Here is a 237,909-nt window from a genome sequence, read left to right on the forward strand (position 1 = left end):
GAAAATAGAGAAAATAACTGAAGAGCTCCCCTACACAAAAAGCACCAGGCCCAGAGGGTTTTATAGAAAGACTGTACCAAACCTTTAAAAATAAGATAACCTCAATATTATTTAAGAGCAAACAAAAAGAAGAAAAACTTCAGGTAATTTGAGCATTAATAAGAAAAATAATTTCAAGAACTGAAAGATATGTTTAGTTCCATGAGTTGATAATATAGATACCAATGGGTCATGATATTAAAACACAACAACAATAATAAAACTTGCTTGTCACACTTGGGCGATATTAGAGATCTTTATTTTGAAAGCTGGCCATAAAAGGGAAAGTTTTAAGCATTATTCTTTCTTTTTCTATCTGGACTGACAATCATGATGAAGGCAAGTTTCTTTTTATAGAGACAGTCCAGCTAAAAAATGCAATACACACTTTTAGTATATCACTATTTTGTACCTTGAACACAATTCATGAGTCTGGTCTATGATCATTAAAAACTACTCACTTCTCAAAAGGACAAATCAAGAGACATTATGTGTCTTCCAATGGAAGTCTTCTGCACTATCCTTAATGCATTTTTGGCACCAAATCAAACCCAAATCTGACCAAACCTCTAGAACTACTAATTTACAAAGAACACACGGTTCAGGGAACGTGCGAAGTAGTAATACCACAGAGATGCAATCAGCAAAACCCAAACTAGGGAGACTTTATAGAAGTAATTCAATTTCTTAAACAGATAAATTGGAAGGGGTGAGAAGGGATGGTGGGAGAATGTATAGATGAAAAGAAATTGAATAAACATTAATTAATTCAATACATGGATGTAATTTGGATCCTGATTCGAACAAATTATGGAAGATATATGTGACAATTTGGGGAAATTTGGACACTGACTGGTAATATGATATTAAGCATTGTTAGTTTTTTAAGGTGTGATATGGCTATTAGAACTCTAAAAAAGAAAGAGAAAGAATCCATATATTTCAGAGATATCTTCTGAAATATTTAAAGATGAAATGATATAACATCTGAAGTATTCTCCAAAAGATTGAAGGTGGGAGGGAAGAGAATTAGATGAAGCTCTTAATAAAATAAGGCTGGATAGGAGTTGGTATTTAAGGAAACTGGGTGATAGAACATGGGGGTTCACCATACTATCCTTTTTACATTTGTATATGTTTGAAATTTCACAAAGGAAAAAGTTTTTTGTTGTTCTTAATTCTGGGTGATGGTTCTTTTCTCTTTGCAGTTTCCAGTCTTTTCTAAATTTTTCACACTGATAATGGTTTACGTGAAATAATGGGAAACTGTCCATTTTTTGGAGGGTCTCTGCCCGGCTATGCACCTAGAAGAGGTAGAAATGAGAGGACCAATCAGAAACCTGCTTGACCCAGGGGGACTTTCGCAGGGGGATTGCTATGTCAGGCCCATGATGCTGGGAGATTTAGCCCATGGCCACGAGTCCCTGCGACCTAAAGCAGCACGGAGAATGGAACGAAACGGAGAGAGGGAATTTGGATTGGGGTAGGGGTTGAGGTGCGGACCAAAAACGGCGGTTATGCCCTAGAACAGTGAGCCGGCGTGCTGCACACTGGTGTGTTGGAAGAATTTTTATTTTTTTAAATCGCATTTATTTATTTTTAGAGAGAGAGGAAGACAGATAGGGAGAGAAACATTGAAGTGAGAGAGAAACATCTATTGGTTGTCTCTCGTACGCGCCCTGAGCAGGGGCCAAACCTGCATGCAAGCCAGGCGTGTGCCCTGACCGGGAATTGAACCTGCAATGTGTCACCTTTCAGGAAAACACCCAGCCAACTAAGCCACACCAATCAGGGCACTGATAGAATTTTTAAAACATGCAATACCTGACTATTTAGTCTGGGGCACTGACCTCTTTTCCTTTAGGTTGTCAAATAAAAAAAAAAAATGATATCAGCTAACATGACAATAGCTATCCAGTGTGAATTAATCTATATTATACCAATTTTTTGGGTCAGATCAGCAAAAAATATATTTTTGGGCATGCTGCAAAGTTTTAGTAATTAGTTCATGTGTGCCATGAGATGCAAAAGGTTGAAAATCGCTACCCTAGAACGATCTGCAATAGGAGCCCTGTGGGCTGGGGCAGACATTTTGGCAAACATACTGGCTAAACAGACTGGGGTTTCCCAAAGTGGATTCTGTGGAATATCAGTGTTTTGGGATATTAAATAGGCATTATGTGATGAACAGTTTCCATAGGAGAATAAGTTTGGGAAGCAATATTAAACTGGATTTTATTTTTGACAGCAAGAACCTTCAATATACTAATATGGACTGTGCATTTTCAAGAATAGTAAATAGTAATGAGTATTCATCAACTTGATTGGGCACACAAACATTTTTCTCAGGAGCATTTTGCGGGATGCGTTTTGAGAAATGTTGAACTAGGCAAAGGACCAGCCTATTGGGAAGGAAACCACAGAGTTGGCAGGTGCATTCCACAACAGTATTGGAAAGTTTCTTATTTACATTATTACTATCCTATATTCCTCCTTCCTAGATCTTTCCTCTGTTGCTAGTATTTTGGATTTCCTTGGTTTGTGGAACATATCTTGATGTTTATACCATTTCTTGGGAATGATTGGTAAAATCCTCAACATTGAATACATAGCTGTTAACAAAACTGTTTTACATGGTGCCACAGGCCTGGGACCATTTTTGGACACATATCCCACCCCTCTCAGCCCCAGCCTTCCCCTAACAGGGGCCCTTTTACAAAGCATTTGTGACAGAGGCGGAGACCGGAGTTGTGCTGCCCCAAACCGAGGAAGGTCAGGGGTTGCTGGCAGCTACCAGAAGCTGGAAGAGGAAGGAAGGATCCTCCCTAGAGCCTTCAGAGAAAGCATGGCCCTGCTGACACCTTGATTTTGGACTTCAGTGCCTCCAGAACTATGAGAGAAGAACTTTTTGTTGTTCTAAGCCACCCAGTTTGTGGTACTTCGTTAGGGCAGCCCCAGCAAACTAATATACCCCAGCAGTTGTGAAGCCCCCAAAGCTCCCCAGATGCTTGAGAAAGCTCCATGCAGAGAAGCAGGCGCAGGCCCTGGAGGTGGGGTGCTCTCAGTGGTCTGACACCGTCCCAGCTGTGACTGAGCTCAGGGGCGGGGCATGGGGCCGGACAGGAGTAGTACCTGCTGCCCCAAGTACTCTCATTTGGGGAAGAGGGGCATTATGTCACGGGTAAGTGCATGAGTTTAGAAGTCAGGTTCAAATCTCTGTTCTGCCGCAAGTTTCAAGACTTTGGGCAAGTCACACTGCCGCTGTGAGACTCAGTTTTCTCTATTTGTACAAATGGGCATGAGATCATATTTATTTCATAGACATGTTGTGAATATCAATGAGTTCACTTTCGTAAAGCATCGAGCATGGTGCCAGGAACATGTCACCCTTCAATAAACATCACCTATTATTATTAAGTAGAAAGCGTGCAAGGCTTTGGAGTCAAACAGACTCTAGTTTAAATTTCAGCTTTGTAGCTGCATGACCTTGAGCAATCACTTGAGTTTCATTTTTTCCATGAAGATAATAGTACTATGTGTGAAACTTCGGCTAGTTTTAACTTTTCTCCACCGCTCCAGGCAACATCAAAGGATCGTCCTGGAGGTGCCATTCAAAGCTCCCCCTCACTGAGGGCCATGACATTCCAGGTATTTCTGAAATCCAGAGACTCCCTGTCTCCACTGGGAGAGCGCAGGACCGACAGTGGAGGTATCCTCTTGACCTTGCGCTCTGAAGCTAACATTTATATGTCGCCTGCTGTCCCTGGTATTTTGTCCTTACCGCCTCCCCCACCCCCATCGCCCTGTGTCTGACTCGTGCTAATAAAGCCCACGTCCCCGACATGACACGTAGGGTCTGGGCCGCAGCCCAGGCTGGCTGCCTGGCGGGCATTCCTTTGAGGAAGGAAAGGAAGCTCAGACGCCTGCCCGTGCCTTTGTGTCTGAGCTGGAAATGTGGCCTCCGCCTGTGGAAACGTTGGCAGCCGCTCCGTGGAAAGGAGCTGGAGGCTTTCGGTGACAGAGGAGGGTCGGCTCCTTCTCTGGCTTCTTGGCGGGCAGACGGAGGGATGGTGGGGCAGGTGCTCATGGGGACGACATTGGCTGTGACACTTTTCCATTCCCCATCTCAGTCTAAGCTTGCAGTTTGTCCAGTGCCGTTGGGGGGGCGGCGAGCAGAGGGGAGGACACCCGGCAGCACCCTTCGCACCCTCGCATGCTGCAGTCCCTGCAGTCCAGCGCCCAACATGGCCGCCACCGGCTGCATGCTGCCGTGGGACCCCCCAACTGTGGCTGGTGCCACTGAAGACGGAAACCTTACATTTTATTTCATTTTAATTTAAAAACAGATGCTCGATTGAGTTATTGGAAAATTTTAAAAAATATGTTTGGAACAGCTTAGGTATGTGGATCTTACCTTTCACTTTTACAACTGTAAATTTTTATGAAATCTAAAAACAGATTAAATTTTCCAATGAAAATCTAGCATCTGAATGGAGATGTGGTATAAATGTAAAATACATACCAGATTTTGAAGACCTAGTATGAGAAAAGAATGTAAAATAAATCATTATAATTTTTTAAACATTGACTACTTCATGAAATGCTAATATTTTAGATATCTTGCGTTAAAGAAAATATATTATTAAAACTATTTCTCCCTACTGCTTTTGAATTTTTTCTCTCTTTTTTTAATATGGCGAGTAGGAGATTTAAAATTATGTGTGTAGATTGCACTAAATTTCTATTGGACAGTGCCTGCCTAGATGCAGAGAAGCATGAAACACGAGAGCCGGCAGGGACCGCAGGTGTCGTCTATCGTCTGGAGCATTCTCTCATTTTCGAGGTGAGAATTCAACACATGAGGAGTTTACATGGCCTTCCCACGGACTAGAACCCAGGCCTTTTTCCTCCTGGCCAAAGCTGCACAGAAACTGGGGCATCACAAAGCACCCCAGGTACATAAAATGAGACTGTGGATTGAAAGTACATGGTTAGAATAACATGATGAAAATATCATAGGTGTTCATATGTGAATTTCTGTTTGCTCTTATGTTGGCCCTTCCCTGAGGAGCATAATGGAGCCAGAAGGTAACCCCTGAGATTACTCAGAGGGGCAGATTTTTTTCCCCTTTGCTTGGAACCTGGATGCGTAGGCTCCTTCCTGGGGTGGGATGGCCACCCCTGGGAGGAGCGTTCTTCTCTCCCAGGGGGACATGGAGGAAGCAGGCTCAGGACAGAGAGGTTGTCCTGTTGCTTCGGGCTGGGTATCTCTCCTTGCCCCTCTTCCTTTTTTCCTTCGTATCCCCCACTTTTTGGGAGCAAGTACATTATTATTGGAAAGCAGAGACCCCCGTCTCAATGTGACACACTGATACACTGGAGCTGAAGACCAGCCAGTCAAGCCCCGGCCACAGCGATGGTGTAAGAATTTGACCAAAGCAAGGCTATCAGTGCGACTCCAGGTGGGAAGGCAGGTCACAGAGAGGGGTGGGGCGTTCGTTGTCTGGCCTGAGGGTCCTTGCACATTCGGCTTTGCTCGTACATGGGGCTGTGTGCATGGCTGTGAGTGTGTGGGTGCGGCTGCGCCTCTGCCAGTGTGAGCTGAGGGTGCCGTGGTTGCGGCAGGGGGCTGCGAAGATACAAGTGTCCCTCCCAGTGCCTGGGTGAGTGGGGAATGGACTGGAGTGCGGAGGTGATTTTGAAAGTTTCTGGAGACTTATGGGGGATTTTGGGGATTGAGCTCATAATGTGAGGCCCAATGTCTGCCCAGGTGGATGTGGTTATGGATGTTGTGCAGGTGGCTGTGTGGGCCTCTAGGGTACAATGTTCTGTCACCTTTTTATATCAGAACTCAGAGCATTTCCTGTTGGCACAAAAGCATTGCAAGAAATTGCAGTAAGATTATCTAGTATCTTTCTCCCTCCCCTACCCTGTACCCTTCCCTCTGCCTCTCTTCCCCTCCCCCTTCTGTCTTTCCCTTTTTTATTCTTTATATTTCATTGCAAACCTACAGAGCTCTTGCTTTGTGCCAAGCATACGATGACCTTATTTGTCACTTGTCTTTTCTTCCCATAAACTAACCCCTCAAAGCACCATGCCAACTGACCTCTTCTCCAATAACACCTTTATGAAAACTTCTTCACGGCAGGGATTGAGTCTTGCTCTGCTCTGTAACTCCCGGTGGCTGGCACTTGGTCCCTGTCTGTAAGTCCTCGTTCAGGATAATGTGCTGTGGTGCCTCCTCTCCAAGAAGCGGAATGTGTGAAAGGACCGGGGGAGCTGTGACTGAGGGACTTGTTTTGGCGGGGACAGGACAGCTGACCGGGCGGGGGATTTAAGCCTGACAGTCTACATCCCTGCTCTTTGTCCTCCTGCGGGCCCTGGAGATGCCAAGCCAGGCCTGCAGTGTCTCAGTCATGGTCAGAGCCACGTGTGACCTGAGCTGGCCCCAGAGCCTTGGGTACAACTTGGTTGTCTCTATCACCAGCCTTTCTGGCACTGGGCAGCCTGGCTCTCTGCAAGGCCCCTCACTGGTCTCAGCACCGACCTGGTACAGGCCCTGGTCCCAGAGGGGGTCACAGGACCTGGCAGAGGCCCCTCATCCTCCCAGCAGCCGTGGAGTATGTCCCTTTCCTCTGGCACTGGCTGTGGTTTAGCACATTGTCACCCTGGTAGTGACTTCCTGGAAAGGGCTTCCAGGTGCACATGGGACTCAGGACTTAGTGGTGACGGCCACCTGACACAATGAACCCTGGCTGTCTCCCTCCTCCCAGGCTGTGACCCCATTGTCTCAGCTGCTTTGGTCCTCACGAATGGGTTGGAGAAGCAAAAGGAATTGCTGTCTCCAGATTAAAACAAATCCTTTCACAAACCTGGAATCTGGCCCCATTTGCTTCACTTCTTCGCTCAACTCTATGTTTACACGGTAAACTGGAGAGAGTGGGGAATGCCATGGAATTAGAAATGTCAAGGGACACAGGGCACCATGGACAGACTTGAGAGGTCTGCAATGCCACGCGGACCCCCGCATGAACTCCTTTGTGAACTGTCTCTGAACCTCTTTGGGCCGCAGGCTTTTATATCTGCCAAAAGATAACATCTTCTCAATGACTGTAGAGGGTTGTCATTTAGGTGAAGTGAACTAGGCAATGTGAAAGGAGTTTGCAAAAGAACAAAAGGAAGGAAGGAGACAAAGGGCTCCTTGGCATTACTGTATACCAGGAAGTGTGTAGGTGGCATCCCAGTCTGGAGCTGGGCTCTGGAGACTGACAGCCTCCCTGACCCCCGCCGTCAACCTCCTCTGCCTAAACTGTGTGTCTTATCTTTCCTCTTGATGTCAGTGATCCCCAAGGGGGGTACCCTAACCATTCAGTGAACATTTGAGCTAAAATATCAATAGTGGGCAGACCACTCCTGGGAGTCAGGTGCCCTGGGCTCCATTTCTACTCCTGCTGCTCCCTGTGTGATTTGGGCAAGACACGCCAGTCCTCTGAGCTTGCTGGTCACAAGCATGTCTCTGACCCTGACCCTGAAAGGCCCTCCCTGCCAGGTACCTCCCAGGGTTCCCAGGGCCTCACTATGAAATCAGGTTCCTCACCTTGGTGTTCGTCACCTCCCTATTCTAGCCCCAACTTACCTTTCCCATTCTTAAGTTCCTCCTCGCCTTGGGCTCGCCCTGTGCTCCTTGAGCCTTGCGCTTCCCCCTCCACATTGTCACCACCCTCTGTGTAGCGCACCCACGGGGCCTGGAGCAGTGCCTGCTGCAGACTGCGTGCGCTGCAAAGTGCAGCCTTGGTGACTCCTGCCTGGAGCTCCACTGCTTGGTCTCAGTGCCTGCTGCGTCCACGTAGCGTCAGCCATGCAGCATTGCAGGCAGGGACATCAAACCAGACTCTAACGGCCAAACACACCTAGACGGGGGGCCACTGGACAAGATAATCGGCTTGGAGTCTTCCAAGATATCAGTGGCAGGACAGACAATAAAGAAAAAAATGGGGAAGACAGATCTAGTGAATGAATAAATTCTAGACTATTCTAAGCTAGATTGACAACCAAGTACAATGTGTCTTTGAGTGGTTCCTAAATTTTAAAAATAGGTATAAAGAATATTATTGGGACAATTACAAAAATTTGATTATGTCTGTGTCTTAGTCTGCTAGGGCTGCCACAATAAAATACCACAGACTGGTTGGCTTGAACAACAGAAACTTATTTTTCACAGTTATGGAGGCTACAAGTTCAGGATCAAAGTGTCTGCAGATTTGGTTTCTTCGGAGCCCTCTCTCCTTGGCTTTTAGGCGGCTGCCTTTCACTGTGTCCTCTTGTGGTCTTTCCTTTATGGGCACGCATTTGTATCTTAATCTCCAGTTGTTATAGGAATGGGGCCCACCCATATGACCTCGTTTTCCCTTAATTAACTCTTTTTAAATTTGGTTCTATCTCCACAGTCACATTCTGAGCTACTGAGGGTTAGGACTTCAACATGTGAATGTGGATAGAGATACAATTCCGCCCATAACATTCTGACTATTGATATTATTGATCTTTAACTTACAGGTGTGGCAAGACATTGTGGTTGAATGGAATGTTCTTGTTTTTAGGATACCAATGCTGGAATATTTAGGGGTGAAGAGCTATATATCTGCAACCTTCAAAGGGTTGAGCAAAAAGAAAAGTGTACATAGAGGGAGCAAATAAAATATTAACAATTGATGAATGTAGACAAAAGGTATAAGGTATTCCTTGTAATATGTTTGTAACTTTTCTATAGGTTTGAAATTTTCAAAACAAAAACTTAGGAAGAAAGAACTCTATCTTATCCCTTTGGCCTCAGACCCCTAAAATATGATGCCAATTTCCCCTATTATATGCAGAGAGAGTGGCGCTTCTTTTCGATGTTAGCACTTATCTTCATTTTTTATTTTGTATTTGTGTTTTGTTTATTTGGTCTCCATTTGTCTGAGCTCCACAAGGGCAGGCATTGGCCTGCTTGGCTCATGTCTGCAACCCAGCACCATGCACAGGCCTGGCACTCAACAATATTTATGAGATGAATGAATGAATGAATGATCATAGATGAGGCTCGATCAGAGACAGACCAGAAGTATGGAGGGGGAGGACGAGAGGAGTCTAGATCCCAGAAAGTGTCTCACAAGTTAATGAATGTGAGCCCATCTTTGCTCTCCAGTCTTCTCTCCCTCTTTTCCCACTTTCTTTTCCTTCTGTCTGTTGCTATTGATTCCTGGGTTTCCCTCTCTTCCTCCCAGGCCTGTCTAGGCTGTCAACTTGGTTCTGAGGCTCCCTGGCCATTCCAGATGCTTGGCAGGGAGCAGGAGGCGAGGGGGCAGCAGGAGTGAAGCAGGCAGCGGATGCAGGCGCAGCTACAGCAGGCACAGGGCCTGGGTGGCTGGGGTAGCACCACCAAGGGACATCTCAGAGTGTGTCCTAAGTCTTGATTTTCTAGGGAGGAATTCTCTTTCTCAAAGTACTCATGATTCCTCCCCCACAAAAGACATTTCCTTCCCAAGGCATTTGAGCATTCCCTCCAAGCGCAGACTGAATTTCTCTCTCCAGGTAATGCTTCTGAGCAGATGGAGGCTCAAAGGCACCCCGCCGGGTGGCTGCTTGTCCCCTGGAAGCCCAGGATCCCATGACTCGGGTCCACCTGGTGCACTTGAAGCTGCCAACTGTGCCCCTGGTGCCAAGGGAGGCAGGATAACATGGGTCTCAACGTTGCCTCACCACTCCACAGCCTTAAATGGCAGCCCCTCTCTCAGGCCTCAGTTTCCCCATTCCCCCATTCCTGAGATGACACAACTGGATTTAACTGGAGACCCAAGCTGGGAGAGGTCGTGATGGAGGGGCTGTCATCATCTGAGAGTATGTTTTTGCGTGTGTGCGTGTGCGTGTGCGTGTTTGTGTGTGTGTGTGTGTGTGTGTGTGTGTGTGTGTGTGTGTAAGGGTAACTTTCAGGTCAGAGAGCATCCGTAGCTCCCACAGGATTTTCAAGGAGGTCTCGCCACTGTCACCATGCCTCCCCCCTTTTCTTAGCCCTGTCATTCTCTGAGTGTGGGAAGTCTCTGTTCCAGCTTGGAAGGTAGGCCCTTTCTGACCTAGAGGACACAGTTGCCACATACTGTCTGGCAGGTTGCGCACTGCACTAAGGCACCTGGCTCAGGGCTAGATGGGGCTCAAATTTAGATCATCCTCTCTGGCCAAAACCACTAGCCCTGGTGTAGATCTGCATTTGCCTGGGGAAAGGGGACCATTTAAAAAAGTGAACAAAGGCTTCGTTTGGGCCAGCAGTGTCCTTAAGAGCCACCTTACGTCACTGCTTGTGGCTTGATGGCCCTGATCCTTCCAAGATTGTGCCCTTTCCCTGCCCCCTCAGGCTCAGAGCTGAACGAACTGAAGGCCTGGGTGAAAGGTGGGGTGTGTGGAATGGACCATCCGCGCTCACCCCACACTGCCAGCCTGCTGGTGGCAGAGACAGGGCTGGAGCCCCGCCTACAGCTCTTCAGCCTGTGGCTGTCCTGCCAGGGAAACTTGAGGCTCACAAGGATCCCTGATGCTCTCAGGTGTTCTGAGTTGTGTGTGACCGTTGGATGTTCCCATCATCCCAAGGAGACGTGATCTGATGTCACATTCCAAATCCCTGACTGCCCTCTGAACTGGAACCTTTCAGGGAAATGAATAGGAGAACAAAACCACCGGACATCAGCATCTACCTTCTTGCCAAATGCCACACCAAAGTCAGTTCTGATCTCCTTGCCCTAACGGACTTAAGAAAATCCTAAAGTTACTAAAATCTTTTCAAATTAATGTTTTATCAAAATAATAATTGAACACAGTTTTAAAAGTCAAGTAATACTAACAAGCTTATAACTTTTAAAAAACCAAACACAGTCCATCTTGTTTAATGTTGAGCCAAGGGGTGTACTATTAGGGCATTTTTTTTCTTGTATAACTTTTTCAGTTTCCTGGGACTAATTATTGCCCACTTTTTTCTTTGTTTAGCTTTCTTTGAACCTTTGGCTAAGTCTTCCCACATCCTCTAATGCAGCAAAAGTGTCTCTCAGTACAATTTTTTCCCATTAGGAAAGCTGTCAGCTAGTCTCTCAGTTTCCTATTTTCCCAGGGGTGGTGCTGCTGGAGCCTTCCCTTCTCTCGCCCTTCTCGAGGACTGGTAGTTCTCTGGGCCTCCTGGCCATGATTAAGGAAACCAGGGAGCTTGGAAGATAGTGCCAGCCCCATCTCCATTCTGCCCTGGGTCTTTGGCTTCACACCGTGTTCAGACAGCTTGCCTTACCTGTCTCCTTAAAAAAAGAAAATAATAATAATAAGGACAGTATTTCACTGTCTGTCAAAAAGCAAGTGTGGGGTGGAGGGAAGAAGCAGAATATTATACTTTGCTTGGGCCCTACAAATGCTTTGATCCTGTGATTAGAAGAAGTATCTTAGATACAATTGTGTGACATTTTGATCTGATAGTTGCTGAAGTCAATTTCATGGTATTCCCTGAATTTACTCAGGCCACAAATTTTATGGTAACTCAAAAGAGTAAATTAATTAGGAAGGAACAGAATCTTCCACGCACCCTCCAAATCCTGTTATTCCATTCAGAGCCAGACTTGTAAGTGGTCAGTGTCATGATCTGAAGGAAGTCCTGAGTCTGCCGCCCCTGAGTAGCCACTCTTCTTGGAAAGGCTGCCTGGATTTCCATGATTGCTCTGACCTCTGCCTCCTAAGGTCTGTTGTGGAAACAAATGCTTCTCTTGGAGATATCACACTGTAAGTTACATCCGGGTCTTTAGAGGGAATGTGTTTGTGTATTAACTGTTTTCCAGAGAGCAAGTAGGTGGAGGGGAGTGAAGAGAACTCTTCAGCCCACCAGATCCTGAAAGCTGATGAATGGCCCTCCCTCAGTGGGCTTGTCAGTGGAGAGCAGGACAGCGGACGGTGGGGGAAGGGCATCTGCAGACCGGCGGAGCCTCAGCTGCTCTTGCTACTTATCCCTTACCCAGATTTCTCACTTGAGTCTCAAGCCAGAGGTGGAATGTTGTGGCTTTCTTTCGGCCATGACAGCATAGAGTAGACATGGGAAGGATGGACTCAGCTCTTTTCCTTGTTCCCTGCGTGTGGCATGACCCAAGTAATTGAAGAGCCCTAGTCTGAGCTGACTCACAGACAGAAAACTAGGGAGGAAGTCTTACAGGGACGCCAGCACCACCCTGTGGCACCCTGACAACATGGGCATCGGCCTGACGCCCGCAGCTGCTGCTGCTCAGGTTTGTCCTGCCGCGGCTGGACCACAGGCTTAGCCGATGTCTGCAACTGTGGAGCACCAGAGCTTGCTGCTCTTTTCTCAGCTGTCGAATTAGCCCAGACAGAGGGGCCAATCCTCCAATTCAAACTCCCCACCTCTCTAAAGAGGAGGATTCAGGGAAGGTTCATCCAAGACTAATGCAGGTTGGGTTTTCAAGACCCTACACAGCCCTCATGCTATACCGTTGTCTCCATCTCTGTTTTCTCTCTTTCTCTCCTCTTGCTTTTTCAACCTCTCTCTCTTTAAGTTGCTTTCTTATCTCTACTTCTCTGTCCCTTATATTTTCCATACACAGCTTTCCTTTCCCAAATCAAAGAAGCATTAAAACAATGAGACGAACCTCAGTGCTGAAAGGACTTGGCATTAGCTCTGCAGATGTGTGTATGTTTGTCTTCTGATAGTTTTTTCTTTTTACTAAAAATTTTTTTAAAAGATTTTATTTATTTTTAGAGAGCATGGGAGGGAGATAGAAAGAGAGAGAAACTTCAATGCGAGAGAAAAACACCGATTGGTTACCTCTTGTATGCACCCTGCACCTGCAACCCAGGCATGTGCCTTGACTGGGAATTGAACCCGGTGACATTTCACTTTGTGGGACAATGCCCAAACAATTAAGCCACACTAATCAGGGCTGTCTTCTGATAGTTTTGTGTCACGTGGAGGAGAAAGATTCTTGGCTCATTTTCTTAGCAGGATGTGGCCCACACTGCCCCCTTAGCAACGGAAAGCTTTTATGAATTAGCCCTGAATTAGCAACATGGGTTTTTGCCTTCTAAGTTCTATAACCTTGAACTTGTTATCAATATTTATTAAGAGCTTAGTTGAGTCTATCTGTAGATCAACCTGATAATATAACCATGCAGAGGAAAACAAAGAACTCATCCAAGGAACTTGTGAACACAGTTCTTTTGCTGCACACACTTGGTGGGATGTAGGCCAAAGACTGATGCACTGCATAAATCTCCTTTGTCTGTGGTTTGTGGTCAGTAGTGATTGTGGGGACGTAATTCCTAAACTATTCTGAGTATATTGTGGCAAATGAGTAAATACATTGGTATTTGGGGGAACTAGGATTTTACTGCGGAAGAAGGGAGTTATGGATATGGAATGGGGGAAAGAGAGGAAGAGCTCTTGGTGCTGGATTAGAATTAGAAATATCAGTATAAATGTACACTTTAAAAATAGATATGTATTCTTAGTTCTGTTCACTCCAAAGGCCTAGACGCACTGGCACATCTGTCACAATGAGCTGTGGACAGTACCAGAGCTCCTTGGAGAGATGGCTAATTCTCGGGCTAAACGAGAGAAGTACAGGCTGGGTCTGGATGGCTTGTTATTCCAAAAAGTACTCAAATTAAGGAAGTGTGGAAAACTAGAGGAAATATCCAAAAAAACCATAGGAGCCATACTGGCGGAGCTTACATTGGTTAAATTGGGTGACTTGGAGCATCAAAAGGAACAGTGAAAGTTGTAAATAAATAAAACCAAATAAAAAAGATCAACTAATCTATTGAAATACTAAAATAATAATAATAACAATAAAATGTGGACAGATATAGGAAAGTTCCTTTTAATAAAATAATGCCACCTAATCAATGTCAAAGGAATGATGATATTAAGGAACATTTTCCAACCATCATTTAATAACTGAGACAAGTAAAAGTTTACTGGATGCCCAAACCCTGGATAAAACCATTAGGGCATAGGATAGTCACAGTCTCAAAATATCATCTTATAGATGTCCATTCATTAGAAGAATGTTCACCTAAGCTTAACATCACCTAAGAAGAGACAAACTGAACATATTGCCTTCTGATTTGAGGGGAAGACACAAGGCTACCTCTGAAGTATTCCTGCCAAAATGTTTAACTTGAACCTAATCAGAAAGAAACCACCAGACAAACCTAAACTGAAGGACTGTTCTACAAAATAACTTGCCTGTATGATTAAAATACGTCACTATTATGAAAGACAGAAAAATATGGGGGATACTATATTAGATGATAATACTGTATTGATATTAAATTTCCTGAGTCTGATGGTTCTATCATGATCATGTGACTCAGTGGCCCTGTTCTTTGGAAATAAATGCAGGCATACTTAGCTATGAAGTGTTACGAAACCTGCAACTTTCTCCCAAATGAGAGCGGAAAGGTATATTTATACATAGAGAATGGAGGATGAAAAGAAACAACCCAGCATGAATGTGATAAAAAGTTCAGTGAATTTTCTAGACAAAGAATGTATTGATGTGCATTGTACTATTGCATTCAACTTTTCTGTATGTTTGAGAATTTACAAAATAAAAGGTTTTGGGGGAAAGCAAGCTTATAGCTAGGAAAAAAATGCATGGAGCCTGGTTCAACACAATCCAGCTGAACCACGTTTGAGTCTTGGGCCGTGTCAAGAGTCTCTGACTGCCAGCCACACTTTCTGGGAACGGAAAAAGGAAAAGGCTCCAGCCTTCCCGAAGACCTGGGCCTGGCCGCCAGTGGCTCCGGGTGAGCTCTCCCATCACACCGGGACCCTGAGTGACAGCTGCAGCCCTGCCCTGCGGGGGGTACTTCTGTCTCCTCTAAATGAGCGCTTATAGATCGGATCTCCATGACACAGAGCGCTGCATTCCTACAGGAATATTCCAGAGTTCAAAGGTTTATGGAAGTGTCTTGTAAACCTAGCTCATCAGAATCATGCAGTCTGTAGCTTGCTAAACCACAGGTTGCTGGGCCCTGCCCCCCAAGTTTCAGTCAATCTGAAGTGTGACCCAGAATTCAAATTTTTAGAGAAATACCCAGGGATATCTCATTTGGAAGTGGAGATTGAAACCCTAGGACAGGTGATCTTTTAGGAACTTTTCTGCTCTAGCTGTGTCTTGACTTAAAAATAGACAATAAAAGGAAAGGCACCCTTAAGGCACTTTTCCTTGGTCAGCCTCATCATACGATGGTAAATCTCTTCTGTCTGGTTGAAAATCTGCAATGTAAGTAATACTTACTGCATTGGAGTGGATTAAATAATCTAGCCACAGCTTGGGTCTTAAAGTTGGGAAGGCGCTTTCAAATGTCGCAGACGCCAGTGTTTGGATCAGGACTGTGGTCTGGGTGCCTTCCAGGCAGGCCTGTCTGCGCCAGGCTGCAGGCTCTCGGCAGGGCCCTGGCCCTGCCTCCCCTGCTTCTGGGAGCTTTGTCTCTGCCATGTCGGAAGGAAACTGTCTAGGTCTAGAAATACTGCAAAGTACTGAATAGACTGGAGAAAGCTGCAAGTCTCAAGTCGGGGATGGTTAGCTCTCAAAAGGAACTGGAGATTGTCCTGCCCCCTCTCTGACCATTTTAGAAGTGGAGCTGTGATCAAAGCTTATTCCCATGACTGGGAAGTGTCAGAGATGGGTCTCTCTACCAATGACTCGGAGTCCAGGGCTGCTACACTGTACCCCACAGTCTCTTCAGAGTATCCCTGTTTGGTCCAGATGCCCCCCCATTTTTAGGCATATGTGTAAATAATAAAAGTCAAACATTGGGCAAAGTGAAAACAGCTGAGGAAGCTAACTCAGAAAATTTAGAACAAGTTTTCAATGGCAAAAATATACATAATAAATCTTGGAATTTTTCCCTCTTTTATGTCTTACTTTGATCTTTCTCCCCAAATTAATTCTCTCAGTGTCTGATTGTCCTTAAAAGATGATGATGTTTAGGACTCCATGATAATCAAACGATTTCTTTTGCTACCAGGTTTGGACCGATTTGAGTAAATTAAATACTAAAAAACAAAACAAAAACCAAACGTCTCATATGGAAAATCCTTTAAAATTGTTAGCTTGTAACTCCATCTAAATATGGATATTTTAAATGTATGAATGAAATATTTATGTGCTGTTACTGGGGATACAGCAGTGAACAAAAGTACTAAAAATCTAAAAGCACTTTCCTCTTGGAGATTATCATTCAGTAGATAAAATATTAGAGGTGAATCCAATTAGCAATTTGTAGTGATTGCCTAAATAAATATAACTTTAATGTTAATTGTCAAACACAGTAATGTTATGTGAAAACAGGGCTACATATATTTTTCATTCTTAAACAAGACTGTATAATTATTATACATTATATAAATTATTGTATGTATTTGCATGTCTGTTTTGCTTTTTAAAAACTAAAAACAGCCCTGGCGGGTGTGGCTCAGTGGCCTGAGCGCCAGCCTGTGAACCAAAATGTCACCGGTTTGATTCCAGTCAGGGCACAGGCCTGGGTTGCGGGCCAGGTCCCCCATTGGGATGTGAGAGAAGCAACCAATTGATATTTCTCTCACATTGATGTTTTTCTCCCTCTCTCTCTCTCTCCTTCCCTGCCCTGAAAACAATGAAGTCTTTTTAAAAATTAAAAACTAAAACAAAACTGAGACTGTTCAAATCTCAGTTTTCTAGAAATTTTACTACTCTAAATAGGGCTTCCAGGATTAAAAAAAAAAAGATAGTGGTGTTTTTGGGGATTGCCAAACTCTGATGAGGAGTAGAGACTTGACTTCAGGGTTTGGGGGATTCTGCTCACAATCTTTTGGTGTCAAAGAACAAAGGCCAACTTGAGTGTGTGTGCTCAAGAAGAGGGGCCTCACTTAAAACCCCAAAAGAAAATATAACAAAGTCTGTGAACCAAACCCCAACACAGCCAGATCTCCCTGGGATGAGAACGGGAAACCCCAGGGCCAACAGGAACAGGGCCTTGTCTCCAGGAAGCATGTTTTCTCCATCTCCCTCTCCTCTGTCTCCCTCTTCTCTCTCTCCGCTTCCTCTTTAATGGCTTCTCAGCTTTTCTCAGGGCACCTCCTCTTCCTCCTTCTGCTCCTTGGCTTTCTCTGTGTTGTTTCAACATCTCCCCTTCCTCAAGTCTCACCTTGCACACGGGCTACCATGGCCACCCCCGTCTCAGTTCTGCTTGGCTTTCCAATGGGTGTTCCGCCACCGCCGTCCCCTGAAAACCTCCCTCGGAGGCTCTCAGTTTAAATTCTCCAGGGCAGAAAATGGTCTGACTCATTTTCTAGAGCCGTGCTGTAGAAAGTGTAGGTTGCTGGCTGGTTTATGAATGGTCTCCTCATTGGGTCAGGTGTCACTCCAGGTTCATTTGGTGGTGGCCAGAGTCAGATGGTCTAGAAATGACCACTGAGGACAGCAGCACTTGCAAATGAGGCAGATTCCTCCAGAAGGCAGAATCTGGGGACAAGCCTGCTGAAACTGTTTTACTATCATGGTGATACTTCTTCTCAGATCACAATCTTTGGGGACACCTGTGGTTGCTCCTAAACCCCATGGTTGTTGTGTCCTGGGCAAAATGAGGAGGTGGGGGTAACCCTCAAGAAGCCAAAACCAGATCCAGGAACTCAGCCTTATTATTATTATTATTATTATTATTTTTAAAACCCCTAGGTGTCTGTGAACACAAATACAAGCAAAATGGGGAGGGGAGAACTACCTGATTTGCATCCCCTGGCATCGCCGACTGCTGAGTCCATATCTAAACCCAAATATCTGGGTTCCCGGTAAGGTTGGGCCGGGGTGGCGCCTTGGTAGGTGGGTGATTTTCAGGCTGAGCTCAAGTGGAACATAAATCTGGTCAGCAGACTCAGAGATTTCTGCTTAGGATGGACTCAAGGGAGTGAGCAAAGTACAGATAGTAAAATTTGGTTTAATTGCTATGGAGAGGACAGCTGGGACCATAGAAAAGTATAAGAGGCCAAAAAATTAAACCCAGCGTGTTCTTCTTGTCAGAGAGATGTTAGCTGAAAATTACGTCCTGAAAGCCCAAGTGGGTGCAAAAGAAGATGGAATACTTAGTATTCCAGGAAAAATAGGAGGGCCAGTTAGAAGGCTGCTGTGCTTTTGATCGAGGCGGGGGTGAGGAAGGGGGGTGCTTTACATTCAGCAGGTTTCTAAAGCCATAACTGACAAGGCCTGAGCTTGACTGTGAAGGTGGGTGAGCAAGGAGCTGAGTATACAGATTTTGGGGTCAGACAGAAACTCCCAGAGCTGCATGATTTGGATAAGCCTCAGTTTCCCCATCAGTAACATACAGATAATTGCTATTTTTCAAGGTTGTCAGGAGGTTAAATATCATGTTATCTGTAAAGTGGAAATGTTAGCTATTATTAAACGACCTACAATCCTTGTCATCAGATGATTTGTCTATGACCACTGACAAAACACATCATTATGCAATATTTCATTATGCAATTGGACCTGCATTTCCTGACCACAGCGATGAGCGGAAATTAGGAGAGAAGGAAAATGCTTTCAGTACTTTTGTTGAAGTTACTTTTTCTTTCTTGAAGTCTTTTTAATCTAGGCTCAAAGCTTCTGTTCTGGGGCTGAAAGCTAAAACCCCTAGGAAAGACAAGACTTAAATAAAAATCCACACAAGTTTAAATGACTGATATAACATTTTTTTCTGTGGGAAATGTTTCTGGTGGTAAAGGCAGCGATGGGGAGGAGGAAGACACAAAAATGTTGGCTGCTTAAAGGAAATAAGTCAATGAAAATAGGTCAAGGAAACCGAAGACCAAGTCACCACTTTCTCTTAAGACCAGTTTGACCTGAGTGTTTCTCAAAAGGTGCTTTGTGAAATTCTATGACCTTGCTCAGAAATTCATAATGGGAACTAGTTCTAAGAAACGCTGCAGCCAAGAAAATGTCCTCACTTCAGTTAGCCCAGCATTCCCAGACTTACTGCCCACAGAAGAGCTTTCAGAATAGATCCCATCAAGCCTTCTGAAAAACCAGGAAATTCTGCTCCACGTCCAACCCTAACTTCTCAGTCTTCTCACCTTGACTCATCCAGGTACCTTAGTGACTCAGGATTAAGTCACTAAGGTGATTGTCTTCAAACGTGTGGAGGGTTGGCACCTCAGACCATCGGATTTAGGTTTGCTCTGTTAGCTCCAATGAATAAAGTGAGAGTCAGTGGCTGGGTTCCAGAAAGGCAGACTTGACTTCAGAATGAGAGAGAAATTTTAAAAAATTGCCTAATTTTTTAAAGAGGTATTATAAGTACATGGTACAAAACACAAAAGGTGTTAGGATGTGGGTCGGTAGAAATCCTTACACCGTGCTGGTGACATAACCATTTGGAAAAAGTGATCATTTACATACTCCATGACCTAGCTATTCACCTTGTAGGATGTACCCAGGGAAATTCTTACACACAGACACTAGGAGATGCATACAAGAATGTTCTAGGAAAGACTATAAGAGCCTCAAACTGCAAATGACCAAATGTCTACCAACCAGAGAATGGATAAATAAATTATCGTAGTTTCATACAATGAAATAGTATATACTGATGGAAGTGAAAAACTGCAGATACATGCAGCAACATGGAAACATCTTAGAAACTGAATGTTGATATGAAAAAAGTAAGTTGTAGAAGACTACACATAACACATTACAGTTTTACAAATTCAAAATCAAGCCAGATGAAACAACGTATTGCTTAAAGACATAACAATATAATAAAATTATTTTTAAAAGATAGTAAAAGACAGCATTATTCATAATAGGCAAAAATTGGACACCATCTAACTCTCTTTCAATGGATGAATGTGGTATATCCATACAACAAAATATTATTTGGTAATAAAAAGAAACAAAGCTCTGATACATGCAGCAATAAGGATGAATTTTAAATACATTATGCTAAGTGAAAGATGCTAGTTATAGTAATTGCATTTCTAGGAAATTCTAGAATAAATAAATCCATAGAGACGGCAAGTAGATTTCTGGTTGCCTAGGACTGGGGTGGGAGACACTTGAAGGGAATGGAGAGTGATGACTAATGGGTATAGAGCCTCTTTGGAGGTAATATAAATGTTCAAAAATTGATTGTGGTGATAGCTGCACACTTCTAGGAATATAGCAAAAAGCATTAACCATACATGTTATGTGGGTGAATTGTATGGTGTATGAATTATATCTCAATAGAGTTGTTATAAAAAGAGAATAAAGGTGTTAGAGCAAGAGAATAATAGACACGAAATTCAGAAAAGTGATACTTGGAGGTGGGGAGACACGCGAGAACAGGGTAGAAGAATTTCCCACAGGGCCTCTCTGGAGCTGAGGATGCTCGAGTGGTGAGGTACACGCTCTGACGGGGTTGGCTGGTACTTTTGATTTCTAAAAATAATACTACATAACTTTCATGTATGTTGCACATGTCCTTTTGTAGAAACAATCCATAATAAAATTTTAATACAAAATGTACAAAAAGGCATATCATAAAAGGAGGTCTCACTCCCTTTGCCCTGGTTTGAAGGTGGCCCCTGTTCTGTTTCCTCCGTGTCTGTCCAGAGAGTCTGTGTGTTTGCAATTATGACATGTGTGTACATATCTAGAAGTGACTGTGTGCTGTCCACACCATCTCACTCAAACCTAATATGTTTTGGAGAACTTTCCGCCCCTGTGCACAGAGTGGCCTGGGCTGTGTTCATGGCTGAGAGGCTTTCAGTCCTATTTGGGAAGAATGCATGTTTTGGATGCAAACTGCCCTTGGTTAGCTTGCGGCTTGTTCCTTTGCTGCCCCCAGATCTGTGAAACATAAAGTTCACCTTATACCTAAAATGTCACCCCTCCATCATCCTCTGTCTCCCACCCTGCATTATTTCTCTCCCTAGCATAACCCAGCACTTGTTGTCTGTTGCTTCTAATGCTCATCTCCCTCAGTTGAGAACAAACTTTACGACAACAAAAACTTTGTTTTAGTGCCACGTGGGGTGTATTGCAGTAGGCACACAATAAATATTTGTTAAATGGTGGAATGAATGAATGAATGAATGCTCGGTTTGAGATGCCACCTCTGTCATGTACTAGCTGTGAAGTCTTGGGCAAGTTACTAAATTTCTCTTTGCCTCAGCTTTCTCATCTACACAAGAGTATAATAGATGTAAGGATTAAATAAATTTATACATTCAAAAGATTGAGAACTGTGCCTGGCTCATTGTTATATTTGTTATATGTTGGCTCTTATTGTTAGAGTATCCCAGTGCAGGATGTACCATGATTTATTTAACTGGTCTTCTATTGAGGTTGCTTCCAAATAAAGCTGCAATGTAGAACTTTGTACCTAATGTCATTTTGCACACAGACAAGTCTATCTGTTGGATGAATATCTAGAAGTGGTATTTCTGGGTCCACGGGTACATGTATTTTCTTCATTTTGAGAGATAATGTCAATTTGAAGAGACAAATAATGATGAGCAGAACCAGACCCACTGGGAGGGCTGTCCCTGATACTGGACGTGCTTATTTAGTCACTAGGCTGTGTTGCTGGCGTTCAGGGAAGTGGGGACAGCAATTTCTTCTGTAGGTAGGAAGCTGGGCCAAGTGACCCACACGGTCCCTGGAGATCTGGAACATAGTGGCACATGCCATGCCATTATTGGCTGAGTGCCAGACATATTTACAGCATAAATACACCAGCCTAACACCTTCCATTTTATGTCCAATTGGTGGTAAAGAGGAGATATACTCTTGTAATTTATTTTTAAACTAGGCAAATTTTTAGATTGCATTGTAGTGGGATTTTTTTTGGTTTGTTTTTTGGGAGTGGAGTTTATTTTATTTTTGGACTTTTTTTTTAAGGTATTTGGTGTAAAAAATTTTAAACATCTAATGTACCATTTTTAAAAAATGTGTGGTCAATTACTTGAACTCTCCCTATACAAATTAAATTTTTATATAATGATTAGGGTAGGGGTGGGTCAAGAAATATTATATTTCTTTTTTTAACTTTATTGGCTTTTTTTCCCCTGTTGAGTCTAGTCAATAATCCACATTCTACAGCCACTCAAATGTCAAAATGTTTCAAAAACATAAAAAAATAAAGAAATGAATAGAAGCGTCCTTGTTCTTTAAATTATTTCTGTGTTACCCTGAACTGTAAGTGAACCCTCCTTGCTTATAAAAGAAGCAGCTGTTCATGCAATTGAAACCATGGTTCATTACAAGCTGACCTCAGATTCAGGAGTAAAACTTCCTCTATTTTACTACGACTATTCAGACAGGGACTGGAGATAAACAATAATCAAAATCAGGATGGAACTTGACTGGGAAACCCTCTATGTTCTTTGGCAGAATTATAGCGGCTCTCCAATTGCCAGGAGTGAGGCAATGTGAAATGACCCTCAAACATTCCCCTCTGAAGTGCAGTGGGTCCAGGCTGCCAACTCCGAGCAGACAAAGGCTGATTGTAACGACTTCTTAAGCATATACTTATAGAAACATTAATTATCACCAACCCTATTTTAAACATTTATAGAAAGTCGAGATGAAAGGGCCCTTTCATATCCATTTTTATATTCCCCCATGCAAGAAACTATGATTACAGAGTATTTTATTTTTGTATTTTTTTTTCTCTTTGGAATTCTTATTTCTGGGTCTTATTCTTAAAATACTAAGTTCGGTTGGAGGCTTGCGTGCTCATCAAGTTAGATATGAGACAATAACAGGGAAATGAAATGGGTAAGAGGGTGTGATGTTGGAGGTGCGGGAAGCACAGGCACCTGAAGCATGGAAATGCCCCGTTTTGGGAAAGTGGACATTTAGTTTGATGAGGTGCCAATGGAAACCAATTCTAAATTGAATTGGCTCAACAGTAGAGTTCATCAGAACTTTGGGGTAGGGCTGTTTTAACAATGAACATTACGGGGTCCCACCCCCAGAGAATTTAATTCAGTGTGTCTGAGTAGCGTGGTAACCAACACTACTGGAGATTCGAATGCAGGTGGCTTGAAGCCACACTTTGAGAGGAAAGTGGCTTGCAGGTTAATTATTCCCAGCAGGAACCTTCCACTGTGGGTCTACTCAACCTGCATTTATAGTCTCCCTTTCTGGAACCCAACCCTACTGTCTCTCCCCTAGGTCTCCTCCATGGCACACTGGACCATGGCTCAACTTGGCTCCAAAACAGTGTGTGGCGGGCCATGGGTAAGGCTGTTCTTGGCTGAAGCCACCCGTGAAGAATGCTTTTGACCTCTTGAAGTGGATCATAATTCTTTACAAAGTCATGAAAAAGAAAAAAAAGAAGGGAGAAAAAGAGTGATCACAGGTCAACTATCTACGACAGGGAGTACCTGTCGTTGGCATTCGGAGGCTGAACGGAGCATAGTCAGGTAATGGAGAGAGGCCTGGACCGGCCCGATGGGGCTGGTAGTTCAGTGGGCATAGTGCAGATGTGGGAACCGATATAAAGAGCCAGGCTGTTTGTTTGAAGGATTCATGAGGCTGCATCAATTCCACTGAGCCTACAGAATAGGACTTGGCTCTGCTCCGGTTTCCCAGTGCCCGCTGCCTCCCCTCCACCCTCTGCCTCCTGTACTCCCCTCACCAGGCCAAGAGAACATGTCTGCTGGCTCTTCACCTTCTCGCCTTCTGTTCCTTATCTGTGAATGCAAATAATTGCAAATCCCAAATAGGGTGTCTAGAGTCTAGAATTTTCTTTCCATCCGGTTCAATCTCTCTTCCATCCAATTCCGTAGTGTCTGAGAAGAGTCACTAGACCAAGGCCAGCATAGGCTGTTGCTCCCCTGCCCCCCTACACATACCCACCCTTCTGCCTCCAGCTTTCTGCTGATAAAGCAGGTGTTCCATTCAGAGCGGTGTTCACTCTGAAACCAAATTCCTTCCCAAGATTGCCAAAGCCAGAGAGTCCCAGTTCAGAGTTGAGAGCAGAGACTGTTATTTATTAAGTACTTACTACGTACCCAGTGTTTTACATTTTTATCGCACTTACTCCTAACAGTAACCCTAAAGGGTAGGCAACATTATCTCGGTTAAAGTGGGAAAAAATGAGACAGAGAATTTGGTGCCTTGTTCCAGATTGTACATGTAGGGCTAGAATGTATGAGGTAGAAAGAGGGATTTGTGTTTTCTATCCCTTGTTGCTTTAATGACTTGTCTAACTCTGGACTCTTTACTGTAGCTGCATTTTATGCCCAGTTAGGAGGCAGTGTAGTGGGGATGTTAGGAACTGGGCTGTGAAAACAAACTGTCTAAGATTCTGTCATCATTAGCTGTGTTCTATCCCTTATTTCTCTTGCGATAACAAGAATAGTGTTAATATAATACCCCTTAGAGTTTTGAAGATAAATATCAAGAAGCAATAAGAGGCTTAGCCCAGGGTCTGACATAGCGTAAGTGCCTCAACTAATATTAGCTAATTACAATCATCACCACCATCACCACCACCACTACCACCATCATCGCTATCTTTGCAAACTGCCTTAAAATGGGGTATGCTGAAAAAAGTGGACAAGTGCGGCAGAGTGAATGCATGAAGAATGAACCAGAGAAAATACCGATTGGATGATGCAAGAAAGGGGTAGGTCACAGAATTACTAAGGTACTGCCTCGACCCACTGACTTGATGACCTATTTGGTGGCTGGCCCCCTGAGGACCTCCCCCTCCCCGAGTGGCCCTTGCAAACAGATCCAGGTTAGCCCAATTATGGTGGCCTCTAATTACCTCCCAGCTGTGCTGCGAGCCGCTGAGTGGGTGACAGTGGGGTGTGACTAAAGAGCAGATACTTCTGACCCTGCGCAGCCTGTCAGGTCCTTGATTGGCTTTGGGTGTCCCAGCCCTGGCCCCGGCCAGAGGAGAGTGCACCCGCGCCTGGATACCCTGGGGAGGGAACCCAGGAGGGGATGGAAGAGAGAGATCCCGAGTGTGTGTGATTAGAGATCAGAGCAGATCAGGAAGAAGGTTCTGCCTGAGAGAGGAGTAGGGCCGGGGAGCAGCGGAAGACATTCATGTTTGTCCTCATTTTCCAGCTGGCAAGTCAAGGATTAGGAAATTAAGTCATTTACCCAAGTGTGAACTCAGAGAGTTGAGTCTGGAACAGGACATTTAGAAGCCAGGCTCTGCCTCCAGGACAGGGGAGTCCTGATACCTGCTTAGCTCAGCTTGCATAGGGGTATGAGGCCCATGATTGATCATCTTGGACAAATAACTTGTAAACTCTATCTCTCGGTCCTCATCCATGTATCCAACATTTATTATGAGCCTGTGAGCCTGGTAAATTATTATAATGTCCAAGATTCTGTGGGGGATACACATTTTCCATCCATGTCCAAGAGTAATAACTATAATAAGAATAAAAGTATTATTGCTTATTTAGTATCTACTATGTATCAGGCACTTTATCTCACTGAGTTGTAACAATTGTAGTGAAGTGGCTATTGTCAGCTTCTACAGATAAAGAAACTGAGGCTCAGGGAGGCTAAGCGGCTTTCTCTCCACACTGGACTTACAGCAGTGGGCCAGTGCCAAAGCTGAGGCTCCTGCCCAGTCTCTGACTCCAAAGCCCTTGCTCTTAATTGCTGGTCAGAGGGGGAAGGGAGAGGAGACAATTTTTTTCCTGTGAAAAACCGATGGATTTGGGGCCATCGCTTTCAGCCAGGACAGCCGAAGAAGTCTTGTCAAGGGCGGGATGCGGGGGGGCTCCACCGGCTGAGGGCAGGCGGCAGCATTTCAAGCAGGGGAGAGAGGTCAGGAGGGAACCTGGACAAGGTGGCAGCGAGGATAGGCACCAATGCCAGCGCCTCCTTTGCTCCTCCGCACAGCCCCATGAGAGAGGAGGGGCTGGGTGACACTTCTATTTTGAAATGATGGATGCTCAAAGAGGTTATGTGACTTGCCCAAAGTCACCTTGCTACTAAGTGGTAGAAATAGGCCCTCAGGCCCCCAGACTCCTTTCATGTTACAAGGAGCAGGGAACCATGGAACTTTGTGGGTAGCGAATGGGAGATGGGGCACAGGCCTCTTGTATCCCTAAATGCGTAATTTTCATGGTTTCATAAAGGGCAGCTTTCTTAACTTTTCTTGTGCCGCCAACTCCTTTGGCAGTCTGGTGACTTCTGTGGATTCCTTTGCCAAATAATCTCTTTTTAAATTTTGATTATGGTAAATACACATAACAAAATTTACCATCTTAACCATTTTTATAGTGGCATCAGATACACTCACATTGTTGTGCTACCATCCTCAAAACTCTTTGTATTACAAAGCTGAAACTCTGTACCCATTAAACACTAATTCCTCGTTCCCCCTCAGCCACCATTCGGGCAACCACCTGGGAACCGCCGTTCTGCTTTCTGTCTCCATGAGTTTGACTACTTCATGGTACTTCAGGTAAGAGAATCATACGGTACCTGTCCTTTTGTGCTTGGTTTATTTCACTTGGTATAATGTCCTTAAGGTTCATCCATATTGTAGCATCTGTCAGAATTGCCTTCCTTTTTAAATCTAAATAATATTCTGTAATACGTTTATACCACATTTTGCTTATCCATTCATCTGTCAATGGACACTGGGTTGCTTCTACCTTTTAGCTATTGCAAATAATGTGCCAAATAATGTTTTTGAATGCATAAAATTATATATAGATGTATATATGTGTGTATGATGTATATAAGTGCACATACATAGGTTAGATATAATGTGACTACAAAGGAAACAACTCTGATACACAGTTATTAATACATATTTTAAAAACAAATTATGACATAAAAATATATCAGCTCTTTCACTAACACAGTTAATAAGATCGAGGAGCAGGACTAATAACTGCCTTAGGTCTGAAACAGTGAAAGGTATAATGATATTTGAGTCATGTGCAGCACCTAAAATATTATATAGAAATTATTTGCAATCTCAGTAACAACACCCCAGGTTCTGCCAGCATTCCTGTAGTTTGTTGCCTGCATTGATAATTGAAAGAAACGATCAACTTTAGTTAGAGAGTCATGAAAAGAGAGCTGTGATTATTTCCCATACACATCCGGAGGGCGGCATTCTCTCGGCGGGCGCTGGGGTATCACGGCGGCCACGACGCGGGCACCGCTTTGGGGCTTGAGGAAGGTTCTTCAGCTGCCTGCCCTGAAGTGAGGGCTTCAACTTTTAACTTTTGGGTTTGGAGCGATCTTTCCCTGGTGTGGTCCAGCTGTGTGGAGTTGGGCCTGGTGGGTAGCCTCTCTGAGCCTCGGTTTCCCCGCCTGGGCTTAGATACCAATATGCGCCGCTCAGAGGTCGTGGCTTCTTCTGGCTCCTGAGGTTCCTTTAAAAAGGTGGGTAAAATCAGGCGAGCATTCTGGCCCGGGTTTATCTAAATCTCCAAATCCCCCATCCATCCAGGGCAGGATGACAGGCTTTTTTACGCCCATATTTTCCAGAACCTCATTTTTCTTCCTGCCGTCCAGGGTAAACAACACAGCTACGCCAGACCCTGCCTTCCCCAACCATCCTAGCCTTTTGGGAGCCAAGATTGGCTTCTGTTTTCACAGACCCTAAGTTGTCTAAAACTTTTACATACCAGGGGGTGGTCTGGGATCCTATCAGGGGCCATAAAAGACCATAGCCAGCAAAGATAGGGGATCAGCAGGGATATACTTGAACAATTAGCTAGAGAAAAAGAGCCACAAAGGGAGGTTGACATGCAGGTGTCCAGGCATCCCAGCAATGCGCCTTACGATAACCAAGTCCCTGGCCAGGGATGATGGATGGGGATTCACTAATTCGGCTGCTTGCTGGACCGGCTTGGTTTTTCTGTTTCAGTAGTGACCGTTTCTTCATATCATACTTTTTAACTGTCTGTGACATGGGATGATGCTGGCTAGTTCACAGGATTGCACCTCGATTGTGATGATGTTTGTGAGCGCTACTGCCCAGGCTGAGCAGGAGCTGAGCCACAGCGGGGGCTGGGAGGACGTGGGTGGCCCCCTCACTCCAGGCCCGTTGGCATGAGTTGATATGCACAGTGGTTTGGTTCTTAGTTGAGGGAGGAGGGTGAAGGGTTTGGGGTTTTTTTTGCTTTGTTTTGTTTTTTCCCTCCTCAGGAGTGCCTGAGAAGGGAAAAAGAATGGAGGAAGTAACCATAATTTTTGTCTCCATGTTTCAAATAATGGCCTTCTGCAGGGGGAAGTAGCTGTGCTTATAAGAGACTTTTTGAGCCTGTGCCCAAGTACTGCTGGTTCAGACCCAAGGGACACAATGTTACACCAAGTGTGGAGAGGGCTGGTCTCCCCCGAGCTCTACCCCATTCTGCCCAGACTGCAGGCTCAAGGGAGCCACAGGCAGAGCCCCTGTGGAGGGCAGTGGCACGGTGGGGACAGGGTGGAGGGCCAGGCAGAGCCAGCAGGCCAGGGGCAGACTCCTTGTTGTGACATGAGACCAGACAGCCCTGGGAATTTCGGAAAATAAGAGTTGGGGCCCCAGAGAGATGTGAAACAAGGTTGTTCCTAATTTGATGAGCAGGTGGAGCTAGGAGCTAACAAGAGTCAACTATTAACTCAACATTACCTTGTTTGCACCACTTTTATTCTGAGTCTGGGACATACAAGTAAAGCCTCAGCCTCATTTTAAAAAACTGAGAAATTCCTCTTATCTTTCTCACTCTGGGACCTGGTAGAGCACCACACACACAATTGCTTACTAGTATTGCTGGCACAGCCAAAGTACTGCTCTCCATGAGCTGGGCAGGAGAAAGGTCAACAGGGTCAACCAGCTGCTTGTCAAAGAGCTGAGATTCAGTCAGGTTTCTTTGGTCCCAAAGCTCATACTCTTTATTCCAAGATAACTTTTTGCTGAGATTTATCTTTGATAAAAATAAAACATCTTCAATAAATTCAACAGAACTACCATATGCCCCAATAATTCTACTCCTAGTTATATACTCCCAAGAGTTGAAAGTGGTTGATCAAATAAATGCTTGCCCATGAAGTTCATAGCAGCACCGTTCATAGTAGCCAAAATGTGTAAGCCACCCAAATATCCACAAACTGATATATCGATTGTGGTATATCCCTACAATGGAATATTATTTAGTCATGAAAAGTAATGAAGTATTGATCCATGCTACAGCATAGATGAGCCTTGAAAACATCATACTATATTAGTCAGTCACAAAAAACCACACATTATAGGATTCTAAATATAGATTATGCCAAAATAGGCAAATCCATAGAGACAGAAACCAGATGGGTGATTGCCAGTGGCTGGCAGGTGAGAGGTAAATACTAATCGGTACAGGGTTTCTTTGGGGGGTAATAAAAAAGTCCTAGAATTCCACAGCAGTGATGATTACTCAACATCATGAATGTACTAAATGTCATGGAATTGCATACTTTAAAATAGTTAAAGTGGTGAATTTTGTTATATTTGTTTTACCACAATTTTTAAAAAAGCAAACAGCAAAGAGAAAAAATTTTAAATAAAAAACAATAAACATACCTATTTTCTCGATCTTTAATACAGTATCCCCCCCATCTTGGAACTTCATAGGCAACCTCACCTCCACAGAACACAGGTTAGAATCAGGAAGAAAACATGGTTCCAAGGACCTCCTTCAGTGCCTGTGAGAAGAAGACCGGGAGGGGGAGCCCGTGAGCTGAGTCCATCCGTGAACCATGACCCCGTGTGTGCTGGATCATGGACGTTCCCTGAGATCAAGACCAGGGTATTTACACTCTGGGTCTCTGGAACTCAGTATTAGGCCTCTTGATTTGCTTTCCACCTTGTTACATAGCAAAGCATATGTGCCTCGACCCATTTCTGAGAACTCTGAAGATTTTAAAGGAGTTTCAGCAACAGTTTTTATTACTTTTGTGATAATAAATACATATTTTTTTAATTGCCTGATTAGGACTTAAGTCTGAACCTAGGACCAAGTGTTGAAAGACCAGGGTTCCACCTACAAGCCACAACATCTTCAACAGGATGCTAGCCCTCAGGTTTTTCAACTGTGGGGCAGGGTGGCCTCAACACAGAGTCATTTATGAAAGCCAAATGTAATAATGTGTGAAAAAGCATATTATGAATGACGAGATGTTTTACAAAGGAAAGCTGCTAATTATTGTGTTGGCAGCCAGAATTCCCAGTCTACCTCAATGCTAACAATCAGTACTAACATGTACTGCGCACTGTGCAGAGCACTTCGGTTGTTCCCAATCTGGCTCTTCCAAGTGCTGCAGAACCTATGGCTATATGCTCCCGCCCAAGTGCATTCCTAGAGGAGAATTGCTGGGTCAAAAACATTCTCATAAAGGCTGTATTTTAAAAACTCAAATATTAGAAAGTGCTCATGTGAAACCTTGGCTGATGACAGTTACCTCAGAGGCAAATACCTCAAGTACCTTTTCCATGGACGTGTTATTTACCTGTTCTGACTCAATATAAGCGTTCACAATTCTTGTAACCCAGTTTTCTCTGAGATTGACATTGCAGTAAGCCCCAGGAATGTGGGGAAGGGGAAGACAAAGTCAAGGGCAGCCAGAAAAACAACATTGAAGAACCTGAAATAGAACAGATGGCTTGGGGCTGAAAGGAAGGTATGATGAAGTCAAAGAAAGAGCAAAAATACAACTAGTTTCTACCTGAAAAAAAGGATTTTATAACAGTTTTTCTTTGCAAAACCTATAATGCTAGTAAATGACAAGATTCTAGTAGGAAAAGCAAAGCTTTGGATTAGGAAGAGATTCTCAGGATTTGTCCCCTTATTTTTGTAGATAGAGAAACAAGGGCAGAGGCTCTGGGACATGTAGCTCGTTAGTGGCACTTCGAGGACCAGCTCTCTTGCTTCTCAGTTATGCTGCATCATGGCATTTATTTTTCCTTCCATTTTTCTCCACTTATCCCTTTACAATTACTCTACTTAAGCAATATGGATTATTCATTCAGAGTTGGAACATTGTTTTCTCATTTCACTGAGTTTAAATAGAGATGACAGGGCCTATTTTCAATGTTTAACAATCAAAACCAATTATGACTCTTTCCTTCATGCAGAAAACACACTGTCCTTTTCAGAATGTATTGTTTTTATTCTGTGGCATAAATAGACCAATGAGAACAATACTATGGCAATAAAACCTCCAGAGAAGACATATACTAAGTATAATTAAGTAAGCCCAGTTATTTAGGGTTGGAGAAATAATGCTATGGATACAAAATAAAGAATAAAAATAGCTCAAAGGACACAGTTCATGGGTATGAGTCAGGGCACACTCATATGTGTTCAGCCCAGTAGTATGATCAGTTCCAACAAGCTCAATTTCCTTCTGTCTTTGAAGGGGACTAGTAAGCCCCTATACCTCCTGGGTATTGAACCCAAATTCCCCAAACTGCCCAAGCTCTGCTTGACGACACCAGAAAGTTCTCCCCCTTTGTCCCTGCAGCACAGGAAAACTGAGTCAAGAGCTTCCCTAAGCATTAGTACAATTAATTATCCATCCATCTATTCATCCATCCTTTCATTCATCTTTCACACGTTTGTTGAGCTCCCACCATGTTAAAGTTTAATTAGGAATTTGGAAAAAGCTTACTGATTGGAAATAACAATCTCAACTTCTGGCTTTACAATATCCCCGGGTATTTGTTTCTCATTTATCGAGAGGGACAGCCAATCCTCCAAAGCTTTTGTACCTCTGTGGGATTTCTTTCCATGTGGTTGTTCTTTCCTTTGCCATCCTGAGTAACTCGATATAGAAGGGAATCCTATTTTCTTGAACTGCATCTTTAGAAAGCCATTCTTTTGGAAGACCAAGGAGGAGTGGTCCAATGAGCCCTTCAGTGAGGCAGAAAGAATTCCCGTCGTGTGGGTGGCCTCAGGAAGGCAGTTCTTCTTTAAGGGAGAAATACTCTTGGAAGCCCCTTCCTCACATATTACTGATCCTGGCCTCATTCAGCACTAGAGGCATTTGACACCAGTGTCCTTGGAAAATTGCATCCTCAGGGGTCCAGGGAACTCTGGCCACGGCCCTGCCCTTGCTCTTCCTTGACAAACGGCCTGTGCTTCAGGGACTAAGGAACCCAAACCAAGTACTTGCCTAAGATCCTGGGATGTGTTCATAAAATGTGACCATCTGAAACTGAATGAAAGAGAAGGGACACAAGATGGATAAGATAAGCTATCCCCTTGCCTGTAAGCTCTGTGAGGACAGGGCCTCTTTTGATTATATTCATTGTTTTTTCTCCAGTGTCTAGCTATGTGATGTTCAGACTCAATAAATATGTGTTTAATTAATAAATATCACTGGTGCAATCTTCCCAGGAAATACTGTAGCACTGGAACTGCTATGCAATAGAAAGTACATCAGACATGGAGTAAGGAAGCCCGCTGGGTTCTCATGTCTTTACAGTGGGGTCAGTAGCATCTAGCTCACAGAGCTGTTGGGAGGATTAAATGGAACAGCATATTAAAAAACCCCGTGCACCATGGCTGGTATAGCAATATGTGCTTAACAAATGAGGAGTGTGCTGAATAAAGTTGAATGACTGCATAAATCTTAGCAAGAGGGCTACAGTGACTAAAAGGGATGCACCAATTTAAAAAGTAACCAATGGCTCTGGCTAGTGTGGCCCAGTTGTTTGGAGCATCATCCTGTAGACTGAAAGGCTGCAAATTCAATTCCCAGGCAGTGCATATACCTAGGTTGCAGGTTCAACCCCCTCAGTCGGGGCGCATACGAGAAGACAACCAATTGCTGTTTCTTGCTCATTTTCTCTCTTCCTCCTTCTCTAAAAGCAGTGAAAAAAAAAAGTCCTTGGTTGAGGATAAAAAAATGTAATTAATGAAAGAAAAGCTAAAATCATGAAAATCCCAGCCTGTGTTAAAGAAGTGTTACAACAGCAGAAATGCTTGGTGACAGATACAGAGACTATTTTAGAAGGGGAATCAATGGAAAAATTTTTGCTAATGTTTCTTTGGCAATTTTCACTGCTAACTTTATTTTCATGTGAACAAAGCAGTTTTCCTGAGTTAGCAAGTGATATTTATTAAAATTTGCTTTCAAAGTTTTTGTTAAGAAAGATTATCCAAAATTTGGAAACAAAACAAAGAAATTATTGTATGCTCTTGTTTTAATATCATACTAGACAATTGTCTAACACACTCAAAGGTCATCTGTTGCTCTGAGGAATGAATGATCATTTTGTTTGACTTGCTATGTAGTACCTGTTACAGATTAAATGTTTGTGTCCCCCCCCAAAATGTGTATGTTTAAGCCCCAATCCCCACTGTAGCTGTCTTTCAAGATGTGGTCTCTAAGGAAGTGATTAAAATTAAGTGAGAGTGGAACTCTGATCTGGTAAGATTAGTGTACTTATAAGAAAAGCACCAAAAATAAATAAATAGATAATAAAGGAAGGAATTTTTAAAAAGAGAGACATCAGATAACTCTCTCTTCCCACCGCTCACATCCTAGGGGTGCGCCCCAAGAAAAGGGTATATGAGGACGTAGCATGAAGGGGACCATCTGCAAGCCAGGAAGAGAGCCCTCCCTAGAAACTGAATTGGCCAGAACCTTCGTCTTGGACTTCTGGGCTTCAGACTGTGAAAAAATGTTCTTTAAGCCTCCCAGTTTATGGTATTTTTTCGTGGCAGCCCAAATTGACGAAGGCAACTATTGCTTAAGGTCCAGACTCTGTAACTTTGGATATTAACTTGTAGAAGGTTGACAAGTGGTTTTTCCAGAAGGATATAAATGATTTCTGTGTGTAGAAGCGCCCCAAAGGTTATAGTTTTATTGACTTGTTGAACATTAACTGTTTTTATCAAATGTTGTTGTCTGAGGCTCAATTCTCCTGCTCTGTAAGGTGTCACTTATTGTAGTTTTTCCTTTATAAGGTGGCTGTAGGATTAAATATAAGGCATATAGTACTTGGGCACTGTCTCATGCATAGTAAGCTCTCGATTAAATGTATTCATTATAATTATTTAGATCAGAGGTCCACAATTGTATTTTGTTGGGCTTTGTACAACGTTAAAATATTAGTGGCCAAAAGTAAAAGTAAGGACATTTCACATATTTTACATTTTGATTTCTCTTGAAAAATCAGAAGGTCAGGCAGCACAAGGCTTAATTCCCCACATGGCAACCAACGGCTCTAAGTGGGTGGCATCTTCCCTTTGGGTTGGGCAGGTACCGTCCCAATTTCCATAGGCACACCCAGGCCCCTTTGTTCCTTTCCATTACCTGCCTGGCCCTTAAGGCTTCAATCTCTAGTTTAGATAATAATTCCCTTGTCCCCCAATTAAAATAACCTTCAGCATTATTTCCAGAGGCCCCAGAATCCAGGTTTCCACTCAGTGGAACCCCAGTGGTGCTTTAGGGGAGACCAGACAGGGCTTATGGTTCAACCTGATGGTGTGGGAGGTTTTCCTAGAGCATTGCCCCCTTCTCTTCTCTTCCTCGACCCTGCAGAAGGGGCACGATATTCTCAGGCTGTGTGCTAGGGGAGGACCTCTTCCTGAAGGTCTCTGAGATTGTCACATCCTGCCCAGATATTCTCCATGACTTAACAGCTTGTAGCACTGTGGCTGAGCCCTGGAGTAGGTGATAACAATAATTAACTGTAGTATAGAGTTCCTACAAGTGCCAGTCACTCAATGTGGGTCATCTTGTAGAGTCTTCCAAACACTTTCAAATAGGTATCACTGGTTCATAATCTGAAATTTCAAAGCTCTAAAAACCAGAAGTCTTAGCAAAATCTAAGGTTAGCCGTTTAGCAAAGTCTATCCTACACCAACATAAAGCTATATACAGTCTTATTTCCCTTGCTTAGTGTAAATACCCTCAGGCCTTGCTGCACAAATACTAAAGTATCGGATTACTGAGTTCTGCCCCAGATTCCACAGCAGACTGCTATTCACTCTAAACTGTCTAAAGTATGAACAAATGGCTCCAAGGGTTTTAGATAAGGTATTGAAACATGTATTATTCCCATTTTATGGATGAGAACATTGAGTCCTCCAGAATTTTTTTTAAACACAAATAAGTGCTTAACCGTCATACCACTTGTCAGACAGTCCTCCCTGGATGATCTTGAGCAATTATTTCCTTGGACCTCAGTGACTCCATTTATAAAACACAGGGTACTGTTACCAGCTAAGGGCCATGAACTTAATAGGCTTTAAGTCATTTCTTTCTCTCTAAACCATCCTCTAACATGGCTGTTTTCATTGTTATTATCCCTATTTTGCTGATGAAGACACTGAAGGTCAAAGAACTTAAATAACTTACCCAAGGTCACCCAGCTAGTCACTGGCAAGTGAACCAGGTCTGTCTGGCTTTAATAGTCACACACCCTTTCAGGGGATCCAAGGGTCCTTGCAGCTCTAAAAGGAATCCCTCTCCCTTATATGCCTATCAGATTTCCTCACTGAAAAAATTCCTGGTGCATTTTATCTCTCAGTCTTCACATTCCAGCAGTCAGCAGCTTGATAGACAGCCCAGGGAAGCTTTGAAATGGTGTTTACGGTCCCCTACCCCTCACACCCCAGGGGAGAGTTCCAGCCACTTAAAAATGGCCACTTGCAGACTATTACAGGCGTTTTCTAGGACTCAGCGGTCTGTCTCTCCCTCTTCCTGCCGTAAAGATTTCTGCAAGTAGGTGCAACATTTCTCTAGGGGCTTTCAGCCCCAGGAGGTCTGAGCCCACAAGGCCCAGTTCCTCGGGTCTTGTTAAGGAGGGCTGTCCCCCCTCCTTCCCTCCATCTCTCCTGGGTGGATGCTCCTCCTCTTACTCAGAGGACACAAGAGAAGTCATAGGAGCTGCTGGGTTGCCTGGGCATGGGAACCCTGGCCTTGGTGAAAAAGAGTTGGGGACCCTGCTGGAGGGCTGTCATCTTTCCACTGGTTCAGGTGGCTGGGGAAGGTATGGTTCATTTCCATAATGCCTTGTTTTAAACCCAGTTGCTGGAAGGGAGTGTCTTTTGGCAAATTATACAGTGGTTTGGGAAGTCAGCTGCCTGTGACAGTGGGGACGGGCGGATTCGCTGTTCACCAATACGGAGACGCTGCATGGGGGCAGAGGGCAACAGAGTCTGTTGTCTCCTGCCCATTCTTTGCCCTTCTGACTTTGAGCGAGACATTTAACCTCACCAAAACTACTTCCCTATCTGGAAAAGGCTATGAGAATATCCAGTGCTGCCTATCTCCAAAGACTAAAGAGAGAACCATTGTAGTAATGGATGTGACAACATTTGCAAACATCACATACAATTATCATGTATGCCTGGGGGCAGCGGATGACTTATAGTTAAGGATGAGGAAGAAAGGTCACAAGAAGTCAACTCTACAAAGAGATGAGATCAAAAGTTCAGAAGCTGGAACCCTTAAGAGATGACCTGGGCTTACACATATAATTCTATCACAATATCTCTGTTTCCCACATCCAGATGATTAGGAATTACTTGGTTTAAGAATGGGGAATTTTGTTTCTGTGTGTGATTTAAAGCATTTTTATCCCTTATGATTGTGGCTAGGAGAAGGAATGCAAGAGGAGTACAAATCATGGGACACAACAGATAGCAGAAACAAACCCACACCTGCTTTCGGTAGTAAAAGTATCAGAGACAGATAATACAACAAGTTTGTTTTTTCTGTAAATTATAAACTTGAACATATTTTCAGGGAATGCCTCTAAAAATGTAGAAGATATGAGAAAGAACAAAACAGAACTTCCAGAAATAGAATATATAGGATCTTAAATTAAAAACACACCACTGTTTCATAGACAAGTCTGAGGACTACTCTAGCAGGCAGGAGGTGTGAGGAAAGGACTTCCATGGAAAAGAGCACTAAGCTAGGTGTAATCAGAGCTGTGGGTGGTATGAAAGGGAAATATAAAAGAGCTCTGGCAATTGGACTTCTCAGAGCTTCAGGAATCTCCAAAGTGTTGACTTCCTTGACAGCAATAGTAGCATCGGCATCAGGGCCAGGCAACCAGGCTATAGAAGCCAGCAATTCTTTGGGAAAAATAGAAAAGGATGGGAGAGGGAGGTATCCCCAGCTCTTTCCAAGTCCTTCAGAAGGAGGTGCTGTCAGTGCCTCATACATTCCAACTATGATGTAGAGCAAGAAAGAATAATTAGCAAACTCAAACATTATTTTTGAAAACCAACTCTGATTTAATGAACGCCATTTGTATTTTTCAGTTGTATAGTCTTAAAATTGGAGCCAGGAATCCAATTTTAAGGAATCCAGGTTCATGAAAGTTTTATTTCTTTCTTTTTTATTTGATTTTAGAGAGAAGGGGAGGGAGAGAAACATCGATCAGTTGCCTCTTGTACACGCTCCAACAAAGGATTGAACCTGCAACCTAGCCATGTGCCCTAACCAGGATGAAACCAGTGACCTTTGGCTTTGCAGGATGATGCCCAACCAACCTGAGCCACACTGGTAAGGACCAGGTTCATGAAATCTTTTCAGGAGTTGAGACTTATCAAAATGGAAGGTCATGTGAAACGAATGGAAATATACATCAAAGCCCAGAACCATAAAACTTGGCAGTCAGAAGAAACCACACTGTAGGGCAATCCCTTCACTTACAGAAAAGGGAACTAAGCCTTAGAAAGAGCAGATCTTAGAAAGAGTGGCAGACACAGATCCTAACCTCCACTTTGAGACTAAAGCAATAAACTAACCAAAGCAGCCTCCCTTGGCTCAGCATTCCAAAAGGAAAAAAAAAATAGTGTGGTTCATCTGGTGAATGATTGGCAAAAATCAAAATAGAAGGAGGTGAGGGCTGGTTTGGGTAGAGGGAAGGAGCCTTCCAGGACAGGCTTGGAGGAGGTAAGCTTTGAAGCACTGTGCAAGGAAGGAAAAGGTGCTTCAGGCAGGGGAATTGGTAAGCAAAGACCAGGCGGTGGGGTGGGGGTGGAGTGTGTGTGCAGATTGGCCTAGTTGATTCATTTATCCAGCAGACATCTACTGAGAGTGAGTCATGTGCTGGGTGCATGTGCCCAGGCGAACTGAACATGGTCTCTACTCTCCTGGAGCTTATAGTCCAGTGGGGTGGGGAGGGGATGGAGGGAGATGGACAGGTAAAAGGACTCAACTGTTAAAGAAATTCTGATAGATTCCTGCAGAAAGAAGAGAAATTAGCAAAAGAATTGGCGGAGTAGTAACAGCTGCAACTTCTCCGGCAGGATGTGAACATCCGCTCTGTAGTGCCAGGGACAGACAACCCCCCCCCACCCAGGCCCTGCCCCTCTATTCCACCCCTGGCCTGATTGCACAGTTGCTGCAGATGGAAGATAACGTTTGCAGCACCACCAAGCTCCTGCTGAGCACTCACTTCCTAGCTGCCATCATCACCGTTACTGCTATGGCAGGAACCCCCTGCTTCCCAGGGCTCCGGCTGAACCGAGCTATTCCTTTAGGAAGGAGACCGAATTGGGAACGTGGTATTTGTGGGTGCTAGGATTGTGGGTGCCTCTGTTTTCTTCTTTATATTTTTGTATGCCTTCCAACTTTTCTACCTTAAATATGCATTGCTTTTAGGATGAGAAAAAATAATTAAAGCAACTTTTTATGGAGCACTTGTTTAAGCTACCGATATTATCCCTAGGTATCAAAGGCACAGGTAGAGAAAGGTATCTACAATATATTACTGAGTGGAGAAAAACAGCAAGCAAACGTTGTATAGGACAAAACATATAACGTGACCTCATCATTGTAAAAGCTTTATGTATGTATTTGATTATGTATATGCCTGTAATACACATATATACTTACAAAGGTTTGGAAAAAGCTCCACTAAACTCTGATGGAGGAGGGGGAGCTTTACTTTTATAAGTTCTATGATTGAATGTTTACAATAAGTAGGTGTTACTCTTGCCATTGTTAAGCCAAAACGACATAGATACTGGGCATCACGGATTGGATTTATTAGCTCTGGGTCCCGTGCTGGGTCTCTGGCTTCCACTCAGTTGTCCTCACTTCGGGGCAACAGGGAACAAGACCTTTTCCCTCGCTCTGTCTGTGCCCATCCCACCCAGGTAGATGGCTCTCAGAGGGAACCTACTCTTCAGATTGGGCTCCTCGGATCTCCCCTTCAGAGATGAGGGTGCGCGCTCCCTCCAGGTGCGGCCAGGTTTTGTGAAGCAGGAGACCTGAGTGTGGTTATTTTCCTGGCTCCTCTGTGGCTCTCGGCCCACGTTTCTTTGCCTGGAGAAGTGCTTGTGCTGGAGATGGTGACACGGTGACAGGAGAGTGGGCTACAGAGATCCCGCCCGCCCCCCGCACCCCCACCCCCCCGCCCCCGCCCGACCCGCTCAGAATGGAAGTCGAGGGCTCCTCTGGCTTGTCCGTCTTTCCCCTTGCGAGGCGGGGCGGGGCGGGGTGGGGGGGTGGTTAGGGAGACGGGTGTGGGAGATGTCCCCTTGGTCCCCACCTGTGGCCCACAGCCCCACCCAGGCTTTCTTCCTCTCGCCCTGCCCGGCCCAGGAAGGAGGTGGAAATAATTAACACCTAAGTGGAAACTCTTTCACCAAAGATTGTGAACTCCTCTGTGAATTTGCATTTGCAACCTTCTGGCGCTAATTGTGGAATGCAAGCCTTTATCTCCTCTGAAAGGAAGGGCAGGCGGTGGAAATTAGGCGAAGCGAGGAGGGGGTCCTCTTTGTCAGGGCCTCCCGAACGTTCTGCCTCCAAGCCCGGGGCACAGGAAAACCCTGCCTCGGGGGAGTGTCACCAGAACAGTCGGTTTCCTCCCGCTCTCCACAAGGTTTCTGGAAGCGAGCGAGCTCCGCAGCCCCGTCCAGGTCTGCAGCCCGCCGGGGACCTGGAGCCCTGCTGTCTCCTCTCTGAAGTAGGCGAGGCCCAGCCTGGCACCCCACCCTCAGGACAACTGGCCTGTGTGCCCTGGGGTTTGAGGACCCGGAAATAGGTCTGAACCTGCTAAAAGGGGCAGGGCACTCCAGAGAGGAGTGACCAGCATGAGATGGGAGAACTTTTCAATTATTAATTTTTTGAATAGATAGGACATTCACAAAAAAATTTCAAAGGCTCAGAAGTGAAAAGCAAGAGTCCTTTTGCCACTAGCTTCCAAGTCCCTCTCTCTCTGTGTCCGTCTGTCTGTGTGTGTGTGTGTGTTTACATTTAATGGCAGCCTACAGAACATGTTCATCTTGCTTCCCCCCACTCCCACCACAAAGCACTATTTTTCAGGCCCACTACTTGCTGTTGAGGCTGGTTCATGTAATTCATTTTCTTGTGCTCAATCTTATCTGTAATGTGGGGGACAATAAAATATTTAACTCATGGGGCTGTTGTGAGGATTAAATGAATTCATGCAAAGTCATTATACCAGTGCCCATAGAAAACATTATATTAGTATTAGCTATTACTATTATTATAGGCATTGAAAATTAATGGAGAATTTTATGGTGTGTAAGGGGGCCATATGTGTGTGTTGAGAGGAGAGAAAGAGAGAGTGATGATTTAATATTATAAGTAAAAAGTGATTGATTCTGAGATTCTGACTTTGGAAACTGGGAAATTAACAAGATAAAAATACAACAATAACAAAACAGCTTCTATTTATTTTATGTCAACCATGTGTCAGGTGTTACTCCAGCCCTTGACCTGCTTTATTTAAGGTCTGCAACAAAGGCTTGTGGACAGGTATCTTATTTTTAATGCATAGAATAAGGAAACTAAGATCTTGATTAGTTTGTTTCAGGAAAGCAGACCAAGCAATATAAACCCAGGCCTCTGAGCGTCCCGTTTGGCCGGCCATGTAGGCAACAGCCATCATGTTTCCATGCAGATTAGTGCCGCAGGTTTCGTTTGATTCCACGCTGTCCTCTGAGGGTGGCTCCTCAGTTCTCATATTGCTCCAGCAGCATGGGCTATGCTTAAAACAAAAATCAATTAATTGGGGGATTGCTGACTGAGCCTCATGTATTAAAATTCCACAGTGTGTGATTTTAAGGCATTCATTGAAGCCAATTCTCCCTAGGGTAAAACATCATTTTATTTCTCAATGGTGACACAGTGTCTTCCCTCCTTAAACAGCCTGGATGACCTCATTTGGCTTTTCCCTCTGTCTCTGAGTCATCACCTCAGTGATGACTTGGCTTTTTGTGCTTTTGATGGCCCTTCTGCCATCAGTAGGTTTACTATGACATACCCCCTCATCTGCAGCGTTTACTACGCTGCACTCGGAGAAAGCAGCGGATGAGGAGTCTTGATGGGATGGGGCGTAAAGCCAGGAGTGACAAGGACCTAGGGAGAGTGGATCCTATGGGGTAGAGAGTGACAACCCTTGAAGAGACGTCTTTTGCTTATGCTCCGGGTTCTCTGCTTTCTAGGTGGTTGGAGTTGCAGGAAACCTAAACCACGATGAGTGCTCCCAGTCGATTCCACGTTTCTGGCTATTGTGGAGAACAAGAGAAGGTGAAGGAGGCACCATGAATGAATGTTTGGTGACTTTAAAATGTTGTGGATGCTGTCCCTTTCCTCAAGCGCAGGAGGCCAGCGAGGCACTTGCCCAGTGGTCCCTGCCTTCCCCGCCCCAGCATAGAAGCTTGGCCACCTGCAGGAGGGTTGGCACTGGTTGTGGGGACTGGCAGGCAGGGTCCGTGGCCCTTCATGTTGTCCTAACTCCCAGGGCTGTGCCGGGGATGCCTCCCATTGAAGAGCTGGTTCAGGGAGCAGTAACAATCTTAAGCAAATACACAACTAAGGATTCCACTGATGGGTTTTCTGATGAAGGTAAGTCATAGGGAAGACTGTTCAATGAGCTGGAGTGGCGCCATTGTAAATTCTGCCGAGGTCCGCTGCACCTTCTGTTCTGGGAACTCCCTGTTCATCCCCTTTACCTATTCTTCTACTGAGTTATATTTGCCAATCTTGCCGACTGGGCTGTGCTCCTTGTAAAACAGGAAGCTAACCTTTTACTAGTCATCAACTGCAAACAATTTCTCCTGCAAAGCAATTATTTTTTTTTGAAGGCATTTATTTTTGCCATGCAGAAGTTGCACATTTTTATGTAGTCAAATGAACCAATGGTTAGGCTGCAGGGTCTCGTGGTCTGCTTAGAAAGATCCCCTCCACCGAGACTATACATTTTATGGGTTTCCCTTGAGACAGGTTTGAACTGTGTGGGTTCACTTACGTGTGGATTTTTTCCCAATAGACACCTGCACTGCTGTCTAGCGGCAGCCGGGATCTGTAAATGCAGGAGGATGGCTGCACGCACTGACCTACGGCGTTTCATACAGAGAACTTGTTTCCTTTTAAGACTTTAAATCTTTGACCTGACTCCAATTTATTTTGGAGTAAGGACTGAGGGAGGGCTCCAACTTCACAATTTCCCCCGCAACTGATTAGCAATAGTCCCCAAATCATTTACTGAATCATCTGTTTCCTCACTAAATTGAAATGCCACTTTTATCATACACTAAATTTCCATGTTATTTCACTTTATTCATTGTCCCTCCCTATGCTGTTACACCATGTTTTTCTCCACTCTAAACTGTCTTAATTATTGGTGTTTTGTAATGTATTTTAATAACAAGTGGGGGCAGTGCCACCTCATTATTCTTCTTTGGACCTTTTCTAGCTGTTTCATATGTTTATTTTTTCAGATAAATTTTAATATTTTATCAACCCTCCTAAGCCCCTTGGTATTTTAATTGATATTGAGCATATATGTTAATTTAGGGAGAATAACATCCAAAAGGGGCGGGCGGGGGGGGGGGGGGCCCGGGGCACGTCTTCCTGTTTACTCTGGTTTTCTCATTTGAGCTCATTAAATCTCATTTGAGCTTTAAAGTTTTCTTCTTCTAGATCCTATAGATTCTTCATTAAATTTATCCCTATGAATTTTATCTTTTCAGCTGCTGGAGCAAATGAAATATGTGCTTCTTATATTTTCAATGGGCTGTGTGACTTTAGGCAAATCACGCCCCCTCCCTCGGCCTCAGTTTCCTTCTCTGTGGAGAAGGGAGTGAGCCCCTAACATCATGTCACGTAAAGCTAGCTGAGCAGTTTATGAAGCAGTCCTTGACTATATGCAAGATACTGGTATTTTCAAGGGCAGCATTGTCCTCGTTGCATTTTCATGAGAAGGACGCAGGGTCAGCTCAGCTTCTCTGGTCCCAGCTGTGCAAACATACCTGGGTCAAGCCTAATTAATGCCTCTGTGCGTCCTCTGCCCCATCCAGTGATCCACCAACAGTCAGCTGCACCCCGACTCCTCTCTCCCTGCAGGCTGGATCCCCAGTAGGATGGGTGGTACCTTTGTCCTCCCAGCCACCCTTTACTGGGCATCTACCATGTGCCAGGAACCCCGCTAGCCTCTGGATGGGGTCCTCGGCTGCTTACCTGACCAGGGTGGACAACCGGCTTTGGATTTCATGGCCCCCAAGAGCAATGGGAATTTCGGGGTTGATTCTGAGTTTGTTTTGGCCTCCATGGATGCTCAGCACATGAACTAGTCGAGGGCCTGTTCTCCAAGGTGTGATGGAGTCACAGCCAGGTCGTGTTGGTAGCACTGGAGGGAGAGTGTGCTCAGAGAGAGAACATTTCTTAGAAAAAGACTGTGATTCTAACACTAGTCAGGCCTGGCCAGCCTGGGAAAGCCCATTCAACCTCCCTCCCCCACAGGTTCCTGCTCCCCGGGCACCCCACTGTGTTGATCAAGGGTGACAGACTCATATTCCCTGCTAATTCCAGCAGGACACAGGGAGGCATTTCTCGGTTAGCCTAATTGTTTCTTTAATTGAAAGTCAGCAGATAAGCCCAGGTTTCTTTCCCATGCAAAAGAGGCTTGGGATAGAAGAAATAAGCCACTGGCATAATAAAACAAATGCTAGCTTTAGCCTGGCTTTGGAGAGGGAGGGCTTAGGGCCTGTGTTCTTGCATCATAATGTATTTGAGTTAATTTGACTGGTGGGGGTGCCAAATTAGCCAAACACTTTAATAGGATTGAAGCAGGCTACGTTCAGTCCTTGTAAGGATGCGAATGGACTAGCTAAGCTCTCTTTTCTTTAAGGAAACAGCCCCCACTCCTGTGCAGGCCAAAATAATTAAGTAATTAGCAAAGGCATTTGTCAAAATGCCCAGTGGGGCTGACGAAAATGACAGCTTTGAGAAGGATGAAGAGTTTGCAAATAGCATTTTCTCCAAGCTCCAGGCTGAGGTCAGGCCTGGAGCCTGCGAGGAAAAGGCCTGCTCAGGACTCTGGGGTCTCAGCTCAACCTTTGGGGTTCAAGTTCACTTCCCTGTGGCAAAAGCCAAGCTCCTATTTCTAAGGAGGCTTTCTTGAAAGGCCTTTGGAACATCAAAGGGATCTTAACACACAGCAAGTAAGTGAAAAATAAGGGAATCATTTTCCTTTTCAAAGGACTGAAACCGTTCAACAGCCAAGTCTGTGGTGGAAAAAGCATTTGAGGTTTATTGAAATTAAAAGACTGGGGAAGTAGCTGGAAGTTATAAGGCAGTCCTCACAGCCGACAGTGAACTACTTCTGTACCTACTGTGCACAATGCCAAATCCAGGGTTTTCCTGGGGTCATTAGGATCTCTACCCTTAAGGAGCTTACAGTGTTTGCTGTTTAGGGTGCATTAAGGATTGATAGCTCAAGCTTTTCTCATCTAAGAGAAAAGCTACACCAACAGTAACAGCCACTGAGGTGTCCCTTCAATATGTCAGGCACATGGTATTTCATTCAATGCCCACAACCCTATGATGTTGGCATTCCCCTTTAATGGATGGGGAAACTGGGGCACAGGGAAGCCTGGAAACTTAGAGCTGGAAGGCAATGCAAAGGAGAGGTTAAGAACAATGGAGTCAATAACCTGATTTGATAGCAAATTCTATTTGTTTAGGTCAAAAGCAAAAAGAACTAAGGGAAGATATAAGTCTAGAAACTAGCAGTTGTTGGTGGCTGGGGAGTGGCCTCTCAGTGAGGTGAAGTGGAAGGTCAGACATCAGGAGAACAGGGCTTGAAGAGTCAGTCTTCCAAAATCAGTGAAGGGGAGAAGCGGCACTATTAGTCCAGTTGGGGAAGTTTCCCTTGCCAGGGGGAGAAGCTCAAAGAGAGGGAAATTTTGAAGATGCCAGAAGGGGAGGAAACATTTGGGAAGTTCTCTCTAGCTGGGGTGTCTCAGAGGATGACATGTGAAAAGGTGGGGGTTGGTGACCGGAGAGTCAGCGACCTCTCCATTTTATCCCGAGAAGGGGGAGAAATGAAGGAGAGATTGCATAAACTCCCTGCGGCATTTGAAGTTAGAAAGGAAGGAGTTGATTCAGAGGTGCTCCTGGGAGCAGGGGAGGAGAGCTGAGAGGACTTAGGTGGAGGGGAAGTGGCTGGCATGGGTGCTATCTAGGGAGGAAGTCAAGTTAGGCCAAGGACCCGTGGGGCGCGGGTGAAGGTTGTTGGCTGAGATGGGGCCTCAGAGCTCACGATCTTGGGATCGGAGAATTTCCGCATGTGTTAGTGGTGTCTGGGCTGGGTGTGAGGGCGAGGGGTGGCTGAGAGTCGGGACTGAAAGTTACAGGATCTTAGAAGACCAAAGGTCAGAGGGTCGGGCAAGGGCATGTCAGTTACCAAAGTCAGCCAGGAGCAATGCCAAGGAGGGCAGATGAAGTAAGAAATGTGTAAGTGGCCGTGAGGGCTTCCAGTGGGAAGCGTTGGGGCCGTGGCGGTGGCCCAACGACCTAGAGGACAAAGAGTAAACCCTCGCCTCTTCTTGAGGAAGTGGTGACGGACACCAGGGCTTCGGGATCAAGACCGATCTGGCTTCTAATCCTGGCTCTCAGCTGGCTAGTTGTGTGACCTTGGAGAGGTCCCCTGCAATATCTCTGAGTTCTAAAACTCATACAAAATGGGGGCACACACCCACTCATGGGATGTGTGTGAGGATGAAACAAGGCAAGGATTCTAGAACAGCATCTGGCACACAGCTGGGGCTCAGTAAATGGCAGCTGTCAGAAAACTCTGAACCGGAAGAGACCTCAGGTCATCTGGCCCAACAGGAGAGGAAAAGGGGGCCCAGCAAGGCCACAGGTTAGGGAAGATGATGGAGTGCCGAGCTCTGGTGGGAGCCACGCGAGGGTGTCGGTGTGGGATGGGGGAGATTCCGGAATCTCCAAGATCCCCAGTCAGTTTTGTATGTGTCGGGGGAGCAGTGGTGTTGCAAGTCCTAACTCTTCCCAGGGAGACAGTGCGCCCGGGGACAGAAAGATTCCCTTCTAATCAGCAATCGGGCATGTTGTCTGCATGTGAAGGTGCCTTGTCTGTTTGCTCTTGATCTAAACCCCAGGCACTGGCCTCCTGCTTTGGTGAGAGGAACATGCCAGGTTTGTTTATACCTCTTGTCTCTCAGCTTGGACTCGTCATGGCGGCAAGTCCTCTGCCTGGAGATTAATTTGCCGCTGACAGCACTCGCCTTTGTCTGCCCAGTGTCTGACACAGAGTGGGTGCTCTACAAATACTTACTGAATCAATGGACGAACAGCTCTTCTTTGTTTTTGGTGGTAACTCGTTTTTCTATCCACCTCCACCGCTGGTTGGCTGTGTAGGGGTGAAGGATCCAGGTTCAGGAGTTTGACACGTGAGGGTTCAAAGCCCCCTTGTATCACCTAATAATACTGGCGACGCTCTCCAAACTGCTTTATTTCAGACAGCCTCATTCCTCTTCTATAAAGTGAGGACAACAATACTTCTTTTGCCTTATTTGACGATTTGGTGATCTGGGGCTCGGATGTCTTAGCATCCTGTCCGCTTGGTACTCTCCATCTTAGTGGCTATTTTTTATTGTCATCATAGCATGGGGTACGGTGGCGCATACACATTGACCTTCTCTTCATTTATTTAAAGCAGAGGGCCTCTTGTGTCTCACATTCTAGAAGGTGGTACAAGGCACTAAAAACAGAGCCCTGTTTCCCACCTCCAAGCCCGACTCAATGTCCACTTGGTTCCATGCTTAGGTGAAAGGAGAGCCAAGCAAACTGTCTCCTAATCATGACCCTGAGGCAGCTTCATCCTCAGGTGTGTCTGCCCTAGTGGGCTGCCAGGTAAAGCCTTACAGCAAAGAGCCCTGGCTTTTTGGGGTACTCACCGCCAGCAGGAGAAACCCTCTGCATGGAAATTACTTTAATTTGCAGTTGACAAAAGGCAAATTGCTGGCATTTTTTGCTTGGAGCCTGGAATGTAACCTTGCACAACTGCCCCAGACATTCCAGGTGGCAGCTTCCATCAGCCCGGCCCAGATTTCTAGCTTAAAGGAGTGGGGCAAAGAACTTAAGTAATTTTACAGGGAGCAAACCCCGCATTGCAATTCATTTCTACCAACTTCTGTCACTTCCGATTTGCTCCCGTTCATGTCAGCGCACAAAGCAGAGACACTGTGGATTTCTTATCACGTAGGTTTTTCTTTGCTTAGCTTTGAATCGTGTGTCACCACAGTCCACGGGCTTGTGACTTTTACTTGGATGGAAGACTCCTTCCCGGGATCTACCAGTGTTTGATTTGTGTGTGACTCGCCATGAAGTCATGAGGGCAGGGCCTCCTTTGCTTTATTCCTTTGCAGGATGCCTGGGATGCAGTAGGATCTCAGCACATATTTGTCGAAGGAATGAACGAGTGAATGAATGAATGAATGGGTGGTTTCCAGTGTTTCCCAAGGCCAGCTCATCTTTGTCTGTCCAGGCATAGACTTCTCTAGCATTCCGCAAGAAAGGGCATCCTTTAGACGCGGTGCTGGTCACCTTCCATTTAAAATACGTCTCTGAGATGCCTGTCTGGGGCGGGTTCCGTGGAATGCAGGCTGAATGGAATGTCTTTTAGGCTCTGTGAGAACCTGAGGCCGCTGCTGCCATCTTGTGGACAGTATTTGAAACACAGGAGAAGTGACGACAGCGGCTTTTACATCCTTTCACTACTCAAAGAAACCTTAGCTGATTCTATGATGGAATAGTCGCCTTTGCAATGTGTTTGGCCATATTTACAAATCAGTGCTTAAGCTGTTCGTATTTCTCTGTTAAAATCATAATAATAACTCGCATTTATTGAATTCCAGGCACTTGGCTTTATATTGACAAACCGCCTAATGTCTGTGCTATTATTACCATCTCTGCAGTGGAGAAAGGAACCTGAGGCTCAGAACGGCTGAACGACTTGTACCTGGCTAGTGAAATGGAACAGAGAGCCAGGATTTGGCTCTAGCCAGACTCAGGGCCAACTCTTAGGGATTATGCATTATGCTGCACTCTTTTCTACTGTTTTTATTTTTTAAGTTCTTATTCTTCCCTTTCCAACCCCCTGTTGCGACAGTGCATCCATTCCTGTGGTCACACAAGGTCCCAGTGACCTGTTTACGTCTTTGTTTCCCCAAGAAGACACTGAGCACTGTGTGAGTTGGTCAGAGTTGTTGAGTACGAAGATTTATGTATCTCGGTGCACCCACTATTCACCAGGACTGCGCTAGACTAGGACAATATAAAGACCCGTTAAACAGGGGGTTAGGCATTCCTTATGTATGTGTGCCAAGGGGTTGAAAAGCCACAGGAAAGTCATGGAGTGGGGAAAATAAGTTCTCGGAATATAATTTGCAATCATGATTGACAAAAGCGAGGAGCAGAGGGATTAGGAATTTAGTTATTTACAAACTTATTTTTATATAAACTGGTCTCCCCAACAATGCTCAGGTGAACCTTAACCATTACTAAATCCACTCATACATGGTTTTCTTTTCTCCTTATTCTGGAGCACTTGACATAGAGATGCCCATGTGAGAAGCAGTTTGCTGGCAGCTGGGGAGGAGAAAGGGAGGGAGAGTGACAGCCTCTCCTTTTGAGGGTCTTGGAATGGAAGGGGGTCCACAGTGACTATCATGCACCCCACTTTTGAGTTGGACTACCTCAAATATATCCTCTGTGTCTGATGAGGATTTATAAGCAGTTTTCATCTGATGCAGTACCAGATGAAGAGTACAAATGTTAAAGAAAAGATTGTGAAATGGAATGCAAAAATTAGAATAAATTTATAAATTAAAACGAGACCTGCCCTGGCTAATGTGACTCAGAGAATTGAGTACTGGCCTGTGAACCGGAAGGTTAGCCAGTTCAATTCCCAGTCAGGGCATATGCCTGGTTGGGGGCCAGGTCCCCAGTTGGAGGCGTGCAAGAGGCAACCAATCGATGTATCTCTTGCACATTGATGTTTCTTTCCCTCTCTTTTTCCTTCCCTTCCTCTCTCTCTAAAAATAAATAAATTAATTTTTAAAGATTATCTTTTAAAAAAAGATACACATACTTTGTTACCTAATAATAAAAACAAACAAACAAACAAACAAAAAAAACTAGATCTAACCCCACAAGCTTTAAAGTCCATTGCCCTGTGTGTTATGGTACTTTGGAGTGAAAATTCACAAAGCAGTACCATGTGTCATCCCTTTATATAGATGCAGCGTCATATGGAGTGACCGAACTCAAGACAGCTGTCCTTTTCACTTTATTCACAGAGTAAGGATCACTCATGTTGGCCAGGCACAAGGCCAGGTGCTTCAGGGACGTGGAGATAGTAAGACAGGGTCTTTGCTGCTGTTGAGGCTAACAGATTTCTTGGCTCTCTGTACCAGCGTCCTGTGTAACAACACCTTCAGGGGCTGAAGACATACACAGAGGCAGGAGGTAGAGAGGAAAGCAAAGCCTAAGAGAGAACTAGAAAGGGGAGACGGGAGGAGGAGGAAAGAAGAGAGAGACTCTAGGTGGTGCAGTTGGCTCCCGGAGGCCTTGGAATCCCTCCTGAAATGTCTACCTTTGGGCCTAGAACTCAGCTCCAACCCGCAAGTGCTCTCCCAGGGCCCTTCTAAATGCCTGGCAGCAACCGCTGTCCACGGTTAGTGAAAAGGCATCTTACCAGCTTCCCGTGTCCCCAGCACTGGCATCTTTGTTCGGAGGTCAAGTGTTGCAAAGGAAGTATGATCACTATTATTAGTATTTTTAGACCATGATGAATGTGCCAGCCTTCAGGTCTGGAGTGAGAAGACAGATGTTCATGTGGCAACCTCGAGTAAGAGGAAACCACTGAAATGGGTGAGAGACTGATGGAGCGCGGGGCCGGGGCGCCGGCTCGGACCTGCTGCTGTGCAGAGATGGCGTGGCTTCCGTCCAGGCGTGGCTCCTGCCTGCCATTTAATCTACCTGCAGGGCTCGAAAAGACACCACAGACCCCTCAGCAGGGGGCCCAGACGCCAGGCCTCCCCAGACAACATGGCTTTGATCTTTTCCTCATCTAGTTTGTTACCAAAAGTCTGGGGGCAAAGAAAAATACTTGGGAAAGAGTTTAAAAGCTATACTCTCCATAATAGTTATGTATGTCAGCCATAGCAACAACATAGTCCTTCAAAGGACTGTGCGTTCATATTGTCGACCTAAAAAAAGGGGTTTTTTTTGGGTTTTGTTTTTTTACCAACAAAATGGTTTTATTCTGGAACAGCAAAGGAATGCATTTCAGGACACATAAGCTATGGCAAAACCATAGGCAAGTAGGAGAGCAAGGAAGAGGAGCGTTCTTTTATAGAGGAAAGGGAGGAGGTGGGAGGGGCTGTGACAAACAGAGTCCATTGGAGGAAACTGGGAGGTCAAGTGTAGTAGCTTTTCATTGCCCACAACCCCCTCCCCCCAGATGGGACAGTATCTCATTGGCTGAGCTGTTGCCCGTTAAGGAGAAAAATCTTCCTTCCTTCTGCTGGGGTAGTAAAATGGAAAACATCTTCTTGTTGGAGATAAACGGTATGTCTCCTCCCACTTACCGTAATTAAGGATGTGTGGTAGGGAGTGAGGGCGCCCCCTTCTGGCCTCCTGACTCCTTTTCAGTGAGGTTTCCCTTTATCAGTTTTCATAGTACCACGCTCTTTTATTAAAAGTTGTTACAAGAGGTATTTCTGCACTTTACAAACAATACCACCAGCTAACGTTTTCTGTGGACTTAGCAAATGTTAGGAACTGTATTCAGATCCTGCTGAGACCTTCCTATCACCTTTTGGTGTAAGAATGAACTTCACTTTTCCTGAGAACCTGGTATGTTTTTAACCAACCAGGTAAAAACAACAATATGATATTTTTCTCCTCACCTTAGCTTCCTGGATGTCCCAGGTCACTGTTGAAACCTAAATAAGAGCAACTAGATTGACTCTTACATTTGAAATATTTGCCTCTGTTCTCTTACCCTTGTTTTAACCTTGTGAAAAGTCTATGTGATTGCTTGATTCTGCTTTTCTTTTTTTTGGTGAGCTAACACAAAGCCCCTTCTTTTAAAAGAACATAGAGAAGTTTCATTTACAAGTTGGTGAGGTTTAAAGATGGATTTAGATCTTAGTTTACTGGTTGGGGACTCTTGCTTAGGTTATTTAAAGCATGTTGAGAGTTCTTTAGCAGAGTTCACATTTTCTAAGTGAAAAAAGTCCAAGTCGATGCTCTTTCTGAAGGGTGTTGGAGGGTTTCTCTGCCTCTCCAGTCACAGAGGGGAGACGGCTGTGCCTGTAGGGGGTCCTTAAGGCAGATGTATGGCAGCCTTATTATTAAGACCTGGCAGCCCCCGCTTCTCCCTGCACTGCTCTTGGGGGGCCCAGCAATCAGTGCTCCGGAAAGGCACCCCATAGGGCTGGAGAGTGGCTAAGGCCTGGCCATCAGTTCTGGCTCGAACCCTCTCAGACTCTGTTGGGGGGTGGGTGTAAATTAGTACTGCATTTCAGGAAAGCAGTTGGCAATTTTTCTCAAGGGCCTTAAATACACTTCTGCCCTTTTACTCAGACATTTTTCTTCTAGAGATTTAACTTAAAGAACTAATGGGAAATTCACTTATGCATTCAATGCTGGCTGTTCTGTATCATATACCAGGTTGGGAGAACAACACTGTCCAGCCTTTATAGCAGTTCACTAGATCTTGAGGCCCCCAAGGGCGGGCCGGGATCTTTGCCCATAAATATGTAAATAAAGCACAATTATTTAAAATAGCAAAGAATTGGAGACAACATATGTCCAATGACAGGGGGTTCGTTCAATTATAGTAGATACATATGATGGAATTTTAAATGACTACTATATGTTGGGGGTTCTTCATAGTGCAGAAAAAATATTTATGAAATATAATTTTAAGAAGGGGAAGAAAAGCAAACTACAAAACTGGAGCATAGTGAATGCAAGGTCAGGGGAGTTCTGAGGATGGGATCCCGATTTTATGTCTTAAAAAAAAAGACTAGAAGGAAGTATTGCAAAATAGTAACAGTAGTTAGTTCATGATAGTGAGGTTATGAATTTTTAAATTTTATTATTTATGCTTTTTTTTGCATTGTCCAAAGTTTCTCTAATGAAGATAAATTAATTTTAAAATCTTTAAAGCAATAATGAGAAAAAAGGAAAAGTTAATGAGAGGTATGTTCTGGCATTCTATGCTGTATTTATGTATAAGTGGGGACTTACCCCTCTCCCATCTGCAACATTCCTTCTAGGATCCCCCTCCAGGGCTGACAGGACCCCGTATGCAGGGTCTGCACTACACTCAGTGCATCAGCCAGGGGGAGCCAGGAGTGGAAACTCATCAAGGACCCAGCTGACTTGGGGCAGCTAGGAGAGTGCGCAGGGTCCAGTTGGGAGAGAGGAGCTGCCCTAAGTCCAGAGGGGAGCAGGGCAGGGCTGTGGCTGCCAGGTGGAGACAGGCTGGGACGGCTACTCAGCCAGGGGCTTCCAGTTGGTTCTATGCCTCAGGTAGAGACTTTCCTCTTGTTACTTGGACAATAAAATGTACCTGAGTCCCACACTCAGCATCTTGAGGAGTCGGGCACGAAATGTCTGAGAAGTGGGGGCAGGCAGGTGCCGGGTCTGTGGTGAACTGGCTGGCACGTGGCTCCAGCTAGTCTTTGTTCTGTGAAGTATTGACAGATCCTGCGATTTATCAAGGAAAGCTCAAAATATGGCTCCCCTCCCCCAATTTCTAAACATTGACAGTTAATTATAAAAAGGAAACCTGGGCCATACAAACCGTGTCTGCAGGTGTTGGATTTAGCCCTCAGGATGCCCCTTTTGTGACCTGTGTTTTGGTCATGAGACAGGACTCACCCCTCAGCCAGTCAGCAAAGATTACCCGCCTCCCAGGGCCTGGGCTGGGCCCCGCAGGGAACAGGAGAGAAGCGGGTCCCTGGCTTTGCGGAGGGGTCTGTCTGAGGGGACCTTCCATTCTCTGAGCATTTTTATTTTTGTGGTAAAATATACGTGGCATAAAACTGACCGTTTCTAGATGTCCTGTGCCGCGGCATTAAGTGCGTTCACGCTGTTGTGCTCCCGTTACCTCCATCCATCCACAGGACTCTTTTCATCTTCCAAAATGGAGACTCTGCATCCATGAAACCCTAACTCCTTGTCCCTCCCAGTAAGCCCTGGCAACCACCACTCTACTTTCTGTCTCCATGAGTTTGACAACTCTAGGTACCTCTTTTAAGTGGAATTGTATAGTATTTGTTCTTCTGAGTTGGGCTTATTTTACTTGGTATAATGTCTTAAGGCTTGTCCATGTTCTAGCATGTGTCAGAATTTGTTTCCTTTTTAAGGCTGAATCATATTTCATTGTATCTACATATCACATTTTTTAAATTTGGTAAGTGAATTTTGGGGGGCTTTCAAATAAATTACATGCAGGAAATTGTTCATGTGAAGGAGAATTACATTCATGTTATAAAAAGTTTTTAAAAACCAGTTGTGCTCTTAAACCTGAATAAAGGTAGTTGTCCATGATCATAGTAATCAGTGATGATGATTGATAATGATAAAAATATTAGCTAATACTATGTCTTTGGCACAGCAATAGGCTTTTTATATGTATTAGCATAATTAATTTAAAAATCTCATAAATATCCCACTCTCCTTGATGAGGAAACTTGAAGAAATGGACACATAAAATATTGGGTCAGCCAAAAGTCTGTTTAGTTTTTTCCATAAAATAAAAGACACAATTTTAATTTTCACCAATAACTTTATTGATTTGGATATTCTGAGTATGTTGGCTGTCTCCCTCTATTGGCTTCCAGTGGACGGAGGCCAGGGGTGCGGCTAAACATCTTCCAGTGCCTAAGACAGCCCCACAGCAAAGACTTATTATTTTCTAATTTAATCTTTATTGTATTTTTTCCATTACCATTTAATCCCCTTATACCCCTCTTCCCCTGGCAATCACCACACTGTTGTCCATGTCCATGAGTCCTTCCTCCTTTTTGCTCCATCCCTCCTCCCCCTCCCCTCTCCCCCCGCTGTCACCCTGCTCTCCACCTATGAACCCGTCCCCCCTACACACTTTATTTATCCCTTCATCTGTTGATGGATACTGGAGTTCCTTTAGCCTTCTGGCTATTGTGAATAATACTGCCATGAGCCTGGATGAGTCTCTGCGTTCAGTTCTTCAGGATATGTATCCAGAAGTAAAATTGCTGGATCACATGGTAATTCTATGTGTAATATTTTTGTGGAACTGCCTTAGCACTTGTATCTGCTTTCTCTAATTGGGGATGAACAGGGATGTACAGTTAGGATTTGTTTGGGGGGGGAGAGGAGGCAGCATCATTTTGGATAACAGTGATTCCCATACTTTCAAAACCTATGTTTCAAAACGTGTCTGTCCCATTCTGACTTGCATCTGTTTGGCTGTTCTTGTCTTATAATGATGATGATGATGATTAGGGTGGTAAATAAAATACGTTGAGTGCTTACTTTGTCCCAAGCACTGTTGTAAACACTTTTGCATCTTTTAAATCATTTTATCTTCACAATCATTCTGTGAAGATTATTGTCCCAATTTTATAGATGAGGAAACTGAGCCACAGACAAGCAGAACCACAAATCAAAACAGAGAAGATAATTCAATTCAGCACTGACTTCCACGAGGGAGAGACAGGAAGCCAGAGGGGAGATGCCCGAAGTCACAGTGTTACATTGTGCCGGGGCTGGGGTAAGCTCACGGGCTTCCAGACGTCTGGAATCCCTGGCCCCGTGCTCCTGCCGCCTCTAAGACAGGATTCCATTCATTCATTTTGTTTATCCTGTTGACCCAGGTGAAACCTCATCTGAGAGGCTGCCGTGCCGCATCGGAATCCAGCTGGATATTCCTGGTCCTCCTCCTGATAATTGCTGGGGCAGGACTGGGCTGAAATATGACGGGGAGAGGATTACGGGTTTGGCTCTAGGATTTTGTGAAAACACATGGAAGGAGCACATTAATATTAGTCAAGGACTGAATGGGCCTTTTTAAGGAGCTGAGATAAATTTTGGCAAAATCGGGTTGCCTTGAGACACATTCAGTTTACTCTGTGGGAGTCACAAAATTATGATTTTTCTTTCTCATTACGTTTATTTAAATAGTAAAAATCTAGGGTGTGCATGTCCTACAAAGCTGTACTCCTGAAGTTACGAGTTTGGCCATACAGGTGGTGGGCCTGTGTTTTTCATTATGTTCCCTTACCCGTTAAGTTTCGCCTTTAGTCTGCGCTACACGTTTCTCTTGTGTTTTTCTTGAACTTCATGAACTCTGGCATTTCATTTTGGGCATGTATATCCAAAGGGAAAGCAGCCTTCCTTTGATCTTCCTTAGGACCCCATTATGTTTAACCTAAGAAAGATTAGGGAGTTGCCATTCAACGCTGAACAAACACAAAACTCAGCTGCAAAGATGGCGGGTGCTTAATCTATTTACAATATCGACTCCATTATGAACTAATTCCACATCAAGCCAACTTTGAAAAGCATTCTTTGGAATGGAATTCCCATCTGCCTTGGGAGGCTGCATGCATATGGTCCAGAGTACTGAATGTATTGGCCTCACAAAGAAACCTATTTAGCATGAAATATTTAAACTGTAGAGGGTTTTTAAACTTTGAAATCATTGTCAATGTTGGTTCCCCATATGGTAGTCAAGTTGTACTTTCTCTGAACTGCACAGACGTTTCTGGAAAGCCCCCTTGCCTTCTAGTTGTGTTTGTAATAACATCTGCTCAACAGTGTGAAACAGTCAGCTCCAGGATTTGGACAAACAATCCCCGAGCCGGGGTGAACCTGGAGGGGCAGAGAGACCGCCACTGGGCCGGCACCTGGAAAACCAGACTGTGCAGCGCCCCTCTGCGCCCTTTTCAAAATGAGTTGCAGGAAGCCCACCTTTTAAATAGCTCTTGAAAGCAACATGCAGGTCTAATTGTGACTCCCCGCCCCCCGCCCCGACCTTAAAAGGAGAAAGGAAGAACAAAACAAAATCAAGTGTTAGGCTGTCAGGATTTTCAGTTTCCTGTCACCCTCAAGACACTGATGGAGATTTATTTTCCTAATGAAGGCTCCAGCGTTAATGGTGGCACTTGCTAGAATCAGTTAGGACTAAGTGTCATTTAATTTGCAGTGAAGCGACAATCTGACTGGACTGTGATTAGTTCCAGCTTTTAGCTATCATTTATAGGTCACCAGGCGGCTAACAATCTCAAATGAGGGACCATTATCTTTTGACAAGATGGAGCTTTTTCTGGGGGGGGATGGGAGGCATCTTACCCAGAAAGCCCAGCTCAATACTCTCTCTGGGAATTAGTTCATTCCTAATAGAGCTTTGCTGCCATTTACTCAAAGGAACTGCACTGGCGGATTCCAGTTAGGAATGCTGAAGAAAAAGGAGGAAAAGGCTTTGCTTATAGCCATTCATTTATCCGCTCAGCCACCGGAAGTTGAATGAGGAGCTATGGGAGAGTGTATCGCTGGGGTTCCTGAAAGGCTAACACTCAAACTGCACCTACTGGTACGGCTATTTTAATGTGAAAAAAAAAATTTTTTTTTAATCCTCACTTGAAAACACACTGAGCTTATTGATTTTAGAGAAGCAAAGGGATGGAGAAAGAGGGAGAGAAATATCTATGCAAGAGAGAAAAAACATTGATTGCTTGCCTTTCCCATGCACACTGACCAGGACCGAACCTGCAACCCAGGCATGTGCCCTGACCAGGAAACAAACCCTCAACCTTCTGCTTGTGGGATGATGGCCAACCAACTGAGCCACACCGGCCAGGGCTGTTGGATTTTTTTTATAGCTTTTATCCATTGTGATGGGGTGATGCATCTGCTCTGATGGGTGGCCTCAACGTCATACTGATTGTTAAATAGTCCAAATAACAGCTTTGCCTTTTTGTGGAGCCTATTTTTTTCCTCCAAGAAAATATCACTTTAAATAAAACTGTCTCCCTTTCATCATGTGGAATCCCCTAAATTAGATAAAAACTGTAGACATTTTGTTAATTATAAGCAAGATGACGTGGTGTTGGTAGAAAGTAGTAGCTTGGTGTAGGTACAATGTGACTTGGAAGGCTTGGAAGGTTATGTGGGACATGAAATGTGCAGACCTAGGGAGGAGGCTGCAAGGTGCCTGGGGGAGCGGTAAGTGTTCCAGTTTAGCGAGTGCTGTGTCTCACCCTTTTTACGTATGGAGCACACTTTGAATGCTAAGATTTTGGGCAGAAATTTGAAAAGAATGAAAATGTTCCAAATAGGAAGCCACTCGGCACTAATGCCAAGACAGTCACCGCTGTGGTATAACATTGTCTAAATGTTCAAAAGCATCACCATTTCACACCATTTCCTGCTCCCCTCAGTTCTGAGTTGCTCTTTGAATAGAATCCATGGATGGGCTGATGTGGTAACAGGACAATGGTCTCACTTGTTTTAGAAGACATGCTGACTGCCTCTGGCGTTGCATGGAGCCCCGCTGGGTGCTGCTGTCGCCCGTTACGTGACCATCTCAGCACCGTGCTCCTCTTGATAGCCCCCCACAGGTGGTATTGTATTGTGGTTAAAAGAAATTAAAAAGGAAAGAGCCCAGACCGCCTGGGTTCAAATTCCAGCTCTACCATGCACTGGTTGTGTGTGTGGCTTTGGGCAAGTTACTGTTCCTCTTTCTGCCTTAATTTCTTCAACTATAAAACGGGGTTAATAATGTTACCTACCCTTATAGGTTACCTTGAGGGTGAAATGAGTTACGCGTGCAGCGTTTCAAACAATGTTGTGCATGGAATCAGTATTTCTAATAAGCGTTACCTTTTATTACTTATCGTACTAGCCTCAGTGTGACCCTCTGGCCAAGATTTGGCAGCACACGTGTGAAGGGTTTACGGGCATGTGGTATGCTGTGGTGCTTCATCCACGGAGACCCAGAGCACTAGAAACTGTCTCCTTCCCCGCGCGGCCCACAGCTACAACAAACAGCTATGTGTTAAAAGTGAAATGTTTTTATTTGGGTTTATCACAGAGCTTGAATAGATTCTCATGACACTTATCCATATAAAATACCATAATAATGGTGGTTGCAGGCATAAATAAGAATGGCTCTAACTATTCTGTTTTTATAATGCACAGTCCTTTTTGTTGAATACAAGTGAGAAGGCTATGAGGTCAAGATGCAGGAATCTTCAAATTCGATTTCAGCAATTTCCAAAAATTGAATTATAGAACTAAGGACACATATAAAAAAGACAATTTTTAAATGGAACCAGCCACCTTGAAAAATATGCTGAAAAACATGGTAAAAATTATAATACTTCAAAAGATAACAAGATAAAAATGTTGCCGGTTGGCCTGACTTTCCAGGGCCCGGACCCTCTGGGAACTGCGGGGCTTTGGTGAAGCAGTATGACCTGCCCCTGGAATGTGGTCTCAGACACAGACAAAATCACTCTTGATTTTGGTCCATAAACACAGACAGGAGCCTCTCCTTGCTGATGACTCTTGAAAAGAAGACTCTGCTTTCATTATACATTTGGCTTCACAATCTTCATTGACAAATAGTTCTGAAAGGAAAAAAAAAAAAAAACAACAGTGTAAAACATACACATATATATTTGAGTTAGGGTTTCTCAGCCTTGACACTATTGACACTTGAGACGATTGCTTCTCGTTGGGGGCTGTCTTGGCCATTGTGGATGTCCAGCAGCATCCCTGGCCTCACCCCTACCCACTACTGCCTGCAGCACACCCTTGTTGTGACCACTGAAATGTCTCCAGACATTGCCAAATGTCCTCTGTGGGGCAAAATCTCCCCCAGTTGAGAACCACTTATTTAAATCAATAGAATCTAAATCGAGAAAAAAGAACTAACTATGGAGAATTTTTTAAATGGTCAAGACAGGTTGGACTACCTATGATTAGAAAATGGCGTACACGTACTTACAGTTAACAAACTGAAAGTATTACACTGGGGAGAACAAAGACAGGAAATCTCTGCTCTTCTGATTGTATGACTATGCCACTCAACACAAACTAATCTCTGTTATTATTAATATGAATTGAAATGGCCTTCAAATGCCTGGATTATCCCTTCCCCACTTGGCAAACTGGTCCGAAATGCCCCCTCTTTATTGAAACCATCCTCAGCAATAGGCTCTTATGATCATTTGTTCATATCTCTGTAATACCTTGCCTCTCATAGTAGTTTACTTGTTCATATATCTGCTTGTCCCTGGGCTATAAATTGCTTATGGGCAGAAATCATGCCTTGGACATATGTGCACCCCAGTTCCTAGCCTATAGTAGATGCTCAATAAATTCCTTGAATGAAGGAATGAAAAAGCACTACTTCTAAGCATACTGGCAAAATCCCTAATTGGACTTTCATTTGGACTGGGATGATTAAGGGAAATTTAAGGGGGAGGTTAGGTGATATGGGTCTTAACTAATGAATATGTTGATAGACAAAACACGGGCGAAGGAGCAGCATTGGCAAAGGCATCTTGGCAGGCAAGGGCATGCTTGTGTGTGGGTGGGGGCAACTCTCTAGACTGGGTGGAGCTCATGGTTGTGTAGATCTGTAAGAATACCAGATTTGGGGATCTGTGAATACTAGGACAAAAAGTCTGAAGGCAACAAGATCACTTAGAAAGGCTGGCTATAGTCCATTGATAAAGACCTAGATATTTCCCCTAAATTCCTGACACCAAAGTGTTTTTCAGACCGTAAAGTTTTGCCTGACATTTGTGAAACCCTAAGAATGCAATTCTAACCACAGAACACATTACTATAAATTTGCCAAAGGCTGAAGTGTTGTGAGGCCACAGCTCCCTAAGTCAGTCATTCTTCTGAAGAGCAAAAAAGGCAAGTACCAAGTTAGATGACCAAGCACAGTTCACACACACACACACACACACAAAACCATGACAAGAAGCCCAGGACTCGCACCGGTAAGGAGTACAGGAGCACAGCCACGAAGAGCAGCAGGATCAGCAGGATCAGCAGGCCGATGATGACCCACTTAAATCGGCGCCACACGATGAACTTCATTGTCTTACATGGGTTGGTGAACCAGAGGAAGGAGGTTTCCGGCCGGCTGCGTTGCAAAGAAATGGTTTTACCCACCCAACTCAGGAGGGATAGATATTTTATCTCAGGGCATAACACCATCTAAAGGGTAATTAGTAACATTTATAATGTCAAGAAAAGATATTATTCCCCTTAGTTGGCCAAGAAAGACTCTTGAACCTTCTATAGCTTCCTAAGATGTTGAGGGCACAATGGACTTTGGTTTCTTGGGAACAGAGAGTGGTTAAAATAAAGCCAGATCACCAACCTCTCCACCCCCCACTATTAAGTACAAAATTAGAAGGACAAGAGCTAATCCAGTCTATTAAGCCAATTGGAAGGGGGGCTTTCAGACTGCAGGTGTCTGGGGATGAGACAACGCTGAGAACAAAGAGGGCTCTCACTTTGGTAGGTCCAGCTTGGGGTTCATGTTGGGTTCATCCCGTCCCTTCCCGGCTGGCCTCTCGTCGGCCTCCTTCTCATTAAGGATTTCCAACGTCATCTCCACTTTCCCCTTCAGTAAAGCAGAACAGGTTAAACACATGACATCATGTTTCACAAATATTTTCACTTCAGCCCAAGGAGTATTCCCTGAGCAATGATTTTTATTCTTGTAAAACAATCCCGAGATTACTTTAAATTTTCCTCCAGAGATTTCATCACATTTCCTCTTCCATGTGTTTCTGAACTGGCTCCTTGTGGGAACTCAGGAGGACAAATTGCTTCCCCTCCTCCCTGCTCCCTGCTTGTCAGTCTCTGTACCCCTGTCATTCTAACCTTCTCACATCCATCTTCTTGCCTTCTCACACACCTCCCTTTGTAATTTTGCTTGGACCCAGACTAACCTGAGTACGGCTCATAACAATAGCTAATACTGAAGGAGCATTAACGGTAGGCTCCCGGAGAGCCCCCAGTGCAGCACAAAGCAGTGCTGATACTTAGTGGGCCCTCGATGTACACTAGCTGCATGCATGAATGAGCGAATGAATGAATGAATCCGTGCATGAATGAATGGATGAATGCTGCTTCTCTCTTCACAGGTTTCTGAGTGACGAGCTGGGCCCTGCTCATCCCTGCCTTATGGGTAATCAGTCTTGCGCCATGCTCACGGCAACCCTATACAGCACAGGTACTGATATTACCCTCATGGGCACATGAGGAAAACCGAGGCTGAAGGAGGTCTAGCGACTCGCGTACCTGTGTAGCCAGGCTTAACTAAGGTTGTAACATTCTTTCTAGAACCCCCAAAAGCCAGACTAAGCGCCAATGATTTGAGAGCCGCGACCCTGGCATGCATGCAGGTGGCGGGGCACTGACGACTCCCATGCTAAGGGGTCAGGCAAAGCTGGGTGTCTGACTGTGGCAAGATGCCCGTCTCTCCAGGCCTGGTTTTTCAATCTATAAAAATGGGGTAATGTCTACTTGATGGGATTGTCAGCAGAACTAAATGACATTATGTGTGGACTCGTCTATATTGGCAGAAAACAGGTCAGTGATTTCCTGGGCCAGCTTGGGAGGAGTGGTGGACTGCAAAGGGCACAAGGAAACCTTTGGGGTAATGGAGAATGCTCTGGGTCTTGATTATAGTAGTTTCACAAGTGCATACATCTGTCAAAACTCATCAAATGGTGCATTCTGACTGGGTGCAGTTTATTTATATAGATTATACCCCAAAGTTTTTTTTAAAAACTAGGTTATGAATGTAAGGGATTTAGCATGTTGTCTGGTTTATAATCAATGACATAAAATGTTAACTAAAATTAATGCTACATAATGAATTAGGTAGTCTTTTGTGACATGGTTGTATATCAGAATATATCTTGAGTTCTCCAGACTTGCTTATAAGTTAGTCTTCTTGCTCAGTGAACATCTGCATTCCCACTTCCTCCACCTTTCTTTCTTTCTCTTTCTTTCTTTTCTCTCTCTCTTTCTTTCTTTCTTTCTTTCTTTCTTTCTTTCTTTCTTTCTTTCTTTCTTTCTTTCTTTCTTTCTTTCTTCTTTCTCTCTCTCTCTCTCTCTCTCTCTCTTTCTTCAAATGAGAACAGCTCAAATTTGAAGACTCCTTTTCTGTACTGAACTGTACTAGTAGTTCAGCATAAATTAGCTTTCCTGGTGGAGGAGAGTCTTAAAGAAATACTGCTCAACCTCTCTGGCTTCCAGTTTTTTGACAATTTCAGTGCCTCCCCCTTCCACCCAACCCTAAACATATGCTCATGGACGCCTTCTCTTGTGCTCCCAGGAACAAGCCGTTCCCACAACCTAAAGTCCCACCAGTTTAACACTTCCGTGTCTTATCTGGACTAACTCTATTGATAAAGAGAAAACCTAATGAGGCAAGACCCGAATGACCCCCAGCCAGGAAATGCTCATACAGCCATCACCCGGGAGCCGTCTTTGTCTGCATAGCACGGCCACCATCCTTTCATGGACTTCTGTTCAAAGAGGGAGGCGGTTTTCACTTTAAGGGGGTCCATGGCTTTGAGGTCCGGAATCATGTCCAAGCTGCATTTCTCTGGTGATTTTGCTGGAATGATGGTGCGATGCAAATCAAGTTCCAGGAAACCTGTCCAGGGAAACATTAAATTCCAATAAGCTGCGAGTGGATCAGCTGTTGTTTACAAGGGAACAGAATGTTCCTGTCAAAAGGGAGGCAGACAGTGATTCTGACCAGGTTATGAGTGTGTTAGAGAAAGGGACCCTGGGAGGCATTTGAAATTCTTTCCAGATAGGATGAAAAGTGGCCGAAGAAATACCTGTCCACCGCTTTGCATCTCACAGAGGACTACATGTTTCATTGCTCAAAGACGGGAGCATAAACAGAGCTCCTCTACAAGCTTAGAAATCACTAAACATCTATAGACATAATTTGCACTGACCCTGGGTCTGAAATTTGTTCATATTAGTTCTGAATTTTCCTGAACACAGTCATGTGGCTTCAGGCAAAGACACCTGGTACTTGGAACATGAGATGCTCCACAGAACAGTCACGTTCAAGCCTCTCGTAGTGCAACCTCAGAAACAGGAGTTCAAGAAGGAACATTATGGCTCAACAGAAAACTCTCACCAGGAAGTAGGAAGCCCACCTCAGGATGCCAGGAGAAGCACATTTTCTCTTCCTCATAGTACTGGGGGGTGGCGTGAAGCACTAATGCTCTCATGGCATTTTCACTGACTATCTCCTGGGTTTAGGACCGCCCGCAAGCCCTTTCCTTAAGGAAATAGTATGTGTGTTATAGGGTCATCTATGGATACCTGGGACAAGAGTTGGTCTTCAACAGTGATCGCGAAGAGCCAGAGGGAGACTGGCCGACTCTCTCTAAGCTGTCAGGCACGGAAACAGCCATTCATCGTATATGGACCCGTAGCCTGCAATTTACTCAGCCTTTCTTGAGCTTGTTCCTGCTTTTTTTCTCATCTCTCCTTTGGGTGATAACTACAGTCATTTGCCCACTAGCCATTTTAAAATATACTCATTCTCTTGATTTGCTGTCAAGTCTCTTTTGTTTAAATTCCAAGGAAAAACCCTCCACTATCCTGTAATTTATTGCCCATGTGTTTTATACGTTAGCATCCTTGCAGTCATTTGTTTGTTCCTCTCTTATTTGGCACTAAGTGAAAGCCACTGCTCGCTGTGCTGTGACAGGTAAGGGGACGAACAGGTCACAGCCATTGGCTGCCATGGGCTTCTCCTCTGCCAGGGACATGAGTCAGGGGCTGTTGTAACAGTTGGTTAAGAGAACATGAGGTTTGAACTGGCAAGTGGCAGAGATCATAGAAATGAGAAAACAAAAGTGCATGATAAAGCAGATTACTCTGTGAGCACCGAGCGGGGAAAGGGCGGAGGACCCACAGAGGACCCCCGGTGCTTTCGCTTGTGTGGCTGGGACAGTGGAGGGCCCCATGAGGGGAGCAGGTGTGGGGTCTGGGACGAAAAGCCGAGTTTGCCTTTAGTCATGAGACATTTAGTCACAAGCCAACCAAACATAAAGGTGAAAGTTTCTGGTGGGGAATTGGGAATAATCACCATAATGGGTGTTTTAGAAATATAATTGACATATAACATCCTGTAAGGTTAAGGAGTAGGGTGTGTTGATTTGATACATTTATATAGTGTAATGATTCATCATAACAGTTTCTTATTACTCTATGTCAGGTACTGCAGGCAGTCAGGCTACACGTCCTGGTTTAGAAGTTGTACCTTGCTAAAAGGTGACTGTGGGGAAGTCACTGAGGGGCCCTGGGGAGAGCCGAAGACCCCAGGGAAGGCAAAGGCGTGGAGCCAATGAGACAGACCCAAGGCTCGGGCAAGAGAAGATCTGAAGAGCACTGTGCTGCTGGGGTTGGGTGGGGCGGCGGGGCGGGGGGGGGGGGTGCGCCAAAAACTGAAAAGCCCAGGGCGTGTGTGGGGCGGGGAGGGGTACTTAACAGGGGCCTTTAGCCACAGAGGAGGATGAACCTGGGGGAAGAACAACGGGCAGGGGCTTCAGCGACGTTTGAGAGTAGCCTGGAGGAGGAGGGAGCCATTACGAAGTGCTGAGGAGAGAGAGAGAACAGCCGGTTTGGGGGTAAAGGCCGGGGTGTGGCATTCTTCTGTGGAAACAGGATTTGAGTATTAACAGCAAGGCAGAGGATGGTTCAAGAGCCTCCACGGGGACTCTCGAGCCCCCAGAAAGGGGTGACATTCACTGTGCCACACTCTCCAGAGGACGTCCGGGCCGTGGCTGTGCCTCATCCCCAATTACCCACAGTACTGGAGATGTAAATAACGGACTCCAGGTTTTAACTGATTTCACAAATTCCAAGTACAATTTCTTAGAGAAGAGTATCCAAAGGTAAGCCCTACCCAAGTAGTCATCCAGAGAAAACTTGTCATTATCCCATATCTGAATGATCAGTCTGGGTGGCACCCGAAATTCAGTTTGGTCAATACTCCAGAAATGCTCCTAAAATGACAAGAGAAACAGACAAACCAAATTACACTGATTACTGTAATTTATTGTATTTTGTTAATTTATTATAAATTGTTAATTTATTACTGTAATTTATTCTGAAATCCACCCCTTGGAAATTCCAGTATCGGGTCATGGGGCCTTTTCTCCGCTTTGCACCCCTCACCGAAAACCCTCTCCCTTCAGCCCTACCCCTCCATCCACGTGTGCCAAGGACGGTTGGGCTCCCCAGGGCATCTCAAGGCCACCAGCTGGGCAACAAAATGGATGTCCCAGGCAGTTCCCAAACAGAAGGTTTCCTGCCACATTCCTATCAGTGTGACTTCCTGCGGCCGCTCCCGGGCGCAGGGAGCGATTCTGTCTCCGCACTGGAAGACCACCGTGGCTTGCTTGGAGGGCCCTCCCAGAGCCGGGGTGTTCTGGGCCAGCCTACAATATCACCGGCTGGGGTGTCACCTCTGCTCAGCCACCTTCCGCCCGCCCCACAGGGATGTCTGAGCACACTCATTTCACTGGGGCACAGATTATACTTTTTTTTTTTTTTAAATCACTGCAGATTTAAAATGTCCTGGCATTTTGACTTTTAAGAAATATTGCTGGGTTTTCCATGCTGTGGTCAACAAACACCTCCCAGGTCCCTCACGCCACTTAGGTGGAGGGAGGACTGGTCCCTGCCTCTGCCTAGGCAACATCAGCCTAAAATCATCTCACCTCCACAGCCTAATTACACCTACGTTCCTCCGGCCCCAGAAGGAAGGGCAGTTCCCCAACACTTCGTGCATTTGAAGGATGACTGCTGGGTGGCTCCTTGTTTTGCAGGTGACATTGCAGGAATGCTCCCCTTGCCAGGGCCCCAGGCGCCCGTGTTTGAAGGGCTTGGGAGCCCCCTCTGCTGTTGTCTGGCCCCACCTGACGGTCCCGTGTGGGCTCAGGCTCCAAGTACCACGCTGGGCCCGGGGAGGCCCAGCCCCAGGTGTGGGCAAACAGGAAAGGAGACTTCACTAAAGGCCGGCCTGACCCCGGCTCCCTCACCTCCCCCAGCCCAGCCAGCCTCACCGTCTGAAAGTGTGCATGATTCGACATCAGGTTGAGCTCTGTGTCGCCAGAAAGTGCTCTTTGAAAATATTCATCTCACCTGGCACAGAAAAGTGCTCATTACACATCAGCACTGAGTGGGCCGGCAGGGGCTACGGCCCGGCAGGATGGGACAGAGGCAGGCATGATTGAATCAGGTGTTTGAGGACAGGCCGTGACCAGGAAGAGCTAGGGAAAGTTTATAGGCTGCGGGGGTAGAAATGGGATGGAAGACCTATGAAAGGCACCTGTTATTGCCTGCCCAGGTTTCAGGCCCCCACTTTGGGAGGAAAGCACCCAGACTTTTCTTGGAGAGTGCCTTTCTCTCTCATGCAGTTTGGGAAGAACTGCCTCCATCCTTTACTCCAGAGCCAATCAGAGCACTGCATCCCCAGGAAGTGCTGGTTGGTTCAGGAACAGGCACGTGACCCCAGGGCAAACGCAGGGAGGGCCCATTCCAGACGTCTGGTTAGCACCACAGGGCATTTGTTCTCCTTCTGCTGAGGTTGCCAAGAGGGCAGGATATGAGCGGGGACTTCCACCAGGGAAGGAGCCCACAGAAGGCAGAGCAGAGGGGCGGAGAAGGGAGAGCCATTTCTCAAGACATCAGTCCAACCTGGGACCCAGGCATTCCTTAAAGCCAGCCAACCCCAGACTTTTTAGTAATGTGAACCAACAAATCACTTTTTCGGTACAAGCCAGTTTGATTTGAGTCCTGTAACGGAGAGTCTTAAAAATTAAGACCACCAGCCCTGAGCCCTCATAAAAATGCTTCTGAAGGAGGGAAATTTTACCTATTTGAATATTTTGCCTCTGTTTGGTTAATTAGTCAAACTGTTTTGCTAATCATGGGGAGACATTGGTTTCCCTGTGACATACACATGCCCTTGGGTTGTTATGTTTATCTATATAAGACTCCCACGTCTACCTTTTACCAGATCCTTCCCCCTGCCTCCAACATGTTTAGGAAAGGAAAGTTGTATTCCACGTGCTTCTAACTCCACTAACAGCTCTCGTAGCTGTGTGACCCTGGGCAAGTATTTACACCTCTGTGAGCCTCAGTCCCCTTCTGTACCAAGACGGAGCTGAACTCATGACCGCTGAGGTGCTGAGTGGCTCCAACATTCTCTGAGTCTGCGCTAAGGGAGACCCAGGACATCCACTTCCCATTGGCATATTTCAGAGCTTACTTTTTTAGCAACAATACAGAGTTGTTCAGCTGGGAGGTAGTCAAATGGGAAAACAAATCTCCAGTTAAAATTCCCTTCACCATCCAAGGACCTGTAATGGACATCTGTTTTCTGTTTGTTTTCTTCATTGCCAGGAATCCAGCTGAAAAGCAGAGGCAAACAGACTTAGCTTCCTGTGATTGACAGGTAATCTAGCCGCAAAATTGTGCAGTGATTAGGGGAGTGAAGGGCAGGAGAATTAATGCACTTTTCTTGGGCAGCTTCCAGTTATCTACGGAGCTGGGGGCTGATTTATGAAAGGGAGGTGCTCTGTTGCATCCAACACAGGTTGTAGCCAAATAAAATATAATTCCTCTAAAACCAAAGCAGGAAACCCTTTAGACTTCACTTAACAGGGATAAGGTGAAATTTTCTGGAAAATATCAACAACTTAGCTTCTATTTTGGGAACGTTGGAACTGGCTATGATTTTAGTCTTCAAAACTATAACTCATCATTATCTGTCATCACTGCTGATAGGCTCGGTGAATGTGAGTTAATTCTAAACTTTAGCATTTCCTTTTCCATATTTTACATAAGCAAACAAAACAGGCATGACTCCAGTAATCTCACAGCTTCCTTTTTTTAACTATTCTTAGATTCACTCTGATCATATTAATGAGACCAGCAAGGGAGATTTGAGTGGTTATTTCTCAACTTTTGACATTTGTGAAGTTTTCTTGACTTGTGCCTGGCACAGAGCAGTCACTAATTAAATACCTGTTGAAGGAATGAATGAATCTACTTGCCTGGGAAGAAGTTGTCACATCTGCCTGCTACTGGGAAAACTCCTGGTTTGGAAGCAGGGGGAACACTGAATGTTAGGCTGGTAAAGTGGTTGAATGCATGGTTCTCAACACTGACTGCATATTAGAACTGCATGGGAATTAACTGGGGAGATTTGAAAGATATTGATGCCTGGATCCCGTAGACAGAGATTCTTGGTGGGAGGCAGGCCTGGCTGTGAACTTGCTCTGCCACTGGCTCTCTAAGCTTTATCTGTCATTGGTAGAATGAGGTTAACGATGTGCTCCCTTCACATGGTCAACGTGGGGACAGATCATGACTTGCAAGGATCAACATGGGGAAGGGGAAATCATTAACTCATGTTTACAATCATCTGCTATCAACCAGATACTTATCAGGCCTTATTTTATTCTTCTCAACTCTCTACCTATTTCCATTTCTCAGATGAAGATATTGAGGTTCAGGGAGGCTATCTAACTTCCATAAGCTCACGCAACCAGTACTGTAGAGAATTAAGTATAACTCCCAGTCTCTCTGCCTCAAAGGACCACGGAGACTGGAAAGCCAATATTAGGTCCCATCATTAGTAGAGGTATTAACAACAATCAACTACATGACTTTTACTTTTGGCTGGTCAATTCACTGACCAGAGAAGTTAGTTGAAAAATTCCTTTAGACAATTAACTTTTAAGCTTCTAAACTAATTCCCCGAAGGCAGTCCATACCCTCTGGCGAGGACCCGTCGCCTCACACCTTGCCCCCCAGCCCCCCCGAGTGTCACGGTCATCCAGCCCCAGACTGCTCGGCCACTGCAGCCCTGCCCTCTCTTCTCTTAGTGAATCTTCTCACATTTACTTTTATATTGGATTTTTCCCCCTGTTTCAATTTTAAAACAACTACCCTACGTTTATGTATTTGTGTATACATTTCTATAACTTTGTATGTAATACTGATATGTAGGTAGTTGTTTATATATTGTTTATCATATATATAAATATATATATAAATATATTTTATATATATATTTATATATATAATCAATATATATATGTTATTTATATATTGTTTATCATTTCGCATATAGTATTTAGATTTTAATTCCAAATATGACATGGTACTTTAGGTTGAGCTTTATTCTTTGATTAGAGGAGTTTTCTTTCAGTTCAGTATTACTTGAGTTTGCTTCCCTGATTTGAAAAAAAATGCTTATGATAATCAAATAAATTTGCATATATGCAATTAGCTGGGATTAGTTTTCCTTGGGGAATGATAATAAGATTCTGAAGTGAGAAAGAATAACATATCTGATGGAACACTCCCAGTTTACAGCGAACCTAAATGACAGTAATTGTGTTTTTAACAAAGTTTTGATTGAGGACCACTTGGGGTCATAAGTGAAACTTTGGTCTCACTTTATGAATACATTTACTTCAACAAGTCTTACCTTTTTACATACCAAAGAACCTAACTTAGTCTATGTGGAATACCAATAATACTAGCTAACACGCGGTGTAATAGTTCATTTTATGTGTCATTGTGACTTGCCATGGGGTGCCCAGATTAAACATTCTTTGGGGGTGTTTTTTGGATGAGACTAGAATTTGAATCAGTGGACTTGCTGAAGTAGGCTGCCTTTCCCAAAGTGGGTGGGCCTTGTGAGGCAGACGAAGGAGGAATTCACCCCTTTTTCTGCCTCATTGATTAAGCTGCGATATCTCATTTTATCTTCTCCTGACCTGTGGATGGCAGATTGTGAGACTTCTCAGCCTCTATCCTCCTGTGAGCTAATTCCTCATAGTCTCTCTTTACACACACACACACACACACACACACGCATGCGCACACCCCCCCCCCCACTTGTTATGTTTTTTCTGGAGAACTCTAATACACATAGTGCTTACTATCTGCCAGGCACTATCCTAAATGCTCTGAGTAACTCAGTCTTGTGAATATTCCTGAGCAGTGGGTACTCTCGTTATCTCCGTATCAGGAACAGCAAACTTACTAACTTGTCCCTAACGGGGAGAGTACCAGGGTTTCAACCAAGTTAGTTTGACTCTGGAGTCTGGCTTCTTAATCACTATGCCATTCTGTACTCAACATCTATGATCAAGGCACAACACAGAACTGACACCCACATGAATTATTTGGAGTTCAATTATGCAAGTGACAGAATAATGAACAACTCAGCCTCTTTACAGGCTGGATGCAGGCACACAGTAAAGGTTGAAGGAATCAATGATTTTTAAAAATTCTGCTAATGCTTCCTCTTTCCTATGGACATTAGCTGCTGGTAGCAAAATGTATAGCAAATGAAATCTTGGAAGATTTCCTTGTTTCTAAAGCCTGTTATTCAAGGTATAAAGAAGAAATAAAAGTGAACTGCATAACTAAGAAGTCTCAGAAATAACATATGTTTAATGAACTCTGGCTGCATGTGCCTACATATGTCACTTTTAACGGACAGAAATAAAGATACATGTTTCAGCCCTGGCTGGTGTGGCTCCGTAGGTTGGAGCATTGTCCCATAACCAAAAGGTTGCAGGTTTGATTCCCAGTCAGGGCACATACCTAGGTTGCAGATTCATTCCTCAATCTGGGTACATACCATCCCTGATACGGGCATGTACAGGAGAAACAACCAATCAATGTTTCTCTCTCACATCAATGTTTCTCTCTCTCCCTTCCTCTCTTTCTAAAAGTAATGAAAAAATGTCCTCGGTTGAGGATAAAAATTAATCCATCATTCAATAAAAAGTGTGTATCAGTTCTTATAGTCCTTGGACGCCTCTGCTCACAAACATACAGGTTTTCTTTTCCTTGTGTTCTCTCTGGCTTTGTCTCCCCGGGGGCTTCCTAAGCAAATTGCATTAATGCGATGAAATACCCTCTAGCAACCAAGAATCCTATAGTGCACACCTTCAACAATGAAAACTAATGGAGAGAGATGTTTCATTTCCTGGGTCTGTCATGGGTGCTGCAGGCTAGCCTTACCCTTTGACATAGATGTCACTCATTTCCTCTCCTGTGATGCTTTTCTCATCCAAGATAACATCCTTGGTGTTCCAGATGATCACACGGAGGTAGAATCTAAAAATGAACACATGATGAAGGGGCTTTTTGCTCTTGTCCTGCACCGAGACCCCAGGCCAAGATAGCAGGGTCTCAAGATTACTTACTTCTTAGCTTTCCGGGGTTTGATGTTGAAAGGAGGGCCTGGTGGCCCCAAATTCTTGGGGAAAACATCCACCCACATCTGCAGTTTTCCCTAAGCCATTTAAAAATGAAAAGAGAAATAAAATTATATTAGAGGTGGTGCAGACTATAGCTTTCATTCACATTTCCTAGGTGAAACTATTTCTTTGGGCCAGCTAACTTATTAGTCCATATAGAAGGAAAATAAAAAAGTAGAAGAGGAAATCAAGATGAACCTTATACATTTGATGTCATATTAGTCCATGTAGAAGGGAAAAAAAAAGTAGAAGAGGAAATCAAGATGAACCTTATACATTTGACGTCATTTAGACTCCCCACTCTCTCCCAGGAGTCTCTGCTGGCTGCATGTGCCCACGTGTATCACAGTCTGAGCCTTCCCTGGTTAATTAAGATAAGGGACTTGCCAATATTAACACAACCCCCAAGGCACACACATGCACACACTTGCACACAACATAATCACAGTCACATACACAACATACACATCCCCACTTGCAACGGCTTCAAGCTGGGCCCTTTGTTCTCAGAATAGTTCTCAAGCTGTCACTATATTCATCATCACATTGTCTACTTGATATCAGTTCCAGCTTTGTGGCACCCAAGGATTTCTCCACTTACCTCAAGATAGAAAATCAAAATAATGTAAAATGGTATTTAATTGTGTAAGAGACAGACTTACAACATGGCACATCCAATGCAGAGGCTCAAACAGTGACAAGAACAGTACTGTTCCCCAAAGTTGAGGACTCCCTGACGTTGGCTCACTAGTGCCACAGCCTGGGAGGAGGATGCAGGAGGGGGAGGGAGAAAGCTTCACTGGCACCGTGGCGCCATCTTGGTGAGGCCCTGCTCAGGTCTTTGACAGCCACAGACGAGGCCCATCCATCTGGCTGGAATGTTCTTCCAGACAGACGAGGAAGGCCATTAACAAACTATATCAACCATACGAACCAATTTAAATTCCCCAAACTGCTTTTGGAGGTTCTGTAGACTCTGCCTTCATGCCAAAAACAGACTGGTCTTTAAGAAGGTTGCCAAGGAAACCACTAGATTGGCTTCCTAATGCATTGTAGCAAAATGAATTAACTGGAGCTCTTGAAATAGGATATATTTTACTGTGATCCTGTCTCTCTTCCAACTAATCTCTAGGGCTCAAGGTTTTACAATACACCAAGCACACTGCAGGTCATTAGGCATCCAGGTTTCTCCTAAGACTCAGCCACAGTCTGTCCAATGCGGTAGGTAGAGGTGATGGGGCAGGGAGCGAGAGGGATGGGGCCAGTGGATTCCCAGGGAGAAATCTTCTTTGCTTTGTAATTTCTTGAGGCTTTATTTAATTGAGGGGTGGGAGGGAAGAGAGGAGAAGGAATGGGCTTTTTGTCGGGGGTGGTGGGAGGAAGAAGAATACTAAGAGAAGAAATGAAATGTGGAACAGAATAAAAGCAAGGAGCAAGTGACAAAATAACCTAGTAAACCCAGGCCACTTGTGGCTGCTTTTTAGAGATACACTTGTCCACAATTCTGCTGTGTCAATAATATTAGCATCTATTTGATTAATATTTCTGCAAGTGGGGTTTCCTAGCCCTTGCATCAGGACCCGTCCAGGTACTTGTTACAATTCAGATTCCCGGCCCCACCTCAGGCCTATTGAATCTGAGTCTCTGCGGGCACAGCTGGGGAGTCTCCATTACAGCAAGCTTCCTCTTGGATTATTTTGTCATTTGCACATGTCTCTCCTTGTTTCTCTGGAAACTGCTCCCCAGCTTCTGAAAACTGACCACCCCCATCCCTCTCCCCATGGTCCTTATGGCAAGCCGTTTTGGGCCCCACGGCCCTGCTTTTTTCCTGTCTTCCCCGGCTCCTCGGTCAGAGGGCACTGCCTCATCCACACCAGGCCAAGCACCACTGCTTTCCCAGGCCCTGCCCTCCTGGCCACAGCTGAGTGGTCCAGCAGCGGACAACCGGGCCAAGGTGGGGCAACCTCTCCTTTGCGCATTTGCAAGTCGATGGGACTACATGACAACCCGGAACACTCAGAGACTGTCCGCATTATTGGTAGACATGGGAAGGTACCACGGGAGGAGTGCTGACCAAAGAAGACTCAGAGAGAGAAAGGCAAGGGACAGGGAGAAGTCCTGGTCCGAGTTTGTTCTGAGTCATAGTCACTCTACTGGCTGGACTTAGTGAGTTACCTGAAAATTCTTACAAGAAATTCTTCTTTGGGAATGAAGCTAATCTGAGTTGCATTTCTATTTCTTAGGTATCTTAAAGTGTCAAAAAGAGAAAAATCTGTGTCCACACTTCCACTGCATTTGGTGTTTGGATGATGGGTCTTCAGAGATAGGGAGCCCCTTTACCTGAGAGATATTGGGCTGGAAGGTGCTGTGCAAAGTCCTTGTTTCCACATGTTCAGGGACCAGCCCCTGAGTCCTGAGGATGTGAAGGGCAAGACGCTCTTCTGGGGCCCCGAGGTGCTGGTGCAGGATCTTGTTGGCTTCTGGAATGGAAAGCAGCATTGAAAAAGGGATGGGCCTCGGGGAACAATTCGGCCGGATTGCCTGAGGGGCTTTCAGCGCTTCCTCCCAGATTCTGCAAAATGGTCAGGCAGTGCCAGTGTGCGAACTTCAACTTGAGAAGGAGTCATTGATAGAAATAGCTCCTGACCGGCGGCCCTGCCCCAACCAGGTTCACACCTGACTTGTAGGCTACCAAGAGCAAAGGGACCAGAACACATCGGAATGGGTAAGAACAGCCCATGAATTGTAACGCAGGTGGAAGTGACATACGTGTCACTTCTAGAACCAGCACATAAACCCTCTCATGCAGAATCATATATGTGACTTATTGCCCTGGATACAGAAAAAATCAACAATCTAGAGACCTGAGCTGAAGAATGGCTGGGTTGTAAGGTGGGAGGGACTAAGTGCATGAAGCGCTGCTCAGAAGAGGGCCACCGATCTGCAGGAATGCCTGTTTTGAACTTACGGGGAATAAACTTTTATTGTGTTAAGCCGCTAAAATTCATAAGTTCAATTGTCTCAGCAACTAGTGTCACTGTGGCATTTAAAATGCATAGCCCTCAAATTTTCAGACATTCCTCCCATTGAGGAGAGGGCGTCTATATCCTCTCTTTGAATCTGGAGAAGTATTTGACCACCAGAGGATACTGAATGACTCTCGAGGCTAAGCATGAAAGGCCACATGGCTTCTGCCTGGTCCTCCCAGGGTGCTTGCTCTGGGGGATGCCACCCACCATGAAAGGAGCTTGGGGACCCAGGGATTGTCCTGCAGAAAAAGCCTGAGTAGGTGCTGTGATCATCAGCCCCAGCTGAGCTCCTGGCCAAGAACCAGCATCAACTGCCAGGCACGTGAGTGAGCCATCCTGGACATCCAGCTCAGTCGAGCCTTGGGATGACTGGCCCGCTGACACCTGACAGCAACCAACTGCATGAGCAAATCAAGTGAGAACTGCATGGTTGAGGCCTTCCTGAATTCCTAACCCACAAAACAATACAGTTGTTTGCAGCCGCTAAGTTTTGGAGTAATTTGTTATGTAACAATAATAACTGGAACAGTCCTTGTGACCGGTCCAGCTTTGTAACCCTTGGGGGGATACGTTTTGATTGTTTGGGGCGACTCTTATCCACGAGGCCATGTTATTTGCCAGTTTATTTCCAATTCCTTTTGTAAGTTCTCATGTTAACAGCAGCATCAATATTTCTTTAACATCTAATTATCCCTGATATTGACTAAGTCTTCTTCAAAAGGAAAGACAAAATATAGTTTCTTCAATGTCAAGAACAAGCAGTTGTAGAACTGGAAGCACTTTCGTTCCCATGTGTCTTTGCTCAGCTTTTTTTTTTTTAAAGATTTTATTTATTTATTTTTAGAGAGAGGGAAAGGGAAGGGAAGAGAGAGGGAGAGAAACTTCAATCAGTTGTCTCTCACATGCCCCCAACTGGGGATGACCTGGCCCACAACCCAGCCCTGACTGGGAATCGAACTGGTGACCTTTCAGTTTGCAGGCTGGCGCTCAACCCACTGAACCAAATCAGCCAGGGAATGCTTAGCTTTCTTTGGATATCCCATGAATCTTCTGGGCCAGTCCCACTGCCACCCGCTCTGGGAAACCCTTCTTCCCTACACAACACTGAATTATACTATAGCTCTTATGCTCAATTAAATTAAGCTTACTTCAGTCTTTGTCAGAGTGCAGCTAGCTTTTTATGTGTCAGGACAGACTGTATTATAAATTGCTGCTTGGGAAAGAACAAGACCCAAAGGTTGGATGTGAGCCAGATGTGAACTTAGCGGATTCTTCAAACCAAACTCATGCATCCCTGAGCCTTCTCACAGAAGGGCTGGAGGAATGATGGAATAAACTCGGTAAAGAAATTCTTGAATTACCACCTGAGCACTTTACATTACATGAAAATTAGTTAATTACTATAACTCTGTGTTCAAATGGCTATGACCTAAAAAGGTCAAGTGAAACATAAGACAGACAAGAAAATGTGTCCACTTTGACACTTGACATGACAGCAAAACCCTAGTATAATGGGGCTTTTGTCAGACAGTTGTGTGTGGAGTCCCCTGTGGTGTAATTAGGGTACTGCTCTGCCGGAAACCCTCCCCAGAACAAACCCAGCAATAGAAATGGGTTGTCATCACTTTGCAACCAGTTTGCAATCTATGGCAACGTGCTTACCAAATTCAGCCAGACTGTAGTCTTTTCCTCCATATCTGATTCTACTTCCATCTTCGGAAAGGATGGGTGTTGAGAAGCCTTTGAATCTGGCTACGTTTTCAAGCAACTGTGTTGGTCTCAATTGATCTCGCCAGGTATTTACTCCAGAACTGTGGATAACATCCCACACCCGAGTTACTTCAGGCCATACAGGTTCTTCCTGGATTCATCCACACACTTACACATTTACACACTATGGGCACCCCGTGGATTGAGGGGGCCTGGAAGGCGCTCTACACTTTGGCTTTGCCTAGATGTCTCTTTGAAAGACCTAAAATCCACAATTACTTTGGGCTCAGCCAATGGATCCTCTTTCCCCTCTCAATTTCCTATTCTGTAAAAATGAGTTTGACTGAGATTGCCATCATTGTAATAGGCAAACTCATAAACTAGGAATTGTGAGCTCTATCCCACTGTAGAAAAGCACTCAGGTAAGGAGGAACATCACAAAATTGATAATTTGGGGAGGGGTGTGTGAGGGCATCCTTGTTTCCAAAGGGCAGGGAATTCCTGCCATCGAACATTGCTTGCTCTCAGTCCCTGGCATCAAGGAGGGAAGCTCAAAGAACGGGACCCAGGGGACCAGTTCTCCAAGCACTGCTCCTTATGCCATCGCCGCAGAGCAAGGCTCTGCTCCAAAGGCCAGCGTTTTACTCAGACGCCAACGTGAATGGCACCCCCTGGAGGTGGTTAATGCTGGGGCCCTGATTCTCCCTAAAATAACCCTATCATGAAAATCAGTACCTGTCTGGCTCAAAGGAGCAGGGGCTCCGTGGAGCCAAGCACTGAGGTAGACAGACGGAGCTTCCCGGGTGCTAATGTCAGATGGAGCAAACCATCTACATCTATGGCCGGCGCAACTGTGGCACTGAACTCATACTTTTATCTATTCAACGTGAACCTGACTCAGTTATTAGAAAACTTTTATGTATGTGAGGAACTTAGGTATGTGAATCTATTTTTTGAACTGTTAATTTTATGAAACCTAAATACAGATCAGGTCTTTATCGTGAAAATTGCTGTCCAAATGAGATGTCTCCAAGTTGAGAATAAAACCCTGGGCTTTGAAGACAATACCAAAAATTTAAAAAGTAAACTATCTCGCTGTTAAAAAGTTACATGTTGAAACAATAATATTTTGGATACAATGGATTAAATATTAAAGTTTGTAAAAAAAAGAAACAACCCCCCCCAAAGAGCAAAACAGCTTACACACAGTACTGCTCAGGTATGCCACAGTGGGAGCCAAACCGGGAAAGGAATCGGTTTTCCAGATCGATTATCGTTTCTCCCACTTTTTCATCACGGGTAAAGGTGTCGTAATCATAGACAGAAATTTTCAGGTCTTTTTCTTGCGGTAAGTAGCAGCTCAGTTCATACATTCTAAATAAACAAATGCAAAGTTAGACTCTCTGTGATCCCACCCAGGCATCTCACAAAGGCCCGGGCTCGGTCTGGAGAAGCCCCAGGCGGGGCTGTGCCTGCTGGGGAGAAACATCCTGATTGGATAACCAGATGGGGGTGGTGGGGTGAGGGGGGAAACTTCATAAGCAGTACATCTTCCTAACAAGAACAAGAGATTATACACCTGCTCAGGAGAAAACAGTGGACTTTAAATACTTAAATTCCAATCCTAGTTCTGCTGCTTACCAGCTGTGGGACCGTAGGTCAATTAACCTCTTTGTGCTTGTTTTCTCATCTGTAAAATGGTGATAATAATACCTATCACGCGAGTCAAGTGAAGCCATATTTGGAAAGCATTTGGCATGCGTGCATTGCTCAAAATGCAAGGGTTATAATAATTACTAATATTAATTATAATATTAACATTACTAACACATGCCCATAAACCGGGGCACCCAGGCACCTCTGCCCAGCTGGCACAGGCACCCTGATTTGCAGCCCTTGACCTGTGACCCTGCTCTACTCCCTCTTCTGCCTGAGCAGAAACCACTGCCCCACGGAACCTCCTGACTCGCCCCACAGGAGCATGGGGTTGGGGGAGTGAGAGTGGAATTCACCAACACAATGCCATGTGCATGGTGCTGGGAAGGCTCCCACTCTCCTCCCCGGCCCTCTGACCCAGCGCTGGTTCTTAAAGGCCTTTCCATAGCCCCCACATTAAAATGCAAACACGTCTGAGATGAAGATAAATAACCAAATAGTACTTTCTGCAATAGATGAGCAGTGTGGTGCAGGCTCTGAGAGGGAGAGAAACCCAGTGGCATGAGCTCCAGCAGGGCGCGTTTGGTTCTGGATTTGCACTATGCACAGACGTACGGGTCCCGTAGTAGGTGCCCAATAAATTTTGTTGGCAGAAAATTGAGAGGCCTCTCCTACCCCTCCTCTCTCCCTGTGCCTCCTCCCCTTCTCCGTGCACTCCGGTGTGTAGACAGGCTCCTGCCCCAAGAGCCAGGAATGTTAATTAATCCACATGAGCAGAAGGGTGTGTGTTGACAGGGCTCTGGAGGAAAGCTCGCAGGATGTCTCCTAGATAAACCTCGGCGACTTCCCTGGACTGCTGCAGCCACGCAGGCGCAGGGGGCACATGAGGAAAGGTGCCCGAGTCCTGACCACACATGAAGCACTGAATCCACATGTGCCCCGTAACACCACAATTCCAATACCGGATTCCAAGGGACAGGTCATATGTGTCCCTTGAGTAAAAGAAGTCTTTGATCAAATAAGATTGAGAACCACTGCGTTTGGCGTTTCTCTGGGCAAACTAAAGGCCCTGAGAACTCCTGCAGTTATCTTTTTCAACCCAGGCTTCTTGGTTTGATGAAGAAATAACTTTTTTCCTTGGAACACACCAATTAACATTTTTATGGAAGACATCGACCTTCCGTTGAATGTGAGCTGGTCATGGTGTGGTAGGACACACTGAACAATGGCTGAGGACACAGGAATTTTGTCTCTTCCTGAATTCCTGTCCCCGAGTCCCTGAGAGTCTCGCTGAGGAGACTCTCACCCCATAAGACTGAGGCCAGGGACCACAGCCGTCTGCCGGTTTGCAGAGCTGGCGTCTCTTGGGCCTCACCTGGCTAGATGCGGAGAAGTCTGCACGCCCGCCAGGCAAGGATTGGCTGAGCAGAGCCCGACAGCATCACTTCCTCCCTGGGTGGCTCAGAGCAAGACTTTTCCTGCCACTTAATTAAGCTTGTGCTTGGCTCCTTCGAGACAAGTGATTCAGACAGGGCCGCCTTTCTCCCTCTAAAGCTGGCTTTCTCTGCTCCCCTGTCTCCCTCACACGGGGCCCTCCTTCCTGCCCTGCGTGCCTTTTCCTGTCTAGACCTCAGGGCTGGATCAGCGGGAGAAAAGGGAAACCATCGTATTGCCGTGCCAGAGGATTACTTCCACTCCCTGGCCCCGGCACGTGGCCTTGGGGTGTGCAGCACAGAGGGTGAGCGCGAGCGTGCGCCCGGGAGCTGAGCGAGGGTGAGGCCGCCCGCGCATGTGGGTTACAGGGTGTGAGCGAGGGGACTGTGGTGTGTGTGAACCGGAGAGACTTTGAACGACACAGACTTCCTTGTGTGTGTGTGCATGTGCTCATACACGGCACACGGGGAAGAAGAAAGAGTGTAAAAAAGCGCAAACCAAAAAACGTAAGTAGGAAAGAAGGGACTGGGCAAGATAATAAAGTCAGAAATTAGCAGATAGGCCACACGTCAGACAGCGAAGTAATCTTCCGCTTGGCAAGGTGCTTGGAAAATAGCACTATTTTCATAAATGTTTTGTACAAGGAACATTTTTCTGTAAGTGGTGGCTTTGCCATGGATATGAAGCATTACCAAGGGTGTTGGGGAAATCTGGGGCTTGGAGTCAGGAATTTGTACGTAACTCGGCCCCATGATGTACTCGGTCTGTTGACAGCTCTGGGGGTCGATTTCCCTCAGCTTTAAAGTGGGGCAACTGTAGGGACGCTGCAGTCAAATGGTCTGGGTTTGAATCCCGACTCTGCCTCTCACCAGCTGAGCGCTTTAGACCCTGATTTTCTCTGTGCCTTAGTTTCCCCTGCTGCAAAATGGGGGTCAATAGCAACTCAGAGTTGTGAGATTTTTGAGATGGTTAATGTAAATGGCTCACCATGGTGCCTGCACACAGTAGAAGCTTAGCTCACAATAGCTATTGTTAAATATGAACACAATTTATAACTGAAAAATGCCAGTCCTGTTTAGAGGTCACTTGGATTTGCCTTACCCTTGAGTCAGTTCTGATGAGATCAGTGGGACAGCCCAGAAACAAGTCTAAAGTGGCAATGATGAAGAAAATAATGCTATTTCAAGAATCTTCAGGAATAGAAGACAGAGGGGGCAGAACATTTTGACCTCATCACTTTCTGCCCCCTCCTTAGTCTTGAGATGGGTCAATAATACAGGAGTGGGCAAAAGTAGGTTTACAGTTGTAATACAAATAAATAATACAATAATGAATAAATAATAATGCAAAAATAAACTCTGTGTAAGCCTCCTTTTGCCCATCCCTGTATACTCACTGGATCAAAATGGTGGAATTTATACATCCCGGAAAAGAGCCCAGACTGGATTCCGGGAGTGAGAACCACATTGTCACTACAGGTAAGTCACCTGTTACCCGACCTTCTCTTCTCGTCTGGAACCCAGATGTATTGGGCTTCTGAGCCTTGCGCCTCCCCGGCTCCCTCTGCCCCTGACCCCAGGTCTTAGAGCAAATCTCTCTCAGAGGAGCCCCTCTTGTGAATTGGTTTATTTTCTTCTTGGCACTTTTCACTCCTGTGAAAATCATTTATTTTTGCATTTTCACATTTATTACCCGCCTTAATGACTAGAATGTTTGTCTAGTTCATGGTCACGGTTTCAGAGCCTAGACCAGAGCTTGGCACATAGCACATTCTTCATATGAAATGACGTGTCTGCCGAAAATGGTTTAGTAAAGTGGACCTTACCTGCCGAACACCGGGTTGAGAGTGTTGGGTATGTAGTGGTCTCGATCTTCAATTACTTTTTTGCCCAGTGTTATTTTTATGTAAGCGTCACACTGTGAGGACAAAACAGATGGCATGCTATGTCACTGTGAGGTGCAAGTTTAAGTCACTCTCTGGGACAGGCTCAGGTGTGCCTCTGCAGCCACTCCCACACGGATGAAAAGGCGGCGGCCGTGGCACCGTGTGCATCAGACAAGGTCTGAGCAATGTCCCTGCTTTGGTGGCACACGGCCAGCACGCCTTTGAGAAGCGGTGTGGTGGAAGGGCTGTGGCAGGGAGGAGCGACGCAGCAAATCTCCTCCAAGGTCACATCTGTAAAGTGAGAAGGATGACCCAGAGGATCCAGCCCCTGCAAGCTCTTAGATAAATGCCCCTTGGGACAATCTCCTGAACACATTGTTTTGATAGAGCATCTTTCCCCCAATACGATAACACACACCCCAAAAGAAAGAACGTGACAATTACCGCGGTTGATGACTGTAATTATCTGGCTACCGGAGAAGGCCCCACACCCAAACTCTTACCAGGCCATTGTTGTCCTGGGGCTGGAGATCTAAGCCTCGAACAATGTAAATCCTAACCGTGCATTCCTGTGGGACGCTGTCAGGTAATTCCCGAAACTGCCTGGGAGGGGCTGGCACGCTGGGGTCATCAGGCAGCGGGTAGATTCTAAAGGAGCCCTAGGAGAGAGACACACACGGGTGTACCCACGGAGCCCTGGGTGACCTGGGCAGAGGGCTCCTGGACAGTGCCCTCCTCCCCCAGGACACCCCCGGACAGCCACGGGGGTTGTGCAATTGGGTGGGGATGGGCTGCCTTTTGTGAAAAAGACAACAAGTATTTGTACTTTGCATACTTCCAGCAGGGGAAGTGAAATAATGATAATGTAATTATTTAATAGATTACAGGGGAGAAGAAGGGGCAGGGAAGAAGCAGGGAGACCAGGCAAAAGGCAGAGGCGGCTTGGACCAGCGTGACCGCAAAGGAGGTGGTGAAGAGTAAAATTCTGCACATTATTTGGAAGGTGGGAATGAAGAGATTATTTTAACAACCAAATAAACTACTAGGGTGATTGTCCTTTTCTTGTGTCACCCCATTAACTGCCTCTCACTCCAAGGCAAACTCCTGTTCATCCCTCAGGCCCCAGCTGAAAGGTGCCCCCTCTTCCTGGAAAGCTCCCCGAGCGCCCTGGGTTGGGTTTGTCCCCTGCACGCTCTCATCTGACCCTGCACTCACCCCTGTCTCAGCACCAACATCTGTGCTGTAATTGTCTATTTATTGTCTATATTCTTCACTAGACGGTGAGCTTCCTGAAGGTGGCGATTATGTCTTGTTCACCCCTCGATCTCCAGGACCTAACACAGGGCCAGGTGTGTGGTGGGACACAAGAATGTTTTTGGGATGAGTGAGCCATCAGACCCACTCGAAAGGCCACATATTTTATCCTGAAACCAGCTTAAGCACCAGAGAAAACACTCAAGTTGGATTCAGAGCATTGGGTGTTAGTTTCAGCTCCATTCACTGAGTACAGCAGCATGAAGTAAGCACCTCACATGGACCACATACTAGGGACCCAAAAATAAACTCAAGGAACCCAGTCTGGCACAGAGGTATTTTACAGGTTTGACTCTCAGGCCATCTTTGATGGCTTGGCGGGAAGTTGTAAGGAGGACTTTGAGACCACCCGTAGGGTTTAACGCTCTGATCAATTAGCAATGTCTGCTATTGGAAAGGATTGGGAAGCAACGGCACAGCTGCCATGGATTTGCTAACAGTGGTTGGAGGGAGGAACTGTCGTGAAAGCAGAAACTTACAGAGTGAAAGATGCTTTAATAGGGGCGGGCACCCAGACCTGTGGGAGCCTGGGGCAGGAGCGAGTCACTGCGCTGGAAGCAGTCAAGGAACACTTCACAGAGACCCTGACATCTGAGCTGGCTTAAAAGAATGAATAGGAGTTTGTCAGACCACAAAGAGAGAAGGAAGGGCATCCAGGGAAGGAAGAAGAGCCTGTCCTAAGGCTCAATTGTGAGGAGCAAGGTGTGTCTGGGGCTTGGGGGAGGTCCTCCTGGGCTGGAGGGTGTGGGGGCAGGGGACACGGGCAGCTAAGCAGCTTGTGAAACACTGGCTCTGCCTTAGGAGTGAGTTGATCTGGTAGAAAACCAAAAGATGTCTTTAAAGCAGTCAAGAAACATGGTCAGATTTGGTCGCATGAGGAAATGGACTAGAGCGGGACGAGAAAGATGGCAAGGACAGTCAGCTGGGAAGCTGGTTGCCACATCAGTCCTGTGGAAAGCTTGGGAGGGGCAGCGGGCCTGGAGAGGGGGCACCAGAGAGGCTGAATCCACAGGATTCAAGGCTGCTTGGCATGAGCAGGGGGAGGAACGGTGCTGAGGATGGTTTTGAGTTCTTCCCCCGCCCCCACTGCCCTTTCCTAGTTGGCACCTTCTAGCATCTTTCAGATGTCAGAGGACGTGACCCTACCCTGGAGGTTGGTTGTCCTTTATCCTAGGCCCATAGAGGAAATAAAGGTGGATTTTAAGTCGGACAAACAAACACATTTTACTCACCTTAAACTCTCCTACCACAGAAGGGTCTTCATTCTCCTCTGATTTGCCTCGATACAGCTTGAAAGTATCGGAGAAGTCTGTCAGGCCCTCAAATTCTGCTACATTCTCTAGTTCACAGTTGTATACCTGAAGACCATCAAGAGATTCTTAATTTCTCATTAAAAGACAGGTGGAGTCTAAAAATCAAAAAAGACTGATAATGCCAAAGGGGCATGAGGTTGTGGAGGAAGCAATTGGGACTCTCATTCCTAGCAGGAGAGTGGAAAGATACCGCCACTTAGGGAAAACGTCTGCTGGGTTCTTACGGAGTTAATTAGCCACCTTCTCTATGGTGCAGAAATTGCAATCCTAGGTAATTGTCCAAGAGAAATGAAAACAAGTCCATGTGGGACAGGAAAGTCCATAGCAGCTTCAGCAGCAGCAGAAGGGACAAACTGGCATATCCATGCAAGGATAAAAAGGGACAAACTACTGTACACACGACAATATCATGGATCCCAAAGCTATTATGTTGGGCTAAAGAAGCCAGACACACATCAAATACATGCTGTATGAGTCCATTTATATGCAGTATAAAAACAGGCAAAACTAATCTACGGTGATGCATTCAGATCTGTTGTCACTGGGAGGGACAAAATCTTGTGGGGAATTGACAGGAAAGGGGTACAAAAGAGTTTTCCATGGTGACTGAAGTGTTCTTTGACTTGTTTTGGTGATGAAGGGTATACAATGACCAAAACTCATTGAATGGATTGCTTTATGTATGGAAATTATATCTCAGGAAAAAGCTGGAAGAGGAGGGTGAGGAGAAAGTATGAGAAGGAGGGAAGAAAAGAGGGAAGGAGGGAGACTGGACTGTGGGGCAGATCTACTAGACCAGTGTGATTGTTTTTCTAAACTAGTGGTTCTTTACACACTGGCGTTTCTTTTTTTCTTTTCTTTTCAAACTGTTGTTCGATTTCAGTTGTCCCCATTCCCCCCCCATTACTCTCCCCTGCCGTATCCCCACCCCCCCTTACATGCTGGTGTTTCTTAAGCTGCATAGAGATGTTATGACAATAACATGAAAGGATGTGGGTTTTTCCACGTTGATAGGGAAATACATTTCAATGGCTAGATAGTTCTTATTTTAAAGAACTTGTTTTCTTCTCCTATGCTTTGTTCTGAAAACTTTAGCATTTGCTTCTACTTCAGTGTATTACAGTCTGAAAAGCTGAATGTATAATTGGAAAACCCAAAACATTAACAGAAGTATCATAGATAGTCAGACCTGTCTAGCTTAAGAACTTGTCTTGCTCCTGGACACAGGTGCCCATCCATGGCTGTGATTGCATGCTGGATACATGTAACTGAATCAGCTTATTCAGCTAGTGTAACAGATGACTTTTCGGAGGACTGAATGAAGCATGTTGACATTTCATGCTGTTCTGCAAGAGCACTATGACTTTTAGGTCTCCCTAGGTCAAAATGGACAATTTTTGGCCTAATTAGTGTAGTGCCAAGCCATTCCCAACCCCCTGCCTGATGCCCCAAAGTGGCAGTCATGTAAACATACATTGACAGCTGTCTTCAAGCCCCTGGAATCCTGGAAAAGCCAGAAACCATTGCAAGAGGGCTCAACAATAAGCCAGATCCCCTGGCCCCTCCCCATCAGCATCTGCCACCAAACCTTTCAGTCCCCTGCTCAGCTCTGTCTATGGTCAGTTTTAGTGAATGTTGTTCCCCACCCACAGCAGCATTGGCCCAGGTACCTTGAGCTTGGAATAGCCTTTCTGAATATATTGTCCACATTTTTCATATTCCCCTGTGGAAGCATAAAATTTACTCCACCAGTCAACAACTTCTTCTTCCTACAAAAGACATGACAAGATAGAAAAATCTTCAGTGATGACCTAGATTTCCAAGCAATGCAGGAAAACCCATATACAATAGGTAAGATAAACAGGTATTTCTGAACCCAAAACAGGGATGATTATATGAATTTTGTTTACATGAACAATGGATAAAGCATTCACGATTCTACCCAGAAGCTGGGAATGAAATGATACTTGGCCAATAAAATGTGTTTGGTTTTAATACCCACAGCTATACTAGATAATTTTCTTATATCCTATAGATACAATCAATTCATCTGTTTTTACTTTTTTATCCTATTAACTTAATAGGTATATATACAGATAATAGATTAAAGTAAAACCTCCAATATACGTTTTCTGCTATTTTGTTTCCTTAGCCCTTTTAGCTGGCAATGCCATGTAAAACAAAGCTCACTAAGCTAAAAGTTGGAAAAACTGGTCCTAATTCCTTATAGTTCCATCCTTTACACTATAAGCCATATGCTTATGTTATACGCCATACCAGCTTGAGCAAATCATTTATTGTCTCTAAGCATCACTTTCTTCATCCACTCAGTGGGGTAATAACACTACCCCTCTCCATGTACCTCAGAGGCTATTTTGGAAATCAAATAAGGTCACTAGGAGAAAGAGCTTTGCAAGTGATAAAATGTGAAACAAAAGTTGGAAGGTGTTATGGTTCATTTACACCAATGGCTCCCAGCTTATCCTTGGAGATTCTGACTCAATCAGCCTGCAGTGAGACCTGGGCGCACAATATGCTTTCCCAAGTCCCCAGGCAATTGCAATGTGCAGCCAGTGTTGAGAGCCTCCGATTTAGCCGGGTGGTTCTTAATTGGGCAGAAGAGACAGCACCTCAGAGTCACTTGTGGTACATTTTCCAGCGGCCAAAGGCTATAGTTTATAGAAGGCTGCTATAATTTCCACTCAGATTTATAACAAGAACAGATCCTCATCAGGCCCACCAACTGCTTATTTTAATCTACCTGGGAAAGAGCGATGATGCCAAAAATTCAGTGTCACCACAACATAGTTTCCTATTCAGTTTGGGGGCGGGGGTGGGGGGACAGGAGAGAAGGGACACTCAAGAAGCTATTTCTTATCTGTGTACAGCAGTATATGTATGCACACACACACACACACACACACACACAATTATTTCCTCTTTATGGGTCAGTAACCTGACCCTGGATTCTTAAAAATTTTCTTTATATATCAGCTACAGGCAGAAAACATATGAATCTTAAATCTAGTAAAATGTGGACAACAGTTACCTTTTCTGTCAGCTGCTCATCGCAGGGCGGGCAGGAAGAGGGCGCACCACGTGGCAGGTCACACAGTGTGGAGACCCCGTGAGCGTTAGGGTTAAAGAGAAAGGGAGAAGGAGAAATCATTTTTCATGAATGCCTCTATTATCAACATTTTGGTGGATCATTTAAATTATTCAATTCAAAATTATCTCATAATTAAACAGACTTTAATGGTTTCTTCTCTGACAATGTGCAGAAGGGTTACAGTGTTAAAACAAAAGGCGCGGAGGGAGCCGCCCACACCCCACGGTTTCCGGGGAGTCAGGGGATCTCACTGTTGCCGGCAGCCGCCACACAGGAGGGGCCCCGCAGCTGCTCAGCTCCCTGTCCCGAACCTCTCATTCCATTCAGCCCCTGAAGTATATTCCCAACGTGGCCTAAGTCTTATCCCTTCAAAAACTCCTGTCACCAAGTGTGCGTGTCTAGCAGCACCGCAATTTTATCCTCTAGGTAGCTTTTCTTGGTTTCTTCCCATGCCTGTGTTACAGGACCAAATATATATATACATCCTTCAATACTGCTCTAAGAGGTCAAGTTTCTCATCGGCCAAACCCTTCCATGTGAGTTTCTGCACGGAGAATCCAACCCTGGTCTCGGAGCGCACTCACGAGGTGACAGAATGGGGAGCTAGGGTGCTGGGGTTTGGGGGTCCACCTGGCGCCTGCTGGAACATTAGCTAAGCTTGCCTGTGGGGGCAGTTGGAGGGTTTGCTGTCCAGACCCGCTCTGAAATCCTCGCTTCAAGTTCATTTCTAATATGAGGAAAGAACAACCCCTTACAGCAGGCGCTCCCTGCAGCTGTTGCATGGGACAGCGGTGAAGCTCCTTCTTCTAAGGGCTCCTTAGCGTTTTCCAGACTGACTTGTATTCAGCACACAGAATTGCCAAGAGAAGCAGAGAGGCAGACAGATAGCGGTAACAACTCTTTCTATTAGATTCATACCAAAGCGGGATTAATGGTTGAATTGTCACAGCTGAATTGAGATTTTGGAGAGAGGGATTTTGTGCCAACAGAGCTTTCCCTTTCTGAGCAGTCCTGGCATTCAGATTTTTAGAGTCTCTTTATTCCCCTCTATGTTCAGCTATTCAAAACCATTTCAAAGAAGAGGACAGTTCATAATTGAAAAAGCATGCTTCAAAACAAACTGCTGATTTTAAAATTTAGGATTAATATGGGGGAATTCATTCATGCCGCTTGCTCATCAGTTCATATGGAAAAGTAATGGAAGCAAATAACTTGCTTTATTGTATCTGAATGGCACAGAAGATTCTCCCCTTTGGCTTAAAACAATCACATTTGTTTAAAGATCACCTTTCACTCCAAAATCTACTAATAGAAAGAATCCAAAAGGAGAATTCAAGTCTTTAGACCGAGGTCCCCGCGGCCCCAGGCAGCCTCATGCATTTTCTTATCATACATACATGCACTGTCGTTGGAGAAACCATTTTGCTGAGTGCTGTTGACATACTGCTTAAGCACTGGAATTGGAAGGCAGTTGTTGAGATGGCCATGTAGAAATGTCCACGTTATCTGGCTAGCACTTACCACTTGGCCCCACATACCTACTTTTCACTTTCCTCGTGACAGTGCTGAGCCCATTCAGTAAGTGCCCCCCACAGTCATCACAGGGTGTGGGTTTCTGTGAGGGTGAGACGGTCACCCAAAGCCACAGCCTCCAGCTCCCATCAACAGCAGTTACTTTTGATCCACCCCCTCAATTTACCCCTATAAAAAGCTTGCATTGAGTTAGTGGTAGTAGAGGTACATTACACACACATCGCATGTACATGTAACTCATGCATACCATACATACATGCATATGACATGTATGCATGTATAAGGCTACATGTATATGTCATGTAGGACACCGGCAAGCTTGTTATTGGCTCTTCCGAAGCTCAACTTGACTCATTTGACTTTGCATAGATATGCACTCTCTTGCTTCCCTTATGAATTGGCAGAGAGGATATTTTAGAGGAGATTCCAACCAGTCTTTATTTTATAAACACTGCGCACCTCAACTAGGTGTTAGGAAAGCAAGCTGATCAAAATCATTTATAATACAGCAGGATACCACCCACCAATGACTGATACTATCATCCCAAAGCCTGCTAGGTTGCCACTTAAAATGCAACTTTCATAATGTGTTGCTAAAATAACCTAGTTATCTGTTAAGTATTTTAAAGAAATGAATGCGAATATGGGCACAGATTGGCTTTCTTCTTCCTGACTGCTCCCCGACCCCTCCGCCCCAGACCTAGAACTACTGAGCACACAGCAGGCACGATTAAGGACTGATTGACAATGGGAGGTAAAAAAAGTTGCAGGTAGATTATAGAACAGGATCTTCAATTGCCTTCTTCCAGAGTGTTGTAAAAATGTACATAAAGGATCTTAAGTGTATTGCATTTAACTTCTCCTTAGGCTAGGACTGTTTTATTGGGAATGTTTGGGGTAGTTTACACAGTGAACACAATAGTTTTGCAAATTTGATATTGTCATTTGTGACCATGGAGGAGTCTCAGGGAACAGAATCGAGCACACTGCCGCACAGCGCTGGCTGTGGAGACCACGTCTGACACGGCCCAATTGTTGGGGAGTTTAATGCAGAGGGAAGGAAGTGGACCTTTTTTTTTAAGGCACTGTTTATGGACATAACACATTAAAATGCAATCATGCACATTTTTTGGCCAGTTTGCACATTAAAACATGCTGTGAAAGGCCATCATAAATGCCAACAGAAACAGGGAGATATTTGATGTTTTCTTTTTTCTGGGCTGAGATCCCCTCCCCTTTCCTTCTTGTACAATTGGCTGGAATGGTTTTAAAACAGGGTCGGGAGTGAGCATTTCCACCAATTTCTTGACTTCAAAACCACAGCGAATATAAAAATCAGGACTATCCCATATACTGATAAATAGGGTCATTAAAAATCCATGACCCATCTACTCCATGTAGGGAAAAAGCTGCGGTGCTACATGCATCTGTCTTCTGAATGCTGTCATGCTGTTAATTTCCTCTTGAAATGTCTTTTTCTAGCAACTGATATCACTCAGACGACCCACACCAATACCAATGGTTCTCAGACCTCACTGCAAATTAGAATCACTTGGGGAGATTTTAAACATAGACCGATGTCTAAGTCCTTCTTGGAAGGTAGTGGCTGGACTTAGGGATTATTTTAAGTATTGCAAGTGACTAAGGGTTGGGAATATTAGTCTACACAGCATCATCAAAAATTTTTATGAGTGCAAGATTCAGATTCTTAACCTTGAGACGTTGGTTTGATTATTACTTTAATTGCATCGAACGCTTGTTTGACTAAATTCACCCAAATGCTTAGGTATCTGGAAAATAAAACTGAAAGTATGCAATGATCAGTTCTGAAGCCTACCTTCGAAGCCAGTAATGGTTTAGTGTCTTCTATTTCGATAATGACATCGCGGCAGGGTGGGGTAGACATAAAGGAGGCTGCAAGACAATTTCATAATCAAAGATGTTTTCAAAAATACAGTGGTGAACATTTACACCAAGTTCAAGTTTAACAGCCACAGAGTGAATGGTAGAGTTCACTCCTGGATGAGACTACTGAATGGAAAGGACCACACTCGAATGTAAAAAATAACCCAACAATTCATCACTTTTCCCAAAATATAATAAAATTTTAGAGATTTTCAGGGGACAATATGGCCCATTTTTCTCTTGCCCTGGAGACTTAGCCCAGTGCTTATACATAGGAAATGCTCCAAAAAATTTGTGTCAATACATGTCTTTAGAGGATGCAGAGTCGGGGGCAGTGGTCAGGGGAAATCTACATCTAAAGGGGCCTCCGTTTCGTGGAATCTGTCCTAAGCCACAGAAAAGCAAATCAGGGTGAACAGCTGCACATTTTAGTGGCTCATTCAGCTCTGGTTGTGGCAGTGTATGCAGAGGGAAAAGGTGCATGCCCTGACTTTCATAATTTCCAGAATATTTGGGGGATAGAGCAAGGGCTCAGGAGCAGCCCCCTGGCTCACTCAGTTTGGTTCAGGTAAAGGGGTGCCGAAGCCTCAGCCTAGAGCAAGGGTGAGGGTAAGAGGTATGTTTACCCTTTATGGAAGAAGCATTAAGCAGTCAGACATTCAACAGGAGGCCAGAGCTCAGACAGAACAAACTCTGCCAAGCCAAAAGAACTTTCTGTATAACCCACCCAGCCACTGACATAGAGAACATAAAGACGTGTAGGGAAGACACATTTTCTAGGTAACTATCATACACCAGGCAGTGGGCTAAACCCTTTCCAAACATGATTTCATTTAATCCCTCAATAATACTATAAAATATGTACCATTATCCCCATTATAAAGATTAAAACACAACTGAGGCTAAGAGAAAGCAAGTCACTTGCTTCAGGTTAAACAATTAGTGGTAAGTAGAAATAAGTAATCTAGGTCTGTCTGAACCATTAGCTTGTGTTTTAACCATCATACCACGGCCCAGAGCAGAGTAAACACTCAATAAATGTCAGAGGAAAGATCAAGGCAACTTTGGGGTGGCAGGGCAGACTGACATTTATTGAGCATCTGTGATACACCAATTGCTACGCTAGGTCATTGTGTGTCCATGGGGCACCCCAGATCTACCAGCAGTCTCTGCACTTCCAAGGCAGCTCCCCGCAATCCTGGACAACTGCAAGAACACAGGACACATGAGCCAGGTGGGCAGGCATGTGGGAACGCAACTGTGGGCAAGTTCCTTCTTAAACTACCAGTTCTCCCCTTTATCCTCCTCGAGCACACAAAGCCTCAGGGGCAGGAGAAAAAGTTATCCCATGTGCTTCCAACCGGAGGCCAACCATGTACTGCCTCAACTCTTACCCTGGCATTATTGGTTTTAAGAAAGTATCAGACTGATGTAAAATAATAGATTCCAATCTTGGGAACATTATGTTCCCCATACTCCTTATCTCTTTGGGGGCCTCTCTGAAGCCCTGACCACACTTCATATTAATAACATAGAGTCACTAACTGGGAGACCTCTGCCTCGAGCCCAGACTATCCCTGAAAAATGGACACAAACAGGTCCACACAGGTGACCCTGAGGCCAGAGCAAGTGTGTGGCATTTGCACCTTCCTAACAATTCCACATATTTCTATTGAAGAACTTTCTCTCATGAAAACAGTCAGAAAAATGCTAGGAAAATGGGTTTTCTCCATTTAGTAACCTCAGATAAAACAATGCCTGTAGTTACATTAATCCGTGCTGTTATAAAAACGTTGCTATTTTAGGCGCCGTCAATTCAGCTCAAGAAATTTATGGATAAACATATGTAGGGTTTTTGCTGAAGTGTGACTGCGGATTTTATTTTTTCCTCCTCTCTGAATCAGGGATACAGGATGCTCAGGCCCACATAGCAGATGAGTTTCAGAGGCTCTGTAATATCTACACCAAAAGATTAAATAGAACTGGTTAGCAGCACAGCTGCTTAGACAGAAGACATCTGCTTCAGTCTTGAGGTTACCAATCATCAGCTAAGTGAGTGCCAATTCTCTGTGGGGCCTGATCACATGGGGTTACGAGCCCTGGGATCTTGTTCCCTGATACAACCCAGTCCCAGGCCCATCACAGTTCCTGGCACATGGTTAAGGTAAAAACAAGTCAAAACGCTATTCATTCACTATTTATCATGGGACTCTAAGGTAAGTACCACGCACGCTCTATCATTTCCTTACTAATTATGTGACGTAAAGTAAGTCACATAAACTCAGCAGGTGTTATTTTTTTCTTGATGGATAACAATGAAATATTATCTTTCAAATTATATCTCAACAATGTTGTGATGCATTAATGAGGTGGGACAACAGATCAAAAGCAATTTAAAATAAAGATCCCCGCTCAGTGCTCACATGGCGGGGGTGGGGGGTAGCGGGAGGGCCCTGCACTTTCTCATCAAAATACTAATCACATTAGACTGCAACCACCCATTTCCTTGTCTGTCTTCCCTGCTGGACTATATAAAAAATTGATGAAGCACTTCCATTTCCAAAAAAGAAGCTTTCTGTTCCTTCCGAAGCAGGATGTCTCAGCAGATAATAGCTCAAGGATTGGGTCCTCCCAAGACAAGGCCAAGATTCAAGTCTAGCTCTGCCACTTAATAACTATCTTACTTTGGGAAAGTTACGTAGCTCACTCTAACTCAGACAATGAATACTTACGTGAGAAGGTTGGTAAAGATTAAGTCAGATCATGTATGAAAAGTGCCCAACTGTTATTTATAGACTTCATTTACCTTTGAGCTGTGGCACAATATCCTCTTTTCCTGCATACGGGTCACAGCGAAAGCGGTCCAGGCGGTCAATGGTGCACTGGCCGACGACGGGCTTCCGCCCGAACTGCCTGTGGTCGATGACCTTGACCACCAGCGGAGGCATGTACAATTCCTCTTTGGGCAAGAACTGGGGGTCACAGAGGTAAATGTCACTTTTATGTACAAGACCTGACAAGAAACAGCTCTGCCAGTAAACACCTCCCAAAGGACCAAGCCAGGATCTTTTTGCCCATTTGGCATAGCCAAGGGGGACTCACAGTTAAGTAGCACAGTAACATACCTGCTATGCAAGCAGCAAATGCTGAAAGGCAGGAGCTCTGAGCCAGACCACCTGGGATGGAGTCCTGGCTCTGCCACTAAGGAGCTGCATGACCTCAGGGAACTTTCTATGCCCCAATTACCTCCTCAGTAACAGTAGGGTTGTTGAATTAATACACGTGAAGTGCTTAAAATAGTACCTTAGTGCCTGGCTCTGCTGTGTGACAGGATGCAGAGTTAGCATTTAACTGGAGTTTAGAAACGATCACACTAAAACTGAACCTTCAAGGGAAATAACTGTGGCTTGGGAATCTTCTGGCCCTGGAAGTTCAGGGTCAAAATGGGATGCTCATTTGTCCTCAGCTCCTCTTTGTTCATCCACGTGGAATTTGGTGGACTTGATGACTGTCTAATGGGAAATTGTGGGCATTCTCAGGTGAATTTCCACCTTTGGCCTCTCACAGGAATAGAAGCTGGGGTCAACTGTGTGACTTCCCTTACCTTCGCCAGAAGGCTAGATTCCAGGCTAGAACGTGGGGGTGGGGGACGGGCTGAGGAGGAGACAGAGATGGGTGGAAAGGCCAGGCAGAGGCCACTCTGGGATTCTGGCTTGGAGAATCCAGGTGGTTCTCCATCTACACCGTTGTAGGGAAGAGCATGGGCTTTGGAGTTGGAAGGACCTAAGTCCAAACTCTGGCCACTCACTTGCCAGCTGTGTAAATCTCCTAACCTCTCAGTTTCCCCCAAAGTGGGTAAAAGGAGTGAAAATGCCTGCTCTGCGGGGTTAGAGCGAAGACTGAATGCGGAGAGCATGACTGCAGCCAGCTCGGAGCTGTAGCTGCTGTCGTCGCAGTCTGCACACTCGCTATGGGGCCTGGGTAAGGCATTTCCCCTCTCTCAGCCTCAGTCTCCTTGTCTGTAAAAGGAGAGGTTAATCCACAGGACCCTAGAGTTCAAGAGCAGGTATGTGGGAGGCAACAAATGACTGGGCTGAGAAAAGAAACGAGAAGGTTTTAGACTTTGTCCCCCTTCAAACTGAAGAAGTGCCTTTATTTTTAATCTCTTTTTAATAGTAGAGTAAAACAGATTCTTTTTAAAAAATTAAGGATTACAGAAAGAACGGGTAACCTCTTCTTCCAAAGTATTCTGGGGTCTACAGTGGAGGGCTGTGAATGGGGGCAGGCGCCATCACATTTCTAATAACAGGAGGATAACTTTGAAGCCACCAAGTAGATGTCATTGCAGAGGCCTCTGGGGGTGGGGTCCAGGCACAGGCTGCTAGGGCAGGGCCCCATCAGCCCACATGGGTTCCTCTGTGACCACCCCTCCCCCAATCAGCCAGCCCCTTTATGGAGGTTTCTGGTCCCTGCAGGCCTGCAGAGCCACAAGAGGGGGTTAATGCTCTGCCCTCAGGGCACTGACCAAGAGCCTGCAGTAGACAGCTCAACAGCTGCAAAGTGTACTGGAGAAAGATATCAGTATTGCTCAGAGATTATTTCTGCATCAGTGGGGTTGCTTGAAGCTTTAGGAAACCATCACAACAGTGTAAGAATCTAAAAGGGAAATGTCACTAACAAGCTGAATCCAAGGCTGTTTGTCTACGTGTTGTCAGACTTTGGAAATATATAAACCATGTGTAGGTATGTGAGGTGAAGATATTTTGTAGTTCCAATAAAGTTCAGCTATTTAACACACATGAACTATTACAGAATCTTGATACTGTACCACTTTCATGAAGAGAACAGAACCTGGGAAGTTGGGGGTCTTCTTAAGGTTTTTGATGACCACTGACTCGACCCTCTCCCCGCCACACTCCACAATGAGACTGGGGGACGTGACAGAAGCCATCTGGTAGTTCTTCATGTTTCTTAAGCCCCAAGCTAGAATCTAAAAAAGCAATGTGATAAGATGGGAGAGAAACCCAGCATATTAAAAACAATATTTAAAAGGAAAAATTTTCTCTTAATAGCCAGTAAATTCTTTAAGTGTGACTTGTGCAGATTTGCTTAGAATCTCTGACAATATTATCCTAGAAAGCCTGTAGGTCATGCAAAGAAAGGCAACTTGCCTCTTTCCTCCCCTGCCTGAGCTGCTAAAATAGCAGAGCAGTTAAGGGGGTAGGAATCAAATCCTGTTGTTCCATATGATAGCATGTGAACTCTGGCAAGCTAGTTAACCACTCCATGTCTCATCCATAAACAGGACAGATAGTATTCTCTCTCATAGGGTTATTTTGAGGATCAAGTGTAAACTTCTTAACAGCATCTGACATGCAAGCAGTGATAGCTGTTGCTTAAAGCCATCTGCTCAGTCTTTGAGAACTCTTAGCGAGACAGCCTGAGAACAGAAATCCCGAGGGAACAGCTGTTTGACTAAGCAAGGGAGAGCAGGCCAGACACTGTCCATCGAGCTACCTGGTTAGCTCCACCGGCCTGTGCCTGCACCATGGTGTGGCACGTCTCTGTTTCCCATGACTCCCTTCTTATGCCCCACCTCTGCCTCCCTCCTGGGCCCCTTCCTCTCTCTCCACACACACAGGTATGCTCTTCTGAGTCTGTTTTCCCCTTCCCAGTTCTCCAGTTGACACAGGATACTCAGAAATCCACGGGCTCCCATTGAATGAGAAAGGACCTGTTCCTGTTGCTTGACAAGCCTTCTATTTCCCTATTTCAAAATTTGGGGCAAATCCTAGAATAAATTGGATCCCATTATTCTATATGCAAGATCCCATTTCCTACATGAAAGATTCCAGTTCTATAGCCACATCCATTTGATTTGATCACAAAACCAAGAGAGCAGCATACCTCAATAGCCGTGAGTTGAACCACGGGCCTGATCCCCTGGGGGACCATGTACAGATTGGGTGCCCTTTGTGAGGGAAGAATGGGAAGGTTGGAGCCGTCCTGTGAAATACACATGCAACTGTCAGTGCTCGGAGTTATTAACAGGTTTTAAGCGGCTGCTCTGAAAGCATAGAGGCGTGAGGATTCAGCAGGTACCTTGTGTCTCAGAATCAGCTCTGCAGTTACGAGGACGTCCCCACAGGCCTTGTCTCCATTCATCACTGGGTACCAGAGGAGTTTGGGCGTGATGTCCATTTCTGAGTTTAGTTTCACCAGAGGAGAGCACATGCTTCGTCCTAAAAATTCATCTTTGCCCTAGAGAAACAAACACTCCTTCAATTCCCCAAACTATATCTCTATAAATCTCCATCTGTCCCCAAGCCATCTTAGAAATTCTAAATTACCTACCACTTGGTCATTGTCAAAAAGTTCGATGATAACTTTGGGTGGGTTCTGTAGGACTGTTTGGGGTTCCCCATAGATCTCAATTTCATCAAATATAATTGTTTGGTCCCAAGTGGGATTCAGAGTGGAGTGGATGATCTCAGTGGTTTTACTTCGATGGAGGAAGGAGACATGAGCATATGGGTCTAAAACCAAAAAAGAAAATAACAGTGGGGACATAGCCGAAATCTGACCATAAAACTCCTAGAAGAAAACATAGCTCCTTGACATTGACTTGGCAATGATTTTTTTTTTTTTTTTGTAATTTGACACCAAAGTAAAGGCAACAAAAGCAAAAATAAACAACTGGGGCTACCTCAAACTAAAAAGCTTCCATACAACAAGGGAAACTATCAACAAAATGAAAAGGCAACCTGTGGATGAAGGAATAAAGAAAATGTGGGAGATTTACAGATATTAATGTGCACACACAATGGAATATAATTCAGCCTTTAATAAACAGTGAATCCTGCCCTCCATAAGTGACAGCACGGATGGACATTGAGGGCATTATGCTCTGTGAAATAAGCCAGACAGAGAAAAAGGAATATTACATGTAGCACTTATATGTGGAATCCCTTCCCCCCAAAAGTCAAGCTCATGGGAAAAGAGGGAAGAATGGTTGTTACCAGGGGCTGAATGGAAGGGGAGATGGGAGAGGTTAGGAGAGGTTAATAAAGAGATGCAAATGTCAGTTATGAGATGAATAAGGTCTGAGGGTCTCACACATAACATGGTGACTATAGTTGATAAATAGCTATATTGTATAATTGAAATTTGCTACAAGAGTAGAACTTAAATTTTCTCACACACACAAGGTAAACATGTGAGGTGGTGGATGTGTTAACTCAATTTGACACAATGCATATGTTCCAATGATATATCTTATATCTCCAACTGCAAAAAATGTACTTTGAGTTTTATACAACTTTAGTTGAGAATGTCGATAGGATTCTAACTTTGACTTTCAATGATTGAGTGCCCCCTGGTGGTGAATATTTGAAAATGTCTTCAAAAACCATTTTGGAGATGTGTATTACGGGGATAACTTTGAATATGCTCTAATTTGCAAGAAAAGGAAATAACTTATATATGCTTGGAAGGCACCTCACAATTGATGTGAGCATGCCAGGGTGTCAGGCAACTGCTTTAAAAGCTGTTTCCACAGGAGGCCCTGGGAGGCTCTGGGGGCCTTCAGGCCCTGGAGTGGAATTCAACAGCACAAATCCCCAGAGCAGAGGTCCCCTGGCCTTTCCCCTTCCCCACCCACGGCCTTCCTAGAGCCGGCCCAAAGGTGACAAAACTAACTGAGCTGTCAGTGTGAGGGGTGAGGAAACCTCATGGTTTTAGGGTTCTGGAAATTTGGGGAGCAGGCAGCAAAGGAGGTCAAGATGGACTCCAAACTCCTTCACGCCTGTCCTGTAGGTAACTAGGTGAATTTGTGATCTTTTTGCCAACTTGAGAGAACTACAAATACACATATATAATCTTAAATGCATATATATAATCTTAACTTCCAACCAACATAAGAGCCCAGGGTATATGTATACAGCTATGTATATAGACAGAGAGCAGAAACTGCTTTTCTCCTTGGTGCCTTACATTACTTAATCAATTAGCAATTATTAGTATCAAAAAGCCACATACATTCTACATATCTCTAGCACCCAGCAGCAGTGCTTGGCATTATACTCAGTGTTTATTAATCTAGTAACTGAATAATTTATGTCATATATGTCAAACCAGTCTCAATATGCAAATGCTTTTTGTTGTTGGTAGGAAAACCTCAAACTGTTTACTTGATGAAAAGTAGAATCATGCTAGCCTGCTACGTAATAAGGTGTGAGAGGGAGGGTTTTTTTTCTTTACCTGAAAAGCTATCCTTGTCTAAAGCCATGAGGTTTCTTGCTTGGTAGATATAGCAGCGCAGATGGTACATGTAGGCTCCTAAAAAGAACAGGATGGAGGTTACTTACAAGAAACATAATATTGCCAACTACTGTTTTCCTGGAATATTTGGAGATAATACATGTTTCAGATAAAATAGGTCACTCAAATCTACTTCTCCACAGTAAAGAACACATATAATGGTGATAGCATGTCCTCCCAAAGTAATTCTGTTTCCTGTAAAATAAAATGTATTTGAAAAATACTATAGTAAGCCCTGGCCAGGTGTCTCAGTTGGTTGGAGGACTGGGCAGGCCATACATCTAGGTTGTGGGTTCAATCCCTGGTTGGGGCATGTAAGGGAAGGAGCCAACTAATGTTTCTCTCTCACATAGATGATGATTCTCTCTCTCTCTCCCTCTCTCTTTCTAAAGAGAATAAACACATCCTCAGGTGAGACTTTAAAAAACAGCATGACAGTAAGCTCAATGCAGGTGTGTCAGTCAGGAGATCCTTGCTCCCGGTGTCACCTACCTGGATCTGGGGCACCGCTTGTCCTCAATGACCTTTACAAGGAGACTGGGTGTCCAGGAGTTACAGAAATAGGGCTTTCTATATTACTTTAGCACCATATCTAAGAAACAGTTATTTTCTAAAAGTTTCTTTGGTATTTCAAAATCTTTATACCCCATATCCTAATTATAATAATGCATATACAGCCCCACCCCACTCAACATGCCCCCTACCCGCCCCGACTCCACCCATAATTTCAGAAATAGTAGAGCACTGTGATTCACTGCAGATTCTAGGAGCTGGACTACATGGGTTCAAATCTTGTCTCTACAAGCTGTAAGTGCCATAAGCTATAAGACATTAAGTCAAGTTATGTGATATTTTTGCACCTCAGCTTCCTCACCTGTAAGATAGGGCCAATAATAGCACCTCCTTTCTAAAGAGTTATGTAACGGTTTGCTATTATTATTACAGCCTCATCCCTACATGCCTGAATGTCATTATGGAAACCAACATTTCCTCAAATTTTTAAATATTTTTTCATCATTAAAATAATCTATTGGGGGGCTGGATAGAGCAAGCACATATTGAACAGATTATGTTAAAATTAACAATTTGGCCCTAGCTGGTGTGGCTCAGTGGATTGAGTGCTGGCCTGCGAGCCAAAGGGTTGCTGGTTCAATTCCCAGTGTAAGGCACATGGCTGGGTTGCAGGCCAGGTTTCCAGCAGGGGGCGTACGAGATGCAACCACACATAAGGTGTTTCTCTCCCTCCCTTTCTCCCTCCCTTCCCCTCTCTAAAAATAAATAAATAAAATCTTTAAAAAAATACACTTAAATTAACAATTTGACCACCTTCTACCCCAAATACAATTTTTAAAGCTGTATTTAAAAAAATCGTCTTCTATAAGTGATAAAAATGAAAGTACGTTTTTATAATATTTGGTGATTTGAAGTGTTTTCTTGAGATAAAAATCACAATGTGAGGACACAGGAACCCATGTTTAAGACTTACTGTCAAAATTACAGGAAACAATGGGAGTGTTCGCTCCGAACACGGTGGTGGCGCTGTGTGCCTGCTTTTCCATGCTTTTTTCTTCTCCGTCATCAGTGGTGTCTGCACCCTAAGGAGGCAGAAAATCAATTAACAGTGCTGAAAAATGAAGAGGCAAGAATGGCAAGCTACTTGGAATAGTGGCTGTTAAAACAGATTTTCTTCATCCAGTCACTTCATTTTTAGAGATGAATGCAGCCCTGGGCAGTAAGTGGCTGTCACTTAGCCAGAACGCGATAGAGCAGGGAGTTGAAGCCAGACCTCCTACCCTCAAGTTCAGGCTTACCAAACTCTGACACTAAAAGAAGAAAAGAAAAGGAAGGGTGTAAAGGATAAGTACGGGGATTAAAAGGATGGGAGGAGGAAGAGAGAGCAGCGGAGTAAGAACACAGTTGGGTCAGCATGCAAAAACAGAAGAATAGGCTGTTCCTAATCACCACATAGTTTTTTTAGATCAGCCACCATCATTTTATTATTCATTCCTTCTTTCTGCTTTTTTTCTCACTGCCTTCTTATTGTGCTTCCATATAAATTGCTCTCTATTCTGTGAGCCATCCTTCTATCTCTCCCCTCCCCCCACCACATCTGTATATTTAACTTTTTTAGTGTATTGAACAGCTGTAGTTTACAAACTATAATCCAAGACCCTGTACCTTGGATATTAATAGATGTCACCTGCAGCAAGGGTTCGGAAACAAATATAGTTGGATAATGCCTGGTGAAACAACATGAAACAGCTATGTCTGCAACAGGACTTCTTAGCACTTTCATATGTTAATGGTGTATTCATTCTACAAAAATGACTGAGCATGTACCACGTGGATCATTCTCGCAAATTATATGCAGTCTTGCAGCACCAGAGGAACTTCCATGAAATCATCAGTGTTGTATCCAACATGTACATATTCTCCCTAGACAAATGTTTTTTAAGGTTGGGCTACTTACAAGGGCACCTTCAAGTTTAAAGATGGCAGCTGCACCATGTGTTTCTGAAGGAGCCATTTTTCTCCTCCAGCGCCTGCGGCGAAAGGTATCTGAACTCCGCTGTTTCCAGTGAAATTTCCAGCCAATTAAGGAAGCATATTCCCAGCCCTCCTGGTCTTTAAATTCTTCCATGGCCTAAAACAGGAGTAAAAGTTTTAATGATGATCATCATGATCATGATCCTTATGTTGATAAAGCAAATTATTTGGTCAATCGACAAATAAGTATTGAAAATCATCTCTGTGCCAAGCACTGTGCTAGGAGCCCCAGACACAACAAACAGCAAAACAGGCAGGCTGCCTGCCCTTGGGAGCTGAGAGACTGTGTGACACAGATAGCCAGACAATGAAGGTGGAGGGAGATGTTGCCAAGGTGGTGGCTGTACTACCAGGGCCTGCACATCATTCAGATGTTCAGGGCAGGGTCAGGTAGGTAGAGCAAATTGCTTCTTTCTCAAGTTGCTTTCTATATTCTTGCTTTATTAGCTCATAAGAAAACATTACTATTGTCATATAGTTTGGAAACTATTATTATCCTCATTTTATATGTGGAGAAAAAAATTTGATAACACCTTCTCCAGAGTTCAAATGTCTTGTCTAAGCTAATAGCTGCCATAACTAATAATTACATGATAGATTAGGGTATACTACTTCTGTAATAATTAATAATGCAGTATAGCACTTTTTATCTTAAAACTATATATAAATGATCTCCATTTTCAAAGTTCTATTCAGTTCCCTCACCAGCTATGAGGCCTGCTATGTACCAGCGGTTGTGCTAAGGGCTGAGGGAGCAAGGAGGAGAAAGGCAGACAGGGTCTTTGTCTTCATGTAGCTGACATTTTAGTGGTGGAAATTTTATGTAAATATTTGAAAGGTATGACTAGATTTAATAAATATAGAATAACACTAAATAATATTTATGATTATAGAAACAAAAGCTCCGTGTAGGTTCTCATCATTGTAGGTGTTATTTTTTCGACTTTGAATAAACAGGAAATCCAGGTCAAGCACAATCTTACTATTGACCCTCCAGTGGTGGTAACTGTGGCATTGAAATAGTTCATGTAGCCAGGAGTGAGGCAGGTTGGGAATATGCTCCAAGTCTCAACAATACCCTTTGGCCAATACACTTGACTGGGTCAAGTGTCCACTCTTCTGACTTCAAGTGCCTCAGTATTCTGTCCACGTCACCTTGGTGGTCTCCTATGGAAGGAGAGAATCAAGTGCCTCTAGAAACTTCTCACCCTATCAGGACAGGGATAATTAAATAACAAATATTCATTGATCAGCTCTTTCAATCTACTCCATTATTTATTAGGAACAAGTTCCTGAGCTGACAAGAAGGGTACAAAAGATGACTATGGACACATCTTTGTGTCTAAGAAGCTCGCCATCTAATGAAAAGTAACTCCATTCACTGTACCTACTGTATGTAAGGAACTTTGTGGGATAGAAAGAGGTCTTGTTAGGATTAGGCTAGCTTGGGTTCAAACACTGGCTCTATCAGTTACTAGACGTATGGCCCAGAGCAAGTCTATTTAATTTCTGTGAAATGGGGATAAAATGTTAACATTGCAGGCTGTAGATAATGCATATTCAGTGTCTAGCATTATAAAAGACACACAAAACATGCCACTTATTACTGAGATTGGTGTTATTGTTCCACTTAATTTATTATTAGTCCATTGAAGCCCTAACATTCCCTAATTAGAAACAGGATATTATACCCATTTTGCTGATGAGAAACAAAATGAAACCAGGATTTGAATGCTTATACATCTCATTCCAAGTCCTGAGCTATTGCCACTATTCCATTATGCTACCAAACAATTTCTGTGTCTGCAACTACTTCTTGAACGGTTCTCAATATTTAGTCTGCCTCAGAATCACCTGGGGGGCTTGGTGTTGGGCCCCACCCCCAGAGTTTCTAAATCAGCAGGGCATTTCTAACAAATTCCTGTTGTTGCCCCTCCGGGTGAGGGGCAAGCTTTGAGAACCCTGGAGCAAGGCATTAGGTCCCTGATTGGCAAGTGGCTTTGGGAGAAATGGTTAAGAGGAATTCTATGTGGTCTGGAAGGCAGAGCCCCAGCCCAGCTCCCTCCCACCGCCCCTCCTACCTTGGCAGTACTTGAAGTGGTTTGTGTTGAATCCTTCTTGCGTTTTCGGATCAGCCTTCGTCGTCTGTGAGTATGGTACATTTTCTCTGCCGCCACCCAGGATTTCGGCTTATTATCGGGAGGAATGGTAATTCCATACTCCCAGCCTGGAACAGAGTTTGTGAATGGTTATCCAAAGGAGATACACTTGTGCCGGACTGCCAAATACACTTTCCAGAAACATTCAGTCACTCTCTCTATCCCCAAATATTCCCTATGATCACAACTGAATGCTACTGCTCCGTTCACTTTGCTGCAATTCAGTCAAACTGAACCCAGCAGTATTCCCCTGGCTCCCTGTTCTAAAAGCTTCCTCAGTGGCCATGGGGATCTCCCCACTTTTATACCTCTAGTCATTCATGGTAGGAAAATGCACCTAAGAACAAAGCACAGCGTAAGAGGCAGAAGACGGTGGTTGTTAAAAGTGAGTGGCCTGCGTAGTTACACAGCTTGAGTTCAAATCGCAGCATCCCCACATACTGGCTGTGTACTAAAAAAGTTTCTTGCAGGTTAGTAAACCTGCCTATGGCCCAGTTTCTCTAGCACAATGGTAAAATACACCTTTTAAAAAAGGAATTAATCAAAATAATGCATGCAAAGCACTAGGGCAGTGCTCAGCACATAGTCTATGCTCAATGTTAACTATTATGACAAGGCCCGGTGTGTGCATCTGGATCAGTGAGGGAACTTGATATCTATTTGAAATCTACCGAGGGGGAGGGGAGTAGGGGGCGTAAGGGGGTCAAAAGGTAATGGAAGAAATACAATAAAAAATATTTTTTAAAAAAAGAAATCTTCATCAATGCTAGGTCTTTCTTTGTACTACTCCCTCTTAGAAGAAAAGAGACAGATTTCCTATTGTGCTAATTCCAAATATTATAGTTCATTTAAACTTTAGATTACTGTTCATAAAAAGGGATAAACACCATCAGCAGGGGCTTCGTCAATAATCTGCATTATTTCAGAATAGGACTTTGAAGGTCTTTTATAGTCTCCATGGAGGATACGGGGTGCAGTTAGAGGAGAAAATTTACACTCCGGTTCCCTTCCAAATTCTCGTCACAGATCCTCGGCATCTCAAAGTCCAGCCACCCAGCCCCCTTGCCTTATATTTTTATCTTGACAGAGCCCGAACCCCGCACCTGTCCAGGTACTGGCTTGTCCTTTTGATCTCGCGCCTGAATCATCACAAGGAAAAACCACATGACCTGGTCGTCATAGACCCACCAACAGGAGTAAGATGCCTCCTTCCCCAGGAAACTTCACTCTGACTAACCAGCGCCCCTGGTCAGGTAATAGATCTAAAATGTTCCCTTTCTCTACAAGGCCTACTGGGGTGATCGTTTTATAAGGTATATAAATGTCTAATCATTATCTTGTACACCTGAAACTACTGTCAACTGTAACCAAAAAATAAAAAATATTAAAAATTTTACCTTTCTCGTCCACTGCACGGTTTATGTCATATTCCCATGCATCGTCTTCCCATTTCCAGCCCGGAGGGCACGTGAGCTCACTGGGTGATGCCGCTTTATCACCATTCTTTAAAAAAACAAAAAATGAAGAGTTACAACTAAGCCATAATGTCAACTAAAATGCAAAGATGAGACACGATTCCTCACACTGAGCTATGGTATTCACATGGTAACTGAGATTCCATCTTAGACATTAGTCTGCCTCAGAAAAATCTCTGTAATCTTTATTTAGACATAATTGCTATACAAAAATTAGGTTGTTTTGTTTTGTTTTTTTTTAGAATACCTCGGTTTACACCTTTAGAGAATATATCAGGTTGAACCATGGGAAACTGTTTTTATAGGTCAAAAATGGTGAACTATCAGCAGGTTCATATGGTTCAATTTAATATTATGAAATGGTGTGACTCTATTTACGAGGAGTTATATTGGGAAAAACTCATCAGAAATGGATAAAGTATGAAAAACACATGTTTTCAAGCATGGAATAATGGTGCTAGAGGTTGTAGATACTGATCGTGTAAGACTGAAGGAAGTTTATGTTAAATATTGACTTCACTTCTGCAAAAAAACTGATGGAGTGTTATTTAGAAAAAGTTCATAGTAAAGGAAATGAAGGTGGTCCATAAACGTACAGAAAAAGACTCAGCTTCACTTTAAATTAAGAGTGTGAAAATTAAAATAGCAACAGGATACCATTTTTTAAGTGTTGATGAAGATGCGAAAGTGGGATGATGAATGTTTAGAAAACAGCCCTGCACTATGCTGCTGACGGGACTGTGAATTCACGCAACCTCTTTGAAAGCAGTTAGGCAATGCCTATCAAAACTTTATGTGCATTGAAACAAGCCAATCTGGGGACCTCTCCTACAGATGAACTTTCAAAAAATGTATGTCTAAAGATGTTCATTGTTACGTCATTTATAAAAACGAAGACTGGGGAAAAAACACTAAAAGAGGATCAGTTCAATTACAGTGGGTGCATATAATAAAACACCACAGACATTTTTTTTAAGCAAGGTGATTCTGATAAGATTGCACAGATTGAATACAGCTCCTTTTTTAAACTGGTAGTAAGATACTTATTAAAGATTCCAAAATTAAGACTCTAAAATCTGATAAAAGCAAACTTAGATTTTAAAGAAAAAATGTCTTTCTTTCTTGGAGTTCATAAGTATTTCAGAGCTACTTTTACAACAATCTGTCCTCTAATAAAGGCTAATATATATCAATAGTAACAGAAGAAAAAGCTTCATAAAAACAGCATTGGGCCTGGCAAAGGAAAATGTATGAAAGAGCTATATATACATAAAAGATGTCCAAGATATATTATGTGAAAATTACAAGTTGTAGAACTGTGCATACAATTTTATTTATGGGGGGGTGTTGTAATTTATATACTTGTATATGAACATAAAACTTGATCAATGGGGATAATTATCTCTGGGGGACAGAATATGGATTATGGAGAAGAATTACTTTTTACTTCTTTTTTGCTGTTTGAATATTCTAAAGACATGAATCTTCAATTGGTAATGACTTTTAAAATTAACTAAATAATAAATAAACATTTATGCTTAAAAAAATTGCACAACCGTCACCATGTATCAACATCTAGTTAAAAAGGCTCAATGTCTTTTCTGCAGAAACTAATTATAGGTGCACGTGTGTGGCTTGTTATGAGTACGAGGCTGTTCTGCACATGAGACGGAGCAGAAGACAAGGGGAAGCCAGGCCTGAGGTTAGCAGATTCACAGATCATGGATCCGAAGAGCTAATGTGCAAGGTTCTGTCTCAGGAGCGAGCGACTCACCGCATCAGTGTAGGTGTCTTCGGCCGGCTTCCATTCGCCCCCAGGGTAGCGACTCTCGTTCTGGTATACTTCATCTGTGAACTCTGTGTGACCCGCATCTGCCTCTGTCAGCAAGCTGCAGGCAAAGCTCGTGTTACCAAAAGAGAAATGGTAGCCAACAACCCCAGCTCTTTCCAATGGTCCGGAACCATCTACAGCCTGGGTGGCACCAGTTCCCTCCTCACTCTAGCCCTGTAGGTTCTCTCCTCCAAACTCCTCTCTGTACTAACAGCTTTTGACATTCCTTTGAAGAGGCCTGCTGGAACAATGAGACCTAAATTATCGAGAACTCCTCGGACTGGCAGGCTTGCTACTTCCCAGCCATGAGGGTGGGGACTGGGAAAAAGGATTGTGGGCAGCTCCTTATAGGGAACTCATATTCCGTATGTCTGTTTCAGCTGAGGGACATTCAGCTTTTTCTCAGCAAAACTCTTGGCTAGCAGTTCAAAAAGATAGACAGTCATCCTTCTTCATTCACCCTATTTTTAAAAATGGAGTGGAGACAGTCTCAAGAGGCCATGTGGAAATTTTTACTCATGGCTTGCTCAGTCTATAGATCACACACTGAAGGGAGGAGTTTAAATTTTCTGGATAGTTCCTAGGTAGGCAGCCAAACCAGGTCATTTAAGACTCCAGAGTCCGTTTGGGTACTTGAGAAATCTATACTGACTCTCTGTCATGCCAATTTTTCTCTTGGATATGGAACTATTTTGACAACGCATAAAGGAAAGTACAGAGGTTCCAACATTGACTTAAATCTTCTGCCAGGTATCCACTCAAGTGAGATTTCTTTTTTCCTTTACTGTCTCTCCATCTTTTCCCTGCCACATTCTCCCCTAGAATCAAGCACTGGAAAGAAATCAGAAAACAAAAAGTCCAAACCATGTGTATAAATTGGGCTCATCCATCACTTCCCTGGCCCCCAGAGAAGGGGCACAGAACACCTGGCTGCTGCCTGTGAGGTCCCATCCAGGCCTGACATGCTTTGGCCTCTCTGCTTTTCCAATCACAATGCCCCCTGCCTTTCCCTGTCCTCGCTAACCTTCCTCCCTTTGGTCCATTTCAAATCTCATTTCCCTTCTCCCTACTAGTGACCCTAAGCTCCATCCAAAGTAAGCTGCCCTGGGTTAAAAGCACTCATGTGCAAACACTGGGTCTTAACCGACCAGACACAGCACACTCATGTCCCTCCTTCCCTAATGCCTGTGTGATCACAGAAAACAAATGTGGACAGAGATCACAAACTAGTTTGAGGTCTTAAAGCCCAAGTCCACAAACTTGTTTCCTCTGAACTCAAGTACGCTGTCGCGAAGTGAAGAGACGAGGGACCTCTGGTCCTGATACTGTTGGCCACACTCAGAAACCAGGCTCCAGTTTCCCCCACACTCCAGGGGGAACCAATGCATGCCAGTCTTGACTGTTTCTTCTTTTTTTCCTTTTTAATAACAGCTTCTGAGGTATAATTTACATACCATAAATTCACCCATTTTAAAGGGTTCCCTCTATTGTTTCTTACAGATGTTCCAGCATAATAGTTGAATGCTGGTTCTAATGTCCAGGCTAGACTTGTAACCCTTACAAGCTGAGTGTCTCTGGATAACTTAATTAACCTTTTTAGGTTTCAGTAAAGTGGAGATAATACTATTATTTGTTGGGAGATAAATCTCTCTGTGTGTCCTGAATTTCTGCACACAGGCCCATAACTTTTGTTACAGACTATCCTTTCAAGGACATTTACATGGGAAACTTTGGAAGACGGAGATGGTGTTTCTTTCTGGAGCAAGGAGCCAGCATGCTTACTACCCGTTATAAAATATTTGGGCTCCCTAACCTCAGGGTTCCTCTCCTGTTACATAATCCATTGCATGTGTAAGTGTCCTGTGATTGTCTTCTTGCCTCCTTGTGGGAATTGGGGCTCCAAGAAGTAGAGTACATGTTAATACTCTGGTGTTGCTATTGCTGTGGGCAATAAAGTCCTTATTCTCTGAACCAGGAATCTTGTGTCTCCTACCAATATCTAGTAGGTGATGTTGCTAAGCTTACAAGAAGGCAAAAAACTCAGATCCTTGATGATTTTTGAAACTACCTATCTTGTAGGGCTGTAGTCTATATTCAATAAGAGGTCAGTGCTTAGCACACAGCTTGACACATTCACACATAATAAGTTCTTCCTAAATGTTAATACCAGGGTCTTTTTATATTTGTTTGTCATATAATGGAACAACGATGACATCTTTCATGTTTCTGTGAATTTCTATAGATTTACTCCTGCTTATTGGGTGTTACATAAATATTATCAAAAATGATGATGGAGAAGATTCATTTACCAATTTCTAGGGAAAAGCTTCATTGCTATCATTTTTCTCCGAAAATGGAAAACTTACCTTCTTTCAGGATCAACTGTCCAGTTTCCTTCCCATTCCCAGCCTTTTGGAGGCAGAAAGAATTCCCTCTTGAGTTTAATTTTTCCTGTGACATCAGAAAATTTATGGCGACTCACTAATCCAGAAGTGCCCCACTTTCCAAACATAAGAGCTTGATTTTCATACTATTAAATAAAATAAACATAGAGAAACATCATTAGAGAGCAAGAAATAGAACCAGCCCATAAATTTTCTAGTCTATCTAGGACTTAGGCTAAACAGCAATAGAAAGTGAAAAAGCTTTATACTCAAAAGATATGGACCAAACTTGAGCTGTTACTGATTATGCAACTTAGGGTAAATTTTTAATCTTTCTAAGACTCTGTTTCCATCTGTACACTAGAGATAATATAATACTATCTTCCTTATAAAGTTGTTCTGGAGTTCAAATGTGCAAATGATTGTGAAAGTGCTTGGTAAACAGTGGTATATCAAGCTGGTTGTTTCCATTATTATTTTGGATGGTTTCCCATTGTTCTGTGAACATACTCTTTTAGATACCTATAAAAAGTCCTCATTTTATGAATATGCAGGCTTCTAAATTTATTTGCAAGCCTACTGCCTAGAAGTTGGGGCACATTTCACCATAGAAACGATATTATAACTGATAAGACATTTCCCAGGCAGTCTACAAAGAACTCATCTGAAACATGAAGGTTGTTTAGCACCTAAAAGTTCTGAGCCTTCATCCCCAGCAGTGTGTAGACCAAGACCTTTTTGGAAGCAGGTTTAATAGCAATGGCAGATTCTGGTTTACAGGGCACCTCTTCCTAAGTTAGAATTTCTAAATCTACAATGATTTGCCCTTTACTATGTTAACGATCAAAAGGGTTGAGGTTTGCCAGGGTGAGTGTCCTTGTTTGGGTCCAAGCTAACGTTCCCATTTGTCTGCTGCTGAGCTCATTGAGAAGATGATTTGCATAAGTGATAGGGGAGTTTTGGCTGAAGGAGGAGGGAAGAAGTTTGAGTAGGGGCCTGATGGGGACATTGGGTTCAAGGACACATTAGTACCTGTCTTAGATATTGACTCTGAGCCCCTAGAGGAGATGAGTTTGAGGGAGCAGCTAAAGGAGCTGTTGTCACAGGGGCTGTCGGACTTGAGAGCATGTGCACAGCTCCTCTGGTTTCCAAGTGACAAAGACAGAGTGTAGGAATTGGGCATTCCTACCACTTCTGCTTAGAAGCCAGCATGGCTCTAGTAAAATCCCGGTAAGGAGCTTGGCAAGGATTGGGGGGCGTGTGTAGCCGCAGCGATGGGGGCCTCGCACGGCTTTGACGCTGTGGCCTTTAACCAGCAGTTTGGGAAAGGACTGTTAGCACACGTGAGGATCCTCAGAAACTTCCAGAAATCTGGAAAGGAGATCTTAGCACAGGAAGAAAAGAGCCAGTGCCGCTCCATTTACTCACAGGCTGTTAGAATCTGGAGAAACTATAGAGTCACACAAAACAACTGAAATGGGTGGATCATCTCTTTACGTGAATTAAAACTCCAGTTCTCTCTTTGTGGGGAAGGATCTGGGGATGGGAAAGGGTAAAAGGGAGCCCTGGGCTGGTGGATCCTTGCGCAGTGCTGGCTTCTCCAGGCTTAGCTCCAGCCACAGAATGGGAAGGTAGGCGGATGCCAAGAAAAGCTACAGGAATGCAGGAGCAAGCCTCCTCTGTGTGCCCTGATGCCCCCTGCTTCACGCTGCCCATGTGACTGGACATCAACCTCCGCCACTCAGGGCCTCCTCAGTGACTTCCAGCGCACCCTCTATTAATATCCCATTGCATTTCTAGGTCTGTACTGTAAGGATTTTTGTGTATCTCATGTGTTTTATTGTTTTTCAAAGTGGTCTGCGGATGCCCCACAAACACGCACTCTGGAATCACCTCTGGTGCTAATCTCTAACTCAGCTACAGAATGAGAGTCCCCGGAGCAGCTCTGGCAGTCAGCACGCTTAACAAGGCACCCAGTCTTACAATCATTGCACTAGATGGTGTGATCCCTGAGGACACCAGCAGCCCCTACCTCTGCGCCTGGTATAAAGTCACCCACCATCATTCCCTAAAATCTTGGATGGATAGATGGATGGATTAATGGATTGATGATGGATGGATGGATGGGTGGACTGACGTGGGCGGATGGATGAATTCTGTTATCAAGTATTTATTTATTCATTCAATACATGTTTATGTGCCAGGTACTGTTAAATGAATAAAAAGTAAAAACAGAAGATGGCCACGGGTTTCTTGCTTGCCCAGCAAACAGATCAGAACCAAAGTCCTGAAGCAGTGTCAGTATAATGTCAGGCAGCAGGAACACAAGCATAAGTTAGCAAGAAAGAAAATAATCTCTAATGGAAAAAAATAGAATAAAGATTAACTTTTAAAAAAAAGAAAGAAAAGAATCTCAAAATTTATTTGAACACGAAGACCCATCTGTAGAAGAAATGGAGTTCATCTGAAAATTATCATAAGAGACCCAGTGAATACATCTAATAAATTTACAGCAATAAGCACTTTGAGTTAAAAATAGTATGTAAAAAACAAATCAAAATTACTCTGCTTTTAGCTGTAAAGTTTGTAAAAATTATTTTCATTGGTATAATTGTAATGGGACTTGTAATACCAAGTGTATTTTTAACACAGCAAAGGTTTCACAAATTATCTCTATTGTCTTTGAAGTATTCAGGCAGCATTTTCCTTGCCTGCAGGCAAACCCACCTGAGGCTTCCTCTCAGTGAGAAAGGAGTCTCCTGTGGCTTAAAGACTCCGCACCCCCAGGCTCTCAAGGTCTGTGCCTCTCTATTACCCTTATTCCTGGGTTGTCTGAGTGTGAATTACTCTGTTGTGTCCCATTGTTGACAATAAAAACCCCAAGTTGATCTCTGCCTATCTCCTCAGGTTCAGGGCTAGGGTTTTAGGCAGTAGCAATGAGGCTGGTGGTGTTAGATATGTGAATGTTTTCCCTAAGGATAAAAAGTAAACATGTCTCCCCTCTCCCCCGCCCCCGCACACACACAACGAGGAAAAGAGAATGACATTAAATGTACCATTTCAGCAAAGACAGTGAATGTCCCTTCTGCGAAGCTATTGAACTTCTTCTCAACAGCACTTAAGCCCAGCCAGATGTTCACTCGCAACTGTGCAGGCACCTTTGGTCCATTGTTTTTGTCCTGTGGATACTGTGAGATGCACAAAAACATGATACATTACGGTGGGCACAGCACGGGCTGGGACATTAAGTTCAAGCCAAAAGTAGACCAGACGTCTAATCATTGCTCTCACTGGACTAATTGTATGTTTGCGCAGTTAAAATATTTCCAAATGACCTTACAGCAGAGATTAAAATAACAGCTAAAGCAGTGAACGGTCCTCTGACTGTGATCCATAGATCCCTGCGTGTCCCTGAGACCTTTTCATGCGGGCCATGGGGCAAAACTCTTCTCTTGATAATGCTGTCACGTGTCTTTTTCACTGCATTGGCATTAATACTGCTGGGGCAAAAGCCACGTGGATGAAATGCCAGCCACTGTGGCAGGAATCGAGGCAGTGATGCCCAACTGTACTGGCAGCAATTGTTTTCTTCATCTTCCCTATGAAGAAAAGAGAATACCAGTGCTCCTTAAGAAGTTCCTTGATAAAGCAGTAAAAATACTAATCTTATTAAATCATATCCGTGAGTACATCTTTTTAAGTTTTTGTGTGATGAAATGGGAAGTACTCACAAAGTGTGCATATTAATAAATATATGTCTTGGAAAAGAGCTTGTGCAATTGCTGAACTGAATTAGCCTTTTAAAAAAAAATGAAATAACTTTTTTCCTTGACACAGTGATTGAAAAACAAGTGTGGGTTTGGGGCAGATGTTTTCTCAAACATAAACAAAGTGAGCCTTGTTATTTCAAGGACAACTACTGACTGAATTTTATTGCCAATGATAAAATTCAGAGTTTCAAATAAAAATAAGAATTTTGGAAAACTTGTATCTGTCACAGTGAGCTTGATAGCTTTCCAATACATAAAGACTTTTCTTATAAGTGATATTGATGGATGTGCCTTTTTTTGATACTATATGATGAAATGTGTCAACATTAGGAAGATCTGCATAACTCAGTAAACCAGTATTTTCCAAATGGTCAGTGTCTAATGTCACAAAAATCATGCATGGATAAAAGAGTCATTCAAAGTACAAGATAGACCATGGATCTTAATGTAGCAGACAATATGAAGTTCAGTGATATGTTTTCAGATTCCACATTGCAATTAACCTTTCTAAAGCTACCACTTGAGTTTGGTGTTTGTATCAGAGATGAGCATCACAATTACCCAGAAAGGTTTCCTCCCTTTTAAAACTACATTCTTATGTGAGGTCATATTCTCATTATATAATTCGTCCACACTCATTCCACCGGAATAAATGTAGAAGCAGTTACGAGAATTCAGTTATATTTCTGTGAAGGCAGACATTAAAGAGGTCTGCAAAAGTGTAAAACAGTATCACTTTGCTCTCTGATTTTTAAAGAAAGTACAGTTATAAAAAAATGCAACTAACATTAACATGCAATGGGTTCATTATTGTTATTTTAAAATAAAGTCATAAGTATTTTTCAATGTCTCAGTTTTAATTTTTATTAGAGTAAATATTAATAGATAGAACCCACATAAACAAAAGCTCTCTGGGGTCTTCAACAATATTTGTAAAATTATTATTGTGTGTGTATGTGTGGAAAGGGGTCCCAAGGCCAAAAAGAACCCCACTGAATTAAATAATTCTCTAAACTAGATAATGAGTATTAACAAAATCAATAAATATATAAAACAGTCTCTTAAAAGCACTTTGCTGTTTATCCACTGAGTTCTAAAATCTAACACAGAGAAAACCACTCTGCCTCCTCCCCCACCTGCTGTGAAATTTTATTTATTAATCAGTTTGCTTCCACCCACTGCTGAGGTCAATTATAATTGTGGTTCTAACTTAAGAAAAATTTATCCCACCAAGAGGCACTTGAAGGAAGATAATCACTCTGTTCTATTTTCACCTTCCTGATTAAAGAGCAATGAGTACATTTGTTAAAAGTTCGCAGACACCTCCTTGTTTTAAGAGAACACTCTCCCCTTACCGTATTTGTTCTCTTCTTGCTCTGTGCTCCTCTCCCCCAAATTCAAAGCATTTGGCTGGGGTCGTTGGGGGAGAGGGATGCTAAACATGCAAGGGGGACTATTCTGATCTCTGTTTCCAGCCCCGGGGCCTCCTTTGGTTTTGCACACGCACACACAGTGCAGTTCTTATTCCAGGGTCCTGGGATGGACTTGCAGGTTCTGTGAAGCTTCTGAATCACAGGCAAAACACTGGATGCATGTGAGATGTGCACCCCTCCGCAGGAGCGTGCCAGTAGGTTTTATCAGGTACTTAAAGGAGCCCATGACTCCACAAATGTCCCAAACTCTTGACCTAAAGTACTAATAATTCTCAAAAATTTTCAAGTGAAGGACCCATTTGGTTAGAGAATAGATTTCATGGACTATTTATATGATCTTTCCCCTCCTTCCCCTTAGTTCCAATCCCTCCCTAGAAGGGAAGGGAAGAAAAGCATGGCTTTGCATGAGACTGTAGACATTAGGGGAAAATTCATGCCAGAATGCAAAGCATTCACAATGCCATGTTAATATCAGTGCCATGAAGACCTCTCTCTCCAAGAGTCCTTGATTGAATGTCAGCCAACCTCCGACCACTCTCTGGGGATTACTGCCCCAGAGGAATGGCCAGGGTGGCCTGGAATTGATCACAGAAGCGCTCGCCATTCAATGATTGGCATATTATAAAGCAGCCCCTTCTCAGGGGTATGGGTTTTGCACTGAAGTAGTTCACATTATACAGGGATGAAGCCATACCTTCAGAAAGATGGTCTGGATTTTCCCACAGTATTTCCCACATGCATTCTCCCCACTGGTGGAGTATAAAACCTGATGTGCAGGGATGCGTGCATAGGCCAGTCTTTTCTCTCCCCGGATCATCCAGATAATAATGTCAGGCATACTGTTCTGTGGCTGGGCACGGGAGTGGGTGGAGAAGGAAACAAAGCTGGAGTTAGTCTAAACGCAAAAGGACTTGCAGGCTGAGCCCTCAGAGCTCCACTGGGCAAAGAAACACTGTGGTTAGAGCTGTCTGTCCCATATTCCTGAGCTCACATAGTCTAGAACACACTGCGAGCCCACAGGGCTGTCGGCAGACTGCGGCTGGCCAGAGGGCATGGAGGGAATCAGAGGAGCGGGCTTCACGTGCCAGAAGTGCCGCCTACTCAGTGGGTTCTGACAGGTATTTCAGAAAATACTCCCTCTTACCTTGCCATCATTTGAAGAAAGCCATCAACATCAGTCAAAGGGTTACGGGTTTCATACGTTTTCCAATGTTTGCCAAATTTGACATACTCATTTAGTTTTTAAAAACCACTTTTTTAAGAATATAAAGGTGATACAAGTTCACTACAGAAAATTCAAAAGCACCAAAACACAGAAAGTACAAAATAAAAATGATCTGTAATCCCATGTGTTTTTTCAAATGTATTTTTATTCACTAATATATTAGTTCCCACCCAACCTCTGAAGATCAGTAGGAGGGGTCTTCTGCTCCCTGGTTCTTCCCGCCTGCAAAGGTTTATGGCAGTCAAAATTCCCCCAGCACTCACTGTATGTCCTGCACTGTGCTAAGTCCTTTACACTCATCATCCTCTTTAATCTTTACAAAACAATTCTGGGAAGCGAGTACTACATTTATGTCCATTTTTCATATGGGGAAACTGTGGCTGAGGGAGTTTGAATACTTTGTCCCGGGTTACACATGGTAGATCCAAATTCAAAGCCAAGTCTTCCCATCTAACCAGAAGTGGCATTTAACCCGTATCTGCTACTTTATCACTCTATTTGAAATACTCTTCTGACTGTACTGTGATTATGATCATAATTTGTCCACTCTGAAGACCTTTCCAGGATGACCAACTAACTCAAAATTTCTTCTTCTTCCCTGACTTCAATGAAGTTCACCCCATTACCTATGGGCACCCCAGCCCAGTAACTCCTTCATTTCATCATCCATCAGATCTGGTCAATATCCAAGGTAATGGACAAAATTTTCCAACTACCATCTCTATCCTTGCGCCATTCCACAGAATTCTACTTTCATATTAAGTGACATTCATATAGTTTAAAAGTCCTACCTCTTCAGTCAGTTGCATTAATTTATCAAGCCAGTCCTCAATTTCCCCCAGCATGGACTTGACCTCTGTGGCCTCAGACTTCATCCTCACAGCTGCCTCATGAATCTGGGAAAGAGATCTGGACCGCAGCTTTCGGATCTGAGTATCTAGAATTGTGACATTAGCTTTTCCTTCTGTGAGAGGCAACGTGTATCTAAAACAAAACAAAACAAAAATGCAGAGTTTGAAGAACAGCTTTTTGGGCTTCAGAGCTGTCGAAGTCATTTATATTTGGTTGCCATCGGTCAAACCACTCTGATTTCCTGACTCCACAGCACGAGCAGGTTTAAACTGAAGTAGATTTGTAACTGGCATTGGTCGATCAGATGTGCCACTTAAGATGCTCCTCACTCTCAGGAAGAATGCAGAGCAATTAAAATTTCAAAGCAATTCCCTGAGTTTGAGCCGAGGCCCATGGAATTGCTGGAAAGAAGATGGAAACAGCAGCAGCAGCTGGGAGCAATGGCCTTCCCTTCCGTTGCTTCCTACAGTCACTGTATGGACCCACAAAAGGAAGGAGTGAGACTAGAGACCATTTAGTCCAAGGGTTCTTAACTTAGGGACCATCCACCCCTACGTTATCTGTGAGTGGGCCTCCAGAGGTCCGTGAATCCCTGGAACTTTTAAAGAAAAGTGTACGCTTGTGTTGACACGTAGTGTGGCGTGATGATGGAGAATATAGGCCTTGGAGCCAGCTGTCTGGGTACAAATCCTGGCACCACCACCTACTAGTTCTGTGATCTCAATAAAGTCTAAATAATGTTGCCGTCATCATCTCATTGTCTTCTTCCTTGTCATTATCTCATCTGCTATTCACAGGGGCCTGTGAGCTCCCAAGGGGTTACGACCCACTGTGTAGGCCAAGTTCCCGTTCAGAACGAGAAGCCCAGACCAGCTGAGCTGCAGCCATGGTCTCCTCCTGCCAGGGCTTCCCTCTTACTGTGGCAGCTGGCGGCAACACCAGGTGTGGTTCCAGGAAGTTCTCACATTCTCTCTACCTGGAATTTCCACTGGTTTGAATTTCACCCAGCTTCTCAAATGAGGAAAATTCTAGCATGACCTCTCTTAAACACAAATTTCCTGTTACATGAAGTTTAAGAGATTCCAATTTAATTCTTCAAGAAATAGTTCACATGAATTTGATTCTTCAAGAGGAGTGAAAATAGGTATTTCTGTATTTTGCTCAGCAAACCTTAAAATTCATTTTCTACACAAAAGGTATTACCAAATGTTTCTGTTTGCTTGCATTAGTAATTATGACAGTGGATTGGAAGGGTTAAGTCCCAGGAATGATTCGTTGAGGCATAATATACATAGAAACCACTAGCTCAAAAGTCACACGTGACACCTTCAACAGATAGATGTTGATGGTGTGAAAGAAGCAGAGGGTAGAGGAGTTGCACTCTGGGCATCAGATGCATCATTTCACTTCCGTGCACCTCTGTTTTCTCATCTATAAAATAAGGAGACTGGAAGACGTCATCTCTTCCAGTCTTTGAATACAGTATAAACAAGTACCCAGCAGTACTTTCATCTCGACTGCATGTCAATTACCTGGTTACACCACTAGAAGGCACAAGAAGACAGAGAGACTTAGGGCGTTAGCCCAGGGTGGGGGTAGGGGGAGAGTCTCTGGTCCTTGCTGCTTGTGAGAAGTATTCAATAATCTTTTCTTTTGGAACTTCCTTGTCCTCTGCTTTATTAGCCAATATGTAAAACAAGTTTGGAATGAATCACTTCCCCCTTTGATTTCCAAATACCCAGAGATCTGAGCTGCTTCCCCAAGTCACAGTTATGAAAGGTTCTCGGGCACAAATCTACTGGTTTTATGTCAAGGAGGCTTGGCCGGGGTGTTCGTTGGGCATTCAGTAAGAGAGCAAGTAAAAAGGCTGTTTCTGAAATGTGTTGGAATTACAAACAATGGACTAAATGGTAAAACTGATGCTCTACCACCAGATCCCATTCTCTGTGGGATCTGGGACTCACCTTTCTTGCAGATGGATGCGAGGCAGAGGCACAGCCTGGCGCCCTCCTCCCCTCCTCCACCCCTGCCGAGGCTGTGCCGAGACTGCTTTCCGGAGTTGGGCCTCAGCCTCTCCAGGCTGCTTTAGAATTGGCTCCAGATTTGAAAGTGGAGCTTTTCCCAATGGTGATTCAGAGACTCCTCCCAATGGGCCTTTTAAGAAGCTTGACTAATTCAAATTTATTTTTCAGGCAAACACTAGAGACAATTCTAGAGGCTCCTCTAGTCTTATAGTTTAAGGGAGGGAAGCATGGCTGGGAATTCTGAGATACACAAAATCAGCATACCTTGTGTCTTCTATAACTTCATCGATCAGCTTCAACCATAGTTCAGTCAACTGATTTGCAGGAATTTTACCTTGTATCCCTGATTTTAGAGCTTCTATGTTTGATTGCTAAAGAAGTTGGAGAAAGAGGAAAGAGTTGATAAGTGTGCATTATGCCATTATACCCAGTAAATGTTTAATTTTAATTGTCAAGGGGAAAAAAACAGAAAAATTATTATTTTTTTTACTTTTGATAATGCTCACCATAGCTTATCACTATTTATTTTTCTTCAAAATACAACCAACGCTGATATGCTTAGGTAATAGGATGACCTTTCCATGTAGCTTTGATCTTTGAAACTGCGGACAGAAAAAGGGGCCATATACTAAACCTGACAAGCTTAGGGGAGGCCTGCATGGTGGGTCTTACAAACTCTGAGACCCTAAGGATCCACCTGGGATGGTCTGAAATTAACACTTCCTAACTGAAAGTGAGTCACGGTGGGTAGGACGTCCTGGACTGGTGTCTTCCTTGACAAAGGTCGACCTTTACCTTAACTGAGCCTGTCTAATGTTAAAGTAATCCCGTTTTCCAGACCCCTGAGGGCACTATCCCCCAGAACCCAAGAACACAGAACCCCTCATTATTATCTTCTTCTCCCCCATACCATCTATATGCTATGAATGTTAATTGTTAATGATCCTGTACCCACCAATGTACAAGAAATATTTGTCTCCTCATTTTACTCTTTGCCCAATTTCAGAGATTCACCCCCTCCCCTTTGCTTTCTCCTGCGTCTCTAATCTACCACCAATGAATTTCAAGTAACCCTCCTTATACTTCCTCCTTTGACTCTAATGCATAAAGTAAGGTGCAAAACTGCCATTCTTTGGAGCATTTTCTCAATCCGTTTAGATTTTGCTTCCTGGCAATTGTATCAGTTTGGTTCAAATAAACTCAAAAAAAATTATTACAGGTTTGGATGTTTCTTATATCAACAAAAATAATGTAAATATTTTATGCATTCAAAAGGTAATAAAATAAAACCAATGAAAATGGGGGAAGTAACCCTAAAAGAGAATATAAAATAGAAACAAATGCACTTAACTGTATTTCATATGACTACCATAACCAAACTGAACTGACCAAAGTAACTTGTCAACGCACTATTTTGACTCAGTTTAAAGGAAAGAAAAATCATAAACATATCAAACTCTAGGCTTTTTTTTTAAAAAACAGTGGTTTATCTTTGGATTTTAGGATTAACAAAATGACTACCATATTTTGCAGAGTATAATGCACACATTTTTGCTCAAATGTTTGAGGGAAAAATAAGGATGAACATTATACATGGGTAGTACTGATTCTATATCTATGTAGGTAAGTGTTCTAAATTTTTTTATTTATGTTTATGTATTAAATGTGGGTGCACATTATACACTGCAAAAATATAGTAAACATGTTGGGAATAATGAAAGCCAGGTTTCTCACTGTTGAAGAGGGCAGTTGTAGATATAGAAATAGGGAAGACGGGTAAAATCTGGCTTTGGCAATGGAATTGGAGTTATCCTTATAAACTCATTGGTTTTAGTTTATTGATAGATACAGAAGTAAATATACATGTGCGTGTGTGTGAGTTTGTCCACTTAGAAGGCCTAGACATAATGATATCTAGGTGCGTAGAGAGCACTCTTGTTTTTCACATGCCATTCCCACTAACAGGAGCCAGGGCTCCTTGGAGAAATGGTGATTCCAGGGCTGGGGCAGGGACAGCACCAGACCAGCCCGGAACATATTATGTCACCTTGAGTATCTGCCAACAGGTTGAGGGAACACACACCATGATTGTCAAGAGTCCTAATCATGGAAAGCCACCGCCATCCTGTCCTGATTAGCATGGAATTAGAACACTCTGGTCAATGGAGAAAGCTGATGAGAAGAAATAGGATGAAGAAAGCTGAACACCAGTTGGGGGGCGGGGGGAAATCTCCCTCTACCTTTCAAGGTTCTTCTGGCAGGACTAATTATCAGATTAACACGAGACAGGTTAGCAGGAGACAAACACATTAAACTTTCATATCATGTGTACCTCCTGTATACATGGGAGAGACCAGGAACACTGAGTAACTCTCCAAAATGATAGAAAACTTCACCTTGAATACCTCCTTCAGCTAAAGAAGAAAGGAGATGCTGGGGGTGGAAAGTCAATTACAGCAGGCCACCAGAAAGGGCACAGAAAACAAGGGTAAGATTGTTATGCAGAGTGAAGCCCAGGTCTTCTCCACTGGCAGTGAAGGCAGTCTGGACAGGGAGGGAAGCACCCTCACCGAGGGAGGCTTCCTTACAAATGTTAAGTGTTCTCTGGCAAAGGGCAACTTGTGCTTGGTTTTCAGAGCTTCTCCCAAGTCTACTGCTTCTTAAAATTAACCAGCCCAAAACAATCAATATCCCAAAGAGGCATGTTTTTTGGGGTAGCAAACTCTGCTCCCCTTCATACTTAAAACATAATTAGAATAGAGGTATGATCAATTCTCCACCAATCCCCTTGAGATGAGGGACTGGGAATTGGTACCACAACTATCAATTGTGTATCAATTGCAGCTTTATTATGTGAACAATTTACTTAAGTTAACCTAAATCTAAAATTCTCCTTTCAGATTGTCTTTATACCATGAAACAATCTTTTCAGATTTCCCCACAGAGTTTTAGATCAGGTCTATTTCAGGACCCCCACATGTCTTGTTCCAGCCCTCACAGGAATCTTAGAAAAAAAATAATACTAATGTAATTTGAAAATCAAAACACTACTACCAGATGGATTTTATACTGATACTTGAGAGAAATAACTTAGTATCTTTATCTCAACCATGTTCCCTTTCTCCTCCTCAATGTCAGCTGGATGGATAATTACAGATATGACAGCTAGGCAGCTTTTATTACAGTGAACCCCCACCCTCCAAACAAGGGGAGTTCCTCTCATCTTCAGCAACAGACTCTGGGTCTTCTGAGCCCACCTCTTTCCACAGTAGAGATTTTTACTACTTTAACAGCAAAGCTCTAAAGGTTGCATATTTCTATTGGAATGACCCATGATCCACATATATTCACATACAAATTGTGGCAGACACTGTGAGTTGGCCCCCTCCCCCCTTCAATATCCATCCTCCCTATCCTATAACTAGGATAAAGTTTTATCCTTTATCCTAGTTTTTCCTATAACTAGGAAAAACTAAGTATCCTAGTTTTTCCTATAACGAGGAAAAACTAAGTATCCTAGTTTTCCTATAACGAGGAAAAACTAAGAGAAGTTTTATCTGGCCATATGCTGGCCCGGACATAGACTGCATTTCCCAAGTTCCTTGCGGTGAGATGTGGTTATATGGCTGAATTCTGGCCAATGGAAAGTGAATATAAATCAAGTGTATGGCTTCCGGGTCTTTCCCTTCAAAGGAAAGACCTGTGTGATCTTCTCCCACTCTTCTCCCCTTCCTCAGACAATGACAACTCTTCAGTGATGGCAGAGCAACAAGAGGGAAAGAGCCTGGGTCCCTAACACCACTGAACCTCCATGCCAGCCTTGGATCGCCTACCTCTGCTGTAACTAAAGAAACTGCTTTTATCTTGCTTACCACTATATTCTGAGGTCTTGTGTTATGGTGGCCTAGGCTGCATCTTAACCAATATATAATTAATCAGTCTGGTGAAGAGAAAATGTAGAAAAGATAAACTTACCAGCCGTTCTGCCATGACTAAGAGGGTGTTTACTGCATCCAGGCGATGACTAATATCCTCCCAATATGAAGTCAGGGTAACAACTGGCTTTGTGTGGGACCAAGGCAGGTAATAATAGTAGTTCCCTGGTGTGGAACATTGAGGGTCAGTGAACACTAGACATTTAAAATAAACATGTCTATTAAAGAGATGTGCAAACTGGGCTACTGTTTAATTGTAGTCTTGGGAAGTGGCCTCCGGTGGTTGGGTTCTTTAATTTTATTCAGTGAAGCAACTGAGAGATAGAGAGTTCTTGTTCATTCAGCCTGTTTTGAAAAACTCTCTAAAATACCCAAGTAAACCAAACAAAATAATCCTCAGTTCATCATTGAGGAACATCACAGTGGCAGAAAATGCAGAGAGCACTGGAGATTAGATTGCATGTGTTTGTCCCTGAAAACTGCTTTTCTAAATGAATATTTTGTTGTAAAGTTGGGCAAGTAAAAAGAATTTTCTGTTTTTTAAAAGCTTTAGCTGGATATATGGTATTTGGTATTACTTAGAGCCTTCGAGTGATTAAGAATTATTAACCAACATTTTCTAGCACAATTTATATTTAATGCTGCTTTATAAAAATTAGGTAAAAACTCTACGAAACTGTTAGGACATTTTATCAGAATTTCTCCCTCCCTTTTCTGTACTCTTAAATCATTTGTCACTATTTTTATCAAAGCATTCTTATACTCTGCCCTCTATTATAACTTATTTTATACACCAGAATGTAAGCTCCTTAAAAGCAGGGACTGTTTCTCATCCATCGTTGCTCAAATACAGCTACTTAATCCTCACAGCAACTCTGAAGAAGGTGAAGAAACTGAGGGCTAGAGTTCAGGGCTGCGGCTAAGGTCGCAGATGTGGGCAGCAACAGAGCAAAGGCCAGAGCTGCCCTTTCCAGGCCTGAGCCAGCATCCCATGCACTTCAACTACTCAATCTAAGGGTGACCTGGGGCCTGGGGGCGCAGAGGTGGGAACAGGTAGGAGATGCTTTCAGGCAGCTCAGTGTTCAGCAAACTGCCATCTCATCACTTTACAAAACAGACCCAGTGTTAAATCTGGGCATGGGATGGCGCATGTGGTCAGCCCCTGGCAGAGGACACCTGGCTTCTTTGGTTTGGTGAGTCTTAAAGGTGCCTGAGCTCTGGCCACCTCTCTTCCCCATTCAACCTTCCCCCCGCCCCCCAGCAGGTATGTATTGTAGATAATGGCTTCCAGCGAGAGAACACCCTGCATGTTTCTTGTCCTGTGGTGGACCCACTCTGTGTACAGGAGAGAGTCTCAGTCTTACCATCAAATATGGCACGGCTGTATTGAGTGGTTGATGCCAAAGGTTTACAGGTCGAGTCAAACTTGTTGCCATAGTTCCCGATGCTGACTTCAAACTGAATGGCCTCGCCAACATCTTGCAACATGGTGGCCGAGTGGAACACAGCAGACAGGCTGTACTTCCGCCTTCGCTGATATTTCTGTAAAGTATGAGCAGACAAAAGGCTCGGTGAAACTCCTTTTGCTCTAATTTACATGTAGATTTCTAGCAAATATAATTCTATCCGTAATAATTAGTGTTGAATTAAATCCAGTGAAGAATGTTCTTGAATCCAGCAGTTGAACCTTGTACTCATACAAGGGGGCAAGATAGAAAGTTCGCTGCAGCACTGGTTGAAATAGAGGAAAAACATGAAAACACAAATATCTATTGACAGGCCCCTGGTTAAACACATTATGTTACAACCATACAAAGGAATGAAAGTTTATAAAATGTTTAGGAAGATCTATATGTACAAATAGGGAAAAAAAGGTATTTAAAAGTGAACCCATTCAATAAATATTTTAAAGATTTTATTTATTTATTTTTAGAGAGAGGGGACAGGAGGGAGAAAGAGAGGGAGAGACGTCAATTGGTTGGTTGCCTCCTGCATGCCCCTGACTCAGGACCTGGCCTGCAACTCAGGCTCGTGCCCTGCCTGGGACTCAGCCAGCGACCTTTCAGTTCGCAGGCCAGAGCTCAGTCCAGTGAGCCACAGCAGGCAGGGCCAATATATATTTTAATATCGGCATATGCATGAAGAAAGTCTGAATTAATATAAATCAAATTGTTAACAGTAATGGTGGGGCATGTAAAGAGATTATGGTTAACTTTACTCTCAAATAATTAACATTTTTAATTGTTGGAATTGTTTAATTATTAGTTTTCTAATCAAAAACAATAAGAACTTTTAATGTCAAATTTAAAAATAAATGAAATTAGGTGACTTTATTTTTCTGAAATAAAAATCTTCTTCCCTCCCTCCCTCCCTCCTTCCCTCCCTCCCTCCCTCCCTCCCTCCCTCCCTCCCTCCCTCCCTCCCTCCCTTCCTCCCTTCCTTCCTTCCTTCCTTCCTTCCTTCCTTCCTTCCTTCCTTCCTTTCATTACTGCTGCACTGAGTACCTGTATGTATGAGGGAGTTGAACACATGGCTAACAATGACCACACTGAGTTTCTATCAGACTAGGAAAAATGACCGGGAGTCCTTGAAATTTTTCTCACTTGGGCACATAAAATTTCTTCAATCCAAATCCTATCCCAAATCCTTCCTTACTTCTTTCCTTCTTTGTGGATCACACCCTTACTTTGCATCCTTTAGTCAAACAGAGTTATGCAATGGTTTAAATTGCTGTACTTGATTATGTCCTAGGCATTCTGCCATTTAATACTGTCCATCTAGAGTTTGTTCTGGATCCCTGTTGGTGCCCAGTCTCTGTACACATGGCCCAGCTTGGGAGTGAGAACATCAGTGGATATTATAGTGTAGACATATTGGCTATGTGCTCCATTGGTGAACTCGTGAGACCTATGAGTGACAATATTCAAACTGCATGACAAATTTCTCACTGTAGCAAGATTAGTTCTAAACCCTCTAGAGACAGAACTCCCAGCTATGTACTTCTTCAATTTGAGATTTGCAGGACATATGGCTGTCAAACTTTGGCATATGATGACTTTCTTTGGTATTGTATTTGTTTTGTTTTTTTTTCCATTGCTGCCTTGCTGCTAATTTGTGTACCGTTATCCAAACAGTAAAGTGAAAGTAATAACTTTCACTTCCAGGAAACTAATAAAAATAACTCGATCCCTACAGGATATTTATTAACTGATTTTTCTTTCCTTCCTTATTCATCTACACCGCAGCCTTTATTCTGTAAAATGAACCACAAGCATGGCTGGGTCTTCTGACTTGTATGATGCCAGAATGTGGTCATCCATTTACACAAGTACTCAGGCAATTGTTTTTACATTTATTTTATGTGGTAAAACACACGTAACGTAAAATTCATTCATCTTAACTATTTTTAAGTGTACACACTCAGTGGCATTAAGTACATTCACATTTTGTGCTACCATTACCACCATCTATCCACAGACTCCTTTCTGACTTATAACACTGAAACTCTGTTGCCATCGTACACTAACTCCACATTTCCACCTACTTCCTGTGTCTGTGAGTTTGACTACTCTGGGTACCTCATATAAGTGAAATCAAACAAGATTTGCCCTTTTGTGACTTAGCATAATGACCTCAAGGCTTAGCCGTATTGTAGCATATGTCAGAATTTCCTTCCTTTTTAGGGCTAGATACTGCATTGTATTGTTAAAAGATAAACTGACACATAGTTCATTTTTTAAGTTAATTTGATCAAGCATCTATCCGAATCAGACAGCGACAAGCCAGAAGTGGTTAGTTCTCCACTGACAACAGAAAGGGGAAAGGCTTTGACAGAGCAGATGCAGAAGGCAGGCGAGGAAATCATTTGATTGGCTACAGCTTAAGTGATTGCATTATTTGGAAAAGCCTCACTGGCTATTTGTGATTTGCTGTTTTTCGGTGTCTATGACTTAACTTGAGGCATTTATAGGCTTAGGTTCTGGCTTGCCAATATAGGCTGCCAAGGCATTATGGCCACCTCAGTCTAATGGCCTCCTTGGTTACTTAAGTTAACAGTATGCAAATACCACATTTTGTTTATCCAGTCATCTGTCAATGGATTTGTGGGTTGCTTCCACTTTTTGCCTATTGTGAATAATGCTAATATGAACATGGGTGTGCAAATATCTGAGTCCTTGCTTTTAATTCTTCTCGGTATCTGCACAGCAGTGGATTGCTGGATCATATGGTAATTCTATTTTTAACTTCTTCAAGACCATTTTAAGGATGTCTGACAGCAACTGCAGCTTATTGTTTTGAAGAACTGTAGGACGTCCCATGGTTACAAAATCTCAATTTTGGTTAAAAGAATTTTCCACATGGTGTAATTGAAACCTCCAGCAGGATTTCATCAGAAACCCTTTTGAGTCACAATATTTTTCTGGAAGCCTTTCTGAAACATTGGTTAGTAAACTTAGCTGCATTTTGGATCACCTCAGGAGCTTTAAAATATACTTTTATCTGGGCCCCACTTCCCAAAATTCTGCCGATATTATGAATTTAAAAGTGTCTCTACCTTAATCCACTGTTGCTTGGTAGAGAGGGACTTGGTGGACTTTTTGTCACTTGTTAGGAGTCCCCTTAACAACCCACAACTAAGCCCCTTAAACTATCCATGGTTCAGGAATGTTGTGGAAATTCTGGATTTGGTTTGAATTGTATGAAAAAAACAAAGAAATGATTTGTCAGCACTTATACATACAGCATAGCTTCTTTCTTTGTAAATCATTTGGATGGCATCGGAGAAGGGAAGGAGCAAAAGTATAAAACACAATTTGGGGCTGAGTCAGGGCCAAGAAAAAAAGTGATCAGTAAATAGAACCTCTCGTTAACACAGCGGCTGCAGGGCACAGAGATGGAGCGCGAGGGCAGGGGCGCTGCCTCTGGCTGGGCTGGCCCTGCCCGCCCAGCTCCACGGGGCCATGACTCCATTAGAAATCCCTGGATTTCGCCATGAATAACTTGCAGCCACCTGCAGAAGCCCAGATAGGAGGACCCTCACCCAAGAGGTTCTGCCTTTGAGACAATAATTCAGGCTTCTGGCCATCACTACAACCCTCAAAACAGTGGGTACACACTGCGAGCAAGTTGCTCAAGATGGAGCTGATCCTTGGACCATTTTGCAGGTCCAGGCTCCAAGGGGGGGTGCCCCTACCATCTGCTTACCTGCCCCAGAGCAAGCCGTCCTGGAGTAGTGCACCTGGGACTGAGCCCTTCCCCCAGCTCTTTCCCACTTCCCCTGCCTTCAGGACACCAGGGGTGGAGAGAAGAAGGAACAATCAAGACCATTTAGGGAAGTCCGGAGCCTTAGCTTTTGTTAGGGCCCTCCCTTAGCAGCCCTGGTGCACAACTGCCTACAACAAAGTTAAAGCATGTAAATTATGGTCTATTGGACACAGATGGGTGTTCTTTCTTTTTTGGGCCTTGGGGCTCACTGGATGATCAATGACCAGCACATAGCACTTTGTAGATGGAGCTGGCACAGGGTCAAATTTCAGTTTCAAAAGTGAATTGGGGGAAGAGTTCTTTGTTTTGTTTTGTTGTTTTGTCAAGCAGGATAAAGGGTAGCAGGTAACACTGTAGCTCTTGAAGGCAGCTGCCAGCCAATAAGACATAGAACATTAAGGGTCAAGGAGACATATGTCAAAGAAAACTGCCCAACGTGCCATCTTTGCTGTTTACTAAATATGGTTAACACCTGGTGATGAAACAAGTCTTAACCCACCACCCGCCACCACCCTCCAGCCTCCAGCAGGCTGCTATAGAAAGGTCAGAGGGCACTCAAGGGCACTTGCTATAACCCAGGCCTCTCTCCAACTCTGCCACAGTGCACGTTTCAGTCCCTGGGTGTCCCCATGGGCCCATTGGCTCAGGCAGGCCAGGTCTAGACAGCCCACCACCAACCCTTGAAAACACCCTTTCCTGCACTAAGCGTTATCCACGCTCCAACATTTACCTCAACAACCAGCAGGTCATCATTTGAAATGGGCTGAAGTTTTTTATCTGGTGGTGTCTTTTCAAGGAAAGTGCTCAGTTCAACCAAGATTCTGCCTCTGTAAGCAACTCCTTCTCCCTGAAAGGCAACAACACATGTTTATTCCTCTAGGCATGAACAGCAGCAAAAAAAAAAAAAAAAAAAAAAAAAAAAAAAGGTCTTTCCACTCCAGCTACGAAAAGTTTCTCCTTCCACAGCCTGAATCTCCAAAATGAATCAGTCAGTAACTCTCAGCTAGATTTAGGTCTTGGTATCCGAAAAAAGAGCCAATAATTTCAGAGCATCCCAAAGAGAGCCAGGGGAGCCAGGACTGAGAGAGATCTTAGCCACACCTGAGGTCAGAGGCTTTTAAAGATCCAGAAGGGTTCCTAGAGTCTGGGGGGTGGCAGTGGAAGGGACTAAAGTCCCCTTTACCCCCCATATCAGCAGAGCAGCTCAGTGTTTATCTACAGTAACTTGGATCCTTTTCTTCTCTCCACAGAATAGAAAAGCTGCTGTGTTGGCAACTGAGGCAAGTCTCACAGTAGCCAGGAAGTAACAGAGGAAGATGATCTGGGTGCAGCTGAGTGTGAGGATGAATATCAGATACTTCTCCCCTTGTCCCTCCCTCCCCTCCGCCGCCAATGCCTCACCATACCCAGCAGCATTGGCAACTTGCCCCTTCTTGGGCTGTTTCTTTCTACTTTCAGTCCCTTTCTGGGTTTGGGGAGCTAACTAAAAAATACGACTTTGGCTTCTAATGTACTAGAAAGATCACTTCCCATCTCTGGTCCTCCATGTCCTCACCTAGAGAATACAGAGGCTGGGTCAGATCAGAGGGAGCAACGGGCTTCATCAGGCACGTCACCTGGAATAATTTGGTAAATTCCTAGAGCATGCCACTGCACAGAATTCTGAGGCAGCGCTTTTGCTTATTAGCAAAGAAAGCCAGCCTTGGTTATTGACATCTGTTCTAAGTGTAGGAGTAGGGAAATGGCCATGCTGTGCATGCTCCAAATCAGATGACCTCCAGGATCCTTTCGTATTTTTTTTTAAGATTTTATTTATTTACTTTTAGAGTGAGGAGAAGCGAGGGAGAAAGAGAGGGAGACAAAGAAGATGGCTCTTAAATGCCCCAATTTGGGGTGACCAGGTGCCTGGCCGGAAATTGAACCAGCAACATTTCAGTCTGCAGGGCAAGGCTCAACCCACTGAGCCACACCAGTCAGGGCCTTATTCCTGTATTCTAAGACCTGAGGGGTGTGAGACTTCTGTCCTTCAGCACTTGATGAGTTATGTGGAAGGTATACATGTGTGCCTGTATGGAGGAAGGCCTCCTAAACATGAGACTTAATTACAACACTTATAAGAAGGAATCTCATTACCAGTGCTCACTAATAACAAACTTGAATTGAGAAACTAACCTTTCCAGTGTTCAGCTCATCATAGGGGTCAGGGAATCCCGTGTACTCTCTGGGGCTTCCGTAAAGGTTCAGATAACAAGGTCCAAATGTTGGAATAAAGCCCACCTCTGTTTCTCCTGTATTCACTGAGAGATAACAGCATCATTAGATTTTAGGTTTTTTAACACCTAATCTGTTGAAATAAATATTAGTTATTAGTTATTAGCTGGGTGAGACTATTTTCTTCCATTTGGTGAGTTAGTTGTATTAGTGGAAATTATAAGCACTTGTGAGATGAACTATGTCTCCCTTGTCTTATTGCTATAAAAGATTAAACTAAAAATATTTTGGGATAGTTTAAGTAAACATGTTATTCTTAAAAAAAGATAATGTTATTCAAATGAAAGGATAAAAAGACTTTCAAGATGATCTTCACATTTTTTGCAAGTTTATAATTGGCATCAAATTAAACATGTCATTGGCAATTGGGGTAAAAATTATATTATTATGGAAAGTCATTTAAATGGTATATATCAGATTAACTTTGTTGCTCAAAAAATGCCATTTAGTCTCAAGTTAAAATATGTAAGAGAGTTAAAATTTGTTGGTATAACAATGAATTGCCTATAGTTATAAGACAATATGATATTCAGAAGCAACATGAAGTCCCCATTCACAGCATTCTACATGCATGGAACAACCAGTATGCTCCTCATTTCCACTTCCTGGTCTCAGCAAGAGTGCTCACCAGTGAAGGGCACTTAAGCAATGTTAGAAAATAGCAGGGGTTGAAGGAGGTTGTGGATAAATACGGGGAAATGTAAGAGCTGCATGGGTTTGATAGAAGGCAAACCTCTCGAAACCTCAGCAGCCTCATCTGTAGGGGAGCAACATCTGCCCTGCGAGAGCTGTCATGGTCAAGTGGGAAAGTATTGCGCAAACTTGCAAAGAATGGCGAGAGCTGTGAAAACCAAAGGACAGGTTACGACCCCTCATATTCGGAATAGGAAGACCTTCAAGGTACAAAGTGGAAAACAGTATCTTTCAACCTAGAGAGTTGAAAGTGGGGGGAAGTTATTTCATACATTTCAAACAATTGATTTAGTGCCCTCTATCTCTATGTATTGAACATAAACAACAATAACAGAAAAAGTTATGTCTCACAAACAGTTATTAACAATGGAGCCAAACAGGATGGTTTGCATGTAGGTGAGAACACGAGACGTAGCAATGCCTGGTTAGCGTATTGTTTTAAGCTTAGTCATGCAGGACAACTACATAGCACTAATACAGAAATTATTTTTAACACAGCACAATGTCAAAAAAAGATGGTGGGGGGTGCTCTAAAGACAACCAACAGATAAAGTCTTAATAAGATAACAGTAAATAGGAAGGTTTAGAAGACAACAAAATTACAAAGCATAAACCTGTGTATGGTGCAGCCCCAGATCCCGAAGATGACAAATCTACATAGTAAAAATACAACTGGTTAAACAACAAAAGAAACACAGCATTATAAAAGAGACATTGAAAACTTTAACCAAATCCAGTGGTAGGTAAGTGGTTTAGCAACACCAGAAAAATCCCAAATTCAGACTCAAGCCACAAGACCCTTCTGTAATTTACACAAACGTCACTGGTTAAATGAAAACTGGCTCAATACTTTCTGACAACATGAAATAACCCAGTCTCTCCAGTCCCAGGGCCACCAGGTATCTGAGAAGAGTCAGCTGCTCGCCACCAGAGAAGGCCTGATGATGGTGCCATTTCATGTTTTTAATAAAACATTTACTTGTCTTCTGTCTGGCTTAGTTGGGACCAAGGCCAGAAAATACAAGTTAATGAATTCCGAGGCTGTGTAAGCAAAGGCCTGTGTTTTATGGTTCATTATTTGTTTCTTTTGGGGAGATGCCTGCAGCTCATTGTTCTTTTGAGACCTCATAACAAACAGACTGTCCCCAGGGCTTGCAATCAGAGAAGACCTGGGGGCTGAAACTGAAAGTTTCTGTTTTTGATAGGTGAATGGCTGTGACCACCATATCACTAAGAAAAATGCTTGTTTCAATATTTCTTGAATAATTATTTTTAGGTAATTATTATAACTTCTTGCAAATGATAAATGAATTTAATAATTAATAGATTTAATCTAGTCTTTAACCAACCTTTATCTAACCAATGATTTCATCCAGTCTTTATATTTGAATTCCTTCCTTGATAAAGAGAGGCTATTAGCCCATCTACATTTTTTCATCTCTAGTCTCCACCTTCAGTACTTTTACTTGTACATTGTAATGGACAATGATGAAAGTTACACCCTGTTTAGAGCTTTGAGTATAGGCTTAATAAAAAATTTTGAAAAAGTTCATAGTGCTTACATTATAACAACTGTATAAAGATTGTTCTCTGCAGAGAAAAGGAGAGCTGTAATTACATTTCTTTTGTTACTCGCTGTTCCAGCACCATGGTCCCCTATGCCACTCAGCAAAGAATGTTCAGGTGAAATCTCTTTCTTTGCTTCTGCCATTTGCTTAAAATAATGCCACATATGACTTTATAATTGGACTACATCTTCTTTGCTTAGCCCTTTCTTTTTCTTGTAATTTCTAATTGCCTTTTTTTTTCTTCTTGAGAGAGGAATTCTACAGCTTCTTCACCATATCTCTGTTATCTTCCAGATTCTTGTTCACATTATCTATTGCTTGGTTTAACAATATTTAAAAAAAAAACACAAACGTGTAATGTCCTCCCTTGAACAAAATGAGGATTAGAAACATCTTAGGTTTCCCAAGACAAAATCATGTCTCAAATTCTCTCACTTTACTCAATATGTTTGATCTATTAGCAATTATAAGAATTTTTATAATTTTTATTTAGGCAACAAAAAAAATAAGCTGCTGATATTATTAATGCATTTATTTTTTTCTCTTACAATCTCAATTTTTCTCCTTCATTCCCTGTTACAATTTCTGACATATGCACAGAACCATGATGCAGATACAGGCACTTAGTTCTCAGTATGGAAAACAACAAAAAGTGTATTGGTTATCTATGACTGTTAGCATGAAAACAAAACACACATTATCTTAGGGAGCAGAAATTACATGGTTCATTGTCATTTGACCTCCTTGTTCCTGCCAAGGGAGTCAATTAAGAAAGGAAATATGGTGGAACTGTTTCTATGCTGCTCTAAAAAAATGAGGTGTTAAGCACTTTGTTGTGACATTGAAAAATTTATAAAACAGCTACTGGGAAAGAATTTTTGGATGGAATCAAGAAAGCTAAAATCTTCAAACTGTTAGTCGCCTTAATCACTAATTACTAATTAGTTGTTTTGCTGGTCATCACCAAAACACCCCTGAAATGGTTCACTAGGCTGGCTCTTCACATTTGGCTTTTAAGAAACCAAGTCCATTGCTAGGCGGCTATCCCAGTTCATTTCTTTTCCAGAAGTTCTGCACCTGTCTTGTTCCAGCTCTGCTGTGGGACTTACCTTCCACTTCCCCACCAGAGGCAGCAATTTTAGAAAGGTGAAGATATGTTGTTCCAACTACGTCATTTTTGGTAAGACGGTCCCTGTGTAAAAAAACAGGTTATAGCCACAACCTATGAGGATGTATCTTCAGTTCAACAACAGTAAGTTAGAGTTGGAAAAGACCCTGGACCTTGGAAATTTTCCTGTCCAGTGGGCACAAGCTTTATGGCACTTAAAAAAAATCACTTGGAAACCCCCACTCTCATCTCTTATTTAAGCTTTTGATTCACTAAAAGCAGGCGGAAGAACAAATCTACATTTATAACAAGTATTGGGTTGGCCAAAAAGTCCGTTCAGTTTTTTGCATAAAAGACACATTTTTCACCCTGGCTGGTGTGGCTTAGTGGAGTGAGCACCAGACTGTGAAGCAAAGGGTTGCCTGTTCAATTCCCAGTCAGGACACAAGCCTGGGTTGTGGGCCAAGTCCCCGGTGAGGGGCGTGCGAGAGGCAACCACACATTGATGTTTCTCTCCTTCTCTTTCTGTCTCCCTTTCTCTCTCTCTAAAAATAATAAATCATAAAATCTTTTTTAAAAAGACACATTTTTCATTTTCACCAATAACTTCATCGATTTGGATATTTTGAGTATGTTGGTTATCTCCTGCTATTGGCTCTAGTGGGTAGAGGCCAGGGGTGCTGCAAAACATCTTCCAATGCACAAGACAGCCCCACAGCAAAGAATTATTTGGCCAGAATGTCAATAGTACCAAGAAACTTTGCAAACCACTTTTGGCGTGTTTGATCAATCACAGCACTTTCTCTATACTTTGCACAAATCTTTTTTTGCATTTCAGTTGCATTTTTACCTTTGAAATAATAAAACATAATACACCAAAAATGTGGCATATTTTCTTCCATCTTCAATATTAAAATGGCTACACAAAATTTCACCAATTTTGATGTTTTTTTAAATGCACATTTATATGACAGCTGTCACAATACAATCTAAAAAAGCTGTTTCTTTTCTTTTTTTTTTATATTTTATTTTAAATACATTTGTCTCCATTTTCTTGCTACCACTTTCCCCTGCGCCACCCACTCCTACCTCCCACCCTCAATCCTTCCCCACTTTGGCTTTGTCCATGGGTCCTTTATACATGTTCTTTGATTTGACCCTTCCCCTTCTTTTCCCCATTACCCTGCTCACTCTTCCCCTCTTGTTACTGTTGGGTTTTTTTTTTCTTTCAATGTTGCTGGTTATATTTTTCTTGCTTATTTTGTTGATTAGGTTCCACTTATAGGTGAGATCATCTGGTATTTGCCTTTTACCCACTGGCTTATTTCGCTTAGGATAATGCTCTCCAGTTCCATCCATGCTGTCGTGAAGGGTAGTAGCTCTTTCTTTCTTTCTGCTGTGTAGTATTTCACTGTGTAAATGTACCATGGTTTTTTGATCCACTCACTTACTGATGGGCATTTAGGTTGCTTCTAGCACTTGGCTATTGTAAATTGTGCTGCTATGAACATTGGGGTGCATAGGCTCTTTGAATTGGTGTTTTGGGATTCTTAGGGTATAACCTCAGAAGTGGAATTGCTGGAACAATAGGCAGTTCCATTTTTAGTTTTTTGAGAAAATTCTAAACTGTTTTCCATAGTGGCTGCACCAGTCTGCATTCCCACCAACAGTGTACTAGGGTTCCTTTTTCTCCACAATCTTGCCAGCACTTGTTTGTTTATGATGGCCAGTTGACCGGTGTGAAGTGGTATCTCATTGTGGTTTTAATTTGCATTTCTCTGTTGGCTAGTGATGCTGAGCATTCTTTCATATGTCTCTGGGCCCTGTGTATGTCTTCCTTAGAGAAGTGTCTGTTCAGGTCCTTTGCCCATTTTTTAATTGGATTGTTTGTCTTCCTGGAGTGGAGCTGTGTGAGTTCTTTACTCACAGGGGTGAGTAAACCCTTGTTCTAGGTATCATTGGCAAATATATTTTCCTATACGGTTGGTTCCCTTTTCATTTCACTGAAGTTTTCTTTAGCCATGCAGAAGCTTCTTATTTCGATGAAGTCCCATTTGGTTATCCTTTCCTTTATATCCTTTGTTCTAGGGGACCTATCAGTGAAAATATTGCTGTGTGGAATATTTGAGAGTTTCCTGCCTATGTTCTCCTCTAGGACTTTTATGGTGTCGTGACTTATATTTACATCTTTTATCCATCTTGAGTTTATTTTTGTGTATGGTGTAAGTAATCTAACAAAGTTGTTTCAAATAAAGTAAAAGACAACTTATCACTACTGAAGCCATCATACAGAAAAAGCTGAGCAAACTTTTTGGGCAAGCCAATGTATTTCCTAATTGATTCTAATCCAGGTAGTTTTCTAAACACCCTTTAAGAAATGCTGATCTAGTCAGACAACTCATTTCAGTTATGGAAACTGAGATTTTTACAGAAGTCATGAGATTTGCCTACACACTCAATACTGTTGTCATAAAATGAATGAATCAATTATAGGCACATTACATAATGAGTATAATATAATCATATTACATAGAATAAGTGCATATCTTATTTTATCATGTTCATACTAATTATTCAATACTATGATAGTTTAATAATGAAAATGGGCTACATCTAAATGTCCTTCACAGGAAGAAAAATTCCCTTCAATTCAATTCAAACATTTATTGAGCACTACTGTGTGATGGATGCTATTTTTTTGACTACAGTTGTTTGACTGGAAACTAAATCTTATTATCTGTACAGGAGGAACAAATTTGCCCACTCTGAGTATATATAACTTTGTGTATAATTCATGGGTATCTTAGTCTGTGAGCCTAACTCATGAAACAATCTCTGACTGGATACATAATAGGTATAAGAAATAAGGATCAGACAAAAGTAGGTTAACAGTTATTCATATAAATAAATACAATGATTAATAAATAATAGTACAAGAATAAACTCTGTGTTTCACAAACCTACTTGTGTCTCATTCTGTATATTGTGTATAATATGATACATAGTATATAATAACATAAGGTTATAGAAAGTGACTGATTAAATACAGTTGGCATGAGAACTTGCACTTTTTTTGTCCGCATAGAAGGGTTAAATTTGAAGAATTCTTAGCTTTTGCTCAAGGCAAATATTCTGCAGGGTATGGAGCCTAAGATCTGGATCCAAGAGTCCCCCAGTTAAACAGGATCTCTCTGGGCGTCCTAACCTGCACTGTCCCCTTGGAGAGGGCAGACTAGGTCAGGAAAAGCCCTACATTCTCAGTGATCGCAGGCAACCCTGAGATGGCTCCATCAGCAATAAGCACACAGCAGAGCCTGTAGGCCAGAAGGTCACCTGAGCTATTCAGGGTTCAAACCCACACTCCCGAGGGTTCCTGAGGTCTCTGAAGCATCTTCAGAATGTCACCTGAGGGCTCTAAATGCCTTAAAACTAGCTCACACTCACCGGAAATGACATTTTGTCCTCAGGCCCTTTCATGGCTCTTCATTAACTGAATAAATTAATTAACTGAGCAAAACAAAGCCTACTTTCCTCCTCCCAAAGTGCCTTGTTGCCATAGAACCAAGAGGGTATTAACATGAAAGTCAAACACATTTGACTAATGGAAAAACTAAGGCCAGAGAAAAGGAGGCCCAACTGAGTAACTGTCTAAGTGACTGTGGGCAAGTTACATGACCTCTCTGAGCTTCAGTGTCTCCATCTGTAAAATCAACTAATAATACAGTCTCTATTCAACAGAGTTACTCTAAAGACTAAAGAGAATGAGGTAGGCAAGGCATGAGGCCCAGCACCTGGCAGTAGTGCTCATAAAACAGCAGCTAACATAATAAACACTGATGATGATGATGACGACGACAACAATGACGATGACAACGACGACGACGGTATTTGCCATTTCCAGTCTCAGGGGGCTAAAGGCTGCAGTGGAATGCCCCATTGAACGAGAACATACTCAAGGATGGAGGCTGGTCTAGTAAAAATTCCATCAGAAACTTTGAAAGAATTTCCTGCACTCAGGTAGGTAGCTCTGTCTATTTTTTCTTTCTAACAATACTAATAACAAAATGTTTTAGTGATTCTTCTCAAGAAATGCTTTATTCCATTTCTGAGGTCTATTTTGGACAGCCTAATGGTATTTAATTCCTTATCTTGGGGCATTTTCAGATAATTTTTTCTTCTTTATGAGCAGTTGAACTAAGCTATTCAAAACTTTTCTGCAACAACACTATTACTATTTTTAAAAGAAAACACCCAATTCCAAGAACAGTTTATTCCTTCCTGCACACAGAAAAGAAAAAATACTAAAATTGTAAGAGTTAGGTAATCTAGAGTAATGTTCCTTAATATCCAAATGTTTAATTCTTTAATTTTGAATTAGACACAAGTCCATTTTATAACTCACCAGTCATATACTGTTAGTTTTATTTTTTCACACACTGAAGGAAACTGTTAAAATAAAATAGAAAAAAAGTAGTTATTTTTCAATTTATTCAGCTAACTATTAAAGTAAATATTCTTACTTATTCTGAAAGAAAAGAAAGTCAAACCTTGATCTGAAGATTAACAACTTGATTCCACTCAGGGTTTGCATTTTTCTCAATTATATTTGTGCAAACCTGTAAAATCAACAAGGGAAAACAGTAGGTATTCAAGTTTCTAATTTCTAAAAGTTTATGATATATGCCTACTAGATTATGACTGTAGCAGTTTACTTATGTACTTAGTAACCTGGTTAAAGTTTACTTTTCTTGATAATGATTTGACAAAATATGACATGGATTTAATAATGATCTTTCTTCTTCTATGCACTAAAAGTTTATTTTTGATAGCCATATTTCTAACATTGTGCTAATGTAATGAAGCAAGATAAATGTTCATAGAGCATTTATTACATATTGCGTATTACAAGCATCTCTTCATTAACATGTCCAAACAGGTCTTTTGATCCTGTCCAGTAACCCCTCTGCCAGTCTTCCCATCATCATTCACCAGGTGGCTCAGGCTTACAACAAAGTCAGCCGCCCCTCTCCCCTACGCATCACATGCCTCATCCAATCCGTGAGTCAATCCTGACACCCTTATCTGCCTGTGGATCCTGATCTCCCCCAGGCGCCAGCAGTTTGCTTCTATCTGGATCTTCACTTCCTCTCCTGCCTCCACACATTCAGGTCACTCCCTTGTGTAGCATCCACCCTTATCTCCCCAGTTAAACTTAGAACAAAGTCCAGATCCCTCCTCTGGCCGAAAACGCCCTACTGCCCCACTCCCCACATCTCTCTGGCCTTTCCTCCTTTCTTCCCCCTTGCTCACTCCACTCCAGCACCTGGATGTTCTTTGGTTGCAAACGTGTCTCCTCCTTGAGGCCTTTACATCTGCTATTCCTCCGTCTGGCAGCTCCCCCACCCCAGCACCGTACTCCCACCCCAGATGTCTGCATCATCCAGGTCTCTGCTCAAATGTCACTTCCGCAAAGGTGATACCCTAGCAAAACACCCCTTCAAGTCCCTGCGCCAGTCACTTCCTGTTCCCTGCTTTGGTTTCTGCGTCGTATTTAGCACTACCTAAAATCATTCAATTACTTGTTAGCTTGTTCATTGTTGTCCTTTCTATTACAAAGCAAGCTCCACAAGAACAATGGCTGACTGTTTTGCTCAATTCTCTATCCCAGCACACGGGAGAGTAATCTGTTATTAAATAGGCTCCCAATAATTACTTCTCAAATTATTGAACTCTTTCGCCACTCCTATGAGGTTATTATTGCCCTCATTTATATTTCATAAAACTGAGACTCAGAGGTTAAGGTATTTGCCTTAACTGCCGATGGGGCGGGGTGAAATCTGAATTTAGATCAGGCCTCATCTCACTCCCGAACTCAGGGCTCTCCTGCCGCTCACCATGGGCTCCCCTAGGAAATAACACTCAGTCCACATGTGTTTCATTCGCCAAATCTCCCTGTCATAAATAAGTGGTTCAACTATATCAAAGATACTAGTTTTTCATGCCTGCAGTTGGCCATGGTGGGGTGTTATGCTTCTGTGGAATCCCACTCTCAAATCTTTGACCACCTCTAGGCAAAAGTGCTGTTTATAGGTGTTCCTACACCAGGGGTTCCCCAGCTTTTCCCAGAGAACCAAGATGGGGCTCCCCTGCCTGACTCTCCAGTTCCAGCAGCTCAGGGGGGTACGGGAGGGGAGACCCATGACAAGGGTGGGCCGCTGGGCACTGAGGGCCAGACTCCAGGACATTTTCCAGGGATTTATTATGCCGGCGAGGGAGCTTGCCTCAGATTAAGGTAATCTTGGACCGGGGAAATAATCCAAACAATTCAGTGGTAGCTTTCACTATTTTAATTTTTCAAAAAGATTGAATATTCCAATTTGAGTCCTGCATACTTTCCACTCCAGAATGAACCTGGGGAGAAGCCTGGCATGTTCAGACTCAGATAATCTGTGTTCCTGCAGAGCGCCCGGCTCCTCAGGGGGCCACTTTCACAAAGAATTAGCAGGAATTCACTCCAAGGAAAGCACAGCAGCTTATGTATTTATTTCTAGAGGCATCCGCATTTAGATCACGTACAAACCTTTTTTCCAGCAAAGGAAACTTCTACAAAGGGATCAACTAGGTTCTTCTTATCTGCGTTGCCTCCAAATATTTCCTTTATCGTCTGAGAGAAGGCATCGTCCACTGGAAAGTAACATGTCACATGGCAGAAATTAAATCTAATTCTCTTATAAAAGAATAGAAATCACTCAACAATATTAAAAATGTTCTCCTGTGCATGAACACAGTTGTCACCAAAATTATTCTCAAAAGTAGCACTGTATTGCAGAAATCCTTTGAGTCTCAGCTGAGAGAGAAAATGTTTTCTCCCCACAGAGTTTTAAAAAGGAGCACTTTGAAAATTAAACTGAGAAATTATTATGTTGATAATTAACCATTTATTGAGGAAAAAGTAGAAATAAAAAGTTCATTCAGAGACTAAGAGACAATTGCTAAATTCAGGTTTGGTTTCAAGTTGGAAAAGGTAATTTAGGTCAAAATGATAGAGGCCCAGGCTGAGTTTTTCGGAGAAACTCAAGAAAATTTGACATATTATAACATAGTTAATCAATTATGAACAGCAGATTGCTGTTTTGTTTTAAGATTCTACTTGTTTACTTTTAGACAGAGGGGAAAGGAGGGAGAAAGAGAGGTAAAGAAACATCAGTGTGTGGTTGCCTCTCAGGCACTCCCAACTGGGGACCTGGCCTGCAACCCAGGCATGAACCCTGATTGGGAATCAAACTGGTGACCCTTTGGTTCTCAAGCCAGCACTCAATCCACTGAGCCACACTAGCCAGGGCAGATCACTATTTTGACAAACTCAAAAGTGACTAGAAATCAATTAAACAGGTAGGAACTTTAATGTGAGCTTTAATTTATTTAGTTCATTGAAAATATTTCTGAGGAAAAGATGGTATAGGGAGGCATTTTAGGGTCTTTAAAAAGGGAGGGGGGTTCCCCAGGAAAAGCAGCCAATCCTGAAGAGATCCATGGCCTGACCAGCAGGTGCTGCCCCCTGGGGACTTGGTGAGGAGACCTTTGTCCCAGGGTCCAGCAGGAGGCACACAGGTGGGCCAGGCAGATAGGATGCTGGGTCCTGGACATTAACAGAGGACTAACTGGACTAGTCTCTATGAATCTGAAATGCATCCAGTCTCTTGGTGCACATCTCTCATAATACAATAGTGACAGACTTTTAGTTATTGGCACTTAACCACCCTGTGCTCAGCCATTTTTACTAATCTGACAGCAAACCCATTTATTTGTTTATAAAATTTCACATTTTCATTTTGGGATGAAAGAAATTGGAAGTGCTGACTGCCGACCTCTCTTTAGTAATGCTCTAGAACAAAGAGAAGATACGGAACATTGAAGAAAGAAGGGATAGAGCAGACTGGGCCAAAAGGCTCAACAAAATCCATGTGTCAGTGGCCAACTAGCTACCTCATGAACCAGCTCAGATAGCTTGCAGTGGGGCCAGAGGGAATGAAAATAAGTTCATGAAGGCCTTTAAGAAAGAAAATAACATACAATAGGGAGCACCAATCCCTATTCAGAGTACGATTTTTAACAACACATCTAACCATGCAAATAACTGATAATCCTGGGGCAGGATGAAATCAATACGTACTCTGGGGGATATCCTCTGCTCGGTAGATTTTCAGCATGAAGGTCACCCACCGGAGGGCGATGCCAGCAGGGAGTAACAAATTACTCTCCACATCCTCAGTGTCATTATCATAGTCTTGTTTCTCAGGCTGTTGGGGATACACAATAGCAAATGATACACACAGAAGAGGAGTGCTTGTAAGAACCCAGACTGATGCTTCTAAAACCACACTGATCAGAGCTAGTTCCATTAGGATTTCCTGCTTCAGGCTTAAGAGTCCAGCCATCAATTCAAGAAAACTGCTCTACAAAATCAATGTGCATATTTCTTTAATCAGTACACCATGAGAAAATAATGCATTCTGTAATTTTATGAGAACTAAATAGTAAAGAGAGAGAAAAAAAGATCCTGAAATTCTTCCAATTTCTCTCTGGCCTTTCACTATTCCATTATTCCTGGTTTTGCTACCCAGTTTCTTAGGACAATTGTCCTTTTAAAAAGCAATGTCTCATTCTGCAAGTGGGCCATGCTCTGTAGATAAAATCATGCAAAAAAGTCTTAAAAACAGAGATATCTATACTGATGGAAAACCCCACTCATAGACACCAGGAAGGTGCCTCAGTGAGCTAGAAAATAATTCTGCCATGAAGACAAAAAAAGAGCTTTTGAAAAAATAGAAGAGACAGGAGCTTTGGGATTATTAATTAGAAGCTGTGCTTTGTTTCTCAAGTCCTGGTGCCCATTTGCTTAACCCTTGGTCTCACTTTTCTGTGAAAAAATGTAAACGGTAGGAAATGGAGGGGCTCACAGGAGGCTCATCTCCGGTTCCCAGGACAAACATGCTGACTTTCATGTAACCTTTAGCACCCGAGCTGGTATCTTCAGGGTCATTGAGAAGCAGCCATTTTCTCATGACAGCATGACCTAAAATAAAAAAAGGAGTAAAAGGACAAGGCCACTTTGAAGAGAAGATGACGGGTCTGCGATTTCATCCGCAGTTACGATAAACAACCATTTCCTCTACAGCGCCATCACCACGCACACTCCCCAGAAGAGTGTCTATACTAATGCCCTCCCCTTCGCACGGCCTCCACCCACATCCTCCCCTCGTGGGACCCAGACAAGGCTCTCTGAGCTCTGTGAACGGGTTGTATCATTTGATCCTGATAGGATCAAAATATCTGCACAAAAAGAGAAATTACCCATTTGCGAATGTTAAGATAGTTACCGTTAGAGTTTTAAAAATGAAATCTATATTAAGCTACTATTATTCATTCTGGCTAAGTATCCTTCCCCCTTCTCAATCAAGAAAAAAAAAATAGTTTTGATTCCTCAATTCTCCAAATTTTCTTGATTCCCAGAATCTTCCAGTTCATGGAGAGACCATCACTTACCAGGTTCATCATAAACGAACCCAACATCGATCTGGGGGAAAAAGTAATTAAAGGAGTATAAGTAGATTTTAAAATCAGTATAGTCACTTCAAAGAAACCATCATTATTAAATTTAAATACAATACTCCTGACCAAACTAAAATTTCCTTGGGACTCAACATTTCTACTCTACCCTCTCTGCATCCCCAATGCTTTGCCTGACATGCAGCATGTACAGTAGAAGAACTTCATTATTTTGAATGAATGAGCTAGTCTTAGAGCTGGAAGGGACCAAGTAGGGTAACCAGTGGGTCCTGTTTGCTTGGGACCTCTCTGGTAGCACAGAAAGTTTCATTGTGTGAAACTCCTCAGTCCCAGGCAAGCCTGGACTGGCAGTTACCCTACAGGAGGTCACCTGGCCCAACTGCCTATCAAATACTCTTCTCCAACTAATATTAATATAATCATTGATTGGATACTTTAATGTACCAGGTGCTATGCTAAATACTTTATATATTCCATCCCAGTTATTGTAGTCTTCACACTGACCCCATTTTACAGATGAAGAAACTAAAGATCAGAGAAATTGGCATGTGGCTAGTTAGTGGCAGAAAGGGTATGAACTAGGTCTACCTGACCCAGATCATCCTCTAGGACTTCTCATGACTGCAGGCTCCCTCCTTCGAGATGTGGCCCATTCCATGTAGAATAGCTGGGAAGGTACCAAGTATGTGTCCTTAATTCCAGTGTTTGGCTTGCCTTTCATACTTCAGCTTTAAAATAAATGGCTTTGTAGATGGTGTTCTGGGGTCACTGGCGAGCGGAACTGTGTGAGGGGCTTCTTGCCATAAAGCACCCCTTCCATTTGTAGCAGCGGGTGGGCCTCCACCCACAGCCAGTGCACTGGGACGGGCCCTGAGGTGTCAGATTCAAGTCATCTTGCTTTAGGGTGCTGCTAAGTGTGGGACTTTGGAAGTGGGCCAGGCTCGGACGGTACTCAGCCGGTTTCCAGCCCCAGGGCCATCCATGTCCTGCTGGCACTCCAGCTGCCGGCGAGGAGTGTGGCATCAATCCCTTACCTATGATATTAAGATGTCACCAAGACAGGCTTCCTGAGACCTGGCCAAGAACCTGATTCCTCATGATGAAAGCGCCCATCTGAGATATAAACTGAATGAAACTGACAGTTGACACCCACCTTAAATTCCCCCATCAGACAATCTGCCCGCAAAGAGTGGGAATTATAAACCTGGAAGAAAGAAGAGCGGTGAAAAGATCATTGGCTTTATTTGGCAGACAGTGGGCATGACATCTGTCCTCTGTGGTCCCCTTACCCGAATGCTGATGATCTCATCCATCAATTCAGAAGGGGTCATGTGGACGTTGTAGAAAAACAACTGTCAAAACAAAGAGAAAAGTGCTTGAATATTAGTAGGAGTGGACTCAGCTTTGGTGCCTAGGGTACTAGAATTTTGAGGACCCTCCCCAAACATACAACACACAAACCCCAAATTAGATTTAATCATGTGAGCACATTGCAGGACCTTAGAAAAGTCCTCAAATCTTAAGCTTCATGAGCTTCATGGGAAACTCACTTCTGCATGTTGGAAAAAGAAAAAAAAGTAACAATTCTAGTGTTTAAGTAAATGAAATTGTTCTTTTGGGACCAGATACCTACTAGCTTAATTAAATAAAGCTTTAAGGTTACATCGTAGGTTTAGGGCTTGCATGACCTGCAAAACTGAATTTAATTCTACAGTTTTTAGCTCTATCTAGCCTAATTTTGTTCTTTCTAACAAAACATCTTCAAAGTCAACTTTGCTTATTAGATGATGTTAGTCCCTCAGTAGAGTCAATATTGACCACATTTTAACCCATTGTAACAGCTAAATTTAAGAAGGTTGATTCTTGGGAGATAAATATTGGATACATCGAGGTTGTACCCAAAACCAGTTCTATGTACCACTAAACCTTACTCCTAAGAAAGAAAGATTGAACATTTATTTAAACTGAGACTTTTTCTCCTACTTTTTATTTACTTAAAAATATTTCAAATCTACAAAGAAATTTTTAAAAACAGTAAAATAAACACCCTCTTTCATTTATGTTCATCAACTGTTACCACTTTGGGACATTTCAGGTTTAGTGAAATGTCCCCCCCCCCCTTCTTTTTAACTGAATTATTTGAAAGTTCTAGATACAATAATGCTTTACTCATTCAAATAGATTCTCACGCATCTCCTGAGAGCGAGGACACCTTTGTATACAATCGCAATACTATTATCATACCCAAGAAACACAACATTTAACATACAGCCAATTTTCAAATTGCTACAATTGTCCTGAAAAAGTTTTTTTAAATTAATTTTTCAGAGCAAGAAACATCACTTTGTTTTTTCCACTTATTTATGCATTCATTCATTGAGTCTTGTATGTGCCCTCACCGGGCATAGGACACGGAACCTTGGTGTATCGGACAATACCCTAACCAACTGAACTACCCTGCCAGGGCTAGAAAAATATTTTTAACATCTAGCAACCGCTCAAGGATCACACATTGCATTTGGCTGTTGTGTCTATTTAGTCTCCTTTTATCTACACCAGCACTCCTGCCTATTTTTAATGTTTGTTTTTTTCTATCACAACTGGTTATTTTGGAGAATATCCCACAATCTGGATTTGTGTGGATTTTCCTCACTGTTAGATTCACGTTGTCCATTGATAAGAAAAGACACAGGTGATGTTGATTTCTTCCATTACATCACACCAGGACACAGGTTAAATCTGTTCCATTATTGGTGATACCATGTTTAATCATTTGGTTAGGAAGACATATGTAAACCAGGGATGTTTTAGTAAAATTCTTTTCTTGATTTCTAAATTGACTCAGTTATTTGGCTCTTCCCTTTTGTCTAGAGGTCTAATCTCAAAAAGAAAAAAAAATTAAAATGGGAAAATTCTGAGGTGGTGATTCTTACTGCGTTCCTGAGAATATAGTTGAATAAATATTTATCCTGCATCAGAAATGCATTGATAGGTCTTATGCCTTCCGCATCCAGTATCTTGCTGTCCCTGTAATCCAGTCTTGTCCTCCAGCATAAATCTCCCAGCCTTTCTCCAAATCCATTTGAAGTGCCCCATCTTAGTGTCCGCCCTCCACCCTCACCTCTTAAATCAACTCCCACACTCCTTATCTGCATGCTCTTGTCTGTGACTCCTCTAAGGGGAAGGTAGAGGTGAGAAGGAAACAAGGCCTTCTGGGAAGCTGGGGGCCAGCTTGAACAAAGGGTCAGAAACAGGAACCCCAAACAGAAGAAATTGGTTCTTTTGTGAATAGAGGTAGGAAAAAGAACAAAAGTCAGAGCTGGGGTGGGTTTAGAAGCCATAGGGAACTAAGAGGAACTGTGGTAAGAAACAGTGGTAGGAAAGGCCTGGGCTCAGAGAACAAAGCATGAGATGCAGGCTGGAGGAATCTCAGAAAGGCATCTCCTAAGCAGAACAAGTCTGGACTCCAAAAATTCCCCCGACTTATGATTTCTCTTCACGGTCCTAATTGTGGAGTTTGTGGCCTTTGACGGGACTGTCAAGATATTCGGTACTTTTGAGAAATGTATTCAGTAGTTTGTGAGGAGTGTGAAGAGGCCAACGGAGCCAGGTTACATATTGTCAGTATAGGGAAGGGGAAAAAACCATTTTTATTCATAATTGTTTTCCTTTAACAAGTATTCTTTTTGCAGCAAAGTAAGTTTTTGACACCATTAAAAAGTCAGATTACTTAGTCACACAGAGTCATTCCTCAGAGCATCTTGCTAATTAGAAAGACCAAACAAAGGCAGAAGTAGGTGACATCATGGACTCTCTGGTAGGGGTACAAGGACCCATTAGGAAGGGTTCTGTCAGGGAGTTGTTACGAAAATACCAGAAGGGCCCTGGCAGCCCTGAGAAGCAGTGAGGAAGCAGGCTGTGTGATTTCAAGACCCAGTCGCTCTTACATTTAACATTGGAACTTCGTATTGTCTTTACGAGTTGAGTTCGTACCTATGCTCCCCTCCCACATGGTTCACTGGAAAGGTGGCTGAAAGGCAGGAAAGTGCATATAAATAGAACAGACTTGCTGAGCTCATTTACCTCATCAAAAAAAGGATTGTTCCCTCGCTTGATTCTCGTTCGGTGTGTCTGGCCACAGATGTGGACTTTGACTACAGGTTTTATGTTGTTGCCACTTAACTGCCGACCCTCAATCACTCGGACCCGGATCTGCAAGCACAGAAGGGGTGTTGTTACAGACCCTTTCCCAGCACACGCTGTAAGAGAATCCTCAGGTGTTTCCTCAGCTCGTTCACCGGCGAGGATGGTGGAAACCTGGCCAGAGTCGCTCTGCAACGTACTGGTCCTAACGGATTGGTGCCGCCACCTGTGCTCATTCCCAGGGTGGGGACTGGAGTTGGGTTGTGGAAACCAAGAGCAGGAGTGGGGTTGAATTAGTTGAGAGCTGGCCCGGGAAAGGACAGGCCACCCCAGCCTCTTTCCTGGCCTTCCTGAGCCCTGGGATGTACTAACGCCTCCATAGCCGTCTCCAAGACTAAGGCAGTGCCCAGAGCTATGAAAACCCAATGCCTATGCTTCTGTTATGTAATTAGCTCTGTCCTGCCGCCAAAAGGAAGGGGATTTCTTTTTCTCTGAAGAGCCAAATCTAGCTTGACATCTATTTCTCCATGCAGAAGAAAGATGGAAAGCTCTTCTTATTGGGCTTATGACTTGATGTCTTATTTTTACTAGTTGAGCTACTGCCAATAGGAATAGGTCCTTCCAGACATCACTGTAACCTGCCAGAAGCTGAACAATGTGGTAGTGAGACAAGGGTATGGGGCACTTGGGCTCTTCCTACTTGGAAGTCCTGGGGCTTGTTGGACAGCATCCTCCGGGCGTTCTTCCCTTTCGTGAGCCTCCGGGCAAGCTGAGCTTCTGACGCTGTCCCACCTGGCGCCTTGGGGCCAGGGCTCCTGATTATTATGTCCAAGCCGTCTTCCTCACCTCCACCTTCCTCCTCTTCTCCTAAAACACCAAAAAAGGAACCCAGTCAAAGATGGCCCTCCTGCTGTGAATGTCTGAATACTGTGGTTTCCTGACACAAAGTTTTTAGTGTTCCTGAGGCATCAGGTGAAGAAGATGGTTCTTGGTGACACTGACTTGGGCTTGTTTTGACTCAGATAATGATTCTTTAGGAAGATGTGTTTGTGGTGCATCAGGGCGCTCATTTAGGCTGTCCTCAAAGTGACAAGGGGACCGCCAGAGCCCACGGGGGCGGGCAAGATGGCTCAGTCAGACCCAGCCAGACCTCACCCAGTTCTGATCGCGGAGCCCATCCTGGCATTAAGGGGCCTTTCTGTGGTGAGGACAGAGGGGTGAGGACATGTTGTGGGAAACCAGAGCCTTGCAGAGGAGGCTTCAATTGCACCCTTCCCACTGCAGGTCTCTTCTCTCAAGATGTGCTCTTGAGGTTTGCACTGTCTCCCGCCGTGTGAGGCTCCTGATTCACGAATGCCCTGTCCACCCTCATTGCAGATGAGAAGCTCATCTCCAGTTTGCTTGCCAAACAGACCATGGAGGTCATCGCTCTCCCTTCATCCTGGTTTGTCATTTCCACACATCTCTGTCCCCTCACCTACCTCCCTAGCTTCCCTTCACATTTCGGGGAAAACAGCTCTTCCTGCTTGCTAAAGTCACCCATCCAAGTATATATCCCTCTCTCCCTCACCTCCTGTGGCTCCTTCTCCATGGCGGCCTGGCCTCTGCATTCAATATGCACAAATCTTTCACATCTTAAAAAAACAAAAATCAACTCCATTTCTCTGTCTCCCCTTTCTTACATCTAATGACAAATAGGCAAAAAGTTGTAACTCCCAGTAACCTGTGCAATATAATTTAAGAGAGACTAGAGAAATACTTGCATTCCTACGCCCTATCTTTGGATTCTGAAACCCCTCCTTTACAAAATCATGTAAGAGATATAATTTCCACATGGAGTCATCTGTCAGTCTCTCACATTATAGTACGAATTAGCTTAGGGAGCTTGCCGTGTAGCACAGCTGTTAAAGCGTGGGCTCTGGAGTTATACTGCCTGGGTTCAAATCCTAGCGTTGAACCATGTGAGTCTGAGTAAGTTTTTTACTTTCTGTTTGTTTCCTCATTTGCAAAAAGGGAAAATTACTGTACTTTCCAGAGAGTATTGTAAGGATAAATTTAATCTATATGCAACCTTCAGCGCAGCGCCTGGCACAGAGCAGCACCCAATACATTAGTTTTATGTATGTGTGCATGCATGTAAGTTTTGTTGAGACATCAGCTTTGGTTGGAGCAGAGAATGCTAGAACACTCTGGGAGAGCAGCAATGGGTGGGGGTGGCGTGTGAGCAGTCAGCGGGAGCCTGGGAGCTTGGGGTACAGAGTGAGGAAGGAGCGACCATGAGGAAGTAAAAGGCCTCCCTGATGTCCTGCTTTGGCGTCTGGCCCAGCGGGACCCCTCCCCCTCAGCGCCCTTCCATTCGTGCTCAGCCCATGCAGCCTGGCTTTTGTTCTGCAAAGGTCAACCATGACCTCTTCTTGCTAATTCAGGAACCTTTTCTGAACTCCCATGCTTGACCTCCCATGGCACTGGACACGAGGGCTCACCCATGCTTCTCTGAATCACGCCGCTCTCCTCCTGGGGCTCTGACTAAACCTTTCCAGGCACTTTATGGGCCCCCCATTTTGTCTCCTACTCACCAAGTGTGACCGCCCCCTCTGTTCCTCAGCCCTCTGCTCCTTTGACTTGACACTCTGGAGTCATACTTCATTGTCCTTCAAGGAGTCCCAGGCCCACGGAATGGTAGACTTGAGGGGACCTTAGAGATCTTTGGTCTGGCCTACATTTCACCCCATTTTACAGGTAGAAAAACTGAGGTCCAGAGAGCTGAAGCAAACTGTTGGGTTACTAGGAGCTGAGCTGAACCCAGGGCCATTTCTCTGCCCTACCTCACTGGTACAAGAATGGATCTAAAACCAGGCTGCCCGTGAAGGAGATGCTGTCCTCCTGACCCTGGGCAACCCCGTAAAAGCCAAAAGTAGAGGAATAGCTACCTTTGCCCTTTGTGAGATAACCTGCAATCTCTTCTTCCCTATTCTTGAGGGAACTTCAAAGGAAGGGCTTTCCTGCTACCCATAATGGGGCAGCCAGTCTTAGAATGTCCTTCCTCCTATCCTCCACCAGATGAGCTCCTCCTCCACTGCCCCAAGTTCCAGATGAAACGTACAGTCTTGGGACAGGCCGTCCCCGCTTCTCCCGGAGGGAATGAGTCACCCTCCTTGTGTCTTCCACACATTGTTCCACCCGGTTCTCACCACAGAGACTCACATCTGTTGTTAACTCGTGGGCCTCCCCACTGTCATCCCCTCTCAGAGGCAGAAGGCTTATCCTTTCCTTCGCTGTATCTGCCCCTGTGCCTGACACAAATCCTAGTGCACAGCAGGGGCTGGGTGGGTGTGGAATGAGTAATAAACGAGGGCTTGCTGCCCCTGCTCCTGCCTTCTCAGGGCTCCAGCCATTTGGCAAAGCTCCTGCCCAGGTCTCAGGAAAGAGCACCCAGACACCAGGGGGGCGGCTCCTCCCAACCTTGGCATCAGCCTCAGGGGAGCACAGAGGGCCAGGCCTGCCTTCTGCCCACCTGCCCCAGTCTGGCCAATGCATAGCTTTAAGTTCCCTCAACAATTAAGACTAACTTCCTGGGTTGCTGTGGATTGTTCCACTTGGAGTTAGCGGTTGTTTAGGGCAGCAAGCAGAAGGAAGAGGGTAAAATGCACCCCTTGGTGGCACTGGACTCTGAACAAGCCTACATTGAACTCTTGATGGATGCTCCAGAAACAGACGGCAGGTCATGAGAAGCCAGTTTCTTCTGGAAACACCTTCTGTTATTCAGACTTTAGGCTGAAGGGATGGAGCAGAGGAAACCAGCCTAAGTCCTGGCGACCGTCAGCGTCTCTGCCTAACAGTGGAAGGGTGTTTGAGCAGGAAATTGCCCCTTTATGTAGCAGGAAGCGGTGCAGGGTTAAACAATGCTACCCTAAGTGTCCCACACAGAATGAGGAGGGCCCTTGCATTGCCAAACATGCCCATCTGCACAAGCTGTTTTGTTACTTGGATGCTGGTGGTTGTACTTGCATGCCCTGTTAATGAGACCCAGGCATGGAGCTGATCCACAGCCACACGGATCCACAAACAATGACTCTTTCATGACCACACAGGGCAACTAAGTCTGGAGCCCCTGACTGAACAGGAAGCAGCTAGTTATACGAGTGTATTTGCTTTGTAAGGCTACAGTAACGAAGTACCACAAACTGAGTGGCTGAAACAATAGAAATCAATTCTCTGACGGTCCCAAACCCTAGAAGTCCAAAGTCAAGGTGTTGGCTGGGCCATGCTCTCTTGGAAGCCTTGAGGGAAAGTTTTGTTCTGACTCTTATGAGCTGGGGGCTCCTGGGAGTCCTTGGAGTTCCCTTGGTTTGGGGCTGCTTCGCTCTGGTCTCTGTCTCTCTGGTCACACGGCCTTCTCCTCTCTGTGTCCTCACCTCTTCTTATAAGGGTAACAGCCACTGGATTTAGGGCCTTCCCTTACCCAGTATAACCTCATCTTAACTAATTACATCTATAAAGACCCTATTTGCAAACAAGGCCACCTTCTAAGGTTCCACGTAGAGAGGAATTTGGCAGGGGCGGGGCGGGGGACACTATTCAACCCACTACAGAGAACATCTTTTGTGTCTTTCTAGTTTGTCGCATGTATTACTCCGTTCCACAAGTCTGCAGCCACACAGGCATCCCCAGTCTATTGGCCACTTCACCTCTGTGCCCTCCACTTCCTTCACGTCCCTGCTTTTCTCCTAACCTGTGTCCGAGTCTGCGATCTAACTGTACATGCTCCTCTGTGTGCCCTGCAATCCCTCCCTCCTCGCACTTCTTCGCACCCGCCTGCTTCACTCACCCCCTCCTCTCACTCCACCCCTTCATCCAGGCAGCTGAACTTGCCTGAGAAGAACACACACCTTACCGACTAGTCTCACTTTAATTTCATGATCACAAACCTTAAGCGAAGCCGCAGGGCTGCCCAGCCATCCTACCACATTTGTAGGGCACCTGTTTCAAAGTTTTCCTGGAGCCTGGCCTAAGCTGGCCACTGGTTAGCCAACAAAGTCAAATCACTTTCCCTTTCTCAACTCCCACGTACTCTGCACCTTCAAAGCTTCCCATGCCCTCTCGGTCCTTCTCACTGCCAATGAATGACTGTACTTCTTATTTCACTGAGAAGACAAGCAATCACAAGAGAATGTCCACATCCTTGCAACTCCAAATCTACCATCCTACCTGCATCTGTTGTCTGCCCTCCCTCCTGCTACAACCCCTGGACTGCCTATGCTCCCCAACCTGAGGCCACCCCTTCCACATAGGCATGAATCTCATCTGCTCTTGTTACGCAAGGGTTCTATTTCTGCAAGTTCTGCCTCTGTCTCTGCTCATTAGGGGCTCCCTCTCTACTGGAGTATTCCCATCAGATATAAACATGCTGTACAGTAAAGGAAACCAGCAACAAAGTGAAAAGACAACCTACTGAATTGGAAAAGATATTTGCCAGTGAAATGTCCAATAAGGGGTTTCTATCCAAAATACATAAATAACTCATACAACTTAACACCAAAAAACCAAACATATTAAATAATGGGCAGAGGACCAGAATAGACATTTCTCTAAAGAGGACATACTAAATGGTCAATAGACATATGAAAAGATGCTCAACATCACTTATCACTAGGGAAATGCAAATTAAAACTATAATGAGGTATCACCTCACACTTCTCAGAATGGCTACTATTAATAAATCAAACAACAAGTGTCAGCGAGTATGTGGAAAAAAGGGAACCCTCATGTATTGTTGATGGAAAGGTATATTTGTGCAGCTACTATGGAATACAGTATGGAGATTCCTCAAAAAGTTCAAAGTAGAACTATAATATGAACCAACAAGTCCACTTCTGAGTATTTACCTGAAGAAACACAAAACACTAATTCAAAAAGACATATGCACCCCTAAGTTTATTGCAGCATTATTTACAATAGGGAAGTTATGGAAGCAACCTAAGTGTCCACCAACAGATGAATGGATAAAGAAGTTGTGGTACATATATACAATGGAATATTATTACTTTGCCATAAAATAGAATGAAATCTTGCCATTTGCAACAACATGGATGGGCCTTGATTGTATTTTGTTAAGTGAAATAAGTCAGACAGAAAAAGACAAATATCATATGATTTCACTTATATTGAGTATGTAGAATCTTAAAAGCAAAATAAATGAACACACAAAACAGAAAGAAACTCACAGATACAGAGAACAGTTGATGGTTACCAGCTGGGAGGTGGGTTGGGGAGACAGGTGAAAAAAGTGAAGGGATTAAGATGTACAAATGGCCAGTTATAAAAAGAGTCATAAGGATGTAAAGAACAGCACAGGGAATATTACAATAATATTACAATAACTATGTTTGGTGCCAGATGGGTGCTAGGCTTATTGGGGTGATCATTTTTAAAGTTATATAAATCCCTAGTCACTATGTTGTATGCCTGAAACTAATATAATATTGTAAGTAAAGTGCAAATGAAAAAAATTGTTTTAAAGGTATAAACATGTTGAAATATGGCTCACAATTTTTAAAAAAACTTTCCTGGACTCCACAGTGCCCCCTATGGTTACCGTTCCGGTTTTCTGCTCCTCTTTACTGTCCCTCTCCAGCCACAAGTCCTTCACGTCCCTTTGGATGAATGCCATCCTGCCTTCCTGACAAGTACCATGTAACACAGCCAAATCCTACCACACTTTTGACTGCATTCAACACTGACCTGCCTTCCTTCTGAATGTCAGGAACTCCCTACGTGACACACACTTGCTCCTCGTGATGTTTTAATTCACACCTAGGAACGGTTCTCCATCGCAACTCCTGCAACTTAACATAACAAGTCTTCATAATTCCTAAGATGTACTGTTGGCCTCTTTCCAGAAGCTCAATGGTGATATTCCTGCAAAAGGCCCCTGTGTGCAGGCACTTGTGTCAATGACACTTCCCTACATGGCTGCTGTTTGCCCACCCAGTGCTAAAGAGTTGGTGGTCTACCCTGGCCAGTGCGTCTCAATGGGTTGGAGGATCGTTCCAAAAAATGGAAGGCCACAAGCTCAATTCTCAGTCAGGGCACATGCCTAGGTTAAGAGTTCTAGTAGGGGGCACGTACAGAAAGCAACTGATGGATGTTTCTCTCTCTCCCTCCCTTCCCCTCTCTCTAAATTCAATTAAGAATGTCCTTGGGTGAGGATAAAAAATAAAAATGAAAATAAAAAGAGTCAGTGGCCTTATCATACAATCAATTCGCCTTTGGCATGTTCAACAGTGCCTTTCCCCAGTGCCGGCCTCTCTCTTTCCTCCAGTCTCCCACACTCTCCTCATCTAGCATTGCTTCCCCCTATCAAGCAGATGTCACCAGATCTGCAAGCCATTCCTTCCCCGATCTCCCTTATCCGCCCCCCCCCCCACCAGAGAAATGTCCTGTTAGAACTTCCCAATGACGGACCCTCCTAGGAATGCGCGAGGACGAGGGACACTTGTCCAGTCACCACGGGCCTGGAATACGGACACTCCCCTCCCAGCCCCACCCCACCGTGGCCAGCAGCCACTTTTATCCAAACACTCTTCCCACTCATTTTTTAGAGGCCTAGAATGCCAAGCTCTGCCTGTAATATTCAGTTTGCTTCTCATGATGAAGTCTTGCTAAGAGGTGGTACTGGTTAAGGCAGGATTTAATTACCTTGGGCCAAAGATCATGGGAAAGTCAGGACAAAGGGCTAGGATAATATAATCAGTGTAAGTTAACAATTACAAAGCAGAATTGGTAAGTTTCTAAGCATGAAAATATTTTGGAGATAGCTGATTTAGCTGGAATGTTGAATGATAACTTTCCTGGGTTTCTAACATGCTAGAAGTATATAGACAAATGTCTGTGTTCAACCCTAAGCTGTATGGTTGATGTATGAGGGAGAAACAACAACAACAAAATAAGCAATTCACTAACCTTAATCCAGATTCTTGGGTAAATGGTACTGGTATGTGCCCTAAGAATCTTCTGAAATGGTTCCAAATCATAGACCAGAACAAAAATAACATTAAGAGCCTCTAACCAAAGAGCAATGCAAACACATGCTATAAGCCAGTCTGGGAAATACTGCCCAAAGAGCTCAGTCTGAGTCTGGGCAAGATAATGTTCACCAGGTAAAACACTCAACTCCATTGCTTTTCAAACTGAGCTCCAAAATCTACCTACATCAGGATCTCCTGGGAGTTCCTTTTAACCATACAGACTGGAAGGGGTAGGAGGGTCCCTTCAGATCAGCTAAATTAAACTTTCTGGAGGTAGGTGCCTGAAATCTGCACATTTAAAGATCTCCCTTGATGATTTTACTGTATCTAACACTTAAGAACCACTTGTCTATTATGATCACTTGGATTTTCTTAAATATCCTGGGGAAAAAATCAGCCTAGTACAATCAGTTCGCTGGACATAGTCATTTAGAGGTTCGGCCCCGGCAACTGTGGTTGTGACTGTCGTGTAGCACACTGATTGTTCTACAGCTCAGCTCTGCCCAAGTCAGTTTCTGTTCAGAAAATGAACAAGGGTGTCATTCAAGGACAAATGTCTCAGCCTAGCCCTCCCAGCCCTCAGGAACATGCTTCCCTTTTATTATACCTATGAATGAATCAGTCACTTCTGTCTATTCATTAGTGTTCCCCAAAATCACTTTCTTGAAAAAAAAAAATTAAACCATATCCATTGCATTCCCAGCATTCACTCATTCCTGCACTCACTCAACCAACCAGGCATTTATTGAACACGTAGGACTCGCCAAATCCTGCTCTAGGCATTAAGAATCCACAATTGAGCCCTGGCTGGTATGCTCAGTGGACTGAACATCAGTCTGTGAACAGAAAGGTTACCAGTTCAATTCCTGGTCAGGGCACATACTTAGGTTACAGGCCAGTACCCAGATGGGGGCATGTGAGAGGCAGCCAATCGAGATGTTTCTCTCCCTCTCTTTCTCCTTCCCTCTCCCTCTCTCGAAAAATAAATAGAATCATTAAAAAATAAAAAGAATCCACAGTTGAAAAAGATAGCTGAAAAAGTACTTTCTCTAAGAAATTATTTCCCATGTAAAAATTTGCTTAGTCTTCTCTTGAGGAATTTATTATATTCAGCTCTGACCTATAGTTATTCATTTTGATATCTTCCTTTCCTTGTGAAATGCAAGCTCCTTGGTGGCAAACAATGCCTCTCTCATCTCTGTATGCCCCCAAACTAGTGTCAGTAGATGCTTTCTGAACTGGATCAAATTTAATTTCAATCAAAGTGATTTTTGTGTTTGTGAAACGAAATCAATTTGAAGCACCAAGTCTGGCTATGCATGAATTTTTGCAATTCTATCATTGGACAAAGCACAGTTTTAACAGATGGTTCTTTAAAAATAGATATGAGATTTTAAAAATAGTTTAAGCCGAGCATGAGAATGTGGGCTCCAGTCAAGCTAACTGACATCTGGAGAATCAAGTTGACAAAGTAACAGGTTTTCAGGAGGTCAAGCATGTAGTCTGAGCCAGCCCACCCTTCTGTCAGGGGAACAGTCTCAAACGTAGGACAAAGAAAGGGGTGCCTTTAACACCACACACTTTTAGTCAATCCACCAATGCCTTAGCCATTTGTCACCTTTGTTATCTCAATATAAGAGCCTCAGGAAACCATTCTTTAAAAATGAACCCCTTAAATAGGACACCAGAGACACATCCATGAAAAAATCATTGGCCCTGGCTGGTGTGGCTCAGTGGATTGAGTGCTGGCCTGAGGACTGAAGGGTGACCAGTTCAGTTCCCAGTCAGGGCACATGCCTGGGTTGTTGGCCAGGTCCCCAGTTGGGGGTGTGTGAGAGGCAACCAATCAATGTATTTCTCACACACTGATGTTTCTCTCCCTCTCTTTATCCCTCCCTTCCTGTTTCTCTAAAATAAATAAATAAAATCTTTAAAAAAAAAATAAGCTGGACTTCATCAAAATTAAAAATTCCTGCTCTGCAGAAGACAAGTCAAAAAGATTCAAAAACAAGTGTAGACTGAGAGAAAATATTTGCAAATAGACACATTTTATAAAGGACTGCTATTTAAACTATACCAAAAACTCAACAATAAGAAAACAAACAACCTGATTAAAATGGATCAGAGACCTTAACAGACAAATGGCAAGTAAGTATATGAAAAGATGCTCCACACCATGTGTCATCAGGGAAATGCAAATTAAAATGAATTACCACTATATTCTTATTGGAATGGCTCAAATCTGCATCACTGACAAAACCATATGCTGGTGAGGAAGTCATTCATTGTTGGTGGCAATGTAAATGGTACAGACACTTTTGAAGATAGTTCGGAAGTTTCTTACAAAACTAAACATATATTCATACCATACAATCCAGCAATCAAACTCTTTGGTATTTTACCCAAAGGAATTGAAAATGTATGTCCACAAAACAAACAAACAAAACAAAACAAAAATGCACATGAATGTTTATACCAGCTTTATTCATAATTGCCAAATTTGGAAACAATCAAGATGTCTCTCAGTAGGGGAATGGATAAATAAAATGTGGTACATCCAAACAATGGAATATTATTCAGCACTGAAAAAAAATGCTATCAAGCCATGAAAAGACATGGTGGAATCTTAAATGTATATTACTAAGTGAAAGAAACCAATCTTAAAAGGCTCTATACTGCATGATTCCAACTCTCAGATATCCTGGTAAAAGGAAAACTTCAGAGACAATAAAACAATCAGCGGTTACCGAAGGTTGTGGGTGGAAAAGAATGAACATGCAAAGGACAGAGGATCTTCAGGGCACTGAAAATACTCTATATTATATTATAATGATGAATACATGTCATTATATGTTATATATTTGTCCAAACCCAAAGAACTATGGAGATTATGGTGTGTCAAAGTAGGTTCATTCTTCATAAAAAATGTACCATTCCGGTGAGCGATATTGATAACCGGGGCGGGGCGGGGGCGCTATCTATCTGTGAGGGCAAAGGTGTATGGGAAATCTCTGTACCTTCCTCTCAATTTTGTGGTAAACCTAAAACTGCTCTAAAATAAAGTCTTAAAAAACACACACACATGAACCCCTCAGGTATTCAATAGCTGTGACCCATGGTCATAATTAGTTTCTTCAGCTTGCAGGGGTGAATTTTCCTGAAAACCTTCACTTCTACAATATGTTCTATCATTAATATTTCAAATTTCTCCTTTACAGGACCAACTATGTAGATGATAACCTATAAAATCAATGCAGGTAGTTGTGAATAGTCATTACCTGAGAAATATAGGGGACTGTGAGTGATTTGAACTTCCTGTGTCTTTCATGTCTGTGATATTTACATTTTTATAAGCCAGTATTGCTTTTGTACTCAAGATTAACAAGCTCAAATTTTTTAAATTCAAAAATATCTGTATAAATTAGAGGAAGCATACTCTTTATCTTTGTATTGAATGGTAAAGGTTATTTTGTTTATTTTTAAGAGTTGACTGACAGGAGGGGAACAATATTCTGGGCCAGGTGCCCCATTTAGTCATCAAGGTCTGCGGTAGCAGGAGGTGTGGCTGTCTTGCTATTATTTCTCTGTCCAGCTTGTTGGTCTCACCTTCTCCTAAGACTGTAAATTGTGTTGGGGTGTTTGCGTGTGTGTCTTCCCCAGCATGGAGCTGTAGTAAGTATTCAAAGATATCTTTGATTAGTTTAATTGAATTGTCACATTAAGACAAAAAGTGTTTTCCCCTGAAACACTCAGATAATCTAGGATATTGAAAGATGTATATTTTTTAATGCTAAAGAAATGTTTCTTTTAGTTGGATTATGAAGCCAACCTTCAGAATGCTAACCTTGACCCAGCCTTGGTGAATATTCATCTTACAGAACAAAGACACTTTCAGATCAAAGAACCCCGTTCATTTTTTAAATAAAGAAATTTCACTTTGTTGTCTCACACAACTCATTTGGAGGCCAATACTTGGTAAAATTCTTTGTTTGAAATAAAAAAAAAAAAAAAAAAAAAAAAGGAACCGAAGTTCTGGTTCACTTCCTATCTCCATGCAGCAGTATCAGGGACTCTGAAGAGCTGAGGAAGACCTTGGCCAACTGCCATTGCAGGGCCAATGGGAGTCTGCTTCCTGAGAGGGTGGGTGACTCTCAGTCCCCATACACTTCTGGGAAATTCGTGACAATCTGGGAAGCGAGAAGGGGCCTCAGGCAAAGAAAGCCTAGAGAGTAAGGATTTTCTTCCTTGGTTTAGAAGTTCAAGAGTTGGTGCTTTTCTCATTTCTAAGGAGGCGGCCTTTGCTCCAGGGAAATCGTGTGCTCTCTGAGTTTGGGCTTGCACGGGCTCTTCTCAGGAGAAGGAAGCTCCTCTACACTCCCAGTAACATAATAAACTTGTTACTCTCAAAGTCTTTTGGGTCCATTAGGGAATAACCTTGTTTTTTAAAGATAATTTTAAAAGAAAGCATTTAGTTGTTTCAACATCACACTGAGCCAAACCAGACCATCCTTTTCTAATAGTTCTGCTGTTTAGAGGAAGCAATTTGAATGTTCGTACAGAGCATGCAGGCCAACTGACCTCATGACTGCAAGCCACCTAGACTTCTTTTTGTAATAATAGTAGTAATAATAATAATAATAGTCACCCTTAAGGTAGTACTTACTGTATGCCAGACAGTGGGCTAAGTACTTTCTATTCATTATCTCATTTAATCCTTGCAACAACTTTACAATGGTAAATGCTGCTGCTATATACCCACATTGCAGGAAAGGAAGCTGAGATTCAGAGAGGTTACACAAAGTCACATGGCTAATTAACCATAGGTACAGAATCCAAGCTGGGCCAGTCCGAACCCCAAGCTCCTGGTCTTATCCCTAATGGTACACCTTCAGGATAAAAATGTCTTGTATCGAAACCTGTGCAGCATTTACCATTCCTAGCACTGCAGCATCTAGCGATGGGTTAAGAAACATAACAACTGTACTCCATAGATACTAAGAAATGACATAGCACCAATTTACTATAAAGTACACGTTTACTCCTTTCATTTGAATGAACTAGAGTATTATTTGTTCCCTAAAGGCCTGGCTGAACAGGTGACACAAAAAGGCCCATTTAGCATTTTGGCTTTTGAAATGGAATACACATAGTGAAACTCCCTCTTATCTACCAGTGTGCTGGGTTCAACAGTGTCCTCCCAAAAGTCATGCCCATCTGTAACCTCAGAGGGTGACCTTATCTGGAAATAAGGTCTTTGTAGATGTCATCAAGATGAGGTCATACTGGCTTAGGATGGGCCTATTCCAATGACTAGTGTCCTTGTAAGAGGTGAGAAATGTGGACACAGACACCCAGAGAGGGGAACACCGCGGGAAGGCAGACACACACAGGAGAACACACTATGTGACGACAGAGGCAGGGACTGCAGGGACGGCTCTGTAGCCGCGGGACACCATGGACGGCCAGCCCCCACAGAAGCTAGGAGAGAGGCATGGAAAAGATTCTCCCTCAAAGTTCCCAGCAGGACCCAACCCTGCCGACACCTTGATTTCAGGCTCATAGTCTAAAGAAATGTGAGAGAATAAATTTCTCTTAAGTCATTCCATGTGTGGTGCTTTATCACAGCTGCCTTAGGGAACTAAGACACAGGGTCCAGCTTCGGAAAAACATCTTTGTGAAGAAAGGTACCCTGATCCTCCCAATTCAGAGGTGACTCCAGATACCCCACCAGCTGGGGCTGCTTTTTGTGGGCCAGAAAGTACCTACAACCCTTCCAGGCCGATGCAACAATCAGTGAAGGTGGTGAGAGGGACACGGGCAGGACTGCTCAGCTCGGCCGCTGACGGTGTGCTGTTCAAGACCAGCAGGTTTCCTCAGCGTTTCATTTGTCATCACTGTTGTGGCAGCAAGAGGGAGCCACTGCAGAGTTCCTGTGGGACTGAGAGTGTCTGGGGACCCAGCGATATAGCCCATGGTGCTCCTGGGCACAGGGTGTCTGCAAAATGTGTCGCTGATGTGCTGGGGCTATGCCAACGCCAACTGTCCCCGAGGAAGAAGGAGCCCCTGACCTATGCCAGACACTCGCAACTACTTGGTCAATAAATGGATTAAAAGCTGAATCCTGGGCCATCTGTGGGGTGTGAGGGAGTGGGGCAGTGGCTGGGGGCAGGCTGGGGTGAGAAGAGAAGTCAGGCAGGAGTGGAGCAGGGACGCCACAGGGCAGGCAGGGAGGCGCTGCCGCGGACACCGAGCAGACCGCTCAGGGCGTTCAGAGCCAACAGAAATGAAGAGAAAATAAAACCCGAGAAGCCAAACCGGGCAAGGAGAAGTGCCAGGGAGAAGGAAATTCTCCAGGAAGGAGAATTTCAAGGCAGCAAGTGAGTGTGCGGGACAAAGCGCCCCTTCCTTGTTGGGGCACATGCCAAGGCTGGGGAAATGGGGAGGTGCTTGGTGACTCAGCTCAGGACAGAGGAAGGGACACAGGCACTTTAGCATCACATCCCCGTGGAAAGACTAAGAGGAGTTCAATCTCAGCTGTGTGGAAGGCCTGACTGTCTGGCAGACTTCCTTCCACCTGTGACCCACAGCCCTTCTTCGGGCCGCCAGCCCCGACCCCATCCTGAGCAGCACCTCATGGCCCCAAATGACTGAGAAGTCACGTCAGAGAACAAGGAGAGGAAGGTGGGTTATGCAAAATTTCAGTTGTTTAAAGGACTGAAGAGCTGCATGGGGGGCCGGGAGGAGTCAAGGCCAAGGGCACTGACCAGGAGACTCGAGGCTTAGAGCACAGCCTGGTGACCGCACACTTGGAGGTGAAGAGACACACAAAGAGAGTAGAGGCCAATATTGGAACCTGATCCAGGGGACGCTGCATGGGGAGGAAGCTACAAACCCTTGTAGCAAAGACTTGCTTAGAACCTTCTGCTGGCATCTGTGAGTACTGGATTGGCCCCCTCTGAGGCTGGTCAGTAAGGAGCTGTCTCGCCCTTCTCTTCGCCCTTGAAGCACATTTGGCAAACAGCTATAATGTCCCTATTCAGGGCAGCTCCACCTGCCTCACAGGGCCCTGTCTAGGTGGGCAGAGAGCTACAGACAGTGTGAGGATATGGAAGGCTTTCTCGGAGACTCCTTATGTGTCTTTAGTAGAATTCCCCTGGGGTAGGCTGGGCCTTCAGCAGGGTCAGCTTACCTCCTGTGCCTGGCACACCTGTCCCATTGGCGTCATTTGGATGTGGAGTTGAAGGTGGATCATAGCCAATCACCAAGTCAATGGTGGCCTGGGTAGAAACAATGCATTACAGACAGGATCAGTGCAGGGCATTGGAATGCTACGGACCCAGGGCAAACCAGTTCAGCAGGAGTAAAAGTTCTAGGAGGGTTAAGCAAGGAGATAGGAAACTGAGAAGAAGAAGAAGGATGACACACTCCACTGTTCCTGTCTTCCCACGTGTGAGCCAGGTGGAGTGGGAAAGCCTGGGAAAGGAGTTACCTGTTACAGGTTGCCAAGTATCTCACTGCTAAAGGGCAACCTCATAAACTGGAAGTTGGGACAGGTAAGCATGAACTTGTAATTAGCCTCCAATCACGGAATCACAGCCACAGAGGCTACTTTTAAATAATTATGTTATTTGTTTGCTCATTGACTCCTTTATTAGTTGCTGAAATTTATTTTCATACCTCTCTAGAAAAGAATTTTGAGTGACTAATTAAAGATTATATAACAATGCGATTCATAAAATAAAATAAAAAGGGAATCAAGTTTGATTAAAGATGAAAAAATATGCAAATCATTAAGTTCAGGATAACTGACTCTTGCAATAAAATATGACCCCAAGATGGCCAGGAGCCAAGGCAAGATTTGAGAACTGAAAATGCTTTGTAACCTTCATTATGAGAAAAAAGGAAACATGCTAATTCCTTACAGGAGATAAAGGTATTCTTACTTTTAAAATCTGAAATAAATTTCTCACATGGAGCTTTGTTTTATGGAAAAGTTTCCTATACTTTTATATTTCATTGACCTGCAAAAGTTCAAAAGAGTTTGCTGGGGGATGTGAACACATGCCCACAGTTGTTATCAACCAAAAAGAAATAAATTTTAACAGCAAAAATGGAAAAGTACAAACCTCAGAATAAAGAAATTCCTTTGCAAATAAAAATTGTGTGCATGCACACATACACATCCCACACCGAGGTTACCAATTAAAATACAGACAAAATATTTAGGACATACTTATACTAAAAAATCATTTATTGCTTATCTGAAATTCAAATGTAAAAGGTCATCCTATACTTTCATTTGTTACTTTGCTACATCTGACTCCTCCTCTCTCCTCTCCTTCACCTCCCTCCCTGCCTCTTTTTTTTTTTATCTGTCTAGCCTCCAGTGAATATTCCCTCATTGATGAGCACATTCTGTGGCCAGCCAGGAACTATGATCTGGGAGACACTGAACAGGATAATAAATGGTGTCCCCAACAACTGTTCAATGGCAAATAAAGACTCGTAGGAGGAGCATGTTATGCTAAAGACCCAAGCCACAACAGGAAGACCAAACGCAGGGAGCACTGAGGGGGTCAGCTGCTAAGCTTAATCAAATAATCAAACTTTCAAAACCTAGAAGAGTGTGAAAAGCTCAACCCTGGGATCAGCAGTTTCCCAATAACCTCAGTAATCCCAAAGGTAGTCTAGGGACCACTAACAGGGACAAGAGGATACCAAGGACGCCAGGCTTGAGACCTCTGATCTTCCCTACTCTATTCAATCACCATAGTTATGCCATTGTACAGAAGTTATGCTTTTTTCTGTGCTTAAAAAAAAAAAAAGAAAGAAAAGAAAAGGTAGCCAGAAAAAAATCATTGACTTGTACCATGTTTCCTAAGTATCATTTTGTTCAGTGAGGTTTTGGGTAGAGAGATTATAGCTGACATTCTGAATTTATATTTTATGGTTGCAATGCTGATTCTCACAGGAAACCTAGTTTTGGTGACTAGATCAGCAAAATCAACATTCCCAATGGATGCTGAGAAGCCCAACCTATGTTATTTCCCACAGGGATGCCCTCGTTTAGTATAAAATTTCCTTCCTTTGCCCAGACTCCCAAGCAAGATGAATTGATTAGAAAAAAGGAAGGTGTCAGAGGTTAATGACATAGAATGGCAGCTTCATGAAAGCTCATTAGCAATCATATGAAATCTGAGAGCTGTGATGTTTGCGTCCATTTTTTTTAAGCGCACTCAAGGAAAAGAATTCTGGTTTCATGTCAGACAATATCAACATGGACTTATTTAGAAAGGTGTGATCAGAAAACATACAGCTGCTAATGCAATAATAATAAAGACTGTGTTATTAACATCTTGATATTCCAAAAATTAGTAAGTTGCCTTTCATAGACTGTTTCAAAGAGTGTCTAATACACAGAGCTATACTCACCACACAAATGTCAACACCCAAGTGAACATGCACAGAGCTGTCCCAAGAGAGGGTCCCACTTGCTCTTGAGCATTCTGTTGTAAGAAATCAAATTTACCTAATTTGCTGGTTCTGTGGTTGAGAGTATAGGGTAAAGCCATATTATTTACAAAGGGACTAGTCTATCTCAAAGTCAGTAAGTTTGTGTAAGTGTGTGTATGTAGTGAGCTAATTATAATCTCACACTCTTTTTAAAATAAACTTCTGCTTAATCATCTCACTATAAAGCCATTCAACAAGAGAGAATGCTTACCCCAGTGTCCTGCCCCCTTTCATTTAGCAGGGGGATCAGTTTGTAGGGCAGTGATCTGCTCTGGTCGCCAATCAGGTCCTTCAGGGATACAGAGGCTGTGCCAATTAATCTGCAGAGGAAAGGAGAGACAGTAACCTAAGGGGCATGCTTCCGTTTGTTCATCAGACCTCCCAATTCCCTTCCTATTCACCTGTTATCAATGAAATCACTCATAATGGGCCATTTTGTTCTCATTCTAGAGTGTTTTGATAGTCAACATTGCCTATCAGCCATCATTTCTCCATAGCAAGTAGTCACTTCAAGAGTCTTAATATTTCATGGTGCCCATGAAATATTAAGTCATGAATGAGATGGGTGGGTGAGAGGCAAAGACTGAATTCAGCCCTCTCTCCCCCAGAATCCAGAAAGAAAGAAAAGCAAGACAAAATTCAAGTATTCTTCTCTAATAAAAATTTAAAAGGACCCATAAAACACTGCCCACTGTAAAAGCATCCACTGAAGTAGACACTGAAGTGTAAAGAGGTTGCTAGTTCACTGATGGGGCCACCTTGCTACCCTGTGTACTCTGGAGCAGCATTCAAAAGTTGGATGCGTGCACTTCTCTGTCTTTCTGGACTAAGGGACTGCACTTAGCCTCCAGCACCCATCTACCTCTGAGTGCACTCAACACTGGTACACAGGTGTCCCAGCTCACTGAGTAAAGCTCCCTAATGGCAGGAATTGTTGCCTGATCTGTTTGCTACTCTAACCCCAGTGCCTAGAACATGTATATTTCTTAATAAATATTAATTGAATGAAGGAAAGAATTAATTAAGACTACATGTATTGAGAATAAGACCCAAAACATTTTTTGTAGTCAGGTCACATGATCAAAAAAATTTATAGAATACACATCCTCAGGAAGTTAGTCAATATAAAAAAGTAACCCATGGAATACAATCTGTAAATTGGGGGTTATGACACACAGCATGACTGAGCCTGGGTGAATTGAAAAAGCTTCCTTTGTGAAAGCGAAGACAGCCTGGGGCTGTGCTGTCAGCATGGATACCGGAAGTGAAAAGAAAATAGTGAGAATTTTTAAATGTTAATTACTTATGCCTTACCTACATGTGCAGTGACTTATACTAAACTAATAACTAGCAGATACGATAGCATAGAATATCACTAGCAAAAAAATAGAACACTAAGCACCAAGTCCTCAAAGTGATAGAAGAGATCCCTTATATTAAAAAACTCAAGGTGAAGAAAGTTTAGTTGAGTAGAACACATACCTCTGGGCTTTCCAGCACAGATAATAATCAGAAACATTCATCTTATGGAGAAATATTCATTTTATTTTTAGATGTGGTACAGTTTCTTTAAAAGTCAGGAAGTGAAAGTTTATGTCAACCCAGGCACCTCATTTTGAAAGAGACATATATTCATATCCCCTCCCCACCTCAGATCTCAGAAATAGGACTAGATCGTAGTCTGGGGTCTGTCACCCAACCACACACGTCCAGTTGACTCAGCAATATTAATACTACTAATTAATATTTTATCGCACGAGACCAGAATGTTGCTATGGCATTCGGTTTCACCAAATTACCCAATGATATGAACTATTTGCATATGGTTTCTTGAAAGAGTACACTTTCTTGGACAGAACCCAAGACCAGACACTCAACAACCATAGCATATTCTAATCTCTTCTAATAACACATGTAGAGTCAGTTATCGTCAATGGAAAAGGAAAAGTCTGCCTCCAAAGGGGTAGGAGTGAGCTTTTCAGTTCTTGTAAGTCAATACAAGAGAAATTAGGTCTCTTGGTCAATGCTGAGAATAGATAGGACCTTTACAGAATAATTTTTCAGATGAGTACGTTCACTCAGTATGATTGCTAGATTTTACATGAGTATGGTTTCTCCTCACTTGGATTTTTATTCCCCTGACATATTGAGTACAAAGGTCTACACACGACTCCATCTCCACCAGATGAGACAGGTAAAACACAAGGGGAGAGCCCCTGGTAAAATCTCGTCCATGTCTCCCTCAACCCCACACAGTGTGAGCCTGCGGAAAATTTCTTTCCATGTTTTAAAAACAGGACAGTATTCCAAGGGGTTGTCTGGTTTTTAAGAAGAACAAAATGTGAAAACTACAGCTTTAAAAGTCATCTGAGTAGTATTGAATGTCTAAATCAGGTACTCTTTCTAAAAGATATAGAAACACACTAGATTCTATTCCCGACAGTTCCATGATTCATAACCTAACTTTGATTTAAGTAACGACACCACACCCTTAAATATTCACTGGTCTGCTTTTGCTAACATCAAGATGACCTGAATCTCTACCAGCAATAAATAATCCTTACAACAGAACAGAAAGTACAGCATGCTGGGACAAGGCTGCCGTGAAAGAAGACTGGCCTGGGGGTGGACCAGCAGTTACCAACCTCAGCCCTCCTAACATTTTGAATTGGACAGTTCTTTGTTTTGGAGGCTGTCCTAGGCTTTGTCAGATGTTCAGCAGCATCCTGGGCCTCCACCCACTGACCTCTCAACCTGTTGCCTGGTGAGCATCTCAATTGTCCCCTGGTGAGCAAAACCGCCCCAGGTTGAGAACCATCGGTTAGACGATTCCTGTTCTAGCCTTAACACTGTGTCCCAACTTCCCTCAAGTCCTTGGCTAAGTCACCTAACCCTCTGAGCCCACTTTATTATCTAAAAATAAGTAGATTGAAATAAATAATTCCTCAGACCCTTTTCAACTCTAAAAATCTACCGCTAGACTTATATAGGTAATGTCTTCTACATATACCTATTTAGAAAACCATCTTACGTTAAATATTTCTTTTCTCTCCTCTTGAAGTCTTTGTTTATTGATTTAGGGGAAAAAATATCCTAGATGTTTTCCATAATGGACAATCCAGAACGCTAGGCAAAGTTTCTACCTTCAAAGGTAGTTTGAAATCAAACTTCAATTCATACAAGGTGTCAGGAGGAAAGGTTAGGCCAAGAACAAAAATGTGACACACAGTGAGCAAGAGGTAACACCATAGGGAGTGGTAGGACCTGTGGAGACAACGGGCTTGCCTACAACACAAAGCCCATCTATCTGCTGGCCTTTTATGGCCCTGAATGGTTTTACAACTTTATTCTGACTCAACCCCTGTCTGCTGCTTTCCTTTCCCCAGAAAAGGGTGTGAGAGGGTGGTACCAGACAACTGGCCAAGAATGGAATAAAATAAATGAAGCCAATTAAAAAGTCTCACCTCAATCTTTCCTTTCAGAAATCTTTAGTCCCATTTCTTAAGATTCACTTTTTGGTCATAAAACCCTGATGCTTTTGGGGGGATGGGGAGGTGGGGGGAGGGGGGTGTTATAGGGGCTGTAAAAGAAACTTGAATTTCTTTTTTTCTGAAATAAAGATAAGTGTGTTTAGATAAAAGCCCCCAAATTCTTTTAACTGCTAGGTTGAGCTGAAGAAAAATGCAAACAGTTACAACTTCTACAAGCTTTCACTGGAAGTTGAAGAAAACCTCCCCGATGGGGCCTGGCAGGACTCCAAAGGCAGGCCTGCTGGGCGGGGCCTATTTCCTATGAGGTTGCCTGGATACAAAATACTGTGAGTCTGGGAAATGATGACTTAGCCTCCTACACAGAGGATAAGAGCAGTGCAGTCGGACCACAAGCCAATTTCCTTTAAAGGAGGTGACACTAAACCAAGGACCCTTTTTCTTCATATTACTAACACCATAAATATGTTAGAATGCAATAGAGCGACTTTGCTCTGTATTTTCATGGAAAAATAAGAGTCTCCCTCTGGGCTCCACCCACCACCAAAACAGATGGGCCGCATCTCAAACGAAACTTTATAGTGAAAGAATCTCAAGGCCCTTTGGCTCTCCAGCTTTACTTGTGGAATTAATAAAATGCAGATGTAGTCTGACATAAAGAAAAAGCCAGTCTGCTCCTGTTCCATGAATGTCCATACAGTTTTGGGCTGGGTCTCTATGCAACACTAAACTAGTTCTGAGCAGTGGAAGTAACTACTTGAAAATTAGCTGTTATGATTGGGGGAACAAAAGGGTTTAGCTATAAACTAGTCAACTTAGTCATGCCAGTGTTGGTTAAGAACTTCAACTGTTTCTTTCTTGCTAGAACAAACAGAATCTAGTGTGTTTGAAAAAGAACTTTGGCTTGGACACCAATGTTAACAGCCGCATGCCACTAGGGTGAGTAAGGGCTTTGCTGGCTGAGATCTTAACCCGGGAACTCAAGGCTGTGGCCTTGACACAAATGACAAATGACAAAGCCCCCTGGGCGTGGGGCTGAGCCCTGTACTTTTTTCTAACTCCATTCCCAGGTTTTGGAATCACCGACCTAGCCTGGAGGCTGTGGCAGGGGTGCAGGATTCAGGCACAGCCCACACGGACTCCATGAGGAGGCATTACTGGAAACACCTTCACGGAGGAAAGGAAAACTATGTTGGAGGCTGGAAAGCAATCACTGTTCCCCTGTTTCTGCCCCTAGAGACATCTTAACATCCCATCTTCTGAGAACGAATAACAGTCCCCAGCTGGGCTGGGGACAATGACTTTTCTAAGCTGCTCCAAGATCCCCTGTAGAAAATCTGAAAGGACCCTTACCTACCTACTCTTTGAAGCACCGGGCTCTCAGCCAGCTGAGCCCTGTCATTTTGGCCAGGCCGGTGTGGGAGGGTGGGGAGCTGTCACCCTTCCCCACACAGGCTCCTTCCCTGGGCCAGCGTCCAGCAAGCTCCTCCCATGGCTCCAGGGCAGAAAGTGGGAGAGCCAAGCAAAACACCCTCAAAGGGTGCTCCCCAGGTCGCCTCTCCACTGCACCAGTGGGACATTCTCCTGAGTCTCCAACCAGCCCATCTTCTGAATTAGCTCCTAGCTCACAAACCATTGCTCCAAATGTGGCCCCGAGACTGCTCTGTAGCAGAATCACCAAGAAGGTTATAGACTCCCAGGATCCTGAGTTAAACTTTTTCTTTAATTAATTCTTATACCCAGGGAGTTTGAAAAACAATGGCCTTAGTGGGGCAGGGAACGGTGGAGGGCTGGGGGTTGGAAAGGCAGCTGGCAAAGATCTGGAGAGTAGGGGATGTGCTTTAAAAAGTACATTCAATATGATAATATAGGTTCACATTTGAAAAATGGGCATAGGAATCCAATTGTTTAGTTGAACACAGTAGTAAGCAAAACGCCACTAAAATCTATTTGGCAGGCTTAGTCACATGGTCCCGACCTAAGGCTTCCTCTCCTAACTTCACACCAGGATGGTCAGAGAGCCTTGAGGCCTTTGTCCTGTTCTTCAAAAGGGGGCAGGGGTTTTAGAAAACATAGAAACGCTGCTCTGCACATTGGTTCCCAAACCTGGCTGTGTACAAAGCCCCCTGGGCGTGGGGCTGAGCCCTATATTTTTCTAACTCCATTCCCAGGTTTTGGAATCACCGACCTAGCCTGGAGGCTGTGGCGGGGATGCAGGATTCAGGGCCAGCAACGGGTCCCTTTTTGCCAGGCTTTCCCTGCTCTGCCACCCCTGCTGCAAATGGTGTCACTGGGACAAGGGAAGGAGCCAGGTGAAAGCCCGGGTCTCTGCATCGAAGCCTTCCTGGTCCATGAGGCACCAAGACCAGAGTCAGTTACTTTCTGACTCTGCAAAGGGGCAGGTTAACTAGCCTAACGCCTGGTGTATAGGAGATGCTCAATAATTATTTCTTGAATAAATCAATGTAATCTGCTATTTTGCTCTTTGCACCTGACCAATTCTCCTGCTCATTCAGTCCTCAAAAGTCTGAATCTCTGCTTGCCTGCTTGGGTGGTTTAGCAGAGCTCCTAGAGTCTGTCTCTGTCTAATCCTTCCTCCATTAAAATCAAGGTATATGTTTCATTCATTCATTCACTCATTCACTCACTCACACACTCATCCATCCATCCATCCACCCACCCATGCAGCACTTGGACCTTATGAGGGAAGGAGGACAGAGTGACATAGTGATTAAGAACTTGGAGCGAGGCAGAGTTGGTTAATTTGTACTCATCCTTGTACTACAGGTTAAATTCTCTGAGCCTCAGTGTCCTCATTGGGAAAATGGGCATAATGGAAACTCCTACCTAATAGCATTGTTGTGTGGATGAAAACGGAGCACATACTAAGCTCATGACAAGCTCAGGGGAGGCCCGGATGGCAGGCCTTACAAACATGGAGACGGAAAATAACCACATAGGATAGTTTGAACATAAAAACTCCTGACTAAAAGTGAATCATGGAGGGAAGTCATGTGCTAGGCCTGTAGCCTCCATGACAAAGATCAATCTTTACCTAAGGTAAGCCTGCCTGTTTTGTTTTTTGCATCTAAGATAACATACTTTAAAATGTCACAGTAGTCTTTTCTGGACCCCTCAGGGCACCCCCACCTCACCAGAGCAGGAGACCACAGAACCCCTCCTTGTTATCTTGTTCCTCAAATACCATCTCGATATGCTATAAGTGTTAATTATTAACCATCTTGTACCCACCAGTGTAAAAGAAGTATTTAGTGCCTTTCTGCTTTACTTTTTATCCAATCCCAGAGGTTTCCCTGCTTTGCTTTCTCCTGCTTCCTTAATCTACCACGAATGAATTTCATGTGACTCTCCTTAGGTTTCCTTCTTTTATTTTAATGTACAAAATAAGCTGCAAAACTGCTATTTTCCAGAGCATTTTCCCAACCCCCTGAGATTTTGCTTCCCAGCAATTGTTGTCAGTTTGTCTCAAATAAACTCATAAAAATTCTGTACAGGTTTGGATGTTACTTACCTGGGCAATTATAAGGATAAAAAGACTGATGTGATAAATGCTTAACAATCACTTTTTATAATTATTTCAGATCCTGCTCTAGAAAAAGGAACCTAAAAAAGGCATGTGACTGCAGGCCAGGCCTTGCAGGGAAAGCAGGTCTGAAGCCACGCACAGCCTAAATCACAGGGAAGCAGGTGTATCTATACGGGGGCCTGGGCTGGGCGGCATGAATGAATAGATGAGAATCCGCTGTAACTTCCCATATCCATTTCTATTCAGTCGCTGTGCAGAGTCCTTCAAACCAGTCCTTTCTTTTGTATACATCAAATAACCCCCTCTCCACCCTCAATGCTATATATACCAGGAATCTGTTTGGAAATAATTGCTATTTTCAGGGCTAGACCAGAAGTCAACTTCAAGCTGTAGCTTGAATAAAATCCAACTTAGTGGAACCTGAATGAAGATTTTAAAGCCATACGGCTCATAAGATGCTTCATTATAAAATAGGCCCCAAAACAAAAATGCTATCTAAACCAGATACCCCTCACCTTGTCATTTTCTTCCGTTTCCCTTGCTTTATTTTTCTTCGTCATACTTATCACCATCTGATATACTATATAGGGATTTATCTGTTTATTATCTGTTCCCTCCACTCAGATGTGAGCCCCATGAAAGGCACAGAGGGAGGACCCCCAGCGCCTAGAACAATGTCTGGCACACAATAAACATTAGCAAATATTTGCCGAATAAATAAATTAACTGATACATCATTGAAGATAGCCCAGTGACCTTACAAATGATGTACAGGTTATAAAGCTTCCTCTTCTAAGAGATGGTCTTCCAAGTGCAATTAGAAGATAATTATAGTTCTTGTCATTATAAAACCCCTTTCTCTTGTGGTCTGTCTGGGTGTCTTTGTCCAGGGCTGTGGCCCACGTTTACTTACATGTTAGCAGATGCCGGCCGGACTGCACGGCTGCTTAATTGGCCTCCACAGACAGTGGGCTTCAGCCTCTCCCACAGCCCGAGACAGCTAGCCCAAACCAGCTCTAAACTTTGCATAGCTTTGCCGCTCTGTGGAAAGTATGGATCTAAAAAGAACTCACAACTGAGAATCCTGCTGCACAGTGACATCTGCTCCTGGTTTAGATTTTCACACAGCCTGAGAAGCTGCTGCAGTTGGAAAACCTGCCTCGGCCGTGGGCTGCCCTTCCCCCCTCGCCAGCCACGGCAGGAGAAGGACAGGCCCTGGGGACCACCTCAACAGACCCCACTCTTATGGTTACATCTAGCATGACAGAAGTGAGTCTCATCGCTAGGAGGGATGAAAGATTAAACGCTTGGAGTCAAGGTCTTTTGCCTACATACCGGACATGAAAATATCTCATAAGCAGCACCACCACACTACAGTCCACCAAACTAATTCCATTCCAAACCAGTCTTTCTGTTTTCTCAGATAAGAAAGAAAGAAAGAAAGAAAGAAAGAAAGAAAGAAAGAAAGAAAGAAAGAAAGAAAGAAAGAAAACTTTTGCTCAGGGAGTTAGTATTTTCACCACCCAAACGTGTCTCTTTTCTTTTTCTAATTCTACAGCCCCCAGTATTGCCATGTGTATATCTGTGGGTGTGTTATGTGATCCTCTCACGCTCACATCCTGGCACCCTGACCCGCAGTGCCTGTCGAATCAATCAAGTTCTGAGCTTTGTGTGAAAGGATTTTACGTATCTAGGTTAAATCCCTGTGCTTCCACTTAAAGAGCCAGGTGGCTGTCAGCAGTTTGGGGAGCCTCTCTGAGCCACAGTTTTCTCATCCGTTAGTTGGGGATAAGTCTGTCTCACTGTCATTATTAAAATTAAGTGCAACTATGTGTATAAAAGCATTAACACAATGCCTGGTACATAGTAAGTCCACTATTATTATAGATATTGGCTAATACATTGTTCCAGAGGAAACTGAAGTAATGTTTTCATTACTTATATTAAATGTGCCCTTATGTTTACCATTTACTAAGGAAGCATTAAAGTCCCCTTATCAAGATGAAGGGACTTGCGAGTCACCAATCAGTAAGAGCCAAAATCCAAACTAATCTTACGATCCATCGACCGATCATACAGCTGACCACTTGGCCAGACCTCCCCTTAGGCAAGGGCTGGGGTAAATTTCCTCCTAGGTGTGTTGGCAGGCCTTAGGCAGCTCCCTCTTACTCATTCTGCAGCAGGACAGATGCCTCGTTCAGTGATTTATACTCAGATGACACATCTAACTTTGCTCTGCATTTATGTGGGGGTGTCTGTGATGGTGGTTTTGAATGCACAAGGAGACCCATATGGAGGGGAAAGTAAGAGTACTAGAAATGCAAACTCTTAGAGAGATAATTATGGTCATTTTGTCCCAGACATTGTAATTTGCATCTCTAGATGTTCAATTGGGATTTTTTTTATATCTCCCATGTCTCTGCTTGACATGCTCAAGCATTCTTCTACCTTCTTGAACCGTGGAAATAATTATAATATGTGTTTCATAGTTCATGCTTACTATTAATATTATCTGTTAATAATACATCAGCTTTTTTTCTTCACATTACTAAGGTAAAATCTTTTTGGTACTCTACCCAATGCTCATAAATTAGAAGGTTTTTCCATTCTGGCTGGTGAGAGCATTAACAATTCCCACCCCTGTGTATGTTTCAAGGACTATCCTGTCTGCATCTTCCAGATGGTTCCTTTCCTTGCCTCAAGTAGTTTCCGCACTGACCAGCACTCAGCTGAAGAGTCAGGAGAACCGTCTGTAATCAGGAGCTCTCGCTCTCTCTCTTTCTCTTTCTCTGTGTGTGTGTGTCCCTCTAGACTCCCACCTGTCCCTCCCCAACTCTGGGAGACTACCAGGAGGGGTCTACTGAGTTCCCTCTCCCTGGAAATGCTTTCTAGACATTAAGCTGGGCACTCACAGGGCTCATCCCCGTTATCTCTCTCCTCTCTCTGGGGATCACTGTCCTGTGCTGTTGATTTCCAATATATGAAACCATCATTACATATATTTTATCTAGTTTTTTGGTTGTGTCAGAGAGAAGTCCCACATTTCCCTATCAAAGGGCATGAGCTTTGGGACAGGTGTGTGTTTGTCCTGTGATTCAACCCCTTTGTGTTCTGACTCTTTTGCAGCTTAAACCCAAATTGGAACCAGAAAGCTGTTCCAGAGGGCTGAGCTGGGCAGAATCCACATAAACAGCCCATTATCCATGGGCTAATTGTCAGCTGTAAAGTGCTTTAGAAATGTTCTATTTCATTCATGTGGTTGTAACATAAACTCACTTATTCATTCATCCATTCATTCATTCATTCAACAAACATTTGTTGAAAGTCTACTATGAGCCAGGCTAAGTGCTGGTGTTAAAGCATTGAACATGATAGCTGTGGACCCTCCTGTCTATTAGGGTAAGGTCAAATGAGTAAATAAATTGATAAGAACATTTTAGATGGTGGTAAATGCTGAACTAGATGGAGCAGATGCACAGACCAACACATATCCTTGAGTACTTGTCTAAAACCTAACCCAAATATCTACATGCCTCGATGGACCTGCTCTACCATTTCCACAGAGGAAATAAACCAGGGCAGTAAGATGGAGAGTGATGGCAGGGTGGGTGGTCAGAGATGCGGAAGACAAGTCACACTATACTCCATCTGTTGCAGCTAGAGGGAAAGAGCTTTCCATGCAGAGAAAACAGCAAAGGCAAAAGCCCTGCTTTGATATCTTTTTTCCTCCCTGGCATGTGTGCACATACACACACATATGCACACCCCTGAACACTTGTAAATATTTTTCATTCCTACATTTCCAGGCTCCTGAAGATGATTACACTTTAGGTACTCAGATGGAGTTCAACAGGGCCAGGAGGCCAAGGGATCGGATCCCAGGCACAACCCTTCTGAGGCTCATATATCATCTCTACTCCTCAAGATCATTGTGAAGATGAGATATACTCTCTGAATTTATCTTGTCCATTGTGGAGCAGGATCATAAGCAATTTACTAGTCAATAGTATAAAAATGTGTGCTTAAAATGTTTACCTAGGACAGTAATTGCTGGGGGGAGGGAGATATAAGGGACTAAATGGTAATGGAAACAAATATAATAAAAATTATTTTAAAAAAAGTTTACCTAGGAAGGAGCTACCAATTGATACTGAGTATTCTTTTTTCCCCCCAAAATTAGAAAAATTACTTCCATTTTGGCAAAAACTAATCAATCATTCCACCTACACGTGGGTTCCGGCTGGTCAGAGATTATCAGTATAATGTAAAGGTCAAAAGTACAGGCCTGGATATAAATGCTGCCTTTGACACATACCTGCCGTGTGACCTTGAGCAGATTGCGGAAAATCAGGACCTGCCTCACTGGGTGTCTGTGAGGATTAGGTAGGATAATGCATTCAAAGGGCTCAGCGTGGCCCTTGGCATCCTTACAACCTCACTGAGTGATAGTCATTGCCTTTCTGCAAAGGGAACTCTCGTTCTTCAGCCACTGAGAAAACCCTTCCACTCTGACATTTCAGCTAAAAATATCATTTCGTGCTCATCATGTGACCAAGAAGCTCCTCTGGCTCTTCCCTCTTCCGTCTGCATGGCTGGTGGGATGATTGTAAAGTGAGGAAGAACAGAGCCTGCGCTGAAAGTCCAGCACACTCCCAGTGCCTGAGGAGGGATGTTGTTGACGCACCAGCGCTGTGCTTGCTGGGATTGGATGTGGGCCGTGGCTGTGGTGCGGGCAGGGACGAACGGGCAAACCCACGCAGCCTGGCATTGTTTGCTTACAGGCCCCTGGGCAGTAGACATGAGAGCCTTATTTGCACAGCTTGGAGCTGGTCTCCACAGCAACAAGAAAGTTAACAGGCAAGACATTCCTTAAACTGGTAGAAAAATCCTCTGCCCCTACCCTGTGCTTTCAGGTGAGGAAAATGTTCCAATACTGAGCAGTGAGCAGATCCTCAAAGGTCAAAGCTGTAGTAGGGAAGCCAAGAGGAAAATCTAAGGCCAAAACACACATAGTTTGAACAATACAGCTATGAGTTTAATTTTTTTTTCCTGCAGGTAATGTGACCAAGGTCTATGCATTGTTTCATTGGTGGAAACAAGGCCAAAGATCATCATTTTTGGCTGATGGCAGAGAAGCTGCAGCTGAGGACAGTAAAGGAAGAGGCAACACAGGGTACTGTCACGCACACTGTTCACTCCAGAGCGGCCTGGGGTTGGCCTTCCCCTGGAAGACTGTAAACAACTATGCAGGGAAATCTGCAGGAAAGAGAACTAATCTCCTAATTAATGCAAAGACCAAAGACCTCCCCCAGTGATCCTGCCACAGGGCCCAAAATTCCCATATTGTCCTCTCCTTCAGATAAGTCACCAGTGGTGTCCGTCCTAAAGCCATTGTTCCTGTGAAGTTAACACAGCAAACTATTAGCAGCCATTACACCATCACTCAGATCTGTTTCTTGAAATCTCCTTTCAACCAGCAGGACCTTGAAGGACTGAAACACAGGACAGACAAGTTTTGTTGGGGAAAAGAATTGGCAAATGGTGCCCATGGGGCTCAGAGGGCAGACCTAGTGGGAGCCAGGAGCATTAAAAGGACACTGGGTGCCTGGGAGAAGTCAGGGGGAAGGAGACTTCCCAGTAGAAGGGGAGGGAAAGGTTGAAAGCGTAATAAAGACCAACTTCATGTTTTGCTTAGAATCTATCTTTTTGTTAGGCCTAAAAATTCCCGTCATAATAATGTCATAGTAACAGCTACTCACTTTGTCTTACTGCTCAGCCGTCACCATGACACCACATGCAACATATCTCAGCAAGATGCATGGAGCCTCCCAACTTGAGAGGGGACCCTTATAACAGGACCCATTGCATTTTTATTTGTTCAAAACTGCAAAGAAAAAAGTCGAAGACCAGAGAGACTACACATCAACCCTATCCTCAGATATATACACCAAATGCTCAAAGTAAGTGCCAAGGTAAGACTTCGGGTGGGCCTTTGTCCTCTTCCTCCACTGCTGTTATCCAAGGACTCCACTGTGTTTTCAACAAAAGTAAAATAAACATGTAACAGTCAGCCAGTATTGTTTTCCCTGCTTCCTAACTGGTGTCTACAGCAGTCTTCACACAGAAAACCTGAGAGATCCTTTTAAAACATAAGTCAGATTATACTCAGATCCCTCTAAGGGATCCCCATTGCACTAGGGATGAAATCTGAAGCTTGTGTGGCGGCTCACGCGCGGGTGCTGTGGCTCTGCAGGCCGCATCTCCTTCCCCCACCCCAGACTCTCCTGCTCTCTGTGCTCCACCCTGACTGGACTCGCCCGTGTTTCTCCAACACCCCAAGTATACTCCTGCCTCAGGGCCTTTGCACTTGCTGTCCTCTGTGCCTGCAATAATCTTTCCCCGCAGACAGCTGCCTGGCTGTCTTTATGTAGGTCTCTGTTCAACTATTGCCTTATCACCATGTCATATAAAACTGGGTCTCCAACCGCCCCCCGCCCCGCCCATCAATCCCTCTCTAGCCTTTTGCTCTGCTTTATTTTTCTTTGGATTCCTCCTTAGCTTATAACACTTCATGGTACCTGACCCATTTAATATTTCTTCATGTATTTTCATTTTCTGACTCCTCCTCAACCATGTAGGAAAGCAAGGACTTTGTGTGAGACAGAGATGAGCTCTCTAAGGCCGGCCTGCCTGGCTTTGTCATCATATTAGATGAGACACAAAGTGATCTCACCTGCACCAGGCTGGTGGCTGTGACCATGAGTAAGAAACACATGACACAAACAACAGACAGGGAGAAAGAGTAAGATTTGGCAACAGGCTGGATAGGATATGAAAGGGAGAAGACCCAGAGAGAAGGGAGGTTGCGAGCCCAGTGGCCTGGAACTGCGTGTGCAATCCAGTACGGTGACCGGCAGCCACGTGTGGTCAGGGAGCACTTGGAATGTGGCTAACCTGGACGAGATGGCTGTAAGTGTGAAATGCACACTGGATTTCAAAAAAAAATACGTGTAAAATGTCTCAATGATTTTTAAAATATTGATCACATATTGAAATGATAACATGCTGGATATACTGAGTTAAATAAAACATATTACTAAAATTAATTTCACCTGTTTCTTTTTGTTTCTTAACACAGCTACCAGAAAATTTCAAATTTCATATGTAGCTTGCACTGTATTTCTGTTGGGGAAGGCTGGTCTAGTATATAAATAGTGGCATTTGCAGAAAGAGGAGAGCAAAGATGAGAAGGGAATATAATTAGTAGCAACAGTAGGCTACAGTGAGGTTTGACCACCCACTTCCCAAGAACTTAGAAATGAGAAATAAAGCTGTCCTCAGAGAATTGGGGCGAGGGACAGACAATCATATAATTGGTTCAAAGCTGAGGTATGCAGCATAGCCTTAAAAAACTAGAACGGTTTTCAGTCCAAGAGGGTGGGACCAGAACTTGCAGTAATGTATTTATACAGCTTAAGAAAAAACTGCATTAGTCACAAGGAGCATTTTTCAGCAGTGGAACAGGGAAAAGAGGATCTCATCAAAGGTGAACATGGGCTGTCCCTATCAAAGCCCTGCTCGGGGACAGGTGTCTGTCCAGGTTTTCTTAGTCTGAGGCTATTAAGTGAAAGACCCCAGTGATTAGGGGGATCATCTAATTTACTGGCCAAACCAAGCCACTATTGGCAGAAAATGGGGCATTATTAATTATTGTGCTGGGACAATAAACCAGGGTTGTCCCAAGCAAATCTGGGCATATGGTCACCCTACCTCAACTTACTGCTCTCATTGCAGCCCTCTGATTATACCAAATGTGCCTGAGACTAAGACATATATTTTTAATCTATTTTTTAAAGATTTTATTTATTTATTTTTTAGAGAGAGGGGATGGGAGAAAGAGAAGGAGAGAAACATTCATGTGTAAGGGAAACATCAATCAGTTGCCTCTAGCACGCACCCCGACCATGGACCAAAACCAGTTGGGAATTGAACCGGTGACCTTTTGCTTTGTGGGATGATGCCCAACCAACTGAGCCACATGAGTCAGCGTCATTTTTAAATGTATTGACATTACTAAATATTGGGATGCTTCTTACAACTGATATGGGCACTTAATATCAGGCTTCTTTCTCTCCCCAACTTGTTATTAATTTAATAGTATATCTTAGGGTCAATAACATCTCATAGTCAAGGATACAGAGTAATTTGGTTTCCAGTGTGGTATGACACAAAGGAGAACTCGCTGATCAGAGAGTAGGAATGCCCTCCCCCCAGGCATTTATTTCCATTGGAAAATAAAAGTAAGTAACTTGTTGTTAAGTACTGGTTCCTTGTGAACTAGGTTGGCTTGAACTGTTTACCTAAGACTGGGTTCTTAGTCTGTGTAACACCTGAGTCTGTGTAAGACCCAAGACCCAAGTTTGATTGACTATCTAGGACTGGGGTGAATTTACTGAGGTCATTCTGTCCCATGGAGACCTTTTGGGAAAATCCTAGCTTTACCCAGGGGACAGCCCTCAGTGCCACCATGGGGTATCATTATAACCATGCCCATTGGAAATTAGTAGAAGCAGTAAGACAAGGAAATGGGTTTAGATCTGTTGGGTTTAAAAGGCCAATAAGACATTAAAATAGAAGTGGGGCTGGGAGTATAACTTGAATGAGATGTGTATAGGTTACATAGAATCAAGAAAAGGAATTATTTTGTTTGTGTCCAATATAGATGTAGTTCAGATAAACCACCAGAGGCAGGAAATGACTATATGCAATTAACAAAGAGGTTTCAGGAGTGTTAATAGGTTTCGCTCTACATGCCAAATTGGATAGACTAGTGGTGGCTTAGTGTCTGCAGCCACCACTAGTGGCTTTCTTTTTTTTTCAAAAAAAGTTTGGGTAAAAGCACTATGATTGATTAGTCATGTCTGATATTGGCTCAGAAGGCAGGGGGCTGACATGGAATTAAAGTATAATTATATTGGAAGTATTATAAAATGTTATTAAAGATGTATTCCTTTAACAAAATAAACAATAGTAAGATTATATGTAAAATGAGAAAAACAGTTTAAATCAACTTACTTATTTTGTCCTATTGTCTCAAAATCTTTCACAACAATTCCAAGGGAAGATGAAAAGTCCAGTGGTATGGCTCTCAGATCAAACTCCAAAATCTGTCCACAGAAAGGGTATGGAAAGAGAACAACAACAAAAACTGTCAAAAGGATCAGGGAATATGATAAAATGTACCAACAATAAACATTGGGTCATTATCTTCACCAATGACAATCCTTCAAATTACTCAATTCTATAGTTAGATGGAAGTGATTAAACGATAAATTAAATTCTAAACATGGAGGCTGCTGCGGGTTGTGGGAAAGTAAACCAGACGTAGCCTCGAAGGACCTGGGGCAACGCCTGGCTTCCCCCTTACTGGGCTCTGTGGCTTTGGACAAGTCACTGAACCCTCTCTCGTAGTCAGGGAGATGAACGCCTGCCACAATTGTAGCAAGAATAAAATAAAACGTGTGCGTGAAAATGTTTTCTTCAATGGTTATTTTTAAATTACTTGCTCTTCCTAAATATATTATTATCTAAGAGATGAATAATCCAGAAAACGTTTTCTAGGATGCATTGACCCCTCCTTTGAATCCCTACAGTAGACACTGTATTGTCAGATGAGACTTTTGTCTCAATGCAACAAATTATTGTCTGATGACAAATGTAAAAAGAAAAAAATCAACATAGCACCACTGATGCCTTTGATTGACTATGTATTAAATGACCTAAATAAAACAGTATCTATTGATGATTTCATATTCTTTGTATTGGTCTGGAATGGATGGAGAATTGTCTCATAGTTCATATTAGAACACACCCACTAATCCTAATGGGTTTGGGGTTGGCATTTCCTTTGGTTAGATTTCAGTTATAAAACTGCAATTAAAAAGTTTACTTGATAAGTATTTTTGCAATGGGGGGGGAATCTGATGGAAGCAAAATGGGGTGAGAAGGATGATGCGCAGCGAGGACACAGCTGCTCACTCCATCACACACCTCTCTGCCATCGGCCCCGAGGACTGGCCTCGGACGGCAAGAGGCGTGCGAGGAGTCCTCCAACCCGATGTGCTAAATGCACATTCATGCACTTTTATTCATTTTCTCCTTGGAGCTCTGTGTGACCGCTTTCCCAAAAGGCGTTAAGAAGTTTTACGTCTTTACCTTATTCAGTGAGAAGGTACGGTTCTTATAGAGATATTGAAACTAATGGGGGGAGGGAGTCTTCAGAGTCTCCTGACTTAGTGAAAACATCAAGAACAATGATCACTGCGCTTACCCAGGCCAGTGTGACTGGCTTTTGGGAAAAGATAATGGGCCTGATGATCAACTTTTCAAACCTTGGCACAGGAAAGTCCTGCCCAGTGGAGAGAATGAAAATTTTTACCTGTCTATAAATATAATAAACAATGGTGGAAGGGGTAAGTAAATAACATTATATCCCTTCAATACCATATTACATAGCCATTGAAAATGCTTCTGAATGAAATGATATGGGTCTGAAAAAACAGACTAGGAAACTGTACTTGCTTTATACAGCTAATTAGCTAATTTGCTAATTTTAAGACATCATATTTTATTAAATATATTCACTCAACAAACATTTCTTCATACATCCCAGATGTTAACAGTAGTTGCTTCTGGATAGCAGGACCAAAGGTAATTTTTCATGCTGATCTAAAGTTTTCAAAATTTTTATGTTAAATATATATTATTTTATCAATGCAAAAACAGTAAATGTCTTGACTCAGCCAGACCCCCAAAATATCATGTGATACACTCTTGATTAGTCATGTGCAGATATGTTTTTAATTCTGGAGCTTCCCTCTGGGACTCCGGAGATGATCTAAGACTACCCCTTGCTCTGCAGATGTGCCTGCATTGGCAACATGAGCAGAGCAAGGTCACAGAGCAAGCTCAAGTTTGCTCCGGGCTACAACCCAGCCTTCTTCGCTGTCATCCGGGCTCTGCTCACCACACCTCTACTGTATAGGAGATGTCACTGTGCTACGTTTCCTTGAACTGCTCTGCTGTCTCCATGGCCACAAAGGGAGATGGAAGGGGTGGGGGTGAAATACAGCGATTCTTCTTCCAAAGGGAAGAGTTCGCCTCTGACCAAAGATGGGACAATCAAATATAGCTTATCCACTGAAACAAAGTTAAAAAAAAAAATGAAGTCACCTCATTCCAGACAGGATTGAGCTCATTATCAACTTTCTTTGTTTTCTTTTTCTCATCTGCAAATAAAAAATAAGAGATATCAGTCAGTCAGAAATATTTATAGAGCATGTACCATTCATTAGTTCATTCAAAGAGCATTTATTTCCCTGAGGGCCCACAGAGTGCCTGCATTTTCCCTTTCATCTGCCCAGGGAGGGGACTCTCTGAATCCAAATGTTCCAAACGGAGCAGCATTTTTTTGGTCTAAAACATTTTTCCCATCCCCAAATCTAGGGATGGGGGACTCAGAATCATGGAAATACCATGATCCCCTGCCACTCCCTCGCCAACCCCTGCAGGCCAAGGTTACCCAGGGCCTCTGGGTCTCCAGCTTTTTTGCAGACAAAAGCCAACAAAGCAAACCTTTGGCATGCAGGTGTCGCCCTTTCATAAGCGAGGAAGCGGAGACTCAAAGGAGTTAAGAAATGTGTCTGAGCTCACCTGCAGCAGGCGTGCCCTGGTAGGACCTGGAATTTCAGCTCTAAAGCCTATGCTGCCTCTGCACGTGATAGGACCCCAATGCAGATTAAAGATCAAGCCGGACTCCTTTCCACAGGCCTCTGCACAAGGTAATTCATACACACTTCCCAGGAGCCACAGAGAGCTGGCGGTTCCCTTCACTCCTGGCCCACCCTTTCTGAAGACACAGGTCTTCTTTGTGTGGATAGCTAGATAGTGCACCCACCTAAATTCAACAGGTGTTTAAGTTTTCATCGATCAAAATCCACAGAGCAGGGGCTTCTATAAGGCCTCTAAGTCTCCACATCCTTACCAAAATAAAAGCTAATGTTTGAGTACAAAATGCTTTGTAAGCATTAGCTCATCTGTTTTCAGAAAAACAAAGCTTTTTCTCCTGTGTGTCTCTTTTACTATTACACAAGCTGCCACATCTATGACCAAGCAATTTTCTGTGATACCAGGTAAGTGCTGTAAAATTTAACTCCATTCTGACAGTGAGATAGCATCAGATGTCCCTGATCTAGGGCTCAATCCCACAAGAATGCAGCCCCTCCCAGTCCAGACACCAAAAAGCAAAGCCAGGTTGTCACCTGTGCTTCTGACATTCTGATAGTTTGGCAATAAATCTGAGGTTTTTATGACTCCCTCTTGGGTTCAGTTAATTTTCTAGAGCATCCCAGAGAACTCAGGAAAGCACTCATGTTTATTAAAGGCCATGATAAAGGATATAGATGAATAGCCAGATGAGAAACATAGAACAGGTCGGGGAGGGCCCCAAGCTTCTGTCCGCATGGAGTTAGGGTGCATCACCCTCGCAGTACGTGGGTGTTTCCCTACCTGGAGGCTCTCCGAACCCCATGCTTTTGGGACTTTTACGAAGGTTTCATCATGTAGGCATGATCAATTATTAACTCCATTTTCATCCCCTCTCTCCAACCTAGAGTGGGGGCAGGGAGGGGGCAGTTTGAACATTCCAGGCTTCTAATTTCAGCTTGGTCTTTCTGGTGACAAGCCATCACCCAGGAGTCCCCCTGTAGTTAGTTGCCTCATGAGAACAAAAGATGCTCCTAGTGCTTTTATCACTTAGGAATTTGCAAGGGTTTAAGGAGTCCTGTGTCAGGGACAAGGTCAAAGACCAGCTCTCAGGACAAGATATGCTTTATGCTTTAATCACCTAGGAAATCACCAGGGTTTTAGGAGCTCTGTGCCAGGAATGAGGTTGCAGGAGGAGACCAACATATATATTTTTCTATTATCTCCCATCACTATTCTCCTTTAAAACCCTAGGAGGCATGTATAATTATTTTCATCCCCCTTCCACAGCTAAGGAGACCTAGGAGCTTAGTAATGTATTCAGAGTCACCCAGTCAGTAAGTAGCAGGGCTAGGTTTTGAACCCAGGCAGTCTCCCGTCGGTGGCCACCCTTGAAACCATTCCTCGGCTTCCCCTCTACTGAATGTAGGAGGTAGAGTATTTAGTTAAGCCGAATGTCACATTGCTAAGGCTCCCAACACAAACCAGCAGTGGGACTAACCACTTCATTCTTCCAAGACCTCAGCATAACAAAGCCATGAATCATCACCCTCCCTCGGCTAAGCATGAACTTTCCACTTGAGTGGGCCCCCTTAGCCTCACTGGCTTCCCTTTTCAAACTGTGGCATGGCCCTACTCATCGGCATGTGCCTGGGCCTACACTGGAGAGCTCTGGCTGCGGTCCTTCTGTGTGGCCTTCACAGCCCCCCACTGGATCTGACTCTGATGTCACCTGGCAGCTGTCCTGGTTTCCTCTCCCACACTTCGGTATGGAGCCCACTCACCCCTCCCCTCATCCGACAGAAACCTCTCAATCTTCCTCTTTGGTTACAAGTACAAGGAGTGTACTTGAGAGAAAGAGAATCCGTGCAAAGGATTTTTAAACTGACCGAGCTGGACTACATGGCTTCTTATCCACGGGTACAGCAGCTTCCTCTAAATAGTCATTGACAGGCGCCAGGCTGTGCTTTCACTGCATGCCTCTAAATCCTTAAGACCACCCAGCAAGGACCCCATTTTCCAGACAAGGAATAGAGAGAAGCTGGTTAACTTGCCTAAGGTCACACAGCAAATAGGGAAACAAAGCAGAATCTGAACCTAAACCTTTCTGGCTCCAGACCTGTGTGTGTGTCTGCTACCACACTGCAGTGACTCATTGGAAGCTGCCAGAAATATTGGATAAAGAAGATGCATAAAGTGAAACATTCCTTCAAAATACTGATTCTAATGTCTTAGTTAATATTCATTACTATGCTTATTTAACTAATGACTGTCTGTGCTATAAACTCAGTAAAGAATTATATATATATTTTTTAAATCACTGTTGTATCCAAATCAGTACAAAAAGTGCTGACTGGCATAAAAGAGTTTCTTACTAAACTATTGATAAATGAATGACTGAGTGCATTGTCACATAGTGATAACTCAATGAACTCATACTAAGAGCTATGGTGGAGGGGAAGATGCATAAATACCATACGTGTGCTGGGCTTGGCATCCTGAGCAATGGCCACAGGGAAGACCGAGGTCAGGTTCCAGGGCATTCTGAGACTCTCTAAGGCTATTTGCTCCAACACACAAAACATTAATTGCATCTGTGAGTTTTGTGGGGAGAGAGTTTGTTGCTGTCATCAGATGTTCAAGCTAGTGACCTTGACAAAGGTTAGGAATTCCTGCTTCCTACAGTATGAAATGATACTGTTAATCTCCCTCCAGCTCGACACTGCCCTCGCTGCCATAACTAGGGCCGGGTGGTTAGAGAATGACATCAGGAGGGGGTGAATCTGGACCCTGGGACCATGGCAGATCTTCAGGAGAAAAGATGGGCTATTGCAAGAGGTCCCAGCAAGTAAATAAAGCAAGGAGAAGGCAGCAAACAATTTTCAGAAACTGGGCACAGGGGTTTGCGGTACTGCTTGAGTCACTGAAGGATGATATTGAAGCAAATTTGCAGTCTCCAGCTCCCCAAGAATCCAGGCAGGGAGCAAAGGCAGGGGCAAAGATGCCAGAGAGGTTGTGGAAAGAGGCAGCGCTTGCTCATTTGAACTGAATCCCAAGCCTGGTTACGGAGCTGGGAATCCCAGGAGGAGAAGAAACACTGCAAGGCTCTCTTGATGCCAAGGCTGGTATTACCGTCCCCCGCGCCCTCCGTAGGGCCAGGACGGTCCAGAGTCAGCAGTTGAGGAGTATGAAAAAGGTCACTTGTTTATTTATCAAATATTTATTAAGCACTGTTGCATGCTAGTAACTGGGGAAACAGAAGAGTGTAAGGCAATTCCTGGTCTTAAAATGCTCCAGGAATGGAGTATATGAGCTGTAGAATAGGGGAACCAAACGAACCCTTGTGCATGTTTTCACCAAGTAGCAAAAGCCCCACTGTGCTCTTGCCTGTTTCATTCTCATGTTGGGGTTTCCAACATTTCCCACAGTTCCCATGACCCTCCTACATGAGGGTCAGTAATGGGAATAATGACTGGCCGGGTCAGGCAAAGGGGCCTCATAGCTCAGCCCATGGGAACGGTCCAGTGAGTGAGTTCTTCCACAAACCTTAATCAACATCTTCATTCTTCCATCTAAGGAATATCTTTGAAATATCACTTGCCAGGTGCTGAGCTGGATGCTGTGGCAGATACAAAGATACCCAAGACATGGTTTCTGCCCTCAGGTGGTCCAGTGGGGACCTAGTTGTGGCCAGGTGACTGATACGGACAAAAGGCTTCAGTTGCCATCAGAGAGATACAGATGAAAACACAAATTCAGAAAAAGGGGAGGTGACTTTAGGCTGTGGGCACCAGGGAAGGCCTCCCAGAGAAAGCAGAGGCTGAGCTGGGGATCAAAGGACAGGGACGGATTAAACAGGGAGCTGGGAAGAAAAGGTCACTCCAGGTGGGGGAAATAGGGTGGGTGGGTCAGCCAAGGGGGTGGAGACAACAGGTCACATCTGGGAACACTGCACAGCCCAACTGGCTGGAACCAAGGGATGTGGGGAGCAGTAAAGACAGCCAGGCTGTGTGGAAAGGTAATGGTCCCACTGTGAGGCCGTGAATGCTTCGTATTCCATAAAGGAAACTTAATGGATAACGTTTGTTAAGGAAACTTAACAAACAAACTTTATCCAGTTTGCTGTTAGAAACTGGACTTTATAACGTCAAAAAGGTTCATAACCCAACAACAACAAAAAAAATCAAGTTACCCAACAACTCTTCCAACATATGTTCCTGAACACATGATTCGGTAGTGTTGTGAGAACAAAGGACACTGGTTGAGCTCCTGCAGATGTAGGTTGACCACAGACCAGGTGAGACTATTCAAGCGGAACTTCCTGCCGCTCGTGCCACTTACACACAATGTTCATGCTAATGGCACTGCCCTACAGGGGGCGCTCACTCCCAGCCAGGCAGGCCGTAAATCCTTCACTTATATCATTTCATTTAATCCTCCTAACAAGCTTAAGAGGTAAACTCTGTTATATCTCCAGTTTGCAGATGAGCAAAGCAAGCCCAAAATGATTAGGTAAATTGCCTAATGTCACAGAGCTAGGAGGTGTTTAAAAGGGGAACCACAGGCCCAAAATGGGATCACGTGTGCTAAAAACCCCTGATACCAAACCTAGATTTAATACCTGATGGAACTGCAGCTTCAGCCTCTCCCAGGAACAGAAGCAGCTTAATGAACCAGCCTGGAGAGTCTGGTCAAGCACCAGTCATCCGTCCTGCGGCCCCTCCATCCCCTGCCGCTCCCCAAAGAAGAGGCGGTCCTCACGTTAAAAACACGTCCTCTTTGCTTATCCCGAAGAAAAGATTTCTACACCCTAAAATAACTTTTCCTTTTTTGTTGTTAATAGCTCCCTTATACTCTGCTTCCTATAAATACCTTCTATTTTGTACAACTCCTCGGAGAGCCCTTCTATATAGTTGCTAGATGTGCTGCCTGATTCCCGAATCACATAATAAAGCCAATTAGATCTTCAGATTTACTCAGTTTAACTCATTTTTTTTTTTTAACAGAGGAAACGACCTAACTCAGGACTAGTCTGCCTTTAGAACCCATGCACTGAACCGCTGTACCTTTTATCTCCCTAGCTAACGGGGCAAGATTACGTCTCTGGCATTAGCTCCTAGCCTCCTGGAAAAAACCAGTTCTCCCTTCTGGAGAATTTCTTCCTAGAAGGAGACTGATTTTTATCAAAATATGAACACATCACATTTTTGTGGAAAGCCTATTCTTACAGATAAACATGTCAGCAAAAAAAAAAAAAAAAGGTAGATAAAAATTCCCTTTTTCTAAAGTAGATAGATTCCTTTCTTAGCAGTCACATGTTTATATTATTCAGATATTCAATTCCACCTTTTTTTTAAAAAAGGTTGAAATAGCAGGGACTAAACATCAGACGAAATTATGGAAAACTCCCCTTCTCCATTTCACTACCTCCTCCTGTTCCCACTCTAATTTTATTAAGATGACTGTTTCTTCCTAAAAGGAATTAAATACTTTCAACCCAGAACATAACAACAGGTTCAAATACAAAGTACACCCCAGGCCAGCACTCACGGCATTCTTTGGGACATTTCCTGTTTTCTGATTAGCTATGCCTGCCTCTCTCTCAGTTCTGTGAAGGTCACCGTTACAGTAATTGACCTGCATGCCAACTTCTGAGTAACATTTCCCTGAGCACTGAGCAAGCACTCTGCCACGCCACCACCACGCACCCTCTTGCACGGAACCATTTCCTTTGCTAGTCACCTACCAGACCGTGTGTTGGACTCGGATTGAAAAGGCTCAAGAGACAGAGGCACCGTCACTCCTACGCTTGGATTGCTGGGAGGGCCAGTGTGAGGGTCACTTTTATGTGTCAACTTGACTAAGCTGTGAGGCCAGTTGACTGGTGAAACACTAGTCTAGATGTTACTGTGAAGGTATTTCATAAATGTAATTAACATGTATAGTCAAATTGTCTTCAAGTAAAGCAGATGACTCCATTATGTGGGCGGGCCTTGTCCCAATAGTTGAAGGTCTTAAGAGCAAAACCTGAGGTTTCCTGGAGAAGGAATTCTGCTTCAAGACTGTAACACGGAAACCCTACCAGAGTTTTTAGCCTGCTAGACTGCCCTACAACTTTCAGACTTGCCAGGTCCCCTAGAATCACATAAGCTATTTCCTTATAATCTCTCTCTCTCCCTCTTTCTCTCTCTCTCTTTCACGCACACGCGTGCAAGCAGGTCAAACATATGCACAACATCACCTACTATTTGGCTAGTATTTCACAGACCTCCTCCCCAACCCCCACCCCTGAGGTTCATTCATGCATGGTTAACAGTTATTAAGTATAGCCCTGGCTGGTGTTGCTCAGTTGGTTAGATGTCATCCCACAAAATGAAAGGTCGCTGGTTCAACTCCAGGTCAGGGCACGTGCCTGGGTTGCGGGCCTGGTCCCCAGATGGGATGCTTACGAGAGGCAACCAATCAATGCTTCTCATACATTGATGCTTCTCTCCCTCTCTTTCCCCCTACCTTCCCCTGTCTCTAAAACAAATAAATAAATTCTTAAAAAAGAAACAACAGTAATTAAGTACTCTGAACTAGTCACTGTTCCCAGTGTCTTCCATGTCTCATTTAATCTTTACAACAGTCCTAAAAGATAAATTCTATTATGATCATCCCCAGTTACAAAGGAGGAAACCAAGACACAGAGAGGTTAAGCAACTTATCAGAGGTTACACAGCTAGTAAGTGGTAGAGCTCAGATCTAGACTCTGGCAGACAGGAACACAGAGCAGTCTCCAAAGTTGGAAGATTAAGACTAGCAATTTCTTGAAGACCGAAGCTGTAGTTAATTAGTATTGTTATTCTCCCGAAAGTGCTTACTACATAGTAATTCCTCCATGATATGAGTGAATTGGCCTTCATAAGCTCACATGAGTATTATACCTGGAGTTGCTTTAGTGATTAAGTGAGAGGATGAATTCCAAGTGCTTAGCACAGGGCCCAGCATGCTCAAAACCAGCAAGAGCTATGATTTCTGGTTGTAGTACCTGGGCGGCGCCTCTTGTGGCCCCAGAGCCTTTCCCAGGCTGCACAGCCCTTCCTGGAGGGCAGGGCCCCAGAGGAAGTGCTCAGGGGCACCAGGCACAGCCCCGGTGGAGCACTTCTCTCCCATGGCTTCGTTCCAGACCTCTGAGCCCTGCCTGGGGCAGCTGGCATGTGGGCAGTGACTGCTTCTTCCTGGTAGTCAGCCTGGCAGCCACCACCATCTGGGCCAACTTCCATAAGAACCAGGGAGGCTCTGGGAAGGGCCAGTTGGAGAGTCCTCTGTCCTCAGGACTTAAAGGGACCCTGGGGAGCTCAAAGACATGTGGCCCAGCCAGGTCAAGCTGGCTAACACAGCATCTCTGACTTTGTTTCCTAAACCTGGCTGCCCTCCTACTCCAGGAAATGTTGCCAAACGAGTTCTAGGGTAAAGGCATTTTGGCCAAAAGGCAACTGTGACACAAAGCGAGGCTGTTTTCATACATTTCTGAAGCAGTCACTGATATCGCTGATGAACAGGGTCAACCGGGTAAACAGGCAGGCGGCGTCACTGCTCCGCTTTCCGCACCCAGTGCCCCACTGGCCTCTGGAGATGCCCTTTCAGGCGTACAAACTCTTGAATCAAAACCAAATTTTGATTTACAGTCAAGCCCAGTGGGTCTGAGCGACCCGTACAGAGTCTTCGTCTAACAGCTGGCCCCGGGAAGTGGTCATGTGCCAATTCTGCCTCCTGCCCTGCTGCAGGCAGAGGAAGGCCAGGCAGGCCAGGCCCCAGGGCTGGATGCCTCGATGGAGAACTGAACCACGTGCCTCTTTGGTTTGTCCATTTATCTTGCATGTGAGCATCCACTCTGTGTGGGGCATGCTAAACCCATTCACATCTAATCCTTACAAAAGAGGTATTAGAAATCCCCATCTGACAGATGAGGAAACTGAGGTCCCGTGATGTTAACTGACTTGCCCAAGACCTTGGAGCTAGTAAACAGCAGAGCTGAGCTGCAGCCCCAAGTCAGTTTCATGTCCAAACCTGTGCTCTTCACCAGCTCCAAGAGCAACTGTCCAGGCAGTGAATTCCAACAGTGAGGAGAGAAAAGCAGAGGGGAATTTTTTCTTTTTTTTTAATAATGAAAGAGAAGAAAAAGGATTTTTTGAAAACTTACATATTGTCTTATTGGGATATAAAAAGTGAGAACAGTTATAAACCAGAGAACTGAGGTGAGGTGAAGATACCCTTGCCAAGCATATATTAAATTTTTAACACTTTACATACACAGTAATAAGTTAAGAGTTTTAGTCACCACTAACAAAAAGGCTCCAACTTGGTTTCCAGAGGAACTGATTCACTGCTAAGCTATGTCAGCTCCGAGCTCCTGGGTCACAGCCTGATATAAAGGCTTTCCTTGCCCTTTGGAAACTTACCCGGGAGGGCTGGGTTTTCTTTCCCTTTTCTTTCTTTTTTTTTTTTTAAAGCCCTTTTGTTCTTGGTATGTTCTTCCTGTTTCAGACTGGGTCCAATTGATCCCAACACACTGAACAACTCAATCCACTCAGAGTGGGGAGGGAGCGTTCATAATTTGACTTTGTTGTTTTAGGCACTGGTTGTATCTTTTCATCCATTGTGACCTCAGGGAATACAGAGACACGGAGTCAGCCAGTCCTGGGTCAAATCCTGAACTGTCTCTGCCTCATTTTCCCCGTGGATAAAATAAATATGATAATAATACCTACTCCCTAACGGTGATGTGAGGATTAAATAAGATCATATACACAGGCTGGGGCATAGTGTAAGAATTTAATAAAGGGCGGCATTGCTACACAGTATGTGGTGGTCACTCAAGCCATCCACTCGTGCCAGAATCTTCAGAAGACCTAAGTTGCTATGAACACTTAAAGCACTTCATTCGCACTTTCTTTTCACTCATGCTCATTATGGGACTATTGTTCTCTCCGTTTTGCAGATGGGACAAGTAATGCATAGAAACGCTGGGCCACTGCGAACAAGAGGAAGTCCTGACTGCTTAACCACTGTAGCTGTCCTCAGCTATGTGTGCTGTCCAATATGGTCACCAATAGCCACATGTGGCTTTGCACATTTAAAGTAACTAAAATCACATACCATGTTTTGCCATGTATCATGCACAATTTTTGCCGAAATTTTTGAGGAAAAAATAAGGATGCGTATTATACATGGGCAGTACTAATTCTGTATCTACATAAATGTTTTTAATTCTTTTATTTATGCTTACGCATTAAAAGTGTGACTCTAGAAAACAATAACAATATCCGTATGCAAAATAATACCCTGGAATACGATAATCAGTTTTGTTTCTAAATATAAATAAATAAAAAATTGAATTTAAAAATTGAAACAAGACTTTTCTCTGAAAGTTTGGGCCAAATATGTGGGTGCGCATTACACATGGGAGCACAGCATACACGGCAAAATACATACATAATACAGTAATATACATAACCCAATCCCTCAGTTAGAAACACTGAGGCGGTAGCTGATGTAGAGTCAAAACCAAGTCACCCCCGTGGTCACCCAAAGCCCCATGCAAGCTGCCAATGGCAGGGGAGCAGGGGTGAGGGGTCCCACTGAAGCGGCCCATGGGCAAGATGCTGGTGCAGGGAACAACAGGGCCATGAAGCCACACAGTCCCGCGGGGAGAGACTGTGGATCCCTCCCTGCCTGACGTGATTCTGGCTCCTGTGAGGCCCATGACTCGGATTCTAGGAGATTCCTCTTTAGCTTTAAGTGTGTGTGTGTGTGGCAGGCGTGTGGGGAAGGGACAAAATAAAAACCCCCATTTTGCTTGAGCAAGCTTGAGTGAGTCTGTGCTCCTTGCAATTAAACAACTCTTGACCATGACACCTTACCCATCAGGTGGGACAACTGGGCAGGAAGGGAAGGGCCTGCCCTGAATGAACCGCGGTTCATCTTGGTTGAGGAAATGCCCTCTTTCAACCTTTGGGGAAACAGCTGACTTGTCTTCACATCACTTTCTATTTCTACACCTTTCCTGTCTCTTAATTGCCTCCCTCCCTATAGTCCCAGGTCGCACACCACCGAGCCCTGTCTTTACCCTCAGGGTGAGGAGTCCAGTCCGGAGGAAGGCAGTCTGACGACCCCATTCACCGAAAGGTATGAGGAACGATGGCCCAATTAGCCACCTCAGGGCCCTTTCCTTATTAATTTAATTCAATCAGGCTGTTTCCTTGGAATCTTTCATATTAGCTCTTCCTTCTAATTCTAGTCTGGAATGAGCTCCCTTTGCCCTGGAAAGCACGTGCCTCACCAGTAAACCCTCTAATTAGTCTCTCTGAGTGGTACAGCTGACTCTTGAACAACGCAGCGGTTAGGAGCACCAACCCCAAACAGTCAAAAATCCACCTACCATTTTTCATTCCCCTGAAATTTAACTACAGTTAGCCCTTTGCATCCACAGTTTCAACAGTATTTTTGATTTGTAACTGGGAATCCGTGGTTGGGAATGCAAAAATCCTGTTTTCATTCAGTGAGTCAGTTGAATCCACGGGTAGGAAGCTACAAAAGGCCAACTGTACTTATTGAAAACAATTCAGGTATGTCTATTGTGGTTTGTGAAAGGACAAAGACAGTCCCCCTTGCTATTGTGGCACCATTTGCCTAGCAGGCCTCTGACCTTGATACACATGACTGCCATCTTACTCTTCTGAGCTTACGTGCCCAGGACTGGAAACTAATGGAGACAAGAATGGAACTAACCTCTCCCTACAGCCACAGGAAGAAGAGAACATTGGATCAAACTGCGGCCTCGTTTTACAGCGCCCCCAACAGCCAGGGGCCACACAACAGCAACCCCTCACCCTTTTTTAATCTGATTATAATTCAATAAAAATTCAAAGCCCCCACCCCTCGATGCCAGTGTGTCTCTCCACACCACACTCCCCTCCTTCCTTAGAGAGTGAAAAAAACTTTATTCTCTATGCTTACTTCTCTTTGTGAATTCTTTCACAGCCTGCATCACCGACAACCTTAACAGTTTGTATTTCATTCTTGTGATCTAACAAGTTGGCTTCCTCGGCCTAGAAAACCAAATGATGTTATGTATATTTTTCTAGACTTGATTCCTCACATGCTGCCTGGTGCATTACAGGGCCCCAGTAAAGTAAACATGATCAAAAAGGGAAGGAAATTCGGGGATTCCCATGTGCAATTTCACATGCATATTCATTTAATCCTCAAATGACCCTGCCAGGTAGGTGTTATTAAGAATGCTGAAGCTGAAGATGTTAATTCATTTGCTCATGAGTACATAGCATAAGGGGCAGGAACTGGGATTCTCAGCCAGGCACTCCTGGCTCCCAAGCCCAGGGCCTTTGCACTTCATACCAGTAGGTTTTGCACTCTCCTGCCTAATGCTAAGTCAGCTGATAAGGCTTAAGGTGTCAAATGCCAAGCTTATTTTGTATTCTTTTAAAAAAGATGTTAGCAGTTTTTTTTTTTTAAATCCTCACCCATGGATATGTTTTTATTGATTTTAGAGAGGAAGAGTGAGAAAGAGAGAGAGAAACACCAAGGTGAGAGAGAAACAGCATCAATCAGCTGCCTCCCACACGCGCCCCCATCTGGGATCAAATCTGCAACAGAGGTATGTGCCCTGACCAAAGATAAAACCCACATCCTTTTGGTGCATGAGATGATGCTCCAACCAACTGAGCCACCCAGCCAGGGCTCAAGCTGTTATTTCTGAGTGAAAACTGCTCAGACCCACTCAAAACACACCCCTACTCACCAAAACAGCTGTTCAATAGAAACCATTACACAGTCGGTAAGATAACCATTGCCTTGTGCCAGCACATCATTATGGACCACTGAATGGTTCATGTATGAACTTTCAACATAAAAACTGGCAGCTTCCTTGCAAAGATCAAGCATGCAAAAAGTTCTATGACACAGATTTGCTCCTGGATAGCACATACTAGATATTTATATTCAGTGCTCGGGAATGTATGAAGTGGCCCTCGGCCAAGCCTCATCCACAAAGCACCTGAGAGAATATTAAGTGTAATTCTTCCTGAAAGAAGGGAGATTTCTGGCTGATTTCTGATGGTCCCATTCAGAACCAAGAATTAGTGATTTCATTGCACTAAGATGTCTCACATCTCCTGTCAGCTTGGTTCTTCCATGGTCAACATTTAAAATGTATATTCAACAATTGTATGGTAAAGGATGGAAACTAGTCTTTTGGTGGTGAGCATGACGTAGCATATACAGATCTCAAATTATAACGTGGTACACCTGAAAGTGTTATGCTGCTATAAACAAATGTTGTCTTGACAACAAAAATAAACTAAGTTTAAATCAAATGTATATTCAACATCGGTGATGTGCTAAGTGTTACAGAGGATATAAAAATCCCATGCCTCTGGAGTAAATCACTGGTAAACCCAAACCAGACAAGTACCAGCACCCCTGGACTAGCCTTATGGGCATGCACAGAAGACACGCCATGGAGGAAGGGAAGAAAAAACAAGCCACACTGGTTGACTTTTGAAAGGCAGGTGTGACCTTATAAATGACTGAGAGCCTGTAAAATATGCCTCTGAGAAATGTACCTTTCAGAGTTCCCAAGCTTCAACAGGGTGGAGCCGCTTTTCTTAGGTGGTGAGCCCTGCTCTCCCGGAAGTGGTGGGAATGACTCAGTAGATTAAACACTTTAGCCTTCGGGAGTGTTTTATAAATACATGCATATCTGCAGTTTGGTTCCAGACCTTCACAAGTATTATGAGAAAGAGATTCATAATCTTTTTGCTGGTGGCGGGTTTTGCCTTTAATTTGTAAAAAAACAAAAACAAAAACAAAATCCGTTTACAAGTTTAAAGCACAAGAAAGCAAAGCACAGTAGAATGAGGTATGCCTGTACAATACAGTGGTTCTATGAAAGTACCAACACGGCATGGCTGTCAGTTTGAGCAAGTGGGAATCTTCCGAACTAGTCAGTCCTATGGAGCACATGGGTGAATTAAAGTACCCTGTGGTCCACTCACCAGGTGCCTTTATAGATGATGGTGAATGAGACTCACTGGATCTTTCTCCCGTCATAACTTCATTCTTGAATGAAATCTCATAGTTTCTCTGCTTATTTAAAATGTTATTTTTAAAAATTCAAATGTATATTTTCAAATAACAAAGTAGACTTTGCTAAGAATAATCAGAAAAGTGTCTATTGCATAAACCACAGCCTTTGGGGATCTCTACAGATCGACTCCCTTTCAGATGTGGGGGAGGAACAACATTTCCTCTACCCCTAAGGTCCTTCTTGCTGGTCTAATCATCAAATAGACATGAGACATATTAGCAAGAGAAAACAATCAAATATAATACATATATATGTATGGAAACCCTTCATACATGTGAGAATCAGAGACCCCATAGGTAGGAAAAGTTCAGAGACAGAAAGGGGGCTATCCAAGACATCCTGAGCTAGGGATGAGGTGATGCGAATTAGGGCCTTCAAAGGGTCATTGCAGGATGATAAAGGCAGACCTTTGGTAAAAAGAAGCTTGCCCTGCCATATAGGTCAAAAAAAGTTATCTCTGATAATAGCTTATTATGGGCAAGACCCCTAATCCAAATTCTTCCAGGTAGTTGGGATGGAGGGACAGGGCAGACATTTCTCTTGAGCCTGTAGCTCAAAGTAATCTGCACACCGCTGAGGCAGATCTTGGGGTGACTCACTCTGGACCCCCGCATCAATAAGCCATCATAGCTCCATTTTTCAAAAGAAGATAAATAGGATTTTCAGAGAGGTGAAGGGGTTTGTTCAAGATTACAAAGTTGATAAGCTCATTGTGGGCGGGGAGGGGGGAGTCCTATAAATATCTAGGACTTCACTCCAAAGCCATGTCCAAATGAAATAAGAGACACTGGAAAAATAAGTAATAACATGACAATTATTTGATGACCATCTGGACAATAGCAGTAGCCATTCTGCAAGGCAAAGATCAGCACAAGACCAGAAGTAAGAGAAAATTCCACCTGATCAAATGGGTACCATCATAAGGATGGAATGAGAAAATTGCTATAATTGCAACAAAACATTTCTTAGGAGTTGGTGTTTCATAGAATGCAATGTACCACATTGTAAAAGCACATTATTACCATGTACAAGAAAATTTCCTCTCGATCTTTTCCAGAGTTCTGACGCAGAAGCAAGAGATGAGCAATAGGAAAATTAGAACTGAATGGCAATATTCAGCATACTTATCTTTAAAAGAAAAGACAACGGGAAAAATACACAAAAAGACCAGGAAATCTGACTTCAGAAAGATTCACAAAAGCAGGATGTCATCTGTTGCAGCATTGAAGTAACAGGGACTAGTTGGAACGACTTACATGTCTGTACCAGAAAGTCAGGAACAGTTCAAAGCAAACTGTTCAGAGTGGTCGCCTTAGGTAGTAAGTATGGGGAGAGAAAAAAAAATATGAGGGAGTCGATGAGAATTTTCACGTTATAGTTGTATAACCCCTTCTGGATTTTTAGTGTTCTTGTTTTTTGTACATTCTAGATTGAAAGTGGTAATTATATATTGGTTATTGTGATATATATGTATGCATATATATATAGTGTGTGTGGGTATATATATATATATATATATATATATATATGCTATGTATATGCTTTAAAAAAAGCCATGGCAATTTATGATTGTTGTTATATTATTGAAATATTCTCTTGTGTTTCGAGAGGATTTAAAGCCCAGAAGGACTTAATATTAGCTAATTTTAGACAGTACTCACAGTTGGGAGGCACATCTGGTAAGGGTTAGCCCTGACTAGAGTTTTAAACAATTGGAATAGATGGAAAGCAAGAAAAGTGTCATCCATTACTATATCTGCTCTAACACTGAAGGCTATGCCTTGCATAGCTTACTCGAGAGCAGGTATTCAATACACGGCACTGTAAAACGATAGAATCCTAAATAGCCAGGAGGAACCTCACGGAGATCAGTTCCCATCATTCCACAGCTGAGAAATGTGAGCCCTGGTAGTTGAAATTGGGTCATCAGATATCTAGTTTACATCGGCCATAGTCCAGATATTGCTACTCTCAGTTCACAGTGGTTTCTTCTGTCAGGTTGCTTGTCAGATGAATGAATGAATGACTTTACCACTTGGTTTGTACAATGAAAGGAGACTGGAAAAGAGACAAGAGTTAAAGAATGTAGTTAAGTGTAATTGTCTGGAGAGTCTATAATTGCCTAATTTTAATGAACTTTCCTATTTTCGATTGAATGTTTATAGCCTTAGATATGTTTTTAGTCATTTAACACTTCTAACCAATGCAATATATACTCCAGACAAATTACAAGTCAAATTTTAGTATATTGTTAAACTCTAATTCCTTTATAACCTATACAACTTGCCTCAAATAATGACATCACCAGTTTGAATCCAATATATGTTTACATGTCTTTACATGTCAATGGTAATGGATCAAACTTCTCATGTTATGTCCCTACTATGTAATAGTGTCAAGGAAAAAAAATTTAACCTAATGCATGTCAATGAACTCTGACATAACAGGACTACATGATATTTACTAACCAGATTCTCAAAACACCTTTTCCTTTAAGAATAAGATTTCCGCCCTCCGTTTTTTGGTTGTTTTTTTTTTTTACCTGAACAACCATTTGGCAGCTTTGGGTTTCATTTCTTTCATTTTGTTGCTCATCCTCATAGGAAGAGATTTGAGAAGAGAACTAGTGAGATAAAATAGACAAAAGAAAGGAGAAAGACACAGATTACCCAGGAACTGGAAGGGAGAAGTCATCAGGTTCCTGGAGGAAGAGAGAAATGTGCCCAGGCGCAGTCAAGAAACCTGGGCCCACCAAGGCTCCTCCTCTCTCTGCTCTCCCCACTCCCCCTCACTCCTCCTGCCAAGATGTGAGTTGAAAACCTTACCAATAATCTTGGACAAACAGAAAATGATAAGGCTCCTAAATTCAATTTAGACACGTCAATCTAGTCAAAACTGGAACCCATTTTACAATGCCTGGGAGAGCCCCATTGCACCAACCATTCCTGTCCCCCTCCACCCCAGTAAAGTGCCATAGAATAATAATCTTCTGGAATTACAGTGGGCCTTGGAAAGATGATCTAGTCTAAAACCTCCTCACCCATTTTGCAGAAAGAAAACTGACATCCAGAAACATGAGGTCACTGGCCCAAGGTCATTCAGTGAGACCAATCGACAAGTAGATCCCCAAACTGCGAGCTTGCTTTGGTCATAGCTCTTTTCTCTGAGCAATTTAAGAGCTACTAAACATATAAAAAAGAAAAAGAAAAAAATTCCAACTTTGGAGAGATGAAGAACTATTACAAAAAGGTGCAACATAACAGAAAAACAGACATCCAAAAAAATCCAACTTCACCCCACCCCTCAGAAGGCCAGGGACAGCGTGGAGTACCTCAGGCAACTTAATTGCACTTTTTCCTCCTTTGCCCATTTCTCACTGGCACGGACAATTAAAAAAATGCATATTACTCTTATTTGGATCCAACATATACCTTTTTGATATCTGAAATTTGGGGATTAACAAATACATCTTTTTCCTCCAAGGATTTACAGAAATCACCTTATTAGAATTCAAATAACAGGTCACTCAGAGAGTCTCAAGGTCTTGGGGAAAATCGAATGCCTTCCACAGAAATCAGCCCTCTCCCCTGACCTGCACAGGTAACTAACTCCAGCTAAATCCGCAGAGACTGGGCGTTATCAGTCGCCTAAACGCAGACTTTGGAAGACCGTGACTCCAGAAAACTATCATTCCCAAACAGGACTGAGAAAAAGAAGAAAACTTTTCCTTACCCTTAAAAATAACCGAAACAATAGGATCCGGTTTCCCAAATTTCGTTTTAGGGATATTGCTGGCAGATTCCACAATCACACGAAGCATGGCTCTGAATGGGGAGGAAGCAAGACGCAGCAAACGAAGCTCGGCGACCCGGGCGCTGGAACAGCGGGCAGCTCAGCCCCGGGAGAGGAGGCTCCACAGGACTTCAAAGAAGGGGAAGGGGGAAGGCGATGGGTGGATCTCCGACGGATTATTTGCTGAAGGCTAGTGTAAACTGATATCCACACTCCCCGAGCCTCCGCAGTGCCGCAGGCACCCACTTATGAATTCGGGAAATGTGGAAGTGAAAAGAACCAAACCCCAACTAAAAATAGTTATGTGTACCAAATGAAACCCTAATGGATTGGGAGCTAATAAATGTGGGCAGGTTAGCCGACCCCTAGAACAGCTGCTGCCTGGTAGCGACAATTTGTAGAACGGAATTAACTGGTTTTCTGTAACTGCTTTTATTCTTTTCTGAGCTCCGTGGAATTTTAAAACTTTACTTCGTCGTTTTCTAAAAGTTTTTACTTTCGCTGTTTCTTCTCTTACGCTTTTGAACACACCCACTCAGTAACTACTCGGAGAACAAATCTTTTTAATTAGTTAAAGGGCGCCCCCTCCTGTATGATAGAGGAATAACAGTTTGTTTCAAGGGAACAACTGAAATACACCAACCTCTTTACATTCCGCTATAGCCAGTTCCATGACCACATCTGCCATTAATCTGGAGGCAGTAATAATAAAATATAATGAGTTCGCAAAATTGGTGTATTGGGGGCTGGTATTTTGCTTTCTAGAAGAATGCACCATAGGATTTCTTTAAGAATTCTTAAAAGATGAGAGCTGAGCACCTAAGTTTTCCTGGTCTATCATGTGCTGCTAACAGTGTTCAATAAAAATGAAAAAGCAGCTCTCCACTCTTTCAGAACCTAAACCTGAGAAGTGTCTTCCCTTACTTTGTTAAAGAGAAAAAATAGACAGTCAATGACACTTGTTAAAGTACAATAAGGAAGACTGTATTCAAGGGGACAGGGGCTACTGAGATGGGGGTAGGGACCAGTGCAATGGAATTTCACAGTGGAGGCCAGAGATTGGGCTCAACTCCAAACAAAGCACGTGCACGTGGGAATTTATAGCCAAGGAGCAGGGTGAGGGTCTGTGGTTGGAAAATTAATATCGGGAAACAGAGGAAGAAAGGGGATTCTGGCTAAATCGACCTAATAGGATTCTTGCTGCACATGGGTCAAGGTGACCAGAAACCACTTTGGGGATGGTGGCAGATGAGAAATGCCATCAGACAGCAAGGGTGAGCAGACGTGGAGGGCGTATGGGGATTTGGTTAAACTGACTTAGTAAGGTTCTTGCTCAAACTAAATTTTACAAGAACGTGCACAGATGGGTCTAGCAGAAGTTTCAGGAGTCCAGCTAAAGTTTGGGCAAGCCAAGAATCTTTGTCACCTGCATGGCATGTTAGGCAGTGTACCTAGTGATTAAGGTTCCTGGAGAAGATCTGTGGTTAGTAGTCAGCCAGACCTGAGTGCAAGTCCCTGTTTCACCACTTTTGAGTTAACTGAATGTTCACATTTCTTAACCTCTTATTTCTGCATTTATCTCATCTGTAAAATGGAGGTACATTTGAATTCGGGAAATGTGGAAGTGAAAAGAACCAAACCCCATGCAATACCATAAATTTGTTTAGGCCAAATGTTTACATGGTTGTGACTATATGAACTATATGACTACTTACAACTAGGCCATGAGGTAGACTGCGATATGCTTTGTACAACATTTTGATTTTTTTTCTTTTGTGTGTATGAGTTAATACTTTGTGGTTGCCTTTTGTACCTTAAACTCTCCTCAAATTGTGTTAATCCCTCAATATGTTTAAACATATGAGGTATTATGACAATTTCATCTTCTTGAAGAAACCTCTCCCAGAGTCTTCTGAATGGCTCTGATCTGAGATGATCTGTGCTCTACCGCTACCGCACAGCTGCTATCCTAGGGCTTCCCTTCCCATCATTCCTCCCTTTGCATCTCTCTTATTAGAGACCCCATGTCCTCCTCTTCCTTGGTTTACTTTCTTGTATTGATGGAGCATATACCTTCCTTCTCTGAATGGCTTTATCCTACCATCTTACTTAAGTGACAGTTTGGCTGATACTGAATTCCAAGTTCAAAGCATTTTCTCTCATAAAAGTATCATTCTGCTATCTGCTGGCTTCCCATGAAGCACCCCCTCCTTTGGGAGAGTGCATTGCCAGGTGATCTGCAGTGCTTTTCTGTGAAAAGTATGTTCTCCTCCACCCCACCAATGGCAGGTGTGGTCATGGAATTGTCTTTAGTGGAATATAAGAGGGTGGTGTTTGCTGTAATGCATCACCTGGATCCCCCTCCAGGAACGAAGAATTTATTACCCACAGCTGCTAGAAAAGCTGCCAGAAAAGTCCCGCCGCTCTCAGCCCTCTTTGGGGATTGCCCATGCTGAAGAAAACTGCCTCACCCAAGGTCATGGTGTCTTTAAGAGCAGCCTACCTCCAATGACTGATCGATGCAGGAGTACAAAGTCCTGGCCTCCCTGTCCCAAGTGGTGACGATCAACAGAGCCATCCCAGCACCTGGGCTGCCCACAGGGTCAGCTGAGGCTGGTGCTGGAACTGTGTCACTGCAAGTCCTGCTTCTTTCTCCTCCCTTCTATGGTGTTGCTCTCAAGAATACTTCCTAAGAATTAAACTTCGCACTTAATACCCATCTCAGATGTTTCCCTGGGGAATGCAACCCGTCACAGTTGCTGCCAAGAGTGGTCCAAGAAAGCAGATGCTAAGATGGGATTTGGGGCTCAATCACTCACAACCTAGCTACTAAGGAGGTCCCCATCATTAGTAGTAGGTGGAGCACGGATAGCCCCGAGCACAATGCAATTGTAAATAGAGTCGCTAGTGGTGAACTGGGCTGGTATATGAATGGAAGGGAATGTGTTAGTTGGTGCAATATGCCAGGTAGCTGAGATATATGGAGGAAGTAGTAACTCTAAGGACTTGGATTTGGGTGGCTATAGCTAAACTCAGTTGACACTCTGGAAAAGGGTAGCAAAGAGTTGAGAGTGTTAACCAGTAATAAAAAGCTAAGAATGAAAGTGAGAGGGCCTCCGTGGCAGCGCACTCCGAACTCCAGTCTCCTGCAGCAGGATGGTCAGAAAGCTCAGGACTAGGACTTTGTCATAAAAGAAGCCAAGCTCCAAGGTTAATTAAACTCCTAACCAAAACAGTTCTCCTATGACAAAGTCAAGGCCATGCTTGGGAAAGAATGGGACCCTGGCATATCAGATGCGAATGTCTGAGTTGGTGCCCTTGAAAATCTTGAATCCCCAGATTCTCTTGAACCTGATGGACCTGCAGGAGTGGCATTCTTCTGCCTGTAAAGGACAAGCACCCTGCCACCTGGCCTGGAGGTGATGCAGAGGCCGCTCCCCTGCAGGACAACTAGTTCTCCCTCAGGATCTGCCTTCACTTCCCCTGCCAGCAATTAGGCCAGTATATAGGGTTCAATCCCAACATAGTTCTGCTGAGGATATGCTAGGCGTGCTGAAGACAGAAAGGCATCACACCCTAAATAAACTTCAGGGCACAGCCGCTGTGTCTTGACAGGTGATGGAAGAGTACACATGCAACTGGATTCTAAGGGTGCGGGATCAAGGGGCAGTGCAGGCTCTACATTTGGATAAAAGAGTATTTATCGATATGGGTACACTGTCCCAGGATACTCAGTTTTACAGGTTGCAAGACCCTTGGGAGTGGTATGAATATGCTGTTACAATGGCTCCCAGAAGAATGGAAAAAGCAATAGCCCAACTTAAGTATGGGAGAAATATTTGGGTTGTTCTGGAAGACAATGGAAAGTAGGGATTAAAATGCCCACAAAGTGGGCGTGATAGAGTGGATATATTATGTAAGACTAGAACACTCACCAGATGACTGTCCTGCAGAGGCCTGGAAATCACATTTATCAAGACAATCAGGTTTTACATGTAAATCTATAAGATTCCAACAAACACTGTAAGAGAAACACTTATGCTCTGACCAGTGTGGTTCAGTTGGTTGAGCGTCATTCCACGAAGCAAAATGTCACTGGTTTGATACCCGGTCAGAGCACATGTCTGGGCTGTGAATTCAGTCTGGTCAGGATGCATGAGAGACAACCAATTGACGTTTCTCTCTCTCAGCAATGTTTCTCTCCCTCTCTTTCTTCCTTCCTTCCCCTCTCTCTCAAAATAAATACATAAAATCTTAAACCCTGACTGGTTTGGCTCCGTGGATTGAGTGCCAGCCTGCAAACTGAAAGGTCACCAGTTCGATTCCCAGTCGGGGCACATGCCTGTGTTGCAGGCCAGATCCACAGTTGGGACTGTGTGAGAGGCAACTGATAGATGCATCTCTTGCACGTCAATGTTTCCCCCCTTCTCTTTCTCCTTCCCTTCCCCACTCTAAAAATAAATAAATAAAGGCTTTTAAAAAAATCTTTAAAAAAAAAGGAAAAATATTTCCTTTAGAGAAAATCATGAAAGAGTAAGAGTTATAGATAAGAATAAATTAACACAGTTATCAGCCATTTATTCATCATTAATATGTGGAACAAATACTTGAGGGTCTATATGTACCATGTGTTCAGTGCTGGGGCTTTAGTGGAGAATAAGACAATATTCCGACTGGATCGAACTCCCCGGGGACCTTATGTCCTGTCTCACAGGGCTACCATTCACTGCTTTCAACAACTCTGGGAACTAGGACTCCTGGGTTCATCTTTCTAGCTGGTGAAGTTGAGGCTCAAAAGAGTTAAAAACTTGAGCCAGGTTTCAAACCCACTGTTCCCTATTCCCTTTCCAAATTCACCTCAGCTCAGATCTCATACTTTGCCGTTTCATTATTCCTCACCTTTTGTTGTCAAGTAACCTCATGCATTACTGTAGGTGAGTGGCCTCAGGCCTGTCCTGGAGCACTGAGGTAATGGGGACAGAGAGAGAGAAATATCTAGAGGAGTGGAGAGGTGTGGCAAAAAATCTAGGCACAAGGAGCTAAATAATCAGGGCAGCAAAGACTTGGCAGAAATGAAATGAAGATAGATTTATAATATCTTATTCCAATTCCAGTTTTACAGAATCTTAGATATTACTTAACAGCAATTTTCAAACTGGCACCTACAGATGGAATATTGTTAAGATCTGTTTGCTGAAATACTTTTTTAAAGAATTATCTTGGTTGATAGCTAAAATGATTTTTAGAACTAAAGTACTATTTTTAGTAGCTTAATTATAGGGTTTTGCATAGTTGTAGATGTTATTTTGAAATGACTTAATATATAGTATATTTAAATTTCTTGCTTTAAAAAAGTGCCTGGCAGTGACAAAGGCTACATGAGGGGCAGGAAGCAAGTACTTGATAACGTTTGGCACCACCACATCTCATTATTCAGATGGAAAGAGCGATAGAAGACAGGAACGAATCTGACCTTCTCCAAGGAAGTGGTAACATATTTTCTAAAACAAAGCTAGAAACATAAAACAGGAAGTAGAGTCATTTTAAGCTTTGAACTCACTTTCAATTCCTCATCTACACGTTTGATAGACAAATTCATTCGTGTACCCATGCTTTCGTCAGCCAACACATTTAAAGTCTACTTAATTCCAGGCCCAATGCTAATTACGAAGATGAGTAAGATACATTTCCTCTCTGCTAGAAGCTCACAGATAGGTACAACACAATGGAGTGAGTGTAATGATAGAGGAGACAAAGAAGACAGAGCAGGAGCGAGAAAGCAGGGTAGGCTCCTGTGTGTGTGTGATCTGAAACAGAATTAAACTAATACACATGGTGAACATGGGGAACCCTAAGACGTTTGATTTTGGTGGACTCTCATGTGTGAGGTGAAACAGTCCATCAGGGAGCCTGGGCGGGCGGGCAGGCAGGTGGGCGGGTACAAGACCGAAACCTAACAACTAACGCCCACTGAGTGCCCTCCCTTCGTGCCAGGTGCTGTCCTAAGCATTTTATTTTGACTCATTTAATTCTTCCACTGACCTATCCTATGAAGAAAGTACTAATTTTTCATCCCCATGTGACAGACAGAAAAACTGAGGCATAGTTTGGTCAAACAGCTTGCCCAAGTTCTCACAGTAAGCGGGGCCAGGATCTGAACACAGGCAGGCTTCCTCCAGAGTCAAGGCTTTTAAACTGCTGAAACCATGCCTCCTGGGCAGGGGAGACTTGTCAGAGATGCATTTTGGAGCAGAGCAGCAAAATGATTGAATCGCATACCAATACTCTGAATACAAATAAAACATTCTGTGGATGAAAAGGGGGCTCTGTAATAAATCTAACCAAAAATAATCTCGCAAGGTGATCTGATTATAAATTCCTAACTGGGCCAGTCATAGTGGGTAGTCACGCCTCAGGCCTATAAATTCCCTAGTAGGAGGTTATCTTTGTCTTAAGAAAACACTGTCCATTTGTGTGTGTGTGTGTGTGTCTAGATTAAAGCACCTTTGAAATGCCTCTTTTCCAGATACCTCAAAAGCTGAACCACCCTCAAGAGAGCACATACTCTTAACTATCCTGTTCTCCAATCACAGGGATTTCCCTCTCTTGCTTTCTAATCTTCCTTAATTTAAAATGTGTAAAAGAAACTGCAAAATGTCATTTTGGGGAGCATTTTGCTCAGTCTGTTGAGATCTTGCTTCCAGGAGTGTCTTCTGTTTGGCTCAAATGAACTCTAATAAACTCATAAAAATTCTCCACAGGCTTGAATGTTCTTTGACAATTTTAATAACCCCACAGACTTTAAACTTTAAAAGGAGCTAAAACAGCCCTGGCTTGTGTGGCTCAGTGGATTGAGTGTTGATCTGTAAACCAAAAGGTCACTGGTTTGATTCCCAGTCAGGGCACATGCCTGGGTTGCAGGCCAGGTCCCTGGTTGGGGGCATGCATGCGAGAGGCAACCAACTGATGTTTTTCTCACACATTGATGTTTCTCTGCCTCTCTTCCCCTCCCTCTGCAAATAAATAAATAAAATCTTAAAAAATAAATAAATAAAAGGAACTAAAACAGGCAGAGCAGCCAGTGCTCGGAGACCCACCCTCTCCATATAGAATGCACCCCGAACTGAGAACCAAGTCAGGAAGCATTACTGACTGGTTAGGCTAATAAGAATTCTCCCATATCAGATTAGTCAACAAGAGAAAATGTCCAGTCTGTTTGGCTGTTACATTTCTCTTTGTAAATGAATAAAGATGAATTGTGAATCCTTGTCTAGGATTCATCAGAGTGAACTGCCAACATCAAAGTACTATCATTTTGTGAGGTCTTGTGCAAACTACCACCTCCTCACAGTTCATGCCTGGCAGCACCTCTCTGCAAGGAGCAAACATGATTTTCAGGTCTAAGAATGACAATTACACAATTAAATACAGAATTAATTACAGAATTAAGTTACCAAGCCAATGAGCCTCCTGCCTGCTCCTCTTCCTCAGGGGTCCCCAGTCACATGTGTTGATGTAAGAAACATCCAGATCTGTACAGAAATTTTTATGAGTTTATTTGAGTAAACTGACCACATTGCTGAGAAACAAGATCTCAAATGCTCTGGAGAATGATAGTTTTGCGGTTTCTTTTATACATTTAGAATTAAAGAAGAAACATAAGGAACATTACATGAACTTGGGAGAGGGCAAGGTACAGGATAGTTAATAAGATTATTATTATTATTATTTTCTTTTTAATTTATTTTTAGAGACGTGGAAGGGAAGGAGAAAGAGAGGGAGAGAAACTTCAACCAGCTGCCCCTCGCATGCTCCCAACTGGAGACCTGACACGCAACCCAGGCATGTCCTCCGACAGGGAATCAAACTGGCGGCCTTTCAGACTGCAGGCTGGCGCTCAATCCACTCACCCACAACAGCTAGGGCCTAGATTACTTATTTGCTCTCTTGAAGGTAGTTACAATTTATGCATAATTTATGGTTAACACCTAGATGCAAAAGGACAATTGACAGGGCTTGCTTAAGGCAAAGGTAAACATTTTACTAACGATGTTATATGCCTAGGATATGACTACCCATCACGACCTGCTCAGTTAGAAATTTATGATCAGATCACTCCGTGAGGTTACTTATCAGATTTAAATCTGAATTTAACAGATTTATTATAGATCCCCCCCACCTTTTTTGTCCACACAGGAGCTCCCACCAGAAGAGAGGAACCTGGGGAGCAGACATATAATTGGGGTGTCTGGCCCAGCAGGCCCAGGTACCAGGTGCCATCCTTCTACACACAGTTCCTCTCTCTCCCTCTCTTCTCTTCTCTACTCCCTATTTGGCTGACATTGAGCAGGGAGATTTCTCCCTCTCTGTATCTTTCTAAAAACTTCTGTAAATTTCTACAGAAAGTAATTTTACCCTTGTTCTCAACACTGGGCAATGAATAACATTCACAACCTCACTTCCTTTTGCCCCAACTTCCTCCCACCTCAATCCCATCTGATAATTCTATACGACAGACGTGAGAGAGCCCAATTCTTTTCATCTTTTCATCAGAAATGTGAACTCTTTGGAAGCAGGGACCCAACATTATCTCCTAGCATTATATATATGAAAAAATCATTTTAAATTCTCTACAGGGTTTCTTATCTATTCTATTCAGTAACATAGGAGTTTGTTGCTTTATGTTTAATAATGGTTAACATCAATTGAGCATTTACTAAAATGTCAAGCACTTTGCATGGGTTTTCTCATTTAATTCTCATAATCACCCTATAAGATTGATATTATTATTTGCATCCTTTTTCGGATAAGAAAACCGAGAATGAGAGAGATTAAACAATTTATTCACGATTACATAGTTCAAGGCAGTCAGGAGTTAAACTCAGTCCTAATCTAGAATTTAACCAGTGTGCCACATTGCTTTCCTAAAATGTTTTGTTACCGTTTCCATTTATTGTTTTAAATCTCTGGTGTGTTTAATGCTTAAGAACGGCTAACCATGACCCAGACTGGACCAACAGATATATCTCAAACCAGAGGACAGCAATCTGGAGCAAAGGCCACACTCGCTTCCTCCAGAGCCCGTAATCTCAGTTATCAACCCGAGCGTAGCTGCCAGTTCTTCCACGTGTTACACCCGCCCCCCTCTACCCCCCATTCCTGCACCCCTGACAAGAGGCAGCCCAAAGGGAAGACTGGAAGGCTGTGCTCCTTTGTGGAATCCACTTTTCCCCGTTTTATACAAGGCGAAACTGGTACTTAGAAAGGCGAATTATGCTGAAGGACACAGAATGAGTTAGTTCCAGTTCACAGTCACTGGGTTTATCTCAGCACAGGAATTTGCTTCATCCTCAAAGCAGATAAACACAAATCAGCCCTTTACAAAGGAACACCGAATGTGAGGTCTGAGCCATCAGAAACACCCAGAGATTGCCCCGAAGACGGAGGCGGTCCTAGGAGACAGCTTTCTCGTCCCCGGGAGACAGTATTCTCGCCCGGACCCGCCCCCAACCCCATCCCGTCTCGCCTCACCCACCCTCGCACTTGGGTTCCAGGTCCCGCCCCTAGAAGGTCGCAGCCAATTGGGGAGCTGCAACCTCACCGCACCGCGCGCCTGCGAGTACCTCCTTCCTATCTGGGACCCGCCGGCAGTGACGTGCTCCGCCCTGCAGCCGCGGGATTCAAACTCCCGGAAGCGGCTTTGGCACCGGAGGTGTAGCTGGGCTGACGCGAGCTCCGTTTTTCGCCTCAGGTGCTGGCAGCCTGCTGGGAGGTGACTGCGGAGGTTGGGGAGGCGCTGCCTGGTGCCCCAGCCTCGCGACGGGGCCGGACCAAGCGGAAGGCGGCATCAGTGAGCAGATCAGGTCCGCTGGGACTCAAATCTCTGCCCGCCTGATTTAAACCCGCTTTTCCTGGCACCCGGCTGGGCACCTCACGACCGTTGTGGTTTCGATTCTTCCTTTCACCTTTGCGGTGAGTATTATCGTCCCCTTACAGACAGGCACGGAGAGGCCAAGTGACTTAGCCAAGGTCTTTATTTAGTTAAGCATTTTGCCGATTAGCAAGAACTTCCATGTCTTAAGAGCGAGAGGAAAAAACAAGTGCCTCTCTTTGCAGTTTTACTTTGCCTGTCTGCCTCCCCCGTGATGTCTTACATGAGGGCTTTGTAAGATTTGCCTCCACTTGTAGATGATGTAGCCTGTAATCGATGCCTTGTTCAGAGTGCTGGATTCATTTAAATGTTTCTTTGGTCACCTACTGTCCAGCATGTCCTAGATCACTTCCGCAAATCTCTAAGTATTTTGTGAGCACCTGCTCTTAGGCACGGTGGGTGACAAAAATAATTCAAGGTTCGGTCCCCATTTCCTCTCCCATACCCTAGCGGCTTGGCCACATTGCTTCTTTTCATAGGAAGCAGCTTCTGTTTAGCAAACAGGTTATTAGACCTTTTCGAACCTAGGATATGACTTTTTAAACTCAGACTTATAAACTATAATCGCGTTTTTATTTTTACATTTTCAGAGATGTCCTCCAGAAGTTCCAAAAGTTTAATTAAAAGCAAATGGGGATCAAAGTCTAGTAGCTCCAAATCAGAAACTGCATTAGAAAAATTTAGGGGAAAAATTGCAGCCTTACAAACATCAGTGGATGCAAACACAAGTGGAAGAGGAAAGCTGACTGATGAAGAGACACACAGGCTTTTGGAGGTAAATGACCTTAAAAACTCTTTTCAGTTGTAGTAAGTTTTCTGGTAGGAGATTAGAAAGTATTTCCCCAATAATGATATACTAGCTTTTTTGTTAGCTTACTAAATGTAAAAAATCAAATCTAATTATTTCAAAGGGTTAAATGGAGTTTGGATTTTCATATGAATGTTTAAAAATCTATTTTATTGTGTTTATTGGCTGCTTTCCAGGTAATCTTTGTTTTCAGGTTGTTTTGAGATAAAATTGTTACATATATTGGCATTTTGCATTCTTTTAAACTATATTTCATGTTCCCTAATTTTCAGTTTGTTTTAGCAGAGTCAGTAGAGCAGTTGGGAATTTATTAGAACTGGAAGGGTTTAAAAAATTAGTCATTGACTTATTTTATTTTATAATAGTCCTTTTATTATTAAAGTTAGAAAATAAATGACCTGCATTAAGTAGCATCATTGGATTTCACACATAATAAAACCAAGTGACTTATTATTTTTAACAACATATATTGAGGTAAATACATATTCAAGAATTGAAAAACAATCTATCACCAGTTCTTAGATATGAAGATTATTTTGCAGTCTGGTGAAGGAATCTGATAGCTTCCCTGAAAGATCTCTTTCCAGTTCATTCCACTTTTGACAAGCACTGCTTGTCAAATCTCCATTCCTTTACAATCAGTTGAAACTAAACTTCTTGTACCTTCTACCCATTTGTTCTAATTGTGCCCATTAAAGCTACACAGAACAAGTATGTTTTTAATGCAATTGACAACTATTCAGATATTTAAGAAAAACGTGTTTTCTGTAGACCTACCCCATATTCTTCAGCTTTTCTGTCTTCTTATCATCCTGGTAACTTTCCTGAATAGTTGGTGGTATGTTCATTTCCTTTCTGAATTCTGCACCCAGTACTGTACACAGTGGAAAACACAGGTTGAAATGGTACCTTTATTTCCAGATGGGGATACTGTACTCCATGAAAACCTAAAATTGTATTGGCTTTTTTTGGTAACTGTAGCATACTACTGCCTTCTGTTAAGCTTGTAGTTAACTAAAATTCCTCATCATTTGCACACAATCATCCAACAGAATGTTCCCCTATTTGTATTTGAACAATTTGGAACAATTGCTTCTCCCCATCCCACGTCCCCTCCCCCATCCAGCCAAATGCCAGTTTTTAATTTTATGATGTTTTTACCTTGTTAGCATGTAAAGTCATTCTCGTAACTTTTTCTGTCATCTCCATTGGTGCTTTCTCCCCTGTGCCAGCAGCAGTACAACAAGCATGACTTCTTTATCTTTTAAGTACTTGAAAATTTTGAACACAACCTTCTAGATTGGATACCAAATTTATTAACAAAAAGCAAGTTAATGAATACATTTTTATCTAGGTGTGAATGTTGTATAATTTTTAAGGTCTCTTGTTTCAAGTTCATCAATGAGCATACATCTCATGTGCCTTTTAGCCTTTAAGATTATTAGCACTGGTACGATGAAGGGTTGATTATCAGATTCTCATGTGAGAGACTCAGGTTTTCTTTAGCTTTCTCTTACCACTCTTGACAAAGTTGGTTTCTCCTTTCTGTGTCCGTATCATATCCATTTTATTTACGTAGTCTTAACTACATGTAGTTAAGTATGTGTAGCCTTACCTACAGCACTTAACCATATTGCATTAATGTATTAGTTTACTTCCCTGAGCTCTCTGAGCCTAAGACCTTGGCTTCATCATCTTTCTGGGCTTCATATTTAGTACAATGCTGGCTTGATATATAGTAAACCCTTCATAAATGTTTGTTGTAGTATACCTTTACTTTCATGTTTGACCTGGCTTTGCTCTAAGATTCTTCTTAGTTTATATCTAGAAAATTCAATTCCTTGAGGCTGAGAGGGAGAAGAATGCTTATCATCTCATAGAGAAGGACAAAGAAATACAGCAACTCAGAGACCACCTGAAAACCAAACATAGTACTACTGCATTGCTTGAACAGTTGGAGGAGAAAACAAAGGAAGGTGAAAAGAGGGAACAGCTGTTGAAATCCTTGTCTGAAGAGGCAGATTTATTGAAAAAACAGTTGTCTACTACAACTGCGAGACTCACTGAACTTGAAACTAAAGCAATTAATTCATCACAGGTACTCGTAATTTCTTTAAACCCCGATTTTTTTTCCTGACACAGTAAGATCTTTTTTAAAAAATATATTGCGTAGGCTATACACTATTCATTTCTTTAAAATTTTTTATTGACTGATTTCAAAAAAGGTTTTATTTATTTTTTTAGAGGGGAAGGGAGGGAGGAGAGGGAGAGAAACATCAATGTGTGAGAAAAACATCGATCAGTTGCCTCTTGCATGCCCCCAACCAAGAACCTGGACCGCAACCCAGGCATGTGCCCTGACTGGGAATTGAACTAGAGACCTTTCGGTTTGCAGGCCAGTGCTTATCCTACTGAGCCACACCAGCCAGATCACAATTATTAATTTTTTTAGAAAGAGAGAGAAACACTGATCTGTTGTTCCACTCACTATGCATTTATTGGTTGCTTCTTCCATGTGCCTTGACTGGACATCGAACCCGCAACCTTGCCATGTCGGGTCAATGCTCTAACCAACTGAGCTACCTGGCCAGGGCTTCACTATTAATTTCTTTGTTAGTCAGCACGTCTAGTTGCTATATAACAAACCACCTCCAAATCACAATCTTCTACAACAAAGGTTTATTTTCCCCCCCATGTCACAGTCTAGTGCAGGTTGGAGTGGAGGAGGCTTTGCTCCACAGAGTCATTCAGAGACCCAGATTCCTTCTCTTCCCTCGCCCCTCCCACCCCTTATGGCAGAGTCTTCCACCAGATCCTTTTTATACAGCTGTGAGCAAGAGAGAGTCTGTGGAGAACTGGGGGAGGGTTTGGGGCCAGGCATGGTTTTGGCATATGTCTCTTCTGCCTACATTCCACTGGACAGAATTCAGTTTCAGGGCCTCACTAACCACAGGGAAGGCTGGGAACATTGTCTACAGTGTGCCCAGGGGAGAAAGGAAAGAGGTTTGGCCACCTATCTCTGTTGTAATTTCCACCTAGAGAACTAAATTCAGACAGAGAAAGGGCTACATATTAGGGTGAGTGTCTAGAGCACCTTTGGAGAAAAAAAATATTTTGAACTTCCTTGCCAGCGTTAACACAGGTAAGGACTGGAATACAGCTTTTTGTGAGTTTTGTTGGCTAGCCTAAATACCTAACTACCTAGTTCCCCTCTTTTTTCCTTTATGAGAAAATGAAGGAAAAAGAAGTTATGTTTTAAATTCTACATAATCTAGATGAACTAGTAATAATGCTGTTACTAAGATAAACATAATTCTTAGAAAACAACTTTTACCTTTTGTTCGACAATTTACTATTTTCCAGATTTCATTCAAATAGCCCAGTTTTGCTTTGTCTCCTTTTGGTGAAAACCATTGAGCTACTCATATGCACTGAGGGCTACTCTGGTGATCCTGGGGTCCAGAGGACCTCAAAAGTCAAATTAGATATGAAATCTCAATGTCTCCAGTTCACTTAGGACATTTCCAGAAGATCTTAATTCTCCTCTGGTACCCTTCACCTGGCATAGGTTTCACCAGCAGGTGTAAGATCTGGATTTGGGATGCCCCTGTGAAGTATAATGAGGGAGCTTCTATTATTAAATTTGGGATGTTAACTAATATTGGTTTATTTACAGACTGAGACTACAAACTGCTTCAACTCATCAATGAATAATATGCATGAAACGGAAATACAACTGAGAGATGTAAGTTCCTTTTCGTCTTCTTAAGTTGTGGCTAAAGAGGACTGATTTCATTCTTAAATTTCATGGAATTTGACAGCAGTGATGCTGTGAGTTGAAAAAAACCTGTTGAGATGGAGAACTGAGTGGTCTGAGATCATTTCTCTAGGTGACTGACTTCCTATAGTGTCCACGTATTCAAGGGGACCGGTTCTTCGAATCATGGTCTCATTGGCTAGAAAGCCCTAAAAGTCACCCATCACTACCAAATACCTCAACAACATCCCTTCTCCACCTAAATCTAATTTGCCCAGCTGTTTTGTTATTATAATGTAATAGTTTGAAAAGGAAAATACATTCTTTGTATACGCAATACTTCTTTTCTCTAGAATTTGTTATGGGGTTATTTTTAATATATGGTGAAACTATATTATTTTAAACTTATGTCCTAAATGGATTGGTAAGTTTCATTGGGAATTAAATTGAGGACACAAGACTACTATTCACAGTGTATTTTTTCAAGTTTTAAGATTAGATATACAAAGTATGAAATTTGTGATTTAACTATTATACCACTAAGTAGGTATTTTGATTCTAGAAATATTACTAGTATGTCTACCCTGATCTAAGTATGCTCTTAAGATTCTTGTTTTATTTCATCTAGCAAGTGTACTTTGTACTTTGTAGTCTATTTGATCTTCAAAAGAATTTAAATCTGTTGAGTGTCTGTATGGTGGGGTCCTATAGGACCCTTATCAAAATAATTTACTTAGAGGAAACTAAAATAAGGAAGAAACATAGTTTTTAAAGAACTATCAAATAAGTGTTTTGTCTGGTACATTATCCCCAACATCTAGAACAGTTGAAAGGATAACTGAATGGACTCTTGTGTGAATTTTACTAGCATCTTCCTTTAGCAAAGTACCGGAAAATACATGCTATTTTCTTAAACTCATACGTAATTTTTAGGCTTCTCAGAGCTATCTGCTTCAAATATAAACAAGTTATTTTTAGATAATGGTTCTTTTTATGAAATTAACTTAAAAAATGTTACATGTTTATACCCAATCTTTTTGTCCTATCTTCCTAGATTATTTAAGGAATACATAATACTTCTCTGCTCTGTTTCCCTCAGAAAGGCTTTTAGACAAATGGGGTAAAATTTAACCCAACTCACCTTCAAATGGTGGTGTAGACTGAGCAATGCCTCTCAGACTCCAGTGTGCATATGAATCGAGGGGATCGTTATAAAAGGTAGATTCTGATTTCCTTGGTCTGAGGTAGGACCTGAGATAATGGATTTCCAACAAGCTCCTGCTGCTGCTGCTCTTGGTGGTGGTTCAAGGGCCATCCTTTGAGAATCAGTAATTTACCTCTGATAAGCAAGCAGTGGCTTAGCTCTGCTTGTCACTTTGCAATCTCTGCAGATCTTTAAAACAGGGAGGGAAACTGTAGTCAGAGGACTTAGGGAGCAGGAGTAGAGAAACCGCACTCTGGATAGTCCACACACTCTTACATTATTCAGCTTTTGAGAGCTCAGCAGTTCTAGTCCCATACCCTTCCTCAACACTCCCACAAAACTTCCTGTGGAAGTTGGCCTACCTGTTTTAAGATCAGTGTTTGTTATGGTAAAAGAAGCCCCAAAATCCTGTGTTTACCTTTCTTAAGGCGTAGTTGTATCGATAACTCCTCAGCTACATTTAGGTCTGGCCGACATTTTGAAATAATTACATTAATGATGTGACCATCGTCTGATGTCAGCAACTTTCAAACTAAATCAAACCAAATAGCTAAAAGGCAGTTTTCATAGGCATTTCTTGCTCTTCATTAACAGACACTCACACACACACACACACACACAAAAAACCTTACTTTCAAATATAGACTTTAGGGAAGATAATTATTTTTAAATCTTTTATTTGGAAACAATTCAAATTTACAGAGAAGTGACAAGAATGAAAATGGTACGTAACATGACCATTTACCAAATTTACCAGTCTATCATTGTTAATATTTTATCCTCTTTTGTACTCTCTTTCAGTCCCCACCCCTCCACACATATGCTTTATTTTTGTCTGAACCATTTGAGAATGAGTTGCATGTACCCATAGTCCTTTAAGCCTATATACTTTAATATTTATTCCTAAGAATGAGGAAGTTCTTCTTACATGACTAAAATACAGATAGCAACTTTTAATAAATTTAATGTGGACCCTGTCCATATTCCAGTTTTGTCAATTGACCTGCATTTTTGTTCCTCCAGTATAGGCTAACGTTTTAGTCTATGTTGGAATTTTTCTCTAAGGAACATTTAACGGATCCTGTCAAGCCAGGAGGAAGAGCTTTAGTAACATTCTAGAGGGCTTCACTTTTGCCCATACTTGTTCTATATTTTTACTGATAACTTGGATGGAAATGTTACATGCATGCCTAACGAACCTGTAGATGACACAGAGCTGGAAGGGATCAAGCAATGCAACAATGACTCTAAAGAGGAAAACTATTAACATCAACTTTCCTTGATAGCTGTCAAATCCATTTACTGATGCTATTAAGAGAAGAAAGCAGATGAATAGGGTCAGTGAGAAGAGGTAGGATATGAACAAATGTTTACTACTTTATTTAAGGGACATCACCATCATGTGACCTTTCAGAGTATTGCCTCTCAAATCTTAAATCAGCGCATACTTTTGTTTTTTCACACTCAAGTAATATATGGACAGTTGTCTTTAAAAGAAGAAAATTTTCATGACTAATGTTGACTTAAACTATATTAAAATATTTCTTAAATATGGAAAAGTTAAAATTTGGTATAAAATTAGGTATTTTTATTCTCAAACACAGGATTTATAAGTATTTGGATATATGTATGCTTTTTGAGTCATACAATGCTATATCTCTTTATCAACTAAATTTGAGTATACTGTATAATGTAGACTGAGTATACAGTATCTTCATTTGATGAATGAACTTTTAAGTCATATGAGAAGAACAAATATAACTGCCTAACGTGCAGAGAGAAAAGTGGTCACGTGGCTGGAGGGCCCTGGACTAAGTCTTTGATTCCAGAAGTTGCCTCTGTCTTCCTAATCCATTTCCTAACTTCAGGGATAATAGACATTGAAAATCCTTCAAGCCCCATACCTAGAAACTTTGCTCAGGAGTTTGTAGGATGTTCATGCAAGGAGCCTAGCAAATGTTGGAGGAACTCTCTAGACTTAGAGTTTTCCTATATATAGATCTCTTTGGACATGCAGCTCAACTGCCTGTGTCTTTAAACAATAGAAATTCTTACCTGAAAGAAGATGCCCTGATATACAACCAAAACCTTCCAGTATGTTTCTTATGACTTACCCCATCTCACCCCTCTAGAGTGAGATGCCAGCTTGTGGAGGAAGGGAGCCCCCCCTCCTTTTACAGTCCACCTACGACAAATGTAGGGCAATTCAAAATGAATCAGACATCTTAGAAAACATATTCCAGTATGTATGTTTTACTTCAGTAAGGCTTCGCCATGCAACTTTTGTTAAGAACTTTGTGTTTGTACCATCTCTTTCTGGCAGCCCTGAAGGATATGAAATTACTCATCCTGGCTGCTACTTCAATCATTGATAACAATAAATTACAACAGGTCTGGGGTGAACTGTGGCACCAGGGGTACATATTAAGAACTTGTAAGATTATAGAAATAGCTATGGTACTTTTATTACAAAGGGTTTGTCAATATAAGAAACATCCAAAACTATAGAGAATTTTTATAATAGTTTATTTGAGCCAAACTGTTGATGTGCCAGGAAGCAAGATCTCACATCTACTGAAAATGACAGTTTTGCAGTTCTTTTTTATACTTTGGAGCTAATGAGGGAATTATCCTGTGAGCCAAAAGAATTTTTATCTGCTAGAAAAGATTACATCATTTGGGCTTCCTTGCCTATTTTAAGATTTTGCTTTCTTAGTTTTTCATTTGTTATTATTATAATAATGTTTATTATTGATTTTCATACATTTTCACATTGAGGCTCTAGAGAAAAATCAGCAATGGCTTGTGTATGATCAGCAGCGAGAGGTCTACGTACAAGGACTTCTAGCAAAAATCTATGAGTTGCAACAGAAATCGGAAACAGCTGCTCAATCACTTCCACAGCAGACAAAAATGAATGAATCAGAAGGTACTGATATAAACATGTTCTTTTGGGATAGGTCTGCCTGACATTTTCCAAAAGGAGAGATTCCTCAAATTTAGATCTTATAGGCATGTGTTAGAAAGTAAAATAAGGCCTGGCTGGGTAGCTCAGTTGGTTAGAGCACCGTCTCCATATGCCAAGGTTGTGGGTTTGATCTCCGGTCTGGGCACATAAAAGAATCAACCAATGAACGCATAAATAAGAGGGACAACAAATAAATCTCAATCTCTCTTTCTCTCTTTCCCACCCCTCCCCTTTCTCTAAAATCAATAAATTAAAATGTTTAAAAGAAAGCAAAATAAGAGCAAGTCTTATTAAAATGGTATTCTGAAAACATACCATTTTGCCCAGTCTGTTTTATTTCCCATTGTTTTCTGGTAAAAGAAGGCAAAAGGCCCAGGACACCAAGGGACCTCTGGCAGCTCTGAAGGCACATTACATTTTTTCCACTCTGTATGTCCTCCCCCCTTCAAAGCCCTTCTCCAACTTTATTGCCCCCAGAGCTGCCTTGTCACCAATTATCATTTCAAACCCCAGGAGAAAGTATACATTTTATAGGTGATACTTCAGTCGGTCGAATCTCACCATAGAACTGAGATAAAGTTTCTGATGAACAATGCTGTTTTTTTGCCAAGTGCTTTGCTGTTTCCCTAACACTGCTCTCAACTGACTTTCACAAGAACCTTAAGAGATGGGGCAGAGGGTCATTACTCATCTTACAGGTGACAGTCTAAGAACAGAAGAGAAACCCCATGCAAAGCACTCATTAAATGACTAAGAGCCCTAACGGGAAGGAAGCCTTGAATTACACAAGAGAGAAGGCTAAAGAAGGCAAGCAAGGCTCTTGAGTATTTAAGTGAAGCTAATGTTAGAAAGAAGAAATGGAAGGAATGCCTCTGGGGACTATGCAAAGCTGTTTATCCCTAAGGGGACAAAGTCACTACTGCAATACCTTTACAAGGTTACTAAACATGGAAGTAGGATTTTAGTTATGAGCTAGGTCTGATTTTTTCTTCAGTAATATAGGGGTGTGTTTGTGTTATCAAAGTAATACGCATTTGCTAAAATAATTTAATAGTACAGAAAGGTCCTGCTCCACCTTTCCCATCTCATCCTGGTCTCTGTTTCTTCCTGTCAGGGCAGATGCTGTTAACATTTCTGATTTTAATTTTGGTAATGATCTCACCTATAAGTAATAAGCTTATATCCCTATTTGTTGACTTCTCTTCTTTTAGACATTAGTGACTTTCCCTCTCCATAGAATAGTTATGTTACTGTTTTTAGTCCTTTTAGTTATTTGCATTGTTAATTTCAAATAATGTACCTGGTGTTTTTGTTCCGTCAAATATCAACCCTATCTCTTGACTCTTCCTTTTGTAAAGTGAGGAAATAATGTGATCTTGTTTCCAGAAATGGGTTTATCTTTATCTTTTCAGGACTATTACATATTTCATAAAGTGAGTTTTGCCCTGCTGTGTTTGTCATAGGTTTTCTTCTAGAAGAAAAGCAAAAACATTACCACTATTTGTTGGCAAATGCCAAAAAAGATCTTGAGGCTGAACGACAAACCGTAACTCATTTGAATTTTGAACTTAGTGAATTTCAAAGAAAATATGAAGAAACCCAAAAAGAAATCCACGATTTAAATAAACTGTTGTGTTCACAAAGAAAGGCAAATATACAACATCTGGAAGATGATAGGCATAAAACAGAGAAGATACAAAGGCTCAAGGATGAGAATGATGCTGCTAGGAGAAAACTTGAAGAAGAGAAGAAGAGATCTGAAGAGCTCTTATCACAGGTGAGCCTAACCAATAAGGTTTCCCATGATCCATAATTCAAATTTTTCATTGTACTTACTAAGTGTCAGAGACTATTTTAACCACTAAGGAACCAGCAGGAACAAAGCAATCCTGTCCCCTTGGTGGGTGTTCATAGTTAGAATGGAAATAGACCATAAATAAGAAACTAAAGAAAGTATCACAGAATAATCCGACAAAGAGAAACGGGGCTGGCGAAGGCCTCATGGAGGAGATGGTGTTGGGACAAAGACCTGATGACAAGAAGGGACCATCCTGGTGAGTGGCTCCCCAGCCCGGGGAGCTCACAAACACTTTAAAGGCTCTGAGAGAGGAGGTAAGTATGTGTGAGAAGCAAGAACATTTAAAGAGAGGAATCAAGACTGACTCCAAGGCCTTGGCCGTGGTACTGTGCTCACATAGTTAATATGGCCCCTTCTGTGTTCTCACACGCTCGGCTTTACGCCAGAATGCTGAAGTCACTGAGTTCGGATTATGAGAACAGTATTTGGAGTCCATACCTGGACTCTGGTCCAGGATGTGTGTGGCCTTAGGCAAATCATCTAACTTCTCTGACCTGCAGGTTAATCGTGTGTCAAATTAATAATAGTAATTTCTTCTTGCCTCTCAGGGCCTTTGTGAGAGGCAATTGAGAGAATGTAAAATCTTTGTAAACTAAAGGGACATGTTAGTGATCACTACTATCAGAATAGTAAATTTTGCCCTGGCTGGTGTGGCTCAGTAGATTGAGAGCTGGCCTGCAAACTAAAAGGTCACTGGTTTGATTCCCAGTCACGGCACATGCCTGGGTTGCCGGCCAGGTCCCCAGTAGGGGGCGCTTGAGAGGCACCTACACATTGATGTTCCCCTCTTTCTTCCTCTGTCTAAAAGTCAAAAAAAAATCTTTTTAAAAAAAGAAAGAATAGTAATTTTAAAAATCCTCCAGATGTTGGTGGGGAGTGGGGGGTGGAATAATCTGTAACATTTGCCCTCTTAGTCTTTACCATACTCACTTCTGCCTATAGGTGTGAGCAGTGATTATTTATGAAAGATTATGCCTAAATGATTGAGGATTTTGCTCCAGTTCTGTGGCCAAGGAGGCAAGACCCTGCCAGCTATTATCCTACTTAGAAATATTAATAGATTAGATGTCAGAGCCTCCAGAACAGTGTGTGTGGCCGCTGTAGCGTTCTCTGCTCTTCCTCAGCCTTCAGTCTGTGCCTGCGGGGGCTCTCAGCCGGCTCTCAGTGCTGCCACCGATAGCCATCACAGCACCGGCTGGACTGACTCACTCAGACTAGCAGGCGGTGTTCTGGTTAGAGATGTGAGACTCGCAAGTGCTCATGCCTGCAGGTCAAGGGATAGAGAGGTTGGATGTGACCACACTGTCTCCATTTACACCCTGCAGGTCCAGTTTCTTTACACGTCTCTGGTAAAGCAGCAAGAGGAACAAACAAGGGTAGCTCTGCTGGAACAACAGGTACTTGCTGGGGTTGCTTCTAAATCCAATATAACCCATTAGAAAATGGAATTTTATCTCATGTTTACACTATTCTGTGAAGATCCATTTCAAAGTTGTGAAAAATGTTTTTAAAAAGCTTTATCTGTGCTACCCATGTATTCCTGTTACTGTTGTTAGGCTGAAACAGATTCTCTGAGGTGAGGTGGCAATTTTCTTGACAGGTAGGTGTTCACTCGGGCAAATTTTATTCTTCCCCAAATGGCTTCTTGTAGTTCCTACTCTAGCCTAACAGGATCTCCCTTACAGAGCTGCCTCATAACTTCAAGCAGAACTCAAAGAGTCACCATTTAGTCTAAGAATAGAGACCAGAGATTTTGAGTACATTCCAAACCAGGGAGCAGCCATCTCTTTCCCTTCTCCCCCTTCCACATAAATAAGGGGGTGAGGGAGATACCTACACCTCAAACATTGGCTTTTTGGTCCTTGGATCAACCAAGTCCTCAACCATGAACTTCTTTTTCATTTTAATTTTTTAAATTAAATTTATTGGAGTGACATTGGTTCATAAAACTGTACAGATTTCAAATGTACAACTCAATAAAACATCACCTGCATACCGCATCATGTACTTTCTGCCCAAAGTCAAGTCTCTTTCTGTCCCCATTTATCCCTCCTTTGCCACTTCCACCTCCCCCCACTCTCCTTTCCCTCTGGCTATCACCATACTGTTGTCTGTTTCTCTGTTTCATATATATATATTTTTTTTTTTTTCTTTTTCTTAGTATCTTTACCTTCTTTTACCCAGCCCTACAACCCCCTTCCCCTCTGGCAGCTATCAATCTGCTCTGTGTATCTATACTTGTTTCTATTTTGTTTGTTCAATTATTTTGTTGATTAGATTCCACATATAAGTAAGATCCTATTCTATTTATCAATATCTCACTGTGCTCAGTTGACTTCTTGCTCTGATGGTACCACAAATGTTTGCTTCTTGTGCTAATTTAAAAAACGCAAGTGTCCAGTCAAGAAAACTGGACAGTTTACACTAGCTGTAACTATCTTGTCCTGGGCATTTCTGCAGATTCAGGCATGCACTTTAGACTTCGAAAATGAAAAACTTGACCGTCAAAATATGCAGCATCAATTGCATGTAATTCTTAAGGAGCTTCAAAAAGCAAGAAATCAAATAACACAGTTGGAATCCTTGGTGAGTCTAGAATGGTTAAAATTAAAACTTTTTTCTTCTTTCTCTTTCTGCCTTCTTTCCATTTATATGCCATACCAGTTCCCAAACTAGGAGGATCCCACTTAAAGAACAGCAGTCCCTCAAATCAACAGGCAGAGCCCCTGCCTCATGTGAAGCAACTGCCCTTTGAGCATCAGTTCAGAGCAAGGGAAAGAGGGCCATTACGTAGCTCTTGGTAATCATTACGTTACCGGTGCGTAGGATCATCCCGCACCCGCCCTGGGCTGTGATTCCAGAGGCACACGGAGTGCCTGGCCTGGGGGAGAGCATGGGGCAAGGGAGGGAATTATATTTTTCTATTTAAAAAGAATGAAAGAAGGAAATGCTGTTTTTAGGGATAAGGGACTGTTACTATTTAATAAACTGTTTTAAACATACTGAGTTAAGCACCTTTTGTGGGTTACCCTCAACACAATCATTTGCGGGGGGGGGGGAAGCATCTTTTTCACTTTTTTTACTGAATTTATTGGGATGACATTGGTTAATAAAATTCTGTAGGTTTCAGGTATACAATTCTGTAATACACCATCTGTATGTTGTACTGTGTGTTCACCACCCCAAGTCAGTTCTTTCATCATCACCATTTCTCCCTCCTTTACCCTCTTCTACCTCCCCCGGCCCTCCTTTCCCTCTGCTAATCACCATACTGTTGTCTGGGAATACATAATCTTTTAAAACAAAAACCTTTTAAATAACATTGATTCTCTGCGGGAATGGTTTCTGACTTACCTATTTTCACGTTACTAGTAAGCTTTTGGACCAAACCTGTCGGGGTCTGTGTGGGTATATGTCCTGAAGCACATATTTTATATACCATCCTAGTACTGCAGAGTATTTGCAGATGGTGAAATGTTACAAATAGAATTACTCAGTCTTCAAAAAAGAAAAAAGCAATTGGTTTTAAAAAATCATTTGTAACTCCTTTCTGACTATAAAGAAAATATATTTTTGGCTCTATCCTTTAGTGTGTTACTGATTTCGACCATTTATAATATTTGAAATAGAAATTTATCACTCATTCCTGTTAATGACTGTTTTTCAAAGCCTAGGGAGCTGGAGGGCATACAAAAGAATGCATAATTTTTCTGTATTTTCTTTGTGTTCCTCCTTTGTGTTCCTCTTTACAGGATGTTGTAAAATACTCCGTTTTAAGCTTTATTTTAAGTTCCTCAGAAAACATGAAAAAGCAAAGTGTCAAAGGTATTACACAGTCATTTCTGTGTATAACTTGTTTGATCTGCTAAAATTCTGTGCTGCTCTTCATTCCACATAGTTCTTTACTGCTGAAGTGCTCCTCTTAATCAAGACTAGCAAATTTTGTCAGCCTTGCACACAGGCCAACCTTGACATTCGGCTCTAAGCATTTGAATAAAACCTACTCCTATAAATGCCCGACCCCAGTACTTCCTTGGTCATCTGGGCAATTTATAACCACATCATATGTTAGCACCATAATACCCATGAGCAGAGATTCAAAAGAAAATCTGCCTGCGGGGCTGATGCAGCTGGACTATCTATGCAGCGGTTACAACTTACATATAAATGGCGTTTATTTGACATTTATTTTTCAGAAGCAGCTTCCTGAATTTGCCTTCACAGAGCCATTAGTCACTTTCCAAGGAGGGACTGAAAACAAAGCAAAAGTTGCGTCACCAAAAAGTCCCACAGCTGCACTGAACGAAAGCCTGGTGGAATGTCCCAAGTGCAATATCCAGTATCCAGCCACCGAACATCGAGATCTACTTGTCCACGTTGAATACTGTTCAGAATAACAACATGGTTGTTCTTTATTTTTGCCAAAAAATTCAATACTGTATCTTACATTAGCAAATGAACATTTTGAATTCGTTATTTCACCTCTTATGTAAGAAACTGCCTTACTACCTTGGAGACTCTGGCATAGAAGTTTATCACTGTATTTTTTGGGCTGCTTTGCATTTTCCTTAAGCAGGGATACCTCCCTGAGATGGTTCATATCCAGGCTTTAGTGTCTGCTGAGACAACTGACATGTTGCACTGTTTAAGTACTTGATGGAGAAAAGATAGCTCAGGTTACTGTTTGTGAATTAAATCGATACACAGGCAAGCAAATATTTTGTGTGTTGTGGGTTTTGAAAAATCAAAGGTCATTAACCAAATATCGTACTGTATGAGCACTTTTTATCTAAGCACTTGTTACATGTAAATAAATGTACTTTCAATTGAGTCCATTGCTAAAAGATGGTGATGCTTTTTTTTTTCCTTTTTGTTATAGAGGGGTTATTAGACAAGTTGGGAATTTTCTTGATCTTTATTGCTACTTACCGTTGAAACTGTCAACCTGAGTATGTTCTAAGCACAAAGCAGATTCTGCTTAAAGAATACTCCTAAGTGCCACACAATGTTTTCTGGCATATTAACTATCACTTTAAGTTGAATTTCAATAGGACAATGCATTGGTCAAAGTTGTTAAAATCTAGCACTCTCATTTTAATTTGCAGGTATTTTATTTACTTATTTTTGGCACTCTTAAATCTGGACAGTATAATGAGCAGATACTTGCTTACCTGAATATATATTTTTATATGTGTGTGTAAATGAAAAAAACTTTTTATTTCTTCAGGTTTTCTAAAATGCTTAACATTAGGCAACTATTAGTAATATGAAGGAGAAAAATAAAATTATTTAATAATTTTTAATATGTCTAGCATGTATGTATTTAAATGGGTATTCTAAGATTTCTACCCAGAGAGAAGTGCCAGACAGTTAGAGATTAACATATGGTGTAAAATAAGGTAGTTAAGGGTCCATTGGAATCAAAAACTACATGAAGCTCAGAAAAGTTAAAATCTCCACAATGATTTTTTTTTTTTAAAAAAAGAAAAGACATTCTTGGGTTTCAAACTCCAAATCAGCTTCAACACCCGTCTTCTCTTGACCATGCCAGAAGCCCTTGAGAGTTCTCCGAACGCAGTATTCTGAACTGAGCGATATCAAACTGGAGTCTTGGAATGTTTTTTGAGTTGGAGAGAAAAATGGCAGAACACGCTACCTGGACTCCTACAGCCCTCTGGTCTGAGAAGTTATGCCATTTCAAATCCCTCCACCTGTTCCATGAAGCCCTGCTCTGCCAGTTCTCTACCATCTTTAATATCAACTCCAACATTTATTAAGTGCTAACTATGTGCAAGGCTTTAGCCTAGGTATTAGTGATAGAGTGATAATAAGATACAGTCTAGTAGATGAGACCAAAATCTAAACAGATAAGTATAATACATTGTAGAAAGTGCTATAACGAAGTTATATGTAGGGTAGAGGAGCTTATTTATTTAAACTTTGCCTTATTCTAACAGGTTGATGGTCTGACTTTTCAAAGATACAATTCTTATACTAAGATAAAATTAAAAAGAAGTAGGAAAAAGCAATAGGAGAACAAGATTAAGAAGTAAAATAGAGCCACTCATAAGGATAGCTCCAAGGAAAGCCATGGAGTGCTTCTGACAGGCGAGCCCTGAATTTGGTGTTGAGCTTTGTAGGTATTAGCACAGAAATAATTCGGTATACCATTCACACGACTTAAAGATAGAGCTGATCTTCAAGAGAAATGCCACTATAATGATTCTGGTACTGAGACTTTAAAGAGATTCCTCCAATGTGCCTTCAAAGAGAAACCATGTCAAGTAAAGGTCCATAGCCTCAACGATCTGATAGAGCAGTGAGTTCCACTCTGATTTCTTAATGTTCTTATGCGTAGGTGAAAATTGTGTACAGAATCATGTCCATAATCCTCAAGTGCAGGCAATTCCATACTCTCTCAATGTGTAGCTCTCTGCTGTTATCCCAGAGCAAATTTTAGAGCTAGGAGCCAACTCAAAATCCTGTTGCCAGCCAGCCAGCAGGACTGTGGAGACTGGGAAATGCATGCCTTCACCCAAAGGGGGCGCAGCTGCTCAGCTCCAGCCAATGTCCAATGTGGATGAATCCGGTGTGGCTCATCTTTCAGATTTTCCAAGAGAGACCTAGAAGTTTTAAATGTGACACTTCCCAATTTCTAAGTGTTGGGAAAAATTACCACAGTGTGAGCGAAACATATTTCCCGTTTGTAACCTCTGCAGGGGTGTCCAACCCACAGCCCATGGGCCGCATGCGGCCCAGGATGGCTATGAATGCAGCCCAACACAAAATTGTAAATGTACTTAAAACATGAGATTTTTTTGTTGTTATTGTTAGTGTTTGTGTATTTAATGTGTGGCCCAAGACAACTCTTCTTCCAGCGTGGTTCAGAGAGGCCAAAAGTTTGGACACCCCTGGAGGGCACCTGAACGGGGCAAAAGGAGTGGCTAGTTCAGCCTGACATGGGCAGGCAGCTGGGGCAGGCTCAGTCCCACCTGCTCTTTTAGGACTGACGTCTTCTCAAATCTGGCTCAATCAAACTCACCTGTCTGAGGGACATAGCATGAACATGACCCTTCTGAACATCCCATCCATCTGCTGTCTTCATTCTTGGCTACACCTCCCAAATAGATCAGGCTGTCTGCTAGCACTTCCTCGCTACCCTCTACTCCCCGAATCCAACAAGTGAGGGAATGTCAGACCTGGAAAGGAACTAAGAGGTCACTACCCTATCATCTTTGGTCCAGGAAGTCTGCCTCACCTTTGGAGTGTGTTGAAAATGTTGATTCCTTGGCCTCCCCCAGACCTAAACCAGAATGTCTGGGGGTCGGGAACATGGCGTAAGCATTATTAACAAGTTCTCCATGGCATTATGGTGTTTTACTGAAGACTGAGACCCACTGAGTAAGTCCAACCTTGATTTCCTGATAAAACAGAGTCCCAGAGCGGAGTGTCTTATCCAAGGTCACACAGTGGGTTTGCAAGAGAGTGAGGGGGACTCAGGCTCCCAGACACAGTGGTTGTGAGAGCCTCTACACTTGGGCTTGTGAGCCATGATTCCAGCAAAAGTACTCTTTCCAAGACTCCCAGTGGTCTGACCTACGGTAAATCCAGTGGCTCGTTGGCCTGGTTCTCTTCATTCTTCCTTATCTTCTGTGGTGTGCTCTCAGCTTTGAATCTAATGATATTCTGGCTTTGGATGGTCAAGTGGGAAATATTAGTAAGATATCCAAGGGGCCAATGTAGTAGTGGCGCCCCAACAAGGGCGAAAAGTCAAGACCACGCTAGGGGTTTGCTCAGGGTCTAGAAGAATGATAAAGAAAGGAGCAGAGAAGATTGAGCCTGGGAAATATCTCACGGTCCAGGAGTCGGTAGAAGCACTCAGAGAATCAAATTAGAGTTGTATCTCCAAATGAAGCAACAAAACCAGAGAAAAAAGGGATGCCATGCACCCAAGAGAATGAGTTTGCACCTTCACCTTTTTGCCTGCCAGACTCACTATATTGATTTAACCCCAGGACCAAGCACAACTTCTACCAGAATATTTTAACAGGTATTATAGGTAACTCTCCTGAAAGAATTTCACCCATTTCGAGGGACTGTACCAAGCACCGATCTCGTTACTTGATTCAACACACATTTAGCTCATCTGCAAAAAGGCGAGGCACCATGCGAGGCACTAGAGGTGGAGAGGAGAGTACAGCTGAGCCCACCTTTACCAGAGGCAAGGGAAGGTGGATATCAGTGCAGATCAATGACAGTGCAGTGAGGTAAGTGCCTCATTAGAAAGCACCCACAGTCAAGAGAGGAGAGGCTTCCCAAAGGAAGTGATGACTGAGCTAGGCTTAAGAAAGCAAATAATATTTGGGTTTTAATAGTGTTTGTTCTTGGATTTATGTTGAAGGTGAATCATTAAAAAATCATTAAGGAAAAACATGGCCTGAGTAATACTGGTCACTTTCTGATGACAAAGGATGATGATGGTATAGAGGAAGGGCAGGAGTGAGGATCAGGTTGTGAAAGGCGTTCCTTCACACCCCGTTAACGATGTTGAGAGTCATGCAACAACAAAGGTACGGAAATCAAACTGTTTTGAATGCTAAAAACATCAGAGGAGGTAATAAGCTAAGGTTTTAGTGAAGGAGAAGAAAAAGACTTAGTAAAATAGCGGCTTTGCTGTTTGATTCATAGATTTTGCAGAATGGAACCCATGCCACCTTGCATAGGTTTGAAGGTGTGCATTTTCACTTGATTTTCATAAAGTAGAGGTGAGGGGGGTGGGGCCAATAGTAGATTAAGAGATAACTTCCAGGATATATTATTTTCAGGATAAATTTAACAATTTCTCATATTTGTTCATATGTTACATAAATAATTCCCTTCTCATGGAGTGAACTTTATGGAAATGACTGTTTATTGGAGATCAAAAAGGAAGCATTTTGAGATCAAAATTTAAATTTTATTTTGTTTTACTTCTTTGGCAAATTCAGGGGAGCATGTTACTGTGGAAACAGTAACGGGAACCTGAAATGGGAACCACCTGTCCCCAGATGAAATTCTACTTTCGACTTTGAGCAAGTCACCAACCTCCCTAAGCCTTGGCTTCCTCCACTCTAAAATAGGAATGTTAATGCCTTCTCCAGCTATCTTCCCAGGATGTTGTGAAAATAAAAATCCAATTTACTTAGCAGCGCCTACAGATTATTAATATACCAACCAATTTGCTAAATACTTCATAAGTATCACATCATTTTGCCCACACAGTAACATTATATAGGAGTTTCTATAATTGCTCCATTATACAGATGAGGAAGCCATAGTTTAGAAAGCTTAAGCCCCTTGTCCAAGGTCACACAGCAAAGAGACTGGCAGAGCCAATATTGGAACTTGAGTGTGTCTGCCTCTAGAGACTGAGCTATTGGCCCCTACTTTGTCCTTTTCTATCATAAAACCAGAAAGTGTATGTGAAAGCACATTGAAATGGGAAATGCTGTCCACTATTTTTTATTTCTCAGCAGTGACTAGAGTGTGGATGGAGATGAAGAGAAGGTAAGAGAGGGAGACTACCTACTTCCAAGAACATCCACTCATTTTACTCACCCATTAGAACCACACTCTTCATCCTCATTTGCAACTAGTGACAGCGCAGATGAGTTCAGATGCAAGTGACAGAAAAGGCTGACACTATTGAGTCGTTCATGGCTTGTTTACAAAGAAGTCTGGAATCAGATAATCCTGATTTAGATGAACAGTTTCACAATGTTTAGGCTCTGGGCTGTCACCTCAGTAATCCTCTTGGTCCCTTACTCATGCTCACATAAAGGCTGCTGCACTTTCAAACATCACAAGCTATTGAGACTTTTTTCCAAAACCAAGAGGCAGACAGCTAGCCAGGGTAATGAATGATCACTCCTTAATGCCTTTCTTCTTTTACCTGATAAAAGGAAGGAGGTTTATTGAAAATGGAAACAGCTATCCAGAAATTACACAGTACTCTTCCCTTATATCTCATGAATCAGAACTGGATTACACATGGTATTCGAGCCTACCGGATTAGGGTCCAGTAACAAATAAACCCTGAAATCTCCGTGGCTTAACAAAATAGAGGTTTTCGGGTGTTCTGTGGTTGTTGTTCTTGTTTTTTAAATCTTGCTCACCTCCCAGTTTTTGCAAGCTAGTGGTCCCCTTCATCTCACAGCCACACCCACGGGAACACGGAGCCTCCAAGGGCTCCGCAGCAGCGGTGAACACGGTAGCACGAGCTCTTAACTGTGGCGGACCGGAAGTGATGCGTTCTTCTCACATTCCGATTGGTCAGACCTTGGTCCGACCTTGGTCCTGCGGCCTCTTTTCCTGCAAGGTGGCTGGGAAGGACAATCTGCCCAGCAACGGAAACAGGGTGCAGAATCGTTACTTAGTGTTGTGGCCTGTGCACGGCCGCCCCTTGATGTCAGAGAAGAAGGGCGAGAGGAATGGCTGCGGGGTAGGAGGCTGCCCCTCCATCTCACGTCTGCCTACTTTCTCTCCCGGCCAGGAAGACTGGTTAAAGATGCGGCAGGAAACGCTCTTCTCTGGGCTTCCGTGATTCTTACACCTCCCTCTCCCACAGCCCTTTTCTCTGTGTTTTATAATCATCTTTCACTTGCCTGTCACTTCCATCCTCCCCACCCCAACAGACTGTAAGCTTCTTAAGGTCAAAGGTCGCCTCTCCTTCCCACTTCTTGATGCCTAGACTGGGGTCTGGCATGTAGAGGGTGCTCAGTACATGTTTTTAGAGCAAGTAGGTGAGGACCTTTTAGAAACAATGATTCCAACCATTTGACTGTCTTTAAAAAATACGTGGCTCTTATCTTTAGAATTCCCTGTAATATCATTGAGGAACAAATAGTATGATTCAATCTTTAAACAAGCATGGGTGCAAAAGAGACTACACAGCAGACTTCAAGAATGTGGCCATAAATCAAGTAAACATTTGATCAGTGACGTCAACATGCAAAACATTTCTTTAAGGAAACTGACTTTTAGAAATCCCCATGGAATACCTTCAGTCTGGCTTTAGGACTTTAACCAAAGCTGCATCTCCAAGGCTGGAAGCGTTGAGAGTCCTTTGCATGCCCAGGGAAGGTGTCACAGTGACGGTGTCTGAGGCAGGGGGTTAAATATATAGGCCAGCTTGATACATACTCTTTAAGAAATTTAATTAAGGAAGCCAAATATGTGAGGCACTTTAGCAGTGGGAATTATCACCCTTATAGTTGAAATGTATCGATATGACAGATGACTTTGCGTGCATTCTCTAATTTGATCCTCTCAACAGTGTCATGAGGCTGACACTATGATGGTTATTTTACTGAAGCAACAGGAAAGCTCACAGAGTTTAATACTTACCCAAAATCATATAGTTGTTAGGAGAACCAAGTCATCTTGTTTCAAAGGAAACTCAATTACTAAGGTTTAAACTTGCTCCCAGATTCAGGGTAATGGAAGAAAATTTGGCAGGTGTTTTTGCTTATCCATTACTGTATGACAACACAGCCCAAAACCCAGTGGCTTAAAATGAAACATTTATTACTACCTCTCACAGTCTCCTGATTGACACAGCAGCTGGGTGTTTCTCCCTTAGAGTTGCTTGTGTAGTTTCAGTTTCTGTGGCCTAGCTTCAGAAGCCACACAGTGTCACTTCCTCTGCATTCTACTACTCAAAAATAGAGAAAAGGACCTGCCTAAATTTGAGGGGAGAGGACTACAGCCAAGGAAATGAGTACTAGGAAACATCTTTTATTGGGACCATCCAGGAGACTGGCTAAATGAGCATACGAGAAGCATCCCTAGCATGTGTGCGAGGGCTTCCCTCTTAGAAAGAACCTTCACATCCACTTCTCATTTGGTTCTTTGTAGCCTGTCAGGCAGGCAGAACAGGGTCAGGACTAAGTCTCTATTTTATTGACACGGACACGGGTATTCAGTGAAATTAAGTGATTTAACAAAAGTCTCACAGCTACTAGATGTGGGAGTAAGGTGTGAAAGTTGGCCTTCTTGCTTCCTTGCCTGCAAGCTTTATGGATTTTCCCAAGCAGCCATGGCTTAGAACTCTGGCACTTCGAAGCAGGAAGGAGGAGATAGAGAAGCTATCAGCACAAAATAATCAAGGGGAAGCAATCAAGGGTGTAAATTTAAAAAGAAAAAGGATATCGAAGTTGTTAGAATTTTAAAGCAAGGTAATACCTACTATAATGCTAATGCAGCAATGGACACATAGCTACTGCTCATGGGAATATAATTTGGTGCAGACTTTCTGGATATCCAATAAATACCAAAAGCCTTAGAGTTAGATTAGACTTAAAGCAAAATATTTTACCCAGAAGTTTCATATCCAGAAAAGCTTAACAGTGAAAGACCATTCTGCCATTAAATAGGTGTTGTAGAAAAATATTTAATACCATGTAAAATGTTTGCAACATTATTTATGGGAAAATGCATATTTTCAAGAGTATTACACATTTTTATTTTCAAAACTATGTATGTGTTCATACACATAGAAAAAAGAAAGAAAAATGATATCAAAATGTTAATAGTAGTTATTGAAGGATGGTTGGAATTATGGGTCATTTAAAAATTACAGTATTTTATTTTATTTTTTTCTTGATATTTTAACATTGCTTGTACCATGCATTACTTTTGTAATGAGTTTTTATTTTTTTAAAGGTTTTATTTATTTACTCTTAGAGAGAGAGGAAGGGAGGAGAGAAAGAGGGAGAAAGGGGAGGTGATGTGGTTGGCAGGACCGAAATGGGTGATTTTGCAATGCAGTTTCGAGAGAGGGAAAGTAAACTAGGAGAAAGGTAGCCAGGCCTTATAACCTCGTTACTGCATTGGTTGTAGTAAGAAAGGACGCAGTGCCTGCACTCAGGAAATGCTTGGTTAAGACTGCTTGTTTTCCAGGGGGTTGGGGCTCTGATGAAGCCAGGCCAAAGGGCTCTGAGGTTAAGGCAAACCTTAACACGAGGAGCAAAATTCACATACAAACCCGCTCCGCTGGATTAAACAGAAAAGGGCGTTATGTAATCCACAGATCGCTGAGGGGAGGCTCGGAGAATCGGTCTTGGAGGCTTCCCAATCAAGAACGGTGTTGTCACTGTGGGGGCTGCTCCAGTGGAGCGCTCACGGTCACCACCGCAGGGCACAGACAGATGCTCTGTTCAGCTCACACTGTTGTGGTTGGCCACTGGATGCCAGAAACCCACAACTGTGCCCTAAAGCCGTATCCCAGAATGGATTCTGTGCAGCCCCAGCTTTCTCCTGTCTCTCCTGGAGGACAAGTCTGTCATGGATGTCTGACTGGCAAGGTTTTGGGTACTGCCGTTGTTGCAAGGGGGCTGGGAAAGCCAGTATCAAGGCTTTCACCGTGGGGAGGTAAGACCCATAATGCTGGAAATTTTCCAGTCACAGAATGGGGTTCAGAAGAATAGCTATCAAGTTAGTCTACGTCCCCCAGCAGTATTTCTGTAATGTGTATATTCATATGAATAGACGTTTGATCCATGTCTCCAGGTCCAATTTCCAGGGCATTTTCATCCTTAAAAATCCAAAGGACCATCGTGCCAGCCCCCTCCAGCCGCAGGCACCCAGTCTCTTCACTGGGTGTCACTCGGCCCCTCTGAGTTCAGACCACAGCTGCAAGGACCATCTGGTCAGCCCTGCTCTGTGTAGCTCTGCTCCTTCAAGTTGTCACTGTCCCCCAGACATGGACCCAGGTTTCTTTCTTCCCCTCCCTCTAGAAATGAAGAGTTGACACATTCCTCAGAGGCACAGCAGGCCCATGGGGAAGACACTGTCCCCTAGTGCAACAGAGCAGTTGGCTCGGATTTGTCACATCCTTTCCCCTTAAGACTCAACTCTGGTTTTTTCCTCAGCAGAAACAAAGGCCCATTAAAGTGGCCCCAAAGATCAATGCAGCCATCAAACTTAGGCTTCAGGGACAGAAAAAACGTTTTTAAAACATTGGATTTTAGTTTTCCCCCAGATGAAACCTTATTTGGTGGGAGAGAGTGACAAAATGCTCTAATGGGTTGTTTCTTTAGAAAAGCCCAGAAAGTAAATTAAAGGCAATGTCCCAAAGAAGTCCCTGCCCCCAGTGCCTGTCAGGAGCCCCACAGGCCTGCACAAGGGGAGGGGAGCCTACGGATGCAGAATGATTCTCTTCCTCGGCTTTCCCATGTCTACCCTTCCCCTGCTAGTGACTTCCATGACGACTGGTGTTTGTATTTTCCCCCACCCCAGCTCATTTCTGTGTGTCTTTCAGTGCTTATCTGTTGAATGACTGACTAGCATTCTGCTTGGGTCCCCAGGAGAGCCAGGTACTATCCTCATCCATCTCCCGTGACATTTCGTCCAAGACCTTGATGGACCTCTTTGTCTACATATGTTTTGTGAGTTTTACTTTAGGACAAGAACAATGTGTCATTTAGTATGGAGTCCTCAAAACTGGTGGAGTGCTTATCAGTATTTTTGAGTGAAAAGAAGGAAAGATGAATGGACGGATGGACAGACGGATAGATACCTGAGCTTTGAGGGACAATGGTGATTGCAGCCAAGTGCCACCAGGGGGCAGTGTGGAAGAACTTGTAAAGGTCTCCCCAGACTTCTACCAAACCCGGGCTGGCAGGTTTTCCAGACCTTATTTTGTTCAACACTTTGAGTTGCGAGAGAAAGACCTGAGGCCCAAGAGAGTAAAGGCGGTGCCCGGGGCACACAGATCCTGAGCGGGGCTTCCAGTACAGTATGCCTAATACACTCAACTCCTTAGGCTCTGAGGGCCCTGGCGCTGCAAAGCCTCTTTCATTAGCTCCTGAAGCCCTTCTTGGGAGGCTGCCCATTGGCTGCCGGCTGGTGAACACATGCAGCACAAAGAAACGGACCACTGAGTGCATAATTCAGGGCCTAGTGTGTCTTCCCAGCCCTTCAGCATGGCCCCAGCTCTGGTGACTTAGGCCTTCACTGGACTCCCCCTTTCTCGACAAGTCTCTCTTTTGGGACCTGCATCTCCTTGGCTTATAATTCCCAGAAGAGGAAAGACCCCATTCTCAGAATATGTCCTACACCAACTACACTTCTCTTAACATTTATTTCCCTCGTGTACCATTTCCTCCAGCCTTGCTATTTAATGTCCTCTATCTGTTTGCGGGGGCAGGGGCGGTGTCGATGGCTCTTTCCTCCACTCCTGGCTGTTCCCACATTTTCACAGCAGATTCCCAAAGCACCATGCCTTAGACAGCCAAGAGAGAGATCTGGAAGACACACAAAACCTCAAAATTTTCTCTTCATTCATTCATCTGTATTTAATTCCTCAATTACTTAAAAATTTTTTAAGTGTCAGGACTGAAACAATAACACAATCTTGCATTTATTCAGTCCTTACTATGGGTTAGGCACTGTGCTGGGCCCTGACAGTCATTATCTTACAGGAGCCTGTGCAAGAGGTATTATTAGTTCCATTTTATAAAAGAGGAAACAGAGGTCTAGAGAAATGATGTCACTGGCCCAAGGGAGCAGAGCCAGTGAGCTAAAGACCCAGAATCAAACCTTGGAGGCCGCCAGCCAAATGATAGGGCATTTCCTGCAAATGTTCATTGTTGGGCTTGTGGCTGCTCACGCCAGGGACTCCGCACCTCGGCGGGCTGTGCAGAGAGGTTAAACACACAGCCCCAAGGGCAACAGGATGAGCGGGGGTAGCAGAGACCCCCAGGCCTGGGTTTCTGACCATTTATGTGCATTGTGGCTTTGTGGTTCCTGGAGTGGAATTTCAGAATGTTCTATTAAGTTCGATTCTGCCACTGCACATCTAGACTCTGTGTGGGACTCAGCATCACCTCAAATGAAGCTGCAGCTCAGAGAAGGGCCCCTCCAATTTCACTGGGCTGGGGGTCTGCTGGACGAGGGCCCCAACAAGCCATGAGAATTGGACGATCTTTGCCATGCTAAACCCTGTCCATACTACCTGTTCTGGAGAGCTGTCCTCAGGATGAGATAAGACCATTAACGTGACAGTGTTCTTAAATTCAGAGGCCTGTACTTGTATAAATCCACGTGTCCTTGTTATTGCCAGGAGCTGGGCTGGCGTGCTGTAATTGAATTCTCCTGGAGGCCCAGAGCAGAAGATCCTGGCGTTCTGGAAGGCACAGGTCAGGATCATTTTTTTCTATTATCAATCTCAATAAGTCACTTAGGACTGTCAACTTTTTTACATAGGATTTTTTTTTTTAATGACTGTCACAAACACTCTGTCGTAAAAGAAAGAAAATTTGAACAAAAAAGCAGGCAGAACATAATCTTGCAATTAAAAGTGAATGTATTTAGCCTTAAACTACATGGTCTGTGTTTTCCTCAATTTCACTTTCGACCAGTAGAGACTGAAGCAAGGACTAGCCTCCGGGAACTGTAGCGGGAGACTGTGTGTGGTTTATAGGTCTTCCCTTGCAGCCAAGCCCTGAGCAGTAGGAGCTGGGCTGAGCTACTCATAAGGCAGTCATGTGCTCCGGAGAACTGAAGAACAGAACAGATGCGTAATGTCCCAGAAGTAAAAATTTAATGCATATTACCAAATAGGGTGTGACCCATGAACCCTAATTTGTAAAATACCCACATGCCTACAGACAGCCTTGTATGCACAGGAAAGACACTGAAAGTCTAAACAGGAAAATCCCACAGGGTTATTTCTAGTGAAAGAATAATGATTATGTTTATTTTCTCTGACTTATTCCTTGCCTTTTCCAAATCTTCCTGTTTTGTAATCAGAAACACACAGAACAAATAAAGTAGAAAAAAATGATGCAAGAGGAATCATGCAACACACTGTGTAAGACCTTCGCCCGTGGTCTCCTTGGGACATGCAGAATGTCTGTGAAGCCACATCTTAGACTGAAGAAGG

General features: G+C 43.3%; 2 protein-coding genes across 3 annotated transcripts; one reads left to right on the plus strand and one right to left on the minus strand.

Annotated features, from left to right (window-relative positions):
• Nucleotides 1-58,443: 58,443 nt before the first annotated feature.
• Nucleotides 58,444-200,695, minus strand: MYOF (myoferlin). 2 transcript variants are annotated; one of them, XM_054572866.1, is made up of 55 exons: nucleotides 200,400-200,695; nucleotides 182,987-183,042; nucleotides 180,830-180,921; nucleotides 164,931-165,039; nucleotides 162,396-162,483; nucleotides 147,880-148,046; nucleotides 147,120-147,248; nucleotides 144,326-144,388; nucleotides 144,190-144,240; nucleotides 143,013-143,043; nucleotides 142,427-142,542; nucleotides 141,640-141,766; nucleotides 140,047-140,150; nucleotides 138,014-138,082; nucleotides 137,869-137,912; nucleotides 133,468-133,550; nucleotides 131,405-131,443; nucleotides 129,999-130,123; nucleotides 128,557-128,673; nucleotides 123,926-124,103; nucleotides 122,602-122,726; nucleotides 118,891-118,997; nucleotides 116,542-116,734; nucleotides 115,220-115,375; nucleotides 112,379-112,510; nucleotides 109,305-109,468; nucleotides 106,882-106,996; nucleotides 105,030-105,135; nucleotides 103,555-103,700; nucleotides 101,397-101,570; nucleotides 100,413-100,521; nucleotides 98,867-98,944; nucleotides 96,962-97,143; nucleotides 96,710-96,868; nucleotides 96,515-96,613; nucleotides 95,436-95,597; nucleotides 93,414-93,579; nucleotides 90,540-90,616; nucleotides 88,567-88,623; nucleotides 87,110-87,121; nucleotides 85,731-85,829; nucleotides 83,980-84,105; nucleotides 81,937-82,092; nucleotides 81,374-81,465; nucleotides 77,662-77,832; nucleotides 76,411-76,559; nucleotides 74,060-74,199; nucleotides 71,666-71,754; nucleotides 71,481-71,576; nucleotides 67,702-67,843; nucleotides 65,332-65,431; nucleotides 62,861-63,051; nucleotides 60,893-61,002; nucleotides 60,369-60,516; nucleotides 58,444-58,984 (listed from the first exon to the last, which is right to left on the minus strand). In XM_054572866.1, exons 1-55 carry the CDS (start codon nucleotides 200,485-200,487, stop codon nucleotides 58,946-58,948), a joined length of 6,243 nt encoding a protein of 2,080 aa, XP_054428841.1. In that variant the 5' UTR covers nucleotides 200,488-200,695; the 3' UTR covers nucleotides 58,444-58,945. The 2 variants fall into 2 exon arrangements, with proteins under 2 accessions (XP_054428841.1, XP_054428842.1); XM_054572867.1 differs by lacking the exons at nucleotides 88,567-88,623; nucleotides 131,405-131,443.
• Nucleotides 200,696-210,409: 9,714 nt separating this feature from the next.
• Nucleotides 210,410-225,382, plus strand: CEP55 (centrosomal protein 55). The gene is made up of 9 exons (XM_054572472.1): nucleotides 210,410-210,431; nucleotides 210,981-211,165; nucleotides 213,027-213,296; nucleotides 214,875-214,943; nucleotides 218,938-219,088; nucleotides 220,591-220,904; nucleotides 222,311-222,382; nucleotides 223,446-223,571; nucleotides 225,182-225,382. The coding sequence occupies exons 2-9, from the start codon at nucleotides 210,983-210,985 to the stop codon at nucleotides 225,380-225,382; spliced, it is 1,386 nt and encodes a 461-aa protein (XP_054428447.1). The 5' UTR covers nucleotides 210,410-210,431; nucleotides 210,981-210,982.
• Nucleotides 225,383-237,909: the final 12,527 nt, after the last annotated feature.

The sequence above is a fragment of the Pteronotus mesoamericanus genome, unplaced genomic scaffold, assembly GCF_021234165.1.
Source record: "Pteronotus mesoamericanus isolate MK-2021 breed Mesoamerican mustached bat unplaced genomic scaffold, CSHL_Meso_final contig_24, whole genome shotgun sequence".
NCBI lineage: Eukaryota > Metazoa > Chordata > Mammalia > Chiroptera > Mormoopidae > Pteronotus > Pteronotus mesoamericanus.

Coding starts and splice junctions, on each gene's coding strand:
- MYOF (XM_054572866.1), bottom strand. CDS start 200,487: ATGCTTCGTGTGATTGTGGAATCTGCCAGCAATATCCCTAAAACGAAA. Junction 116,735..118,890: donor GAAGTTATAGAAGACACAAG/GTATGCTGATTT, acceptor GTTTTGTTTTAG/ATACACGTTGCCTCTCACAG. Junction 98,945..100,412: donor TGTTTCCTGTAATTTTGACA/GTAAGTCTTAAA, acceptor TGTTCTTTTTAG/GAGCCTACATGTACCATCTG.
- CEP55 (XM_054572472.1), top strand. CDS start 210,983: ATGTCCTCCAGAAGTTCCAAAAGTTTAATTAAAAGCAAATGGGGATCA. Junction 211,166..213,026: donor AGACACACAGGCTTTTGGAG/GTAAATGACCTT, acceptor GTTTATATCTAG/AAAATTCAATTCCTTGAGGC. Junction 219,089..220,590: donor AAAAATGAATGAATCAGAAG/GTACTGATATAA, acceptor TGTTTGTCATAG/GTTTTCTTCTAGAAGAAAAG.